Here is a 249,916-nt window from a genome sequence, read left to right as displayed (position 1 = left end):
GTTTCGTTAGGCTCCTCCTACGACTTGTGGTCATATTTCAATCAAAATGCTAAAAAAAAGAAATGAAGCGATTTGTTAGAACTAACAACATACTGTAATGTCATTCCACAAGGAAAGAGGTAAGCATGATGGTGAGAGCAGTGTAAAAAATCAGGGCCAGTATCAGTCAACAGAGGGAGCTATAACTATAGTGCACAGGGGTAACTGACAGATAAATATACCTTTATAATTATTCATTTCTTTAACAGTTTTTTTTACAACATACAAATAACGGTGGTATATATGGATTTTTTATATACAGTACTGTGCAGAAGTCTTAAGTCTTTTGTCAATTAAAAAAGACAAAATTCATGTGTAAAAATCTTGGGTGGGAAAGACTTCTGCATATACTACTGTATATATTTTATATATTTTTCTAAACTTATATCTTGAGCCATAGTATTTGCGGTATCTCGAGCCAAAGTCTTTGTGGTTTCCGAATATAAATAAAAAGTTACAAAACACAGGCCGCAATCTTTGCGGGAATCCAAAACACAATCAATAAAAACAATAATACAAGTAATAAAAGTAATAAAACCCTTCTGAGAAAAAAAAAATTGTTAAATGCTTTGTTAAAAAGATGTTTAAAATGTCTGGCATGTTTGCTACCCTAATATTTATGGGTAATGTGTTCCATAGTTTTGGGGTGTAATTGACAAAGGCCGCATCCATTACCAATCTTCTTATGACTGCTTTTGGGGACCTCTAATAGGCCTGCATCTGATGATTGCAGTGTTCTAGCTGGTTTGTAGTTAGTAAGACACTTAACAATGTAGCTAGGTCCTTGTGTTGTAGAAAAAACATCACACTGTTGTAATTATGAAGATGGTTAATGATTATGGATTATACGGATTGAAATGAACCTCAATCTTTTATGTTACTTTTATATGCAATATTACTGAAAACCAGATGCAAAGCTGTTGACTGATTAGTATTGCTACTAATATGTAGAAGATATTAAGACCAAAGTGAAAATCTGGAAATGTAGGGTCTGAGGGCGAGAGAAGACTGTGTATATGCTTCTACTATAGAAAACGACAAGGCTCAGATATCATAGACTACAAAGCCCAGATATCATGGGACATATTTATGACCTTACGCTCAGCAACCCAGTGCAGCTGGGCTTCAAGGCCAGAGCAAGCCTAAAACATAGGAGAGTTTTCTATGTAACTGTAATCTGATGCCCCTAGGGAAAGAGACCAATAGTGTGAGAAATGCATAATGCATCTGTGACAAACAGTATTGTACCAATAAAAACATTACACAACTGATAAGGTTTTGATATATAAGACAAATGTCCAGATAAAAAAAATTCCAGTCTGCTCCCGGGAACACACTCACTTGTTTAGATAAGTTTGTGTCTGAATAAACTTTTGCATCAGACTCTGAGTTCCAGTGCGTCTGTTTGGACTTAGGATCTAGCCCTTCACAACACTTAAAATTATTCTTCACTTCAAGACTTAGTATATTTCACAATACAAGGGAACTTACAAAAGTATTTACATCATTTCAAATGTTGAGAAATTGATGAAACGTAGTACATATTCTTCCACTTCACTTGTCCGTTTAGAGCTTTGTATGTGAGAAAAAGGACCTTAAAGTCTATTCTGAAGGTAAATCTGGTTTATAAATGGTCGTACCTTCGCTGTATTCCAGAGGTGAAAAAAAGCTGTTTTGGTCGCTTAATGTGACAGTTGAAATTCAAATCTGAGACCAGGATTACACCGAGATTAGTCACCTCTGGTTTAAACTAGGGGATTAAACCTCCTAGTACTGTATTATCTATCTATAATGCCAGAAATCTTTGTGTCCCCAACACAGTTCAGCATGGAGGCTTGCAGAAGGTAGAGTGTGTGAGTCTATAGCAGGGTGAAGGTGTCCTGACATTTTAACCCACCTGTCAGATTGTCCTACCAGGGTTTATGGCACATGCCCACACCAAGGCTAAAGTGACAGGTAGTTTTGACCCACAGAAGGAAAGCTGCAATGTTTTTCACCAAACAGTGTTTTTGCACTGTTATTTGTCTGTTATAAGTAAAGCTGAGAGAGAGAGAGAGAGAGAGAGAGAGAGAGAGAGAGAGAGAGAGAGAGAGAGGGAGAAAGAGGGAGAAAGAGGGAGGGAGAGGGAGAGAGAGTCTGAGAAAGTCTGAGACTTGTAACATCATTGACATTGCTGGCAACTGCATCACTTCAAGAAACACAATGGAAGATTCTAATTTACATCATAAAAATCATCTCAGTGGTGGTATCTGTAAAACAATCAAAAGTATGAAAAATAACAAAACCACTAAACAGGTTTGTCAACATTGTTACACAGGAAAATGTGCTACTCTCCCCAAAACCTACTATGGTTGCCTTTATATCACTGTAATGTCTTTTTTAATGACACCGTTCTTTTACTTATGCACAAACTCATAATTCGGTTTCTAATCTGCTTCAGTTTAACACCATAAATAAGCGGGTTTAGAATTGGAGGAATGACTAAAAACTGTACTGCCATGAAATTATGAAAGTGTTGTGATATTACTGTTGAACCGTATCTACTGTAGAAAACCTCAAACAGCAGAGCACCTGTTACATTAATTAATGACAGTAAATGTGGCATGCAGGTCTGCATAAACTTTCCCCTGTCCTCAATAGACTTCAAACATGACCTGATAAGATATACATAGGAACACACAATGAATATTATATGTCCGGCATAGAAAAGTGTGTTAATATACCCCATTATATTACTTGCTATGGTTGAAGTGCAAGACAGTTTAACAGTGGGCCAATTTGCACAGTAGAGCTTCTCTATGTGTGATCTACATAATCTCAGTGTACTTGTTAAAATACTTTGTATACTTATTAAAAAGAACGTAGAGAGCCATGGATAAAAGACTAACCAAGTGACCCTCCTCCTGGTCATAACAGAGTGATACTCCAGTGGTCTACAGATTGCCACATACCTGTCATATGCCATCACTGCTAGAATTGCAAAGTCTCCACAGGCAGAAGAATATATTACAAAAGACTGAATGAGACATCCTGCATAAGAGATAACCTGCAGATAAGACAATACATCCAGCAGGAACTTGGGATAAAATCCTGCAGTCCCAAAAAGTCCACTGATGCACAAGTTACACAGGAAGATGTACATGGGCTCATGGAGGTTTTCATTCAGGACTATAGTCAAAATGAGAGCCAAATTTACGAGTATAATCGCACAGTAACACAGTAAAGTAAGAGAAAAGAACGTGGCTCTGTGTTCCATCATCTCATCAAAACCAGAAAGCGTAAACCATGTCACTGTTGATGCATTGTCAATAAAGTTCATATCTGTGAAGAAATAGAACAAATATTAAGTGTGCTCATTACACAGAGACCATAATACCATACCTTACCATAGTATTCCTGTTCATAGAAGTAAGTAAGCAAGAACGTTGCCCAATACGTTTTTCCTATTTGTAAAGAAAAATACAGTTTAACAGTAACTACAATGGTACATGGGAAATAAATTCAGCACATACATGTATATTATCTTGTGTTGGGATACACCATCGATGGGATATTTAAGAATCACCCATGCACCCTACATGTAGCAGTATCTTATACCCTTTAGCACATAACCTCATACCATGTGGGTGGACAGGGACTCAGGCCCTTGACACTGTTTGGATTAGAAAGGAGTGAAGGGAGGAGGGGTGTTGCTAGATGTGGTCATACTGTAAACCTTTAGAACTCTAATGAGAAATTAAGTCTGTATCCAAAAAAGATGTACTCGTCTGATTGTTGCTAATCTGGAGAGTTGTGTGGAGCACTTGAGAAGACTGAATAGGATGTACTGGAGCAGCAACAAGTCAGGTTCATCTGCTACATTGTTGACTGCAGCATCGGTCATGCCCATGAGAAGGGATCCTACATGATGATGATGATGATGATGGCTGTACGTGAACAGAAGCTCCTGTATGTTACCAAGTTATTCTTCTAGAGATCGGGAGTAGTCAGGTATATGAAAACAGCAGGTGGTGCTGTACACCCTACACAGACCCCGCTGACTTGCATTATCATGTCAGATGGGCATTTAAAATCAAAATATGCTATTTCAATATTCTACAACTAAGGTCCTTAAACCCGACCTGAAAACCATATTGTGACGATGCTGTATGTTAAAGTCATAAAACGATCTTTGATTGCACAGGAACTGCTTTGTTAATACTTACAGTACTTTGCAAAAGTCTTAGCCTCCCAATATTTTGGGTATTGGTTCTGCAGTATAAAAGTGCAATGCTGCGATTATTTTTCTTCAGTCTTTTCATTTCATTATGCTGTAAAGTATTTTTGCTTTTCTTTTGTCTTTTGCAAGGCTTTTGCACAGGATTGTAGATTAAACTAAGCTTCGCAATTTGTTATTCAAGATACTGTAGAGTTGGTTTATTTTATTATTTGAGATTTTTGTTGAAGGAAGGCTAAAATGTAAGGAATGATAACGCAGAAGAGAAACATAATTCTTACATTTGAGACGGTGTATGCTTTGAAATGTTCCATTGAAACAAAAATAGATTTCACTATTCATTGGAATTGCAGGCATTTGACAGTTATGTATTTCTTTCTTTCACTTGTTATGAAGAAACTCAAATCCTGTTTCTAATCTGCTTCAGTTTTAGGCCATTAAAAGTCCACTCATGAAAAAGCTACACACAAGGATAGACGTGGGCTAATTTAGTTTAAAAAAAATCTAATACCAAAATATGAGCAATATCTACTAGTATAAACACACAGTAACAGTAATGTAAGAAAGAAGAGTGTTACTCTGCGTCCCATCATCTCTTCAAACCCAGAAAGAGTAAACAATTTAACTACTGATGCATTATTCATCATGTGATTCAAACAATCCCCTCAGTGAAGGTTGGCTAGCAACAGCAGCAGCGACTGACCTCAGTGACAGGTGGGGGGAGGTGCACAAAGGGCACACTTATTACTTGAAAGGCTATCTATCTTGCTTCCAACTTTTGCTTTGACCACCCAGTCATTTGGAGCCGATAATCATTTAAAAACCTGCAGGGCTACAGTAGACCCAGGGACCAGGATCAATGACCAGGATTGAGAGAGGCTGACGCAGAGGGAATAGAGAAGCTGACAAGGTGAATGCGCTTTTCCCTACTTACAATATGGATATCCGGTCACATGAGCGCCAAGTCTTCAGACCAGGGATGTTGTTACTGTCAAGTATTGCTTCCAGTAAACTTGTTATATTCGTCAGTTGTCCATAAATAAATGTCGAGCTTATTTACTTTTTTGGAGGCATATTTTCAGTTTGCTGATGGTAATGTTGGGATAGGGATTCCAGTTTAAATATTGCCAATCAAAATGTTGTTAGAATCAGCTTGTTTCAAAGTGGGTTCTCAGTGAATTAATTCAATATGAGTAAATGCTTAAAAAGGGAAAAACTTCAGCGAAAGTCCGAGTCACATAGGTTTGGACCATTTTAACACAGAATCGCCCAATTTCTTTGTTTTCATGCAACTCTTTCAACTATGGGAGGCTGCTACATAGACTATCACCATCCAGTAGCGGAGCCAGAGGGGTGTCCGGGGTGTCCAAAATTTAATTCGCTACTGGAAATGTTATGCTGATTGACATTTCATTTGACTTCATGTTGAAAGAAGCATTTATTGTGCTGCGTTGCGCTGCATTATTCAAATCGAAGAGATAAATTTGTTGTGAGATACAGAAGAATAAAACAGACAGCAGAATAAAGAATGTTTCCACAGCTCCACAAGCTATTTTTGCAATTGAAAAAGGCCTAATATTTGAAGTAAGTTTTAAGATTTACATCGGGTTTAGGTTTCCTGAAAAAAAATAAAGAATGTTGATTAGCCTACAGTAGCTGTGTAAGTTAATGTTGGAACTTCGACTCCAATAACAGACAAACTGAGACAGTCAGTAGGCTTGTTAAAATTTAAAAAAAATGTATATCATCCGGTTTTCAGAACAAAAAAGTGGCTTTGTCTCAAGATCTCTACAGACCATGCAGCTAATTTAATGCTCAACACTTGAACGGGGGCTTATTACTTGAAAGAGGAATTATTTAGGCTATCTTAGTTACACTATCAGGGCTTGTAAATACAGTGACTTGCTAAAGTAGGCAAATGGCTAGTAGAACATAACATTTCATAATAATTTCAGTTAATCAAACAGCTGCAAGACCCAGTGAAATGTGGCTAGCTAGCTCTAGCAAAATAACACTAGCATCGCTAGCAACATTACTAAGTCAATTTTAGTAGTGTAACCAAGCTCTTTGTAAGTTCGGTTTAGTACAACTGTATATGATCCTGTGGACAATTAGACACGGACGCTGTCTCTTTTCATAATTAAGCAATAAGCCCCACGAGGCCGTGGTTTACGCTGATTTTCCGCTTCGCGTCGTGCCTAACAACTCCCCTTACCTGTTCTAAAATCAGAGTAAACCACGTACTCGCGGGGCTTATTGCTTTTCTAAAACTGTTACTACAAATATTTTATATGGTTTCATCAATAAAAACGATTAGAAACAAAATAGTTTAATAATAAACTGTCATTCTTCCGCTACTACAAAGTATAGTTCCTACATAAATCGTTGCCACGCAACAGCCAGATGGACATCTTTGCCGTCTTTTTCAATTTGAAATATTCGATGCGCAGTAATATGGAATGTTAAAGAATGTTGTGAGGACAACCTGTGAGGTTATGCTGGATTTTACAGCATGTAAACAGCATGGAATGCGATATAGCCAATCACAATCAAGGATGGGAACAACCAGTTTTAGAACTTGTATTTTACCACTGCTCTTCTTGACATCGCTATTCGAACAGCCCTAGCTGATTTCACAAATGCGTTCAGCATCAAGCCTACGGCAACTCCCGAGGGACAAAACACTCTGGTCCGTTGTCACATAGAAAGGTCTGCTACAGTAGGCTATCCTCAGGATTTGCAAGTTAGCTAAACTTATACTAGCCTATATCTTAAATAATTCTGGAGACACAACAATGGATTCTGCCACTAAATGAGTGACTTGGCTTTATTTCTGGACATAGTATCCACAACCAGGGCTGGACTGGGACAAAAAATCGGCCCTGGCATTTTTGGCCCAGGCGGTCCACAGATTTAATTTGGTCTTGTTTAGTCCAAATCCAAAACTTTTTTTTGCTATTAGTTAACATAATATATATGAACATAAATATTATACTGTAAATTTGTAATGTGGTTGGGCACCAAGTTATTTATATTTTTCAAGTCCATTTCTGCTTGATTTCTGCTACCTGTCAAGTCAAATTGCAATGTTTTTTGGGGTTTGTAAATTCACTTTGTTTTGTAAATAAACTAGTATGTACTGTGTTATTTCTGCAACACAGAAATGCTATTATAAGTCCCTGGTACTTGAGCTTTTTTTCCTAAACATGTTTTGTATGTTCCAGCACTTATAGACCCAGATTATACTATATATATTAATTAAAACAGTGACCCAAGACTCTGGACTATGGACCCCCTGAAGTAGCCTTGGCCACCCCTTGGCCACCCCTTGGCCACCCCTTGGCCACCCCTTGGCCACCCCTTGGCCACCCCTTGGCCACCCCATGTATACAACTCTAGTTCCGCCACTGTCACCATCCCCTCTTGAAGGGTATGAGAAGAAATTCTGAGAAATGAAAAGATAACACTGTTTCATTATACACGTCACTCCAATTATTTTGAAGTGTAAATGAGCAGCAACAAATGTAAAAGTTTTAATCTCTAATCTTCATAAATAATAAGTATGCATACTTATTTAATTTACCGATATATTACTTTTATACTACGCACCCATCTGCAACAGACACAAGCACACCTCACAATTTCCCCATAAATTGTACCCTCTCTAGTGAATGGATGAAATCTAGGAAACATTTTGGTAATCCGTTTATTCTGGTGGTAAAACAAAAAGGTCAGATGTTGGTGATAGTTTTAAACACAGATGCAGCTACACCCCCACATTTTATTAGTCCACAGCCACATGGCTGGATGAGCCTAAACATTTTACTTTTCAACTTGTATTTATACTTTGCCCCATAGTACACTTGCCCTATCAAGTGGGCAAGTGTTATAACAAACACTATGATAACAAACACAATCCATGCTTCACTAGGCCACCCCATGTCAATGTTTCATTCAAAAAAAAAAGAAGAGAACGCTGACTGTTTTTGCTAGAAGAACATATTCCATACATCATTCCACAAGGAAAAATATAAGCATGATGGTGAGAGCAGAGTACAAACTGAGAGCCAGTATCAGATTGAGCTATAACAATAGAACAGAGGGGTAACCAACAGATAGATACATCTTTAAAATGATCATAAATTAATTTGTCTAATCAATTTGAAAAATCGTATATTTTGCGTAATGATCCATCAATAATACAAAGCAGAGTCTCGTGTTTTTTGTAACATATAAAAAAGGTGATATATATCATTACTGAGCAAAAGTCTTTGGCAAAGTAAAACGATAATGAAAAAGTTAAGCTAAAATTCTTTAAAATTAAATTTAGATTGAAATTATTAAATTAAAAGATTAAACAAACATCTTTGCACTTTTATACTGTTGCACAAATACAGAGGACAGTAAAATACATGTATAAGAAAAAATACATATACAAATATTGGGTGCCTAAGACCTCTGCACAGCATATTTTATACTAATGTATTAACTTTCAGATATTTAGAGACTGAAGCAGGTTGCAGTTACAAGTTTTACAAATGGTTAAAGTTACAATACATTTTTATAGGTTATTCAATTTTTCTAAACTTCTTAGCCAGTGTCATTTATCTGGAACATTGACAGTTTTTTCCCATTCATAAATCCTCTCAGAATTCTGTTTCGAAGCTGAGTCAGTTTAAGACCATAAATGACAGGGTTTAGAATTGGAGGGACAACAAGGAATTCTATTGCCATAAAGTTCTGAAGACTCTGTGGTAAATTTCTAGAACCGTATCGATTGTTCAGAACATCAAAAAGCAAAGCAAGGGAAACATTGAATAATGACAGTAAATGTGGCATGCAGGTCTGCATGAACTTTACCCTGTCTTTGATGGACTCCAGACATAATCTGACCAGATAGGTATATGAACATAGAATGAAAATAAAATGTCCAATTGAAGAAAGTATGATTATGTATCCAACAATGTAATCTGGTATGGTTAAACTACAAGAGAGCTTAACCACAGACCAGTTTGAACAGTAAAGTCTTTCAATATGAGTTTGACATAGTTTCATTTGAATGGTAATTGTAACAGCAATAGTAAATAAAGAAAAAGTCAAAATCCATGGATAAAATGCTAACTGAGTGACCCTCTGTTTAGTCATAACAGAGTGATACTCCAGTGGTCTACAGATTGCTACATACCTGTCATAAGCCATCACTGACAGAATAGCAAAGTCACTACAGGCTGAAGAATATATTACAAAAGCTTGAAACAGACATCCTGCATAAGAGATGACATGATGATAGGACAACAAATCCAGCAGGAACTTGGGATAGAATCCTGCAGTACCAAAAAGTCCACTGATGCACAAGTTACACAAGAAGATGTACATGGGTTGATGGAGATTTCCGTCCAAAATTATAGTCAAAATTAGGGCAACATTTACCATAATAATCACAATGTAATACAACAAAGTGAGAGAAAAGAGAGTGGTTCTGTATTCCATTGTCTCACCCAACCCAGAAAGAGTAAACACTGAAATGATGGAGACATTATCATCCAAAATCATATCTGGGAAGAAAGACAAAATGTTCACTCATTATTGTTTTGTTTTATATATACAATGTATATGGTTTTGTCACCATAATATGAAGAAATTAAAGCGTTGAATAATATAAACATGAAAACATTTTCTCCTTATAAAACATGTATATAAAACATGAGAGAAAGCACATACCTGTTTTGTGTGCTGGGTGGTTCCATAGACCGGACCTGTGCGATCACTACACTTTGCACTTTACAACACTGTAGGCACTGATAGATGTGGTAGTTTTATACAGCGGCAACTCACAAAGCCTTAGAGGATGCTCTGTTGACATGACCTAATGAGAGAATACGAAATGTATAGTCCTATGTTTAAGTCAACTCTTGGTAAACAAATTATACCAAAGTTGAAAGTGTTACAGAACAATGATTACACAGTCATGGCTGAAATTGTTGGTGTAACAGACGTGGTCTTGCAAGTTCCGTCAGAGGTATATGGGCCACTGTCCGCTCCGACCAGGAGTCGAACTCACCACCTCTGACCTCCCAAGCGCCACCACTACCAACTACGCCAACGAAAAGCTAGCAATAGTGACGCGGGTGGCCTGTAACATACTTGAGGAGTGAGTTTCACCATACACAGGCTACATTGGCACCCCAGAAATGTTCCACAGGTGTTCAATGGGATGTAGATCTGGACTCATTACTGGCCACTTTAAAACTCTCCAGCGCTTTGTTGCTATCCATTTCTGGGTGCTTTTTGACGTATGTTTGGGGTCATTGTCCTGCTGTACAGCCCAGTGTCATTGTCTGACACTGGGCTGTACAGTGCGACCCAAAAACCTTTGGTAATCCTCAGGTTTCATGATGCCTTGCACACATTCAAGGCACCCAGTTCCAGAGGCAGCAAAACAACCCCAAAACACAATTGAACCTCCACCATATTTCACTGTAGGTACTGTGTTCTTTTCTTTGTAGGGCTCATTCTTTTTCGGTAAACAGTAGAATGATGTGCTTTACCAAAAAGCTCTATCTTGGTCTCATCTGTCCTCAAGACTTTTTCCCAGAAGGATTTTGGCTTACTCAAGTACATTTTGGCAAACTGTAGTCTTGCTTTTTTAGGTCTCTGTGTCAGCAGTGGGGTCTTCCTGGGTCTCCTGCCATAGCGTTTCATTTCATTTAAATGTCGACGGATAGTTTGCGCTGACACTGATGCTCCCTGAGCCGGCAGGACAGCTTGAATTTCTTTGGAACTTGTTTGGGGCTGCTTATCCACCATCCGGACTATCCTGCGTTGCAACCTTTCATCACTTTTTGTCTTCCGTCCACGCCCACAGAGATTAGCTACAGTGCCATGGATTGCAAACTTCTTGATAATGTTGCGCACTGTGGACAAAGGCACATCTAGATCTCTGGAGATGGACTTGTAACCTTGAGATTGTAGATATTTTTCCACAATTTTGGTTCGCAAGTCCTCAGACAGTTCTCTTCTACTCTTTCTGTTGTCCATGCTTAGTGTGGCACACACAATCAAAGCTAAGTGAACTTCTCTCCTTTTTATCTGCTCTCAGGTGTGATTTTTATATTGCCCACACCTGTTACTTGCCCCAGGTGAAAGGAGCACCACATGCTTGAAACAATCTTATTTATCCACAATTTTGAAAGGGTGCCAAGAATTTTGACCAGCCCATTTTTTGAATTTTGTGTGACATTATGTCCAATTTGCTTTTTTTCCTCCCTTTTTTTGTTTTGTTCCAATACACACAAAGGGAATAAACATGTGTATAGCAAAACATGTGTTACTGCAAAACTTTTCTGTGAGAAATACTTGATTTTCCAGAAAGATTTCTGGGGTGCCAACAATTTCGGCCATGACTGTACGCCATCTTGCTTCTAAGATTTGTGTTGCTTATGTCACAAATATATAGACCTGAAATAGACTTCAAGTTGGATATATGTACACATTCATGCCAGGGCTGTCTAATATTAGCCGGAAACATACGGGATAATCTACTATCATACCCATACATTTGAAATGTACAGTGTAAACATAGCTCAACAGGCCTGTTAAGTTGTTAGATATTTGACCTTGTAGCTAACTGAAACAACGTTTATGACTGTTATATTCGTAGGTAAAGGGCCTTTACTGGTAAAGGTCTGGTATGGGGAATGTGAGGATGAAAACGATACTGCCAAGCTACTCTGACACTTAATTGTGGTGACATGACACATTGTTAAAGCAAGCTCATACAGACACATTCAGACCCCAAAATTGAGTAGTTATGAGGTGTGAATGTATCGTGAATATACTTCAACTTTAACACCCACAAGTTGTACTAGTGCAGTGTCTATGTGAGTTATCTAAGGCTCCATCGCTCAGACAATCTTCTGCTATCGTAATTTTCATTGTCATCTTTTTCAGACTGTGATACAGTCCCTGTTTTTCCAGTTAGACCGAATGTGCCTTCTCTTGTACATTTCCATATTTCACAATTTCCTGAATAACTTTGTCAGTAGCCTCTACTAAAGCAAGCTGGGCATATAACTATTTGTTCATGTGGGTAGCTTTCTTGCTCACGTTAGCTGCTGATGCCAGAATTTATCCAAAACTAATGTGGTGTTTGACAAAAGCTAACCCATGCTCTACCTCTATTGACGGCTTCCTCACAAAACAGGAAACCTATCCTTGACTCTTTGGTTTCTTGTGAAACCCATTCCGTATGCAGTAGTTAGTTTCTATGAGTCTTACAATTGTAGTTTTTCAATGAATACTACAGTGATTGTTGAAGCAAAGCTGAAACTAGTTGGTGGTCTTTTTGATTAATTTCGATAGGTTTGAAAACCTAGTTCAACAACTTGGCTGGTTTTTGCCTCCACCTTTTTAATGCACAGTAACTTCTGTATGGTTTTCAGTGTGACATTTGCTGCATTCTGTATGCCGTTTCTGTCTGTGATGCACTGACACAGCACTGAGTGGCCTTAAATGCAGAGGAGCTCAGGCAACGGGGTGAAAACATACCAAGATTTATTACATTTGGACCAAAACACCAAAAACAGACAAATTATCCAACAAAGATTGGCAAGGGAAGCAAACATGAATACAGGGGCTGTGATGATGACAGGGCCCTCTAAAACAAACTCAGTACTTCAACTAAATCAAGTGCCAAATGTGAGAACTGGTCAAAACCATTTTTGACACCATACTTTATCCCACAGGAAGCTAACTCATGTTGATTACTCAAATTCAAACTTGAGTCGTCGTCATCATATACTGTATATACATATCTCAGGTATACATCTAATACGTGTGTGATTGGCGTCTAGATTACTGTGATATAAAATATGTGGCATAATTAGAAAATGTGCTGAACAGCTAAACTACCTAGATATGATAATTTACTTACTTAGAGAAATTGACTTTATTTCACCGTTCATGAATCCTCTCAGAATTCTGTTTCGAAGCTGAGTTAGTTTAAGACCATAAATGACAGGGTTTAAAATCGGAGGGACAACAAGGAATTCTATTGCCATGAAGTTTTGAAAGCTTTGTGGTAAATGTGTTGAACTGTATCGATTATTCAAAACATCAAAAAACAAGGCAATTGAAACATTGAATAATGAGATTAAATGTGGCATGCAAGTCTGCATGAACTTTCCCCTGTCCTCGATGGACTTAAGACATGATTTGACCAGATAGGTATATGTACACAGAATGAAAATAAAATGTCCAAAATAGAAAAATATCATTATATATCCAATTATGTCATTTGGGACGGTTGAAGTGCAAGACAGCTTAACGATAGACCAGTTTGAACAGTAGAGTCTTTCTATGTATGCTCCACAGAGCTTTAGGGTACTAGTCATTGTAAAAGAAATAGTGAAGAAAGAAAAATTTATAATCCATGGATAAAATGCTAACTGAGTGACCCTCTGTTTAGTCATAACAGAGTGATACTCCAGTGGTGTACAGATTGCCACATACCTGTCATAAGCCATCACTGCTAGAATAGAAAAGTCTCCACAAGCTGAAGAATATATTACAAATGCTTGAATGAAACACCCTGCATAAGAAATTACCTGATGAAAAGACAGTAGATCTAGTAGGAACTTGGGGTAGAATCCTGCAGTCCCTAAAAGTCCACTGATGCACAAGTTACACAGGAAGATGTACATGGGCTCATGGAGGTTTTCATCCAGGACTATCGTCAAAATGAGAGCAACATTTACAAGTATAATCACAATGTAATACAGTAAAGTAAGAGAGAAGAGAGTGGTTCTGTAGTCCACTGTCTCACCCAACCCAGAAAGAGTAAACACTGTAATGACAGATACATTATTCTCCAAAGTCATATCTGAAAAAAAAAATATATATTGGGTTTTATTAATCCAGATAGTTTATAAGGTCTCCCCTACGTATGTTACAGCTCATACTTAATAATATATTTTATACAAATAGGACCTGTAAAATGTTTGCTCAGTACAAAGCATTTTTTTTACAACATGCAAGATGTAATGAGCAGCTACCTGTATTGTGAGCTGGGCGGTTGGTTCCAGTGAAGAGATCACAGGAGTGTGATCACAACACTTATAGAGACACTGGTAAGATGTTGCACCTTTATGCTGTAAATTATCCCCCAGACATATTCTCGTCTCTCTATATGCACAGTGGACAGTTTCCTCCCACCACTTATTAATGACTTTTTATTATATGTAAAAAAATACAAATAAAAAATAAAACAAGTGGCTTCCTTTAGCAGTGTGGAATGGTGGGCCTGTAAGGAACAACATTTTATTACACTGTCTATACTGTTTATGTTGAAATGGTAAATAAAGCACACTTGTAATTGAAGCTGATTAAACAAAACTAAATTCGAAGGTAAAAACGTTATCTAAATGTTGTCCTACACCCTAGTAAAAGTGACTTGTTTTCGCTCAAGGCGAGATGATGTTTCCGCCCTTGTGTAACACAGCTGTCAAAGGGGTTACGCTCTGGGCCTTTGCCACTTTGGAATTGTATGCGTTGGTTCCGCAAAGTTTGAAAGGGAGAAGGTGGTAGAGATTATGGGTGTCAGGAGGAAGATTCATTTTGAGATTGTGGCACATAAGAGAAGTGCTTTTCTTCTTCCCTCATTGCATATTCATCAGCTATTTCTCATGCAATTTCATGCCCTTTCTCATGCAACAGGCCACATCTATACTATAATGCAAGGAATCTCTGTCTGTGTGTTCCAAGTTTTTGTGGAACAATTAGCTCAAGAACCCGGTTGTGTGCAAAGTTTCAACCATATGAGCTGGCACTGAGGACCTCTCAAGAAATAAACATCACAGCGTTGGCCTGAGCTCACTAAGCCACTGTTCTCATGCTACACTGTGTGAAGTTGACTCTGATGAGTGGTTTATGAAAATGTAATTGTCCTTAATGTGCATCGCTTTCTATAACAAAACGTATTAAAGACAAGCAGACTCCGCGATAGACTGTGAAAACAGGCCACCACTCCTGTATAGACTACACACACAATTTACCATGGTTTAACTTATATTAAGACAAAAGGGATGTAATTTCCATTGCTTGGTTAGATATCATCAAACAAGGACAAGGACACCGTTTGAATTGACAAGTTGCAAATACGTTTGCATCACGGGCACTTCACAGGGTCTGAAACTTGATGATTCAGGTCTGCTCCTCGGTCAGTGTCAAAATGAGCTGCAACAGGCAGAGGACAAAAACACTGTTTCTACTACTTCAGCCTCCTCAGTCGGTTTCTTGAGGCATGGAAATGGCGACCCACAAATGGGAAAACGACAGGGAAAAAAGTATGAATTTAGCTTCCTCGGTCGGTTATTGGTGTCTTATTTGCATCAATGTGATGCAGAAAATACAAGACTATTTTACAGCATTGCATGGCACGAAGGAAAATATACAAATGTGAATGTAAACATTGCAAAAACTCCTGAGGCATTACTATACATGCAACACTACAATTGTCTCCGGTTTCCTACATTTTCAATTATGTCATGTTGATCAAAATGTACTATATTGGTATTCTGTTACATATTCTTATCTCCACAAACATATACATTTAGTTCATTACACAAGTCATTACATAGTTGAGCCAGTTGTCATGATTGTAGGCCTAATTCAACATATTTAGGTTACATAATAATTTGCATGAATGTACCAGAGTATTAGCAATTTGTTTAAAATAATAAGAAATTGCTTTTATGATTTGCATAAGTGACTAGATTATGTACTTTTGAGAATTTCAATTGTGATATGTGATCTGAGAAATGGAGGCCCCAAAGCCAGTGAAAAAACTGTCATCCCCAGCTGCATCACAGGCACTGCGCTATCTACGATTTCAGGAGTCTGAGTGGGTGTGGGTGTCTCACCGGTATCTTAATCACCCATTGTATCACGGGCACTGTGCACTAATCGTTTTCAATCCAAATTTTAATAAAGACGAAATTCCCTCTGTGCTTTCCTCCCATCCTGCTATCCTTTCTACAAGGGCAGCCGGGTGCACTGACCAGCCAAGTGCACTGACCAGCCATTTCAACGCAACCGAGGGCCAAGTTCCAGTGCTCACCAATGTCCTGGCCATCTTTTTAGCATGTTTTATATTGGAGAGGAAAGTGATAGGAAGGTGATAGTGCAAGTCGCCAAGGCCCTGTACCATATGCTACTGTACATGGCTTGTTTGGTCTTCAAAAAATCTGAAAGTGTAGTTCACTGTACGGTCCATTTCACTAGGTGATATGCAGAATTTCTATAAGAAAGAGGCTTCTCTCCTTACTTCATGAGGTCATGTTGTTGACTCCGCACCCAGTTCATATAGAGATAGATTGGCATCATCCTAACAGTAGGTCTAAAATCATTTCAAGAATGTACCAGTTTTTGCCTTCTGTTAAATGCATGATTTTGAATGTATTCTTGGTTCATGCTGTTTCCAAAGTAGTTATGTTTTGTATGTGCACAGTATGTTTGGTGAATTGTGTTTGCTCTGTACTGTTTACATTTTCTGTAGTCTGTGTTGCTGTGCTACATTGATATGTCAAGGTTGTTGCACTTTAATAGCAGGATTTATTGTATATGTTACTGCGCGTGTTCACAATTTACTTTTGGGAAACAAATCACCCTGAAATTAAGGAAGCAATATAAGATCGCTCTGGATAAGAGCGTCTGCTAAAATGACTAAAATGTAAATAAGATATATCTAACAAAATGCACAATGACAGGGTTCATTACGTTTTTAGTTTTCTCATGGACTCCCAGGGCCCTGAATAAACAAATGTCGGTAATGAAGTGATACATTTCAAAAACTGTCAAGTAAATGATGTTGACCACAATTTAAACCACAGGCAGTTGACCAAATCTGATCACTCATGTTCAAACTGGTGTTATCACAGATATTACACATTTCACACAGATGTGAGGTCATAAAACGTTCTGCAACCTGCCATATGGGAACATTGGTGTCAATTCCAGAAAGACACGATAAATGCTAAAAAACATACGGTACATTTAATATTTTGAATGGCATTTCCTAGTACAGCACATTTTTGATAAGGCAGTTACACTTAAGTTGAAATGGAACTTTATGATGTTCTGGTACCAATAATGTAATTTTTAGTGCTTTATCTTTTTACCAGTTCATCATTTAATTTCAGTAAAAAACTAGTACAGATGTATAGTGTGTATATTTACACCAGAAAACCTTCAGTCATTCTGAATATAAAAAGGCAAATCTATTACTTAAAACATCTAAGCCCATCTAAGTCTAAGAGCATAGACGTGGTACATTTATCAGTAAAAAACAATGGCAGCTTGCTTGCTGTTAAACGCTCGTCCTAAACTCAGTCAGTGAGCCTAGCTCTTGAAATTCAGACTTTTTTTCAGCTGGCACAGTCAGCAAGAACAATCATTTGAAACTAAACAGTTCAACTGATAAACAATGACAAGGTAGATGCTTTCACAAAATTATTTTAGATAAAGAGTTAGCAACAACCTGGTAATGCAGGGTACATCATTACAAATTATGAAGTGAAAATATACTTTACATTAAAGACATTAGATTTTTTTCACCTTTTGTACATAAACGAAGTATTCTGTTTTGAACCCGAGTCAATTTAAGACCATAAATTAAGGGGTTAAGAATTGGTGGGACAACAAGAAATTCTATTGCCAAAAAGTTCTGAAGACTTTGTGGCAAATCTCTTGAACCATATCGAATATACAATACATCAAAAAGCAAAGCAACGGTTACATTAAATAATGACAAAAAATGTGGCATACAGGTCTGCATGAACTTTGCCTTGCTTTCAATAGACTTTACACTTGATCTGATCAGATATACATATGAACACACAATGAAAATAAAATGACCAAAATAGAAGACTAGGATTATGTATCCAATGATATTGTTTGGAATGGTTGAAGTGCAAGATAACTTAACAATAGACCAGTTATCACAGTATAGTCTGTCTATATGGGATCCACACAACCTCATTGTACTGGTTAATGTACAAGCAGCAGTGAATAAACAGCATGTAGATAGCCAGGGATAAGAGACTAACTGAGTGACCCACTGCTTAGTCATAACAGAATGATATTGCAGTGGTCTACATATTGCCACATACCTGTCATATGCCATCACTGCTAGAATTGAAAAGTCACTACAAGCAGAAGAATATATTACAAAAGCTTGAATGAGACATCCTGCATAAGAAATTACATTAGTATGATACAGTAGATCCAGAAGGAACTTGGGGTAGAATCCTGAAGTCCCAAACAGGCCACTGATGCACAAGTTACACAGGAACATGTACATGGGCTCATGAAGGTTTTCATCCAGGACTATAGTCAAAATGAGAGCAACATTTACCATAATGATCACACAGTAACACATTAGAGTGAGAGAGAACAGTGTTGTTCTGTAGTCTATTGTCATATCCAATCCAGAAAGAGTAAATACAGTGGATGTGTTATCCATCAATACCAAATCTTGAACAAAGTGTTTTAAATGTTTGAACATGCACTGCTTGGCTCGTTCCACAAATGTGATTGCTCATGCTGCGTGTGTCAGTTTAAAGCTTCTCACAGTCCTGTTTACAAGTTGTCATCAGGACCCTTGACACACTGACTTCATAGCAACGGTAAACATTGTTGACATATTCAGTTTGGAACAACTGTTACATTTTCTCTGTGCTCATAAATTGTGTCATTGTAACAGAGATGATGGTAACACTATTTGAATAGTTTGTGCATTAAATCTCAAAACATCATTGATACACATTAACAGAACCGAAACTATACGGTGTCAACCCTAACCGACCTGTTTCATCAGCCGTTTATTTCAGACTGATGAACGTGCGCGCTTGGAGACACATCGGGGAGGGTCTTAGCCTCAAATGTCACATAAAATAAATGTAATTTAAAAGATCTACATTAAAACATAAAATTGTACATTAGTAAATTTTCTATAAATCAAATAGTGCTAAATATTAAAATGATAAAATAATTATGTACCATATGTAATGCTCCGACCGACTACCTACATGGGCTGATGGAATTTCACACACATGACTACACCGTCACACTGCAACAGGCAGAGGACAAGAACACTGTTTCTACCACTTTAGCCTCCTCAGTCGGTTTCTTGAGGCATGGAAATGGCGACCCATAAAAGTATGAATTTAGCTTCCTCGGTCGGTTGTTGGTGTCTTAATTGCATCAATGTGATGCAGAAAATACAAGACTATTTTACAGCACTGCATGGCACAAAGGAAAATATAAAAATGTAAACATTGCAAACGCTCCTGAGGTAGAACTGTACATGCGGCACTACAATTGTCTCCTGTTTCCTACATTTTAAATTATGTCATGTTGATCAAAATGTATTATATTGTTTCTCTGTTAAATATTCTTACCCCCACAAACATGTACATTTAGTTCATTATATAAGTTATTACATGGTTGAGCCAGTTGTCATGATTGTAGGCCTAATTCAACATATTTAGGTTACGTAATAAGTTGCATGAATGTACCAGAGTATTGGCAGCTTGTTTAAAATAATAAGAAATTGCTTTTATGATGTGCATAAGTGACTAGATGATGTACTTCTGAGAATTTCAATTGCGATATGTGATCTGAGAAATCGAGGCCCCAAAGCCAGTGAAAAAAAATGTCATCACCAGCTGTATCACAGGCACTGCACTATCTATGATTTCAGGAGTCTGTGTGGGTGTGGGTGTGTCTCACCGGTATCTTAATCACCCATTGTATCACGGGCACTGTGCACTAATCATTTTCAATCCATCCCATCCTGCTATCCTTTCTCCAAGGGCAACCAGGTGCACTGACCAAACAAGTGCACTGACCAGCCATTTCAATGCAACCGAGGGCCAAGTTCCAGTGCCCACCAATGTCCTGGCTCCTGGCCATCTTTTTAGCATGTTTTATACTGCGGAGGAAACACATGGGTGTTACCAGGCTTCTGCTGAGCTAGAAAACGACCCACTCATTTGAATCAGGTGTGTTGGAGCAGGCAAACATCTAAAACATAAAGGAAAGGGGTCCCTGAGGACCGGGGTTGAAGACCTCTGACAGTATGTATGGTGAATTGTGTTTGCTGTGTACTGTTTAGATTTTCTGTAGTCTGTGTTGCTGTGCTACATTGATATTTCATGTTTTTTGCACTTGTTTAAAATATTTTAATAGCAGGACTTATTGTATATGTTACCAGGGTTGCCAACCGTCCCGAGTTGTCCGGGACATCGCTCCAGTCCCAGATTAAAATCACAGCCTCACCGGACTAATAGGCTACTGTAAACGCGCAAAAACTCACGCAAATGTTGCTATGGGACACAGTTGTTGCTTGTTTGTGACAGTGTGTGTGAACTGGCCACTGGTGAGGTGAGCGTTATTGTATGTCAAAAGGAGAAACTTGTAATAGTTAATGACTATTACTATGAACAATACATCCAAGCGAGTAGCTATTAGTGCTTTGCCAAAATTACACTGAAATTAGTAGGTTTATGGCTAATGAAAGCTTGCGATTTCCTTTAATGTTGGTCAGCTGTTGGTGCGCGTGCATGTGCGTGTGCGCACCTGGAAGAAAGTGTCCCTCATTTGGAGTTGAGAAAGTTGCCAAGCCTACCTACTACACATGTTCACAATTAACTTTTGGGAAACAAACCACCCTAAAATTGAGGAAGAAATATGAGATATAACAAAATACACAATGTCAGCGTTCATTAAGTTTTTAGTTTTCTCATGGACTCCTCCCCAGGGCCCTAAATAAACAAATGTCGCTAATGAAGTGATAAATGTCAAAAACTGTCAAGTAAATGCTGTTGACCATATTTGAAACCACAGGCAGTTGACCAAATCTGATCACTCATCTTCAAACTGGTGTTATCACAGATATTACACATTTCACACAGATGTGAGGTCAGAGACATTTCTGCAACCTGCCATATGGGAACATTGGTTTCAATTCCCCAAAAAACGATAACTGCTTAAAGACATGTAGTGCATTCTATATTTTGGAGGGCATTTCCTAGTAGAGTACATTTTTTTTAAGGCAGTTCCTTTTTATAAGGTACAGTTGTTACACTTCAGTTGAAATGGACCTCTATGATGTTCTGGACCATTAATGTTATTTTTAGTACTTTGTATCTTGTTACCAGTTCATCATCTAATTTCAGTAAAAAGGTAGTACAGATGTATAGTGTGTATATTTACACCAGAAAACCTTAAGTCATTCTGAATATCAAAAGACACATCTTTTACTTAAAACATCTAAGCACTAAGAGCATAGAAATGTGGTACATTTAACAGTAAAAAAAATACAATGGCAGCTTGCTTGCATGTTTAACGCTGGTCATAAACTCATTTACTGAGCCTAGCTCTTGAAATTCAGACTTATTTTCAGCTGGCACAGTCGGCAAGAACAATCATTTGAAACTAAACAATTCAACTGATAAACAATGACAAGGTAGGTGCTTTTGTAACAGTGAAGATTTGGTTTTGTTCCACTTGCAAAATGTTGTGCTATTAAACTACACTGAGCATGCGCATGAGCCATAACGTGTGTTGAACTGAGTGGCTCTCCTCAGACTTCAGAGGATGAGTCACGGTGAGTTGTGTGCAAAGAGAGCTCCTACACTATTGTCTTAAGATGCAAATATTGAACGTCCTAAATTCATACTGATTATGAAAAGGTGTTCCACATTTTGTCCTTATATAAACAGTGTTTGTTTTAGTAATTATGCACATCGTAATGTATATATCATCGAAGTTCAAACTAACACGTGTGGATAGCTAACATTTCATCTCCCTCTTACATTAGCATAGAATGTTGTGATACACGCTGCTGCACTACGAAGTCCCAACTTGTTGTAATTTGTGCCGGGTACATGTTTTGTATTGTTTTTCAAAATTTCTATTATACATTGTAATATCTATTGATATTGTATTTTGTAATTCAACGTGAATTGACCGTGAGAGTTCAGAAGATGAGTCATGCATAGAATGTTGTGATCCACAGTGCTGCACTACGAAGTCCCAACTTGTTGTAATTTGTGCCAGGTGAATAAAATTGGCGAATTGGACGCACATCTCCTGACTTCTTGAGAAAGAAAACCATACACAACGCAGACGAAATACAGGGGGTTACACTTTCAAAATTATTTTAGATAAAGAGTTAGTAATAACCTGGCAATGTAGGGTGCATCATTACAAATTCTGAAGTAAAAATATACTTTACATTAAAGACATTTTATTTTTTTCACCTTTTGTACATAAACGAAGTATTCTGTTTTGAACCCGAGTCAATCTAAGACCATAAATTAAGGGGTTAAGAATTGGTGGGACAACAAGAAATTCTATTGCCAAAAAGTTCTGAAGACTTTGTGGCAGATCTCTTGAACCATATCGAGTATACAATACATCAAAAAGTAAAGCCACGGTTACATTAAATAATGACAGAAAATGTGGCAGACAGGTCTGCATGAACTTTGCCTTGCTTTCAATAGACTTTACACTTGATCTGATCAGATATACATATGAACACACAATGAAAATAAAATGACCAAAATAGAAAACTATGGCTATGTATCCAATGATATTGTTTGGAATGGTTGAAGTGCAAGATAATTTAACAATAGACCAGTTATCACAGTAAAGTCTGTCTATATGGGATCCACACAACCTCAATGTACTGGTTAATGTATAAGCAGCAGTGAATAAACAGCATGTAGATAGCCAGGGATAAGATACTAACTGAGTGACCCACTGCTTAGTCATAACAGAATGATATTGCAGTGGTCTACATATTGCCACATACCTGTCATATGCCATCACTGCTAGAATTGAAAAGTCACTACAGGCAGAAGAATATATTACAAAAGCTTGAATGAGACATCCTGCATAAGAAATTACATTAGAATGATACAGTAGATCCAGAAGGAACTTGGGGTAGAATCCTGAAGTCCCCAACAGGCCACTGATGCACAAGTTACACAGGAAGATGTACATGGGCTCATGGAGGTTTTCATCCAGGACTATAGTCAAAATGAGAGCAACATTTACCATAATAATCACACAGTAACACATTAGAGTGAGAGAGAAGAGTGTTGTTCTGTAGTCTGTTGTCATATCCAATCCAGAAAGAGTAAATACAGTGGATGTGTTATCCATCAATACCAAATCTTGAACAAAGTGTTTTAAATGTTTGAACATGCGCTGCTTGGCTCGTTCCACAAATGTGATCTCTCATGCTGCATGTGTCAGTTTAATGTTTCTCACAGTCCTGTTTACAGGTTGTCATCAGGACCCTTGACACTGACTGCATAGCAACAGTAAACATTGTTGACATATTCAGTGTGGAACAACTGTTACATTTACTCTATGTGCTCATGAATTGTGTCATTGTAACATAGGTGATGGTAACACTATTTTAATAGTTTAAATGTTTATCAAACAGTAGAAGTTATGAAATTATGAAGCGAAAATATACTTTACATTAAGACTTTTTTTTTTCTTCACCTTTGTACATAAATAAAGTATTCTGTTTTGAACCCAAGTCAATTTAAGACCATAAATTAAGGGGTTAAGAATTGGTTAGACAACAAGAAATTCTATTGCCAAAAAGTTCTGAAGACTTTGTGGGAAATCGCTTGAACCATATCGAGTATACAATACATCAAAAAGCAAAGCAACGGTTACATTAAATAATGACAGAAAATGAAAAACAGTAGGAATGCTTGGCTGGATCAATGTTAGTTTCCTCCAGGTTCACAATGACTCTTATTGAGAGACTTGTTGCTCTTGTTGTTTAGTTATAACGGATTTAAACTTAATACTCGCTGTGAAATATTTTACTGTTGATTGTTCTTCTACAGGTACACTCTTGAACTTTTTGGGTTCATGTTGTTTAATTGTAACTTTTTTAACTGCATGCTGTTATGGTTCTTCCCTTTGGCACTTATTTGGTTTTTCACAATGTCATTTTCATGCTTGCAATGTTTGGGGGTACCTCGTTGTTATGATCGGTGACCTTTGCTCTTTTGTAAAGCTCTCTCTTGGAAGTTGCTTTGGATAAAAGCATCTTCTAAATGCATAAATGTTAAATTAAATGCAAATCAAATCTCAAAACATTATTGATACACATTAATTTACTATTGACTAACCTTCACCCTAACCTCAACCATTTGTTGTTATCAGCAGAGATGGTCACTGGTTGACGTTGTGTAAATTATTACAAGGCTTCTAAAGGTTTGAACATGGCTGGGTATGGTTGAAAAGAATACAATGAATAGTTAATTTAAGTTGAAGTTAAAGATACACCTACAATAATATTACTTAACTTAATAATCAATTTTCATCATCAATAATGTTGTTATTGGATAGGGTGGTAGATATGGGTTTCATTGTAATAAAGAATTGCATATATAATCAAGGAGGCCTGAGTTGTTAGTTTATTAACCTGGTTAGCTATATGACATCATTAGTTGGAGATAATGATGTAGTTAGACAAATTAAATTTCTGACTGCTCATTCTTTTGTAGAAGTTTAGAAAGGGGAGACAACCTGATCTACAATACCTGCATATGTGTTTTAGTGGGATTAACATCCAGACTTCAACTATGTGGTTCTCAGATACAGAAACTCTACTGTGACAACTGGTCTGTAGTTAAACTCGCTTGCTTCCACAATTACAAACAACATTGTTGAAAATATTGTCATATTTCTATTTTTTGGGCATGTCATTTTCATTGTGTGTTCATGTGTATATTTGATCAAGTCATGTTTGAAGTCCATAGAGAACATGGGTATGTTCATGCAGAAAACCATGCCACATTTACTGTCATTACCAAATGTAATGTACATGATTTATTGTACACCCGATATGGCTCAAGAGATTTACCACAAAGTCTTCAGAACTTTTTGGCCTTACAGTTTCTGATAGGTCCTCAGATTCTTAACCCCCTCATTTATGGCCTCAAACTGAATAAAGTGAGAAAAAGAATACAGAGTTATTGTGAGAAATTCTACTTGAGTGAAATGTAAATAATACTTAGGGCCTCGTGTGTTAATCCCATACCACATCCTTCACATCTAAAAGCACCAGCGGGCAGTAGGAACCCTGAGTGCTTGTGAAGAATGGCCCCTTAGCTTCCGTCAAAGAGGTCATATTTTCCAGATGGAGGCTTTTCTTTTTTACTCACACCTTTTTTTGTTTCAGTTAACCATGTGTGTTTTAGTTCATCAACATGTGAAGGTTCCACAAAACATTTTGTATTTAACATGAATTCTGTATTTTAAACAGCCTGGTTTCATAAAGGGCTTTGCAATGTCATTGCAATATGTAACTGTCAACTGTAGCGGTCAACATCAGTATCTTCAAAGACTATTTTGTTATTCCTCTTATTAATGTTACGGCCAAGGCCTGGTTCTTGTCCCTTTTACACCCCCTGCTGGTTCACCTGTATCATCCTGCCTAGACCCTAGACACCTGCCGCCCATTACCTCCTCATCCTGCATACTTCAACCCGGCTTTCCAACCACTCCTCGTCAGATCGTTGTCACAGCTACTGTGGTAGTGTGCGCTTTTGACCCTCAAGCATTGCTTGATTCACTTGCCTTCTGTAAACCTGTTTTCTTTGTGTCCAGGATCGTCATCCGAGAACCCAGTCCCTGTCTGCCTGCCGACCCGCTGGTTCACCAAACAAGACCACAACTCAGGACTACACCCAATAAATAACCTAAATTGTATCTGTACTGCGTTTGGGTCCACTCTGTACCACACCGTAACAATGTATTTATGTTAAAATGTGTCATTAATCAAATACAAAAAAAATAAAACCAGGCCTCAATTATTTGAATTGTGTTTAATGTATGAACACATGTGCCATGGGCTGCTGATCAGGTTTTTCTCCAGAAACCTTAGTGGGGTTAGTTAATGCAACATACTAATATTAGTAAACACACATTTCTATAGCAGTTACCATTAGGTCTCTGCAGTGGTGATTTACTTATAGTACAATGTAGAGTGTAATAACAAATATATTTACGATAATTTCCTAAAACTGTCTATTAGCCATGAATTAAGTTCATGTTGTGCCACTAGTAATGTGACATTTTTATTTTAGTCATATTGATGTTTTGGCTATGCATTGGCAGAATATAAGATTTTACATTTCTCAATGTTTGAACGAGAGCATTTTGAATTGGTAAGTTAATTGTTGTGCAATGTAAAGTGACATCATTGTATAATTTTCATGACAGTTCAATAAAACTCTATCATTGTGACAATGTAACTATCATTGCATGATTCATATATGCAAGATCAAAGTCAAATTAAAGCCATACTGTTGCTGTAGATATACTTATTGAATACTTCAAATAAGAATTATCTAGACCCCGTACTAATAATCATTGTTGAATAGTTTGTGAATCAAATCTCAAAACATTATTGATACACATTAATGTACTGTTGATTAGCCTTCACTCTAACCCCAACCAGTTGTTGCATATCTACAGAGATGGTCACTGACGCAGTGTCAATTATTGCAAGGCTTCTATGCTTCTAATGGTTTGAACATAGCTAGATATGGCTGACAAGGTTAATATGAATAGTCCATTTAAATTGAAGTTAAAGATGCGCCAACGATAATATTATTAAACGTGATAATGTGGTTTCATCCTCAATAATGTTGTTATTGGATAGGGTGGTAGAAGTGGGTTTAACTGTTATATAGTTTATATAATCAAGGAGGTCTGAGTTGTTAGTTTATTAACCTGGATAGCTATATTACATCATTGGTTGGGGGGAAGGGTTGGACAAAAAATGATGTAGTTAGCCAAATTGCATTAGTGACTACTTATCCGTTCGTAGAAGTTTAGAACCGGCAAACATATCTCATTATGTTGTTTGAATCCATGTCACTGAGGTCAGGTTATGCTGATCTAAGAACCCATGTGACTTAGGGGAGGTTATGCTCAGAACCAGGCTACGGGCCTTGTGGGGCATCAACATAGGAACATGCGGGAAGATGTTTTATGTGGGATTGTAACAGTGTTAAACATATCTCTGTGTTAAATTCATCTCATAATGCAACAACTTTGACTGTCCAGTATATGTGTATATGTATGCACATATACATTTCCTTTCAAACACTGATATAAGAAATTGTTTATTAAACAGTATTGTAACATGCAGTTGATCAACATTCTACTAAAGTGTCATATCCAACACACATCTGTGAGTAATCACATAGCCCTTTTCTTATTAAGCATAATGGACCTGCCCTGTTAAAAATGACTAAGTTACAAAACATAAGTTACAAATCATTCAATTTCACACCAAAATGAACAGATACAGTAAAAAAAAGAGACACAGACTTGAGAGTTCATAGTTCTACTCATAACGAAAACAGTCTAATCAGTACCGGACAAGTCATCCGGTGTCCCCGAAGTGATGCAACTTTGCAGTAATGAGTGTCATTAAGCTTCCTCATCCCCAGTGAAGGCCTTGGTTGTGGGTCCGTGTCCAACCCTCCGGCCTGAAAACAAACGCCTCTGGGACCTGGACCGGCTAAAGCTCCTAATTGTTGATAACAGTGGCCCTTGGAAGGTCATTACTGTAGCTAATAAGGATTTCATTCAAAACATGTTGTCATCATCATTTCAGGGAAAGCAACTCTTATGATGTAATCACAGGGTCTCCAGGTACTAAATGGTATTTTAGAAACACAAGAACGATTGTAGATGTTTCCTTTTTTTTAAGGGTTTGATTTAAGCTTAAAAAATGCCATGATGCACAATGCTCAGGCCTTCTCTGGTACCATCTATGTCAAGCTAAACATACCCAGTTACACAACAACTCTCAGAATATTTATACCTAGGTATTAAATAAGTAGAAATGTTGGTGAAAGTGTCATGGGTGCAAATTAGTTTAAGAACTTTGTTGTTATTGAAAACAACTTAACTGGACAAATTGGGCTTAATTAACGGTCCTCTCATGCAACCCCCCCCTGTGTTTTAACTATGAAAGCATAAACATGCTTATGTTCTCATCAGGTCATTAGTCCTCAATCCCTTGATGTCAATTTAGATACTACAGACCTGTGAGACCAAATGGTCACAAGACATAACAAAGATGTTTGTTGCCAACTGCCACTAGACCCAGAGAGACCCACAGAGGGTCGGAGTGGTGATGCTGACCTCCCCCAAGACCAGCAAGAAAGGTCATGTGCAGACGGGCCCTACAGAAGCACCACTACAGAGAAACTTTACAGGTCATTATTCTCAATAGATGCAATTGAAAAAAAACAGTGAATGCTCCTTTAATGAAAACTAGCAATTAAATACATGTATTGTGCAATAGCGTCTAACTGTTTATACTTTTTACAGAGTTGGTTGACAGTTGAGTTAATCACATAGCCCCTGTCTTATTGAGCATTATAGACCTGCCCTGTTAAAAATGACTAAGTTACTAAATATAAGTAACAAATAATTTCATTTCACACCAAAATGAACAGATACATTAAAGAAAGAGACAGAGACTTGAGAGTTCATAGTTCATTGGTGTGACATGACGAAAAGATAGCAAACAGTCTAATCAGTACTGGTCCCAGAAGTGATGCAACTTTGCAGTAATCAGTGTCATTAAGCTTCCTCATCCCCAGTGAAGGCCTTGGTTGTGGGTCCGTGTCCCTGCTGGACCAACCCTCCGGCCTGAAAACAAACGCCTCTGGGACCTGGACCGGCTAAAGCTCCTAATTGTTGATAACAGTGGCCCTTGGAAGGTCATTACTGTAGCTAATAAGGATTTCATTCAAAACATGTTGTCATCGTCATTTCAGGGAAAGCAACTCTTATGATGTAATCACAGGGTCTCCAGGTACTAACAGCTATTTTAGAAACGCAAGAACAATTGTAGATGTTTCCTTTTTTTTAAGGGTTTGATTTAAGCTTAAAAAATGCCATGATGCACAATGCTCAGGCCTTCTCTGGTACCATCTGTGTCAAGCTAAACATACCCAACTGTCAGAATATTTATACCTAGCTATTAAATAAGTACAAGTGTTGGTGAAAGGGAGTGTCACTAGACCCACAGAGACCCACAGAGGGTCGGAGTGGTGATGCTGACCTCCCCAAGACCAGCGAGAAAGGTCATAATAATCAGACGGGCCCTACAGAACCACCACTACAGAGAAACCTTTCAGGTCATTATTCTTAATAGATGCAATTGAAAATAAAACAGTGAATGCCCCTTTAACTAGCAATTAAATGTATTTTGCATTGGCGTATAACTGTTTATACTTTTTACAGAGTTGGTTGACAGTTGACTGTATAATGTTAGTGTGATTGCTGCTTCACAAGCCATAAAATACATGTAATTTAAAGAAAAAAGCTTGTGGCTGAAGATGGTAGAATGGCACCAAGAACACTGTGGGGCAAAGCCAAAAAAATAACTGCCTCCAAACTGCTTAGCTAGACAACTGCTACAGCTGAAGAAGCCTTTTCCAAACCATCCACAACAATTATAGGGCTAAGATGAGTGAAGGCCAGACATGTCATGGAATCTAAATTAATATCCAAGACAAATCAATTTGCTTGTGATACATACATCTAATATAACGGACTCATTAGTATCCTAAAGTTATTGAAATCCCAGGAGTTGGCACCATTGCTCTCACTCAACACATAAACTATTGGAGGCTGAGAGGTTAAGTTAAATTGCTGTAATTACTGTAAGAAAACTACTGTGTCGCTGGTAATCTGCACTTGGTTGAAATAGTTGCTTCTCAGTGCTGATGAAATGATAAAAATGTTATATGTAATCCTGTTATTCCATTATATCTAGACAGTTTAATGAATGGCTAAAACACAATGAAGTAAAGTGAGAGCAAAACCAACATAATTATGATTTATTAACAGTTTTATAAGCATTTGTTAGAACAGGCACTGTGTAATTTAGTTAAATTGAGTGAATGAGCATAAACGACACATGGTTTTCCATCCCTGGTCCCAAGTTCTCTGTGAGGCAGGTTTAGCTCTTTATGTCATGTTATCATATGTTATGTATGTACTGTATGTATGGTTAATTGTGTGTTTGCTGTGTAGTGTTTACATTTTCTGTAGTCTGTGTTGCTGTACTACATTGATATGTCATGGTTGTTGAACTTTAATAGCAGGATTTATTGTATATGTTACTCCGTGTACCACCCTGAAATGGAGGAAGCAATATAAGATATATCTAACAAAATACACAAAGTCAGCATTCATTACGTTTTTAGTTTTCTCATGGACTCCTCCCCAGGGCCCAAAATAAATAAATGTCTGTAATGAAGTATTAAATGTCAAAAACTGTCAAGTAAATGCTGTTGACCACACTTTAAACCACAGGCAGTTGACCAAATCTGATCACTCATCTTCAAACTGGTGTTATCACAGATATTACACATATGTGAGGTCAAAGAAATTTCTGCAACCTGCCATAAGGGAACATTGGTGTCAATTCCAGAAAGACATGATAAAAGCTAAAAGTACATTTTATATTTGGAAAAGCATTTCCTAGTATATCAATTTTTTTGAGAGGGCAGTTACTTTCTCATAAGGTACAGTTGTTACACTTCAGTTTAAATGGAAATTCATGTTGTTCTGGTGCCAATAATTGAGTACTTTGTATCCCAGACTGTCTTTTCACCAGTTCATCATTGAAATTCAGTGCAAAACTTTGCACAGAATAATAATGTGTATATTTACACAAGAAAACATTAAGTCATTCTGTATATCACAACCATCCAAGCACATCAAAGTCTAAGAGCATAGAAATGTGGTACATTTAACAATATAAAACAATGACAGCTTGCATGTTTAACTCTGGTCCAAAAACTCATTCACTGAGCCTAGCTCTTGAACATTTTTTCAGCTGGCACAGTCAGCAAGAAAAATCACGTGAAACTAAACACAGTTTAACTGCCATCACTGCTAGAATTGAAAAATCACTACAGGCAAAAGAATACATTACAAAAGCTTGAATTAGACATCTTGCATTAGAAATCACATGACAATGAGACAGCAGATCCAGAAGGAACTTGGGGTAGAATCCTGAAGTCCCCAACAGGCCACTGATGCACAAGTTAGTTGGAGGTTTTCATCCAGGACTATAGTCAAAATGAGAGCAACATTTACCATAATAATCCCACAGTAACACATTAGAGTGAGAGAGAACAGTGTTGCTCTGTAGTCTTTCGTCATATCCAATCCAGAAAGAGTAAATACAGTGGATGTGTTATCCATCAATACCAAATCTTGAACAAGTGTTTTAAATGTTTTTACATGTACTGATTGTTTGTCATGAAAGTAAAGATACCTTGTCTTGGCTCGTTCCACAAATGTGATTCCTCATGCTGCGTGGGTCAGTTTAATGTTTCTTACTGGCCTGTTTAGAAATGGTCATCAGGACCAATTGACACTGACTGCATAGCAACATTATTGACATATTCAGTGTGGAACAAGTGCTATATTTACTTTATGTTCTCACGAAAATGTGTAATTGTAACATAGGCGATGGTAACACTATTTGAATAGTTTGTGAATCAAATCTCAAAACATTATTGTTACACATTAATGTACTGTTGACTAGCCTTCACTCTAACCCCAACCAGTTGTTGCATATCAACAAAGATAGTCACTGGTTGATGTCGTGTAAATTATTGCAAGGCTTCTAAAGGTTTGAACATAGCTAGACATGGCTGAGAAGGTTAATATAAATGGTAAATTTAATTTGAAGTTAAAGATAACAATGATATCACTAAACTTAATAATGTGGTTTCATCCTCAATAATGTTGTAATTGGATAGGGTGGTAAAGGTGGGTTTCATTTTAGTAAATAATTGTACATATAATCAAGGAGGTCTGAGTTGTAAGTTTATTAATCTGGTTGGCTTTATGTCATCATTGGTCAGGGGGGGAGGGTTGGAGAAAAAATGATGCAAATTGTATTTCTGACTGCTCACCCTTTTGTAGAATTTTAGAACCGACAAACATACCTGATCATGTTGTTTGAACCCATGTGACTGAGGTGAGGTTATGCTGATCTCAGAACCAGGCTACGGGGCTTGTGGGGTATCAACATAGGAACATGCTGGAAAACTTGCGTTTTATGTGGAATGTAACAGTGTTAAACATAACTGTGTGTTAAATTAATCTCATAATTCAACAACTTTGACTGTCCAGTATATGTGTATGTAGTGGCATTTCCAACACAGATATGCGTGTAATCACATAGCCCCTGTCTTATTGAGCATTATAGACCTGCCCTGTTAAAAATGACTAAGTTACTAAATATAAGTAACAAATAATTTCATTTCACACCAAAATGAACAGATACATTAAAGAAAGAGACAGAGACTTGAGAGTTCATAGTTCATTGGTGTGACATGACGAAAAGATAGCAAACAGTCTAATCAGTACTGGTCCCCGAAGTGATGCAACTTTGCAGTAATCAGTGTCATTAAGCTTCCTCATCCCCAGTGAAGGCCTTGGTTGTGGGTCCGTGTCCCTGCTGGACCAACCCTCCGGCCTGAAAACAAACGCCTCTGGGACCTGGACCGGCTAAAGCTCCTAATTGTTGATAACAGTGGCCCTTGGAAGGTCATTACTGTAGCTAATAAGGATTTCATTCAAAACATGTTGTCATCGTCATTTCAGGGAAAGCAACTCTTATGATGTAATCACAGGGTCTCCAGGTACTAACAGCTATTTTAGAAACGCAAGAACAATTGTAGATGTTTCCTTTTTTTTAAGGGTTTGATTTAAGCTTAAAAAATGCCATGATGCACAATGCTCAGGCCTTCTCTGGTACCATATGTGTCAAGCTAAACATACCCAACTGTCAGAATATTTATACCTAGCTATTAAATAAGTACAAGTGTTGGTGAAAGGGAGTGTCACTAGACCCACAGAGACCCACAGAGGGTCGGAGTGGTGATGCTGACCTCCCCAAGACCAGCGAGAAAGGTCATAATAATCAGACGGGCCCTACAGAACCACCACTACAGAGAAACCTTTCAGGTCATTATTCTTAATAGATGCAATTGAAAATAAAACAGTGAATGCCCCTTTAACTAGCAATTAAATGTATTTTGCATTGGCGTATAACTGTTTATACTTTTTACAGAGTTGGTTGACAGTTGACTGTATAATGTTAGTGTGATTGCTGCTTCACAAGCCATAAAATACATGTAATTTAAAGAAAAAAGCTTGTGGCTGAAGATGGTAGAATGGCACCAAGAACACTGTGGGGCAAAGCCAAAAAAATAACTGCCTCCAAACTGCTTAGCTAGACAACTGCTACAGCTGAAGAAGCCTTTTCCAAACCATCCACAACAATTATAGGGCTAAGATGAGTGAAGGCCAGACATGTCATGGAATCTAAATTAATATCCAAGACAAATCAATTTGCTTGTGATACATACATCTAATATAACGGACTCATTAGTATCCTAAAGTTATTGAAATCCCAGGAGTTGGCACCATTGCTCTCACTCAACACATAAACTATTGGAGGCTGAGAGGTTAAGTTAAATTGCTGTAATTACTGTAAGAAAACTACTGTGTCGCTGGTAATCTGCACTTGGTTGAAATAGTTGCTTCTCAGTGCTGATGAAATGATAAAAATGTTATATGTAATCCTGTTATTCCATTATATCTAGACAGTTTAATGAATGGCTAAAACACAATGAAGTAAAGTGAGAGCAAAACCAACATAATTATGATTTATTAACAGTTTTATAAGCATTTGTTAGAACAGGCACTGTGTAATTTAGTTAAATTGAGTGAATGAGCATAAACGACACATGGTTTTCCATCCCTGGTCCCAAGTTCTCTGTGAGGCAGGTTTAGCTCTTTATGTCATGTTATCATATGTTATGTATGTACTGTATGTATGGTTAATTGTGTGTTTGCTGTGTAGTGTTTACATTTTCTGTAGTCTGTGTTGCTGTACTACATTGATATGTCATGGTTGTTGAACTTTAATAGCAGGATTTATTGTATATGTTACTCCGTGTACCACCCTGAAATGGAGGAAGCAATATAAGATATATCTAACAAAATACACAAAGTCAGCATTCATTACGTTTTTAGTTTTCTCATGGACTCCTCCCCAGGGCCCAAAATAAATAAATGTCTGTAATGAAGTATTAAATGTCAAAAACTGTCAAGTAAATGCTGTTGACCACACTTTAAACCACAGGCAGTTGACCAAATCTGATCACTCATCTTCAAACTGGTGTTATCACAGATATTACACATATGTGAGGTCAAAGAAATTTCTGCAACCTGCCATAAGGGAACATTGGTGTCAATTCCAGAAAGACATGATAAAAGCTAAAAGTACATTTTATATTTGGAAAAGCATTTCCTAGTATATCAATTTTTTTGAGAGGGCAGTTACTTTCTCATAAGGTACAGTTGTTACACTTCAGTTTAAATGGAAATTCATGTTGTTCTGGTGCCAATAATTGAGTACTTTGTATCCCAGACTGTCTTTTCACCAGTTCATCATTGAAATTCAGTGCAAAACTTTGCACAGAATAATAATGTGTATATTTACACAAGAAAACATTAAGTCATTCTGTATATCACAACCATCCAAGCACATCAAAGTCTAAGAGCATAGAAATGTGGTACATTTAACAATATAAAACAATGACAGCTTGCATGTTTAACTCTGGTCCAAAAACTCATTCACTGAGCCTAGCTCTTGAACATTTTTTCAGCTGGCACAGTCAGCAAGAAAAATCACGTGAAACTAAACACAGTTTAACTGCCATCACTGCTGGAATTGAAAAATCACTACAGGCAAAAGAATACATTACAAAAGCTTGAATTAGACATCTTGCATTAGAAATCACATGACAATGAGACAGCAGATCCAGAAGGAACTTGGGGTAGAATCCTGAAGTCCCCAACAGGCCACTGATGCACAAGTTAGTTGGAGGTTTTCATCCAGGACTATAGTCAAAATGAGAGCAACATTTACCATAATAATCCCACAGTAACACAGTAGAGTGAGAGAGAACAGTGTTGCTCTGTAGTCTTTCGTCATATCCAATCCAGAAAGAGTAAATACAGTGGATGTGTTATCCATCAATACCAAATCTTGAACAAGTGTTTTAAATGTTTTTACATGTACTGATTGTTCGTCATGAAAGTAAAGATACCTTGTCTTGGCTCGTTCCACAAATGTGATTCCTCATGCTGCGTGGGTCAGTTTAATGTTTCTTACTGGCCTGTTTAGAAATGGTCATCAGGACCAATTGACACTGACTGCATAGCAACATTATTGACATATTCAGTGTGGAACAAGTGCTATATTTACTTTATGTTCTCACGAAAATGTGTAATTGTAACATAGGCGATGGTAACACTATTTGAATAGTTTGTGAATCAAATCTCAAAACATTATTGTTACACATTAATGTACTGTTGACTAGCCTTCACTCTAACCCCAACCAGTTGTTATATATCAACAAAGATAGTCACTGGTTGATGTCGTGTAAATTATTGCAAGGCTTCTAAAGGTTTGAACATAGCTAGACATGGCTGAGAAGGTTAATATAAATGGTAAATTTAATTTGAAGTTAAAGATAACAATGATATCACTAAACTTAATAATGTGGTTTCATCCTCAATAATGTTGTAATTGGATAGGGTGGTAAAGGTGGGTTTCATTTTAGTAAATAATTGTACATATAATCAAGGAGGTCTGAGTTGTAAGTTTATTAATCTGGTTGGCTTTATGTCATCATTGGTCAGGGGGGGATGGTTGGAGAAAAAATGATGCAAATTGTATTTCTGACTGCTCACCCTTTTGTAGAATTTTAGAACCGACAAACATACCTGATCATGTTGTTTGAACCCATGTGACTGAGGTGAGGTTATGCTGATCTCAGAACCAGGCTACGGGGCTTGTGGGGTATCAACATAGGAACATGCTGGAAAACTTGCGTTTTATGTGGAATGTAACAGTGTTAAACATAACTGTGTGTTAAATTAATCTCATAATTCAACAACTTTGACTGTCCAGTATATGTGTATGTAGTGGCATTTCCAACACAGATATGCGTGTAATCACATAGCCCCTGTCTTATTGAGCATTATGGACCTGCCCTGTTAAAAATGATTAAGTTACTAAATATAAGTAACAAATCATTTCATTTCACACCAAAATTAACAGATACATTAAAGAAAGAGACAGAGACTTGAGAGTTCATAGTTCATTGGTGTGACATGACGAAAAGATAGCAAACAGTCTAATCAGTACTGGACAAGTCATCCGGTGTCCCCGAAGTGATGCAACTTTGCAGTAATCAGTGTCATTAAGCTTCCTCATCCCCAGTGAAGGCTTTGGTTGTGGGTCCGTGTCCCTGCTGGACCAACCCTCCGGCCTGAAAACAAACGCCTCTGGGACCTGGACCGGCTAAAGCTCCTAATTGTTGATAACAGTGGCCCTTGGAAGGTCATTACTGTAGCTAATAAGGATTTCATTCAAAACATGTTGTCATCATCATTTCAGGGAAAGCAACTCTTATGATGTAATCACAGGGTCTCCAGGTACTAACAGCTATTTTAGAAACGCAAGATCAATTGTAGATGTTTCCTTTTTTTTAAGGGTTTGATTTAAGCTTAAAAAATGCCATGATGCACAATGCTCAGGCCTTCTCTGGTACCATCTGTGTCAAGCTAAACATACCCAACTGTTAGAATATTTATACCTAGCTATTAAATAAGTACAAGTGTTGGTGAAAGGGAGTGTCACGAGACCCAGAGAGACCCACAGAGGGTCGGAGTGGTGATGCTGACCTCCCCAAGACCAGCGAGAAAGGTCATGTGCAGACGGGCCCTACAGAAGCACCACTACAGAGAAACTTTACGGGTCATTATTCTCAATAGATGCATTTGAAAATAAAACAGTGAATGCCCATTTAATGAAAGCTAGCAACTAAATACATGTATTTTGCATTGGCGTATAACTGTTTTTACTTTTCACAGAGTTGGTTGACAGTTGACCATAATGTTAGTGAGATCTAAATTAATATCCAAGACAAATCAATTTGCTTGTGATACATACATCTAATATAACTGACTCACTAGAATCCTAAGTTATTGAAATCACAGGAGTTGGCACCATTGCTCTCACTCAACACAGAAACTATTGGAGGCTGAGAGGTTAAGTTAAATTGCTGTCATTAAGAAACCTGGTGTGTCACTGGTGAAATGCACTCCCTTCTTTTGAAATCGTTCCTTCTCAGTGCTGATGAAATCATCATAACGTAATACGTAATACTGTTATCTTACTGTTATCTAGTCAGTTTAATGAATGGTTAAAACACAATATAGTAAGGTGAGAGCTAGACCAACCTAATTAAGATGTATTAACAGTTTAATAAGCATTTGTAAGAACAGGCACTGTTTAATTTTGTTAAATTGAGTGAATGAGCATAAACAACATATCGTTTTCCATCCCTGGACCCAAGTTCTCAGTGAGTCAGGTTTAGCTTCTGTCCTTCTATGTTATGTTATAGATTTTTGTATCACACTGAGATGAAAACTTTTCCTCTATGTAAACACTGACACAATAGGATTCATCATGGGCTTCAAAGCAAAAATGTGTTTTAATTACATGTTGGAAACACACTGTAGGTAGAGTAATGTAATGTTGCCATACTTGGTGACACAAACATTTGCTGCGGGGGTTTTCATTTATTGACTACTAATGTATTGACACTCCTGAGGAAATGCTCAAAAAATGTTCACACAGAAAGTGCTGAAATTTGCTAACCCTAACCCTACATTTTATCAAATTATCTAAAAAACAAATTATCTAAAGTATTCAACCTTTTTCTTGAACTAAGCCTAATATTAAAATGGCCAAGGAGTGGAACCATGTCCTAATCTTACCTACTCCTGTGAACCAGGCTGATCACACCATTACAGGTTACTATACGTTTACACAAACCAAAGTCAAACTCCTTTCCGTTGTCGTGACTCCTTCGGCCTGCCTTCTTCAGAATAACCTCCCTATCAGACAACCTATAAAAAATTACCGTTTTCATACATGCTCATTGAGAATATACCAGCATGTTACTTATTAGTTTTCTTTCATTGTCATGTCAATAGGTTTGTATTCTGTAATTCATTGATAATTGTCTCTCATAAACAACTGATGACAGATCAAACATGGAGTCATTGATTGGAGCAGATCTCAGTTCAGGCAACGGATCCCTCTGAAGTCCCAGAGCAGTAAGATGCTGTCATAAGACAACTGGAGAGGCTATAAATATGGTTAACAGGTGAGATCTGATGGTGTAAGGCCGGAGATGCCCACTACTGACAAAAACATCAGACACGTATGTTTTCCCATATGGTCATATTGATGTCAGACCTCGTTTGAATTTTTTGAAGAACCAGTTTTCTGACTTTAGATGTAAGGTACAGGTAAATATGGTTTGGGATCTCATGGATAGTGTAAATTGAAGGACACACATTATTGACATGAGATTTATTATTAATATAGAGACAATATTATTGTAAGTTGTATACAATGGAAAATGCATCCATTATTACAGTGTTTACTCTTTCTGGGTTGAATCAGACGATGCACTACAGAGGCGTACTCTTCTCTTTAACTCTGTTGTGTTACTTTGTGATTGTTCTGTTAAATGTTGGTCTCATTTTAACTATCATCTTGGATGAGAATCTCCATGAACCTATGTACATTTTTTTGTGTAATATATGCATCAGTGGACTTTATGGTGCTACGGGATTCTACCCCAAGTTCCTTCTAGATCTACTGTCTGATGTTCATGTCATCTCTTATGCAGGATGTCTATTTCAGGCTTTTGTAATATATTCTTCAGTATGCTGTGACTTTTCCATGCTAGCTGTAATGGCATATGACAGGTATGTGGCAATCTGTAGACCACTGGAGTATCACTCTGTTATGACCAGGCAGAGGGTCTGCCTTTTAATTGTTTTGTCCTGGCTGAGTCCTTATACCTGCATATGTGTTCTAGTGGGATTAACATCCAGACTTCAACTATGTGGTTTTCAGATACAGAAACTCTACTGTGACAACTGGTCTGTAGTTAAACTCGCTTGTTCTTCCACAATTACAAACAACATTGTTGGATATATTGTCATATTTTTCTTTTTTGGGCATGTCATTTTTATTTTGTGTTCATATGTATATTTGATCAGGTCATGTTTGAAGTCCATAGAGAGCAGGGGTAGGTTCATGCAGACATGCATGCCACATTTACTGTCATTACTAAATGTAACAGTTGTTTTGTTTTTTGATGTATTGTACACCCGATATGGCTCAAAAGATTTACCACAAAGTCTTCAGAACTTTTTGGCCTTACAGTTTCTGATAGTTCCTCAGATTCTTAATCCCCTCATTTATGGCCTTAAACTGAGTAAAGTGAGAAAGAGAATACTGAGTTATTGTGAGAAATTCTAATAGAGGGAAATGTAAATAATAGTTCCTTATGCAAGTGTTAATCCTATACCACATCCTTCACATCTAAAAGCACCAATGGGCAGTAGGAACCCTGAGTGGTTGTAGAGAACGGCCCCTTTGCTTCCGTCAAAGAGGTACTATTTTCCAGATGGAGGCTTTTCTTTTTTACTCACACATTTTTTGTGTTTCAGTTAACCATGTGTGTTTTAGTTCATCAACATGGGAAGGTTATGCAAAACATTTTGTATTTCACATATTAATTCACTATTTTAAAAAGCCTGGATTCACAGAGGGCTTTAAAATGTTATTGCAATATGTAACTGTCAACTGTAGCTGTCAACATCAGTAACTTCAAAGACTATCATGTTATACCTCTTATTTATTTCTGCTAAAATGCGTCATTTATCAAATACAAATGAACCCACAACCTAAAACCAGGCCTCAGTTATTTGAATTGTGTTTAATGTATCAACAAATATGCCATGGGCTGCTAGTTATTTCTCCCAAAACCTTTGTGCTTTTCTTTTGTATTTAAAATATGTACAAATGTGGTTGTTAGTTAATGCAACATACTAATATTAGTAAACACACTATTTCTACAGTAGTTACAGTAACCATTAGGTATATGTCTGAAAGTCATGCCATGTCAAACCATTAGGGCAGAATCTCTCCCAGGGGGTTTCTTCTTCACATATGACAAGAGCTGTAAGATAAAATCCCTTTATTACGTTTACATTTAGTAGACACTCTTATCCAGGGTGACTTACAGTAAGTACAGGGACATTCCCCCCGAAGCAAGTAGGGTGAAGTGTCTTGCCCAAGGACACAATATAATTTGCATGGGCAGGGATCAAACCAGCAATCTTTGGACTAATAGCCCGATTCCCTAACCGCTCAGCCATCTGACCCCATAACTAGATAACAGCAACCACAATATAACAGCTCTTGAAGACAGTGCTCTGCAGTGGTGAGTTACTTATAGTACAATGTAGTACACTTTTATTTTTGCCCCCATTTTTCATGAGCTGAACTCAAAGATCTAAGACTTTTTCTATGTACACAAAAGGCCTATTTCTCTCAAATATTGTTCACAAATCTGTCTTAATCTGTGTTAGTGAGCACTTCTCCTTTGCAGTGAAAATCCATCCACCTCACAGTTGTGGCATATCAAGATGCTGATTAGACAGCATGATTATTGCACAGGTGTGCCTTGGGCTGGCCACAATAACAGGCCACTCTAAAATGTGCAGATTTACTGTATTGGGTGGGTTTGGGGGGGAGGGGGGGTTTGGTCCGAAAACCAGTCAGGATCACTTCATGTTGAAACCCAGAAATAAGTTCCGTCAATGAATACTTGGTGCCATTCATTTATGCATATGTAGCCTGCCAATAGCAAAACTAACAAAAGAGTCCCCAAATCTTTTTGTTCTGTGGGTGGAAACTCTATACCTTCTTCCTGAAGGCAAGAGCTCAAACTCCCCCTTCAGAGGATGGTCAGTACAAGCCGATATGTCCTGGGTCTTCCTTACAACGTGTTAGGTCTTCCCTCAATCGGCCTCCAGCTCCGTCCCGCCCTCTACCTGCAGCTCCTTCACAAACACACACACACAACCTACCTCTCCTGAACGCAACTCCACTCTTAGAACACACTCACCTGAGTACTCGCACCTGTGTGAGCCAGTGGATGAATGGAGCTTGTGTGAGAGGACGCCAGTAACTCTCACACACGTAATATTTCTGTCATAAAGTCTAAGATCCATTCAATAATATTAATATCGAGATTTAAGCCAGAGAAAAGTTTCTCTAGTTTCTCTGGTTGCATAGTGTTAAAAGCAGAAGAAAACTCAATGAACAGAAGTCTGGCATGAGATAGTGGGCCCTCAAGGTGATGATACAAGCTGAGGATCCAGAGAACCCTGGATCTGCTGCCTAACAGCCCGTCCCACTACTTTCTGTAAAACCTTTAAAGATGTAAGTGCTACCGGTCTAAAATCATTGCGCTTCCAGCTTTCTGAAATCTTTTGTAATTCCAGAGATTTCATAAAAATAACCTGAAAAACATTGCAGAGCTGATCAGCACAAGTCTTTAGTACTTTGCCACAGATCTTATCAGGGCCTGGACTCTTCCTATTGTTGGTGTGCCTAAACAGTTTTGCAACAAAGTCAACATCAATGGTCAATGTTTGACTCGACTTAGTATTGCACCCTATCTCGTCTATCTGTTTATTAAAATCTTGTTTATCATACCTTAAATAGGAAAATCATTCAAACTCTCAGCTACTTGACTGTCAGAATTAAAACCCTCCAGACTAGCTGCCTTATCACCCCTCAGATGACATCCAATCATCTTTTTCATGCCATTCCAAGCCTTTCTTAGATTATTACTTCTAAATTCTGTCTTTATTTTGTCCCTGTAGTTAAACTTTGCTTTCTTAATTTCAGCCCATACCTCTTTTCTCAACTTGGCTATAACTCCTCTGTTACTTAAATGCAGCTCTCCTTTGACTCAAAAGACTCTTCAAGTCGTATTTTCTTTATTTTCAAAGTATTTTCTGATCTAACTGTTATAACATTTACACTTTTACAAAGGCGGTGCATTAAGCAATAGCTCCCAGATAGTGAAGAATACAAATAAAACACAGCTTTAAAATAGACAATTGAAGGATCAATATCTGATGTCTGTACTGTATTGGTATTGTAACTATCTGGATAAACATTGTATTTGACCGTTGCAAGGAGATACAAATTCAGATTCACAGTAAAACCCCATAGTAATCCAACCATCTTCTTTTGATGAGCACTATATTCCATCTGGGACATATTCCACCTCGCCCACTGAACTACATAAAAAGGCACTCGTGTCATGAGTGAGTGCACTACGTGAACGTGAATCATCTGAAGTGGTAAGCTCATTCATTCATTGTTCATTTACCAAACACAAAATGTTGTGGTCCTCACGTTCTTTTTTACAGCATCATCTACTGACCAGTTTTTTTCTCCAAGGTTTTCCTCTACTAAACTTCAATGACATGGAGAATGGAACTTCTCCATTTTATTTCAACTTCATCATGTTTGAGGACCAAGGACTCTACAGATATCTTTACTTTTGTATGTGCTTGCTTTTGTACATTGCTATAATCACATCAAATATTATAATAATAATTTTAGTTTCTCTTGAGGAAACATTGCATAAACCCATGTATTTTTTAATTTCATGTCTCTCAATCAATTCTCTTTATGGTTCTGTTGCTTTCTTCCCGAGATTCATGATGGATCTTCTTTCTGACATTCATCTAATCTCCCGTCCTGCTTGTTTCACGCAAATATTTGTCATTTACACGTATGCATCATATGAATTTAGCATTCTGGGGATCATGGCTTATGACAGATATGTTGCAATATGTCAACCGTTACATTACCATAACAATGTAACTTTAAAGATCTGTCAGTTAATAGCCTTTGCCTTGATCTATCCTATGTTCACTCTAGGATTAATTGTGTACCTTTCTGTCAAGCTACCATTGTGTGACAACAGAATAGCAAGAGTGTTTTGCTCTAATTGGGCTGTGGTTCGATTGTCATGTGTGGACACAAGACTGAACAATGCTATAGGAATGTTGGTGACTATTATTTCAATATTTCTACCATTGGTCTTTGTTTTGTATACTTACTTAAGAATTCTATTAGTTTGTCGGAAAAGTTCCACAGAGTATAGAGGAAAATCATTACAAACCTGTTTACCTCATATTGTTACATTTGTTAACTTTTCAGTTACCACATTCTGTGAAATCACTCTGAGTCGTTATGAACCTAATGAACTGAATCCTTTTATACTAGTCATTTTGTCATTGGAGTTTGTAGTTATTCCTCCCATTTTGAATCCTCTTATTTATGGTTTGAAGTTGCCAGAAATTAGAAAACACATTTTTAAATTGTTGTCATTTCAGAAAATGATCTCTTAAAATATAATCTTTAAAATATCAGGTTATACTTTATAACTTCATTTCCATTTCTTTCAACAACTTAATTAGTTCAATTATCTTCGCTAGATACGTTCCTTTAAATGAAAGATGTTTGTTATAGATGAATCTTAAATATTTGTTAGCGGTATCATTGACTTTGGAGTTTTGTGTGTATGTTAAAATTGTCAGGTCATTGTTCAGCTGGTAGGTCCTCTTGACCTCTGCTCCTACCTGTTTCTCTGTTGCCTGTCACTTGCTCTTGCCTGTATTCCAGGTCTGTTCCGGTCCAGGTTTTACCTTTCACCTGCTTCTCTGGCCTTGCTGCTCCAACTGTCTAACCTGCCACACACCTGTCCTGCATTGTTCATTAGTGTTGTGCTTGTGTATAACCTGCCTTGTGGTTTCTGCCAGTTTGTTTCATGGAATGCTCTGCACTCAGTGAAGCTTCTCACGACCCCCCCCCCCCTAAATCCGCCCTCCATTTCCCCGACACAAAAACCATGTTAAAAAGTTAGGCTACTGGATATATTGATTAATAGTAGGCTATTTATTTTAAACAATGTCAAAAAAGCCAATTTAGATTAGTTTAGAGGGTGTTTTTTAATCAACGAAGTAAAGGTCTAAAAAGGTCCTTGACCTACGTAGCCTATCGTTCACTACGTCAATCATGGCGTGTCATTTTATTTTGATTGAAGCGGTGGATGAGGGAGCTGTCATAGTACAAGGCTTAAAGGGAACGTTCTTTCTGGAAGAAGTCACGTGGCCGTGTGCATTGCTTTTGCCGTGGTGGATTGTATGATCCATGTTTTACCTCTCGGGCTGCTGAAGAATAGGGTTTACGCGCAATTAGCTTGACTACTTAAATCTGACTTGAATTAGTAGGACTGTGTGAGCTGAAATTGGCTTTTATGGAACCGCTTTAGCCCCGCTTGACTAATTACACTTATTCAAGTCTGGTTTAGGACTTTTACGTTTTTTTTGAGCGGCCTTTATGGAACAGGCCCCAGGGCATGTTGCAGATTGCTTGTGTATAGCTCCTCATGTGTACTCTGAAGTTATTTTAGAATTCTACAGTACTTATTTGATAAATACATGTACGCTAGAGTTTTATTTGGTGTTTGCATCTGTACCACATAATTTATACATTTGATATAAATTAATGTGTTCTTATATAGATGGACCACAAAGTCTTCTTTACGACCCAAAATGTACATATGTCTGAGTAAAAGTCTTGTGAAACATTATTCAAATGTCATTCAATAATGAGTAAGGTTTTAGTATGTGATTGTATATATATACAGACAACACTTTCTAACAGTGTTTCATACAGATAATGCATGAGATACTGAATGCGTAGGCCTCAATAATGTTTTATGTACAATTATTTAATAAGTGTGTGTTAACAAAATGAGTAAAAATGCTCTAGACTGTGCAGTTATTGTTAAATGTTTAAATATAATATACTATTATGCTTCTCCATTATCAGACTTTAAATACTGACGTATTTTCTATATAAAATATAAGCTGTATAAACAGATGTAGGCTACAATCATAGCAGAGTCTCTAACAGGGGTAATATTTTAATTCTTCTGGAATAATGAGCATTACATTTGCACCATGGAAACTAAAGATAAACACAAGACACACTTATTAAACAATTCCTTAAGACAAGTACAACCAATAATTACATACATTTCCACAACGCAATTGTATTTTAGACACTTTCTCTACAACACATTAGATGACATGTAAGAGAACACATGTATTGCATATTTGTTACATATTGAATGGTGTTAAGGGAAGGTAATGTTAATGAGAAGCACTTTATGATATATTTGTTGAAATAAACTTCACATCCTAATAACCAATAAATCTAAAGGTTGAACAGAAAATGAAATCAATCTATATCTGTGGGAGTCGCTGGACTGTCATAAATATGACCAACCATTAAAGGTCCCATGACATGCTGTGCCACTATGAGCAGTCCCACAATGAGCTTTTCTGTGTCTGTAGATTTAAATGCTAGGAGGAGGAAAGGCGGGGCGGGGCGGGGCTAACTTCCATTTACATTTACATTTATTCATTTAGCAGATGCTTTTATCCACAGCTTCTTCCAAGAGAGAGCTTTACAAAGTGCATAGGTCACTGATAATAACAACAAGATATCCCCAAAGCATTGCGGGTAGCCAAAACAAGAAGCACACATTGTGAAAAACCCAAAAATTAGTGCCAAAAGGAAAAACCATAAAAGCATGTAGTTAAGGAAGTTACAATTAAACAACATGAATCTGTAAGTGCAAGTGTACCTGTAGAAAAACAAGCAACAGTAAAATAAAATAAAAATAAGATTAACTAAAATACAATACAACAATGGCATGCTTCGGTCGTTTGCAAGCCATGATGTCTCTCGAGAAAAAACCAATAGCACGCTCGCACGGTCGTAGCTCATTTTCTCATTGACGGGCCAAATTCTCTGGGCGGGCAAAGCAGAGAAAGGGGAGGTAACCTTTCCCCTTATGACGACATAAGGGGAAAATTCCAGATCGGCCCATCTGAGCTTTCATTTTCTCAAAGGCGGAGCAGAATACCCAGGGCTTGGTTTACACCTATCACAATTTCTAGCCACTTGGGGACCGTAGGCAGGCTAGGGGAACTCATTAATGTTAAAAAACATCATAAAGTGCAATTTTTCATGCCATGGGACCGTTAAGGACCGAATGCAATGACTGGACAGGCTACTTGTCTGTCTGTCTCCTGTCAGTAGTGAGGCAGCGCTATCATGAGTGTTTTTATGGGAGGGGATGGGATATTTGATTTGAATAATTTCAAACACAAGCTAAAATTGCTAGGCATGCAAAACTTGCCGATCCTGGCTGTAACATTACAGACGTTTTGCGGGCCAAGTGAACATTCAATGTTCAGTTATAGCCTACAGCATAGCCAATTCTAGGTTTTAAAACTGGGGGTGCAAAGGGTAATGATTATTTTTGCTTACAAAAACATGCACAAAATTAATACTGGATTTTATTTTTATTAATCATTAGAGTACAACAAACCATGATAGAACATACAACTCTGACATCACTCAAATGTAAAAAAAAAAAAAATCATGTTTTTTTTACATTCATTTGAAAATTGTAATGTTTTCATCTCAACAGTAGGGGATGCAAATGCACCCCCTGCACCCGTGGTAAAATCGCCTATGACCTACAGGTTTCCGAGCACAAAATCAAAACTATACAACTACGTGAGTGACTGACCATGAAGGATTGGATGAATTAGCTGTAATTTTTGCTCCAATTTGATCTAACATTAGCTCTAAATCAATGTGTTCATATTGCAATCAAAGTTTTCTCCAAGAAAGATAGATGTTCCAGATCAGTCACCACAGATTGATCTGGAACATCACCTTAACCACTGATCAGTTAAAAATAATCAAAGATAATATTATTTTATTACTTCCTCGTTCAAAGTTGCATGGCATTATACACTTTGGTAATATTGTGACCTCTGATCTACACTAGTATCACAGGCATTTCCTAGTCGCACCTAACAAAGAACTAACTTATGAAGGCATGAGCAAACCGCATAATGACAGTTTATCAATGATACAAGCAACATAATTCATAGATAGGCATATTTCTCTCCTGGACATAACCAAAGAAGGGTTATGTTCTCATGAGATTAATATAGCAGGGTATCAATCAAACATTGTTTATTATATTCAGAGCATTCCAAACAGTGAAAAAGTAATAAAGTAATCATTATCTTTAAATATTGTTAACTGATCAGTGGATAAGGACAGACATTTTCATGTGTAAACAATTTCTACACTGACCAGCCCACCTCTTAATCTGCTCAATCCAACAGGGACAGATGACTGCATCAAATATTAGGTTATCTATCTATTAATTTACATAATCTAAAGAAGATCATTGGTTGGCCACCTTGAATCTCAGAGCAATGTTGTCAAGTATTTATACATGTAGGGAGTATACTGACAGTCAGCAAGGAGTGAGAACCGAGGAGAGTGCTTCTGTAGGCTACAGCACAGGCTCATAAAGTAACTACATATATACTTTTGTGTAATGTCTCGATTTTTGTTGTTGTTTCTGTAATCTTCAGTGTTAGACAGTATTAATCTGTATAGCTAGGGATATCTCATTTAGTCATGTTTTTAGTGTAAATAAGACTATCAAGGGAGGGAGAGGACAGTAGATGTCTTTTTGATCATTTTTACAGATTTGTTTTTCCCTTATAATGGAAAATGTGTCATCTGTAACAGAATTTACTCTGTCTGGGTTTGATAAGATATTAGACTACAAACTAACTTTCTTCTTTCTCACTTTACTGTTTTACTGTGTTATTATTATGGTAAATGTTGCTGTCATTGTTATTATTACCATGGATAGAAACCTCCATGAGCCAATGTACATCTTGCTTTGTAATTTGTGCATCAATGGACTTTTTGGGAGTGTTGGATTCTATCCCAAGTTTCTTCTGGATCTACTGTCTCATGCGCAGGTTATCTCGTACGCGGCATGTATGTTTCAAGCTTTTGTAATATACTCTTCTGTGTGCATTGATATTTGTCTGTTATCAGTGATGGCATATGACAGGTATGTAGCGATCTGTAGACCACTGAAGTATCACTCTGTTATGACCAGGCAGAGGGTCGCTCAATTGGTCTCCTTCTCCTGGCTTGCTCCTTTGGGTCTTTCATCGGCTGGTATAATATTTGCTTCCAGATTGAAGTTGTGTGGCTCCCACATACAGAAACTATATTGTGCTACTTGGATGGTTGTTAAACTCTCATGTGCTGCAACCAGTTGGATGACTTCTACCATACCAACTAATATAACTGCATATATCATGATTTTCTTCTATACATTTATTGGCATTTTTATTGTTGGCAGTTATGTGCGGCTAATCAGATCGTGTTTTAAGTCCTTGGAGAACAGAGGGAAGTTCATGAGAACTTGTGTCCCACATTTCATTGCATTATTCAATGTGATAATTGCTACTCTTTTTGATGTTATGTACATGCGATACGGATCATCAGATTTACCACAACATCTTCAGAACTTCTTGTCTGTAGAAATGATTATTGTTCCTCCATTAGTTAACCCCCTCATTTATGGTCTGACACTGACTCAAATTCGTAACAAAATATTGCATCCATGTTTGCAGAAGAAAAGTTGAAGTGTGTCTAATTTATACCCAAGGACACAGAGATTTGAAGAAAAAGGCTAAAGGAAATCTTGAACATCAAATGATCCTATAAAGTGCGAAACATTTGCAAAGTTGGACTTTCTAATTGAGTCGATGCTACATGTTTTAAGATGTATTATGTCGAGTTGTGCACCCCTGTTATTCTAAACATACTTTAGAATTCTCATTATATAACCAATGTTTCTGAGACTTCAGATGCTGAGCTTTAAATTGTTATTTCACTTTTTAAGAACTGAAATTAACAAACAATAGTTGTCATTTGTTCTTTCAACAGGTTTGAAAACATGATTAAATCACATTATGAGTTACATTAAATTATGAGTAAAGTTTAATTACCAAGGCTACTGTGTATCACGTGAATAGGGGTTCAGGGGTTTAACCACCTGTGGATCCATTTTATTTATGCCTACATTTCTATACACATCGTAAAAGGTTACAGTGAAAACAAAAGACTAAACCAGTGACAGATTACTCAATTTCAATGAAATCATTAGTATCGTTTCAGTATCGAGTACCGCAATACTACACTTGGTATCAGTATTGAGGTCCATATTTTGAGATTGTGACAACACAAAACCAGCTATGCCACTAGCTTTTCACTGGTAATGTTGAACTGTGCTTATACTGAGGAGTGAGGTATATGGAGATGTATGGAGGACCAAACATGCCATATTTAGAAATTAATGAATACATACTTCCACATCCTTGCATTTAGACAGAAATAAATGAATACATTTAGCAATCATAGCACAATTGTCAATCAATAGTTGACTTCAAATATGAATCTAAATGTCTTTCATCCTTTCTTTGTTTATTTATTGATGTATTCATTCATTCATTCATTCATGTATTTCCATTTTTATTTCTTCCTAATGTGATAATGACAGAAGGCCAGTAGATGTGGAAATTGACATTCAGACATTGAAATAAATCCAGAGCCACAGAGATCTCTATGGCTCAGGATTGCAATGTCTGAATGACATCTGGTCTTCTGAGACAAATTTTGAGAACCCTAAAAGATTCCTATAATACAAAATGAATCATAATCCTATGCTAAAATATGTAGTCTTTGAAGGCTAGTTTGACATGTTCCCAGACCCCTAATTAATGGCTGTTGCTATACAATTTTGCTGACGGTTAAATTCTGGCAATCAGAAGATTTTCTTGTCTTACCACAATAGTCAAATCAAAAACTAATAGGAATGCAGAACCTGATGACGGCATGACACACTTACCGCTACAACAACAAACCAACACAGGGAAAATTTTGAAAAAAGCCTGGTGGACGTTAGCCCATAGACTTATATACAGTAGACACAGCAAGCCTGCTCTTTCAAGATGGAGTCCGCATTCATTTCTATGAAAAGTACTCAGTGGCGCAGTGAAGCAAAGCAAGAGCGCGAAACGGACCGCACCATCTATCCAGTTCCGGCTCGTCCGGCATTGTGCAGAACAGTGGCTCGCCTTGTTCCAAGCTCCGAGACTCGTGCACACTTGCAACTAGTTGTACACGTCATACTTTGCGACAACCAGTCGCGAGCATGTGAGCCAAGGCATTGCAGTGGAGTTAGAAAACTGGCAGAATGGGGTACAAGCAGAGGTGTCAAAAGTATTCACATTTATTACTCAAGTAGAAGTATAGATACTAGGGTTTAAAAATACTTCAGTAGAAGTTGAAGTATCAATTCAAGCTTTTTACTCAAGTAAAAGTATAAAAGTACTGGTTTCAAAACTACTTAAAGTATAAAAGTAAAAGTAGTAATGTACAGGGAAAAAAATCCAAAAATATCTTTTTACAAAGGCCATAATGACTTGTTATATTGAAATGTTATTGTTGAAAAATGTGGGCTGCAACTGTTTCTGTCCATTGAAAATGAACGCATTTTACTAGCCTACCTATATGTGTAGCCTACTACTTAGCATTAACATGTGTTTCATGGAGCGGACTGCCAAAAGGCATGTTGCTTAGCAAAATTCAAAGGAAATAACATTGCCCCTAACGTTTGTGCGAATACAAGAGATTCAATTGGGACCAAGACAAACATTTTGACACCGACGTTGTTAATGTAGTAAATATTAAAGTTTTTGGGGGGTGGGAAAATAATAAATAAATATGAGAGAGAACAACATAAATTATTCAAAATAAAAGGCCTGTTGAAGGAATTCTATATGTAATTCTTTTGATGAGGTGCATAATTTAATAACTTTTTAGTCTATATACATTCTGAATCTGTCTCCTCACCCCCTCTCTCCCTCACCCAGTCCTATAATTTCGGGAGTATCACCTCCTCAATTGGTTATCAGGCCCCTCGCATCTCTGTAATTGCAGAGCGGGGTCAGCGGAAAGGGGGGATGGATCAAAGCTTTTTTTTTTTTTTCAGCTTTCAGCATTCTGCAGGAAATGCACTTTCTAGTTAATCATTTTCCCCTGCAAGTCTTTTTTATAACCTGAGAGTGTCATGTCTTATTTGCACCTTCATCAATAAACATACATTGTGGTAAATGAGAAGAAAAGGAACAAAGAGTGATTTGTGAGCTATTTATAACCTTCCTACAATACATGTGTGCAATATGTGTGAATGTAAAAGAAGCCAGATGTCCTCTTTTGTTGTTCAAATGTTCTCTCAGAAGTATTTTCTGATCTAACTGTTATAACATTTACACTTTTACAAAGGAAGTGTATATAGGAAGGCCTCCTAGATAATGAAAAATACAAATAAAACACAGCTTTAAAATAGATAATTGAAGGATCATTATCTGATGTGTACTGTATGGGTATTGTAACTATCTGGATAAATATAGTATTTGACCGTTGGAAGTAGATACTAATTCCGATTCACAGTAAAACCTCATAGTAATCCAACCATCTTCTATTGATGAGCACTATATTCCATCTGGGACATATTCCACCTCGCCCACTGAACTACATAAAAAGGCACTCGTGTCATGAGTGAGTGCACTGCGTGAACGTGAATCATCTGAAGTGGTAAGCTCATTCATTCATTGTTCATTTACCAAACACAAAATGTTGTGGTCCTCACTTTCTTTTTTACAGCATCATCTACTGACCAGTTTTTTTCTCCAAGGTTTTCCTCTACTAAACTTCAATGACATGGAGAATGGAACTTCACCATTTTATTTCAACTTCATCATGTTTGAGGACCAAGGACTCTACAGATATCTTTACTTTTGTATAGGCTTGCTTTTGTACATTGCTATAATCACATCAAATATTATAATAATAATTTTAGTTTCTCTTGAGGAAACATTGCATAAACCCATGTATTTTTTAATTTCATGTCTCTCAATCAATTCTCTTTATGGTTCTGTTGCTTTCTTCCCGAGATTCATGATGGATCTTCTTTCTGACATTCATCTAATCTCCCGTCCTGCTTGTTTCACGCAAATATTTGTCATTTACACGTATGCATCATATGAATTTAGCATTCTGGGGATCATGGCTTATGACAGATATGTTGCAATATGTCAACTGTTACATTACCATAACAATGTAACTTTAAAGATCTGTCAGTTAATAGCCTTTGCCTTGATCTATCCTATGTTCATTGTAGGATTAATTGTGTACCTTTCTGTCAAGCTACCATTGTGTGACAACAGAATAGCAAGAGTGTTTTGCTCTAATTGGGCTGTGGTTCGATTGTCATGTGTGGACACAAGACTGAACAATGCTATAGGAATGTTGGGGACAATTACTTCAATATTTCTACCATTGGTCTTTGTTTTGTATACTTACTTAAGAATTCTATTAGTTTGTCGGAAAAGTTCCACAGAGTATAGAGGAAAAGCGTTACAAACCTGTTTACCTCATATTGTTACATTTGTTAACTATTCAATCACCACATTCTGTGAAATCACTCTGAGTCGTTATGAACCTAACGAACTGAATCCTTTTATACTAGTCATTTTGTCATTGGAGTTTGTAGTTATTCCTCCCATTTTGAATCCTCTTATTTATGGTTTGAAGTTGCCAGAAATTAGAAAACACATTTTTAAATTGTTGTCATCTCAGAAAATGGTCTCTTAAATATAATAAATAATATATTATAATGTATATGAATATATTTATATTTATATCTTAAATATTTTTAACCATCTTAAATATATATATTTAAATATTTAAATATATATATATTTAAGATAGTTAAGATATGCAACATACATCTTTCATGTAAAGGAACGTATTTTGCAAATATAATTGAACTTCATGGAACAAAATAATTGAAAGTAATTGAAATGCAGTTATAACTGTTAAGACACAGACAAGACAAAGCAAAGCAGAACCTAAATAGATTCCTGTCTCCTTCTTACAACAAGCGATGTAATTTTACAGCACAGGTTTAAACATAATAAATTATTATTACATAAGATTAGGTTTAATCTTGCTTTAATCATTCTAGTATTAAGACCAAACCTAACATTTGTATGGCAAATGAACGGGGCTGTTTTCCAGTACATTGCAGATAGCGTGGTCTTAAGTAATTATAAATGCACAATGAAAAATATGTTAATAGTAACAGGTTTACACAGTATGGATTGACTAATAGTCCCACTCTTTGTCACTTTACTGTGCTATTGTGTGATCGTGCTGGTTACTGTTACTGTCGTTATGACCATCTTATTCAACAAAAATACTCCATGACCATCTTTCTTTGTAAATTGTGTATTACTGGACTTTGGGACTGTTGGTTCTACTGTCTCATTCGCCTGCTATCTCTTCTGCACTGTCTGTGTCACCCGGTCATAATAAACAATTCTGTGTGCACTGACATTTGTTCGTACGGCATATGACGGGCATGTGGCAATATGTAAACCACTCGTAAACCACTCTGTTATGACTACGCAGGTCTCTTTTTCCTGGATTATTCTTTTTAATGTTATATATCAGAATGTATTTATGATTAGCAAAATCTACAATCTGCACAAAAATTAACCTTGGTTATACAGCAATGTAAAACAAAAAATAGCGGAGTAAAGTCAAAGGAAAGACAATGTGGAATAAATAACAATTAAGTAACAACAATAAAATAGGAAAGCATATGATAAGTTAACAAATCATGATTTACTGCTAGACATTGCACAGTCCTGTCACGACGACATGTCCAAAGTAAGGGGTGACATTGTCATGGTCTTAAGGGGGAAAAAAATTCAGAAGTGAGCCGCGTGTAAAGGGTTTGCCACTATCCTACTAGCCCACTTCCTGGTTCTAGCATCATGCACAACACCATAGGCTCATGTTCTTGGCCTGTGAGCCAGCTCGCTGTTGACACACTACATTCCAGTCTGTGTTTGGAGTGGGCAGAGGAGGTAATTGAATCTGTTGTACAGCATAACATGTTGCAGGACTGTTTGTGTAAATGTTTGGCGTTGTATCATGTTTTTTTTTTACGTTTGGTTTACCAGACAGTCCTGGGACTTCAGATGCAAGGCATTACACAAATCTCCCTGTTTTCCTTTTGTTGTTTATGCAAGGACATGACTTGAAATCTGAGACATAGATGTTGCAGTCTTGTACAAACACTATTGTATGAGACAAAACTATATTTGTTTCATTAGGTTTTATCACTTATTGCATTTTCATATCATATCACTATGTTGTCACATTTGGTATAAAACATTAATGTATATTTTTTGCCTTGTAAAAAAATCTCTCTTGGAAGTCGCTTTAGATAAAAGTGTCTGCTAAATGAATACACGTAAATAAGGGAGAGCTACAATAAAGTGTCTCTAAATTTGTGTCCATACTACAATTTATGCATTGGCCAATCCAATTGTATTACATCCTCTCCATCCATCATGTACAGATGATTATGTTGTTAAATAAAGAACTTTCTTATGCCCAATTTACTTGCTATAATACCGTTTTAGGACACACAACCATCACCTTGTAAGCTCTTATAGAATGTGCAGTACTGTGCAAAAGTATTCCACACAAGATTAAACATTTTCTTAAATATATATTTTGTCTTCTGTATTTGTGTGGCAGTATAAAAGGGCTTTTTTGAGAAACTTTTGTTTAGTCTTTTCATTTAATTATTTTCTTAAAGCATTTTCGCTTGACTTTTTTTGCTTCATTTGTGCCTTAGACTATTGCACGGTACTGCATATTGTATGTTTTTCTGTATCCAGTTTAGGTCAATGTTCTTGCAATACTATCATACTACTGGGTTGTTTCTTAGGCTACACTGAAGATGGCGGACGCTCAAATCACTGCAAGGACACTTTGAATCCCAGAACAACATGATCATGTGTTACTTTGACTAGAAAGAGAATAAATTGGGAGTCAGGAACGAGTGAGAGCAGTGGCTGGATATGCACAGCACAGGCTTAACATAATGATATACCTGTTTTATTATTTCAGGGCAAATAATATTTCTGTTTGCATACATTAAATTCTAAGTTAATAATATTTTGTGAATGTAGATTAAGTGAGAGAGATAACACATGGAATCCGTTTTCTAATTTTACCAAATATTGAGTTTTCTCTTATAATGGACAATGTGTCATCTGTTATAGAGTTTACTCTGTCTGGGTTTGATGAGATATTAGACTACAAACTAACATTCTTCTGTCTCACTTTATTGTGTTATTGTGTTATTATTATGGTAAATGTTGTTGTCGTTGTTACTATCGCCATGGATAGAAACCTCTATGAGCCAATGTACATCTTTATTTGTAATTTGTGCATCAATGGCCTGTTTGGTACTGCAGGATTCTATCCCAAATTCCTTCTGGATCTACTGTCTCATCATTGGGGTATCTCTTATACAGGATGCCTGCTTCAAGGTTTGGTAATATACACTTCTGTGTGCAGTGACATTTGTTTTTTAGCAGTGATGGCATATGACAGGTTAATGGCAATCTGTAGACCATTAGAGCATTCATCTGTTATGACCAGGCAGAGGGTCGCTCAGTTAGTCTGTTTCTCCTGGCTTGCTCCTTTGGGTCTTTTATCTGCTAGTACAATATTTACTTCCAGATTGAAGTTGTGTGGCTCAAACATAAAAAAACTCTACTGTGCTAACTGGATGGTAGCTAAACTCTCATGTGCTGCAACCAATTGGGTAACGTCAACCACACCAGGGAATGTAATTGCATATGTGATCATATTGTTCTATATATTTCTTGGTGTTTTCATTTTTTGCTCCTATGTGCAATTGACCAGATGCTGTTTTAAGTCCTTAGCAAACAGAGGAAAGTTCATGAAGACCTGCGTGCCACATTTACTAGCGTTGTTTAATATCTCAATTGCTTCTCTATTTGATGCTATGTATATGCGATATGGCTCCTCAGATTTCCCTCAAAGCTTTCAGAACCTCTTGGCTCTAGAAATCATAATAGGTCCTCCATTATTTAACCCCCTCATTTACGGTCTTACACTAAGTCAAATTCGTAACCAAGTCCTGCATAAATATTTGCAAAATAAATGACTACGTGTTTCAAGTTCATCTGCTTAAGGAGCTAAAAAAGACTGAGAAGAAAAAAGAAAATATTTACATATCAGCTATTTGTGACGTTCCCGTATGGTCTTAGAGGTACTGAATTTCACAACCTGTTTGTGACGTTCTAGGTAAATGAATTACGTTCCCCTAAGGTCTTTCTGAGGTTTTGGATGTCACCTTTTCTGGGCGGTATAGTTACATTATTGGTATACTCATAATATGTGACTAGGGAATGTTATGATTGTACCTAGAATGTCCAAAACAGGCTGTGAAAGACCTTGTGGGAATGTTACAAATGACCTTGTTATGTTTATTGTACATGAAGACATCTCAATTTAAACGTTATTTTATGTAAATCCTCATAAAGTCACTTACAGTACCAATAGAAGATGTGAATGTGTACATTCAGGCAAGTTTTAGGACAATCAGAGGCCCCCACATTTCTATTCTGAATAGACTTGGGATGTAACGTTCATCAGCGTACCACAGGTACTTAACCAGGACTTTGTGGAGAAAAAATTAACATTGAGGTCACGTCCTTAAACATAATTTGGTTCGCTGGGATATAATTATTCTATAGTGAAAAATATTTGTTTGCGGTATCATTGACTTTGGGGTTAGGGATGGATGTTAAAATTGTCAGTTGATTGTTTGGCTGGTATGTCCTCTTGACCTCTGCTCCTCCGTTTCTCTGTTGCCTGTCACTTGTTTTTGCCTGTATTCCAGGTCTGTTCTGGTCCGGATTTTACCTTTCACCTGCTTCTCTGGCCTTGCTGCTCCAACCTGCCGCACACGTCCTGCATTGTTCATTAGTGTTGTGCTTGTGTATAACCTGCCTTGTGCTCTCTGCCAGTTCATTTTATAGAATTTGCTGACCTCAGTGAAGCCTCTCACGGCTTTGAGGCTTGTTATGAACCTGATAAAACTGGGCATATTGAAGATTGCTTGTGTATACCTCTTCATGTGTACTTTAAATTTATTTTAGAATTATACAGAAATGATTTGCTAAATACCTGTACGCTAGAGTTTTGTGTCTGCATCTGTACCAGATAAGTTATAAATTTGATATAAATTAATGATATAAGTCAAACAGATCGACCAAAGTCTTCTTTATGACCCAAAATGTACATAGATCTGAGTAAAAGTCTTGTGAAACATTATGAAAATGTCATTCAATTATAAATAATGAGTAAGGTTTTGAACGTTATTGTATATATTTACAGAAAACACTTTCTATCAGTGTTTCATACAGATAATGCATGAGATACTGCATGCGTGGTAATATTTTTATGTACAATTATTTAATAATTATATTTGTTAACTACTAACAAAATTATTACAAATGCTCTAGACTGCAGTTATTGTAAAATTGTAAAGTATAATGTACTATTATGCTTCTCAATTATCAGACTTTATAAATACTTAAGTATTTTATATATAAAATATAAGCTGTAGCAGATATTGGCTAGCCTGGCTCTGCCCTCCTACGTACTTCCGCTCAATTTGGATTTTGCTTCCGTACTAGGTCTGGGAGTTTGACTTTGAATTCGGTTTTCAGAAACAAATTTTTTGTAGGTCCAATCAGCGAACAGAGGGAGTGGCAGAGAACGATGACGTTAATGTGTGACGAGTGACTTGTTGCTCTTTTAGGTTAGATATAACGAAGTTAAGTCTTGTACTTGCTGGGAAATATTTTACTGTTGATTGTTCTTCTACAGGTACAGTCCTGCACTTTTGTGGTTCATGTTGTTTTAATTTGTAACTTGTATAACTGCATGCTCTTATGGGTCTTCCCTTTTGGCACTTGTTTAGCTTTTTCACAATGTATGCTTCATGTTTTGGCTACTTGCAATGTTTGGGACTATCTCGTTGTTATGATCAGTGACCTATGCTCTTTTGTAAAGCTCTCTCTTGGAAGTCGCTTTGGATAAAAGCATCTGCTAAATGAATACATGTAATGTAATGTAAATGTAATGTCGTGCACTAGTTTGAGTAGTTCAGTAATGGCGGCGGAGAAAGATGCGAGCGAAGCTATTCTGCGGTTGTGGCTACACTGCCGAATATCCATAGGTTAAAGCCGGAGCAAGAACATTCCTTGCTGAGTTTTGTTGGTGGCCATGATGTTGTGGCCCTCCTCCCCACGGGGTTCGGGAAAAGTTTGATTTTCCAGCTACGGCAGCTAGCTCCGTTACAGTAGTGGCGAAGAAGTTGGCTAAGGAAAACGCTTGCGATTGGTTATGGCAAATCAGAGTGGCTCTGGGCAGATCCAATAGTTTTAAACTTCAACAGAGGACCCGCCTTCAAGGAAGTTAACGTTTGTCAATGGAGCGATCCCAGACCCTCTGTACAAATGAAATGTACGAGGGTCTGGTTAGGACCAGGCTAGATATTGGCTACAATCATGGCAGAGTCTCTAACAGGTGTAATATTTTAATTCTTCTGGAAAAATTAGATTTATATTTGCACCATGGAAACTAAAGATAAACAAGACCTGCTGCTTATTAAACTTTTCCTTAAAACAAGTACAACGTTGTAAATATTTACATAAAAATCCTCAACGCAATTGGATTTTAGACACTCATCCACCACACATTAGATGACATGTAAGATAACTCATGTATTAACATTGATCAATATGGTGCATCTCAATTATCACATATTATCCACTATATTTTTCTAAAGCAACCTTGGATAAGAATGCCTATTAACTTTTTAACAATGTTACATTTTTGTGACCATTTCTACTCAGAGGCAAATTTTCAATCCTATGCTCTGCTTTGAGGGGAACCTCCAGACACGGTTGCTGCTAGATTGAACCAAATAAATGTTTTTCTCTGGAACTTAACTTAACATGCCTATGCAGGTAACGTGAAAAACGATCCAAAGCTCCCAACCGTGTCTTCGGATCAATGTTTCGTTCTTCTGACAATCGAGTCTTCGGATCAATGATTCGTTCTTCTGACAACCGAGTCTTCGGATCAATGATTCGTTCATCTGCCGGGTATGAGTCTTTGGATCATTTTTCGTGACCTGCATAGGCTCAGTACTGCCTAAATGGAAATCACTGATTGGACACCTTCAATCCCATAACAACCCGAACATGTGTTTATACGATTAGAGACTAGAGAGACACACTGATCTTCACAAGGGGGAGAACTTTTCATGGAACTACACAGTAGACTTAATATGCACACTTGGAAAAGTGTTCAGTTTAAGTTAGCTTGGAATATCTTATTTAGTCATATTATTTAGTGTAAATAAGACTATCAAGGTTCTTAACAGTGACAGAGATGACAAGTTGTGTTTTATTTTACAGATAATTTGGTGTTCCCTTGGAATGGAAAATGTGAAATTTCTAATAGAGTTTACACTTTCTAGGTTTAATGACATACAGTATGTAAGGGATAATGCCCTTCGAGGTGTCCAATAGCACCTGATAATGGGCGATGCAGAGGCGTGAACCGTCCGACGCGCAGCAGAGGTCCATTATCAGGTGATATTGGACACCTCGAAGGGCATTGGGTCCTTGGAGAACAGAGAAAAGTTCATGAGAACTTGTGTTCCACATTTAATGGTTTTATTCAATGTCGTCATTGCTGTTTTATTTGATGTCATGTATATGTGATATGGCTCATCAGATTTACCACAAAGTCTTCAGAATTTCTTGTCTACAGAAATGATTATAGTTCCTCCAATAGTCAACCCTGTCATGTATGGTTTTACACTGACTCAAATTCGTAACAAAATACTTCCATCATGTTTGAAAAGGAAAAAACAGATTTGTTAATGGCATCAAAATATAAGGTTTGGTAAATATGAAGAAACTTTATTCGACACTCGGATGTATGTTATAGAATAAACATTGCATTTTTGTTGTAGCATTGATGTTGGGGTTGACTGTTGACTGAAATACTTTATTTTGACGTTCAAATGTGCTTTGCTTCACGTAAAAAACTGGACGCTGGTAAAGATAATTGTGTAATTTCTGTCATTGTATTTTAATGTAACCCTGCAAGTCTGAAACATTAAAATTCCCAAATTCATAGCCTTACTTTATATTTGTTATTAAAATAGTACCTGTACTGACTGCAATTTTACAGCGGATGCAGGGAGTGCATTTGCTGCTTTTTGGATGAATACATTTACATTTTCTAATTAATGTAAAAAACAATTAAATGTATTTAAAATATAGTTCAGTCATGTCAGAGTTTTATGTTCTATCATGGTTTGTTGTACTCTAATAATTAATTTGACATTTTAAGACCTAGTATTAGTTTTGAGCATGTTTTTGTAAGCAAATACAAAGTATTCACTACCCTTTGCACCCCCAGATTTAGTAAAACCTAGAATCACCTCTGTCTGTACTTACTCCTTTAAGTGGTCAGGGTCTGAATTTTCATGATTTTATCCAACAATATTTTCTTTACATGATGCAAAGTATCCAAAAAATATAAGTAAGGGATGATGCTGTTTACCTTTCAGTATTCAAAAAGGGACATCTAAACATGTTGTCGAATCCAAAAGTAGTCAATATGTCCAGCAGTTACATGCTTATGTAGTGCTTGTTACCCATAAACCATATACAGTAATAATTAACGCATCCATAAAATAACAAACATCTATATAAATTATTACACTGGGTAACACTAGGTTTACAAAACTTGCCTATCCTAACTTTTAACGTTACAGACATTTTGCAGGCCAAGTGAACATTCAGTGTTCAGCTATGACCTACAGGTTTCCGAGCACAAAATCAAAACCATACAACTACGTGAGTGACTGACCACAAACGATTCGATGAGTTAGCTGTCATCTTAGCTCCAAATTGATCTAACACTAGCTCTAAATCAACGTGTTCATATTGCAATCAAAGTCTTCTCCAAGGGAGATAGATGTTCCAGATCAGTCACCTGGCTTTTCTGTCCATGGGTGTGAAGAGGAAGGATTATGTTCTCATGAGCTTAATATAGCAGGGTATAGATCAAACATTGTTTATTATATTCAGAGCATTCCAAACAGTATAAAAGTTCAAAAGTAATCATCATCTTCAATTATTGTTAACTGATCAGTGGTTAAGGACAGACGTCTTCGGGTATAAACCATTTCTACACTGACCAGCCCATCTCTCAATCAGCTCAATCCAACAGGGACAGCTGAGTACATCAAACATTCGGTTATCTATCTATTAACTTACATCACCTAAAGAAGTTCATTGGTTGGCCACCTTGAATCCCAGAGCAACGTTATCAAGTGTTTATACATGTAGGGAGAAAGTATACTGACAGTCAGCAAGGAGTGAGAACAGAGGAGGGTGCTTCTGTAGGCTACAGCACAGCCTCATAGAGTAAATACATATATACTTTTTGTGTAATGTCTGGAAAACGTTTTTATTTTCTTTTAGTAATCTTTAGTATTAGACTGTATTAATCCGTATAGCTAGGGATATCTCATTTAGTCATGTTTTAGTGTAAATAAGACTATCAAGGGAGGGAGAGGACACTAGATTCTTTTGATCATTTTTTACAGATTTGTTTTCCCCTTATAATGGAAAATGTGACATCTCTAATAGAGTTTACTCTATCTGGGTTCAGTGAGATATTGGACTACAAACTAACTTTCTTCTGTCTCACTTTACTGTTTTACTGTGTTATTATTATGGTAAATGTTGCTGTCATTGTTATTATTACCATGGATAGAAACCTCCATGAGCCAATGTATATTTTCCTGTGTAGTTTGTGCGTAAATGGACTTTTTGGAACTGCTGGATTTTACCCCAAATTCCTATTGGATCTATTGTCTCATCACCAGGGAATTTCTTATACAGGGTGCATGATTCAAGTTTTAGTAATATACTCCACTGTGTGCATTGATATTTGTCTGTTATCAGTGATGGCATATGACAGGTATGTAGCAATCTGTAGACCACTGGAGTATCACTCTGTTATGACCAGGCAGAGGGTCGCTCAGTTAGTCTCCTTCTCCTGGCTTGTTCCTTTAGGTCTTGTATCTACTGCTATTATATTCACTTCCTGGTTGAAGTTGTGTGGCTCACACATACAGAAACTATATTGTGCTCCTTGGTTAGTTGCTAAGCTGTCCTGTGCTCCGACCAGTTGGATGACTTCATCCACACCGATCAATGTAGTTGCTAATGTGACAATACTTTTTTATGTTATTCTCGGTATTTTCATTGTTTTCACTTATGTACAGTTGATCAGATCATGTTTGGTGTCCTTGGAGAACAGAGGAAAGTTCATGAGAACTTGTGTTCCACATTTAATGGTTTTATTCAATGTCGTCATTGCTGCTTTATTTGATGTCATGTATATGCGATATGGCTCCTCAGATTTACCACAAAGTCTTCAGAATTTCCTGTCTACAGAAATGATTATAGTTCCTCCAATAGTCAACCCTGTCATGTATGGTATTACACTGACTCAAATTCGTAACAAAATACTTCCATCATGTTTGAAAAGGAAAAGACAGATTTGTTAATGGCATCAAAATGTAAGGTTCGGTAACTCGGAAGTATGTTATAGAACAAATGTTGCTTTTTTGTTGTAGCATTGATGTTTAAATGTGCTTTGCTTCACATAAAAACAGGACGCTTCTCACAAGTAAGCACTGCTTACCACATTAAGTTAAGTCAGCACTTATAAGATGATAAATATTCTTATAAGAAAACAGAGATTTTAAGACCACAATGTTGAATGTTAATCTATCATGATTCATTACACAGTCTTGCTTGAGTGGAAATGTGCTTACATCATGGGGGTCTGTTCCCTTAATGATGTTGAAAACAAGTGACAGAGGAAGCTATGATGGATGGTAAAGATAATTGTGTAATTTCTGTCATGGTATTTTAATGTAACCCTGCAAGTCTGAAACATAAAAATTCCCAAATTCATAGCCTTACTTTATATTTGTTATTAAAATAGTACCTGTATGTTTGGAAGAATACATTTACATGTTCTAATTAATGTTAAAAAAAAACGATGACTTGTATTTAAAGCATGTTTAAGTGATGTCAGAGTTTTATGTTCTATCATGGTTTCACCTCTGCCTGTATTCACTCCTTTACTAAGTGGTCTGAATTTTCATGATTTAATCCAACAATATTTTCTTAACATGATGATTTGTCTTTTTCCAACTCTTGTGCTTTTTGATAAATGACTTTTTACTGCTCCTTGTTTGCCAGATGTTCCTGAGACTTCAGATGCAAAGTAGAAGTCAGAAGTTCAGATGCAGATAGGGAGTCAGGTGGCTGAACGGGTAGAGCATCGGGCTAGTAATCTGAAGGTTGCCAGTTCGATTCCTGGCCAGCACACATGACGTTGTGTCCTTGGGCAAGACACTTCACCCTACTTGCCCCGGGGAGAATGTCCCTGTACTTACTGTAAGTCGCTCTGGATAAGAGCGTCTGCTAAATGACTAAAATGTAATGTAAATGCAAAGTATCCCACAAATATGAGTAAGGGATGATGCCCGACAAGATGTTCAATATCAGGAAAGGACAGCGAGGAGGACAGATAGTTGCCTCTCGGAGTTCATTATCTCCTGATAATGGACACCTTGAAGGGCAGTATCCCTCTTATACCATGATCACTTGCCAAAGAAATAAAAAAGTACTAACATTCATTTATATTTGTATGTGTTGTGCAATAGACATCTAAAGCTTTTCACAAGCCAAAAAGCCAGCCAATTGTTCTAGTCCGCTCGGGTAATGGAACTTTTTGGCTGAGCCATGAGCAAGAAAGCTAACGTTATGTTAGCAAGATTCAAAAGCAAAACATTACGTATCGTTGACAAACAGTAAATATAATTTGACAGTCGGTTTATCAATAATAGCTAGCAATCCTCTATATTTGGTATTAATGTGTGACCCTTGCTAGATTGTGTCTGAAAACAATAAATGTGTTCAAAATGAATGTGTCCTTATTGCATTATGAATAAGCTTAAAATACAAACTACTGGGGCGTTGATCAGGAGGCAGCTCTGTACAGGACAGAGTCAAGGTCATGGGCGTATCTAGCCCCTATTTTGGGGGGGCTGGGCCCCTCCCTAAAGTTTCATTAGCCCCCCCAAAATGTTAAATAAATACAAATAAAAAAATCATATTTTAAATCTAAATTTGTTAATTTAGATTTAGATCTAACCCAAATTAATTCTAAAACCCACTAGAGGACACTATTGTCTCATATGTCTTCACATTTTAGACAATAGACCCCCAACAATGCCCCCAGACCCCCCTAGTTTTGCTGGGTCATTGGAAAAATAATAGGTTTTATCTAGGGGCTTAGCCCCCCCTAAAGTGGGAACCTAGATTCGCCCCTGGTTAAGGTATTCTAGAATCTACATAAATCACCTGGCTCTTCTGTTCCAGGGATTAAACAAGTGCTTCTATTTATTTCTGTAACTTTTAAGAATTCAAAAAGGGACATCTAAACATGTTGTCAAATACAGAAGTAGTCGATATGTCCAGCAGTTACATGCTTAGAAAATGTGTAACATACATGATTATTTAGCATCGGTGTCATATTCGACTCTTTCATCCCATATTGTCTTTCGTCTACATTGATGATCTACAATATCAACTATTCCACAGAGTTCTTTACCTCAGGCTACAAGCTCACTGAGTTTAGGAGATGATGTCAGGTCAGATCACTGATTGGACACCTTGAATCCCAAAACAACATGTTCATGTGTGTATATGATTATAAATAAACAGGCTGTCAGCAAGGAAGGAGAGCAGGGGCTGGACTTCCAAAGTTCTGACTTAACATTAACAGCACAGTTATTGTGTTATTTCACTATAGCCTGTTTGTCAGTTCTGCAATGTTAGGTTCAGGTTGCTTATAATGAGTCTCGTCATTTAATTTACATGTAGCAGAGAAGATAATAGATTTGGTTTAGTCTTCCCTTGGAATGGAAAATGGGTCATCTGTCACAGAGTTAACTCTATCTGGGTTAAATGAGATATTGGACTACAGGGTAACATTGTTCTGTCTCACTTCACTGTTTTACTGTGTTATTATTATTATAAATATTACTCTTATTGTTACTATTATCATGTATAAAAACCTCCATGAGCCAATGTACATCTTTATATGTAATTTGTGCCTTAATGGACTGTTTGGTACTGCAGGCTTCTATCCCAAATTCCTTGTGGATCTATTGTCTCATCATCATGGTATCTCTTACATAGGATGCATTTTTCAAGGTTTTATAATGTATTCTTTTGTGTGCATTGATATTTCTTTGTTAGCAGTGATGGCATATGACAGGTATGTGGCAATCTGCAGACCACTGAAGTATCATTCGATTATGACCAGGCAAAGGGTCGCTCAGTTAGTCTCCTTCTCCTGGCTTTTTCCATTAGGTCTTTTGTCTACTTATATGATATTCACTTTCCAGCTGAAGTTGTGTGGCTCCCACATAGAGAAACTTTACTGTGCTGGTTGGCTTATTCTTCAACTCTCTTGTGCTGCAACCAGTTGGGTGACATCATCCACACCGATCAATGTAGTTGCTAATGTGACAATAATGTTTTATGTTATTCTTGGTATTTTCATTGTTTGCTCTTATTTGCAGTTAATCCAATCATGTTTAAAGTCCTTAGACAGCAGAGGAAAGTTCATGAGGACCTGTGTTCCACATTTACTGGCGTTAGGTAATATCACAATTGCTGTTTTATTTGATGTTATGCATATGCGCTTTGGCTCAATAAGTTTTCCACAAAGTCTTAAGAACTTCATGTCTATAGACATGGTTATTGTTCCACCATTATTCAACCCCCTCATTTATGGTCTCACACTCACTCAAATCCGTAACAGAGTACTGTATCCATTCCGGAAAAGGAAATGACAACGGAAGTTTATTGTAATCGTGCAGGGGGTAGAAAAAGGGTCAAATTTTTATTACAAAAAATGAAATCATACTGAAGTCCACTTTATTCTGAGCAAACACAAACAATTGCACAAAAATTGCAGCACTGACTTCTGGGTTGAACATTTATTCTCTGTAAGGCTTCTTTTCAACCTTAGATTTTATTTGCCTCACATGAAAAGCATGACACTTGAAATAAAAGATTGTTTTTGCAGTCAGGATATCTTCACAGCAATATAAAAGTATCCTGCAAATAACGCAATTGTGAATGCTTTAGCATCAAGCAACAAGCTCTAGCATCAAGCCTTGCAAGTTACCTGCAATGTGAATGCTGTAAGACTTAGTCCTTCTATGAATGCTAAAAAGTAGGGGTATGATTTGTAGCTTTTACATGGTGTTTTTCATGTTGCTTTGCAAAAATCCAACAATGTAATTTGTCAGTTCATTGCCTTTAACTTGGTCCATAGTATGTTGTTTAATGGAAAAAGATTTGTATCAAGCTCCGTGTTTACATGTGTGATTGAGTTACAGTCGAACCTGACCCTATCCTGCCACCTAGTGGGAGGCCGCAGGATTGGATCCTACAATTACGCATGTTGGAGGACAGTTTGTGTCTAGCCTTTTTACCCTTGTGATTTAGTTTTAATAAATGAAAATATTAAATTGTTTGCACACCTTTCTTGAGAAGTGAGAGGCAAACCATGTCATGATTTTTTTTTATCATGTTGTTCATAACTTGAAATAAAATTAGAAGTGAATACTTAATTTGTTTTCTCAACATTCTTAAACATTATGATATAAATGTGTATTTGTGTAATACGGTAGTACTAGTGTAAGGTGCATTAAGGACATTAGTGGAACTGAAAGTCAGTGTCAGTCACACATTAGCTAGTCCATATAATTCCTAGTCCATATAGTACTGACTATATGACTATATGAGTCACTCTGGGAACAGGAAGGTCATTTATTCCTTAATGAAACATTTCCACTCTCCTTGTGGAGATGTGGTCCTGTTTGTGGGTGTGAGTGTCATCGCCCAGGCCTGTTTGCCCACCAGCTTGTGTTCTTTTGTTTTGGTTCATCGCTATCCATGTCTAAGGCCAAACATTAAACAGACCCTGAAAACAAGCTGCACCAAAGATAAACGCAAAACATGCTGCTTACTAAATCTTTCCTTAAGACAAGTACAATAGGTTGTAAATAAATACATGAATGCACATTTATTACATGTAATAAACGATTGCAGGCCAATATGGAGAAAGTGTGTAGTTATGTTAGGGTGACCAGACGTTCTCTTTTACCCGGACATGTCTTCTTTTCGAGACCTATAAAATGCGTCCGGCAGGGATTCCAACATTTTCCGGGATTTTGCCTCGTCGGATATTTGTGTTTCTCTGTGTCTTTCACAGACTAATTATTACGCCCTTACAAGTTTTGGAAATGTATCTCCCGTACGTTCCACCTTTTTGCGCGAGCTCTGACTGTAGAGAGAACTGTCATTGGTCAACCGCCTTCTCAATGTTGCCAGATGCACAATTATCCTCTCAATACGATCATTTTGAGCCTTAGGTTAGATACTTCGGCATTTCCAATCTGGCAACACTGTGAGCACCTTGCCGCCTTTGTTATCATTATTGCTTCAATATGTGAGGACTGAAAAGTGTCTTAATTTTCAAATTTTAATATGTGGCCATATACCAAATGTATAATTTAAATATTTAAAATGTGTTATTTATTATCATTATTGCTTTAATGTATGAACAAGACACATTAAAGACATTAAACAACCACTGAAAGCCACATAAGCACTGGACTAAATGCAAAACAAAAATATTTGTTTTACATTTGCACTTTGCAATTTTGTTAAGGCTCAATAAATAAATTATCATTTAGCATATTGCATTAGGCTATATGACCCCCCCCCCCCCCCCCCCTGGAGGGGACATGAGAGGATGTACTGGAGGGGACATGAGAGGATGTACTGGAGGGGACATGAGAGGATGTACTGGAGGGGACATGAGAGGATGTACTGGAGGGGACATGAGAGGATGTACTGGAGGGGACAATTACATACAGCCTGTCACCTGACCAAAAACCAGTCAAGGTATAACAACATCGACTTGTGGAGCAAGTAAAATCAACATGCATTTATTACATTTTGAGTGTTAGAACGATTTTCGTTTACTTCAAAATTATGTCAAACTAATTACATGGTAAATTCCTCACATAGATAACATTTCTGATGAAAATGTATTTGTATGTAGAGTTTATATGTCACAATGTGTTTTTAAAATCCAGTGATACACCTTATTTGATTCTAGAAAGCCAGCCAAGCTGTACTTTATTTGGCGTATGTTTGATTACATCCAAAAGATCTACACAAAAAAGGAGATTGTTCATAGTTTACAGTAGGATCTACCCGGAACGTTAACAACTTTGATTTTGAACCTCATTTGCACCTGAGTTAGTGTCTCTCATTCTCATTGTTTGTTAATGTTGTCAATATAATGCCAAGTCACCAGAGCCTGATAATGGTCCTCTGAAGAGTCACTTGTGTGTTCTTTTTATCTTCAAACATGATAGTGTGTCTGTTGAGGATGCAGAGTCACAATCAGCCAGCAACAAGCCCACAAATAAGGAACATACAATTATGAAACACAGGTGAAGTATACCATCTGTACTAGACAGTTTGTTGTACAACTGCCCTTAACACAGCCCTTAAGGGGTTGTGTTAAGATGAAATCTTCTCACAGTTTTTCTATTTGACTTTACCCAGTCTTTAAATGTTGGCATGAGTACCGAAAGTTCTTGTTGCTTTTTTGTAGTCACCCCTATACAATGGATTAGCAAGACTTTAATTATTTAGCAAAATTGTTTTGCTGAATTGTTGTAGGGTGAATGAGGAGAGACCAGTATCGCCAACCCCCAGTTATCTGTCTATGAAAAGTGAACAGTCAATGTCTGTCCTTATGAATCGCAAAGAGCACGACGTGCCTGATGAGAAGGAGTAAGTTGTTTTAAAAATGGCAATATTATTGATTTTGACATCAACACACACACAAAAAAACTCACTATTAATTCATGCATTCATTTACGTCACTGAAAATATGACTATTCCCTACAGGGTTCAGAGTGACAGAGCCGGATCACCAACCCCCAGTCATGTATCCATGAAGAGTGACCGTTCCATGGATATACCCATCAGCTTCAGGGTTGGAGGTTCAGCAACAATGTGAGATCATACTACTCAAGCAATGTCGTTCATGAGGGATTGCATCATGCATTATTACTGAATATCAACACGCTGATCTAAAATATACTGGCTTTCACATGTGTAGGTGATTGTTTTGTTTGATTTCTCAATGTTCAATCCAGAGAGGGTCTTTGTGATCCTTGCTTTGATGATGAAAAAAGGAGCAGAGCCATGAAGACCTGTCTGACCTGCAGCAGCTCCTACTGTGACAAGCACGTCAGGAGGCACTACACCGACGCAAGGTTTCAGAAACACAGTCTGGTGGATGTGGACCTAGCCATACAGCAGAGACTCTGCCAGGATCATCACAGGCCTCTGGAGGTGTTCTGCTGGACTGATAACATGCTGATCTGCAGTCAGTGTTCTGTGACACAGCACAGAGGACATGACATCTTTGTAAAGGCTGAACAAGCTGCAGGAAAGGTAGTTGCTTAAGTTGATACTGGGATTGCTAACTTGTGAAATTTTGAATGTGTTATGGATATTTCATTTCAGACCATAAAACAACATTTATGTTCATAAATTGAACAACAATTTTGAATTTAATTACTTAATTAAAAAAAACTGTACTTTATTAACAGGAACGTCAAAGGCTAGATACAGGTAATCGTAAGTGTGTATTATAAATATCCAAAACTCAATTATTTTTTGCAATATAGTTCCTATGATAAACTCAGCCTTTATCTTTTGCATGATTTAAGAAAGCTTGTGTTCATGTTAGTTTATTCATCTTTTTCATTCTGCACTTCATCAGTGTTGCCGCCTCCTGGAGAGATCAGCTTCCTGTCAGTGAAGCCAGACTCTGTGACTCTGACCTGGGGACCTCCTGAGGGTCTGGAAGGACCCAAGACGTTTATAATAACCTGGGAGGGTGATGGAGAACAGAATAACCTGCTCATAAAAGACATGTACAGAGTACAAATCACTGGGCTTCAACCTGGTCAGCATTATGATTTCAAGGTGGCAACAATGGGAGCCGAAGGAAGCCAAAGCAGTTTTATTTCAAAAACTGTAAAAACAGGTAATATTATTTTATTACAGCTAGAATCAGGTAAACCCATGAATAATGTGTAATCTGGACTCAACTGTGAACAGAATGGCAGATTACTGGTACCAGTAGATTAGCTACAGTAAACAGTCTCAGGTCACGTACATACTTTTAATGTCTTTATTACATTGTGCTCTCACTGATTCTTGAGATGAGGGACAAAAGTACTTTTGAAAAGTGATAAACAAAAATCTATACTACATTTATTTTAATCTTCATAAACATGGGTCTCATCTATCATACAATGAAAAGGAACAGTTTTTTTAATTTAACCCATCCATCCATCATCTGCCGCTTTTCCGGGGTTCGGGTCGCGGGGGCAGCAACCTTTATCCACTTTTTATAAAAATGTACATTCACTCACTGAGTAACTTGGCATTTGTCAACTCCGTCTGACACTTAAAAATATGTTTTTCGTGTTTTTGATCAATTCAACAACACTGTAAAGTCTTTAAGTGTGTAGAAATAGTGTGCCTTAGAAAGGTTAAGTGATAAATCGCATTGTGTACACTTATAATTTTATTTTACATAGTTTTGGAATTAGCCATTTTAAATTACCTTCATTTGGTTTACTATTTTTTTCATTTTTTTATTATTATTATTATAATAATAAATAAATATTATTATATTTTTTTTTTTTTAATATATACAATCAGTGATTTTGTGCACACAAGACACTGATGCATGTAGATAAGTTGGTGTTTTAATGTATGAACACACTCAATTGAACAAAATAAAGATTTATTTCTTTAAAAAAAATGAAAAACCTCCGTCTTGCAGTGTTGACACACAATTGACGGTGTTGACTAACTAATCAAGAATCAAACTGTTTAAAGATATTTACCTAGTTTCGACTTGGCAAAGGGAGAGGGTATCAAGGGAAAGGGCATCAAACTTCAAACGAAGAGTAGGCCTACTTGATGACAGGCATTGTGTGCATGAACGCGTTGAACACGTTCATTTTTATGAGAACGATGAACTGAACGAAACTTAATGACAAATAATTAATTGAACGGTGAACACGTTCATATTATCTGAGGTCTAGGTAAAACGTTACGGAATGTTTTCCTTCTCCTGAGAAGAGACGCTGTCTAAATCGAATGCTTGCACCATGTCGTTGCTATAGCCATAACTTGCTCAATTTTCAACCGATTTTTAAACGGTTTGGTTTGTCAATGTCAGAGATGTATACACTGCATACTTATAAATAATTATGTATTACAAAAAAATAGAATAGGCAGTGGCATAGCTAAATCTCTGACATTGATAACAAACCAAACCGTTTAAAAATCGGTTGAAAATTGAGCAAGCTACGGCTATTTAAAAAGTACATATAGCACCAACCCAATGTTATGGGTGAGCGAGTTCACTGTAGCAAGATGGCCGCCATGTGCAGACGTTCTAGACTCCGCCGTAGACATCTAGCCTTTATATATATCTATGGACCCATAGACATAATAGCGCTAGGTTTCTAGGTAACAGAAGCTAACTAAACCTGGCTAACTTTAGAACTCACGCATCTACAAATGACATAGGCATTATCATTTATTTATACCTTAACAAAATTGCAAAATACAAATGTAAACAAACTTTTTTGTGCCATTTAGTCCAGTGCTTCTGTGGCTTTCAGTGGTTGTTTAATGTGTCTTGTCCATATATTAAAGCAATAAATATAACAAATAGCCTGATAAATTATTTATATGGCCACATATTAAAATAAGAAAATAAAGACACATTTACGATTAGGCATGGGTGCAGATGTCATGCTGTTGTAAACAATGCAACTAGTGGAGGCAGTAAGGTGCTCAATGTTGCCAGATTGGAAATGCCGAAGTATCGTACCAATTAAATGCTCAAAATTATCGTATTTAATAATCGTGCATCTGGCAACACTGAGAAGGCGGTCGCAGTCGACCAATGACAGTTTTCTCTAGTCTACAGCTCGCGCAAGAAGGTGGAACGTAAGGGAGATACACTTTCCAAAACTTGTAAGGGCATAATAATTAGTTTGTGAAAGACCCAGAGAAACACAAACATCCGACGAGACGAAATCCCAGACGTTTTTGGAATACCTGCCGGACGCATTTTTTAGGTCTTGAAAAGAGGACATGTCCAAGTAAAAGAGGACGTCTGGTCACATTACATTTACATTTATTCATTTAGCAGACGCTTTTATCTAAAGCGACTTCCAAGAGAGAGGTCCCCCTAAATAGGGTGTGGTCACCCTATTTCAGTGTTAAAAAACAAGTTAAGTCTTTCATTCTCACTTTCCACATTAAAACTATGAAATGAACTTAACTTTGAACGCGTTCAGAATTTTAATGGTAAGTAAATATAACGATTCATATTTACTTGTATGAACTGAACTTTGAACGAGTTCATGAGAGGTATGAACGTGCACAACATTGATGACAGGTAGCTTACATGTCAACACCGTCAGACAAAATATCTGACACAGTTGACGTATGATGGAGTTGACAAAACAACATGTTTTTTCAATTTAATCATGTATACTAAATGGCAGCCAATTAGATTTTTCTCAGTTGCCAGCAGCCAGTAAACTTAAACAAAATACCAACTTTTATTTCTAAATTCCTGATTGAAATCATCCCTACTTTGAAGACAGTGTCGACACATAAAAGCTGTGACCTCAGGGATTTCAAATGTTTGCTGAATATTATAATTATTATTTATTTTTTTACAACATACGAGACCATGTGTTGGACTGCTGCATCCATCAACAGAAAGAAGTCAAAGGGGGTCCTCAGGGTTAAAGCTGACCAATATATGCCTGATTTATTTCGAATTAGAAAAATATCCGACAGAGTTGACATGAATTGATGACAGATTTTGAAAGACTGTTGTTAATATATAAAATAATGCCATATTTACTGTAAGTATTTTGTGATATTTTATTAAGCTATCCAATTAACCTCATATTCATATTTGGGCATTTTGGGCATTTTAAAACACTTTTTAAAAAGTTTAATACTGTGACCTCTATGGAGGACGAGTTCATTTGCATGGGCTTTCATAGTACAGTGTCGGTATTTTATAAAATGACTATAAAATAATATAAATATATGCTAAACTAAGGGTCTAAACACACACAAATCTTTCATATCCAACTTGTAAAGCCGTTTTAAATGAAATAATTTAGAGTTTAATAGTTAAATAGTAATATAGTGTATTTTTAAGTCAAATTGCGAGATTTTGATGTTTTGTCCCTTATCAAGAATCAGTGCTCTATATAACCTGGCAAGGAGTATTAAATCCCACTAGCATCATCAACTTTTTGCAATAGTTTGATGGTTTCCTTCTCTTAAGAAAAAAGTTAAGAAATCATACAGAAAAATATATCATCATCTCATAATTATTGGATGTTGTCATTTTTCTCAAAGCGGTCCCAAAGCCCAGCTACCTGGAAGTAATAGAGAGCCTGGACAGGTCTCTGTCTGTAGAATGGGGCAGAACAGAAGGACTGCAGCTCTCTCATCGCTACTTCATAACCTACAGGAGCCCTGGATCAGAACCGCTGGCAATACACACTGAACACACGACAGGTCCACTCCACTCCACCCTGACTGACCTGCAGCCTTGTACTCAGTACACTGTTGAAGTCTCAACAGTGTTGACAAATGGGCAGCAAAGTGAACCATTGTCTAAAACCATCTCCACCAGTAAGACATCTTCATTGTTCTACTGCTCTCTCTGTAGAAGATTGACCTTTTACAGTGCTGTACAATATTTCCTGTATACTAAAACTCTTCAAATTCTTCATAATTTTTTAAACCCTTTTTAAAGAAACAACTTTATGGCATCTTGTAGAGATGTTGATGATTCTTGCGGATAAAGCGGTATGCCATCTGCATAAAGGCTGTTCTTGTGAGGAGTGTTGAGGGTTTGGATTCCTTTGATGTTGTTGTTTTGACATATTGCAGCAGCGAGATGTTCAATGAACAGGATAAAAAGGGATAGACAGAGTGGGCATCCTTTCCTGATTCCCTGTACCTAGTGAAACTGTGATGATCATTTGTGTAGTGTTAAAAAATGAATCTATTTGACTTTTTTGTTGTTGGTTAGCCAGATATTTTGGTGATTTGTTGTTGTGTTAAAAATGATGTCTAAGTCTTTGTTTTGGATATTGTTGATCTGTGATTTAGTTTCTGTCAGTTCCTCCTGAACTTGTTCTGTTCAGTTGTTAGATTTTTACAGATTTCTTTCTGTGTGGTAAATACGATTATATTGTCTCTTGCATCACATTGTTTACGTTGGCAAGGTTACTGATTTGGGCAGAGAAATGTTTAACATCTATTTAGATGTTTTCTTCCTGAATTTCGACTGGTGAATGGGAGAATTTGAGACTGGATTTCAGTTCTGTGAGGTCTGCATATAATTATTAATGAGTTTATTATACAGAATATTTTCCGTTGATTACTTATTGACAGCTAGCTACTATGGCGAATAAAATGCAATTACTTGCTTTAGCTTTGGCGTTGGAGGAGCCATAGCCTGGTAACTAAGGTAGAAGGTTACTAAGGAAGGTGTCGTAAAAAATTATTCCAGTTCCCGTGTATAGTGAAAATAAATCAGAGTGTCGAAGTGAGGAAAATCCTAAGTCCGTACAAGTCAAAAATAAACTAAGTCCAAAGGTTGAAAATTATTCCAAGTGTAGACAAGTGAAAAATAAACTAAGTCCAAACGATGAAAATTATTCTAAGTGTTGACCCGTCAAAAATCAGGCTAAGTCCCAACGTTGAAAATTATTCTAAGTCCAAACCAGTCAAAAATCAGGCTAAGTCCCAACAGATGCACTGAAACTCAGAGTATTGATGCAAAGGTTTATTCCAACACAGGGTAAAAAAAGGTATCCAAGTGAGTAAGCTCCCAAGAGCAGACTGTCCGTTTCTCTCCGGACAGTCCCTTTTATACTGTATTTTCTGCCTATTATTTGTGTCATTTTTTGCTATTGGTACAATACAGTTGGTCACAGATACATTATGCATCCTCACATTATTGGTACCTTTCTGTTGATGACCATTTCTACGCTTTGTCACCCAATTGGCCCCTATACTCGGGTTTCTGATTACAGAAGCTGGGTCACGTTGGCATCTCTGTCCTTACATAAATCTGACCATGTCCAGGCTCGTGTTGGGTGCACACTTATCTTGGTTTGGAGGAGTTTTCCTGCAGCTTGGCCTTATGTGTACGTTCTAATTTACGGCTAGGCCTCTGCATTCCTTAGAGTGGTACTTCCCTATCTTCCTTTGCTAAAACCAACGTTTTCACACCTCTATTGTTTTTACTCAGTCAGAGCTTAGCATCACATTTCCCATAATACAACTTAGAGTATAATATAAGGAATAATTGAAACATTCACTTTTCAATTAGATAGTTCCATAAATGTGACCCATCTCCATCATTTTCAGCAGGGTGACGTAATTTTCTTCATCAAAGGTACACTCGTACCTACTCTCCTCGTCCTGATTGGTCAGCTGTCAGAAAGGCGCTTGACGTCACCCAGCGCTTTTCTAAAAAGTTTAGAAAATTGAACTCAAAAAGGCGTCGGGTGCTGCGCTTTTTTAGAAGTTTTTAAAAGGCTGCTGCTTTTTAAAAAGGCGGACGCCTTTTTCCTTTTCCCATAGGGTTGCATGTAAAAAGGCGCTGAAGGCAGCGCATTTTTCTGAAAAAATAAGTCAAGTGTGAATACGGCCATAGAGGTGTTAATGTTCAGACCAACTTAAACAGCAAGTGTTTACTGCAAATCAAAATGTTTCTATCAAATCTAAAAAAAACTTTCACTTAAGGAGTTCCATCGCCAACTGACCTGACCACAGAGCAGTTACAGCCCTCCTCTGTGACCCTGCGCTGGATCAGGCCTGAAGGAATGAAGACAATCCCACATCACTTCCTCATAACCTACAGCAGCCCAGGAACAGAGTCCCAGCCAACACAGACTGGAGACTGCTGCACAACACTGACTGACCTGCTACCTGGTACTCACCACACTGTTGGAGTCTGTACTGTGCTGGATCATGGAGGACAACTGAGTAAGCCTGCCTCTATAACCATCATCACTGGTGAGACACTTGTACATTTCAATTAAAGTTTTTGTCACCAGAACATTGTCTGCACGTAAATGTTGTCAAGGGGCTCTTGAAATTGTATTGTATTACAATGTTCATGATCTTTTATCCCTTTCCAGACGGGTGGCTTTTGGGAAATTGTGGCCCCACTGCAACAACAGAGCACCCCCACCCTACCTCCCCCACCCTACCGCCAGCCAGAGGAACCGTTGGGTTTGGCGGCATTTTGTCTATGAATGACAGAGGTTTTTCTGACAACGTTTGTTTGGACGACGTTTTGTCTGAGAATGAAAGAGATTTTTCTGACGACGTTTGTTTTCACAACGTTTTGTCTGATAATGAAAGAGATTTTTCTGACGACGTTGGTTTTGACGCCGTTTCGTCTGAGAATTACATGGATTTTTATGAGACTGAAAACGTTTCGCCTGAGTCTGGCGACCTCTGGTCTGATTATGATACCTGATGCCTTTTCGTTTGAGTCTGACACTTGAGTCTGAGATCTGAGGATGACCTCAAATGAACACTGCACCCGCGTGTGCTGTTGACACGCATTCAGTGTCCATACTTATCAGGTATATTAACAGCTCTCTCGGGCCGTGACACACCAGCCCGCCTTGCATTCTCCTCTCCCAATTACCCGTCATGCATTCTATAAAGTGGCCGGATATCACCTGCTCAGGTAGTGCACCCCATTCCAGTGTTCCACCTGACACACCCGGCCTGGGATTGGTTCCACTAGGCTAATTTTGGATGCAGTGTCTGAACTGTCACACTGTTCAAAATCCTCCTGTTTACTTTCAAGCCATCCACAACCTCGCCCCCCCGTATTTGTCTAATCTCCTCCATGGTCCCACTACCTCCCGATCCCTCAGATACTCTTCCTCCATTCACCTGTCTGTCCCCTCCTCCCGCCTCACTACCATGGGGAGTATAGCATTCAGCCGCTCTGCTCCCCGTCTCTGGAATGCAGTACCACCCCAACGAAGAAATATTGACTCATTCCTAGGGGTGGAACAATATATTGTGGAGCAATATATCGCAATACAAAGAGTTTTTACAATATGACGTCCGTTTGAACCTATTGGTTGAGCTACCAGTGCGCGACCTACTCTGCTCCTGTGTCATGCGTGCATTCATTGCATTAACAGAAATTGCTTGAACTGAGTTAACTAAATTGTATGTACAACAAAGACAATTATTGAAGATGTTTAATGTTTTGGAAATAATTCAATCTGTTAATTGAATTTCAGTTTTATAAAAAATGTTGTTCAAAATATTGTGATACGTATTGTATTGTACACCCAGTATCGTGATACGTCTTCTATCGTGAGCTGAGTGTATCGTTACACCCCTACTCATTGCCCCATTTCAAATCGGAACTCAAAACCCATCTGTTTAAAACTGCATATTCCATTTGATGTCGAATACGCTGCCTGCTTCTGTTGTTTTTAATGTTGTTGCATTCTTTGTTTTGCTGTTTTAAATGTATTTCATATACTGTACGGTGTCCTTGAGTGCCGAGAAAGGCGCCTTTAAATAAGATGTATTATTATTATTATTATTACACTCATGTAATTGGTGTTCACTTGAGGAAAGGCGTTGCTCCATACCATATAGGTTTTGTAGAATGCATAAACAAATGGGTTTAAAACCCTCTCATTATCCTTCACATAAGATGTTCTCTCATGTTCATAGCAGGCAAAAAAAAGGCATGACTGCGGCCACAGGATGTCTATTACCCCACACTTCAAGATGTAATACCTCAGGTGGCTACTGAGCTAATTAAGTCTGTGACCTACAGAAACAACTTCTCTGTCCCTCAAGAATACAAAATTGAAACGTCTAAAACGATAAACAAAAAGTCATTATGATCTGTCACTAACAAGTTTGAAACTAACTTTAACTGTTTGGTGAAAGCAGGAATCCCAGAGGTAGTAGAAGTATCTGCTGGTTATGTGGGGACAGAAAGTCCACATGGCTTAGAGCAGGGATGTCAAACTCCGGTCCTCGAGGGCCGCTGTCCTGCATGTTTTAGATGTTTCCCTGCTCCAACACACCTGATTTAATTAAATGGTTTGTTATAACGACCATTCATTAGAATCAGGTGAGCTAGATCAGAGAAACATCTAAAACATGCAGGACAGCGGCCCTCGAGGACTGGAGTTTGACACCCCTGGCTTAGAGGAAGAGAGATGCCATACTGAGTGTCTGTCTTTTCCCATTGATGTTCCTGCAGGAAAGACCGTACATGTTGACTTCACTATTGGTAGAGTTACAGTTGATCTCCCCTTCACTGCCACAGTGGAAATTACCTGTCTCAATAACAGTGTTCTGAGGTTTAACATCAGTGGAACCTACAAGGGCCTTACTTACACAGACGCAAAAGTAGTTACAAAGGAGATGCCTTAAACCAGGGGTCTCCTAACATTTTTTTCTGCGAGGGCCAGATCATTTTTCCTTTATTTAATGTGGGGCCGGGTCGGTCTGCAATAGAAAATTATATGGGCCGGCGTGACTAACAGTATTATTGTGGAGAGTTTATTATGATTTTAAATGTATATATTATGCTGGATTAGTTTATTATTTTGTTATTCACCATACATCCGTACATATCAAGGGATATATAGCCTATTAATAGAGCAGTATTACCATCGTAAGGAGCTTTTTTCATATTAATTGCTATCGAAATCAGAACATAAAACTTATGCATATTAATCAGTGTGAACTTTTTTGTTTTTAACATTAAATTATATACAGTATAATGCTAGTAAGAGTGTTGTTATGATTTGCAAAACTTAAGAGGTTAAATGTCGAAACATGTCTGTTTTTAAATTGAAAATAATCTTAATGTTTGAGTGAAGGTGAAGTATATAGAAAACATTTTGATGACAGATAATGAGGACATTGAAAGGCAACGTCCCATGATTTATACACAGGATAACAGACTCTCACACAAGTTTACTGCATGTACAGATGGGGTGAAGGTCTTTGTTTAAAGCATTTTGCACACCACTCTACACAGCACATTTGTGGTCAAACTATACATCGATGGCTAGCCCTGTTCTTGCTAAGGCTACATTCCGCGACCCAGGTCGCCCAGCCACCTGTCTCAAGGGAACAAGAGCACACCAACCACACGTTGGTCGGGAATAACATTCCTGCTAAATCTGCTGATGATGGCCAGTTGAGCAAAGCCCTAGCTCCAATAGGGCAGTCAGTCGGAGCATAGGATAGCAAGCTTACAGAGACTTCGAGTAGCTTATAATGATGCAATGGCATAGTGCAAGTGAAATGTTTGTGGCTGCAGTCAATACTTGGCATGCTGTTTTAATACATTTTATGTATACGTTTATTTGTTGACTCAACAATTCAGAAAATGAAATTGTGGGCATATCAAATATTAGGATCAGGACTATGTACTACAAATCAAGCTGTGGAAAATCTGTTACCGTTGCGTCTTTGTAACACACTGATCTGTATGAATTATTGCACTTTTTTTGTCAATGTAATGAACTGTCATGTCTCTTAACTGGACCCTGAATCTGTAATAAAAGTTTTTGAATAGGAAACTATTTGATTTTCATTTGACAACGGTGAATTTTGGGAATGTTACTGTTTGAAATGACAACATGTAAGTCTGCTGTTGCAGAAGAACTCCTGAGGGGATATAGAAGCCTGTATATAATGTATAATATAATGTATATAATGTATAACATAATGTATATAATGTATAGTATAATGTTTACAAGCCTGAGACAACTACAAACTTGGTAGCAAGTGTCTCTTCTATGATTGCAAACATTAAATTGATGCATGAGTTCACCAACTCCGCAGTCTCTAGGCAGGATTTAGGAATCTGTGAAGTGGTTGCCATGTGGAGAAAGAGGCATCAAAGTCCTTCTGTTATGATGGTATAGTATACAAAGTGGTGCAGTCTAGCTATTATGTAGTGAGTATACTGTGAATTTTAGGACCTAGTCTAGGTTTGATGTGAGATCAGGTGGGGAATTTATGCGAATTTGAATCTTTTTGCATTCATTTGAGCGCAAAATAGTTTTGGGAGCTTTATGTAATATGAACGCATATTTGTATTTGCCCTAAAATGACAACCCACATCTTTACTAAAAAAGACTCAAGGCTTTTGAGAAAACATTCGGCTTTGCCGAATGAATGAAGGTGTGAAAGTTCTGTCACAAAACAATATTGTTACTATCCTGACACTTTTATAAGTATTATTTTTCAAAGGACAATTTTGAGTGAGCCTTCTGTTTCAAAATTGTCTTCACTCAAAATTGTCCTTCTCAACTTAAAAAAATATGCAGTGGTCCCTTATATTTTGTTGCTGTATATGGCTCATTAGACTTACAAGTCACCACAATTCCTTGTCTTTAGAACTGGTTATCTTTCCGCCATTATTCAGCCCCCTCATTTATGGTCTCACACTCAGAATCGCCACACATGGCAATAGAGAAGTGGCATTAACCTCGACAGAGAACTCTGAACAAACTCAGTGAGTAGGGGACACAAGCAGACCTGCTCAGCTGCTCTAAATCACGCACCCTGGAGAGACTAGAGACCTGTGCTGACACTCAAAACTATTCACCTTAAGGCCTCAAAGACTTGACTAAACCAATAGTTTGCCTCAATAAATCATGGTTGAGACTTGAGCTCAAATACTTTAATATATGATGGTGATGATTTACTTTATTGATCCCCAATGGGGAAACTGGTTTGCCACCATAGTCTGTACAACATACAAAACAGGAATACAGTAACAACATAAAACAAGCATAGTCACAGGGGGAGTGTGGTCCACTACCACAGTAAAAATAGAAGGTCAAAACAGGGAATACATAACATGCAAATGAGCAATGTGCAGTAATACAATCAAATCAAATCAGCAGTCATGATTAAAAAGCCTAGCTGCTGCAGGAACAAAAGACCTCCTGAATCTCTCTGTAGAGCACTTTGGTAACAGGAGACGTTTGCTCCTTCCACTTCTAACAAAAGTGCAGTGCAGGGGGTGGTCGTCATGTGACAGGACAGTCCTAAGCTTCCTCCTGGTTCTCTGCTCCGTGATGACCTCCAGAGAATCAGGGCTCATACCAATAATGGATCCTGCCTTTTTTATCAGTTTGTTGGCCCTGTTCCTGTCCTCTACTGTCAAACTGCCACCCCAACAAACAACAGCATAAAAAAGGACACTTGCAACAATACCGTGATAAAAAACATTAAGAAGTGATCTGCTGATTTCAAATGACCTGAGTTTCCTTAAAAAAAACAATCTGGACTGGGCCTTTTTAAAAATGACAAGGGTGTTCAATTTCCAGTCAAGTGTACTGTCCAGATGTACACCAAGATATTTGTACGAGGGGACCACCTCAACTGACTGTCCCCTAATGAGGATGGGGGTTGCCTGTGCTTTTTTCTTTCTAAAATCAATAATGAGCTCCTTCGTCTTATCAATATTAAGAATCAGGTGGGCATCCTCACACCAACTGACAAAGCTATCAACTTCTGTTTGGTAAGCCGTATTGGCATCTTTAGTTATATAGCCAACTAGGGCAGAGTCATCCGAAAATTTTTGTAAATGACAAAGTTCACTGCTATGCCTGTGGTCAGAGGTGTACATAGAAAATAAAAACGGAGAAAGAACCGTACCTTGTGGGACCCCAGTATTTGTGGTAATAATGCCAGAGCTAGTACCATGAAGCCATACAAACTGGGGTCTACTAGTGAGGTAGTCTGTGACCCATGCAACAGTGGAGCTGTTGAGGTTAAAATTTAAAAGCTTGCTGGCTAAAATATGTGGCTGCAGTGTGTCAAAAGCACTAGAAAAATCAAAAAACATTATTCGTACAGATGCATAGGTTTGCTCCAGATGGCTGTATACTCTGTGCAACAGGTAGAGGAGGGCATCGTCCACACCCAGCCCTTCTCTATAGGCAAACTGTAGTGGGTCCTGAAAGGCACATACCTGCTTCTTTAAGTGCCCTAGTACAGTCCTTTCAAAACATTTCATTAAGTGAGAGGTTAAGGCAATAGGTCTCATGTCTTTAAGTATATTATGTGACTATGAATGTAAGTAGTACCATAGACCTGGTATACACTGTATCAAGCACAGCATGTTCACTGTAAATCTACAGTGTTGTTGACGGTATGCATGTGTGTGTGTGAATGTGTGTGTGGTGGGGTGTAGTGTGTGAGTGTGTGTGTGTGTGGCCCCCTGTCTAAACCTGGCTGGTGTTGAATATGTCTCTCTTCCCCCGCCAACCCCCAGTCTGACCCAGCCTATACAGTGCAGTCGTGTTGATCAACAACAGCCCATATGGCACCTAGTCCATGCAATACTTAACCACACAGTACCTACCAAGAAGTCCAAGTCCATCTATGCCTAACCCTCACAATACCTTCTTTGTCCACACATTACGTAGTCCATATACTACCTAGTCCATATAGTACTTAGTCCATACAATACCTAGGTCATTTAATACCCACTTAACAACGTGAGTGAAGATAGTTCCGCACACCCTTTCCACGCCCAGTAACGCACTGTGTGCTTCTAGTCCTTGAACCCTCAATGTCCTTATGAGTCACTCAGGGAACAGGAAGGTCATTCATTCCTTAATGAAACATTTCCACTCTCCTTGTGGAGATGTGGTCCTGTTTGTGGGTGTGAGTGTCATCACCCAGGCCTGTTTGACCACCAGCTTGTTGCCAGTGTTTTTGTTCATCGTTATCCATGTCTAAGGCCAAACATTAAGCAGACCCGGAAAACAAGCTGATAAAGGAACTCCAGTTCCCACGCTGCACCATCTAGCTGTTAGCAGTTGTAGCTCTGGGATAGAGACATCAATATGTCCATGTCTGCTCTCACAGTACACCCCAGACTGTCAATACCATGGTTTTTGACTTTGTCCACTGGCTGCTGTTTCCTTCATAGATGCCACTTTATTTGTACCTTAATGTCCAAGTTCATTCTACATTGTTTGTCCTGATGTGATGTCATTTCCTCCTGTCCGTCCAATCAGAGTGCAGAGACGCGCACACACACGCACACACACACACACATGCATACATTTGTTTAAGGTCCCACGATTGATTCAGCCCCCCCCCCCCCCCCCCACAAACACACACACACACACATACACAAATACATTTACTGCACGTGTAATCATTTACATTTAGTCATTTTAGCAGACGCTCTTATCCAGAGCGACTTACAGTAAGTACAGGGACATTCCCCCCGAGGCAAGTAGGGTGAAGTGCCGTACTTGCCTCAGGGGGAATGTCATCAGGAGGTGGACTGCATCATGGAGGCCACGAGGCTAAAACGTGTCCAGAGGACCCACGCTGCTCAAATAGATGGGCAGAGTTGTGGGTGGCTGAGAGGGGAGGTGGAGGGAGGGGGGGTTGAGAGCTGGGGTGGGGAAGGGTAATGCTGGAGGTTTGGACTGAAGGGGGGGGGGGGGGGGGGGGGGGGGGGGGGGGAGCAGAAGTGCAACCTGTTCCCTCTCTGCTCTGGAGGAAGGAAATCCTTCCGGTGAAATATACTTCTAATCTACCTCCCCTACCTCTAATCTACCTCCCCCACCTCTAATCTACCTCCCCTACCTCTTATGAGTGGGGGGAGTAAACACAGACAAACTTCAGTATTCTTTCCACTTTCAATTGCTTCTAGATGGTCTTGAATCACTCACACTGTGGTTGGTTTTGCATGTCAGCAGAGAACGCCTTGTGAGAGTGGACCTAGAGATTCCCACACTCTGCTATTTGCAGATAGATTTTTTACACCCAAGATTGAAACAATACACGTCTTGAAGACAGAAATACGTGGGCAAATCACATAACTGCAGTCATAGAGCCCAGCTGTGCGCCTGTTTTTGGTCGAGTCACGCGTTAAGGCTGAATTAATCTGATTGGTCTAATTGGTGTTGGCCCACATTAACACTGTTGCATTGCAGGGGGAAGATTAACGAGGCAGTCAGGGAACCAGCATTCATTAATGAGATTTCAAAGCCTTTCAAGCTGTAATCAGTTCTGAGGAGAGTCTGGGAATCTTTGGGTTTACAGAGGAAAGCCCACAAAGTCTCCTTCTGTGTTGTTGCCAGTGGCCAGGACAGGAGAGCTGCATTCATTTGTTTCTATGAATGAGGACAAAAGATCTGATTGAGAGAGTGAGTCTTCATAAAGAGCAGCCCCTACTATGAGCTGCCAGCTGGGGTCTGATGCTGTTGTCTTTATGTTTGTTGCATTATATTAACCTGCTCTTATGGTAACTTCAGTCAGCCTGCTAAAAATTGCAAGAAATTGCCGGTATCAACTGAGGAATGCATGACAAGAAAGGCTCACTTCAGAAATGTGCCACAGGGGGGCAGTATCCAATAAATAATCATTCAAAAATGGTCATGGACCCTGTTTCAAGGCCATAGCCATGGAGTCAAAATTGAGGGGATGAATTAAAATGTTTATGATAATTCAGGACATCGTGCGTGGTTGCCTGTCGTAGCATGGCACATTTATATTTTTATATCAATATATTGGGGGGTACATTTTGACCAGATTTGAAAATTGGGGGGGGATGTGTCCTCATATATATGATGTGTCAATCATATATACTATGATTACGGCCTTGCGTTGTTTAATACTGAAGTGGAAAAAATCACACAGCCAATTACGGTACCGCTGTGATTATGAATCAGACTTTCATAATGGGTTTATTTTTGTTAGCCAAGATATATACTGTACAAATACACTCATAGGATCTCATCCCATCGCTCTCCATAGCTTTGGATCCAAGCTGGATCGCCAAGCACAGACCCTCTGTTCTACAATAACCTGACTTTGCTCCTGTTCTGAACATGGACCTATCCCCTCCCTCAACAACTTTAATAAGCGGAACCAACACAGACCCCTCCACCCCACACCCAAGAACAACCCCCCCAGAACCGCCTGGATCCCATGGACCCCCTTCCCCTTTGCCATCCCTGAACCACCTAACCTACTGACATTTTCAGGCATTTTTCATGCATTATTGGACAGTTTATCTAAGAGAAGTGTACCAGGCAAGGCAGGGAGAGAGGGAGAGAGGGAGAGAGGGAGAGAGGGAGAGAGGGAGAGAGGGAGAGAGGGAGAGAGGGAGAGAGGGAGAGAGGGAGAGACATGCAGCACACAGCCAAGACCGGACTCGAACCCTGACGCATCAATTCTATCAACTAAAATATTAACTTTTTGTTTCTTCTTTTTTATCTTACAGTATTCCTTTTGATGTGATTGAAGCATAAAATCATAGCATGTAATGTAACTCTCACAGCCAAGAGCAGCAGTCAGTCATATCAACTGCATCCTGGGGCCAAGTCCAAGTGCACAGCCATGTCCTAGCAAGGGACATGGCCAGGACTGCCATCTTTTCTGCATGTTTATTTGTATTCTGGTTATTTTGAGAGAAACCCATGTGAGGGAGGCACAGGGAGAACATGCAAATTCCAGGTTGCTGATCAGTAAGTCAGGCTATCTTGTAGTGAAGGGGTGGGGAGATGGAAATAGCAGGGGGTTCATAGTTGGTTGATGTAGATGCTATTCAAAACTTTTGGTAATTATTTGTACAAACAATGTTATGGATTTCAAATTATGAATTAAAAGTCCTTTTATCGCAAAAGGTTCAGTTTGTAATTTTCCAGCTGATAACTCCCCCTCTGATAGGCTATGAGGAGTAAGATCGTGTAGAGAACTGCAGTTGGCCTGCATGCTTCCTCTGCCCACTACGACCTGGTTCCACTCGGGCAGAGTGGTGAAAGGTTATTCCATTTTAAAAAGGGTTATTAATTAGTGCTCCATTTAACTGTAGCATATTGATCAAATTGTTACCAAATACATTTCCATGTTGATTCTATGCACATTTGCACATTTACGCGCGGCGTTCACCACTTCTGGAGTCTTGGCGAATTTTAGAACCTGATTTATTGTCCTTAACTTCTTGTCTAACAATGTTGAATAGCCGCGGTTGTATTTTATCATGAATGAAAACGATGCCTCTCATTTTTCAAGACAAAATGCTTTTCTTCATCTGAACTGTTTACGCCTTGATCTGTCATTCCCAATCTCTCAAACAGAAAGTCTTACTGTAGGCTAAATAATAAAAAAAAATTACCAACTCCGAATTTATTATTTGGAGTTGGTCTTTGCTGCATATCCTAACTTCACCTGCCCTTCAACTCCGCCCTCGCCCTCTCTCCAGCCTCCGGGTCCTCCGCTATTTTAGCGCCCTGTCAGCCACGGGTAACCGGCAACATGGTTATACATTGAGGCTATATGCGAAGATATCTAGCCTATGCTGCTTTCTGCTACTAAACATACTTTATCAACAATCTTCGTTGAAGGTTTACAGAGGTGAGTAATTTATCATACACTGTTTCAATAACTCAACATACGACAATTTGATTTAGCAAACTACTTTAAGACAAAGGAGTTTATATTTCTTGCTGAAGCGTGTCTAAATAAAACTGTATATGCAAAGTCGGTGTTGCAGATCAAGCAAAGGTTTCACTTTTCAGTCATGGCACCGATTCTTATGTGTTTGCAGCCTTTTGTGGGGCCGTTGTCCGACCAGTTCACAGCTGTTGAAGACATTTTTAATAGCCTAAAAGAGGCTATTGTTAGGCTCAATTTAACCCATGGTTGAAACAGTCATGATCGATAAATTCAGTTGTTGAACCGAGAAATTTGACAAAGTTTTTAAAAATCAGTCTTCTCTGCTACGCTGCGCACAGCTGGTCAACAATGTGTTTTGCAAAAGTGTGCAGTGCGCAGTTTTCTAATCGCTAAACAGTCAAGACAGCTTAAAAAACATTCACTTTTCAGTGGATTTATCATACGTTCGTCTTTAACATTTTAACATACAATGTAATTATGCAAGGAAAAGAAAACGATCAAACACGTAATTGTGCAGCACTTTATATTTCGAATGTAATAGACAGCGGGCTCCCCGGTATCTCTGGAAAGCATAGACGGTTCCTCTGTGTGTGTCCTGCTGTCCGGAGACCTTAAACTGACCTCAGTCCCTAACTGTCACTCAAACAAACCCCAAGTGAACATCAGTGCTTCTGTTTTAGTCCTATTGCCATAGCGGTTCTTTTTTTGGTAAGTGCATAAAACATAGTCCACTATTATTTATCTACAGTCAAAGTCCCAATGATAATTAACAAAGGAGAAAAAATACGTATAAATGAAAATAAAGGATCTCATAACATGCATTGATTGTTTATTGTGAGTCATTTAAATATAATTCTCTGAATAACTAGATGTTGAGCATTATTTGAGGACTTTAGTGAACAAAGCCACATGTACCTCGTGGAAGTATCACTCAACAGAGTCCATGTGGTCTGGACATGTGGCTCCCAGCATGGTCCAGTACACTAACAGCTTCTACTCTGGGCTCTCACCAGCCAAACAAGCTAAAAACAGAACACAGACGGCCCCCTTGCAACAAGTCAAGCCACCATTTTGTTTTTGTCGAAGTAGGATGATTTGGTACTGTATGATCCCACAGTGTATGTTGTAGTTGCTGACAGTGCCATCAATCTACTTGATTGGTTCTTGGTAGTACTGTACCTAACCTATAAAGGCCTATACCTAATCTTAGCAAGGATACAACTCTCAACGCAGTGCACAGTACAGTACAGCCTGCATGTACTTCAGGCCTTTCCTTCAGTCTGTCTATGAAGTCAGCAGAAATGGCTTGTACCTTTCACTTACCTTCTTCCAGCAACCGCACTCCTCTGTCACCTCTGCCCTTTTATGTTCTCTTCATTTTTCTCTCTCTCCCTCTCCTTATTTCTCTCTCTCTCCCCTCTCTGTCGCCCTTCCTCCCACTCTCGCCCAATCCCCATCTCCCTCCCTGTCTGTCTGTCTCCCTCCCTCTGTCTCGCTTTCCCTCCCTGTCTGTCTGTCTCCCTCCCTCTGTCTCGCCCTCCCTGTCTCTTTACCTGTCCGACCCCCTACCCTCCATCCCACTCGCTCTCCCTCTCTATCCCCCTTGTCATGGCCCTCCTCCTTAACTTGTCATTGCCCTCCTCCTTCATCACCGGCCCATCCATCTTGTCCCTCTCTCCTCTATCTCCAACCATCAGTGGTGCTCCAGGCTAGTGAAGAGTGAGACCAGGCCCCATCGCAGCCTTCCTCCTGGCTACCAGGGTGGGGGTCTGGTCTGGGTCTGATGGACCAGCAATGGGCTGAGCCAGGGTGTGGAGTGACAGGACCGCCGTAGGACACAAGCCTGTCCCGTTGTGTCTGTAGCAGGGCCTGTGTTCCTCGGATCTTACCGACGGAGGCCACAGGGATCAGAATGCTCAGTCACACCTTAAAGCAGTTGATCTCGTACATAGTTCCTTAAGCCTTTGTAAACGCTGGGTAAGGCCTTGAATGTGTGTTCAGGGCATACCTCACAGATCATTTGTAACAATTTCCCGGTATATCAATGGAGACGCGTGGGATAGGCCTTCTAAAGTGTTTATGTAAGCTTCCTCATGACATTTTCATAATATTCCTAAAGCATGTGAGTCATATTCCGGTTACTGCTGAAGCAAAGTGCTGTCTTAACCCTCCTCGACCGGAGAACACACCCTCTGTCTGACTCGATGCAGTATGACACAGATAAGACCTTTAGTTTAGAAAACGACCGGTGTTCTGGCACATCTCACAGGCCCATTTACAATTGTTTAATGTTTGAATTTATTGGGCGCCGGCCTTGGCAGGCAGTGCGGTCCGGCTCCCAGACCTGTGGAGAGAGTGAGCGAGGGCGACGTGGTGTAGACGAGCGGGGGGATGAACAGTCAGTGGACAGATAAGATCACAACCTATGGGCTTTTTATGATGTGTTTATGGCAGGAAAATCAAATATACTGAGATGTACATTGTTGTTGTTATCGTCTTTCAAAGCGAACGTGGCAAACTTGAGTTTTTAATGAGTATGTTATTAACTGCACCTATAATATGATACCACATTTACAAGTTGAGATACGTTTTTAATAGGTAAATAGTACAGATAACAGTTTTTTCTTTTTCATTCTTCGCTAGACGTATTTCTGTTTTAAGAGACTTGGAATGTGCAACCACCTTTCTGCACATTGAAATGTGGATGCATGTGTTTCCCTTTGTTAGTCAACAGTTTATTACAGCAAGTTCATCATTAAGTTATCCGGGCCTGATAGCTCGGTTGACGTTGCTTTTGGTGTTTTTCCGTCGCTGTGGGTTAACTCACTTCATCAAGGTTGACGTAGCTCAAGGCAATTACCCAGGAATCTAAGCCCGGTCACATAGTACCTATTAACTTTTTATCACTCTGCTGAAAAGAGGGGGCCTTGTTCTTTGGCCTGCTTTGATTCGGCGGGTTCTTATCCATGTGGAGGGGGAGTAGAGAGGGAAGAGAGAGGCAAGAGAGAGGAAAGAGAGGGAAGAGAGAGGGAAGAGAGAGGAAAGAGAGAGGGAATAGAGAGGAAAGAGAGAGGAAAGAGAGAGGGAAGAGAGAGGCAAGAGAGAGGAAAGAGAGGGAAGAGAGAGGGAAGAGAAGGAAAGAGAGAGGGAAGAGAGAGGGAAGAGAGAGAAAGGGATGTGGGGGGACCAAGAGATAGAGAAGAGAGAGGGGAAAGAACAAGATAAAATAAAGAGAGTGAAAGAGGGGAAGGAATGGACAAGAGAGAACAGAATGAGAGGGGGAAGAAGACAGAGAGGGGGAGTGAGTGAGATGGAGAATAGTGAGAGATAAAGAGTAGAGAAGGAGAGACAGTTGGAGCTGAGCGAGAGAGTGATGGGTAAGATGACCAGATACATATTAAAGGATGGAAAAGAAGAGAGATAGCATAATAGCCCTGACAAAGATGTCAGATGTCCGACAAAGATGCCTATCATCCAACAGCATCTTTATGGGAATACTCAACCAATATTTACTTTGTGCACGCACTGCTTTTGAAACAAATCAATATATCCTGCCTAGATGTATGACCGAACATGCCATATATATATGTATATATAGCCTGGATGTAGGCTACAGTATATCAACATTGATTTGCATATCATTTAAAGTAGCTGCCCACTCTGCCACTCACTCTGTAGAGGAGGCTGGAGAGGAGAGGCTGGAGACAGTAGAGGAGGCTGGAGAGGAGAGGCTGGAGACAGTAGAGGAGGCTGGAGAAGAGAGGCTGGAGACAGTATAAGAGGCTGGAGACAGTAGAGGAGGCTGGTGAGGAGAGGCTGGAGACAGTATAAGAGGCTGGAGACAGTAGAGGAGGCTGGTGAGGAGAGGCTGGAGACAGTATAAGAGGCTGGAGACAGTAGAGGAGGCTGGTGAGGAGAGGCTGGAGACAGTATAAGAGGCTGGAGACAGTAGAGGAGGCTGGTGAGGAGAGGCTGGAGACAGTATAAGAGGCTGGAGACAGTAGAGGAGGCTGGTGAGGAGAGGCTGGAGACAGTATAAGAGGCTGGAGACAGTAGAGGAGGCTGGAGAGGGAGGCTGGAGACAGTATAAGAGGCTGGAGACAGTAGAGGAGGCTGGTGAGGAGAGGCTGGAGACAGTAGAGGAGGCTGGAGAGGAGAGGCTGGAGACATTAGAGGAGGCTGGAGAGGAGAGGCTGGAGACAGTATAAGAGGCTGGAGACAGTAGAGGAGGCTGGTGAGGAGAGGCTGGAGACAGTATAAGAGGCTGGAGACAGTAGAGGAGGCTGGAGAGGACAGGCTGGAGACAGTAGAGGAGGCTGGAGAGGAGAGGCTGGAGACAGTAAAGGAGGCTAGAGACGGTAGAGGAGGTTGGAGACAGTAGAGGAGGCTGGAGACAGTAGAGGAGGCGGGAGAGGAGAGGCTGGAGACAGTAAAGGAGGCTAGAGACGGTAGAGGAGGCTGGTGAGGAGAGGCTGGAGACAGTAGCGGAGGCTGGAGACAGTAGAGGAGGCTGGTGAGGAGAGGCTGGAGACAGTGGAGGAGGCTGGAGACAGTGGAGGAGGCTAGTGAGGAGAGGCTGGAGACAGTGGAGGAGGCTGGAGACAGTGGAGGAGGCTGGTGAGGAGAGGCTGGAGACAGTGGAGGAGGCTGGAGACGGTAGAGGAAGCTGGAGACAGTGGAGGAGGCTGGAGAGGAGAGGCTGGAGACAGTGGAGGAGGCTGGTGAGGGGAGGTTGGAGACAGTGGAGGAGGCTGGAGACAGTGGAGGAGGCTGGAGAGGAGAGGCTGGAGACAGTGGAGGAGGCTGGTGAGGAGAGGCTGGAGACAGTGGAGGAGGCTGGAGACGGTAGAGGAAGCTGGAGACAGTGGAGGAGGCTGGAGAGGAGAGGCTGGAGACAGTGGAGGAGGCTGGTGAGGAGAGGCTGGAGACAGTGGAGGAGGCTAGTGAGGAAAGGCTTGAGACAGTGGAGGAGGCTGGAGATGCCTGTAGAAGAAGCATTCAGATGAGTTACCTTGCAGGCAGGATTTAAGCCCTGTGGCAAATCAAAGCTCCACTCCCAAAACTCTTCACACAATTCCTACATGAGTGAATGTGAACATGCAGGAACATTCATTTGTCATAGTTAGGCTGCACAGACACACACACACACACACACAAGCAAGTGTTTGTAATGGCAGTGACATCATAGCCTTTGAGACAGGGTCTTAATTGAGTTCACTGAAACAGGTCATCCCTCAGGATATGGAGGTTGTGCTGGACCTTCATCACAGCTGTCACCAGAGTGTTATTACCTCATGTTGATGTCATTGAAGACAAGGAGACAGGTTGTCATTGTCGAGCTAGAGAGAGGGAGACTGACTGATTGATGTATCCTCACCAACCTTGGTTTGTCCTCTGCCTTTACTTAAACACATTCTTGTGTCGCTCGTTGTGTGGTCGGGAGAAATCCCCACCCAAGTTAGCAGAGAACACAGAGTGTAGAGGAGCACAAAGTGGAAGGACTTCAGCCATCTTTAACCAGCTGTTCCCGAACCAGTGCTCCATTACAGAGCAGGGGAGGGCCTGTGGTTGATTTGGGGTTAGCCCTTAGACTGAAGGAGCAGGTGACGACCATTGATCTCGAACAAGCAGGTCTGGTCCTCCTCGCTGATAAGACCTGGCTGAACCCTGAGGCACCTGCCCAGTGCCTGTCACTGACCCTGGGGGAGGTGGTGTGGGGTGTGGGGTCACCCCCTTGTATTCAAGCCTGGGTTGCTACACTGACTGATAGGGATCTCCTACAGACATTAGCATATATCCATGTGTGTCTTCTGTGGTGACAAACCAATAGATCTATTGAGTTCAAGTTATCTTGAATCTATATGACAAATCAGATAAGAGTGTTTTACACAGGGGAAGGGGCTATTAAACAAAGTAAAACCAAGGAGTGAAGTAAATGTCTGCTGTGTGTCTATAGTAGATAAATAAGTAGATTGTTGCACATCTTGCTGCAGTCAAACACATGTAGGTTCTGTGTTTAAACCAGGGGTGAGTGTGGTATTCTGTTTGGGTTTCCAAGGTGATGATTCACTAATTGTAGGGTGTAATGGTAAACAGATCACCAACATCTTTATTGCGTTGCTAATATCAACAAAGAGGGTAGGAAATATGTTTGGCATAATGTTGGCAAGAACATTTCTACCCGTGTGGCACTCTCAGTTGCTCTCCATCTTTTTCCACACAAATCAAGTAACCATTCCCAAAATAACAGGCTTGTGCTTGTTCACATTTAGGTTTCACTTTTTTGTGTCACTGAGAGGTATCCATAGTTGACCTACATTTGGGGAAAGCCGTTATTACAAGCACCAGGTTCATAATTGGTTGCCAATGGCAATGCTGTTAAGTGGAGGTAGTAAATCAATAAAGTAACTTTGAAAACATTTAGAAACTAACCCTTGGTGGGGCAACGTAATTCAGCCTTGAAACACCCCTTAACCTGCAACTTGGTATGTCCCATCAAAGACACCGGGACAGACCACCAAACCTATGTAGGGGGGACATGAAAGACCAGTAGAGGAGAAGGCATTACTATGCTCCAACATGGCTGGATAGAACTCTCCGGTGTATCTCTAGCCTGGCCGCCGGCCCAGGTGGGACAGCTCAAGGGTTTTATTTAATCTTTCCCCTGACTGGGGCATTCTGGGATAGGACCCAATCTCTCATCATCTCGGGGGATTAGATCGCTAAGGAGCAAGGTCGACAAAAGCACAGATCGAGGCCAATCACTGTGCCTGCTCAGGGTCTATTGATTCCACTGTACATCTGGAGCGGCCATTGTGTCTCGTTAATTAAATGTGATTGAAGAGCCAATGCCGGCAAGGACTAGCTGGAAACATAATGAGGATAATCAGCACCTTGAATGGTCAGATTATATAGCCTGTTAAACCAGGTTCTCTCTTGTGAAGAGAAGAGCTCATTCAACATTGTTGGTTCCTCGGGGCCAGAAGAGATTGAGATGAAAACTCCTTTATTGGTGTGACTACAGAGCTTCTCAGTGAAGGGTTTTCAGTCATTTTGTAAACATTTTATTTAAACCAATTACTGCCAGTGATCCTGTGACAGACTGGTATGAGTAGCATCTATGCTACGTAGTGGTTCCAGTTAGAGGAATGACCAAATAAAACGAAATATGAGATCTCCAGCTTCTTTATTAAACCACTGTGGGTACTTGAAGGAGTCCTACCTCATCTAAATCAAGGCCTTTCTTTATTTTCTATCGAGTTCCTGGTACAAAAATCTAACAGGACATTTTGGCTTCACTTTTCAGTTGGCTTGCAGGTTTATTATTTAAAAGACCTGCTTATTTCCATGCATCGTCTACCAGCTGCTTAACTAACACACAATAAGTTGCTTAACTTATGTTACAGTGTAACTGCCAATCAGTTAATACATAACTTTGCTAGATGCCAATATGTCGTTGTTGCTGTGTGTATGTGCGGTTGTTTGACCCAAGAACAGGATGATGGGAACCTGACCCCAGATTCTTCACATCTATACGGGTGAACTCCCAATCACCTTTATGCACTTCACACAGAATAGATCAGGCTTCATGGGATCAAATGGTTTCGGTTTCGTCAGACTAAACGTTCATACGTTTACACTCGGCGATCCTTCGTGCGGCTTTGTCCCGACTGAGAGGTAACTGGTGGGACATGTGCTGCTCCAACACACCTGAAGTGGGTGGAGTAGCGGGCCATTCGAAACCCCTAGAAATCGAAGGAGGATAAGCCTTATCCTGGAAATGACACGGGTCAAGCTGTCAAAGCACAATAGGCCCCGCAGAGACAGAGTGGTGGCCCGACACAGCTCGAGCCTTTGTCCCTTCCGAGACGTCGATGTTCCCGTGTGATATTCAAACCATTCAAATCGGCAATGCACTTAATACAGGCAAGCTATCTATGTCTCGAGTGGCCGGCCTCACGTTCGGAAATGTCTTCGGCAGCGTTGGACATTCTTGCCGTGCCTCGAATCATTTTTGCGCCAACCGACATGTCATTTATGTTTACATATTCAACATGGAGACAAATGCGCTCCCTTTTAAAAGATCAAACCAAAAATTCTCCAAATCAGCCCTCCTGAAACGGCTTAGCTGTCTTTGCCATCCGCCCTGGCTTCACTTGCACAGCGCCTCCAACTGACACTTGAGAATACTTTTTTTTTCTTTTTTTTCCTTCTTCTTGGGCCCGTTCTCCCCCTCTCTGCGGCCTCCGAGAGAAACGTTTTCGATTTCCCAGCACAGCGAGGGACACAAAGACAGGCCTTGTGTGCGCTGGGTCCATCCTCCTGGCCTAGCGAGCTGGAACCAGGAGAGCAGGGCAGGACCTGTAAGGGGAAGCCGGCGGTCGTAATCAGACGGTCAATTTAACTGGCCCTGGTCCTCTGGCCTGGTGTAATGAGCGGGTATTAACCCAGGTGGGAGAGTCCTCTGGGGGGAAGGAGGGTAGGGACCTGAGCCCAGAGAGAAGAGGTGGCCTGGGCACATGCTAATTTGGTAGTGCATGGATGGATGGTAGAAAGCAGGTCATGGTTGTGGAAAGATCGGGGCTTTTGTCTGCTGTTCAACTGGTGTGTGCAAAGCTGGCCATTGTTAAATCGCTGCAGTAATTTATCCTTTGAAATGCTTATACTTTTAGCTTGATTTCACAAGTCTTAAAAGGTTTGGAATGTGTATAAAGGGCTGTTTGTGTTTGCTTTTGTGATGATGATTAGTTGTGTGTTTTGAAGGATTTGGAATAGACTTGTTGTTTTAGGGCTTTTTATAAGTATTTTTTGCAAGGAGTGGCAGTTGCTGAGTTGAGCTACTCCAGATAACATTTAAACTCAAAAAAGGGAAGGTCACTGACCTGCGCTGAGAAAGAGATGAAACGTGAGATGGATGTGATTGGTGGAGCGTCTTTTGTTCCACCATCTGAAATTGAATTATTTTCTTGGTTCACCTTGCAGATAAAGCTATCCTTCTCAAATTAACCTTGCTATAAACATATCCTTCTCACATGCAGGCACACAAACCTTCTGAATGTCCTTCCCATTGTCTATTGAAGGTTACTTTCTATAAATTGAAATGCAGACCATAATAGTACTTCAAAGCAATTGGTTGCGAAAGGATTATAAACCATACGTCTCCATGAAAGTCCCTAATTGCTACATTCAATTATTTGGCACATTCACAATAGGCAGAGAGGTTGGCCCAGGTCTGGCATATTTGTAGTCCATGACATCATTTGTCATGATGCAACAACAATGAATCACTCACAAGGTGTTCACTTCCCCTCTCTCTGTGAAGAAGAATTCATAAGGAGGCCAAATTCAGCCGTATAAAAACCTACCTACCTGAGGGGGGAACTACCTGGAAGCCTGGGCCAGTCTCTTCAGCTCTCTGGGGCTCACCTGGACCAGATCAGATAACGACCACACGTGACACTCACCAATTTATTACCTCAATACATCACCTGTGAAGCTGGCCAGCGGGAGCACAATTCAACTTTTAAGTGTGGGTTTTACGTGGTACCACCACGCTGTTCCCCCCGGGGTGTGTGCACAGAAAGGGGTGTTTCTGGCATACCACTGAGCCGTTTTCCAGGGTTCAATGAATTGACTCTGGCGTGTAGCGGGGAGGTGATTCCCCCACTTCCTCGTTCGAGTGATATCATTTTGTTTGTCACGGTAAATCAATGTCATTTGTGGGGTGAAATCATCCTCGATCGAGATACGTTGCGAAGTGACGATGTTTCAGCACGCTTTCAGATCTTCTAACATTATGTCTTTGTAGTCATTGAAGACATTATTTGTTTAGATCAGTTAGATAAAGTAACAGTTAAACAGTAAAGTAATAGAATGGCAGGTTTCATTGAGTAGTACAATATTCACTAACAGTAGTACAATGTTCATTACCAGTAGTACAACATTCACGGCAATTCGGTTGGTGTGTTGTGTAACAGTGCTTTGGGACGAGTTACTAAAACCTTGGTTAGCTTTCATATTTTCTTTACTGTGCAGTGAAAACCTAGTAAAACAATCCTCCTATAGGGTCCTGTGTTTACTCACCACCATCATCGTCTCCCGAGAAAGTAACATACTGGTCGGTGAGTGGCACTGCGCTAACAAAGACAGGTGATAGATAATGTCCCAACCGCTTAGTGACCAAAGACATACCACAGATTTCTGAGCGCTGTTCAAGGTGAGGGTTGCTCCCAGGTATTCGTAGGAGTGGTCCTTTGTCACCCTTCGTTGCCTTTGTTTACTATATTCCCACATGCTCGCCTGTCATTACTGAAAGACCAGACAGGACTCAACACAGTTTGAGTCTCTCACTCACACAGCACTTACACTGGGAGAGACTCGACTTCTTCTGTGGTGTAACAACACTAGGGCAGCACCGCCTTACACAAGCATAGACAGTCTTCTTCTGTGGTGGAATACTCACACTGTATGATCTTACTCGGAGAGAAAATTCTTAGAACTTTCCACGGTTTTCTGAAAAGATTCTGTGCAAGACCAGCGACATACAGTGACCACAATCAATGACAGATCAAATAATCAATGACAGATCAAATTCATTTACCATTCATTACTGAATTTAAGCAATGACTTTAAAATGTGTCACAGCAGTTTGTCCTTACATACAAATGTTTTGGGGGGGGGGGGGAGCCACACAACAATCTAAAAGAAGTGAACTCTTGTCTAGAAACGCTAGGACGTCACAGTGTTTGTCTGAGTCTGCGGCCGTCCCTGCCATTCACAGCGGGGCGCTTACGGCTCTCCACAGCTCTGCTGTTGATCATCAGTGGAGTGTCTGGAGGGGCGAAGTGCTTTACAGCCCTCATTGCTGTGTTCTGGCCCAGAGGCATTGTCTGAGGCGGTCCAATGACCCTCTCTCCCTCAACACAGCCATAAAACCCCCGTAAAGGTCCCCAGGGTTTATATAGCCTGTCCCCAGGGCTTTACGAGGGGCCAGCCCCCCTGTCACTTCCCGTGTGGAGGGTCCTCCAGGCGTGGGAGAGGGGGAGGACAGACGGGGGTTGACGGTTAAAAAGGCACACGTAGGTAACCAGGGATCGCGTTTGGTTTCAGGATACACGGTAACCACAAAACAGTTTGTTTTGTTGACGACATACAGGGACCACATACCAGTTTGCTTTTGGGAGCAGTTAGGGACCGGATTACTTTTTTAACCTTTCCGTCTTTTTCTTTTTTTCTTTCTTTTTTCTTTCTGTCTTTCTTTCTTTCGTTCTTTCTTGCAGGCAAGGATTATTGGCAGGTGAAGACAAGAGCGTGCATCAGGATCTCTCAGGTAACGGATTCGTTTGCATGCTGATGTCCTTTGTCGTTTTGTCCCGCCCCTGCTTGTGTGCACCGCTACCTGTTTAGCATGTTTGTACTCGCTCGCAATATCGTATGGAACAAACAGGACGCTGCTGTTAATTAGCCCAAGTGCTTTCCACTGCTGCAGAGGCGGAGGAACTTAACGCATTTGTAGAATGGGACAGGGTATCTTTTCCCTGTAAGCTCTCGTTTGAAGTTACAGTCTCCAGAGGGAGGTTTATTGGAGATGAGGTTCTCTGAGGCATCTCCCTGAGTCCTCTTCTCTCCACCCACCCCCCCCCCCCCCGCTGTGTTCCACACAAACAGAAACATGACACCCTCTCTCTGGATCTTGAGGGGGTGCTCTGTTGATCGGCAGTACATTCCTGTGGGCAGCCCCCGCCGGTGCCTTTGACGGGCACGGAGGACCACTCTGTCGGAGGCGCCGAGGAACAAGCTCTGCCGAGCGGGCGAGGTGGACCCCCGCAGAGGTCGCCCCCTCCCCCTGGCTCACCTGGTGTGATGTCAGCAGGTGTATAGCCGTGCATTGTGGGAAAGGCCCGGTGAAGATGATTATCAACAGCTGGGCGTGTTCATTTAGTATCCAAAGCAAAATTACAGAAGGGATTCGAACCTGTGACCTCTTCATGTGCAGTCAAATGCTCCAGCGGTAAAGTACACCCATCCCCCCTGGCTGATAAAGTGTTCGGATGCCTTTCGTGGCCTTCGTCTTTTAACGACGAGTTATATTGGAAGGGAACAGACACAATAGAGACCAGTGTCGTTAACCGAACGGAAAGGTCAAACCGAGGCTGAATCAGCAGTTTAGGTCTGAGGTTTGATTTGCAGACATCTTCCGTTCCCCAGGGCACGAAGCCCACCACCACCCACCGTCCCTTTTAAAACCATGACTCAGACCATTCTCCTCCCCCATGGGGAGCCGAGGTCAAAAACAGACCCCGGCATTGTGTAGGACGGTCGGGCATTTAGCTGGCCGCAACAGCCTAAAGGCCTCCCTGATCGCTGTCATCCGCACCCTGACACAAGCCACCATGCACAGACGGGTTCGGCCACTCCTATGGCACTGCTTGTGACGAGGCCACGCCCTCATCCTGTCTCTCTCTCTCCTTTCACTTGTGGTAGCGAAGGACTCTCCACTCTCAACGCCAAAAACACAGTAGTAAATCTGTCATTTTGATTGCCCGAGGCATCTTGAGCTGCCACGGTGTAATCGCATACAGACAATAGTTGTGACATCAAGGTGAAATGCTGTCACAAGTGAAATAGTGTCTCTCTCTTTCTGTCTCACCCTCTTTTGCTCTCTCTGTCTCTCTGCCCATCTCTGTCTCTCCCTCTTTCTCTCTCCTTTAATCTTCGGAAGCTGTTGTGAACAGGCCATGAGATTGCATCACCTCTTGTTAAATCTCTCCTTAACTGATACAGCCTCCGTAAACCAATTTAGATGATCCTGCCCTGATAACTTCCTGTTGATAGGAGACACTGATAGAAAACAGGGATCTGCTAACAATTATTCTATTGCGATTAGAAATCAAAATGAACAGGCTATCTCCCTTTTTATTTGTGCTTATCTGAAAACTATTTTTTCATTTAATTCAATACACTGATAGAATCTCATTTGAAGCTCACCTGTTTCATATATCCCCAAAGACCAGCCTTGGACCAGTAGCAGAAATGACAGAGAAGTTAATCTGTTCTGCCCGAGGGAGAGGTGATTGTGGGATGAGAACTGCACCAAATGCAGTTTGCCACCCAACAGTTTTACACAGTGGAAGAGCGTTTGATGTGGTTTGAATGTTCATGACGTGGAAATTCAAGTCGGTTTGTGAGGTTATAAAGACTTTCTTTTTTTACCAGAAGAATTGTAAAAATGTTAAAAGGGGGTGGTCTAGCGTGAAGTGAGGGTATTTGAGTATTTGATTCTTGTCTTGACACGGGGGAATTTTCTTGTTGGTTTAGAATGATGCCTCCCAGCATTTAAAATACGGTTTGTTCAAAGGTCCTCAGAAGGTGTTGTAAACTTCACTGACATGTAGCATTCCAGCTACGCTGTATAGAGATGATATCTCCCCCTGAGTTTATCGAGCCATCCCCTGGGGAACGGGGGAGGGGGGGCGGCTCACCACCACTAGCTCACCACTAACTATCAGAAGGTTGAGGGCACTTCCTCATCAGATTACTCCTCCTATACCCCCACACAGACAACCACTTAAAATGACATACATGTGCTGTCACTGTTAGCATTCATTTGCTTTGATTTATATCACTTTAATTTAATGGTCCTATCTCACAGATATATGATGCATCAACGGACCACCTTGTCTTTCTTTCAGAACATCTTGTGGTCACTCTTCAGAAGCGAGCCTTATCACACAGCTGAGTGTAGAGATCCATTGCAGTTTGAATGCGCTGGGGAAACATGCTACTGGACTCAGTGGAGCAGGAAGCAGAGATCAGGGCTTAATTTAAAAGCTGAGGAATTCTCGGTCTGCACATTACCCAACCGCAAACACACACACAGACGCAGGGACTCACAAATACACTCAAACACACACACACAGACGGAGGCACTCACAAATACACTCAAACACACATGCAGGCACACACCTACACATATGCCAATACACATGCACACACACACACCACGCTGAGGAGTAGTTATCAGAGCCAGGTGCTTGGTAAGACATCAGGTGCACCACTTCACTTCTGGAATGTGTTTTACAGAGTCGGGCGAGCTTCGTCCGGAACTGCAGGGCAGGAAGTGGTTTAAATCCTTCCACAAAATCACTAGCCCCCTGCTGAGACACTGAGCCCTCTCTCTCCCTCTGCCTCTTTGTCTCCCTCTCTATCTCCATTTCTCTCTCGATCGCTCTCTCTCTCTCTCTCTCTCTCTCTCTCTGTCTCTCTCTCTCTCTCTCTCTCTCTCGCTCTCTTTCTCTCTCTCGCTCGCTCTCTCTCTCTGACTCGCTCTCTCTCGCTCGCTCGCTCGCTCTCTCTCTCTCTCTCTCTCTCTCTCTCTCTCTCTCTCTCTCTCTCTCTCTCTCTCTCTCTCTCTGTCTCTCTCTAACTTCCTTCCTCGTCATGGGAACCAGTGCTTGTCTCTGATCTCAGAGACCTGCGAGAGGAAAGCTTTGCTGATGCAGAGAGGAAAAGTGCCATTATCCAGGACTGCTGTGGTTGTATTTCTGCTGAAAAAGAAGGCTTGATAAAGAGTTTGTTTAAAACAAACTCTTTTCCAAGCACTGTTTAGTGCCAGGCATACCCTGTTTGGTGAGAGGGTGTGTGCAGGCTAATTGCTGAAATGTTTGGTGACTGATTACGTCTCACTATAGTCAACCTGATAAGTCTGTGGTTTCCTCATGTGACCTGTCTAGGTGACCAGAGTCAATAGTGTAGATACTAAAGAGCGAGGCTGTTTCAAGCTGAGCTAGTGACTAACACTAGCCTATAAACCTTTCCCAGCAAGTTTCTAACACATGTAACTTTTTCCCATCTAATTACTGGCTAGTGATAACCGGTAATCTGTTTCCCAACAAATTGCTAGCTAGTAACTTGTTCCCAGCAAGTGGCTAGTGCTAACCCGTAACCTGTTCCCAGGTAGCGAATAGCGCTTACTACCACCTTTTCCCAGCTAGTGCTAACCTGTTCCCAGGTAGCGAACAGCGCTTACTACAACCTTTTCCCAGCTAGCGCTAACCTATAACCCTTTCCCATGCTCCCACCTGGCAGCACTGCGTCAAGGAAGGAAATGACTTGAGTCACATGATATGATAGGCTGGTAATCTCTCTCTCTAGGACATGTTTAATCTGGGTTTACCTCCCAGAGAACCTCTCTGAAATAAGGATCTGTGACAGTATCTGCTGACATCTCCCCCTCCCCCTAGATATAGTGTGTGTGTGTGTGTGTGTACGTGGGTGTGTGTGTGTGAATGCTAATGAGGTGGGCTGGCAGAAGGGTTGACACCGGTCTGTTAGCCACCGACTGTTCCCATGGATGCCCCACCCGTCATCCAATCACATTGCTGCAGAGTCAGGAAGTTGGGGGTCATTGACCCCTGAGGGACTCTGGGTTGGTAGGGAGGTGGCCATCAGGAAATGACTCCTAGCTTCTATTCAACTAGAGGACCATCTATCTCACTCAGTCTGACCTCTGTGGTCTGCTAAACAAGGCTTTTAATGACTGGTAACACATGGATAAGACCTCACTTTGTTCTATCTGTTAGGTAAGTCCTACACTTACATGTTTCGTGTGCTCTGTATCGAAATACAAAAATGTGTTTGTATATATTGACCAATCTGGAGTTAACCATACTCACTTTAGTAGTGGTGTTTGTGTGAGGTCATCACCACATCTGTAAAACTCTCTTTCTCATGTCTTTCTAGTTACTTCTCACCATTCCTATATTTACTACTAAGTGGCAGGATTTTGACCACTAGCCCTTAGATGTCACAGTAACCTGTTCCACTACCTGCAGTTGGATTAGGGACCCAATGCTAATTTCAGTTAAACTGCCTGTGTGGGTTAGGAAGTGATGGATGTGTGTGTGTGTGTGTGCGTGTGTGTGTGTGTGTGTGTGTGTGAGAGAGAGAGAGAGAGAGAGAGAGAGAGAGAGAGAGAGAGAGAGAGAGAGAGAGAAAGAGAGGGAGAGAGAGAGATAGAGAGGGAGAGAGAGAGAGAGAGAGAGAGAGGAGTGGGGGGTTATTATGTGTGTTAGTTACTAAGGTGCCACTCCACTCAGAGGAAGTGACGGAGTCAACACCTGACTTCTGTAAATCCCTCAGAATGACAGCAGGAGGAGAAAGGCCTAATTTGGAATTTTAAATAATTTACGTGAAGAAAACAGCTCATTTGAATGTAAGACGACGTTCCGCCTAATGCAGTTTTGCAATCCAGTTTTTACTGTTACAGTGATAACTTGCATGGTCGAAGGAGTGTCTCCTTCACACTTACACTCTCAACTCAGGGTTGTTCAACTCCCTCAAGGGGAAACCACTCCTGAGAACAGTTAGATGACCTCAAATGAGCCAGTCACACCAAGAGCATTCTTGTCTCCTCCCCTGCAGGCTGTGACGTCTCCCTCCCCTGAGGTGTCACAGGGGTGTCGAATGTTTGTTTGTTCAAAAGCTCCGTTTGGCCCCCTCCGGCACGGGCCTCAGGAGTGTGACCTCTCCAGGGTGATGGATGGCCGGGCCTCTGCTAGGCAGAGCCAGTGTCGGTTCAGAGTGAGGAGATAAGCGAGGGCTTGTTTGTTTTCAGACATTGATTCTGTTGGAGGTCAGCGTCTGAGTGTGATTTCGGGCCCCTCAGATTAAGGTGGGCCGAGGTGAACAGGTGACTGTTGACTCACTGCCGACATGGAACACGACTCATTAGGGCTGACTGGTGACTTTGACCAAGTCGTCACTTTTGCTTCATGGCAAGGTGTTGTTCAACTGGCCTCTGAGTTCCATATAACTTATTAGGTATTTATTCTGTTGAAACGCAGCACAATAATGACAAGCACTTCCTGCGCCCCAAGTGATAAAGTCATTCTAGTCGAAGTTGAAACCAGCCATAAGAACAAGACCAGGCTTCCAACAGCCCTCCTCAGTGTGTTTGTTTACCAGACAACAGACCAACGTGCTGGTTCACAGCCCTCATCCTCTTTCTCATCTACCTGGGACATCTTTTAGGTATGCAGCTCATTACTGCAAACATTCTACTGACTTTTACTTGTTTAATACCAGGTGCATCTCAGTATTTGGTACTCTCACACCTCTCCTTATATTAGGTCTGCTGTATTCATTTAAACGTAGACGCTACACCTGTTTGCTGGTTCATGCTATTCACTGGTTCATGCTATTCACTAGTTCATGCTATTCACATGCCATTCACTGCTATTCAATGTAGGTACTAGGCAGTTTTACCTGCTTCACCTGTGTGTCACCCTCATTAAATAGTTTTGTACTACCTGCATTACCCTGTAACTTAATTCAAGGCTTTATCTTTTGTATAGACCTATGTATTTTTTTATTGGTTATTCTTTTTTTGGATGTTTGTATTTTGTGTACATTTGCAGATTTTGTGATTTTCAAGAAAGATTCTTCCTCCCTTTTCTTAAATGTTGTTACATAACCTTAAACCCCACGAACAAACTTAAAATTACCTATTTATTTACATTTACATTTAGTCATTTAGCAGACGCTTGTATCCAAAGCGACTTACAAGAGAGAGCTTTACAAAAAGTGCATAGGTCAGTGATCATAAACATCGAGATTGAACGAACATTGCGGGTAGCCAAAACATGAAGCATACATTCTGAAAAGCAAATAACTGCCAATGGATGGAACCAGAAGAGCATGTAATTAAACACATTTCAATTAAACAACATGATCCTCGAAAGTGCTAGAGTGTACCTGGAGGAAAGCAAGCAACAATAATATAATTCACAGTGAGTACAAGCAGTTAAATCAGTTACAACTAACAAACAAGTGCAGCGAGTCCCTCAATAAGTATCATTGTGTTCCTGGAGGAAATTTACTAACATCTGTTCCAACAAATCTTTCTTAAGTAGCGTTGTACTCCTGGAACAAGTTCGTCTTTAGCCTTTTCTTGAAGGTGGAGAGACAATCAGTGTCTCTGATGGAGGTGGGGAGATGATTCGACCATTGGGGGGCCAGACAGGAGACTGATTGTTACTGGTCTGGGTCTTTTATTACTGGTTTGGTTGTGTTGTTACTGGTCTGGATCTGTTATACTGGTCTGGATATGTTGATACTGGTCTGGATATGTTGATACTGGTCTGGGTCTGTTGATACTGGTCTGGATATGTTGATACTGGTCTGGGTCTGTTGATACTGGTCTGGGTCTGTTGATACTGGTCTGGGTCTGTTGTTACTGGTCTGGGTCTGTTGTTACTGGTCTGGGTGTGTTATTACTGGTCTGGGTCTGTTGTTACTGGTCTGGGTCTGTTGTTACTGGTCTGGGTGTGTTATTACTGGTCTGGGTGTCTTGTTACTGGTCCGGTTCTGTACGTGGACTGCGCTGAACCATGAGCTACTGTACCATTAGATTAATACTGCATTCTTGCAGACGTCTCACTCATGTAATATGAGCTAGAAGCAGCATTGAGAGGGACTGTTCTCAGGGTATCCACGGTCTTCACATGAGTCCCTCCCTCCAGCTCTCCTCACACTGCTCCCTGTGGACCCTTATCCTCTGGTGGCCTCTCCAATAACCACTTTCTTTACGGGCCAAACCCCTTCTCAGAGACCCTCGGGTGAGTCCTTGAGACCCCAGCGAAACATGCTCGAGCCTGTCCCGATCCCTCCACCCCGCTCACTTTCCAGGGGCTGAACCCGTCCACCTGACCTCAAGGTCACCTGGGCCGGGGGGTCAAAGGTTAGGAGCAGGTGCTCAGAACCTGAGTGAGGGGGGGGCCCAGAAGATCCCTGAGCCCCGCACCCCCCCCCCCCTTACCTACAGACCCCCCCCCCCACACCTCCAGGAGGCTTTGGAGATATTCAGTCCCTCTTCAGTAGGCTGGTCCACACAATAGGAGCAGCTCCTCCACCCCCACCCCCCCCCCCCCCCCCCCCACATACACACAACCACCTCCCTCCAGCCCCATCCCAGCCCCAGCTCTGCCCCACATGCATGGCCTGCTTCACAGGTTCCCACAGAAGAGCTGTGTGGGTGCAGGTCGTCACCACCACCCCCTGTCTCCCCTGCAGGTGTGGTCCCAGAGAGGCAGAGAGGATGGCGTTCCCCCTGGGCCCGCACCCCAACGCTGGCCTGCAGCTCCTGGTCCTGCTGCTGGTCGGCTGTGGCCTGGCGGAGGCCGACCGCATCAACTTCTACAACGTCAGACCTCCAGTCGAAGGTTTGGCTCTCACCACTGACCCGAGCAGCTGTCATGTCCAAACCCAACTGTCGTTTGACCAAACCGCTCTGATTGGAGGTTATTGTGCTGTACAGTGTTGTTTTTGTGTCTTGACCCATCGTGATTTTCTTACAGCCACTCCGTTTCCTAAGAGCTTCAAGTGTTTCACCTGTGACAGAGCGCAGGACAACTATAACTGCAATCGCTGGGCGGAGGACAAGTGGTGTCCACCGAGTGAGTACACACACACACACTCACACACACACACATACGCACACGCACACAGCCACACAGCCACACTCATAGGCAGATGCGTATATACACTCACACAATGAAACACCCTTAAGCACACACACACACGAGCAGATACACACACACATGCATACCCAAGCTCACACTTACAAATACACCCTCACAGACATACAAATAGTGATTATACCTCTCCTATGGCTACCCCTGTCCATCCTAAGACCCTGCTTGTTTTGGATGCCGTTTCCTCCCTCCAGACACCCAGTTCTGCATGACGGTGCACCACTTCAGCAGCCAGGGCAGAACCAGGTCTGTGACCAAGCGCTGCGCAGCCCACCAGGACTGCCACGCGTCCGGCTGCAGACACCACAGAGACACGGGACACATTGTGGGTCCCCTGGCAGACACGCACATCGTGAAGAGTAGTTCCAAAAAACTGATGTTTTTTTGTCCTGACTTACTTTTTGCGTCCTTCTCTTCCTGGCTCCTCCCACTTTCTCCTACTCTCCCCCTCTCCTCTCTCACCCCATCTTCTCCTCTCTTCCTCTCTCCTCCTCTCCATCTCCTCACCCCTTCTCTCTCTCCTCCTCTCTCCCCCTCTCCATCTCCTCACCCCCTCTCTCCTCCTCCCTCCTCCTCTCCCTCTCCCTCCTCCAGGAGTGTGTTTCCTGCTGTGAAGGGATGGTCTGTAACGTGGAGGTCCCCACCAATCAAACCAACGCCGTGTTTGCCAAGAGACACGCCCACAGCTCCTCCTCAGCCAATGAGAGGCTGCGAGGCAGACTGACACTCCTCAGCCTGGGGCTGGCCACGCTGCTCCTACTGTGACACAGCAGCCAATCAGAGGAGGTCTCAGAGGGTGGGACCGACCGCGCGAGACCAGTAATGTTCCCCGATACTGGTGAAGGATGTGCCCTGTGACAGTTTGTCAGACTTAACAGTTGGTGAAGTTATCACCCAGAAGTGCTCTCCAAGGTGATACTGATGTTCTTCACGACTGCTTCAGACTGGGCTTCATCCACCTAGACCATGGAGTTAGGACAGACTTTCCGAACTCATGAACCTGAGACAAACTCACTGTGAAGCATGGACGCTGAACTGACTGAACTCTGGAGCCTGGGAATGAAGAGACAGTTCAGAAGTGCCTCTCAAGGCTCTCCTGATAAGGTCATGTAACTCAGCCAGTAGAAACTTGGCTGATGATGATGAAGATGATGATGATGATGGTTGTTTGTTTCCGACCTGCACACTGGTGGCACAGATATGGCTGTCCAGCCCTTCAAGACTCACCACAGCCTCCGCACACCCGTGAACTCATGGAGAATCCGAAACTGTGATGTTCGCCAACTTGCCCTGGTGTCATTCATCCCAGCAAGTTCCTAAAAGCTGAACACATAACCCCGACGTTAGACACAGAACACAGGCTAGCTCTAGTGGAGAGTTGTGTGACGGTCATTGCAAAGTTTTGCGCTTAGTTTGTCAATGCCGGTTTATCTCTTTAGTGTAATGTCTGACAAATCCATGTTTGCACTTTTTTCATGTTTGAACTTGATTTTAACAAAACTTGAATATATCATACTCAGTTGGAGAAGTGTGGACTGTATGTGGATGTTTGTAAAAAACGTACGAGACACATTTAAATGGCTCCAGTCGTGGAAAAAAGAATTGGGTTCTTATGAGTATCGTTGTGTCTCTGCTTGTTTTTGGAAAGTATTCTAGTCATTTCTCCTTACACAACAACTTCTGTCGAAATGACATTCCAGTGTGGCATTTTGATATCCAGTTCTGTACTGTTGTGAGGTAACTTCATGAACTTTTACACAGAGCAAACCCAACATCTCAGGTCTCTAACTGTAAGATGCCCAGATTGATGCTTTGTATTGGGTACAGTACTGTTAGTGGATCTACTGCATTGTTAGACATGACCTAAAGTGATAAAAAACATGTGAATGCACATGTTTGTCATTATGAATATGAAGTACTATCCTCCAATGACATGAGCTGTTTCAATATAGACTATTGTCTGGCCAGGGCATTCCAGCTCCTCTCATATCTATACATAGACTGTACTTTATGAACACCACAACATCGAGGTTTATTGTTGAGTAATGCCACTAACTATGAATGACCATAAAATCGGGCTTGTTTCCTTCTCTCCACAGTATAGTGAGCCAACTGTATGTTAGTACGTTTTTTAAGGAGCAGCGGCTTTTAAAAAAAGGAAATCAAATTAGAGAAACCGGACATGGGATCCCGTCTTGCGTTTCATTTCCACCTGAAACCAATTCTACATTAATCTCCAAAAGTACCCTTGGAAGGGATTGAAGAAGCATGTGTGTGCATGTATGTTCTGACTAGGAGCGAGAGGGAGCTTTTTTCTTCTTTTCCTTTGCTTGTCTTTTCTTCTCGAGGGTGTTTTGGGGATCCGCTGGCGGGGAAGGCGTTGCGTGATAGATCATATCCTGGATGGTGGATATCCTGGAACTCTCCTGGTTGCTACCCTGACACCCCTATGCAGTGAGAGTGAAGCAGCAAGGTCCCTCACCGAGTCCAGCCCCTTGCGTGTCTTGAGAGCGGAGGTGTTGAAGGAACTGTCAAAACAGACACTCATATTCAGAGACACCACCCCGAGGGGAGGTTTCCCTTCCTGCTGCGTCTGGGATTCTGCCTCAGTCCCCACACCTGATAAACACCGCCTTGAAGGATGTGAACTACAACTGCAGAACTAGAACAGCAGAACATGTAATATTCATTTGTGTGCTTCAGTGTTTTGGCTGTGGGTTTGTGCTTGGGTGGGTGTGGGTGGGTGTGTGTTTGTGTGGGGGAGGGGATTCCATTGTTCCTTGGGGCCAGTGAAAGTGTGTATGTCTGTGTGTGTTTTGGTGACGCAGAAAGCCTCACTGGACCTGTGTGTGTGTGTGTGTGTGTGCTGTTTCCCCTGGTTGCTGCTGTCTTTGTTCTGGCTTTATTAGGCGTGGAGCTGGAGCCTGTCAGTACTGACAAACGGTACACACACACACTTACACACACACACTTACATACACAAACACACACACGCACAGGTCTCTGACCCCATGGAGACCCACTGGCGGCACGAAGACTTTGTTCCTTTACCGTTTCCTGTCAGGAGTCATCCACAATGTTCAACCTGGTCAGTTTCTCTAACAAGCACCAACACAGATTGAGGCACTGAAACATGAGCAACTTTCCTCAAGATACTGGATTTATATTACTTACTGTAGATCTGTCTATTCGAGATTCAAGTTTACTGTCTGTTATAACAAATACAGGCACATTGGAATTATTTGTTTCCGACTCCACTTGGCAGATATAACAAAGTCATAAGAGCTAGCAGTCTTATTGACAATATACTGTATGTGATATAAATACTAATGAGATCAATTATAAGGACTAATGCTGAATAAATCACCAAACAACTGATAACCTAGGCTCTAGGGGACTGCCTGACAGCGTGTGCATGTAAGTGGAGTACAGTGACCTGTGCTGGCAGCGTGAGATCAGTGGGTCCAGCTGGAACAAGGGAGGCTTCGGGGGGCAGATCAGGGGAACGTGGCAGGGGTGAGGGGGGGCGTGGGGGGGGGGGGGGGGGTACGGACCATGCACATGGCTCCACGACTTCCACTTTTCTCAAATAAAATTTTTACATGTGCATTTGTTTTAATCCAAAGTCACGTACAAATAGTCCATGTAAAAAGTACAACAGAAGATGGACGAAGCACAGCAGAGGATCAAGATAATCCATCATGGTCCCATCGAATGGAGAAAGATTCATTATTAAATGAACCGTTGCTGACGCACAGCGTTAGCTCTTGTCTGATATTAAGTGGATTGAACATGGAATGCATTTGATATTCTTCTCTTTTCCATTAGAGGGGTATCTGATTGTCCTTGTCCTTGCCACAACTGACGGAACCGCCCCCCCTCACCCTCAGGGAAGGGTCGCCATAATCAAGTTAGCCGCAGAGCTACTGTGATGTCATCGTCTGTCCCAGGAGCTGGTGGCCAACCAGGCGAGGTCAAGACTGCCAGTTGGGTTGACCAGCTGGATCCTCTCCTCTAAACCTGTCTCCTCCATCTCCCTCCTCTCTCGGTTAGGTCAAGACTGCCAGTTGGGTTGACCAGCTGGATCCTCTCCTCTAAACCTGTCTCCTCCATCTCCCTCCTCTCTCGGTTAGGTCAAGACTGCCAGTTGGGTTGACCAGCTGGATCCTCTCCTCTAAACCTGTCTCCTCCATCTCCCTCCTCTCTCGGTTAGGTCAAGACTGCCAGTTGGGTTGACCAGCTGGATCCTCTCCTCTAAACCTGTCTCCTCCATCTCCCTCCTCTCTCGGTTAGGTCAAGACTGCCAGTTGGGTTGACCAGCTGGATCCTCTCCTCTAAACCTGTCTCCTCCATCTCCCTCCTCTCTCGGTTAGGTCAAGACTGCCAGTTGGGTTGACCAGCTGGATCCTTTCCTCTAAACCTGTCTCCTCCATCTCCCTCCTCTCTCGGTTAGGTCAAGACTGCCAGTTGGGTTGACCAGCTGGATCCTCTCCTCTAAACCTGTCTCCTCCATCTCCCTCCTCTCTCGGTTAGGTCAAGACTGCCAGTTGGGTTGACCAGCTGGATCCTCTCCTCTAAACCTGTCTCCTCCATCTCCCTCCTCTCTCGGTTAGGTCAAGACTGCCAGTTGGGTTGACCAGCTGGATCCTCTCCTCTAAACCTGTCTCCTCCATCTCCCTCCTCTCTCGGTTAGGTCAAGACTGCCAGTTGGGTTGACCAGCTGGATCCTCTCCTCTAAACCTGTCTCCTCCATCTCCCTCCTCTCTCGGTTAGGTCAAGACTGCCAGTTGGGTTGACCAGCTGGATCCTCTCCTCTAAACCTGTCTCCTCCATCTCCCTCCTCTCTCGGTTAGGTCAAGACTGCCAGTTGGGTTGACCAGCTGGATCCTCTCCTCTAAACCTGTCTCCTCCATCTCCCTCCTCTCTCGGTTAGGTCAAGACTGCCAGTTGGGTTGACCAGCTGGATCCTCTCCTCTAAACCTGTCTCCTCCATCTCCCTCCTCTCTCGGTTAGGTCAAGACTGCCAGTTGGGTTGACCAGCTGGATCCTCTCCTCTAAACCTGTCTCCTCCATCTCCCTCCTCTCTCGGTTAGGTCAAGACTGCCAGTTGGGTTGACCAGCTGGATCCTCTCCTCTAAACCTGTCTCCTCCATCTCCCTCCTCTCTCGGTTAGGTCAAGACTGCCAGTTGGGTTGACCAGCTGGATCCTCTCCTCTAAACCTGTCTCCTCCATCTCCCTCCTCTCTCGGTTAGGTCAAGACTGCCAGTTGGGTTGACCAGCTGGATCCTCTCCTCTAAACCTGTCTCCTCCATCTCCCTCCTCTCTCGGTTAGGTCAAGACTGCCAGTTGGGTTGACCAGCTGGATCCTCTCCTCTAAACCTGTCTCCTCCATCTCCCTCCTCTCTCGGTTAGGTCAAGACTGCCAGTTGGGTTGACCAGCTGGATCCTCTCCTCTAAACCTGTCTCCTCCATCTCCCTCCTCTCTCGGTTAGGTCAAGACTGCCAGTTGGGTTGACCAGCTGGATCCTCTCCTCTAAACCTGTCTCCTCCATCTCCCTCCTCTCTCGGTTAGGTCAAGACTGCCAGTTGGGTTGACCAGCTGGATCCTCTCCTCTAAACCTGTCTCCTCCATCTCCCTCCTCTCTCGGTTAGGTCAAGACTGCCAGTTGGGTTGACCAGCTGGATCCTCTCCTCTAAACCTGTCTCCTCCATCTCCCTCCTCTCTCGGCTAAATGCCCTTTCATGACGAGGCCCTCGAAAAACCTAAAACATGCTTCCATCACTCGTGTTTTGAAAAAAGCAGATTGTTCGCCCTGTCGGAGCGGCGTTCTGCCCTTACTTTACAGCTGTAGTGGCGCCGGCGTGGGTTACCCAACCCCGCTCTGCTGTTTTGGTGTGTTGACACAGCGACGGCCAATTGGGGATTAACATTCCGATGCGAGGGCAGAGTTCACTGTGCTAATTGGCTGACAGAGATTCCGACACTTTGTTCTGCTGTGGGGATCTGGGCTCTGGGACTCGGAGAAACAGGTGATTCAAGTGTGGATGTAAAAAACCGTCATTGAGCTCAATGCCTGATTTAAAACCACAGAATCCAATCAAATATTGTATTATTATTATTATAGTATCATTTCTCAGTTTATTTTAGTCACATAGAATTAGACATAAACATAATAGAGCAACGCACGTGTTTTAAGGCTACAGAACTGTGGATAACAAAATTCTACATGATTACAGATTTTGTGGATCCTGGTTGATATTGTCTGATCCACCGGTCATGTCTCTAGAGAGCTGTCTCCATCAGTCTAGTCATCTGTGAAACTGGGCCACGTTGCTAATGCTCTGCTCCAGGATCCTCAAGCTACATTATTTATGGCGATGGTGGGGGTCCCTCCTTCCCCCGACCCCACACCTTTCTAACCCCCCAGCCCCCTCATCAAACATAGATGGGGTGTGTGTAGAGGGGGGATCACCAGGTTAAAAGATTCAGCTCCCCTCACTCTCTGCTCTGTCCCTGACTGGGAAAAGGTCTAATATTGAAGCTTAAAGTTCTGGTGATACACGCAGTGTATTGCTCGCCTTTGCTTCCAATTCTCATCCCCTCCTTAAAGCTTAGGGTATGACTGAAGCTAAAGGTTGTTCCAATCTTCTTTTGTGAGTAAGTTGTATGTGAGGTTTTGTAGTTTGCATGAGACACTGTTCCAGGGGTGATTGCTCACCTCTGTGGAATACTGTATGTAGAAAAGAATGCTTGATTCTCACTGGTCCTCTGTCTGAGTGGGGCGCTGTGAGGAAGCTGATTGGCCAGGGTGGCATGCTTGATCAGGTTCTACTGGTCCTCTCCCCTGTCCCCAGACACTCCCTGCCAAGTGTCAACACACACCGTCTGTCTTAATCGTTCCAGCCAACCTCACATGTCTACCTCTGCTCCTGGAAGATCCAGCCGGAGGGTCACAGCCCTTCACCCTACCCCCCAGACGGCCCTTCATGTGTGGGGCGGCGATGGCAGGTCAGGCCCTGCTGCTGGAGGATCACTCCTGGAGAGTCAGGGAAAACACTTCTGCTTGTGGGACTTCTGTGATCTGCTCGGCACGTCCCTTAACCCTCTCTCTCTGCTGGAGGCCCTGGGACGGCCCTGGAGATCCTGCTGGGATCAAACGCCTCCTGTTTACCCAGAGAGGGTAACCTTTACAGGGGCCGCGTTCAGAGCAGCAGGGGCGCGGGGGGTGGTGATCATGGAGGAGTGATAACAGGGGGTGAATGGATTGCTTTAGGTGCGAAGACCACTGACAGTCGTTGCCTAATCATAGATCACGGAGTTCTAAGTAAGCGTCTATCATTCAAAGGACATGTATAATTTGCCATCCCTCCAGTTGTGCTTCCGTTCCTCTGTGAATCTGTATGTGGAACACACTCCAGGGACATTCACACCCTCCGGTGCTTGATGTGTTGTGGTTTTTAAGTAAAAGTTGACGTAGAGGAGTAGGTGGAGGAGGGGGAGGAGGTGGAGGAGGAGGAGGAGGAGGAGGTGGAGGTGGAGGAGGAGGAGGAGGAGGTGGAGGAGGAGGAGGAGGAGGAGGAGGTGGAGTAAGAGGAGGAGGAGGAGGAGGAGGAGGAGGAGGAGGAGGAGGAGGTGGAGGAGGAGGTGGAGGAGGAGGAGGTGGTGGAGGAAGAGGAGGAGGAGGAGAAGGTGGAGGAGGAGGAGGTGGAGGAGGAGGAGGAGGAGGTGGCGGAGGAGGAGGTGGAGGAGGAGGAGGAGGAGGTGGAGGAGGAGGAGGTGGAGTAAGAGGAGGAGGAGGAGGAGGAGGAGGAGGAAGAGGAGGAGGTGGAGGAGGAGGTGGAGGAGGAGGTGGAGGAGGAGGAGGTGGAGGAAGAGGAGGAGGAGGAGAAGGTGAAGGAGGAGGAGGTGGAGGAGGAGGAGGAAGAGGAGAAGGACGAAGATCCCAAAAGGAAGGGCAGGAAGGGTGAGGCGCAGGACGATGAGTCGCTAACAGCATTCCTGCAGGCTGAACTACAGATGGTTTTGGCCGTCCATCTCTTTTATGAAAGCGTGGGCGACGATCCAAAAGCCGACTGGCACATTTCAGAGAGAGATTGCTGACAGATGAATCAGGTCTCTGTGCAGCGTCTCTCTGATCCGGGTGAGACACGAGGGATGGAAGTGTAGAAAGACACGCCTCCACCTTCTTTAACACCTCGGTCCCTTACTGCTGAGCTTAGAAGCTATTATCAAGGCTGAACGAGTCGCAAGACCTGTAACAAAATGTTGGTGTTGTCCTCATTACGGTGTTTTCTAAACCTTTGGACCCCATGTAGCTTTTAAGGAATTCAAATGTACTGAAGAAAGTCAGACATATGTCTGCACCAGACCTTCTTATATCTAACAAACAACCATTTCTATGATGGCCCAACAATCTGTATTGTGAGTGTGGCAAATATTAGAACAAACTAGAATTAGTTTGTCCTTCTCTCACATCTTGCCACCCAACATGTTCTTTGATGTCCATGGCCAGGTCACAGGATCCAGGCCGTAGACTGACCCCCCCCCCCCCCCCCCCCCCCCCCCCCCCCGCAGGGACCAGAGGTTGGCGTAACCCTGTCTCTGATCCAGGTCACAAGACAGGTGGCTCGTACCATTCAGAGTTTGGAAAGGGAGACGTGTGTGAAGCTCCTCAGATCTCCACATCTGGTTTGGACTTCTAAAACGTTCCGGATGTATTGGCGCTGTTTTTTTTTTACACGTAAGTGTCCAGGAGTCTTGAACGCACATTTAGCTGCAGACAGCTTCTTTCCTGAGGCTTCATCAATACTGGATATATGTGGCACTTTGGAGTATGCTGGTACATGTGATGTGTAGAACTATGAAAGTGTGAAACCCCGGAAGGAAGCTAATGGGTTTGCATGTTTCTAAGTCGGACAGATTGAATAAGATGATTATTTTGATTGATGATGGAGGCAGGCTAGCTTAGGTTCGTCATTCTCTGTGTAGCAAACAAGCCGTCCCCTTTACCTGGGGCGTGCTTGGCCTCTAGACGTGTTGACAGGGACGACTAAAGAGTTAGCTGTGGGGTCCCTCGCCCACAGCGCTCTGCAGTACTGAGGCACGGACTAAACACAAACATGAGCTTTCAACACGTCCACACACACACATCCACTAAACACACACACACACGCTTAACACACCTCAGGGCTGAGGGGATATACTGACCTATTAGAAAAGGTGTGGAAAGCAATCAAAAACTAAAAAACAAAACAAAGAGACGACTCTTTCCACTCGAGAGCCGACACAATTGGAGGCAGCAATCCCTGCATCCTTCTCATCCACCACAACAGAACCCCCTGTGCGCCAAAGGGAATCTATCTGGCTTCCTCTCTCTCATCTGTCTGATCTCACAGTGGGAGGATGGGAAGACACCAGCTCAGTGTCCTGGCTCCTGAGAAAGGATGTCAATCCTTGGACATCTACACGATGCACTCAGGGCCAGTGAAGCCAAGTGCAGGGGTAGGGTGGGATCCCGGACCCTGGACCCCGCCGGCGTGTCTGCGGTCTGGATGCTTCCACATGAATGGGTCTCTGTCTGTGGATGTGTCCCCCTCACTATCCCTATTGTCTCTCCTGACGGACAGCAAGGACGCTGATAAAGAGCATGGGCACCGTATCCCAGAGTGCACTGCAAGCTGCACCTCACCCACACAAGGAGCTAACACCTTATGTTGCACAACTTTTTACTGATTCCCTTCAAGCATCATTAAGCTGTATTCAAATATGTTTTTAATTATGTTGATTAAATATGTTTGGGACATTTCATAACTTCCTAACCCATGTCGACTCATTCCAAACAGACACACACACACACACACATGCAAAAACAAATGTGGCTAAACTCCCTGAAATACTGCACTTTTTTGTGATAAAATTCCTTTTTCAGCTGGCGCTATCCATTGAACTTCAGACCATACCTGTTCCACCTCCTCAACCTCTCCTGGTCTCCCTCCCTCGCTCTTTCCCTCCCTCGCTCTCTTTCATCCTGGGGTGAAATCCTCCTTATCTCCAGCCTGTCCTCGTGACATCCCCACTCCTCCATTAGGAGAGACCCGATCCTCTGCTTCGAGGCTGTAATTATGGGAAATGGCTGTTTTTTAAGATCTTAACTTCAAGTGGAATTCAGTCATGCTTGAAATCTGTACATGAAACCAATGATCTCTCTGACTCGACTTGTGATCAGAGACAGGACCAACAGACAGAGTCAGTGACAGATGGAGGACTGGGAGAATAATAACTTACAGCATGCAAGGGTCTGTGAGACTGAAATAAAAATGGTTTACTCAATAAACATTACGCTTAGATCACCCTCAGGCTATCTTATGATGGTTATTTATTTAGGTTTTTCCCCAAACTTTTCTTACCAAGGGGATTTTAAGGGGGAGACATACAGTACATTATAATGTTTTTTCTTTTACGGCATAAAAGCTCAAGCATGTGACAAATTGTGTAATTTCACCGTAAAATGCTAATTGGTTTATAGACTGGCAGAGTCACTCAGATCATAACAACTGTTATGATCAGGTCCAAGGACTGGTCTCTGATGCTGCCTGCTTAAAAGCATCTGAACGCATATCGTCTGTTATACTTTTAAACATTTGTATGTGACTTTTGATCAAAGTGAGAGCAAAATAATTTAATAAATGTAATGTAAAATATAAGTACAGTCCTGGAACTATGTTGTGAACTTATGTAACACAATCCTGTGTTGTTCCAATTCAGGGGGATACAAATATCTTGACTCCCAATAGCACACTTTCAACTGAAACCTACACTCCCAATAATTACTGTTCATCACCAACATCAAGATATATCGTTTTCCGCAAGTCCCTGTTCTGCTCCAGAGTTTAGACTACAGAGGAGAAGCAGCAAGTTTACCTGAAGAGAAATGCACCCCTCCTCTTATATGGGACAGCAAAGCCGTTTATCCATCAACGCTCCCACAAAATAACATGACTTTTACACATAAGCAGTTCCGCTCCTATGACACTTAACAACCGCACAGCACAAATCATACTGCGCTCCGACCCAAAAGTAAGACACGTCCTTTTGAAGTGTATCTTTAGGCATAGCGTTTTATCTCTCCTTGATTTATTTATTTATTGCTTCTCTGGGGGTGTTTAAAATACATTGTCATTATGGTTGGCAGTGTTTGGCTCGTGCGAAAGATAATGAGATGTAGTATATTGTAGAGATATAGGGGTGTTTATCGACTGTTGTACAGTTCCACACACACCTGCATTGATTCACTATTTCAGTGAGGACGTGAGTGAGTAAATCCGCCCAATAAGCAAATGAGGAATTTACACTACGGAATCCCAATCAACATGTTTGTCTTAATATATAATGCAGATGTATGATGAATTTAAGAAGCCATCAGTGCACTTTTTAACGTAACTCTTACATGTACATTTAAGAAACACACTAATGATGTCTAAACCATTCTTAGAATACTGATGATCTCAAAGGAAAAGTGAAGCGGATCGTCCTGTGACCAATATTGAAGTGCGCAGAGTCCATCCCAATTCACGCTGAACACGCCCACCGCGACCTCTGATAGGACAGAAGTGGCAATTCATCCTGAACACCCGTCAACTAATGTATTCCATTTCCAAGACCTTCTAAGAGTCCCAGAACCAATACACCGACGGACAATATAATCCCTAAACCAACAAACGGAGGAGTGTATGTTAGTCTGAGACCGGTGGAGTATTCAAGAACTTGGACCTGAGGTGAAGTTTGGCAGCAAGAGGAATTAATACCACGTAAGTAAGTCTTATGTTTATTCTGCCACAACTGCAACAATACGGGGATCAATAAGCGACGGTCGGTGCGTGGCAGTGCGGGGGGAAACAGACAAACAGAGCCCCCTACGAAACAATTACATGCATTATTTACAGTTTGAGATATACCAACCTTAACATTAGAAAAGCACCATCATTATGAGGTGAGTACAATAGTAACCTATTGCGCACTGTTTTTGTCTCAGCGCTAAAGGATCATTTTTTGACCCGCTCTGGCCCCGTCTGTCCCATGATGTGATGCAAATGACTGGTATAAGAAATATTACCCCCCAATAATAGGTTTAAAGACTCTCTTTTTTTGAAGAGATGCACCCGTAATTTTCCAAGTATGGTATACTTTTTTTCGTAATAATCACGTTAAAATATATGCTGAAATATAAGCACATTTGAACCCTTTACATTGTTGGATTTTTTGGACGAGATGACTGAAATTGTAATATATTTATTTGGACACCAGTAAAGCAATTTAAAATCCTATACGTTTTATTGTATTATCTGTAGGCCTATCATACATTTTCTTTGAGGTAAATTGATACCTAGTGTAGAGTAATGCATCGGTAATTTCAATCCGAAAAGGCAGACTGTTTTATTTCGGTGACCTTGATATTAATGCTGAATCATGAAATATAAGATAATTAAAACCACATTCAAATTGTTTAAAGTATACTGAAATATTTATCATTTGACACAGTTACATCTCTATCTCATCTCTACACAGTATGAGAACCATTTTGTTACACCAAAATTACTTCTCAGATGTTAGGAAATGCTGTCATTTCTCAATATCTCCAAACGACAGTTGGACATCATCTGTGTATCCCAGACTGAGAGTAGATAGGACGTTTCTGAAGCACAACCTTCTCCTATGATAAGATATGAAATGCATGATCCGGTATACCCTGTTTGATCAATAAATCTGTGAAAGAGAGAGAGAGAGAGAGAGAACATACGTGTTTGTCGTGGGTGTGAATGCACTCCCTTGGGAGTGTGTAGCTTTGTGCTTTCCTGTGTCGTATTCTCCAGTATTTACCTAACGTGGAGATGATGGTGTTTTGGCGAAGGGAGCTGGCGTTCCTGTCTGGGTAGAGGAGGGGTAGTGTTCGGGGGGGGGGGGGGGGTGGCTTGTTGCCATGTAGACTGGAGCGCCTAAACTAGGGAGGGGTCTCGGTGCCCCATATTCGTCAGGAGGTTGCTAGGGGCAAAGACCACAGTAGTGTCAGTATCCCCGGGCTTCCCGGTCCTGGTGCTGGGGAGGGGCCTGGGAGTCAGCTCATCTCCCCCCAGTGGGCTGCTCCTCCTGCCTCCAGGAGCCCATGGACGTCCACTGGGGACCAGAGGACCGGTGGTCGTGAGGTCTACCCCCTCCGTGGTGCAGTCTAGCCTGGAATAGTGGGCAGGCCGTGGCCTTCAACAAGCCTCTCTCCTCCCTGCGAGTTCCTCCTCCCGTGCCGCACTGCTCATTGAACAGTGGACACTCAGGACATCCTGGTGGGCAAACGGCACATCTCTACATATCACATGGACTGAAGGGCTTGGTTTGGTTTGAACAGTGACGGGGACAAAAACAATGTATCGACCTACATGCTAACACTGTTCATTCTTGGTAGGGATGCGGTGTGTCTTGATCTGTGACAGGAGCGTGCCCTCACTGTCCGCCCCTAAACCTAAGCACAGACTCCACTGCTGCATGAGACGTTCACGAGGCTACAGACAAACACAGAACCCCTTTCCCTCTCTGCTTCCTTGAACGTTTCCCAGCATTTGGATGTTCCGCCGTCGCTTCCTTTGACTGCCTCCTTGCGTGCGTGAGGACCCGAGTGCACAGACACAGAGGAAGGAGCTTGAGTCGTGAGCAGCGACCTCACTTCTGAACCTCTCCGCGATCTGAATGGACGGATGGAATGCTTTAATTCAGTGTGAAGTCCATCTGTAGCCCGGCTCATACTGATAATCACAGTGACGTGAGAGCCGCGCTTTTGTTCAGGCGCATCAGCATAACAATGGTGGATGAAAAATGAGTTTAGGATGAAAAGAGTTTTCCAGAAGGCTGTGCGTGCGTGCGTGTGCGTCTCTGTTGGCTCAGCTGTATCTTTGGTAACTTGGTGCCCACGCGTGGAAGATACCACCAGGGAGTCCCCTAGGCCCCATTTTTGGCCGTGTGTGTGTGTGTGTGTGTGTGTGTGTGTGTGTGTGTGTGGGATGGTGTGTGAGTGGGCTAGAAGCTGAGAGTCTTTGTTTGTTAAATGAGCATGTCAACTTTTGTATCAAATGAGTGAATAGTCTATTACAGTACACTACATGACTTATCAACAATGCTCAAATCAAAAGCAGTATATCATTGTATGCGTCAATTTCACTGATGCCAAAGTGATACACAGTTACAAGCCACATAAGCTTTGATTTAATTGTATTTGAGTGCCAGGGACAGGGTAAGAACTTCACTCGGAAAATGCCTTTCCTTTATGATAGATGACTGTTTATAAACCCTCATTCGTCTCTGATTTAGAATTGAAATGCTGTGATGGTTCTGTAAGTGAAGGTTTTGTTGGTTGATGGTTCTTTAGTGTGATAGTTCTATGGAGTGAGGGTTCCATGGTGTGATGGTTACATGGTGTGAGGGTTCTGTAGTGTGAGGGTTCTGTAGTGTGAGGGTTCTGTAGTGTGATAGTTCTATGGTGTGAGGTTTCCATGGTGCGAGGGTTCTGTAGTGTAAGGGTTCTGTAGTGTGAGGGTTCTGTAGTGTGAGGGTTCTGTAGTGTGATAGTTCTATGGTGTGAGGGTTCCATGGTGCGAGGGTTCTGTAGTGTAAGGGTTCTGTAGTGTGAGGGTTCTGTAGTGTGAGGGTTCTGTAGTGTGATAGTTCGATGGTGTGAGGGTTCCATGGTGTGAGGGTTCTGTAGTGTGAGGGTTCTGTAGTGTGATAGTTCTATGGTGTTAGGGTTCCATGGTGTGAGGGTTCTGTAGTGTGAGGGTTCTGTAGTGTGAGGGTTCTGTAGTGTGATAGTTCTATGGTGTGAGGGTTCCATGGTGTGAGGGTTCTGTAGTGTGAGGGTTCTGTAGTGTGATAGTTCTATGGTGTGAGGGTTCTGTAGTGTGAGGGTTCTGTAGTGTGATAGTTCTATGGTGTGATGGTTCCATGGTGTGATGGATTAGTCTGTCTAACAGTGCACCCCCCCCCCCCTCCCCCCCTCCATCCAGAGAGCTGTCACTCTCGCTGTCACTCTCTCTGACCCTGAATAACATGTGAGCCTCGAGTCTCGGGTCGGACAGATGTGCCACCTGCAGGGTGTGTGTGTGTGTGTGTCATGTGAGACGAGGCTAACGACCGCGATGCAGGCATCTGGGTCATTATCCCCGGACGGACTGCCAGCCAGGTATGGGGGTAAGACCCCAGGATGCAGGTAGGCTGGCCCTGACGCATGGCTGCTGGAGCCCTCATACAGCTCCCTTCTGCTGCACGTCCATGGAGGCACTGTGTAACAACGCTTCCTCCCTCCCTCTCACATGTCACCACGTTGTTCATGTGTTTCTCCCGGCTCTGTGCTGCTGGAGGGGCCGTATCGGCTGCTTCGCTCAGCGGAGAAAACGCCTCCTTCTGACAGAGGCGGTGTTATCGAACGCCCCCCCGGTGACAAAGCGCTTGGAAAGAATGAGAGGGCAGGAGCAGCGATAGTGTCGTCTCTCTCTCTTTTGCCCGGTCTCACTATCTGCCTTTCCTCTCCAGACATACACACACCCACACACCAACGCACGCACACCGACACATGCACACACACACACACTGGAGTCCCTTGTTGACAGGGCTGACCCCAGTTTCATGCTTGTAAACGTGTGTGTCAGATCAGAGCATGTCTGCCACTTCATCAACCCAACAAGATAAATGTTTTATGTCGAAAAACTCTTGAATATGATATGACATGAGAAGAGATAGACCCTTTAAAAATGTCCTTCGCATACACCTTTGTTTGTAAGGGTCAAACTGGAGGCTATATATCTGTAGAGACAACTTTACATTTACATTTACATTTACGTTTATTCATTTAGCAGACGCTTTTATCCAAAGCGACTTCCAAGAGAGAGCTTCACAAAGTGCATAGGTCACTGATAATAACAACAAGATAGCCCCACAGCATTGCGGGTAGTCAAAAACAAGAAGTACATATTGTGAACAACCAAAAAATAGTGCTAAAGGGAAGAAACCATAAGAGCATGTAGTTAAACAAGTTAAAAATTACACAACATTAATCTCTAAGTGCAGGTGTACCTGTAGGAAAGCAATAAAAATAGGATTAACTAGAAAAAGAATACAACAGTTTAAATCAGCTACCACTAACCAACAAGAGCAACAGTCTAAGCAAGAGTCATTGTGAACCTTGAGGAAACTAGCGTTGGGTTCAGCAAACCATTCCTAAGTACCAACTTTAAAGTGTACCGCCCGCCCCTTTCAGACTCTCTAGCCTGTTAAAAGTGACAAACGGAAATACCTCACATTTTTATGAGGAGGCTGAGGATATCTTCAGCTGGCCTATAGCGCTGCTCTCGCAAATCACCTCGTCCACCTTGTCATCGCCAACCAGTCGAGTAGGTCACATCTCGGGGTTGGCGACAGGGGCAGGCGAGCTGTCATGGCGTTGCGTTTCGAACCAGCTGAAACCGGTATATCTCCCAGGCCGGCGAGGCCCCGAGTGGGTCAGGGACAGAGGTCTGGAGATGGTTCCTCCATTACCTCAGAGGCTAGGCGCGCTAACCCTGTCACCCAGTGGATGTCCTGTCAGGGGTACGGGCCCACACGGTAGCATCCCCACACCCCCCACCCCACCCAGCCACCCCACCCGAAGCCCCTCCTTGCTGTTAAGCCTTTTCTACAAATTTTCTCTCCACTGTGACTCGTTTTTTACGAGTCTTTCTCGTCTTCATTGAGGATATAGGTTGGTTATCTGTGGGCATCTGTGAGGCCCTTTAAAGGCTTCATACAAATGACGTTTGATTTGATTCGATTAGATGAGTGGCCAGGGACAGAGAGGGGTCTACGTGTCCCCGGCTTCCTGCTGTGGCGTGCCTCCAGGGTAACCAAGGAAATCCTCCACGCTTAATCAGATCCCTGACGTGGCTTTCTGGACCTATGCTCTGTCAAAGAAAACGAGGTTTGTCCTTGACATTCGGCCGCATGACTTTAATCCTGGAGGTGGTTGGCTGTGTTTGTACGTGTGTGTGTTCGGGATGTGGTTCCCCTCATGGTATACATCAATGTCTGACACACTCCTAATGCTCACTTTGAATAATTCACTAAAGTTTGTGCAAGCTTAAACGCATGGATGACTCCTACAAGGTCTTTATGTTCGGTCAGTGCCTCTGCACTCCATACTGAGAGAACACCACTGGCCTGTCAAAGTCAGAGAGCCCGGATACATCGCGAAGACACAGGGTGCACCGATGTGTCACGTCCAGTTAGCATGAGTGGCTTTTACAAAACGAGGTTTCAAGGAATGGACGTACTCACGCTCACTCATTGGTGGTGAAGAAGGCCTTCCTCGTTGGTTTTGGCCCAGGGGAAACGGACACGGGGGCGATTCTCCATGGTGACGGCGGGTGTGGCATTTAGCTCTGATTTAGTATTCGAATGAGCTCCCAGTCTGCTCTTTCCAATTGGTTTAGAGAACAGATGTAGCTGATTGGTCCGTACTGTCTTGTGCCATTTTGTGGCTGTGAGAAGCTTGTATCCTAGGGTGAGCCTGCTGTCGCTCTTTACCCTGCAATATTGGGGTTAAGTGCTCGATTACCATAATCTGTTGAACCCCCTGAATAGCACGTCCAAAATATTCAGCCCGTTTGAATATTCCTTTTAGATTTTCCCGTGCCATTATGCAGTGTGTTTTTCAACGGCAGATCGCTGGAAACGGAATTTGCATGGCAATGAAGTGCGTGGAAGGCTCTCACATCTGAGATCGCGTTGGCCCACAAACAGATCAAAGCAGAGATGAGGAGAGAGGCTTCGGCTGGGAACAAGGCGATGTGTTTAATTTGGGAAATACTTTGAACTGAGTTCCCCCCCACCCCCTACCCCCTCCACCCCAGGATCTGCTACTTCAGATACACAGATCATTGATTAGCTGTGATTTCAAGCGAAGATAAAAAAGATTTGGTTGATTCACAACCTCTGCCACATTGCGTTCTGAAGATGGAACACGAAGAGGGCGGATGTGGTAACCTTATCTTATTTCAGAATGCGGGTCTTCGCCCTTCGCACGCCTTACAAAGTACCAGGGCATGGAGGCACAAACCTCTCGAGGTTTATCGTTTCATGATCTCCTTTGAAGTTCAGCACTTTTATCTCACTCCTGTGATTGGGTGGCTTTGTATGAATAATTCATGCCTTGGAGTAGTAGTAGTCGTTGTTGTAGTACTATAGTACTACCAGTGCTCGATTCAGAAAATTATTTGGCATGAAGAGCTGAACCGTAAGATTTAGTCAAAGAAACAAGATTAGGATTCATTTCCTTTAATACTGCAAATCTTACTTTTTTAAGTTCAGTTTATTGAATTCCTAAGGCTGGTTTTGGGATGATAATCACAACTTTGTCCCTGCTTCTGGTACACCAAATACCCTGATGCATTATCTCTGCATTGCCAAAAAACAAATGGTCCTGTTTCAGGGGATTTGGGTCTGGAAATCCATCTTCAATTGAACGCTTGCAGCTATTTTCCGAACTGTGAATTGATAGGTCCAATTTTACTCAGGTTACATGGTCATTCTCTTCAAAACAAGGCAGACTTTGAAGTCGGAGAGACTTTTAAAAGCTTTTTGCACCGTGTCTAATTGTGCTTTTTTTGGACAAGGTTTTGGCATTTTAGAAGAAAGGACCGTAACACGTGCCCCTGAACTTCTAATATTTCCTGGTGCTGTTGTCCTGACAAGACAAGATCTGTCCTTCCTAAAGACTGCTGCACTAAACCTTTGGTTGGACAGATTCACCTATTCCTAATTGTCATATGGATGAGAAGTCCTCCACGTTTTTCAACGCCCTGTGCCTCCCTCCTCCTCTTTGCTGGTTCTGTGAAGAGGTAGGGTATGTTTTTCTCCCCGCCTGTAGTCTACTAAAGACTGAGGTACAACCTGGGAGATATTAAACCCTGCCACGTCCATGTGGTGTGAACAGGGTCAGCACCTAGTTACCTAATGTGCCATCATTTCCCTCGGAAAGACTAAAGTAGACCCCAACACCAAGCCGTCTGAAAAACACGCCAGCTCCGTCCGTGTTTCAGCCTGGCCTCAGCTCCAGTCCTGGTCCTCCAGTTCAAGGGGATCAAATCCACCCCTGCAGCCCCTCCAAAATCCCTGCAGCTGTCACGAGCGTACATTATCCATGCTATGATCTCCCCCAACACGCCCCTCATCCCCCATCCCCCCTCCCCCCACGCATCTCAGCCCCTTGCTTCAAAGGGACCTGCCTGGTGTGCACCCTCTGCCCCTCATGCCGAGCCCGAGTCCCCTAGCAGCCGCACCGTGTGGTGTGGGAGATGGCGGGCATCTCCCTGCTCACCCTTCCCCCTCCAGCAGCAGTGAGAGAGAGAGAGAGAGAGAGAGAGAGAGAGAGAGAGAGAGAGAGAGAGAGAGAGAGAGAGAGAGAGAGAGAATATCCCCTGCTAAAGTGTTCAAAAGGAAGGCTTGTTTGGCACGTTACACCTGGATTGGATTAGATTTTGTGTCATTCCTCCACTGGGGGAAGTAAACAAGGGTGACTCATCAAGGGACGAGAGAGTCTATATCTCAAGAGAGATGAGGGAGAGGGTGGGAGGGAGGGAGGGAGGGAGGGGCAGAAAGTCAGTGGGGGAAGGAAAGGAAAAGATAGAGAGACAGGGTTGGAGGGCGCAGGATTGGAAGAGGACAGATTAGACCGTAGAATAGGTCTCATTCAGAACCCTTCAGGTGAAACAGTGCAAAAGATCCTCTTGAGTATTTGGAGAAGTCCATTGTAATGAGTCCTTTGGTGTCCGGTAAAGGCTTTCCTGTTTATTCAGTAACCACCCCACATTGTGTGGTTGGAACCAAACAAACATGTACTATAAGACGTGACTATGTACAGTACAGTTAGAGGGTTTATTCTGTGCATTGTTTACACACCTGTTGACTTCTCTATCGTCCTGCTGGAATGACACAGAGGATTGGCAGACTCTGAATGAATGAGTTTGAGAGGATTTAGACATATTTCAGGTCATATTTACAACTGTAAAGAATCGATTTCAATGTATTCAGAACACCCAAGTTATACTTAATGAGGGGATGTTTTTTTCAGAAGGATGTTTTTTGAGCCAGGAAGAAATGCACATACCTGTATTACCTCCTCACCAACCACGAACCACAGACTGTGCAAATCAAAGTCATTATTTCGACGTTGAGGAAATCACCCTGTGATTAAAATGATTTACAGCTCCTGTGTTTGTTTTACCGTGTCAAAGCAGGGTTTGCGAAAAGGTGATTAGTTGAACTACTTGAGTGGATACCAATCACATTCTAACTGGGAACGGTTCCTTGTTAATCAGGTTGTACCTAGCTATTTTCTGTGGTAACACAGACAGTTTGATTGTGATTGGCTGAATTTAGACCTGGGGAGGGGGGGGAGGGGCTTCAGTACGGCATGTCTTTATCATATTGAGAGGTCCTCCCATGTTCCATGGTCAAACCTGTCCTCTCTGGCCGAGTCTCTCACATTGGCCCTTTACGCTGTGTCAGCAGACTGAGGTGACATGGCGTTCGTGTCCCGCTACGGCCGAGGCAGAGAACCAGACCCAGAGTGTCAGCTTCAGCAAGTATTCCAGGGCCTTTGTTATTCCACCGTTAACACCTCTTTTTTTCCCCCGACCGTGGCACTTTCTGGCCTTGCAGTGTCTCGTGGAATCCACTCTCCTAATCCCCAGGATCTCCGTCTGCACCAAGCGGTCGAGATGGGGATTAAACAATTACACAGCTGACTTGGAGCACTTCAAACGAAAACGTCGGGATTAGGGGGTGCGTGTGCATGTGGGGTTTCTGTCCGTCAGCCTGAGACGGTGAGTGCCCGTCCTGAGCCCCCAGATTTGCGGGGGGACCGAGAGGGCCCCCGGGCTCCGTCAGTCACCATATGGTTGGTGACGGCGGAGGACGATCCGCGACGGTGACACATTGTCCTGTTTGGTTGTGGGACCGTTGGGTCCATGGCAGGCTTGAAGTTTGACTACGGCTGTCGGCCCTAGCTGTGTAATCAGCTTTAGCCGGCTACTCTGGTGTTGAACTGAGAATGCTCTAATTGGATTTGTGACAGGACAAAGGGTTTGCATACTGTATGGATTTGCAGGGCTTTTCGGACAGCCCAGACTTGTTTGCAAAATCAGTTTACTGGAGAGAAGCTTATTAAGACTATTATGCTTTTTTCTGATCCCTACACATTTCTATCAGACTTGTCCTGTAATTGAGTTTGGAGAGTTTGTCTCTCCGCACAACTGCAAAAGGCCCTCAGGAAAGAAAAGCTTTGTGTAACCACCTCCCTCCCTCCCATCCTCCCTCTCTCTCCCCCAATCTGGTCCAACCAGTTCTCAAAGTCACAAGACGGCCAATTTGCATTTCCCCCCCTCTCTCTTCTCTGTATGGGAGGAACCACTATTCACAGGTCATCGCCCAGCTCCGAATATCGTGTTGCCAGCCCTGGAGATAGCTTTACCCAGCTGGCTGCGCTTCAGAGAAGTACTGCAGGAGGTTTGACCTTTGACCCGCGAGGAAGCAGCAGGCCTGAGCTGTTTTTGCTTTGGTTTCCGTCGGGAGTCCTGGAGGTCTGGCTTTGGCAGTGACCTGGGAGGGGAACGGGAGAGTCACATGGCGTGCCGGAGCGCGGTGAGCGTAGCCGAGGCTAATGGTATTTATCATGAGGATCCTCCATGTTGTACCATTCGTGTTCCTAGCAGTTCATTGCAGAGTCTGCAGAGAAGGGTACTCCAAGGGAGTTATGGCACACAGGTTAGCCTGGGGAAGACTGTGGGTCCGTGTGAAGTGCAGTGTGAAGAGGTTAATTAGACCTTTTCCTCAGACAGTGTGGCGAGATGATGAATGGCATTTGTTTTCTCCACATCCCCAGCCTCAGTGCTAGGGCTCAAAAGAGCCATATGTGTGTGTGTGTGTGTGGGGGGGGAGGGTGTAAGAAAATAGGAAGCATTACTGCTCTTCTGCAGCGACAGACCCCTCCCCCACACATGTCCCCTTTGATTCCTCTCAACCTCATTACATCTACACTTCCTGGATCATTAACCCTGAGCACTCCCAGACGCCCTCCACTTCCTGTGTACGTTCAGAGCCGGGCACAGAGGTTTTGTTTTTTCTTCTTCACCTGCCATCTCAGAGAGGGTAATCACTCCGAGCTGTCACGGAGAGGATGAAGAAGAAAAAGAAAGAAAAGAGACAACGAAAAGCCAGAGGAGAGAAGAGAGGCGGACCTGTCACTCTTTCGAGATCTTGGTTTGTCAGTGGTTTGACTGGCTGCGCAGGTGTGCCAAATAGTTTGTCAAATTTCCCAGACAGAGGCCAAATAGACAAAAAACTTTGATTCAAACAAGCGGCCACCGTTTCCATTTGCCCTGAGCGCCAACGGGCAATAAGCCTTTGATGACAGGTGTCGCTTGTGGCAGACGATCTGGCAATGCTTTAGAGAAGCTTGACGATTGAAGTTCTGATGCAACCATTTCCTGAGAGTTTGACATTCATTGGATAGTTGCCCCGTACAACCGCCTATTAATTATGATGTCTTCCTTAAGATAAGAAAGAAGTAATTCTTTATAGTGTTGTGTTTATGTCTGTCACATACTCGGAGTAGTATAAAACAATTTCTGCCAGCGAAAGGATAAGCTGAGGAAGTTTGCTGCTTTGTCAGGTAACCACAAAAAGAAACGGGGTTTGTTTCTGGTTGGTATCAGGTGAGAGGTTTGCAGACGTACAGTATCTGTTTATAGACGATATCTTGGTTATTCAATCATCTGGTTGATGCCTGGGGGAAGACTTGCTTTGTTTTGAAGACCAGATTCTGACCAGTTTGCATGTTCAATACCTCAACACCGAACAGACTTGCCTCGAAAAATCCCTTTCAATTGACCGCCATGTGTAGGCCTTTAAACACAGAGCTGAAGCGTCAACTGTCTTCCAGACACTGGAGGCCATGTTCACATTGTGTCCGTGTCCTCTGTAGCCTTCTCCAGTGTTTTTGGAGGGGAAACCCATTACCATCGGAGGCACCTGCCAACAGTGTCAGCCCCTCCTCTGGACAAGGCCCCAGCATGCAGCGATCCCCTCCTCCACCCTGACAAAGAGATGGGGCTAAAGATGTCTTCGGGCTTCTGTTGGGACACCTGTAGCATTGAAACCGAACCCACGTCTCCGTGTCAATGGGAAGTCTGTTTGTGTCCTTTAGCTCTCTCTTCATATGGGAGTCGTTCTCCGGGCATTGTCGCCACGTGAAAAGGTGGAGCCAGAGGTTGGGTAGAACCACATCTATCTGGAGAACTTATCTGATCTGCCTTGTCCGTCGTTAGGGGAGTATGCGGCTCCTGCGGTTGGTTTTCGGAGCCACGAGTGCCCCATGAGTGCCCTCCACTCCCCCTCCCCCTCCCCCACCCCAACAACACCCTCCCCCCCCACACACACCTCCTCCGCTAACTACATCATGTGCTACTGGGAAAGTGTTACAAACTATTAAAAAATGATCTGTAAGCTGTAAAAAAAATAAGTAAAAAAAAGGCAATTACTTACCTCAAACTAGCAATGTCTGGAATGCCGGTATTTCTAACTTGGCATTTGACAAAGGCACTCTTGTTAGATTGTTTGCACAGACTCTCTGTTTTGTCTAATTCAGCAGTCCTGCCACAGATGACCAAATGCAGATGACTGTGTTCCCTCTGTTGCCACTTTGTTGTTGCTGCAGAAGGTGTTCTGAGGGTCTGTGCTACCAGACACGCCAGGTTACAGGAAACAGGAAGTGGGTCAGGGGGTCTCTCTCGTTGCCATGCACACCGTCCGCTCTGGTCTTTGACTGAATACACAGTGGACCTTCACAGATGATAAGAATCTCTCCATGGAAACTCAATGCAGTCCTGCATGGTTAGGGACTGTGGCGGTGTTTTGTGGTGAGGGTCAGGAGCTAGACAAGAAGCCGTGACTCTGGGCAGCCGGTGTGGTTGCCAGAGTGTTTCTGTTCGGTGACCCAGCATGCTTTGCTCAGAGTGTGTGCTGGTTCAGAGGGTTGTACTGTATGTTGGATTTTCGGAATTCCAGGACCCTTCAGATACCCTTGAGTAATTGACAATATTTACTTAAAAAGGCATTAAAAAGACTTATCACAACTGTGTAAGTTAAACACACTTATCTTATCTCTCCAAATAAAGCGTAGGGTAGCGAAGAGGAGGTATACTGTATGTAGCCAAGCCCAGAAAGTGAGGGCTGTTTTGTTTTGGTGCAGTTAAAAATCAAACAGTGCCATTGTTGCCACACCCTGAGATAAAGATTATTTACTCAGCTTTTCAAACGCTTTGGCTTGTGTTACCCATAAGCTCTTTCCGTGTAAAGGGTGATAAGTAGCTAAAATCCACAGTCTGGCCTAGGATTGGAATTATGGTGAGTTTATTAGTTGTTATAATTTACAGTTAGGTGTTATAAACTGTTACACTCTTCCAATCCGCAGTAGTTGCCTCGGGAGACAGAGGCCTTAAATAACCCAATACATCTGTCCTTTAATGACATCATCGGCTGTACAAAAGCCATCTTACGGGAGACCTAAACTGCTGAGCGTGATGCTATTTCTAAGCAGCATTTACTGTAATTTGGTTTTGAGTTGTGAAATTCACACTCCTCAGATTGGGTCAGCTGACTCGGATGAGCTAAGCCTAAAATTACACCAGCGAGCTTTGCTTTTGAATCCCCTGTACTGCTAATAAGACTATGTTTGAATACTGACTGCAGGCATCAGGTTTTTGGACCGCAGAAAGGAACAGTGTGAGAACTTTCCTGGAATGTTTTATTCGATTTCTGTTTGTGTTTACCTCAACGATGATGATGAGCCCATTTCAATTTTGCCTTTGAATCGCTGCTTTGTGCTATTCCTTATATGTTCCTGGGCCAGCGTAATTAACACAAAGGCTTCGAGTCAAGTGCGTGTGACAAATGTGTAAACGCCTCCAATTTTTCCGAGGCCGCTGGGCCATGGCTTGTCTAGTGGCCAGACTTTCCTCTGTGTTCCTGTCAGCTCTCTTTGACAAAATGGACCCCGGTTCTTTCTCAGTTTGGCGAGGCCGCAATTAAACCATAGCGTATCCCGGCTTTACCCTGGGGGTGATGGACGAGGTTTGTCTCTGAGCTCTCCATCTGAGCCTGGAGATGGGGCTTTGCCCAGGGGACGGGGGGCCCAGCTCCCCGCTACTCTGTCAGGGAGGCTAGGCCGTGAATGAGGGCCTTCTCAGGGCTTTCTACCATTCTCCTGTGAACACAAGGGGAGGGAAGACTCTTCGAATGTGGCTCTGGTCGTTCGCCGAAGTCTACACGTCTCCAGAATCCATAAGTGGAGTAACAGGATTGACGTGGATTCTGGGAGACAGTTTTGCGTGTTTATGCAGGCAAATTCCCGAAATCTTTAATTATTCCCCAAATATTTGGTCTCCTCAGTAAAGCTTGTGCATGTGTTTTGTGCATGTTATTCGTTTCACTCTCGAGAATTTGATCTTGAAACCCTTGAAACAGGCATGTCTGCCAAAAACAACTGAGAAAAAAAAACAGTTCTCCCTGTCTAATGAGAAACCAACATGTTCTCCCCTTCCCCTTATGTAATTCACACAGTCCCAGACAGTCAAGGTTACAGTACTGTGACTCACTGTACTGTGCAGGGTAAGATATGACGGGAGAGAATCTGGTCAACCTGTGGTAATGTTAGACGTTAGACACTGTATTGTCTGACTGGTTTCTTTTGCTTTGAGAGAATCCTAACGCTCCTCATTGTTGGGTCTGGAACGGCAGGCATCTCTGTGTCTTTGTTGGGATGTTGCCGCACCAGCCCCATGGCAAACGTCCAGCCACGCTGGCCCCCAGGCTGTGAAGTCAGCCCCAGTGCTTCTTCGAGGCCTGGCGTTTGATGAACCCGTTTTCTCCGCTTGTGTCTTGTGGTGACAAGTGTAAAATGGTTTATTGCAGATCCTTTTGGAGAGGGTGAATTAAAGATCATAAATTGCTTTGCGAGCGTAAACATTGCCGGATAGGCTGCATGTAAGTAGGGAACTCCTCTGTTGCTACTTCACTTGAAAAGAGTGACATTCATCAGACTGTGTGAACCTTGTCTGTCGCCCATGTTTTGAATTATTACCATGGTTATTACAATGGTTGTCTACTGTTGCCTCCATCTGCGTGCCTACGTCCATTAGCGCTTTGTCATCCGCCCTCAATACAGAGCTGGGCCGAGTTCAGGAGAGCGGTCGGGATGCGGTCCAATGAATGTCATTGATATAATGAAGGAATACTGGACCGTGAGGATCATTGTTGTAACGAGGAACACCGCTCTGTCCTCTGTCTGAAGACCTTCCCCCCGCTCTCTCTCACAGGCCTGGAGGTCCCAGGAAACACCATGTGGTCAGGGTACAACTGGAAACATCAATAACTAAGACCTTAGTGATATTAATCGTGAATCTGCTAAATGAACCTTGAGGAAAGTGGCTGAAGGGACTGTATTGATTTCGATGTTTCAAAGAGATTCGATTTTATTCGTTTTCTTTGTTTCCTCATCAGGTGTCCTGTCGTGTGTGTCTCATCAGAGACCTGCATGTGTGAAGCCGTGACCAGCGATGGAACCCTGGCCAGCAGTGGCCTGGGTCCTACTGCTGACGTTCATCACTGATTGGCTGGAAATAGCCCATTCAAGGGACTTCACAGAACAAGACATCATCTGTCTCCATCCCTCAAGTAAGAGCCTGACCTCATATCCCTCTATGCCAAGATCAGCATGTCGTTTCAGACATAATTACAAAGAAAGCATTGTCCTAATCTAGGCAGAGCAGAGATCAATTGCATGAAAACATTCTGACTGACTAATCTTGTCCCAAAGGATGGGCCTTGCACGGCATCCAAGTGTCCTTTTGTTTGTATTAAATTATATAAATATGATGTTATACTGTTACATGTATTAGACAATGTCAACACATTATGTAATATTTGATACTGCAGGGTCAGGCTTGTACCGCATAGCTCTGTGAGTATCTGCAACATGTGACCACCATCATCACCAGGGGCTGGGATGTAAACAAGATAGTCACGCCATGGCTGTAAATGGCACTTGTTAATCCTCCACCTCTGGCCTCAATATTGCCTGGATTTATTTTCTGCCTGAGAGCGAGGGAACAGGGCTAGCTATCTAGGAGCTAGTGTAGTCAGCTAGCTATCTAGGAGCTAGTGTAGTCAGCTAGCTATCTAGGAGCTAGTGTAGTCTGCTAGCTATCTAGGAGCTAGTGTAGTCAGCTAGCTATCTAGGAGCTAGTGTAGTCAGCTAGCTATCTAGGAGCTAGTGTAGTCAGCTAGCTATCTAGGAGCTAATGTAGTCAGCTAGCTATCTAGGAGCTAGTGTAGTCAGCTAGCTATCTAGGAGCTAATGTAGTCAGCTAGCTATCTAGGAGCTAGTGTACATGGCTAGCTGCCGAAGACCTAGTTAACATAGGTTGCGTATCTGAGGGCTTGTAAACATGGCTGGCTGTTTTGAGGCTAGTGAACTGGATTATTTTGTAGCTAGAAGTGAACCCAGCTAGCTATCTAGTAGCTAGTGAACATGACTGTCTAGGAGGTGGTGAACATGGGTTAGCTGCCTGACAGCTTGTACACAGAGCTTGCGTGCGTCTCCAGGCCCACAGGCTGCTGTGGAGCCTGTCATTAGACTGTGGGCTGTTATTAAGGCAACTCTAATGGGGCCCCGTGAAGAAGGAGAGGGCACGGTGTCTCCATCCATCTTCTCGCTCTGTCCCTGGTTCCCACATGCTCTCTGTCTTTACCCCTTCTCTCATTCCTTCTCTTATTCCCATTCCCCCATTCTCTCGCTGTCTCCCCTGTGCCTATATATGAGTTAATTTGCTCCCTCCCTTTATCCCTTCATCCCTCTTTACTTCTCTCCCTCCCTCCCTCTCTCCCTCTTTCTCTCACTCTTTCACACTCTCTTCTCATTCTCACATGACCAGATTCTTTTGAGGCCCCTCTCTTTCTTACAGTCTGCCATAATCACTGTTTACCCCCAAACAGGAGTAGACTGCTCCGTTCCACGTTAGGCTGACCGTCCTGGGCAGTGATGAGGGGGATGTCTCAAATCTCTCTCTGGGGGATTTGGGGGGAGTTTTTCCATCTCTTCTCTGAGGGTTTAGGTTGTACTAGGGAAGCCTTGGTCACCACTGCTGAGAGTATTCTTGATTTACAGATACTACAGTATGGAAACATTGGGGCTTTGGTATGACGCTTGGTATTCTGGTTCTGTCGTAGACCAGCGGGATAGACATGACAGGGTTGTCCTCTAGGACACTGGCTGGCTTAACAAGACCAAAAAGACTGCTGAAAGGGAATTGATTGCTTGCTGTCCTTTGGCTGTCCCCGAGACTCGAACGGAATGTTCCGGAGTGTGGAAGCCCTGCTAATTGGTCTTCAGTGTGAATTAGATCATGTTCCCTTGGCCTCGGACATGGCTGCCTTCCACAGCATTGTCCCGTGTCACCCTGTTTTACCTCAGCCCTGGTGGCCATGGGACTCGTGCTAACCAGAAGCCTCCATTAAACTGGGAAATGACTGCTTTGGGCCTCCACCCGCTCTTTAGAGGCCTTGGTCCTTGTCTGTTATCTCTCTCTCGATGCCTGACTGTCTAGAAGTGTGCTGAAGTCTTTTGATGGGTAGCCGTCCAGAACTTCTGAAAGCCCTCTTGCCCCCCTCAGGGGCACGCCACACAGCGGTCGCGGAGCTACAGGGCGGGAGAGGGTGTGTGTGCTGTAGGTAAGCCTCCGAGATTAGAAGGCTGAAACAAGCCCACTTTCTCCAGGAAGCGGGCATGTGAGGGGGTCAGCCCTCCCGCGCTCCAAAACAGGACCCCCACGGAGCCAGGACGTAAAGCTCTTAAGACCTAGGGGCTCTTTCATCACACGGAGACGGGACTCGCGGGATCAGGGCTGCGACACGCTGGCTTTCCGGGGTACTGCGGGAGAGATCCGTGTGAGCGGGAGGCCACCCTTCGGGTCCCTTTGGGGATTTAGAAAAGTGTGTGCAGTGTATGGATGATGTGTGCAGTGTGGATAGTGTGTGCAGTGTGTGAATGGTGTGTGCAGTGTGTGGATGGTGTGCGACGTGTGCGTACGCGTGTCTGGTGTGTGTTGGGGGGGAAAGCCTTTTTTTTTTTTACGCAGACAGGATTTTGCGGTTTTGTCTGCGTCAACCCATGTGTGTCTGTTTACACATGAGCCTGTGGATTGGTGTGTGTCCGTGTGTGTGTGTGTGACACATCCTGGTAAAGAGCGAGGTGGCCAGGCATGCTGGGAGCTGAAGGAGGAGGGGTCAGATCGGGGGTGTCTGTGCGCTGAAAGACGTTTGCTTGACCTATGCAGTCCCAGCTGTTCCTCGGAGGAGGGGGCGGGGGCCAATCAGATGAATGTGATGGTGCAAAATTGGAAAGACTAACAGGCCTCGTTGTTTGATCACAGCAGATGGCTTCCAGGGACCGGTTCTGTCCCCCTTGGGATGTGTATGTTGAGAGGGGGGGGGGGGACCTGTGATGTCTGCGTGCTTGTAGTGTCTGAAACAGGCCCGGGTGGTCAACAAGCAGGTCACAGCAGTCTTTTCATGTTCAACATTTCACGTTGCTTGTTAGGATAGCTTACTCCTTGTCTTGTCCACACTGAGATCCAACCAGGGTCCTCTGACGTACAAAATACAACTACACCCTCTAAACATGTGTACAACATTATGAAATTTGATTTTTCTCATTCTGATTAATAGGAATTAATAAGTTACGGCATGTATTTTAAAGCATTACCTAATTTGTTATTGTGTGTGTGTCTCTCTATATGTGTCTGTGTGTGTCTGTGTCTATGTGTGTGTCTGTGTGTGTCTGTGTGTGTGTGTCTCCACAGCCACTCCGTACCCAGGTGGTTTTAAGTGTTTCACCTGTGAAGACGCTTCAGACAATTATCAGTGTAACCGCTGGGCTCCAGACCTGTACTGCCCACAAGGTAAGGCCTCCCCTCACATTCACCCCCCTGAGGGCTTCAGGAACCCCCCCCCCCCCAGAACCCCCACCCTGGATCATGACCACCTTCAACATCATTTCAGCACCTCTGCCTACCCCTCCTCTTCCTCTCCCCTCCTGTCTGTATTTGGATTGGGCATTCCTTCTGTTTCTGATGGTAATTTACTCCTCTGTTTGTTCTGTGGAGGCCTTCGTATCCTGGGTATCATTTCATATATTTCAACCTATTGCCTTCATATAGAGGTTTTGCTTGCCTCTCCAACTTCTGGGCAGATTTATAACACGGTCGTAATGACTGACTTAGTCTTTGGTCCAGACCTAAAAATGCATTCTTTGCATGAGTAACAATCTCCTCGTTTATCGGTGGGGGGTGCGGTGCAGAGCTTGACCAAAACTCGGAGGAATGTGCTAGGTAATGCGGTATCGTTGGCCTTCTCCCAAGGTTCTACTTGTGGTTTTCCACATGACAGAAGCCACATTCAGGGCATAGCGCTGGAGATTTTCACGTATCAGATGTCAAACACTCAAAGGTCCCAGTCCCAAAGAGGATCAGTTCAGCCGAACAATACTCAGCATGGCCTCCGTGCAAAGCCATTACTTTACACTCCCCTGGAACTTTACACTCTCATCACTTTACGCTTACTGTAACTTTACACTCTTCACTTTACACTTAACGTAAACGTTACACTCTCATCACTTTACACTCCCCTGGAACTTTACACTCTCATCACTTTACACTCCCCTGTAACTTTACACTCATCACTTTACACTTAACGTAAACTTTACACTATCATCACTTTACGCTTACTGTAACTTTACACTCTGATCACTTTACGCTTAACGTAAACTTGTGCAACGTCTTAGGTTCTGAACATAGCTGGCCATGACTAGATGACACAGACAGGCTGGCTTGATAATAATCCTGGATGTGTCTCTCTTCTTTGTCCGGAACAGAAGCCAGATACTGTTACACACATCACGAGATGGACGCGGAGGGCAGCAGTGTGTCGGTGACCAAGCGCTGTGTGCCCCTGGAGGACTGTCTCTCCACAGGCTGCTCTGAGGACGACCATGAAGGACACAGGGTGAGCTCCACACTGGTGGGCTGTTCCACTGGTGGACTGTTCCACTGGTGCACTGTTACACTGGTGGACTGTTTTACTGGTGGAATGTTTTACTGGTGGAATGTTCCACTGATGGACTTTTTTAACTGGTGGAATGTTCCACCGGTGGACTGTTCCATTGGTGGGCTATTCCACTGGTGGACTGTTTTGCTGGTGGACTGTTTCTCTGGGGGTCTGTTAGTGTATGGCATGGTTTAGAGGGAAAGGAGTGTTGAAACACAGGCCATGATATAAGGAATAATTGAGTTGGATATGGATTCTGGACCAAAACAGGAACAGAAACTCAACATCATGGCTCGGTTTGACGGCAGCCTGTTGTGGCAGGCCTGGCTGGAGGGGGTGTGGTCAGAGCCAGGCCTCCTTGTGTCTATGCTGAGGGTCTCTCCCATAGTCAGCACCACTTAACCGGGCCTTTCGGCTAATCCTGCCATTCTCAAAAGTGGCCAGTTTAGATAAGATAAAGAGAGGAGTTTTACTGGCCCCTCTCCATGCTGTCAGTCTAATCGCTGGTGAAAAGCTAGTGTCTTCACCGTGTCTGTTCACTGGTTGCTTCCTCCACACAACTTAGAGAGAGAGAGAGAGAGAGAGAGAGAGAGAGAGAGAGAGAGAGAAAGAGAGAGAGAGAGAGACCGAGTGTTCCTCTCTCTGTCACTGACACCAGGCTGAGAACAGCCCCCTAGAGGAAGAGAGAAACAACAAAGAGGGGAAAATAAACAAAACAATTGAGTGTAAATAAATAGTGCCACCACGAGTCTCATCTGATCGAAAAAGAACAAGGACATGTTTTCGTTTTTAGTAATAGTTTGTCAATTCTTTCTATTTCAAGTTCAAGCTTTTTTTTTCTCCGGCGAACTGAGATTGACAGACCTGTTTCTGTTGGCCATGTCCTCCTGTACAGGTGTGCACAGCGTGTTGTGAGGGGAACATCTGTAACCTAGCGCTACCCAGGAACGAGACGGAGGCCGTGTTCACCACCACCTCGCCCCTCAGCGACGCCAGCACCCTCTCACAGAGCTACGGCCTCGCCTCCGCCCTCCTCACCCTCACCTTCCTCACCTCCACATACATCTGAGGCGTAGACTGACGCCAGTTGTAACTGGCCGTTAAATAACCCAGTCCTGTTGTCGGTTGGGTTCCGTTTGGCCTTTATCTCCAGGTTGAGTCTTGGGAGAGGGGATGTATATTGTTTGGACAGTCTTACCTTTGAACTTTAAAGGGATTCAGTGTTTTTATCCTTCCAACTTGAGCAGGGTATGAATAGAAGAGCACTTAGCACTGTCTGCAGCACTCTGGGTTTGCCTGCCACATACAGCCACTATTTCTGAGGAGCTACGGGGATCCAACGCCGTAAACATGATTGTACAGGGTTACGTCATCTCAGTCTGAAGAGAGATGCACAGCGGGGAACTGGAGACTTTGAAATGTCGGGAGGCAAGTCGGGACCTGCCAAGTTAGGACATTTTAGAGTGATGAGGAGAATTTGAAGAACCAAGCTGGGTCTAGGGAAATGTCTGGGGGATTCAAACGCTTCTAAACACTTATGTTTTCATGTTGTCACATTCTAAGTTGATATTCCAAGTTGTAAGTTTTGACACATATGTACATACACATAGTATTTATTTTTATATTGTTGTTTGTTTTTAGAAAGTGAATGTGAGAAAAGTGTATCCCAGTTTCTGCCTGTAGCTTATAGCATGTCAGTGATGTGTAGAATACATTTACTTTTAACCTGGAAGGGATGGAATCTCTTGTTTTGTCATCTCTGTGGAAAGTATTTTCATTAACATAGAAAAGAAAATCCTGGCATCTTTCATGTTCAACCCTTTAAGGTGTCCTGTGACTATTGTCGGGGAAAATTAATTTCCTTGACTCTCTAAAAAAAGAATGATGGGACAATTTGGGTTTAACAATTTTTCCAGAGGATCAAATGGTTTGGTCTTTTCCCCCGGTCCAACCCAGGACTTTATTTTGGGAACTTTTCTGCTGGAACAAAATCCCAATTCTTTGCTTTGCACACCAGTTTAACTGAGAAGCAGAAATAAGTTACATTACTTAACATGCACACAATTAGGTCTTGACATACGTGTTCCACAGAAGATGTTTTTCTCTCCTTTTTGTTCGTGTTTCCTGTTCATGGGACAGGCTTTCACTCATCTCGGTGGACTGGCTGTGTGGCCTGCCAGAAAAATGCAGCGTTTGCAATTACAGTGTTATTGTTCTGTGAGCTTTATGATTAGTTTAGGCTGGATGCCCGAGACTCTGAGGAGACAAGTCACTTCCCCCCTCTCTCTCTGACTCTTTCTGTGTCTCTCTATCTGTCTTTGTCTTTCTCTGTCTCTCTCTGTGTCTCTCTCTGTTTCTCTCTGTGTCTCTCTCTTTCTGTCTCTCTCTTTCTCTTTGTCTCTTTCTCGTTGTTTTCTCTTTACTCACTTTGCCTCTCCTCGTCTCCCTGTCTCTCTCCCTCCCTGTCTCCCTCCCTTCCTATTTCCCTCTCTCTCTCTCTTTCTGTCTGTTTTACACCTACGCACACAAACACCACAGACGCATTAGGCCAAGAGGAGCACAGAGAAGGAACTCAGCTAACCGACACAAATCCTTGGAGCCCTCTCCATGCTTTGTTAACAGGTATATGATGATGTTTGTTTCAGGGGTAAAAGGGCTGGAATATGAACCTCGTGTGCCAACATATTTCTCCACACGCTGCCTTGTTGCCTTCTCGCTGAGGAAGAAGTGAGCAGTGGAGGAGCTGCATGATCTCCAGGCCTGTGGGGAGATACCTGCATGTCAGTGTTGTGCCAATGTGAAGTGATGTGGACTTAACAGTTTGATGCTATTCCTCTGTATATAGTTGTGTTGCGACAGTAGACACAAATGACTTTATACCTTCATATTAAAGACTTGAAACCGCGTTAGAAGTGTTTGATTCATTTCTAAGTTGTACAACAGCACGTTATCCGTTAACACAACTTGCCATTGAAGACTGAGAGAGGTTCTCAGTGATGCTGGCTGTACAGTCAGGGAACATTTTTAGGGTTCATAGTGTCAGCTGACTAGGATATTCCGGGTGTTGATTGGTCGATCTTACCAGTTCAATCAAGCTATGTTGAGCTGTGTTATTTATGTCCGACTCTTTCTCTGTTCCGCTGTTTTTCCAGTCCTCTTTCCACAGGCTGTGGCGTTTCCTTCCAGCAGCAGAGGCCCGCGAGGCTGGCGCCAGTAAATCCACCGTGTTTTCGTACCGTTTGACCTTTTTGTTGTTCATAAATATGAAAAGTGAGCCGCGGTGACGCGCGGAGGTGAATCGTGTGAGCGCTGTCGACCTGGTGCCTCAGCAGGGGCAGCGACGCTGGGAGATGAAGGCATGCCCTCCACGGTGTTGTCTGAGAGGAACTTGGCACCCGGGTCTTTTAGAGGCGAGAAACCTTCCCCCTGGACCATGTTGTCTGCCCCCCCTCCCCTCCAACCTCTTCCAGGAGAGGGAGGGAACTGGTTCTGGGGTGTGTGATGTGTGTGTGTGTGTGTGGGGGGGGGGGCAGTGCTGTGTTGAGGATGTTACAGTACTGGTGGGCTGTAGAGTATGTGTGTGGTTGGGGGGCCGGGGGGGGGGGTGAATGAGCTGGTGGGCTACGGAGGGTCTAACAAGCTGAGATGGGTACCAGGGCCTCGACGCTCTGGTCATAAAAAACAACTATCAGCGAGATGGGAGGTATGTTGAGGCGGCTTAAAACGAGACACAATGTTAAGAACCGAGATTTACGGCGATCGGTTCACGTTTGTGGTAAAGTGTGTTTGGACTAGACCATGTCCTGTCGATTTATGGAGGGGATAAGGTGGTCCCGGAATCACTCCCAGTGAGACGTGTCATTTGGCAACACGACCCCAGTTGGACAGAACCCCCAGGGGGTCAAAGGTTAATATCCTGAACCCTTTGTCCGTTTTCGTGTCACATGTGGACTCCGGAGCGAAAGCGAAGCTGACTTTGTCGATTTGAGAAAGGCATTCGGTTTCACAGTGAGGTACTGTCAGCGGAGCCCAGGCTTTTAGGTAACGTCCTAATCTTGAAACAACCCAGAGTGTGTGAGAGAAAGTCCCTTGTCCCCTTCTCTCTTACCCTCCTCTCTTTTCAGCGCTGCACAACATGTTGACCACATTCTCAGGCTCTCTACCCTCAAGAGTCATTTCTAATCCTCTTCTAAGGGGGAAGATTATCCTCCTTCTCCCAACCTGTGACCTGCAGGGTGTTCATTTGGAGGTGACCCCTGGTTGTTCTTACGCTGTCCAGACACGCATGCTCTCTGCCCTCGGTTTAGGGTGAGTAGTGCCTGCTAAATCCTGGCTGCTAATTGAACACAGCAACAGCATAGAGACATTGCCGGTCTATAACGTTTCGGTGTCATTTAAAAGTGTGAAACTGCTTTTATTGCTATCAAACTCCGGTTTGTGTGACGAACACACAAACTTGAGACATTGTGCTGTTTCACGCTGGGGTGTCATGTTGTGGTGTTTCAAATGGTGAGTTTCGTGTTGTGGTGTTTCATGTAGTTGCATTTTATGTAGTGGTGTTTCAGACTGTGAGTTTTAGGCTGTGGTGTTTCAAGTTATGGTGTTTCAAGTTGTGAGTTTCAGGTTGTGGTCCTTTTATGTTTTGGAGTTTCAGGTTGTGATTTCAGGCTGAGGTGTTTCAGGTTGTGCTGTTTAATGCCGTGGCCATAAACTGGTGATTTGGTTCAGCTGTAACTCCTGGAGTGGTCTCATGTTACTGTGAGACGTGGTGATGGGAGAGAGAGAGTGGTCGTGACCATGACAGAGGTTTGGCTGCTGGATGGTGATTCATGGCCGACTGGACAGAGGGCTTGGGGGTACAAGCTCCCCCGTGATGAGCAGGGTCAGCTGTTTGGCCCCCCAAGCCCCAGGAATGTGGGTGTGTGTGTGTGTATCGTAGACGGATTTGAAATGGTTCAGGGGCAAAAGTACGGTAAGATTACAGGGCTCTGTGTGTGTGTGTATGCGCATGCTTGTCGTGTGTGTGTGATGTGCGTGCGCTTGTGTCATGTACGTGTGCGTATGTGAATCAGCGGTTTACCTAGTAGTCGGTGTTTTCCCTGTTTGCCTCTGTGGCTGTGCGGCGAAGCAGGAGGGAACATCGCCACGGTGACTGACAGGCTCCTGGGAGACGTGGTAAAGTCTGTCCCGTGGGTTCCTAATTCACACAACACGTTGTCACACTATCAGGGTAATTACAAAGTCAATCTGACGTCCTCATTATTTCGGTAAACACATGCAGAAGCAGGGGTGCTGTAAAGGGAGAAGAACCACCGGCCTACACGGTTATGTGGGGAGCAGTCTTGGGGCACACACGAAAGAATGATCAAGGTATTCTGTGGCATCATAGGGACCAGGACGAGGCTGTTGTGCTGGGATGAGGGGATGGGGTTTGGGGCCCTGGAGGCTAGGGGATGGGGGGCCTGGGGGGGGCTAGGGGACTCGGGGGATGGAGGTGTGGAGTGGGAGGTTGGAGGATGGGGAGATAGGAGGCTGGGGGCTGGGAGGCTGGGGAGCTAGGAGGCTGGGGGGAAGGGGGCTAGGAGGCTGGGGGGCTAGGAGGCTGGGGGCTAGGAGGCTGGGGAGCTAGGAGGCTGGGGGGAAGGGGGGCTAGGTGGCTAGGAGGCTGGGGGGAAGGGGGGCTAGGAGGCTAGGAGGCTGGGGGGAAGGGGGGCTAGGAGGCTAGGAGGCTGGGGGGAAGGGGGGCTAGGAGGCTAGGAGGCTGGGGGGAAGGGGGGCTAGGAGGCTAGGAGGCTGGGGGCCTTGTCTGTAACTGTGTCATCAGCTTGGGTGTGACTGAGGAAATAATATTGGAGCGTGATGTAAGTGTGATAGCCTCGAAAGAGGAAGACGGTGACACCGGGAGGAAGCAGGTTGCGAGAACCTCCAAAATATTTATGGAAACTGTTTCTGGTTTTGGAGTTACTCCAGGAAACGGAGCTGTGTGAGGTGACGTTGGGGAGTTGGAGCTTGACAGGTTCATAGAGACAGAAAGAGAATCCTGACAGTTCTATGGCCCATTTTTGCTCGCTCAGAACAGAAGGGAATGACTGTTATCAACACACACCTCTGCAACACAACAACAGAGGAGGCCAAGGCCAAGCTGGGAAGATGTACCAAAATGCAAAAAGAATCTCCAGAGCGACACAGTTGAGATCAACATCTATTATCCACTTCAGATTGTTATTATTATGAAATGACTCAGTCTACAAACACACACCGTGCCCTCCTAGCCAATCCCACGTGTTCCTGTTCCCTGGGGCTTCCCTGACTGGTCTCTTTCCGTGGCGCAGTGCGTAAGCTGTGTTTGCCTTTGTCTGACCAAGACAAAGTTCTGTAGTTCATTACAAATCCCTTCGCTAATCTGAGTCTTAATTGAATGAAATTCCTGGCGTGAACGTCTAACAGGATTACCAGAGTCGAGGCTGTGAATGAACAGAGCGTGCCCCTTCCCCTCTTGGATTACACTGGCTACACTCAGTCTGGGGCCCAGAGTAATAGTCACACTTGCAATATACTGTAGAGTATATTATATATATATACATGTACATATATACATGACAATATGAAATCGAAGGTTTATAAACACAACTGGTCTGAGACTGACTTGACTACAGACTGGATGACAATAAACATGTGTTCATTTACCGTAGCAGACGGATTTGTTTTCAACCAAAGCAATTTACCGAGGGGGGGATTCGAACATGCAACCTCATGAATGTCATCCCGCTGCTCCCACACTGGGCTGTGAGCTCGTGTCAGTACAGGCGCGTGACACGCAGAGTCAGTGCTGAGTCTGTGAGAGCCGGAACACGTTTGAGGATGAGTTATGGGTCAGGAGGGCCTGCTCTGTTAGGTTGAAGACGAGCCACGACCGGACACAGCTGTCCCTCGAGTCAGCCTGAACCTGGTGGGGTTGAAGGTTCCCCCCACACTCTGTGATCTTCAAACCTTTCCCTGGCGGACGTCATGTGAAAGAGGTGTCTTCAGGAGACGTGTTCCACCACTGCTCCTGCAGACTCCTTCGAACCACTCAAACATTGACATTGTTTTCATTTAGCTTCCTTTTCTTATCCAAAGGGACGTACAAATAGTGCATCTAGAAAATACAGTCGAAGATCAAGGATCAGAAGGGCATAGATCTAACATTATTTTGGTGGTCCGAGTCAAGGAAAGGTTTTTATTCACGATCCACCGTGAAATAACCACATCTCAGCTACCAGGCATTGTGAACTATCATAACAGTATCTTAACTACAGTGCAACAACAGCATCTCAATAACAATAGTGCATAGTGCAATCAACAACATAATATACTGTAAGTTATCGTAAGTGCATCAAACCTTGTCGTGGGTGCAGTCTCTTGCAAGACAGTCATACAACAGGATCTCAAATAAAACACATTTTTACTTGGGATTACAATGATAGGAGATACCAATGGAAAACAATGAGTGGAGAACCAGAATGGTTGTAACCCTTCAGTTGGGATAGTGTTGTGCCTTCAGTGAGATAGTTAGGCTTCAGAACACACACAGAAACCACTGGAACAACATCAAAGATATGACGTCCCTGTTGCATCTAAAATAAACAAAATCATTGTTTACTCCCAGACTTGTTTGATGTTACGAAATTCCTTGAAGTATCTGTCCTCAGGAATAAGGCGTGTTAATTATTCATACGCTATGCAAACCAAAAACCAACCCACCTGACCTAGATATCAACCTTGATTAAATATGAACAGCATGTATTCTCCCCTTAGAATATTAAGGATCATTTTGTCAAACTCTGAAAGCATGTTCAATCTGTCTCGTACTTTTGAGTTCCCTCGCTCATATCAAGCTTCTGGCTGTCGGTCTGCCTTACCAAACCAAGGTTTGGCTTGCCCGTCTCTCCAGTTCGTGTTCTTCCTTCCTGTGCTGTCGCTGGACAGTCATTTCCATTTTCTCAAGCAAATCTCTCCAGACTAGGCCGAGAAACCAGTGCTGAGGAAATGACAACGATCCATTCCCCCTGTCACATCTCGACCTCATCACCTGGGATTCTATCGACAGGAAAGTCAGAGTTAAACACTAATACTGTCCGAGCGTGTGCACCATTGTCTCTCCTCGTGATCCTGAGAGATAAGGAGAGGTTGGACAAATTGACTACACCAGTGACGGCCTTTGATACATTACAGTTTCCATCAACACAGGAGGCTTAAACACTTAAGAGATTAGGTCACTGAAATGCACCATTTCTTCTGGAAGTGGTCGGGGGCAGATGCGTGAATACCTAGATGTTGGAACTTCTACCGTCTGTGAGGATGAGTGACAGGAGCAACAGAAAGAATAGCAGCGAGACAGGGACCCTCTCCGGGCGATGATTTGAGATGCTTGATGACAACTGCGGACTTGGCTGAGTCGTGCGATTCATAGTGTACAACCAGACAAACTCGTTTGCTTGCCGCTTGTCTCCCATCTCTGCAGCTGTCTGTCTGGCAGTTCTGGGATGCTGGCTAATCGTTGTCTGCCTCACAGGCTGAGCTGTCAACAGCAAGGCCCAGGGCCTGTCCTGACGTTTAACACTTCATGGTCGTACTGGAGAACAGATACTTAGTATAACTAGAACATTCCGTTGTTTCTAGAACATGAGGACATGAAGTACCCAAACAGTCGGTTTGATTGTTTGATCGAAACCACAAGAACAATTAGATCTAATTCGTTCTAGAACAATTCAAAGTTCGAGAACAGACAGAAGTAGAACTGTCAGGTGTTCTAGAACAGTCATTACTCGCAACAGTGTACGTTTTAAAACTATCAGAACTAGAACCCTCAGAAGTAGAACAGCCCGCTGGCTCTAGAACAGTCACAAGTCTGTGAGGTGTTGATTAGTTCCATTCCCCAACAGCTCAAGATGGGTCTTAGTTCCAGACATCTGTGCTGCATTCAGCAGTTGTCCATGTAATCCCGTTCACACGTGTGTGTGTGTGTGGTCCAAACCCTGGCATGTTTTTACAGACTGAACCCAAGCAGGTGGAAGTCACAGGTGGCAAATGATGTGCATCGGGGTGATGCCCTTCGTTGGGTTTGGGGGTCAAAAAACGTAACGGTTTCAAAACGGCGAAAACAGTCAATCTGACCTCCACACAAAAGGGAACTTGCTTTGGTCATATTTCATCAGCAAATGGTAATCGTCAGAGAAAGAGAGAGAGGACAAACGGCCAAATCAATCGACCCAGAAGCAGCCCAGCAGAAGAACGCGGGGTTCATCCAGACACAATTAAACCCAATAACAAGTCCTGCCACTCAGAGGGCAGGGTGTCACGACCTCAGATACCAAACACGTACGGCGGTGGAGATGATCCCCCCCAACACACAAACATTCAGACCCCAGCCTCCACAACCAGAGTCCCTGCTCAGACCCCAGCCTCCACAACCAGAGTCCCTGCTCAGACCCCAGCCTCCACAACCAGAGTCCCTGCTCTGACCCCAGCCTCCACAACCAGAGTCCCTGCTCTGACCCCAGCCTCCACAACCAGAGTCCCTGCTCTGACCCCAGCCTCCACAACCAGGGTCCCTGCTCTGACCCCAGCCTCCACAACCAGGGTCCCTGCTCTGACCCCAGCCTCCACAACCAGAGTCACGCAGTGGTCGGCTGAAGCTGCCTGCTGTCGGGGTCTGGTGTGTGTGTGTTTGTGAGTGTGGCTTTGTGAATCATGATTAGTGAAGCTTTTGTTTCGGAAGACTGGTGTCTTTCACGCACAGTCACGTCTTTCTTGATGGATGTGTAGCTAACGCACACCAGGTTAGGCCGTCGGAGATCATTAGACATGGAGACCAGCCTCTGACCAACCAGTAACATAGCACTCAGAGCTTCATGGAGCTTCTAATAATCGTACTGAACATTGAAACCAGAAACAATTATTGTATTATTGTATGCACTTTCCTGCCAAAGCAAATTTCTTGTCTGTGCAAACTTTCATGGCGAATAAATCCTGATTCTGATTGACTTAGCATCCATCACAGTAAGACATCTGAGCGCGATGTTGTTAAACCCTGGTGAGCTTGGGCCAAACAGTGTTTCAGGCCAGCAGTGTTTCTGACCCTCTGAACTGACGTGTCTGGGGCTGCGGTCATTATCTTATTACTGGTAATGAATGGACTTCAATTGCGCTTACACCATCAAATCTGCACTACAGCCACTGTTTAAATAACACTTTGCTTCCATATTAACCGACTCAACTTACCGAGCGGATGCAGTTCTGTGATCCTATTTAACACCAGGAAGCGTTTTGGGGGTGTACGCAACACCCGCGTAAATACACTAAAGGAGCAACATCGAAAACAGATGCACCATCCGGCCATGCACAGAGCCCTTGGGACAGCTCCTCTCAAGGGGCACGTCATCAAAACAGCCTGACGCAATTCATTTGGTGTCGTGTGATGAGGGAGCATGGCTTCATTACGCACACAGTGTGACTCGGGCGTCAAGACTGAGGCAGATTGGGGCCCATCTGCTGTGTGCCGGCCAGGGTAGCGAGGGCCAGGGAGGGGCTCCCAGGAGACTGCCACCCCAGGGAGGGGCTCCCAGGAGACTGCCACCCCAGGGAGGGGCTCCCAGGAGACTGCCACCCCAGCCAGGGGCCTCTCAGGAGGGCCCAACCCACTGCACAGGCTTTGGCCATGCAAAGCCAAGGCAGTCTATGCAACGAGCTCCCTAACGGGGATAAGACATGAGGGCACAATCCTCATGCTCAGTCATGAAGAACTGACTTTGACACACAGTGACTTAGGAGATTTGGTTTATTGCATTTGACGTGGGTCTCTGCGGAAAGCTGCCACAACAACCACAGAATGAATCTCCCCCGTATGCGTTTCATCTCATCGTGACCTGCCTGCCTGCCTGCCTGCCTGCCTGCCTCTAGACAGGTGTGTTCATCTCAGCACTTCAGGAGCTTTACTCCAACCGGGTCCTCGCTTCGTCCTTTGAAAGGCAACATGGAAAAATAGTTTTTAAGAGACAAACGTCACCAGCGTTTGGTGTGGTGCCTGACTCCTCCAGTGGTGGCAGCTCTTTTCGCTGCACTCACACTGCTAGGTTGAGAAATGAGAAAGATACATCTCTGGAGCTATTTCACATTCTATCAGCCCCCTCAAACGTGCTACTGTTTCAAAAGGGGGTGGGGTGGGGGGGAGAAAGGGAGGAGTTGGGTGGGGGGGGGGAAGTCTCAGCATAACACATAAATCACAAACAATAAATACAGATGTTACACAGGGAAAGTATTTAGTACCAAACTAATATCATACAGTAGATTCCCCAATTAAAATCTTCCAAAGAACACCAGTGTGGATCATCCGCCGGCCGTGACGCCAGTGTCGTGTTCGGCTGCCGAGGTTCCCCTACACCTAAACAAAAAACGCCAAACACGACCGTTCGTCCAGCCCGCGAGAGATGCGACCGGCGCTCCGCGACGCCTCCCTCCTCGGGTGGTGGTGGGGGTGGGTCAGGGGGTCAGTTCCCCTGGAGCTTCTTCATGATCGCGCTCCCGGGCGGCGCGTTGGTGAACACGGAGCCCACGAACACGTGCGTGCCCCACAGGGCGTGGCGGATCACCTTGCAGCAGCCCAGGTCCTCGATCTGGAAGCCCAGCAGGCGGTAGCGCTCGTCCGTCTCAAACAGCGTGTTGTTGGTGTAGGCGCCGAAGAACTGCGGGGGGGGGACAAGCACACGCGTCAGGGACCCGGCTGGCTGTTTGTGAACGGCCAGGGGGGAAGCATGTTAGCAGGGGCTTCTGTTGTAAACACTAAATGACTATGCTTTTGATCAACCTGGCTTCCATCTTGGTTCACAGTGCAGAGCCTGATCTGGAGCACCGCATAGGCTAGTGGTGTCACAATGCCAAAACTTCAGATTCTGATACCAAGTCAAGTATCACGGTACTCGATACTGAGACCATACTTAACTCAATTAAAATAGTGGCCATCAGACGATGTGTTAGTCTTTTCTTTTCAATTGGAACTTTCTTGCGTTCATGGCTAATCTCGTGTACTTTTGCCCCTTTGACTCACTCGCTCACACACACACACACCCGCACACACACGCGCGGGCGTGACATCACACGCAGGCCCGCTTGTCTTAAAGACGCAGAACACCTTTCATCGCTGCGTTTCAACAGTCTGTTTCAGCACGTCAAAGAACAGTTCCCTTAGATGGCAGCGTAGTACCGCCGCCAAAAGATCAGTCCCTCGGTGCGGTACCAGCACGGGTCAAACGTGACCGTGCCCCACTAGCCCGGTGACTGACCTTGAGAAAGAGGACCAGGGGGGGTTCTCGGTTCTTACCGCCATGCCGGAGGAGGGATCGATGAAGTCGGCCCAGAAGCCCTCTGTCCTCAGGGCATAGCAGATCTGCCTGGCCCCAGACACAAACTGGACAGGGAGCAAAACATGTTCAGTAACGGTTTGCTTCACGCGTCTGTTAACAGTGCCTCTATGAGCTGTGCCACGGGCGTGTGACCCCCGGCCTCGAGACAATGGGAGCCGACTCTAAAACATGGAATACGTGCATCTGTCGGGGCAGACTGCTCCTTTAATCTTCCTCTCAAATAAGACACGTTCTGGTGAGGAGCTGAATGGCTGCTTTGACACGGTGGGTGAGGGTGCGTGTCTCGGGAATGGGAGCATTCAAGGGGGTCCGCTACACAATTAGACCCGTTCCCAGCCAGAGGCATGTTAACCAGACAGTGAATAACACATGTTGTCACAAACAGGACTTCCCTCTCACACGCTCTCCAGCCATCACGCGTGGCTTGAGAATAGCTCGCTTTCTCGACTGACAGAGTTATTTTTCGACATAACTTGATGTGGGTCATGTGTGGAATGAAGTGAAGGTGAGAATTAAACATGAGACTTGAATACAATACATCTGGGATGAATGCCCAGACATATTTAAGCAGAAGCTGCAAAACTTTTTGCCTTGCTTTGATTTCTTTCAGCAGGATACTTCTCTTATAGCCAACATACCACAGCAAAATCTGTGCAATCATTTTTACCTTTTCGAACTTCCCTCCCACACAATTCTAATGAATCCCCTCTATTAACGCAAAAGGAATCATTTAAGATGAAATGCTAGCTTAGTCAAAATGGGGCATTTATGTGTTCAATGAAATCAGCATATTCATATTATTATAGTTTATCTACAGTTATACTCAGACAAGGCACAATTGTGGCGGCAAAAGAGTAACCTTCATGTCAATGATTGTACAGAGTTGCATGAGGAGAGTTGTCCTAGTGTCGACCAACTCACGTTGTCCAGCATGGACTCCCTCTCTTTGTCCACTTCCTGACACCAAGAAGTCATGTCGTTCTTCGTCTTCTGCGTCACTGTGACAACCGTCAGGCCCCTTGAAGGGGCCTCGGGAAACATGGACTCAAAATCTGTTCATAGAAAAAAAAAAACAAGGCAGAAGGATGACTCGACACAAAAAAGGATTGGGCAAACATCAGGGCAGCTGAACAGCAGGCCGCTGAAGACAAGGAACCTTTAAAGAAGCTGCAAAGGAAATTCCATGATTTGCTTCTCAGTACATTATATACGTGTGAAATGAGTTTCTGAAAGCATGTGCAAAGCGTGAAAACTTTTGTCGCACTGAAATGTGGAGTTAGACCGTTCAACTCAGGTTTCACAGGTAAAACCCAACCTTTCTATGTCACAGCGACCGATCTACGTCAGATCACAGACGGTTTCTATAACCTGCATTCTGTTACTCAGCTGGTACGATGCAAACACAAAGTGATTAACACATGAAACACTCAGAGACTGCAGGAAGGTCTGTTCTGATATCTGCATTTGATTTAGCTAGTGTTGCTGTTGTTGTTGCTAAATTCAATAAATTTGAGGGGGCGGAGCTTCAGCTCCTTCAGGCGACACGCCCCCCCGTCTCAAGCAAGAAGACTGCTGATTCTCTCTATTTCAAAGCCTAATTTAACGTTCTTGTCTGTGTTTTTTTTCCCATTAGAATCTGGATGGGTAGTTAACAACACATTCTTCTGTGGTGTGATGAACTTGAAACTCTTTTTCAGTTTTGCTTTACAGCATCTTTAATACAATTCAAAAAGACCTAACAGCCAATAAATAAAAATGAGGAGGCTGGTGAGTGGGCTCTCAGAGGCGGATGAGTCACAGCCCCCAAAAAGAAAGGGACGTGCTTTGGAAGCAGAAAACAGACCAAGACAAACTCATCTGTGTTTTCTTCATTTTGAACGAATCTGGCACAAAGTCACTTTGTTACATTTGGAACCAGACATGTTTTTTGAAGCGCAATAATCTCCAACGCCATACACAGCACATGGCGATGTGAATGGTAAATACCCACCCGGTAAGAACCTACAGACAAATCAAATCTAAGAAACTCACAACTTTGCGTTAAGGAAAGATTGCTTCAAAGAATAGACCTGTTTGCGAAAGTTTGACAAAAGCATAGTTTGAAAATGCGTGGATAAGAAAGTGCTTATCGATTCAGAGATTGTCATGGAATTATTATTATTATATCTGTATTATTTTGCTTAAAACATGAATAGGTGACATCAGATTTAATTCCTTGTTTTTAATAAGTAAGACTATATTGTTTAATTGCACATGCAGACTAGTATAATAACCTAGCTGAATGTAATGTTAAGGGTTACATTCTTTTGTCTGGTAGGTGGTGGCAGCCCTGACACGTCTAATTGCACAAAGTGACCCACGTTGGAAAATGTGTGAAGAACACTGCTCTGTAGTGCAAGTACCCCCCTCTAGTGGCAAGACATGGAATTACAACTGACATTTTAGAAGATTTCTTTCTCTTTTCTGACCTTATGATCTGGAAGCGTTTCAAATACAATCTTGGAGTAAAAAAATGCGACCGGTGCTCTTGTTATTGTGTAAAAAAAATGGTACATTCTGAGCTTATTAAAAAGACTTTCAACGGACGCAGATTCAAGCAGGTTCCAAACAGCTGTACCTTTCTTGAGCAGCTCAGGGCAGCTCTGAATGGCACACTCCACACTGGAGCTGTCGAAGTACTGCTCCGCTTTGTTCACCTTCTGGGGAGAGGTAGGCCCCTCTTTGCCCTGGAACCAAACAACCACGTCACTCACACCAACAGACACATTACAGCAGACAACAGACACTCAGACATGGAATGACAGTGTGCCATTGAAAGGAAACTATGTTCAGAAAATACCAAACAGACAAGCCGTTTGTTGTAGGGTGTAAAGTACTGTGTACATGTGACCCAAAGCAGCCTGCACTATGACATTCATCCTCTCCACTAGGAGATGAGTGTCCATCACAAAGTATCTATCCATCTCACATCTACTGACGCTTGTCCACCGCATGGTACCAGCATGACTCGCTTCTGGTTTTCCACTGCAGGATAGTACCCCCTCGATGTAGGAAGTCGTCCTAGCGACGCTGCTAAAACTTGCTATGATGTTGTCTTGTTGTCCTTCGTCAGCGACCAAACAGAGGAACTATTTTAAAAGTGGAGGAATCGAGCAGGACGTTCCGTGTCGCAATTCTCTCTGACCAATCAGTTTAACGCTATCTCCCAGCCTCAACCACAACGGACGGGGTACCAAAATACATATTTTCGAGTAGGAGGTACCAGGTTAGCGGGTACCAGTTTCTCCACAGGGAAACCATGGTACCATGCAGTGGAAAAGGGCCACACGACTCCATGTACCGTCCACAGAGAGACAGAGAGTCTCCCTCCCTCCCCTGCACACTCACGTGGAACTCTCCCACAAACTGGGCCAGGATGAACTCGTGCCTCTCGATGCCGGAGGGGGCGGACAGCACGTCCGGGAGCACCCTGTGAACCGGGACTCTGGGCTGCTGCTCCGCCGTGCCCTCCAGGTGGGAGTCGAAGCCCGCGTTGCCGGGCAACTGGAAGCGCTGGTCTTGGGGCCCGAACGGGCCCATGGTCTCGTCCGGCCATACAGTCCTTGGTCCTGGAGTACACGCACACACACACACACAGACACACACACACACACACACACACCACAACAACAAAATCAACCCAGTTCATAAGTCTGGGGGAGTGGATGGCTGTAAGACAGTACTTGCCAGACAGTGGGACATAGCAGGCAGAGAGAGGGAAAGAGAGACAGAGTCGAGAGTGGAAGGACTTTTGGAATAGTGTCCCTAGCCCCTAGGCTGAATACATCCTATGCTGACCCTATAGTGTCCCTAGCCTGGTGCTGAGACACTGCTGACAGCCTACCAATGTCTGGAGGAATGCTGGCTATGTAGGGCTCGTCGGAGCCAGAGGAGCCGGCTCCAGAGAAGCTCCGGGTCCCAGCGACGCGTCTCACCAGGACATGCAGACCGGGCAGGTAGGACACCAGCCTGGCTCTGGTACAGAGCACCTGAGGACCACAGCAGGAGCAACAGCGACAACATCAGTAACTTGCAGCTAACTTACGCACATGCTCTGAGACAGGACCTACCTAGACCATTACATCTCTTACACAACTCCCTCCCACCCGAACATAGATTCATCGTTTTTATCTCATATTAAACAAACTCCCTCCCTTACTTTAACCAAGAGTGCCAAGATGCAACCTTTCACACAGAAATACTTACACTGGCCATCCCGTTGCGGCTCTCAATGCTGTGGACCGCTGATATTAATCCTGAAAACAATAACGTTGGGAAAGCAGACCTCAGAACTAGCAAGCTGCGCGTGAATGTGCTCGTATAACACATTTAACCTCTGGAGTGACAGGCTAGCTAGCTAGCTAAGAAGTTCTATAACAATTCACAGTTTATCCCGGCAAACCAGTAGCTAACCATAAGTGATGTAAGACAGAAACATGATGCAATATGCTCCATCGCTGGTTAGTAGACAAAAAGTTACCTAGAGTAGCCAAATCATGCATAAGCAAACCATATACTAGCTAAGCTAGTAAGCTAGCTACTTACCAAGCTACCTCCTTAGTTGACTGCGTCTGGCAAAATATTATACGCGTCACAGGATAACTACTTAAATTGAACGTAAATCGGCACACATGTCAAACAAACAATACTTATTCGTGTTTTAAAATTGACCTAGCCAGCTAGCTGTCTTCACCTTCCGTAATGCACATGCGCCGCTATGTGCAATAACTACGGATTGTTGTGAGGGACAGAAACGTTCGTGTTCCTTGCGTAGCACGTCAATGGCGAACGAGAAATAACGCACACGTACAGACCATTTTTGACCACTAGATGCCAGTAAACCATTTTTATTCAACATGGACACAAGACCAACATTTCAATATTTATTGAAATGTGAACACGGTAGGCTTGGGTTGTGATGATACGTCATTCCATATGAGATCCAGATGTATCATAAAAAGAGATCGTAGATAGAGAACGAAAGAGAAAAGAAAAACACTGAGTATGAGGAGAGAGAGAGCAATAGTGTGAAAGACACTGAAAGAGAAAGTGTAAAAGACAGAAAGAGATTGAGGGAGACAGGACCAATGTGTGACTGCCCTGTCCAGATTAACCCCTCCTGACCTCCACGCTGGCCCCCCTCCACAGCGGGGGGGCGTTGCCATTAAACCCAGGCGTCACACTGGGGGTCAGCGCCCTTTCTCCTCCCAGAGCGTCCCCACGGACAATCAGCCTGACAGGGAGTCTCTCTGAGGACCTGCCGTCTCCGCGGTGGATCCCTCTCCCACTGAAAAGACATTCAACATGACGGTCAACCGTCACGTTGCATGCGTCTTCGAGTGACCCTGTGTGTTAACCTCCCCCCGTGGTAGAGCTCTGAAATGCTTAGTGGTCCATTAGAGGTTGTCTTGACAGCAGGGGGTAACTTGAAGTCAGTTGGCTCTTAGGGCAGGTTCCCACTCAGCATTGTTTGTTCACATTGGACAACTTCGGAGCCAAGAAGATGACGGGAGTCAGGTGGCTGAGTGGTTAGGGAATCGGGCTAGTAATCAGAATGTTGCCGGTTCGGTTCCAGGCTGTGCCAAATGATGTTGTGTCCTTGGGCAAGGCACTTCACCCTACTTGCCTCGGGGGAATGACCCTGTACTTACTGTAAGTCGCTCTGGATAAGAGTGTCTGCTAAATGACTGAATGTAAATGTAATGATGGTAGCACCTCTCATTCTGGAGCAGACCGCTCTGCCAGGAGGTCTGGTCAGTGTCGTTTTTGTTTTACAGGGTTGTGGCTATACTTGGATCCCACTAACCTAATACACCGGGCTCTGGATCTGCTCCACCTGTTCAGGGACATACGGAGTGTCAGAAGCAGACAGGACGTGACATCACTCACCTGGATGTACAAACCAACGGTCCTCCACTTTTCTCCCAGGCAGGGACATTGTGCAGATGGAATGGGGGGCTGGACATACTGCTGTTTTCCTAAGATGACTTTCTGTATGACATGGATGAATGGACAGGCCCTACAGTGAAGACCCTGGGGTCACAGGTTGTCAGACCAGCTTACTGACTGTGGGTGGAAAAATGGTGCAATACGTTAAATAAATGTATATTTATACACACGTACAAGTGTAGCCTTATTGTCTGATGCCTGTTTCTGTGAAATTCTATGCTGTTGTATGAGAACACTGGAGAAGTGGACATTTGATGCATTGAAGTACAAGAATCAAGTCAACACCAGACACCTCGCTTTAGGAGGTGTATGGAGTTCAGTCCTGAGCTGATCACACTGTGCTGTTCACAAAATTACATCTGATTGGCCCTTGCTGTATGTCAACATTAAAGCGTGGGCCGCAGGGGGGGGGGGGGGGATGTTGTTACGGCTTTCTGCAGCTCAGCTGAGTGATAAAGATCGGATGTGTTTGTGAACTAGCAACCATTAAGAACAGCCTTTCCTTGAGAGGTGTGAGTCTCAGGCGTCCTGACACAAGCTTCACAATCTGTTCTTTTACTGAGAGATGCCTCACAGTCTGTTGTTTTACAGGCTCCACTCAGACCTACAGCAATGCGCTTTCATCATTGTTTGGGAGCAATCTCCTCGTGCCTTGCACATCCAGCCCAGAAAGGATTTCTTTTCAAGATGAGTAGCACATGATGAAGTAATGGGGATTTTTTGCAGCTAGAGGAATGTGGATGGACAAGATGCAGGGAGGCAGATGAAAGGAAGTCACATGGATGAGAGGGTGGAGGGATGTTATGAGGGTTGGTAGCAGGAGAAAAGGGCCTGGCCCTAAGGAGTGGGCTAAAGCTCTGGAGGAACTTCCAACACGTTTCTGCCCGTTGGAGGGAGCGAGAGAGAGAGCCAGCTGTCATGTATTTTTTAGGATTTAAGAAAGAGCGTGTGAAGTCAAAAGGAGCGATTCCCAAAAGCTGTGAAGAGAGTGACTGAAAGTTAGAGAGAAAGAGCATTCTATTTGAAGACTGACGGCTGAATGCTCTCTTGTAATCCCTGTGACCAACTGTGTGGAACTCTGCTTTCATCTTGATGTTAAATACAAGCACTCTGCTGGCAGATGAATTGGAAATTGCTGAAATGAGATTCCAAAATTTAAATTATTTTTTTTCAGCAGAAGTTTGATGCTCTTAGACTGCTTGTAAAAATCAAACTGTACTGTGAAGATAACACAAAAAAAGAGAAAACATTCCTTTGTTCTATTTGCGGCAAGAAGTCAGAAATTACTGATTGCAAATTTGTTTTATCATTATATAAAATATGCAGTAGTTAGACTTATTATAGACAGTGTATTAATCTTTACAACTGAGAGCCTTCAGCAATTGAACAAAACCTTCGCCCACTGTGTTTTTGTGTACTAAAATGTTCTCATTTGGATGTATACTAAGCTGTATACATAGGCAAACATGTTTTTATTTAACAAAAATGTAAATCCCAAATCCATGTTGAGCATGATAAAAAAAAAAGAATAATAAATTAAAAAAAGAAATCACTGGAAGAAAACTAAGACACGTGTTTGAATGATGGCTTTTCAGACTGCCTCGGCAGCTTGGAATTGCCCTCTTTCTTTATGTAATTGTTTTGATAGGCTCATTTGAGATCCTCGAGCCGTGACAAGGAAATGACCGTCTCACCCTGGTCACTAGGCCGTGAAAAACTCCTTATGGATTAATGTGTCGTCCATTACAGGTGTGGTGTGTGTGTGTGTGTGTGTGAGTGTGTGTGTGTGTGTGAGTGTGTGTGCGGGGGAGGGGGAGGGGGGGCGGTGAGAATGTCTGTCAGCAACGAGCCACTGGAGGGGAATAATAACCATGTTGTGTCATGAAATGAATCGGGACAAAATTGGCGTTGGCACCAGGCTGTCATTTAGCCCAACAACTGACGTGTGGTCAATGGCAAATATCTATCAGAGTGAATGTCTAGACTTGACTTATTTGTCATTCAAGTAGAGGGTGAATTTAGCTATTCTGGGCGCAGCGAGAATGGCAGCGTAGGTTAAACGTCACCGCAAATGAGATCGATAAAGTTCAGCAAAGCTCTCTACAGCTGACAAGATCTGAGTTTTACCTAGAATATCAGACCTGTTTATAGGCAATCATCAGCAGGATCTAGACGGATTAGAGAAACGCTGTCTGGGCTTCATTCCTGACACGTACTTTTAGAGAAGGTTGTTGGAATTAGATCTCACATCCAGCCTCCTGATGCTAAAGACAATTAAAACAGGAAACTGACAAGTTGTTTCCAGGAGACTGGAAGCTAAAGGTCTGCATCAACGGAGGGATTTCCTGAGGAGTGCCCACATCACAATGTGCAGCTGTTTGTGGTGGATAATATTTAGACCTGCCTATCTTCAGCTCTCCCTGCATCAAGACTATATCGAGACCCCGAGTGACCTTCAGTTTGACCTGCCTTCTTTTAGTGGAGAGCCTGAACTTCTCCTGTTTGCCCTGTTGAGGGCGCTGCGGTATCGGATCCTGGGAATTGCACTGTCTCCCCTTATCCTGCAGTACAGGCAAGAGTTAATTGAACCAGTTTAACTTCACACAAAAAAACGGTATAACCCATATGCTTGTCATGCAATCTCTGCTAGACTCTTCAACAACACATTTTGGTCACCAGTGAGCTTGAAAGTAAAAATACCAAACATATTCCTATTCATCTTAACCACAAAATGACCATGCTGTATTCAGACCAGTTTACCATAGTGTGCACATTCATTGTCATTGCAATGCATGCCATGCTGTTGGCATAGGAGGTTAATCTCCAGGGCAATTGATTGTTCTCCCAAGAATTCTGACTCATTTCCCCATCAACTGGAAGCTGTTGGTTTCTGATATGGAACATGGAAGCACGACTGAGGCTTCTAGAACCTTCCCTGAAGGCTCCGTCAGATGGACGGAATTCACGCTCATATGGAAACAAGAACACACAGAGGGAAAACAAGGCTTGCTCCACGGTATTTGATCAAAGATGAAAAAGGTTGATGTGAAAGCAGAGAGCACAGATGTCAGACTTTGAGGTTTACATGTGGGCAAACAATTCATTAAAGGCTTCTTTTCTTTGAACAACTATTGATGATGAAGATTATATATTTATGTGTGTATAAACAGTATGTTCATTATAGTGCAATGCATTTCAAATAGTTGTCGTTATCTTGTATGTCTTCTTATTGTTTTCCAGAATAGAGAAAACATTTGATATTAGATTACCAGACAACTGTAAGTCTGTCATCAAACCAGTTTTTTTCCAAACAGGCAGAATTTTAAAAGAGCGTTGGAGGCAGTTGGTCTGTGAAGTACAGAAAACGATTAAAAATATATACTTGTGACAAAGATCATGGAAATACTCTGGTAGTGAACTTAAGTAAACTGTTCAAACAAGGGTGAAGTAAAATAAAAAACGAGTATTTTCACATTGCATTGTGAAGTTTTGCAATGTGATTTTTTGAATACATCCAAACCAGATAAAGAAATACAAGAACATGGGATCTCCTCACATGCAACTTATGAGGAAATATTTAATTCTTAGAAGCAGGTTTACTTTAAATGTCCTCAAAGTGCAGATCTGTATTCATGACATGCATGAATGTAATTAAGATACCATATTGTAGCAAGTCCACAATGAGAACCACCTTAAGGTGTTAGAGAATCTGTCACATTCAGTTAGACCTGGTTTATGTCCCAGGACAACACACAAAATGTGACATGTGACATGTGACACAACGTGTTGAACAAAGACACTGGCAGACAAGTAAACACACTCTCTTTGGAATGTGCAGACAGAGGACGTGTTGCTCTTTCCGTTCGCTAATTCAACCATAATAGAATTAGACATTTGGATGGAACACAAGAGCCCTAATCATGCTTTGTATGTTATTTTGACGGTACGGAGAGCAGCAGTTTGAGGGGAAATTAACTCGACTGTAACTGTCTAAGACGCCTGAGATCTACAAGCTTTAAAGCAGCTGAACATAAACATGTCTGATGAAGTGAAACACACCATAATTGAGCGGTTGAGTATCACTTTACAATAGAGGAACAAGCGAGATTCCAACTCATGGGCCTTCCTGACAGGGTGTTCTCCCTCCCTGCATCAACTCGGAGGTGTAAATGTGAACATGATTGCAATTTCATCTGTTTATAAACAGGAAGAGAGCCGCAGGGAGAGCGAGGCCAGAGTCTGATGGATCCCTATCTGGAGAGTGTGGACTTGTGAGGGGCAAACTCTCTACTTGTTTGTCCACAGAGCTGAAGTATGGATAGGGTCTTTTCCACAGTAAGCCTTTCATGCCATCTCCTCTGTATGTGGGACGGAGGACTCCCCCTCTCTGGTACCCTGCCTCCCCCTCTCTGGTGCCCTCCCTCCCCCTCTCTGGTACCCAGCCTTCCCCTCTCTGGTGCCCTCCCCCTCTCTGCTACCCTGCCTCCCCCTCTCTGGTGCCCTCCCTCCCCCTCTCTGGTACCCTCCCCCTCTCTGGTGCCCCTCCTCCCCGTCTCTCGCACCCAGCCTCCCCCTCTCTGGTGCCCCTCCTCCCCCTCTCTCGTCCCCAGCCTCCCCCTCTCTGGTGCCCCTCCTCCCCCCCTCTCGTCCCCAGCCTCCCCCTCTCTGGTACCCCTCCTCCCCCTCTCTGGTGCCCCTCCTCCCCCTCTCTGGTGCCCTCCCCCTCTCTGGTGCCCTCCCTCCCCCTCTCTGGTACCCTCCCCCTCTCTGGTGCCCCTTCTCCCCGTCTCTCGCACCCAGCCTCCCCCTCTCTGGTGCCCCTCCTCCCCCTCTCTCGTCCCCAGCCTCCCCCTCTCTGGTGCCCCTCCTCCCCCTCTCTCGTCCCCAGCCTCCCCCTCTCTCTGTTGGCCTTCCAACTCGTGCCCCATGCCAGCTCGTCCCCTGGCGCTCCGTGTCCCTGGAACTCCGTCTCTCCGTCTCTGCCACGTCTGGAAGCCGTTCCCTTCGGCCAATCAGAGCCCTTCATTGTCTCCGTCGTTAATAGACCCTGCTGAGTGCCAGCGGTGCTAGCAGCGCCTCAGGACGGAGGATATGCAAATGTCCGCCAACGTGTGCTAAACCTGGAGAGCACCAGGCCCTCTCTCCTTCCCTGCTGAATGTAGGGCGCGGATGCCTACTGGCCGACCGTGACCTACTGGGTCTGTTCCCTCTCTCTAATGCACCATTTATTCTCCCAAAAACCCACCACTAAGAAGATCAGGGAAGATTTAACGCACCCTTCCAGACCACCGTTTTGCAAGCCTGATTAGTTCACAAGCCATTTGTCATCGGTCGTACCTCCGCCTGAATCGTACAAACAATTATGCAAATGACATGCAAATGTTCTGGCTGTGCTATTGCAGTATACTGTAGGACATGCCAGATGTTTGAATTCTTGGCATTTAATGGATAAACATGTTGGTATAATCAGACAGAGAGCTTCCCTCAGTGAATTGCATTGGAAAGCAGATGGTCCACCACAACACGACATGCAACTCAAAGTCTGACATGTCATCCTATGAAACCATTTTTTCTTTCTGCCAGAGATATTTTAATCTTTTCACAAGGCTTTGTAAACGAAAAGCATGACTGGTCAAGACATCCCAGTTAGTATTATACATAATATATATATAGCAAATATTCCTTCTTTATTGAAACAAAACTGTTCTCCTCGAGTCTCACCTCTTCTAATCTCAGGTTGTGTTAGTCGGAGCCTGTGACCCCTCAGCGCTTCATCCACTTAGAGCCCGTCGTGACTGACCCAACATCCGCCATCTTGCCCCGAGGTCTTAAATCCCATTACCAGGATGCTCTTCATCAGTTCCATCAACAACAGAAGACTGGTCACAGCTGTCGTCCCGGCGTGGCCCCCGGGTCTCTCAGACGACACACACAACGGGGGCCGCTGAGACCCACACGAAGGAGGAGAAAGCAGCCTCTAATGTCGCTGACAGCCTCACTCAGAGCAGCCTCTAATGTAGCGGACAGCCTTGCTCAGAGCAGCCTCTAATGGGGCGTACAGCCTCGCTCAGAGCAGCCTCTAATGGGGCGTACAGCCTCGCTCAGAGCAGCCTCTAATGTCGCGGACAGCCTCACTCAGAGCAGCCTCTAATGTAGCGGACAGCCTTGCTCAGAGCAGCCTCTAATGGGGCGTACAGCCTCGCTCAGAGCAGCCTCTAATGTAGCGGACAGCCTCGCTCAGAGCAGCCTCGTGTAGCGGACAGCCTCGCTCAGAGCAGCCTCTAATGGGGCGTACAGCCTCGCTCAGAGTAGCCTCTAATGTAGCGGACAGCCTCGCTCAGAGCAGCCTCTAATGTAGCGGACAGCCTCGCTCAGAGCAGCCTCTAATGGGGCGTACAGCCTCGCTCAGAGCAGCCTCTAATGGGCATACAGCCGCGCTCAAAGCCGGCCGCTGAGACCCTGAGGACCAGATCTCGCTGCTCCTTTCACAGCTCCATCGCTGGCTTTTTGGCAGCCATCGTCCGTGTGGCTGTGTGTGAGCAGTGATTGGCCGCGGGGGCTGTGTGTGAGCAGCGATTGGCCGGGGGGGGGCTGGGGCACTCTCGCTCCATGCAGCACTCCCCGATGTCAACCGGTCCGTTCCAGGATGTGTCTGTCGCTTCCCAGCATGCATCTGAAGCCGGCCTTGCGCTTCCACCTCGGCAGGCGACTTGCCCTGAGCCAGAACTGATAGAAATCTGATTATTTCATTGATAATTGAGCTTTTGGCGACTGTGAAGTATCAATGAGGTGCATGTTTAGTTTTAATAGACTATCTCGGCTAATACTGATGCTTCTGTTAAGCCTGAGTTTAGGTAAGACAGGCCCCTGTACAGGGAAAAGTGGAACCAGACCTAACTGCTCTGCCCTGGCCATGTCACAACCTCAGTAGGTTATCTCTCTCCCTTAGGGAAGGGTGTGCTTGCAGGAAAGAGGGCCGAAAGAACTCTGATCTTTCTGTATTTACAGTGTGTTTCTAAATGTTTCATTTCTTTTGACATTTTTGGGACTTTGCCCCAAGATGGATTAAGGAGTATGACTAAAATGTGTTTTTGTAAGATATGAAGTAACATTAAACTGAATTGGCAAGCCAAGCTTTCAGAGTGGAATGATTTCTTATTCAAGGCAAAGTAACTTATTCATTTAAATAGCAACATGGATAAAGTATAAGAGGATTTCATAAGACTCCATCATTTTAAATGAGGGCATTTATATTGGCTGAGTTAGCTAGTTTTTTTGTTGCCAGAGGCCTTATTCAATATTAGTTACATCTACATACAATTTAAAAGTTTTTTACCCAAATAAAAACATGTGTTATAACCAGCGTCATGTGTAGAACTGAAACAATTGATCATCGTATAGCAGAGTTGTGGGGATAATAATGTTCTCCTGTATATAATGAGAGATGCAGTAAACTGACCTTAACCTGATCCTCAAAGCACCGTAACCATTAACAGATGGAACCACAGCAGTTCAGCGATAGGGTCAGATCCAGACACTGATATCTTCACAAGTTCCTCTAAAACCTCTGCTACATTTGAAGAGATACCAATGTGTAAAATACACATACTCTGGGCGTTCTATTTGAACCCCAGTTCTATGAGCAGGAAGTGTAGCAGATCAGCAGCACTAACAGCCAGACGAGCCGGATCCACTTCAGAGTCCACCGGTGACCTACTCTCCCGTCCTGCCTGAGTTGACAAAGACGAGTGTATTACCTGAGGGGAAAGGAGGGGGGGGGGGAGCTCTGGTCTGTCTGCCGGAGGGGTCAGTTCCAGGTCGGCTCCTAAAGAACGTCAGACGTGGAATGGATTTCTCATTCGAGCTGGGTGATACAGTAGGCTCTTCCGAGGAGGTCGCCTCAGCCATATAAACACTGACTCTTTCCACAGAGAGACATCGACACTCAGCCTCCTGTAAACATTCTGCCCCGGCTACCCATCCCTCGCTTATGTAAGCCTGTTTGGCTCACACGCATGCAGGAGACTCTTCACTTCATGGCGGGGCTATTTAGATACTGTCGGCCTGTTTTTAGGGAACCTTTTAATTGACGTCAGTGTGTGTTCTTCCTGTTCGAGGAAGCCTTGCTAGATTACCGTTTAATCATCCAAGGGGAGGGTGAGGACATCCTCCTGAGCGAGGACGGACCCTGGCTCACGTATCACCCCTGGAAGCACAGGAAGTTGGAGCTTCCACTTCCTTCCCTCCTTGTTTTAATATGTCCCGGTGACCTCACAGGACACACCAGATCCCGGCCCATCAGTGACCTCAGGGGTGAGGACGTCCATTCTTTCACAGCATGTTTCCCTCCACCATCAAGATTTTCAGGTCTGAGATGCATATTCATGGATCTCACTGTGATGCTTGATCAGATCCTAGAGGGATTTGAACCTCCATCTATCCAGTTCATAAGTGCTGGATGGGGGTTTTGAAAAATCAGTATGGAGCTGGTAATCAGAATCAGAATCAGAAAGGGATTTATTCGCCATGAAAGTTTGCACAGACAAGGAATTTGCTTTGGCAGGAAGGTGCATACAATAAACATATAAGAATCTTACATTTAAATATATGGTCTAACTATACATAAAATAAAATATACAATAAAATAAAATATAAGTTGCCATTAGAACAGAGCGCACCTAGCTGCCGCGGCTGCCATCGTCGGCGCCATCAAGCGATGGATGGGGGTTTGGGGTCTGTATCAGGCTCGTACTTCATGAGAAAAACCTGGGGATGGTTAGCTGTTAGCGATGGCTAGCAATTTTCTGAAGCAATTTAAATGTGGCTGTTCCTCTTCCTCCATCCCCACCCCCTTCCTTCCTCCCCTCCGCAAATAGAATGAAAGCAGGGACAGGGAAATATCTGGAGCTCATGAGACCAGCAGAGCTCTGACACATTTTTATAATTAACTTTGACTATTGGAAATGTGTGGCGCATGGCCTTCGCCAGCGCTTCCTGTGATGTGTTCTTCTCTGGGAAAGTTGCAAACGCAACAGCAGAAAAGACAGGTGGACCCATTAAAGACGCACAGGGGGCCCTGAAAGAGTTTGGTGTTTTAGGCGGGCTGTCGGTCAGAGTGCCACGGGGGGAGTGTAGGATGAGTTTGTTTGAAAAACAATGTTGAGTTTGTGTGTGTGTGTTTGTGTACATCTGAGACCTCATTTGCTGGTGGTTCTTTCCCTTGATGGCAGCTCCTCTCACTGAACTTGTTAGTCCAGCAGTGCACTCGGCTGGGTCTACCTGTTCTCTGCGCCTTCAGAACAAGCGCTCTCCTGCTTCTCCCCGAAATCCCAGGAAATGCCGACAGAGAGCCGGCCTCTGCAAAGTGTATAATTGGTATTTGTGGTGCGGTGTTTGATGTGCTTTGTCACTCTGCAGGGTTCAAGCTGATCCAGACTTCTACAACCTTCTGCAGAGTCACACTCCTGCATCATACTGCAGAGTCACACTCCCAGAACACACTGCAGGTTTCCACTCCTAGAACACACTGCAGGGTTACACTCCTAGAACACACTGCAGGGTTACACTCCCTGAACACACTGCAGGGTTATACTCCTAGAACACACTGCAGGGTTACACTCCTAGAACACACAGCAGGGTTACACTCCTAGAACACACTGCAGGGTTACACTCCTAGAACACACTGCAGGGTTACACTCCCAGAACACACTGCAGGGTTACACTCCTAGAACACACTGCAGGGTTACACCCCTAGAACACACTGCACAGTCACACTCATACAACAAACTGCAGAGTCACAGTCCCAAAACATTCTTCACATTGTTCACACACCTACCACTTACAATGTACAGTCTCTACTCCGGAGAGTACACGACTCATTGTTCATTTAGCCTCGTAAATGGAGGTTGTGTTCGACAGAATGACAGATGAGATGTGTACATTTAGCGGTCTTCCTGAACACGACCAGTATGGTCACCTCTGCGTTCGTCCCCCCTGAAGAGAAGAAACAGTCACAAATATCAGAGGTTCAGTCTTTAAGTCGACCGACCCGACACCTCATAAACATCTGTGAACTATGTCCCGTTTATTTATGTGCTTTTATTATATTTGTGTCTGAAAAAATGAAATAGCGGTTCCTTCACGGACTTTGGAATGGTCCCAGATGCAGACAGACCCAAACTCAGCAAAGGAATTCAAGGAACAGGGTTGACTGCATGGCCCTGACAGAGTGAAGGACTGGGAGGATCTGTTTCTCAACAAGCTGTAATATATATGCAAATGCCATGACTTTCACCAAGTCTCCAGACGCACGGAAGCGGTGGCGAGTCCGAGTGCGTGTAGTTAGGGAGGGCACCAGCTCCTCTGTATCAGAGTATTCAGGCATGTTAACTCATTTGTGGACGAGCCTTTCCGTGAACACGAAGCAACAAAGGGCTTCCCATGTGAGCCCCTGTTTTGTTCTGGCACCGCAGAGCAAGGTTACTGCAGTTCATCACTGCTACAAGTCCCATTCCACCAAGACCAACACATCCCCTGTTTGTTAGCCTCAGTTTTACCCACATGTGGAAACCCAGCTCACACCAGGCTGACGACAAAAGAATGGAATCGCTAGACCAGGCTGTTTAACAGGCTGTTTCAGGCTGTTTAACTTGTGTTTCAACACAGCCCCACAGTATGGCTGCATCTGCTTAGTATTCAGAGAGGTCTCTCCACAGCCACACAGCGTTGAAGACGAACCTGTGTCATCGTTCCGCGGTGCCTGGTGGGATCGTGGAGGCCGAGGGGGTCTGTGGAGGCCGAGGAGGGCGTGGCGGCTGTCTGGGCATTAATGATGTTTGCTCTCCACGCTGGGAGCTGCTGAATAATGGAGGATGGGGTCAGGGGGGGGTCAGGCCAGAGAGGCTGTGCTCCCTGGAGCCTGCAACGGTCCAGACACGCTCACTCACACACATGCCTGCCCGCCCGCACACACTCACACACATGCCTGCCCGCCCGCACACACTCACACACATGCCTGCCCGCCCGCACACACTCACACACACACTCACACACATGCCTGCCCGCCCGCACACACTCACACACACACTCACACACATGCCTGCCCGCCCGCACACACTCACACACACACTCACACACATGCCTGCCCGCCCGCACACACTCACACACACACTCACACACATGCCTGCCCGCCCGCACACACTCACACACACACTCACACACATGCCTGCCCGCCCGCACACACTCACACACACACTCACACACATGCCTGCCCGCCCGCACACACTCACACGCTCACTCACACACATGCCTGCCCGCCCGCACACACTCACACACACACTCACACACATGCCTGCCCGCCCGCACACACTCACACACACACTCACACACATGCCTGCCTGCACGCATACACACATGTACACACACTCACACGCACACACACTCATACACATGCCTGCCAGCACGCATACACAATGACACACACGTTTCCTTGCATGCAGACACGCAAACACTCACACACACCTACGCCCGTATGATCCATACACTTTCAGGCACCCTCGCACACACACACACACATACATACATACACACCACGCACACACACAGTCACACACATACACACCACATAAAAACAAGGTGCAAAGGCATACGTGCATGCCTACACACAAATGTGTGCTTATGTGTGTGCGTGCCTGTGTGCCTACCTGCATGCAAACGTGCTGTCTGTGTACTCGCATGTGAAATGAGCATGTGTCTGTGTGTGTGTATGTGTGGTGTGTATGTATGTATATGTGTGTGTGTGAGGGTGTGTGTGTGTGTGTGTGTGTGTGTGTGTGTGTGTGCGAGGGTGCCTTGAGGGAGGCTCTGGCATTTCAAACACAAAGGAGGAAGGTGTATGTGTATGTCTGTGTGTGTCACAGTAACAGAGGCGTGCTTGCGTATGTGTATGCGGCGTATGTGTGTGTGTGTGTGTGTGTCTGTTAGTACATTTATATTCCCTTCCTGTAAAGCAATAGTTTAGATACAGTATTTGTAACAGATTGCATTAGTATGTAATAGATACAGCCATGCAGAGATATTCTCACAGAAATGTCATGTTTTCAGATTGGATGGATCTGGATCAAGAGGATGTGTAAATACAAACTAGTATTCATAGAAATGCTTATCTGTAATCAATTGCTTCTGATTGGGTTAGGGTTATGGGAGCTATTAATCAGAAGGTTGCCGGTTCGATTCCCGGTTGTGAAAAATTACATCGTGCCCTTTGGCAAGGCACTTCACCCTACTTGCCTCGGGGAGAATGTCCCTGTATTTACTGTAAGTTGCTCTGGATAAGCTAAATTACTAAATGTAAAATGTAAATGATTGCACCAGTAAGGAATTCTGCTTTCAGAAATGTAAACCTTCAAAACCAGGACTCTGAAGATGTTTCTGTACGCTGCTAGAATGTTCTCTGAAATGACATCACTCCGCCTGTTTTTCCTGAAGTCTGCAGTGTAGAGGCAGTTTCTGTGGGGTTCTGAAGACCCCAGCGTCCCTGGAGGTTCCCAAAAGCTGTCATTAGAGCAGGGCCACTGGGACCCGCTACAAAAGAGCTGGCCGAACACATGAAAGACTGGAAAAGATGTCAGCGACTCCAACACTTCCTTGCTGGCTGGACGGGCCTGTTGTCTGGTGCTGCCACTGCAGGGACCCTCCCTTGTAGTGGGCTGTGAGGGTTGTCAGAGACCCAACACCAACATAGTACAGTGGGCGCACAACTTTTAAACACCCTTCTTTTCCTTCTCTGTGGGAAAGAGAGAGAGAAAGCAAGGGTGAGAGAGAGAGAGAGAGATAGAGAGAGAGAGAGAGAGAGAGAGAGAGAGAGAGAGAGAGAGAGAGAGAGAGAGAGAGACAGAGAGAGAGAGAGAGAGAGAGAGAGAAAGAAAAAAAGGGTGAGAGAGAGAGAGAGAGAGAGAGAGAGAGAGAGAGAGAGAAAGGAGGGAGGTGAGAGAGAGAGAGAGGAGAGAGAGAGAGAGAGAGAGAGAGAGAGAGAGAGAGAGAGAGAGAGCAAGGGTGAGAGAGAGAAAGCAAGGGTGAGAGAGAGAGAGAGAGAGAGAGAGAGAGAGAGAGAGAGAGAGAGAGAGAGAGAGAGAGAGAGAGAGAGAGAGAGAGAGAGAGAGAGCAAGGTTAACAGAGAGAGAGGGAGCGAAAGTGAAAGAGCAATAGAGAGAAAGTGTGGAGACATGGTACAAAAGAGAGAAATAGAGACAGGCAGACAGAGAGAGAAAGAGAGAGACAGACAGACAGAAAGACAGAGAGAAAGACAGAGAGAGAGAGAGACAGACAGAGGGACAGAGAAGAGAGAAAAGAGTAGAGGATGAGGAAGCGAGAAGAGAGGAAGAGAACAGAGGCTCCCTGGATGATAGGTGCCTTCACACATCCTCCTCATCCACAAGTGAAACCACCACAGCCACAGACAGTCGCTCCAGTGCTATGCTCTCTCACTGGCGACTCCCATTCTCATTATTTTCAGGATGAAAGCGTTTCTTCTGATTGTACTGACTACACTGGAAAGAACTCAGCAGGGAGCCGGAGATGAGGAACATAATGAAAGTACTTACAATTACCAGACAGGCTCTTTCAATGTTTCTCTGACCGCATTTGAAAACAAGGAGCGTTCATTTGCACTTCAGACAGTCATTCCCCCTCCTCTGAGGTGTTCCACCGTTCCACACCTGCAAACTCATCTCCGATGACAACCACCGCAGCACTACAGGCCAGCCACACAGTTTGACACGCTCCGCCGCATGTAAAGCATTTATTATATAGGGGAAGCAATCTGTACCGCTGCTCCAATGACACTTTAGAGGAATCACCAGCCTGACGGACGTCATTCCTGTCAACTCTCCGTGTGGGAAGAGGGACCTGGGCTGAGTGAGGAGAGAGGTAGGGGGGGGGGGGGGGGTGAGGGGGAGGGGGGAGGGTGAAGAGAGATGGAGGGAGATGGGGGAGGAGAGGGGGAGGGGGGAGGGTGAAGAGAGATGGGGGAGGACAGTTGGAGGGAAGCTGGTGAGGAATGAGGGAGGCGGGTGAAGGAGAAGACGAACAATCCACGTTTTCTGGTTGATGAATAAACATCTGGCTGCATGGACGTGGTGACTGGTTCCTGCGACAGATGTCTGATTTCTCAGTCACTTGTCATCTGCGAGGCTTTGCTGGAGATGAGTCTGTTTGGGCCAATCTGCATCAGGGTGACGGCTCTCTAATGAAAGGAGGCCCATCAGCTGTAATACAGATGCCTGGAGAGACTCAGTTGAAGTAATCTTCGTCTCCACGTATTTAAGACAAGTCAAGCCAAAGATTAACCCCACATGGTCACTATACTGTGCGTCAGTCATGTTGACAGTTGGTGGTTTTCTGGAGGACATTTTAAAGTGATTGTATTATTTCAACCCAGGACCTTCTACCCTGGACAAACAGTGAAAGGCACTGTGCCACCACATTGTCTCAAGGAAGAAAATGTTTATATTTGGCTGCATAGCCGACTCTGCAGAGTTTTTCCTGTGAGGACAGGAAATGATTAGTCTTCATAATGACGTGTTTAGTGCTTGCTTTGCAGGGATTCATACAACACATTAACGCAGTAACTCTATAAGCCGTCAGCAGCCACGCCGTTGGGAAAATCCCCCTGCAGTGTCATTCTCAGCCTTGTTACAGTCACACTACAGTCAATTCATTTAGCAGACGCTTTTAACCAAAACAACTTGCAAAGAGTGCATAAAGAAAGTAGGCTACTGCAGTATATCAACATTAAGAAGTCCACGGTTCCTCCATTGTTCCACGGTATTCCAGAGGTCGGAATCAATGAATGGTCTGTAAAGGCCGTGGAAAGGCGCTATATAAATTAAACATATTATTGTTATTTGTATTATTATTATTACTATTATTATTATTACTATTATTATTATTATTATTATTATTATTATTATTACTATTATTACTATTATTACTATTATTACTATTATTGTTATTATTACTATTATTATTATTATTATTATTAGCCTCATCATGAAGCAGCCATGTCTCAGCTAATAGGCACGGTGAACAAAAGAATACAGTGAAAACAGTGCCACATCTTAATTGCTGGACCAATATCTAGATTACAGTAGCTGGCTGATTACTCTAGTGCATAGTGAATAAAAATAACAATACTACAGTGCAATAATAACATTTCAATCCCTCAACTACTGTCTCACAACAACGTCTTGATATCAGAAGTGCATTGTGCAGTGCAGCATCAACAATGTGGTATCTTAAGTGCAACAACAACTACAGGATCTCGAATAAAACATGATTAACTGCTAAGTGTTGCTTTGGGTGTCCTTTGGCAAAGCGAAACAGAAGCCAATCGAAGTGAAGCTGGAAGAGCGTTGTTGTGAAACAACGGTTAAGTAAGAGGTATGACCATCTCCAATGACATGATGGACGACCCTGTGGTGTGTCTGTGACCGGGGTCACCGGGGGTCACCCGGGTCAAGGACAGGTCATTAATTCCTCCACACCATCCTGGCCCAATGCCCATCTCCAACACCTTCCTGTCTGACTGACCACAGCTGCAAGTCAGAGATCTTTAATTGATGCTATACTTAAGAGATGATGCTTTTCTTGTTGCGCTGTGTAAGGGGGGTGAGGGTGGGGGGGATTAAAGGTCTTGTTTCCTCGGAGAGGAAGAGCCAAAGCTCTGTCAACAGCTATATCCTTGGATTCCTGCTCTCATCGATCGGCTGTAGTATTTCCCCCCCTGGGTGACTGGAGGGGCGGGCTGGACAGCGGGAGGACGGGCTGATGGAGGGCGACAGAGCGGGTATTGATCCTGGGGGCCGAGCAGCCGTGTCACCGCTAAGGGCCTGCGGTGAGTCGGGGCCGCTTCTGACACGCACATCAAGGCGGATCGGCGCTGCTGGAAACGTGAGAGCGAAAGAGAGAGGAGAGAGAGGATGGAGAGAGAGGAGAAGGGGAGAGAGAGACAGAGAGTGGGAGAGGGGAGAGAGGGAGAGAGACAGGGACAGGGACAGTGGGAGAGGGGAAAGAGGGAGGGAGACAGGGAGAGAGTGAGAGGGTTAAAAGGACAGGGAGAAGAGAAACTTGAAGAAAGGGGGGTGATACACTGAAAGAGAGGGAGAGAGAGGGGTGCAGAGAAAGTGAAAGAGAGAGGTGGAAGGATATTGAGAGAGAAATCTTTATTGTTTTCCGTCATGCATGAACAAAGCCGGCAGAGCAGCATAAGAGATGCTGTTCACCTGTGTGTGATCATCCTGTCTCCTTCCACCCCCAGGACCTGAAAACCTGAAAAGATCAGTGTGCTCAAATAGTTTAATTAAATGACTTTTGAGTTGACGATCAGGATCGAGTGAGTAAACCACATGTCAATATAAACTGCATGCAATAATACTAAATACGAATACAAAAATTGTGGTGAAGTTTATTGATCCTGTATTGATCCAGTTCTTCAATTCAAATGGCTTTGGGCAATTCTTTTCATAAAACCATTTAGGTAAATGGGACTTATCAGGTTTTATAAAATGGAGGCTATGAAGTGACCATTTTGAAGTCTGCTGGATTCCTTGACCTGCTTCTTCTGTGACGTCCTTTCAGGTGTGGGAAACTGCGTGCGTTCATTGGTTGTGCAAGATTTTCTCAATCCTCCATTTCTCTTATCCATAATTTCCATAATTTCCAAAGTGAGTATGAATGCATCCCATGGAATGAGAGAATGTAAGTGATTCCAGATGTTCTAGAACTGGAGTCATCAGCTCGTTCACCAGTAAACCAGGCTGGATGAACAGAGCTGGAACCGGCCAGTGACCCTGGTTCCATGACTTTCCAGAAAGAAAAACATAAAGGCAAAGCCATTTGATTGGCTTTGGTAACAACTGCTTAGGGAAATGAAGGAACAAGTCATTATAAGGCCCCAGAACCTCGAGTAATAACTTGATGAACCCTGGTTTCTTGTTAACCTTCTCTTCTAAGAGGAGAGTTTATAGATCACCTTAATAGTGCAGAGTGTATGTCTGATTGTTCCTCAAAGGAATACAAAAGGAGAAAACAAACCAAACTATTGGCAGGGATGAAAACCAAGATTGAGAAATGTTGTTGGCAAACGGTGAACTGAAAGGCTCGGCCCTCTTTTTGGGATAAACATTTATAGGTGGAGTATTTCGACAGAGCCTCTTGTTTTGGCCCGGCTGAGAGAACGTGTTTTGTGTTTTGCGCTCAGGGGCCCACAAGGTTAACAGCTTTTCCGAGGGGCTGAGAAGTATTTGTTAAAGACAATTTGAAAATAAGACAAAAGAACGGTGGTTTTAAATGTCAGCAGTACATCAAGGTCTTTCACACCCTCCGACGATGTTGCTGGGTAGGGCTTGTTTGTGCGGAGCTGCAGGTTAGCGTGGTCACTGAGGCGTGATCCTGAGGGGACAGAGAACGACACATAACATCAACATACCCCTGTCAGCCCCTGACACAAGAGCTACTGTACACAGTCAGACACCTCAGTAAACTGTCCCTCTCAGGGCAGGGACACTGGAGGAATGCAGTCAGTCAGGGAAAACTGTCCCTCTCAGACAGGGGCGAGGGACACAGGAAGCTGTCCCAGGCCCAGGATGCTTGTATGTCTCCCTTCATGTGGCCAAGGTATGGGGCGTGGACATCATGGTGGGTCATCATCAGTGACACATGTCACCTCAGCAGCAGAGAATGTGTTGAATCTGAATCTGCTGCAAACATATTCATGCATTTGTTGAATATGCTTGTTCAAACTGCCTGTTCACTCTAAGTTTAGATAGCAAGGAAAAATGTTTTATCAGGTCAGTCTGAATTAGACCATATTTACCTCACAACCCATACTGGCAAACAGATCTTCACCTTCACACTGCCAACTGAGTCCACTGAACTCCTGCAGCAACACCTTGGCTGTCATAAATGCTAACAGCCAGACTCTAAAGACTACACCACTGCAAAGTAGTGTGATTAGCCAAGAAATAAAAAGATTATTTGTGCATTTCACCTAAATAGACCAGATTATTGCCTAAAGTAGCAACATCAAAGGGAATATTAAGAGTGAATGTGTAAGAAGAAGGAACACATTTTCCCCCAGATGAAGTAGAGATTCCGTAAAAACACCACTAAATCTCTCCAAACAGCCGGCGTCTCGACGTGAAGCGCTGGAAGCACCGACCTGTGTTCCCTGAACACCCTCCCAGGGTGACATCCTCCCCGGGGCCGCAGGAGGTGACGGAGCTGACGCCTGGAAGGTCTCTCTGTGCCAGCTCCACCCCCACCCCCACCCCCATCCCTGCCTGGCTGAGTGACTGATGGAGATAGGTTCTGACAGGAGTGGCGGGGGACGAGGGGGGCGGTCATGGGCTTGGTGCCTGCAGAAATGTCATTTTTCATCCATTTCGCTCCCTTTCTGGGCTACGTGTTAGCGCAGCCTGGCCTGAGGGACCTTCCAGCCCATGGGGCCGTCAGCTTGCGTGCCAGCGAGGCGGGTAACACTGGTACAGCACGTCCAGTACATTGGCAGGGCTCGGGGTTTTAACAATGTAGCGCAGCAGTGATCCAGAGAGGGGGCTAATCTTGGTGAGAAACACTCTGAGAACTCTGATCTGAACACAGGGTCGAGGATGGGTCTATGTCTGTGTGTTCTCAATGGCTCTGTCTTTCATTAAGAGTGGACAAGATGAAAGTTGTTGTTTCACATTATTAACGAAAGCCAACTTTAATCCAGAAATTAGAATGCGAAAATACAAGGGAATGTGTGGTCGATCAAAAAGCCATTATTAGGTCTTTAAAATTCTGCTTGCTTGGAATATGGCTGAATGTGAACTGAAGAAGTGCTTTGATAAATAGAAAAGCATTTATACAGACTGACACAGTGCTGCAATGAACAGTACAACACCAAGCCTTTAAAATGATTGACACGAGTATGCTGAAACAAAAAAGTGCGATAACAATCTGAACGTTGTCTCCGAGGGATCAGCTAACTGCTCCTGCAAAGGAAGGAAGGGGGTTTCAGACCTGAAGCAGTTTCACCAGTCATGTGTTGAGGCATTTTGCGCTTGTCAGTTTGCACGGACATCTCTTCAACACTCTGCCAGTCAGTTGTTTCTGGTCAGTAATGACACAGAAACAACTTCTACACAGAATCCCAAAACAGAGGTTTCTGCTTGAGGATTTGACAGAAACATTGTTTTGTTGGTAACACTTTAGATCGTCGTTTTTTTGTTTTGAAAATAGTTGTTTTCCTCACACGCTCAATAGTGTAATGTGACTTCACAAGTCCCTCATGTATACTGTGAGCCTGATAACACGCTATTTTAAGAAGGTGATGAAAACAAGCAAGCCAGAAATTAATTAACTGTAAGGCTTAATCTAAAGTTGACAGTTGGCCGTGAATTCAGAACCTTACAGATTCAAGTTCAGCAGAGCCAAATCTTCACTACGCCATCTGAATACTTTATCCACTCTCAATGATGCTTGCAAAGGAAAGCAAACATCCTATTGTGAGACCAGACCCGTGATTGGGTGTAATTGGCTGTGGCAAGGCCAGATCTGCTTCCTGGTGGCCCTTTCCGTAGAGGCACAATGAATGAGGCCCATTCAGCATGTCTCTCCAGCGCAGGTTAAAGAGGAGATCAGTCTGGAGGTTTTCTTGAGTTTGTCTGCACGCCGTCTTCTTTGTCCGTCCTTGGAAAGGGGGGGAGAGGGCGGGGGGGGAGAGGGAGAGTGGGCTGGGAGTGGGAGGGAGGGAGGGAGGGAGGGAGGGAGGGAGGGAGGGAGGGAGGGAGGGAGGGAGGGAGGGAGGGAGGGAGGGAGGGAGGGGGGGGGTCTTGTTGAGGCTGGACCATGGCAGCATTGACACAACAGCCAGACGGCCTACAGAGAACAAAGATACAGAGAAAGACCCTCGCTGGTTTTGCAGCAGTGCATGTTGGAAGATTTGCATCGACTGCTGGCACAAGTGTCCAGGGCTGCTCAGCCTCACCTGTGAAATCCAAACTGACAAGACGTCTTCTGTGGTTCTGTGGGAGGGAGGAGCTGGGCAGAGAGCCCATGCTCGGGTCCAGCTCTGCCCTGCCTCTGTAGTTTCATGACTGGGTACAGAGCCAGACAGCCATGGAAGCAGGTCAGTGGCAGTAAAGGGAATGAATTCTGGTGCCAGTGGTACCAAAACCAGATGTTTAGGTGTGAGCATCTTTTACCACTGTCACACCTTCCAAACTAAAATCTATGTGTTAGCAAAGAACTTTTAGAACCTTTAAAAGAGGACACGCAAGCACACTTTTGACTTGCGTTCAAAACTGAAACCTTATACAGTAGGCTTAATTATTATTGATGGAACAACTCTGCCGTGATGACTGTGCACTTTGGAACTGGACAGTTCATGAAGCAAAAACTGGAACAATTTGAATCTCAGGGCCTAGTTTCTGCTGTGCAATCATCCTGGTCAGGCTTCTCATTCGACAGGTCGTGGATCTTCTCAAACGATCCAGAACGGGCCTGGTTCCCGTCTGCGGAGTATACAGGGGAGTTATTGGCTCGTGAAACGTAAATAAGATTCGACGGTTGTCTGGGGTCCTGTTAAACCGTTTGAACATTTCCCCCCCATCACGGTGGTGGCCGCAGTGTGAAATGTTTGTTTGGAGAGAGATCTGTGATGCTGTAGTAAGAACTCAGGCCTGGGAGATGTGATTTAAGACGTTTATGTGTCACGTCAAGTTGTCACTAACCGACAGCAGCTAGTGGTGTACTGGGTTGTTCATGGGTGTGGACTTCTCACAGGGTGAAAACGTTGAAGTGGTTCTACAAAGTTCCAACTGTTCAAATCAAAACAGTCGAGTCCTGAATCCTGAAAGACTTTCATCCCCAATCCATTCTTACAGCTGAAAAAGCAGGGCAGATTATAAACTCGGCTCAGGGTCGGAGCCAAATATAGCTGTCGAGCAGTGAACTCGAGAACAGCTGTGTCTTACATGGGTATGTCAACAACTGAAGTATGAAAGAAGGACCTCAACACAGGTCAAAGATTCAACACATTTGTCTCTTCGTTTCATAACAAGAGAGCATATCGCAACTGCTAAAAGAGAAACCTTGATTCTTGCTTTGCCTGATACTGTACCTGTGACACTACCTCGTAGACACCAACGGTGTCATCAGTTTTTCCGGCATAGTTCTCTGTGAAAGATGTCCCCAAAGGGACGCCATTCTAGGTCACTCATGACTGAACTTGTTAGGTGTCAGAACTGCTGTGTCGGCTCAACCAGACGTGCTCCGGACAAACAAATGAAGAACGCTTGGCAGGGAGCAAGAAACAGTCATCCAAAAGTGCTGAATCTTGGTCAAGGCTACAGTGTGGCTGACAGAGAAGTAATCACACTGTGAATGCTGGAGTCATAGCTTTCTCCAGGACAAAGAAAAGGGTTGAACTCGCTCGTATCCAGCTGACTCTGCTTCGGTTGTTTTTTTTTATTATTTCATTAAGCGTCCCCTATAACGCCGATAGAAGAGGACAATACTGTCTAGTCATGGCTTATCTAATACGCTCATCTTAATGCTATACAATACAAGGTCGGACTCAATCTCCGTACAACTACTTCTGTGAAAAGAATAACCTTTAAAGACCTACTTTATAGACCCAGGAAAGAGAATCTGCTCCAGTAGGAAACAGCTGTGCGGTAGCTTACCTGCCCTGTGCCACATCAAGGAGAGGTGCCATCTTAGATCCCCTGCAGATGAACCCCACAGCTCATTAGAATTCCTCTCAGGTCCGGTTCAAGACGAGCATGCTGAGTTCACTGCTCCGATTGCTCCGAGACAATATGTGAGCATTGAATAAATGGCGAGAGGGGCTCCCGTCACAGCACGGCCCCCTCACCTCAAGCTGTTTCACCTACCTCAAGGTTATTGATGCGTCCTGGCTGAGAAGCAACCCAACAACCCCTGGCTGTTGGGAAATGGTACAAAGGTTCAAATTCGCATTGATTGTCATGTCATGTCTGCCGTTGTATACCGAAAGCCATAGATTGTAGGCTAAATATTACGTTCAAATGTGTCATCGTGAGAGAAATCCCTTTAGAAATGTATTCAAACGACATACTTACCTAGTCTGTGTATAACCATCCCTTTGTAATACTAATATATATATATATATATATATGTATATATTTATATATACGTTTACATTTATTTATATTTTAATTTTTTGGTACAAGTTATTGTAGCGATATCATATTCATATGGAAGTGATACACGTGTATGAAACAAAGAGGGTGTTCCCCCTGAAAAGAGATAGGTTTGAAGGGTGCTACTACCAGTAAGAGTCTCGCCTTGCGCAACGCCCTCTGATTTGGAAAAAAAGTATCTTCAAGAACTCAAAAACTTGCCTCGGTCAGTCAGTCTGCCCGTAGACCGTTGCTCCACCACGTCTGCTATCACTGAAGGAGACTGCAGAGAGGGATAACTATGTCACCGTCTTGCCTAAGCTACTTCAGGACCATTTAAATAATTGAAAGATTACAAGTTCTTCATTTCTAAAGTTGAGATCCTGCGTTCCCGACAGATCCGATCTCAGGATAAGTGCTCATCGGCAGCCGGTGCAGCTCATCATTTGGAATCGTATTTTCTGGGATGTAACTCAACATTTGGGATTTGTGGAAAAGGAACTTAGGAATTGATTTCAGATAAAACAGCCAGGGAATAGTAGAGTGTCCACCCTGTCCCAAAATGGATACAAATCCAGGAATTAAATGTAAAATAGTGGTCGTCGGTGATAGCCAGTGTGGGAAAACCGCTTTATTGAATGTGTTTGCAAAGGATTCTTTCCCGGAGGTAAGCCTTCCATTATAAATCTCTATAATGTGAATAATTGTGCGTAATTTTTTGACAGGCGTAAATGATTTATACTTGATGAAGCTATCCTTTTGTCTGCGCAGGGTTACATTCCCACGGTGTTTGAGAACTACACAGCCAGTTTTGAAATCGATATGCAGAGAGTTGAACTGCGTCTTTGGGACACCTCAGGTAGGAGCTTGTTATGCAAATGTCCTTCTATGAATCTGTGGGGTTATTAAGCGGTGGCGTGTTTAATTAAGAAAAGCTAGATATTCAGCCTACTCGAATGACTGAAACGTAATTTGGAAAATGAGACAACTGAGCGCTTAGGTTTACTGTAAGGCATCGACCAGCCCGGACCGAGAAGCTGACGATGTCTGTCTGGAATGCGAGGGAAGCAAGCTACGAGTTGATCTGGTTATATGGAAAAACCTCATCCCAGACACACAGCATAGCACCAGCATCGAGGAACACCAGCATTAACTCGCACAAAAGCCTTAGTGGTCAATGATAATTCCTCACACAAGACTTCCTGGCGTAATTTATCTGTCGTTGAGCAGTTAAAAAAAAAAAAAAAAACTTAATAAGGGCGTAACTGAGAGAGACTGCTTGACTCGCCAACAAATACAAATGTTCTCTCTAAAAGCTTGGCCTGCCCTCTCACGTTACTTGTTTTATAAAACCTCTCCCCCTGCATTCTCTCACTCTCCTGGGGGATCGCTGGGCCAGGTCTGGAGGTAATTACCTCCTATAGCTGACACCCAACCACCCTCCCCCCTGCTGCCTGCTGCCCGGCCCTGGAGATGCCTCTGGGAGGGGGGGGGGGGGGGGGGTGTAGGCAGGGGGCTTTGGGCTGGACTGTTGGATTTAGGAGGGGTGGAGGGGGAGGAGATGAGGGCTGTAGTGTTGGGTTTAGGTGGGAATGTGGGCTGTAGTGTTGGATTTAGGGAGGTGGAGATATGGGCTGTAGTGTTGGATTTAGGGAGGTGGAGGTGAGATGAGGGCTGTAGTGTTGGGTTTAGGGAGGTGGAGGAGAGATGTAGGCTGCCTCTCTGACCCCCAGCTGATTGTGGCGTCCCCTGGGTCTGGCCTGGGCACGACTCAGTGATTACTCTGGAGCTCAGGAAGAGCTAATCTCACCACACACACACACACACACATGCATTTAGGCTGGCCCACATCTAAAGCATTCCACCAGCAGCCTTCTATTGTCCTAAGTGAATGTGATAACGGAGAATAGTTATGATAACAGTGTGATTGTGCTGTGTTGTTTCTGTCATTGATACCACCCCCATGACCCCATGATACCACCACACTTGACTAAGTTTGCCTTCGGATTCCACTCAGACCCAACAGTCTGTCACCCCACCTCATATTAAACAAGGTACAATGCGCTCTGGTAAGATGGTCTATTCCTAAGCCGGTTTATTTTCCTGTGATCAGAATGCCGTGTGATTAAACAGTGCTTTTGAATGTTTGTGAAATACATACACGACACAGCTACAGACCTTGTGGAAGGTACAGTAGTAGATGGTGCCATGCCGTCCCCATCAACCCTATAATATTAGACCTTCCTAGAGCACAGAGATGGGGGCTGGGGGCACCTCGGACTGTGACCCAGTTTGCTGAAAGGTATTAGAAGTGCCACTGTGCCCCATGTCTGAAGGAAGATCAGTGCTGGGGACAGGAACAACCCCTCTGTGGCAAATGTCACAGGTCAGGCTGGGAAGGAGCCAAACCGGGGTGAAAACATCTCCCTTTTTCCTTTAGTAAATGTGCTTTGTAACATTTGATACTATGCACTTCTGATCTTTGATTTTATACTGTACTTTCTGTAAGCGCTTTTGTATAAAAAATTGCTTTGGAGCGAAGCATCTGCTGTATTCATAAAATGTCACTGCAAAAATATGATTTGTGTGACATGCTAAACATAATCATCTGTGGTCGAGCATTATTACAACGCTTTGTGTGCTGGGCACCACTTAATGTGCACAACACCAACATTCAAAAAGCAATACATTAAAATGAATTAATCGTTCAACATGAGCCTACGTCATTAGAAGTGCATTCTTTATGAGTTGGAGTCGTTAAGAATTGTCTTTATAACAGAATGATTATAAATGAACGATTTCAACCTAATCCACCAATGGAAAAGCCAGGAAAATCTCTGTCTGATGATGTACCATCATTAGTACTCATTAAATGTAAGCTGACAGTTACTGCTGTGTCATCGTTAAAACTCTGCTCAAAGGCATCCGTTTCCGCCAGTCTCTTCACTTGTGTGGACATTCTCCCTTTTCATTAGCTCCATCTTTGAACACTACTGTTTTAGTGTTCCCGTGAAGAAGGAAAAAACCTTCCCTGAGAGGTATGCATCTTCTTATCCCTCACACATCGCGGTAGAAACGTCCAGAAGATGGTGAAGCCGGTCTGTGAAAACACGGGCCTCCGCTCTGTTTGTTTAGCATGACAAATCCGACTCGCCAGACGTGAAAGTATTTCATCACTGTTTGCATCTGCTGGTGTGGATTTGTTCATGGAAAAAATGGAGGGTGGGGGGGGGCCAAACCTCGCCATGTGTTCAGGAACATTCTCCGCTCCGCACAGGCCCCCTAGGAACCCAGGACGGCCCTCCTGAGATCCCGGGCTGGGGTTAATCAGTGCAGAGGTACACGCAAGTAAAAATGAAAAAAAGACAGATGGTGTCATTGGCACCATGGCCACCAGTGTTGGTACAGAGCTGAACATCTGGGTTTCATCTGGTTATCAAAACATCTTAACCTTTCAGAGGTTATAAAGTCACTCTCAAAAGTAATGGATCAGGTTTTGACTGATTGTTATGACTTTCCGTAATGCCATGAAATAGCACACTTGCACTCTGCGTATATTCTCGAACATGGACAATTCAGCCTTTGAGCTTGGCTACTCTATACTACTTTGTGTCCTATGGAGAAACGCCTTGGGCCCAGTGTTTTTGCAAATTGACACAACCTTCCTCTCTCTTTAAACAGAAACTACTGTTGCCCTGAAGTTGAGACTGAGGGATAGGGTTGGGCCAAAAGACAGGTTGCTCTACAAACACCCAGAGGGAGAAGAGAGGGAAAAGAGGAGGGAGGAGAGAGTCAAATGCTTCTCCTTGACCAGCCCACAGACCACCCTACCTTGGGAACACACACATAATCTCCCAGCACATTCCTCACAAGGGGAACAATGGGGAGGGGTTTCTCCAGGTCCCCGCTCTTATTCAGCTTCCCTGCCCGGGGGGCTAGCTGACCGGTGGCTGCTCTCCGTGGCTCCACACTCTCTCAAAGACAATACTCAGGTTACATCTCACTTTGTGGACCACTCACCATTTACGTCACATGAAGGCATATTGTGTGTGTTGGAATGGGAACCGATGTAACTAAGCTGTGTACTTGTGTGCGTGACCAGAATGTGTGTGTGTGTGTGTGAGTCAATTGTGACAGTGTGAGTTAGGGCACATGAGAAGCAGGAAAAGGGCAACATTTTCTCCTGAATTTCCTCGAGGTCACATGCTATCTAAGGGGAGGAGCTACGACTCAGTCACCACAACATTTATTTTGGTAGTTTTTATCGGAATCAGCGTCAATCTTCTTCCTCAGATGAAAGAGTCCGAGGAAAGCCCACGTGCACCGTTGCGCTAGCGACAGTCTCTGACTGGAGGCCATGTCTTTCATTTCCAGGTTCTCCATACTACGACAACGTGCGACCACTCTCCTACCCCGACTCTGACGCTGTCCTCATCTGTTTTGACATCAGCCGGCCAGAGACCCTGGACAGCGTGCTGAAGAAGGTGAGTGACGGAGAGAGATGGGAGCCTTTTACGTCCAGGAAGCTGCATCACTCGTGTTCCCCCTCCCCCTCTGGAGGTGGAGCAGGAAGTATGTTCACACAGTCTCCCGACCCTCGCTAGAAACCCCCTTCTCTCTGTTACTGGGTCAAGTGGTGTCTGAAAAGCTTCCTCTAGCTGAAAAAACTGAATAGGGCCGTACCAGAGAGGACAGGGTCGTACCACTGTGAGAGAGGATGGGGGGGGGGGGGGGTGGTGTCTGGGTATTTCAGACTCTCACATGAGGCTTACCAGGAGTGGGTACAGATCCTACTCTCACGTGGTGACTCAGACGGGGCTACGGTATGGAGGTTGGCCCCTGACCTGCGCTGTCACTAAGCCCTGGTCTGGGCGCAGCTGAGAAGGATGTGGTCAAGGGAAGAGAGAGCGCGAGAGAGCGAGAAGGTGGTGGGTGGAAGGGTGGATCCGAGGAAAGACAGAAAGAGAGAAAGAGAGAATGAGGGAGGTAGAAAGAATTTGGAAGTAGTATCCTGTGTGAAACAATCACTTGTCTGTTCTTCTCTCTAACCTTCCCACCAAGGGGCCTTCGTGTCTCCACCCCTCTGCCTCCCCCTCACCCCCCCACACACACACAGACACACACACACAGACACACACCCCCACCCACACACAGACAGACACACACAGACACAGTCCAACAACCTTAATCAGACTAATAACAATCCCTCTCCCTGTTTCTCTGTCCTCCAGTGGAGGGGTGAGATCCAGGAGTTCTGCCCCAACACCAAGATGCTGCTGGTGGGCTGCAAGTCGGACCTCCGCACCGACCTCTTCACCAAGTCCCACAGCAGGCAGACACCAGTGTCATACGACCAGGTATGTCATTGACTTTGTAGAGCCATCTCTATGTGCTGATAATGCATTCTCAATGGAATGTCCAGTTTCCAGTTTCCAGTTTTGTCTACCCACGGTACAACTTTGTCACATTAGGGAAACAGTCGTGTTGACTCCCTCTCCTTCACTGACCTGCTCTGGCCTCAGAATCAGAATGGGTTTTAATCGCCATGAAAGTTTGCACTGACAAGGAATTTTCTTTGGCAGGAAGGTGCATACATTAAACATATAGGAATCTTAAACATTTTACAGTAATATGAGGTCTAACTATACTAAGAGTACATAAACTAGCAATACTACGTGGATTTAGAATTAAAATAAAATATACAAAAAAATAAAATAATAATAATAATTTAAAATAATACAAAAATATTACAAAATATACAAATTGTACAAGAGATACAATTGTGGAATGCAGTGAAAAAAACAATGTGTTTAAGACATTAAAGTAATGGAAGTCAGTGTGAACCCTTGGCCTTGTTGAAGAGGCCAACATTGGATGTGAAGAAACAGTTTGGCGTGTGGTATTGGTTCTGATGGGCCGCAGCCTTCTGTCGAAGGGGAGTGACTGAGTGACTCTGTTATCATACGAATCTCTTCTAACCCCTGTGTGTGTGTGTGTGTGTGCGTGTGGTGTGTGTGCGTGTGGTGTGTGTGTGGTGTGTGTGTGTACCTGCTCCTCTCTCAGGGCTCCAACATGGCCAAGCAGCTGAGCGCCCCCTACATCGAGTGTTCCTCCCTGCAGTCTGAGAACAGCGTCAGAGACATCTTCCACGTGGCCACGCTGGCCTGCGTCAACAAGAACAGCAAGAACGTCAAGCGCAGCAAGTCCTCCAGGTCCACCAAGAGGATCTCATCCACCCACGGGCCCGTGGACCTGCCCACCGTCGTCAGCGACTACCAGAAGACAAAAGCCAAGACCTGCACTCTCATGTGATTGGCTGCTTAAGATGACACTTTATTCATCCTCGGGTGAGGACATTTGGTTTTTGTCGCGGAGCCCTCCCCCACAGCTTGCAGCCTGGCCGAGGAGGTCATGTGATTGGACCCTGACCGGAGGTTTTCATTGGAGGATTACATCTGAGGAGACCTGGGAACGATGGGTGTTTTTGTGCTTTGTTGAGAGTATTGACAGTCTTCTGCACGGAGAACACGGCAAGTTGGAAGGACGAAGCATCGGACCTGTCCGAACCACTTGTGGTGCAAGGATTTTCACCCCCAAAAAAATGAGCTTGGAAAAACAAGCACAAACTAAATAATTTGACATATTTGGACTGGCTTTACATCCCTGTGAAAATCTGGTATGTCTGTTACCACAGTGTCAGGGATTCATTTTAACCCACGACATCCTGCAGAGGAACTACTGAAACGTCGCTATAGGAAGCCTACAGGAAGGACTTCAACGATCTGTACTTCAGATGGGATTATGGAGAAAGTAGACAGGGTCAGAGAATCCTGTCCATTCAAACACTTCATCGTCTGAAGTGCTTTTGGTTCACTTAGGTACGGATCACTCAGACTGTAGGACTTTAACAACCAAAGCCGTTTAATAGGGAGCTAGTGAGGGGGTTATGGTATGTAGTAGACTGAAGTGAGGCTAAGAGTCTGTAGGCTGGGTGGCCCTGTGTGACAGTAGTGTGTTCAACAGACCCCTGCATGTCATAGAGTCCCTGTTCATGTCACAAGCCTTGGTTGGTTGCTTATCCTAATGAAGTCAGTGTATTTCCTATGAAGTTTTATTTGTCAACAAGTCAAAATGGTTCACAACAACTGTCATTGTTTTCCATTGTACTAAATGTATGTTTTTTATGCTTATAAATTCAAAAGCCCATCTGTCATGTTTAAGTGGTGTGTTTATTTACAATGATTTTCAACTCCAAACCAATTCTCTTGTGAGAACTTTTGGTTTTGCTCAGGGTGCTATGACAGCCATGAATATCTGCAGTCCTGTTCCCTTCACTGATCTGCTTTGGGAGAGCGGGGGGAAGACAAGATGAAGTCTTTCCCAGAGTTAGTCAAAAGTGGGACCAGTGCGCCAACCGGTTCTGCCAGGGTTGTCGCAACATCCTCATTATCACAGCTCATCTCTCCTTCTATGGTCACTCCCACTCTCCTCGTCTCTCCTCTCCTGTCCTCTCCTCTGTTCTCCTTCTCTATCCTCTTCTTGTTTCTCCCCTCCTCTGTTCTCCTTCACTCTCCTCGTCTCTCCTGTCCTCTCCTCTGTTCTCCTTAACTATCCTCTTCTTGTCTCTCCCCTCCTCTGTTCTCCTTCACTCTCCTCGTCTCTCCTCTCCTCTCCCCTCCTCTGTTCTCCTTCACTATCCTCTCCTCGTCTCTCCTCTTTCCCCCTCTCTTCTCCGCTCTTCTCCACTCCTCCTCCCTTCTCCCCTCCCTCCTCTCTCTCCCCACCACTGTCAGTTCACCGCAGGAAACTCCTGGCCCCCTGATGCACTCTGGGTGAACCGGACCCCTGCTCGGCTGCTTGTCGCGCCAACCGCTCTCCTGCTCCTCTCAGATCTGTCGACTCCTCACCAGCCCCACCAGCCTCTCCAGGGGGCCTCAGCAGGCAGGCACAGATTGAAGCAGCCTCTGGGGTGTGTCTCTGTGTGTGTGTGTGTGTGTGTGTGTGTGTGTGTGTGTGTGTGTGTGTGTGTGTGTGTGTGTGTGTGTGTGTGTGTGTGTGTGTGTGTGTGTGTGTGAGTGTGTGTCTAACATGTGCAGGTATTTATATGAGGTAAGCAGTGAGAATGCAAATGTAAACACAGTGATGCATGCAGGAAGGTAATTACTATAGTTATGAGAATCACAGCTATGGGAGGTGGCAGCAACTGACAAAACACAGACCAATTTTCTTACTGAATAATTGCGGCTGCTGTTATGAAGGCCACAGTTTGATGTGTTTGGGTACATTTTAGACCCGACAAAGTGAAAGACTGTTAGATAATTTTCCACTTGCAAACAATATTTTCCCGCCAGCAGGGTATTTGTCGGGACAGCGATTTCCAGGACGAGAGAGAGAGAGAGATGAGATCAGTGATCTGTGTCATTGAATTATGCTAGGTAAATCATGCTCAACTCGTTTTTTTCCGGCCAGACCCAGGTCCTGTGTCAGGGCTCTGGCAATGCTGTGGTGCTTTCTGTCATCATCTGACTCACACAATGTCTGTCCTGCCTCCTACCTCCAGCTCAAACCCGGTAAGGGAGAGGGTTGCGGCATGTTTGGAGTTGTAGTTTTCAGGCTATATCAAACATCAAACTCAAGGCCACATAGTGTAACACTCAGCTTTGTGAAGTACGACACAGTCACTAAGTGCTTTTAAAACTATTTTGTCCATGCCTGTATGCAATTACTTCTAATTAAACTACCCTAACCTATTCATGACATAGGATTACAATTCAGGCTAAAGTGTTGCATCATAAATAGCTCCCTCATTCCAATGCTTGAAACAGAAATAACTGGATGTATAATTTCAATAACTTATTAATATCAGTTAATATTTTGGGGTGCAATGCAGAATTCTGTATGAGATGTGTGAACACAACACTCTTCACCTGCTGCTAACAAGTATAATCGTCATTAATTCACCCTCTTAATGTCTGTCCATCCCGCCAATCCCCTCTCTCTATCAGCTCCACAATAAAAATCACTGATATGAAACCTGAATAGCCAGCTGGAGTTTGATGTGATAAAATGTTGTAATGATCGAGCCTAAACTGCCAGCTTGCAATTTCACACGCCATTGCAGAATTCATTACAGCATTCCACAGCACCTCCTTCACCCTGGCACAATCAGCGTCAGACTGTTAACAGAAAATGTGCCTAATTGCAGATATCTGCTTCATTCATGTAATCCTTAACATGGCAGTTAGTAGATGTGCTCTGGAATATGGCCGACAAAGAAACAACCAACTGATGATTAAAAGTTGTGTTTTGTTTGGATGGGATGTCCTCCTCAGCTTGCGACATATGAATAATAACTGTCCACATTCTCCATGTTGCTTCATCACTTGCTGCACCACGCAGCTCTGGAGGCCTGCCAGGACAAGCTGTAGTCTCACAGAGCACATATTTCATGCAAAAGCACGCTCATGAAGGTTTGACCAAAGTCAGCAGAAAGGAGCCAGGGAGGGGAGGAGTCATGGTGCTCTGCTCTGCTCAGATCCCTCCAGGAGGGAAGTGTGAATGGGTCCTGACAAAAGACAGATCCCCCGTGGAAAAGACGTGGGACGACTGAAAGGAGAAATGCTCGGCCTGGGAGGAAGAGAAAACAGCCCTCTAAAGACACATTTATCTGGACATTGCTGAGAACAGTATGTGTGTGTGTGTGCGCGCGTGTGTGCGCACGTGTGTATGAGTGATTGTGGGGTATTAGCATAAACCCAGTTCTCAAATATGTGTGTATGTGTGTCAGGTCGGTAGCAGGACATTAGCATAAACCCAATCCTCAAATGCGACTCCTAGTCTACACAAAGCAAAGTTATGTAACCAGCTTATTTTCACCTTGTGCATATACCATATGTCTGATATGCATCGTAATTATGTTTGGTAAACTACTATAAAACCTATCATGGAGCTAAAGATCATGGTGAATGTAGTACACAGAGTGTGAGTCAACTCCCTGGTGATGTTTCCATACGGGGGAGTCTGTCAGGGTATTGCGGCCTCATCTTTCTGCAGCTCTGTGTTAATAAGAAACCAGTCCAGATCTTCACGACAGCCTGAAGCGTTTCAGCACATCCCATAATAGCAACGACGAAGCGTTGGCGTGAGGAAAGACAATCTTGTTGCCGCTCTGCTTGTCAGGGCTGCAGTGGCGGTCCGCCTTCCCACTGCTGCTCCTGGAGGGGGGGGGGGGGGGGGGGGGGGGGGCAGGGCGGGGGGGGGGGGGGGGGGGGGGGGGGGGGGGGGGCAGGTCTGGTCTGGTTCTTCACCCAACAACCCTCATGGGGGGGAAGTCTGTTGGGGCTCACTTCTTGTCCTGGTTGGGTCATTACTTGAAAGACCTAAAAAGAGGTCTTGATTCCTGATGGTGAAGGCGTACGAAATGCTGTTTCAGGTGATTCAAAAAGCGTCCGTTCTCAGTCAGCGTGGACACGAAGAGAGAAGAAGATTCAAAAAAGAGACCAAAATGTGTGCGAAACCAACCTTTAACATATCAGGCAGCTGAATTCTAAAAGCGTTGAGAATTGCTCATTACAGGGGATGAATCATCGACCTTGGAGCAGGGCCGTCATCTCTGCCATGTGTAGCTGTGTGTGTCGGACTCTCAGGGGTGACTCAGCACGAAAACAGGGACCTCAACACGTGCATGGTGTGAGAGGAATTCCGATCGGCTCCGTTTCAGCTCAGAGACAAATAAATACATCTCTGCTTGATGTGAGAATGACATTCATCCGTCTGGCTGCTCTTGACAATGAAGAACATGAAGATTACAGTGTGTCGTGTTTCCACTGAGGAAACGATTCGTTTCAGGAGAGTAACCATGACTGAAATGTGGCTCTTCTGCTGTAACAAGTCACACAACCACCATAACTACAACCGGTCACATTGTATTTGAAATGTTTGACATTGTTTTCACCCTCTTAAAAGCCCTGTAGGAATCCCACAAACCTTGTCAGCTTGTCAAACAGGTTCAGAAGGCTCATAAAACCGTCTGGCACATGGCACAGTGCGGGGGCTCGCGTTGAGCTCATGTTGTGGCTTGGTGCTGTAAATCACACTGAACATGCTGTGTGTCTGTGAGGACATTCAGTCCAGGATCGTTCAGAGAGAGATAACAGCAGACTACCTCAGGACACAGGAGAGGAGGAACACACGCCTGGCAAATTACCCCTTGTCTCTCAGACTGAGGTCACTGAATTAAGACACACGCTGTACCTGTTTGGAGCTCAACGTGGCTCGGTCTGTTCTTGTGGAGTTGTTGTTTCTCTCCAGTACAGTTGGGCCTCAATTATTTCTCTAAATATAGGAAGCTTTGTTCTACTGAGTTAATCTACTAAGTGACACTGAGTTGTTCTACTGAGTTAGACTGAGTTAATCTAATGAGTTAGACTGAGTTAATCTAATGAGTTAGACTGAGTAAATCTAATGAGTTAGACTGAGTTAATCTAATGAGTTATACTGAGTTAATTTACTGAGTCAGACTAATTGTTGTTCTATAGAGTTACAGTTCGAGGTAACACTGCTGAGAAAGGGACCACATTTTCCCTACATGACACCTGGGACGTTTTGATTGGTCCCTGACTCCTGGGACGTTTTGATTGGTCCCTGTACAGTTGATGAAATGTATAGAATGCGTTCTTTACTTCCCGCTTATCTCATCATCAGCAGCTGCTGAACCCCAGCACCCCCATCGCCCCTTTGGCACATCCCCTCCGACCCCATATCAACCTCCCCCATCACCACCTCCTCCCATTTCACCTTCTCTGAGATGATGGATCAGTTTGGCCCGTGACGTCTCATCAGATAAGCCATGGTGGAGGCTATGTGGTGGTGCTGGGTTCACATCCCATCAGATATCCATCTCCTGTAAACACACCACCTTCCTCAGGAGCAGGCGTCGGGCACATTCACGCGGAACGAGACGGTCAGTAAAACATCTTTGAGGAGTCACTGGGGAACTGTAGGAACAGAGGAGAGGGGCGTTTGTTTTTGTTGTTTGTTCCTGCGGATTGTACAGTCCATGTCTGGTATCCGGGTCGCGATCCCTTACGGGCCAGAACGAGGCCTGTCTCCATTGTCTTCCCGAGGGCTCATCTATAGCATCTCTCTCAGTCAGGTGAGATCCCGCTCCCCGCTCCGCCGCTGTCCCTCTCCTCTCATTTCCCAGCCCGCAAGCACAAATATTGACTTCCTTTGTTCCATGGTAGAACTGAGACATTTAAATGCCAAAGGTTGCCATGTTTGGTTAGCTTAAAGCAAACCCTCTCTTTGTGGTCTGTTGACATTGAATAATGCGCTCTCTATCGGATTCAACCCTGAAATTAGAGGTTACCTCTTTGTCTGAGATGAGCGACCCTATTATCTGAGAGGAAATGGGGAGCTTGTGGTGTGGGGGGGAAGACAATCTAATCCATATCCACCTTGATTACAGAAATGGGTCTTTCTGTCCGGTCTATTTGCCTGGAAATAAAGGTTTTGAGAAAGATTTTGCCTGTGTTTGTTATTGACTGAACATCAGAACCTAGTTTAGTTTGCTATTCAGTGGATTGAGTTTTTCTTATTTTGTTATTGTAGGGAATCAAAACCTCCAGTTACTGCATTATACTTCAGCATAAAAATCCTCTTGAATAAATCAAGTGACTGAAGTATTGGGGGGATGCCAGTCTCTGAGTTGATCTTATTGGTTGGTTTTATAATGTAGATTTGCCACTGGAGTTTAACTGGGTTGACAGTTCTGACGTTTCTCCACAGCAGAGACCCAGATATGTCAGATAAACATGATCCATTGAAGAAAAGGCCACTTTTTCTGACTGGACGCCATTAGACGCCTCGCTCTGTAACTGGGCATTTTTCCCTTGTTGATGTTCTCCCGAATTGCTTGTCACATTGTGTCAACGTGAAGATGGAGTTTTGACTGAACACTGTGGTTTTGGTGGTGTTGTGTGCGTGTGCTTGTGAGGTGGGGGTGCCGTAATGACATTCTTATGCGCAAGCCCAGAGTATAGAGGCACAATGTATCATGGTGTTTCATTCAAAAGATACGATTACTAGCGTCACGTTGTTCATGGGACTTTTCACTGAACACTCAGTGGATTTAGTGTGTGTATGGACTGTACATGCTTGCAAGTAAGTGTAAATGTGGGTGGGTCCCTGTGGCATTTGGGTTGCAATGTTGAGCCACAGTCTTTTGCATCATGTCAACAATCAAGCCTTCCGTTCCACCTTCATTACTTTCAGCTTCAAAAGCCATTTCTGTTCCACTGCACGCAATCAGAAGACGCACCACTGTCTGAGCCCTGTTGAGCAGCATCCATTTTTCATAGCTTCTCTCTCTGTGTCCGCACCACATGAAGAACTCTGTCTTGATCAAAAGAGGGCTTGTGTGCACAGTTCGGAGCGAGGTGCACTTCATGACGATGAGCCCTCAGATCCACAACCGACTCAGGAATCAGAGACTCCATTTTAAAGATATGAAAGACAGTTCCACAGTCTAAATATTTTACATCAGACAATTCTACTCTCTATCAAATCCCAGTACAGAGAAGATCTCGCTCCCCCTAAGCCCATACAATACTGCTGTCAGTAAAGAAGTACTGGGAGTTCATTCAAATAGAAGCTCTACGTAGTCCTTTGTTCACAGTTTTTCGCCCAGAAACACACTCTGATAATGTTATCCCAGATTTGATTCTATAAAACACAAACTAAGACAGAGAATAACATCTTTTCATTTCCCCAACTGCTTTCCAGTTAGGGTCAGTTTGCTTTGTGTGTGATTAATCACTCTGCTTATAGTCTGAGAACAGCTTGAAACAGCAGATATTGTTTCCTTTTGTATTCTTACTTCCTTTTTTATTGAATGTCATGGTAACTATCTACTTGTTACAAAAGAAAACACACTGACATATGAATTAAAAACAATAACCAGATGATTCCAAAAATCCGACAGAAACGACTTAAAAGGCTTTGTTAGATTAACCTCACATATTTGCCTCGACCCAAGCATTGTAACCTAATCTCCCTACTGAAATATCTCTTTTCTAGTTTTTGAGTTTTTTTTCTAGTAAACAAAACCTAAACCTTCTAATAACTTCTCATGAATGACTGGTATGTTTCCCTCTGTGTGATTTGCCTCTGAAGCGACCGTCTAAATTGTCGACTTAAATGCAAAAGCATCACGTCTGTTTTGGGAGGTTAACAGCTGAATCTTAAGCACACAGTCTTGGTAATAGGTTCATCAAGCCAGGGATTACACCTAGACAAGGGTTATTGATTTAGACATCCCATAATAAGCCCATGGTCCTTTAGTCCCTGCTCTCTGCCCTCCCACCATAGAGATAGCATCAAGGTCACACACAGATGATGTCATGTTCTTCACCTGCATAGCAGTAACTATTAGATACGACATGTGAATATGGATGTTTACGTACGCAATTCTGTGACACGGCATACCTCTCTCCCTGCTGTCAGGGGGCACCAACGTTATAAGGTCAAATCAAAGAAACCCCTCTCAAGGACGTGATCAAATAAAGTCACGTTTAGTAGGGAGATCCGCACGTACGCACACAGTGACCGCTAAAACATCCTCTAGAACACTCTGCGGGGTCCTAAAACACACACACAGACACACTCGCTCATGCACACACATCATATTAGCTTGATGTTCACATAGAGGTGGGCTGCCAATAATATCCAGGACATAAACATGGCCCCAGTGTGATATATGTAGACTGTGTTCATAGACACGCTCAGTCAACTGTGAATTTCTTCATCGCGCTGACATTTTCCAGTTGCCCATAAATGTTTCATGGCATCCACAGTGAAGTCCAATCCGCAGTTACCGTAACACCCTCCTTCACGACATTGACTCAGACAGGGAGATGGCGTGTTTGAACAATAGGATTCAACAAAAACGGCAGTGCCCGGGTCTGGCGGGTGCTTGAGACAGCTGTTCACTCTGGGAAGGTGTCTAACCGCTTCATGTTCCACACGTCAGTGTGTTCTCATGGGTACCGCAGGCTCCATTTGGGCTGTCCGTGGTCTGATTGATGAACCCGCACGAAGCCATGAGAACATGTCTGATGTGGATCCAGACACAGCGATGCAGCCCGTGTGGAAGACAATAGACCACATCCATCAGGACGCACAGCGATGGTGGCGTTCTATCTTCCAGATCCCTCTGGAACCAAGAAGTCCTTCAGCTCTGAGTTCTGCCACCAGTGGATGGCTGTAGATTACCCTGGGTTGTGGCAAGGGCTGGAGGGGCTGGCAGGTGCTGGTATAGTGGTTGGTAGTGGCTGTGATGGGCAGGTAGGGGATGTGATAGAGGCAGCAGGGGCGGACTTACCCATTAGTCAAGGTAGGCAATTGCAGCTACCAGGGGGCCCCCAGATGCCAGGGGTGCCCTTGAAAGACTACATAAAATTACTGTATGATAAATAATAACTATAATAATAATACAAATCGATTAAAAGTCATAACCTTCCACAAAAGTATCAACAAAGATACCAACAGAGCGTTTATTCTATTTGTGTCAACGCAAGCTTCCCCTCCCACCCGATACTACTGTGGACTATTCCATCGATTGCAGCAACTCCGCAGCAAAGCACGTCATATAAGTTGGTTCATGTAAGACAGTAGAAGAGTGAAGTGAATGCCAAAACCAATTTGGTAAATGTAACAAAACTCCCCGAGCGGAGCGCAAAAGAGAAAGACAAAAGAGGAGAGTAAACAACTAATTGCCAAACTGAAACTACAGAAGGAAACTTAATTTTTCTCCACTGGTATCCAATGATGCGGCAGCTAGCACAAGTGCTGCTCAGTGAAGTTTGGCTAGCAACAGCAGCTAGGCTAGCTTGCTCGTAGCACAATTTACCGGGGTCAGCTTCTCCATGGGGATGTGGTAGAGGCAGGTAGGGGATGTGGTAGAGGCAAGTTGGGGATGTGGTAGAGGGAGGTAAGGGATGTGGTAGAAGCAGGTAGGGGATGTGGTAGAAGCAGGTAGGGGATGTGGTAGAGGGAGGTAGGGGATGTGGTAGAAGCAGGTAGGGGATGTGATGGGGGCTGATAAGGATTGGCTTAATCCTTTGGTGCCTCTACCAGTCCAAGACACTTAACAATTTACAACCACTTCTTGAAACAGCCCCATGTTCCCTTCCGTTCGATGGAATAAAGAACTTCCCTGAGTACGGCCCTGTTGTCATGGAGAATGCCAAACAGGAAGCACAAAGGCAGAGTGATTCTTATCTGTGTTTGTAATAGAGCCAGCGCTGGGCCCAGGCCGAGGTCCATGCCCCTGACAGCATGCAGTAGTGTTTAGTGTAGCATTATCTCGATGACCAGCATGTGCTCTAGTGGACCAGGATGTAGGAAAGTGTGTGTGTGGGTGTGTGTGTGTGGGTGTGTGTGTGTGTGTTGGGGGGGTGGATGGGAGGGTGGTGAGGGTGTCCATCACCAGCATGGTTCTTATCTCCACATCACTCCCCTGAACCCTCACAATCAGGAAACACATTAACGGTTGGTTCATTATTAGCTCATTAACCTCACGTCCCGTGGTGTGTGTCGACCTCAATAACCCCTCCCCCTTCCGGGCCATCGTATTGATAAGAGAAGGGGAAGGGAGGGCAGGGGGCGATCACTACACCTCAGCCTCGGAGCAGGAGAGGAGATTAAGGCTCGTGGGGCATTTGAGTGTTTTGTCTACAGGAACACAGACAGAAAATTCTTTGAACCTTTAAATATGAATGTTCACCTTGTGAAAGATAACCCGTTTTGTAATTTTGGTGTCCAGGAAGTGTTTGATTGTGTTCGGCGTGTAGGAATGACAAGTTTTTCCTTTTACTAAATCCTCACCCTCGCTAGCAAAGTGCAGTTTATTCTCTTATGATTATTTCATACTTAGTTTTGGTTATATATTCATGTATTTCAAGTAAAGAGGAATTATTTCATCCCTTCCCTGAATTGATGTCCTGAGAGGCTGCAGCATAACATCTGACAGATTGCAGACAGCTGTTGTCGTTGAAGAGAAGTGTCTCCAAAATAAATGTTCATTTCCTGCCTTCAGCGAGTTGTGAAATATGAAAATGGACCACTTCCTCTTCTCTAACGTGCTTGTACACAGATCTGTCTTCTCCCCTTCCTTTATATCCAGGCCAGTGAAGAGAGGAGTAAATTAAGGATTTCCTCCACACAGAATGATGAATGTATGAAGCGGAAAATGACAAGGAAGACATCAACATTGTTTATAAACATTACCCACGGCATCAAACCGTATCACTGCACAATCAAAGTGTTTGGTTCCATCCCTTTTTCGAATTACTTTTGTACTTTTCTTTAGAAACTTCTTCAACATCTTGAATTTCTACCCTTCACTTTAACTTCTCTCAGGGATTACTCAGTACATCAGTGTTGTGTGTGTTGGCGTTTAGATATACCGTACACCATTAAGACCCAGGTCATTCATCCAGCTCCACAGCTGCACTGCTAATCTCCCTCTCCCCAGCTCACTCAGTTTGCATTGTCCAGAACACTATCTGACAGGCCTAGGCCAGGCTCCAGATCAGCCTGCCTGGGGATGGAGAGTCTGGCCACACATGACCCAGCCTCCCTCCCCAGGAGCTGGGTCCACAGCTGGGGCTGAGGACTCGATCCGGGCAGGGGGAGGAGCTGAAGTACCCCCACCCCCAACCACACCCCCACCCCACCCAATCCACCCCACCCAATCCCCTCCCTCCTTGCTCCCACCAACTCTACTCTCCCTCCCTGACATCCCTCACCACCCATCCCCCCCCCTCCCCCATCCTACTGTCCGTCCCCCAGACCATAACAAGAACAGGATTGATCCATCACTCCTGAACTATGTAGGAGCTAGTCAAACCATGTCACGTGCAGAATTTACATTTAATTACATTTGCATTTGATCCTTTTGAAATGCGCACTGAGAAATCCTCAGGCTTTCTGTGTCACCTGACAGGAAGGCTCGCGGACTCGACACAGCACAGAGGACAAGGCCATGTGACCCTTCATTATTCCACTGATGAAGGGACAAGTGTGTGCTCCAGACAGTCTTAGTGACTCAAGGTCCTCCTTTAAGGGAATGTCAGGTGTGAAGATTTTAGGGGAAAATAATCAAACTGAATAGCCAAACTGAGTACTGGGTTCCTGACTGTGTGAAGAGACATAGCCTGCAGGCAGAAAGCTGCCAGGAGACCATTTGAAACTAGCACGTCACGGGGAGTACCACAGGAAGAATATTACAAATAACTTATAAATACATTTGTATCTCTATTGTGTGCTATACGTATGAAGAACTATCATGGAGAAACACGCAAAAACAGAGAAATGCGTTACATAACCACTGAAGTGTTCATGGACAACTTCCTCCATGGAATTCTCTTGCCCATTCAGTCTGTTGCGTGTAAAGACTGAATTCACAATAGTAGGAATCTATTCACGTCCTGAAAGAATGTGTCCCTAATCCCATTCCCACCCCAAGACAATACACCTTCCCTCTGCCTCGAGCCTTTCCCAGAGCGTTCATCCTTCATTAAACAGCCGCTATGCTCAGTATAACGCCGCAGTGGGGATGCATGTCTCAAACACAGCTAGAATATGACGGACACCTATGAAGTCTTTATTAGCACCTTGTGCTTTTCACTGAGCAGGGGGGGTGTGTGTGGAGGGGGGGTGTGTGTGTGTGTGCGGCTGTTCTTTAGATCAAAGGTGTTGTAAGATCTCAGTGTCCTCTTCTCCCAGTAGTGATCGGCCATTGTTCCCTGGCCTCCGGAGGCTCTGCCGGCAGCCCGGGGCTTTACGGGCGAGATGGCGACTCCTCTGATCTCAGTGGGAGGGGCGAGGCTCAGATGGGGCACCCAGATGCCTCAGGGCCTACCAGGAGAGAGGTGCCAGTCGGTCGCACCCCACAACCGGCCTGCGACGAATGAAAAACCCGAAATACAGCGTGCTATTTTAATGTAACCCTCTCATAACATTTGGCATCAAAAAGTGGACGATGAGTGTTCCTATGGTTTCTATACTGTGTGTACCGGTGCAATCACATGCTGTGTGAAACCATGGCAAAATACAGACCAGCATAGCTATTAGCTCCAGCTCTTCCTCGTGTGACTGTGGCGTCGTGTTAGCGGCAGGCTTCGGTTGTGACGTGGGGGTTTGGGTGGGGTGCACTCTGTCTGAACCCTCCTTCGTCAGGCACTATGTGACCAGAGATGTCCCGCTGTGCGCCGACAGACAGAGGGATCAGGAGAGCCTTCGGTAAAGTCACAGCTCGACTTAACGAGGGCGCCGTGACACGGCTCCGGTGAACATCGAGTCTCTGGCTCGGACAGGAAGGGGACGTGTCTGTTGTCGTGGAGACAAGTTTGTCGAGGACCTGAAGTGCCATCTGACTCTGCCAAATATGCATACGGAATGTGTCCTTCAGCGAGATTGAAACAGAGAACAGAAAAAGAAGAAAATCGAAAAAAAGACCCCAAAAAGATTGAAGACGGAGGGTTACAAACGAGAGGGACAGGGGGATGTAACGTGAAACGAAAGGCAGAGAGAGAGAGCGACAGGGAACAGACAGACACCGAGAGAGCTGAGAGACCACTGAGTGTGGAATGTGATTTCACCCAGGGCTGTCCTCCCCCGGCCAGTGACCCAGTGACGATGCCTGGCCTGCAAGCCCTCCAGATGGAGCCCCGGCTAGTTAACTGGGTTAGCCCGCTATTCTGGGATGCACATTCTTCATGCATGTGCTCTGAAATCCTCCAGCCCTCAACACAAGAGCTAGGGGCTGCTCTGGGCCCCCAAAAAAGGTCTACTGTTTCTAATCTGAGCCACTGACTGCATCTAGAGACCTCGAAGGACACTGTCTCTGCCGGGCCTGAAGGGTTATCTCAAATGAGGTGGGATTAAATATTAATCACAATGAATTTTAAAGTTTTGTGGTTGGAGGTTTTTGAAAGCTGTGTGCGACCATTATGAAAGAACTATTGAGAAGAGAACTCCTGCTTCGACTGTTCTTGGGGGCCAGAGGCTACACCAGTTAGAACTGGGCAGGATGAAGTGTCCACGATCACAGGAAATCATTCATTTCCCTAAACACAATGCCTACATGGCAGAGGTGTGGTAGAGGTGGGCTAGAGTTGACAGCAGCACAGGTAAACACTGAGATAAAGCAGGAGCCATTGTGGAGGAGAGACGCTCAAAGGTCTGTTCAAACACATTTCATTCACCTCCACATACCTACTGACGGAGGGGTATTTGTGTTGAAAACTTGACCCACTTCTGCGCATGGGATGGGGATTCGAAGGATACCTGAGGGGGGGTCCGTCCCACACTGCAAACACTGCATTGTTCTACCCTGACATTGCTCTGAGCATATGTTACTGTAAAAACACGAGGCCAGCCTCGAAAGCGAACTGGCTTTCCAGTTCCATGCTGTTCATTGTCGGTCGGCCTGTTCAGATACGAGGCTCTTATGTACAGTAAAGAGTCCTCTCAGTCTTGTGATGTGTTAACGGTTCCATTGTTCCGTGTTTTAGCATGACCAAGCACACACAAATAAACTGCACTCACACACACACACACACACACACATACGAAATGCACACGCCCCTACAAATACACCCACCCACCGCCTTACACACCACACACACACAGGCTAGTTACAGGTCACATGTACTCTGTGGGCCTCAGTGGCCCGTAGCCTCTCTTGGAGGCCCCTCGGGGCCCCTGGACCCGGCCAGAGGAAGACTGTTTATTTGGGCTAGTCATCAGGCCTGGAAGACGGCTGTCTGAGGCTCAGCATGGGGCCTGAAACCACATCCATAAGCTCTGGTGTAACACACAGAGGATCCAGGCTGTGGCCTGGATGAAGACAGCAGCATGGACAGGGCTTGCAAACTGCTCGGTGTAGGTTATCTTTATAGCTCACAGTCAAAACAAACACTGTACGTGAAATGAGAAAAGATTGACCTTGAGATGCGCACGCACACACGTAGACACACACACGCACGTACACTGTAACTGACGTAAACAATCGACAATCGTGTGTTGTATTGAACGGCTTGCTTCCTGCACGATGTAACCACGGCGAGCGTTCGAAATGCTACAATGGTCTGTGTGTTTTTGCTGAGGGCCACAACACAGACACAACGAAACCATGAATAAACCATGATACCAGCCAGCCTGCCCTGATCCTGTTCTGTATGTCTGCCCAACTCTGAGGAGATCAACAAAAACACACACACTCACACAGACTGTACACGCTCACGCCAACACAATCCCGCAGGATTTGCTGCCTCTGGGGTGATCTAATCTAGCATCTTTTATCGGTGTCGGTTCGTCTGCTGGCCGCTCTGCCCTACTGAGCTGGAGCAAGGTGGCTTATCTAAAGTGTCTTCTGTCTCCCCCACCAGCAGAACGGCATTACTTTTCAGTTTGTGTGTTGGTGTGTGTGTGTTTGGGTGTGGGCTAGTTGATGCAGCTGTTGTGTGTGTAATATTGTAATATTTGATACATCCAGTTTCATAACAGCATGTTCCAGAGAGGCGGGGCCACCTTGGTCTAAAGATGACACGCCCACCACTGTAAACCCAGGAGTGCTGCCACACAAGGACACTTAGCTCAGTTCTAGCCTGGCACTGTTACTATAACATGCTGGATCCTTGTTAAAGAGTGTAGAGTTAACAGACTACTACATAGAGTGTGACTTTAGGTGAACAGAGACCAGTGAGAGTAGCAAGCATCAATATAATCCGATAGGCCTCCTCACCACGCCACTCTGTGTGTGTGTGCGTGCGTGCGTGTGTGTTTGCGATGGGAAGGATTTAAGAGGATCACTCCAGTCTGGAGTAAAGAGGGGGTTCAATTTTAGGGGAGGGGTTTATCCTAAGAGGTTCTTTCCTGTCTTGTATGGATCCCAGAGAGCTGAGGACTTGAACACTGGGTCGGCCTGGAATAGCACCCAGCTCAGCCCTCGCAGGCCCACGTTCACAGCTGTCAATGTGATTTACTTTATAGTGACAGGAAGAAGAAGGGCTGGAGATTATTCAAATCACGTGCCGAAGGTTTTGTGTGAATTTCCGTGGCAAAGCACCAAAGTCACACTTTGAATGACGCTGGCGGAAGTGGAGCAGCTGACTCCTTTCAGTCTTGCTTTGTGTGCGTGTGTGTGTTGCGCACGTGTGTGTGTGTGTGTATGTGTAAAGGCATACAGATGTCAAATGCAGTAGTATCTCAACAAAAGGCTGGCCGAAAATGACTGAAACACATGGCTCATTTGGTGGGTTGTGTCATCAGCTCGGAGCTGCACACACAAACACTCCAACAAGGCCACTGTGGGTAGCCATTTTCCAAAGAAATGTGAGGTTTTGATAAAGGCACGACAATAATCAAAGAACATGTACTGTCCTCTACAGCTTATTGTCTCAATAATACAGATGTGTCGTATTATTAATGGTAGTCATAATAATAATACTCTTGAAATGTGAAATACATGAACTCTCTGAACTATTTTTCACCACAGTAATAACATTGGTACCATAAATAAAACAGTGGCCAGGGGCCTTAAGCAGCTGCTTGTGTATGCTTATATATACCTAGAAACAGCCACTGAGCCCTATACTCCACAACCCCCTCTAATCCAGGCTTCCTATGATGCTGCTGTGAGTGGTCAAGCATTGAGCTGAAGATGTGGTTTTACCAGATTGAGGTCAGCTCTCTGTAAAACTGAAATCTATCATTTTGTGGGCAGAGAGCAGGGAAGCAGCTTGTTTTAATCCCGGAATTAGTTTTAATGTGAAAATCAATGCGGACTGCCCTCCGCACTTTCCTGGAAAGTGGTGTCTAGACTGCCTGTAGGGTTACAACACAGTCTAAGAGAGACTGAGAGGTCTGGACCATGTATCGGAATGACCGTCCTTGGATGGCTCCTGTGCTTACAGCTAACCCTGGTGGTCACATTTCTGCTCAGTCATGCCACCAGCAGAAACATCAAGGTATGAAAACAGTCTCAATGAAGATTGACAGTGTGTGAACACAGGACTGAAACAGCAAATGTATCACACACTGGTACGTTTTATTAATAGGTTATATTAGTTTTACGTCAAAATGTTTGTTATCCTTCAAAAGACTTGTGTGATTAATAAAGGGGAAGAAGTTTAACTCCCTGCTTCCATTTCGGCCTGTTGACACGCGTGTGCTGTTGTCCCTTAACACGCAAGTGACACGTCTAGACACGCTGCGGGTAACCAAGAAACGTGAGCGAAATGATCCGGGTGCTGCCTCAATTAAACTGCCGTCGCCGGGACAGCGATAAGGACACGGCAGGGTCTGTCTGCGCTGGGCAGACTCTGGCACGATGAGTGACAGGTAATTGGGAGCACGGTGACAAAACCCGGCCCAGTGTCGTCATCAGTCTGAAGACAGATGACATTTCCATCAAGCGTTCAGGTCCGGTCCTGCGGAGATAAAGAAGTCATAATGCTGCTAGCGCTCGTCTGATCACCTTCGGAGATATTCTGCTGCCGGCTGTGGTGACAGGTGTCGGTTTTAGCATATTTTAACATATGATTTAGCATATTCAAGACAACACGGGTTCTTTCGAAGGTCGGGATTGTTTGCTAATTCTTCCTTTTCGTCTCGCTGTGTCTTTTGGGTTTCTCGTAGAGCAAAGTTATCATCATGACAATAAATAATTCATGAATTGATGATTAATCCTGTATATATTTCCTTTACGCATCCGCTCAGTTAAGGTCACCGGGCTTGGCTGCATTTGAATACAACAACCTGTAGGTAAGGAAAGCGGGTCAGATCAGCTGTTTAAATGACCGGACAGCTCTCCCCAAGTGCTGATCTGAAGGTTAACTCTGCTGGCGGTCTCACTGGTAGACAGCGCAGCAATTAGCCAATGAGAAACACGCTCCATAACCCCAACCCTGGACCAGAGCCACTCACAGAACGGGCTGTCATCTATTTTCCAATTTTGCCAAGCAGGAGAGCTGTTCAGACCATTACCCAGAGGGCAGTTGGATGACCTTGCGAGAGATAGAGGTGAAGTCTGTTTGGCTGTGCAATATGAATGTGCCAGGAACCATTTTCTCCAGACAGGCTTTTTTCTCGTTCTACTTCCTGTGTGACATAAACAGCAGGACCACCCAGCCTCTGTGCAGGAGCAAGTTACCACCCAAACATTCCTCATGAAGGTTGACAGTACAATACAGTCCCGGGAAAGGCAATCTGGGTTTAGTCAATATTAGACCTCACCTCTTGTCATATTCATTCAAACGAACAGAGATTGTTTGCCTACAATAACCTAATTTACCATCACAGAGCACGATCAGTCTCACATACTCTCTGTTGTCTCTCTGGGGAACCTGTGCATAAAATCCCCCCCGGTTCAATACTCTCAAGGCTGTTTATTAATGAACTTCAAAAAAAGAAGGTTTGTCAGACTAGAGGGTTTCCATCCACAGTAGAACGCCGTAACTGGGTCATGTGGGTAAAACATATTATCCTTGGCAGAGCACTGTTCATGTTTAAATGTTTAGCAAAATTTAACATAAAAGTACTAAATGTAAAATGACTTTAATATAGATAATATAGCTTTATTGATACCCAATTATGAAAACCATGATACCGTGTATCATCGTATCATGCACCACCTCAACCAAGCACAGCACTGTCCTGCTGTTTGCCAGTCCGGTTAATATTCAGAACACAAAACTCAGCTGCTCTGGGACCAGGTCTGTCACACAACGCCTGGCAGGGCAGAAGGTGGCACTTACCCAGGGTGAAGGGTGACCTGTCACACCCAACCCTACCCCCCCCCCCCCTTCACACACCCCCAGCCCAAGCTCACCAGCCAGGTCGGATGGCGCTAATGATACCCAGAATGGCTTCACCCAACGGAGGGTGACATGTTTAGATCCTGCAGCAAGTGATTCCGAATTCATGTGACAAATACTGCCACCTGAGTGACTTGAGCTCTGACAAGGGCAAACCAGAGACGGTGTGTCAATCCCCAGGCTTAAACATGTCCTTCCCAGATGCGTGGGTGCACGTGTGTCCGTGTGCACGCATGTGTTTGTGCCCGTGTTGCTGCTCTTCTCGGACTGCATGCCTACGTTACCGTACGTTTCACGTGTCGACAAGTGCTGACGAGTGTTTGTGGTCGCTCCCGATACTCACCGTGTGATGCGTTGCCACTGAGAGGCCGAGAGGAGAGACCAGCCTGGGGGAGGTGAGATGTTTTGCTGTTTGCGTGTTTACATCATTATCCCAGTCGGGGTCTCCCCTGATGGAACCCATGCAAATGAGGTTCAGGTGCAGCCATGTCTGTGGAGACTTCCTTTAGTGTCGTCAGGGAGACGCACATATAATGGAGGGCAGCAGGGTGGAGAGAGAGGATGCGGACTGGATTGGCCATCCCCACAGGGATTAGGGACTGTTGTTAACACCCAGCCCTTCAGACGAGGAACGTTTAATACACTTTAATAGCCACCGCATGGCCGTCGCATTAGACTTGTGTATGTTGTGATGGCTGTGTAGCCAGCAGAGGTTCTCAAAAGCCAATGTCTCATATCTGACCAATGCTAACTCAGGAGGAGGATTCTGGATGATTAACCGCATGGAACAACTCTGTGATCACATTGGATGTGTTTGCATTGTGAATGCATCTGTAAACTACAGTTTATCGGGCCTATATTTTCTGTCCTGATTTCAGACTACAATATTTGTACCTTGATCCCATTCCTTCCTTGTGGGACATGTTCTAGAACTATGTGACAGTTCTAGAAAAATTGGACATTCCGTGTTCTCGATTAATGAGACAGTTCTAGAATATTGTGACAGTCCGTGTTCTAAAATATATTAAAAGACCAGAGCTCTGCAAGGTTGTTTAAATGTAGGCATCCTGTTCAGTTGCTCAAGAGACATGTAATGGGGTTTACAACACAAAAGAAACTTTGTGGACTAAACAATGCGCTATCCTATGCTTGGCTCTTACATGCATTCAACTACTGTTAAATCATCGGGCTACAACATCCAGGCCTTAAAGATACTTATGGCAATGTGTTTCTAATCACCGGCAGACAATGTAACAGGTCTGGTTCACGCAGGGCAATGAAGAGTAGATTACTATCCTGCTTTATGAGTATGAAGTTAGTTCGATGTGTTCGGATTGTTTGAGTCTTATCTGAAGACAGCTGCAGGGCCAACCTGGAGTAGAACCCGAATGATGGGATTATGATAACATCTGTCGCAAAGGCTGGTTGTACTCACTGGGTTTCCACAGAACAGGAAACATATCTCATGCCTGAAACAACAGCAAGCTCCAGAAAAGTGGTACCGTCAGCTTTGATCACGGACACCTATCTGAAGCCGTGTCATGTGATCTGTCGAGCCAGTTCGGCTCTCTGTGGGGGAGGACAGTCCAGCACATGTTCCCCTTCTGTAATCACCCTCTAAATCTGACACATGAACACGGTCTGCGCGAGGCTCTGTCGCAAACACAAGCCACCTGTTCGGGAGCTCCGGAACGTAAACGTGTCAGAAGAGAATCATGGAAGTCAGCACTTTCCCACGACAAACATCAAACACGGTTCTCGCACTTGCGCTCTGACGGGTTCACGTGGGGTCAGAACTACATCCTGTTCCCCAGGAGAGCCGTCCCCGGGGTCATACCTAGGTTTTTATCAGAACCAGGTCCGTACGGGTCTAATCACAAGCAGGATCCACCTCTGACCAGAAAAACGTGCAAGCCATTAGAGTTAACTGTAAGCGCATGAGTCATCTAAAGAGGGTGATTTCTCTAGAGATATGATCCGATGTAATGTACTTGTCACGGAGATTGTTATTGATATTGCAAATGTTTTCAGATGGTTTTAACATCCCGTTGCACCTTTGTGCACGTCCTGTGGTTAATGTGGACGGGCTACTTGGAGGATGAGGAAGGGGTTAAGAAGGAAAATTGAGAGCGGTGTTGCACACATGGATAAACACCCAACAGACCACCATGCATATTCATGAAATCATTTGCATGCTTGTATCCAGGGGCAATTAGTTTTCATTTGTATCATGCACACAAATGCTGGTTAAGAAAAGGAGAGATCGGTCCATAACACGAAATGCCCTTCTTGGAATGTTGATACAGGTTTGCTGTTATGATCCTGTGGTAAATGCTGTGTACATTGTCTTGTTGAAAATTAAGGCAGATCATGTAGACAGGTTAGCCACATGTTTCAGTTTTTTTAAATTATAAACTTCAAATTGGCCATCGAATTGGTCAATTTCCCATACTGACACTGGGCTGGCCCAATCACATCTCTTAACAAGCTCCAACCCCCTCTCTGTTTCTTGTTTCAGTGGCTCAGAGTCCGACCATTTGTGGCGGGCCGGTCTGAGCAAAAATGCCAGGGCAATTCTTTTGTCCCAGTCCAGCCCTGAAGACAGCAGATGGTTCACACCTGGTGTCAAATGGGGCATGTTGGGTAATGGGTCCTCTGTTAAGCATAAGGGCTTGCAGGAATACAAATTGAGTCAATATCTGATGTGTGTATATGCTGTGTTTGTGTTGGCATCTTTGCACCGTCCACCGTTATGCAGTGAGCCAGAACACACTGTTTTCATCAATTACTTTCTAATGATGGACAGCTTTTCCACAATATGGTGCTCAATTTCGGTGCTCAGCCACTAAAATAATTAACATTTCCAAACGCTGCGGTTTCACTTTCAATGATTAAGGGGAATCGTTTTGAAATGCCAACCTCCCCTCACATGTAATCTGAACAATCTCCATTGCAGCCTCTCTCAAGTAGTAACATTTGGTCTGAAAGCTGCCACCAGCTAATGTAAATCTTTGGAATACATTTGCATTTAGATGTGACTTTTTAGAATAAAGGCCAACGCTGTGTTCTGATAGGCCGATCCAGCTCCATGTGGAAGGTTCCTGGCCTCCATTCTAGAACTGTTTTCTGTAAAAGACAGGTCATCTGAAAGGTCTGCAGAGTAGATGAATTCCTTTGAAGGATCCAATCACTTCACTGTGCTGTGTTATTCCCATTTAACCTCAACCATGGCAATCTATATATTTGATCAATTACATTCAAGTTAAAGTGGCGAGAAAGCTTCGCCAGTGCTATCGCTGTCTTCCTTACATATCGCATGGCACCACAGCTCTTCCCAAAGCAGTAGAAATAGTATGGGAGTGTCTCTAGGTCGACAACAGCTCGAGCTATCGATGTCCCTCGCACGTTTGAAACACAGTCCAGCAAGGCTACCCCCCCCCACACACACACATACACACACACACACCATTTAAAGAATGACCTCATGCATTGGGCTGGGCTGGAATGAGAATTGTAGAGGACAGTTCTGGGGTAGAATGAGTCCTGTGAACTCCATTGCTAGGTGTTACACTACATCTGAACACAGTTGTGTTGCACGAAACTTGCAGGATACTTTGCTGTGACCACTGGGTGCATGTCATGTCCTTACAGTAGGGCATTATTGCATGAGGATGTGAAGATGTGTTTGCTAATATGTTCAACATTCCTTTCAACGTCGTTATTTCCGACAGGTTGCGACCTCGGTGTGTAAACCTGGATCATGTTGGATGACTCTCCATACAGGTGCCCATACAAACACACACCCACACACATACACACACACACAAAATAAACACACAAACAGACAGACACTGTGTCTGAATGTCCCCAGGTGATAGTGAAAATCCAAGCAGCACAAGAGACTGTGACATGTCAGGATAAACCGGGGTTTAGTTGGTCATTGTTGTCTCATTAAAGCTGTTAGTTCTGCTGTGTCTCTGTGTTGAAGTAACGTATTACCAGGCAGGAGAGGTGCTGACACAACGCGCTGGGTGGCTTCGGCTTCTGGCACTCTGATGGATATTTGAAGACAAGAAAGTCAGACGCGAAATCAACCTTGTAAAGACGGCTTTCTGATGTTCCCAGCATCTGTTCTAAAGAGAGATGCTTTGTGGCAGGCTGTTTGTTTGTTTGTTTGTTTGTTTGTTTGTTTGTTTAAATTCACAGGAGGTTATCTATTGGTTAGGGGATGTTCTGACTCAGACAAGGCAATTACATTGGACCCTCCCACTTCAAATAAAAAGGAAAACAACCTAAATATTGTGCCTTATTCAAGACCATATTCACACCATCTACATTGGTTGTATACTGTACGTTGGGACACATGGGTAAAGAGAGACATATGTTGTAATTCCTAAACATAGTAAAACGTAAAACAGGTCAGGCCATGTTAGACCTTGCAATGGAGAGCTCATAAACACATGTATTAATAAACACTCTCATATTGAGTGTTCCACACAGCTGACCTGCTCCTCTTCTCACTGTGTAAATATAGCAGACCGGCGCAGCGGAGAAATGCTGTCTATGTACACCCATCAGATAGATGGAGTTACTGTCTATGTATGTCTATGTATGTATGTGTGTATCTATCTATCTGTTATCGGTTATCTTGTTATGATCAGTGACCTATGCACTTTGTAAAGCTCTCTCTTGGAAGTCGCTTTGGATGAAAGCGTCTGCTAAATGAATAAATGTAAAATGTAAATCTATCTGTCTGTCTATCCATCCATCCATCCATCCATCCATGCATCCATGCATCCATCTATCCATCTATCAATCTATCAATCTATGTTAGATATATCTATATAAATATTAGAAAGATAGGTCTCTGATCCCAGCTCATCAAATCTTCTTCATTCTGATAGCAAGTATTGACACCTGCGGTGGAGACAGAAGCCTTCTCAAGTATGATTGCTTTGTGGCGGCGGTGAAAATACTGGCAGTTAGTGGACAACCCTTTGAGGTTTTGAGGGTATGTGTGGTTTAGTCTGGCTGTTCAGGCTTTGACATACTGTATTTCTGTCTGGCACGCAGGCTGGTTTGACTGCTCTGACTGGTGTGAAGGGGCGTTTCGGGCTGTTTGCTTGTTTCCTTGGCTGACTGTGGCCACACAAGTTGATGTGAGAGGGACTTGAAACACTTTTAATGACCCATAAAAAGCCGAGCGTGAGGCTCTTTCGCTGCTACAGTGCTCCTTATCACAGCATGGGTCGCCATTATCAGGCTGGGGCATGTGCTCAACCGCCAATGAAAATGTGTTCGTGGGGAAATTTGGCATTTTTCAAAACGTTCAAAACAGTATGTATGTGGGGGTTTACAAAGGCAGACCGCTTCCAGTCGCTAATCATTTCCTTCTGCTCTGGCAGCGCTAGTGGATTCCTCCGAAGACGTTAACTCGCTCAGCTCAAATGCAACGCAAAAACACAGTCAAGCTTCTGTCTCTCAGTGAGGACAATCCGTCATTTCAAATATGTACTGTTTAGACTGTCATTATTTCCTGTTTCACAAATACTATGCATAATATCAACAGGTAAGCACTGTTAAAGTGGTCTTCTCTTGGAAGGTAAAGACATTTTTTCAGATGTTCCAGTAGTTTGTTAGTATTGGCCTAACCTGGTGTTTCCATTACCCACATCCCTCTGGGATTGTTCCCAAAAACAGTGGCTACAGCCCCCCTTACACCCCGGCATCTTCCCTGCTCTCTTGGATTCAGATAGAGAAAACAGAACAAGGACGAGGTCAGTATGAGCTGATTTGACCTTCAAGTGGAAATGCGTGTTTGGTTTTCATGACCTGTGGTTCTTGCATGAACCCCAGTCTGCCTGTCAGCTGTCTTTCGGTTACATCACAACCCCCTGCTCAGTTGAAGCACCTGTCCTGGTGCTGGGTTGTTCGCAAACAATTCCTTCTTTTTGAAAGAGTCTTTTGAGTAAACAAAATGAACTAAACCTTCCCCAAGAGGATTAGTTTGTCTGAGTCTCTGCCTTCCGCCAAATACTGCTGTTAGAAGTCTTTGCGAACGAATTGGTTTTACTGACCTTATGAACTGGAGGACATTGTTATTTTCGTTCCCAAGATTTGTTCATTGATTCCCAGTTTTGTTATTTTAGTCAAGATGCTGTGTTATTTCACTTGTGTGCGCTGAGGCAGTGTTGTGCACACGTTACACATGCATGATCCCACCTACACTTGAAATCATTGATATGTAAGGTGGAGAAGAATCTTGGTATTTTGGGGGGGTTTCATGTTTTATGTTAGACAGTTCATATTTACGTAAATGTTCAATCAAAATCAATCAATTGTAAAAAATTGTAAATAAGATACACGTATTCTTTCTTAACTTGGTCTCAAATGTTTGCTTCTTCAATTATTATTTCTAGATCATTCAAAGGCCTATTAGACCTATAGTCTGCTACATGTTACAAAAGGGGAAAGGGGGACACTTAGGGAAAAGCTGTGTAGAAGCAAGACAGACATCCAGATAATTTGGGGTAGATTAGTATTCAATATTGCATCTCTGAACGTTTTGGGCCTTGGCCACGATTTTCCATTGGCCCATGTTTACACCTTTGGTCAACCCTTCTTTAATAGACTTACATTTCAGAAATGCCATGTTCCATGTGTTTTATGCCATAGAGTCTAGGCCTGTGTCAGTCTACACAGGTTAAAAGTCTTATGTGCTGTAATACATCACAGTCAGACACAGACTAATTAAATGTAACAATGGCCAATCGTATTTCTTGAATAATGTGTAGCCTAACCCTATCATTGATCGGGCGGTGGAGTTGCCTTACATTTTCTAACATTCATTCCTAACTGCAAGAACAAACACACGACAGATCGACTGCAGATCGTTAGCGAATCATAGAACAAATCATTGACACTAACCCTGACCCAAATCATTGAAATGGACTGAATCAAAAGATTTGTGTCCATAAAAGGAATCAAAATGCCCATCACTACTGTCCACAACTATCTTCCTCGATGAGACACTTCTGAATGCTTAGAGAATCTGGTCGATTGGAAGGTTATGGCTGGAAGGGGATCTCATCAACTCTCTCACTCACATTCAAATGGAGTCAAGCTTTATTTAAACTGCATACCATGAACCCACAGATGTACTGTAACAGTGATGTGCTTGGGCAGAAGGTTTCTTGATAACACCACTGCCTCACATGTATTCATGGGTATTTCTTAAACTCTGTGTCAACTATGGCCTTGATTCCTTCAAACATGCAATTAACGTCACAGCAGGGGGCTGGTGGTCTTCTGTGTGCGAATAATTGGGGTCATTTAGGAATCTAATATAAGACCCCACACAGAACAGCAGTGACAGCATTTAGCCTCCACGCTGCCTGTGACTCACTGGGAGGTGCCAGCAACACCACACTGTGCTGTGTTGTCCTCTCTTTATATGAAACACAAGTTTACATTGATAATATGATCCCTTTCTTCAAGTAACCATGAGTTCCACAAGGATAGTTCATGAGGCAACATTGTATTGACTGGTTGTACGTTGGACTGAATGGCAGGAGTCAGTAACTAGGGTTATTGACGATGCTTCGGATGATGCTGATCTCAGAGGAGACTCATGGAACCTCTACTGCAGGAGGAGACTCATGGAACCTCTACTGCAGATACGACCGGGTTTTTGTCAAACCCAGATTACTGGGTCTGGAAATGTCTTGTCCCTCTGATAGGATCGAGTGAGTGTAATCCTGAGAGTCCTTCCTCCTAGCTGCTGTCTGGTCCGGAGATGACAAGACAGGAGAAGACTGAACATGGCATCGTTATCGAGCGCAACCCGGAGCAACCTTATAAAATCCTGTATCACTTACAAACATAAACATATCTGGTGAAGTTTGCGAAGCCTGTACATCTACTGTGCAAATAAATAAGCGTAAATCTTCCAGACTAGTCGGTCTTCGTTACTGCTATGGAAAATGAGTGCTTGGTTCAATCTCCAGAGAGTTCTAAGGTATGTCCTGTTCCAGGAAGAGATACCCTTCCCCCTTGTTTCCTTCCTCCTCCTCCTCCTCCTCCCTATTTTTCCAACCTCCTCTGTAGTACGGACAGAGGGAAAGGATCAATGAGGGATGGCGGATGGGAGGGATGGTTCTAGAACCTCTGAAGGATTCCTCAGATACTCTATAGCCCACCTCCACACACCTCAGTCTCCTCTGCAATGCCAATAAAACATTGGCACTTGTAACTGTCCTCATCTGTTAAAAGCATCAAGTACTCATTACTGTAACACTTGAAATATGAGCTCTGGGTGTCAACTTAACAAGCTGCCAGATAATTAATGTTTTTCTCCCCATTCCTGGCTTCCCATGTCATTCACGTCAAAAGCTTTTATCTTAATGACGAATCCAAATTAATTTGACAGCGCTTCAAAAAGATTTACGGTTTGTTGCTTTTAGACAGAGTCATCTCAAATATTCGATCATTTAATTTGGTCTGCAATTAAGATCACTGTACTATCGAAACAATTTGGCAAGTTAATACTTGTCTCACCAAACTTAGATTGTAAAAATAAAAAAACAGTTTTATTTTTGGGCAGACGTACAGTAATCAAAGGGGACAGGTACCTGAAGCAGCGTGACTAGGATTGAAGTTCGTTATACCAGCACACAGCAGGCAGCGCTACTAACAAAATGGCCGCCAAACATGCTAGCCAAAGGGAAGAGCAGGGAGCATCTGAGGCTTGGGTGAGAGCCGCTTCACTGGCTTTGAGTTGCTGTTGTTGTTGTTGTGTTTTCTGTGGACATCGACATTGAGGGAGAGAGCCCCCGTAGCTATGTGTCAATTCAATCGTATGGCTTCATTGATTGAATTGATAAACACGGCCTTGGTAATGGAACTCAGTGCCTTGGGTCAGGTCTGCATATTCTCCCTCTGTCTTCCATCTCTCCAGGGCTGGGAGGCGTGTAATGGGCCCTGTAAGGAGAATAGGATGGAGGACAGATTTCCCTCGGAGAGGGGATCTTTTCACAGCGCCGTTAGCCCACAATGGAGGAGCTGACAAGATAGCATCAGGCGATGAGAGAGCACATGCACTCTGAGAACATGTCTGTGAAAGACCACAGTATCACATTTTCAGTTTCAAATGGCTGAGCGGTGAGGGAGTCGGGCTAGTAATCAGAAGGTTGCCGGATCGATTCCCCGCTGTGCCACATGATGTTGTGTCCTTGGGCAAGGCACTTCACCCTACTTGCCTCGGGGGGAATGTCCCTGTACTTACTGTAAGTCGCTCTGGATAAGACGTCTGCTAAATGACTAAATGTAAATGTAAATGACCAGCGTCTTCAGCAGTGATGTGCTGTCAGGTAACTGAACTGTAAGTGGCGCTGAGAGAGCAGTGAAGTGACCAGCGTCATGATACATTTTTTAATGGGCTATGAATTCACACTACGTTTTCTTAGTTTTGCTCATAATCTCACAATAGAAGGACTTTGACGGACCCACTACTGCTGGAAGTATCAGGCTGTCTAGACAAGACAAACTGATGTCAGGAAAGAGGGTTGGGTTGGAAGTATTTGTAAGCCATTCTAGGGGTGGGTTGGACTGTGGCTTTGGGTTACGGTTAGATGATCCCATTCAGTGGTTTCTACTGTAGTCACTGAGGGAGGAGTCTGTGGTTCATACACCAACAGATGCTCCACCACAACAGCTGTCTGCTGCATTATGGGTAATGGTGTTTTTAGATGTCTGTGAACTGGAGATTGTATGATGGAATACCAGCGTGAAAATCAATATGGATTTCACTGCAGCTAATGATAAATGACTCTTCCCAGGGGTCAAAGGTCAGAGGTTTCAGCCCATAAAGGACTTTACCGTGACTGATTCTCTTTGTTTCTATTGGAGAACCGTGGTTGTTATGGAGATGCAGGCAGATACAAGCATCTCATCGTCTTGAATCATTAGTATGAAACAGGAGGAGAGCAGGAGAGTGGTATCTCGCAAAAACAAACTGATTTCACAGGTTGTTCCGTTCATCAAAATGTCACCAAACTCACAGAATTGCCGTTAGCTAGTCAACACAGTGTTCAAAATAAATAAATACATGGAAAATTCTTGCAATTTAATTTGTTCCATTTTAGATTAGAAATGATGTAGGGTAGATTATTTCCTCATCTTTTATGCATTATCTTTGGTTTATTGTAATTGAATACCAAACAAACAATGCTCCGGTTCCCAAACATCATGGCAGGTTTTTTTTCAATTTCCCTAAAAGGTCACAGATAATGACTCTGAATGTGGCCGCGCACCGCTAGCGTCCAAAACCCAATGCAAACAGACTCGTCCTATTAATCACAGCAGACAAATTGACAGTTTACACAGCGCTCTAGAGCTGTAATTGCTTATTAAAACACAGATAGCACCCGTGAAACTGGATTGTTCCTGCATCTGGGGGTTGGGGGGGGGGGGGGGGGTATAGCGGGGATGATGGGCCAGGCAGATACAGGGCTGTGTCAGATATATCACCCCCCGCTAGTCAACATAATGGATCTGCTGCCTAATCAACGCCATTGACACCGCCGCACAGTTTCCCAAACCCTTGTCCCCCCCTACCTACGGGGGTATAATCCTTATAGTAGGAACCCCCCCTCCTCCCTGCCCTGCCCCGCTCCCTCCATCTACCATTCCAGCTCATCTCCTGGAGACTGAGGGGGTCCAGGCACTGTTTGCAGCTCAGATAAATCGAAATAAATGGCGGCTTCCCTGGAGGAGTCCCAGCAGGGGAGGGGTTTAGAGAAGCACTCCGCAGGGGTTGAGAGGGAGATAAAGCAGGCTGAAAAATGACCGGGTCTCTGGGCCACTGGGAGCAGAGGACGGGTGGGCGTGGCGGGCTCTTCCTGCGTCCAGGAAGGACATTTTGTTTACTCCACACGGAAAGACACGTAGCTGAGAAGGGGGCATAATCTGGCACAGACTGGACGGGGCCTGGACAAGGGAGGGCCGGGGGGGGGGGAGGGGGGGCTGGGGGTCTGTGGTAAATGTTCTGAGGAAGGATTAGGTTCAGTAACATTACCCGACACAGTGGGACCCCCCAGCCCCCTAGGCATTCCCAGGGATGATATCCCAGGATGAATCGAGGCAAGGAACGGCAGACCCATTCCTTTCATGCAGAAAGCAAACATTCTCCACTCGGCAGCTTTAGGATTTAGGTGGCCGTCTGGCTTAGGGATGGCCTTTTGAATGCCTGGTTTGTGGGTGGCAGAAGCTGCTGCTTTAGCCAGCTAAGCATTAGAGATCGACCATGTTTCGAACAATCCTTTTCAAGGGGTTGTTTTTCCCCATTCATTGGCCTGTGAGCTGCCTGGAGCGGGCAGGAGAGGACTGCTTGCATGGGGATGATCGAAGGGGATAGGAACATAGGAACGGAGAAGGGTAAGGTGAGGGGAGACAGTGGACAGACTATGCTATCAGGGAGGATCAGGAAGTGGCCATGGGCTGACAGTATGTGGTCAAGGGCTGACTGGAATTGCTCATAAACTGTGGTACTCAGGGACCCCACACCCATCCACAGCTCCTGGGAGCTGAACTCTGACCTCCACAGGCCAGGACAGGAAGCAAGGGTCAGCACTGCAGGAAGTAGACTCTTCTCTCTGACAATATAGGTCCCTGTGAGGTCATTGGAGATCCAAACTAAAAGACAATATTATGTTGAGAGCTAGGAGCAAGAGAATCATGAATATTCCCTGGTTGTATTCCCTGCCTGTGAAGCAGGAACACTATGCTCTGATGCTGTTAGTAGCTGAAGAATCTACCAGTTAAGCCAACAGAAAGTTTCTTTAAATAGAAAACTGAGATAATTAAACATTCTTGCCTCTTAGACAGTGATGTTTTGATTTCCCAAAATGTAAATTAGATACTTTTTATATCCCCAAAACATGTTACTTTTGTAATTAGGTGTCCAAAATAATTGGCCTGTCACAGCAATCCTGTTCATAGATGATGGGATGACATGTTAATGAAACAGCGTTGTCACGATGTTGTGTCTGTTGTGTCCCAGAGGAATGCTTAACATTGAGACCAATTAGAGGCACATCCTCTATCCTCGCTCATACACATCCCACAATTCATTAGACAGAAGGTAATTACTACGTAAACACCCCCCCCCCTCCCCCAGAGGGCCTCAAGGTGAAACCTCCGATGGCGTGAAGAAACCTCGAACCCGCGTTCGAGGCTAGCACCTCTCTGATGGGTTTTGTCAGTTCATGAGAACAGTTCATGAGAAAGGGACTGCTCGGGAGGAGCCAATGAAAGAGACTGACACGCATGCAAAGAGGTTTCCGGAGTCTGTCGCGTCTCCCGAGCCCGTGGGGTGACTGTCTTGCTATGAGGACGGCGGCTACAACATCAGCTGCTCATTATACTCCCACAACCGTACAGCGTTGATGTTTGAGTCGCTGTCAATTACCCCCCCCACTTCCCCCCTACCCCCGTCTCAGTATAATCTCATCACTGTGCACGATTACGATGACCAGCATTTCTGTTGCTTTCATTTCAATACCCATATGGCACACGGCAAGACCCAGCGTGAGCAAGACTCTTTCCGACAGCCATCTGCTCCCCTGAGAAATCAGACCCATTTGTCGTCTTAATTACTTTCCGTATCGCTTTGAAGGTCAACAGCTAAATCGGATTCAGGCAGCCGGTTATAATAGGTTCATCAAGTCAGGAGTTAAACCCTGAACCTGACGATTGATTGGGACGGTCCCAGAGAATCCCGACTGAGGCCTTGACAACACAGCTCACGTTGTGGGCCCGGGGTTTATCTGCGACATGCTAATGCGCCGATGCTATCAGCGGTGCTTAAGACGTAATTACAGCCAGCGCTCGGGTGATGCGTTATCACAGCCAGCTTCTTATCCTCTCCCTATCGGTTGGCACACAACATGCATTACACAACATGCAGTAAGACTGGGACCTGAATGTGTTCATTTCCTGAGTTTAATAGAGGGTGATATGACCTCTGGATGACGAAAGTCGTTATTAAGCAGGGGGATGTTCGGTGGCTTGGGCTGTAGACGGCAGAGACGTGGTGCACAGGTGTTCCATCGCGTCTGGGTGCCATTCACCCTGAAGCACAACGTGTTCGTGAAACCCAGGTGAGTGATGTCATGTCTGCTCCTTAGAGTCGCTGAGTTACTCAACAGGTGGAGCGGATCCAGAGCTCAGTGTATTCGATTAGTGGGATCTAAGTATAAGCACTGTAGAACACTACACGGACCAGACTCTGCATGGATGATATCGTCACACAAACAGTTTCCAATACTGTTTCGTATTTTCCCACATATGGTCATTGCTTATACGCCAGACATAGTCTGAGGCCTCCGTCATTTATTGGAGTACAGGTTGCATATTTCAGTAACCTGTTGTTAGCATTACATGCTACATATTTCTGTAACCTGAAAGGAGGTTGTATCAGTGGGGTCCAGACTAACTTCAAACACGTGACCAAATCATCCGGGTTGTTAGGACAAAAAAGCTTCCTTCACGAACGGCTGTACCCAGACACACAGAGAGAGACGTATATGGAGAGACGCAGCTCTGCTTCTGAGAGGAAGATGAGGGCAGCTCCGCACACACTCCCTGTTTCTCACACCAGCTGGGGTGAACCCTGGAAGGAGAAGGCCCAGGTGCTAGGCAGTCTCAGAGGCCAGACTCCAGCCCCCTCTGAGGAACTCCACACCCAAACAACCATATCTTTTCCCCGCAAAAGGGAAAGAGAACCGTGCAGAGCCTCGACAGTGGGAGTGAAAGTTTTGTCTGGGTCTGTGAGAGCTCAAAAATAATGTGGGACAACAGAGAAAGAGGGGCCAAAAAGGAGGCCCTGAGAGGCATTCTTTCTCATTGTTTCATTCTCTCCCCCTTCGCCTTAACAAAAAGCTCCATTTGGGCCGGGGTAAAATGAGAAGTGGAAAAAATCCCCACTCACAATTACTCTCTTGCAAATCTAAAGAGGCTGTGTGGTACTCGTTGTCATGGTGACTACCATTATCCATATGTGTGTGTGTGTGTTGGAGTGGGGCTTTGCCCATCCCCCGCCCTCCTCCCTCAATCCCCCCTCCCTGCCCCCCACCCCCCCCAGGGGGCCTTCCCCTAGTGTCAGAGAGATGAGGTTCTGACATGCACAAGCAAGACACACGGTTCCATCAGCGACTATATGTTGGGGGAGGAGGGAGGGGGGTGAGGGTGGGGCGGGGGATGAGGGTAGGGCGGGGGGGGGGGGTTGTAAATGAGTGTTTCACGCACAGACAACAGCCATCCCAACGTCCCCCCCGGGGCCGTGGGCAGCGAAGGTGCGGAGGTGGACGACGACGCGTTCAGTCGGGATCCTCTGAACTCTCAACGCTTCGGTGCGACGACATCCTCAAAGACTGACAAGCGTCTCACAGGGGCCTCGGGGGTGCTGAGAGGGATGGACCCGCACTCACAAAGAGAGGGTGGGATCCACCACGGAGACGGCAGGTCCTCAGAGAGACTCCCTGTCAGGTTGATTGTCCGTGGGGACGCTCTGGGAGGAGAAAGGGCGCTGACCCCCAGTGTGACGCCTGGGTTTAATGGCAACGCCCCCCCGCTGTGGAGGAGGGCCAGCGTGGAGGTCAGGAGGGGTTAATCTGGACAGGGCAGTCACACGTTGGTCCTGTCTCCCTGACTCTCTCTCTCCGTTTCTCTATCTTTACCTGTCGCTCTTTCTCACTAACAGCCTCTTTGTCCATTTCTCTGACTCTCATTATTTTTTCACTCTCTCCCTGTCTCGATTGCCCTCTCTCTCCCTCCCTCTCTTCCACTCTCTCTCCTCTGATAATGACCAATCCTTCTCTGACCCTTGACCCCTCTAGCACACAAGCAGAAGGAGACCAGCTTTTCAATTATCTCCACTGGTCCCACTGACCATGCAGCCTGAAGGTTCATAACAAATGACATGAGCAAATATGATGGTTATTTAATAGGATTGGACCATGGGTTGAAAGGTCAGAAGTGAAGGTGCAATGTAACTGTGAAAAATACTTATTTGCAGCAGCTTATCTGTTAGCCTCCTCTGACAAAAGCCTTTTTGGTTCTCATCTTTTTTTTGCCAACAAAAGAATGCATTTCTTTTGCAAATCGTATCAGATTTCTTCCTGAGATTTGGCCATTTCATCAGTCACTAGAATGCTACAATGGAAATGGCTTCCAAGCCTATAGTCTCTCTAGGCTTTGTCTAAACAACACCACCAGGAGTGAGAGGGTGTGGTGACCGCTCTGATTTCTCTCCCAGTCTCTCAACAGGAAATCTCACCACCGCTGAGTCACCTCAGGGGTTTGTATCTCACATCGATGCTGGCCGGTGTGACACACTGCCTGGGCTCTCGGCAAACACATAGTCTTTGTCTATAGAGTCCGATATCCTTCCCCGTATGGATAAATCATGCTTGCTTGGTCGATGTCAAACATCTATATCTCCATCCATTACCATTCACCTCTGTGCTGGGCCCTGGGGTGGTATCAATACTACCTCCGCAGCTGCACAGCTGATGACCTCACTCGGCTCGGCAGACATGCAGACGAGCTTACAGTTATCTGACATGACTCCACACTGCTCCTTCCAGCTTTGACGGCCACTGGACAAATGGCAAGACATGACCCACCCTTCCCTGCATCCCTCTCGTCCTCTGCTCCATCCCCCCTCCCTCCCTCCATCCACCCCCTCCCTCTTTCCCTCCCTCCATCCCCCCCTCCCTCATTCCCTCCCTTTCTCCCTCCCTCCCTTACTTCTCCATTCTCCATTATTTTGCTCTCCACGCTTTCTTCCCTACGTCTCCTCCTTTCCTCCCTCTCTCCTTCCTCCCTCCCCTCCCTCTCTCCTCCCTCCCTCCCCTCTCCTCTCCTCCCTCTACCCCCCCTCCTCCCTCCCTCCCTCCCTCCCAACATGGGGTCCGGAGGAAACTCATCAGAGATCAATATGAAATGCTGAAAACATCCTCTGTTTAACTTTGCTCAAGCACTGTTTACAAAACTAATAAAATGCAGAAACTCTCAATAATCGGGTGTGATCTGGGAGCTCATATCCTGCTGAGGAGATGCTAACGCTGGGGTGTGGTAATCTGATGAGAATGACAACATTTGGCTCGGGGGGAATCTCTCTTATCTCCAGTCTCAATTCAGTTTGCATATATTTATTGTAAACGCTGACTCCATCTGTCTTCATATGATGGTTTGATCTCAGTAAAAACGTGGAGAAGAAACATCTAATACGTTTGCCTGTGTATTTTTGTGGGCTTATATACCTAATGGTGCAATGCATAGCTCATAAAACTGCTGGTTGTGACTAATGAACAGGAAAAAAGGCAAAAAGCAATGTTCTTCTGTTCGGTAAAATGTCTTGAATATTGTCTTGTCATAACGACATCTGGAGGTAGAGTCAAAGGAGTAACTGCATGCCTGCTAGAGACCTGGAGGTCAGTCATCTCCCCTGGTGCTGAAGTCCAGTCCCAGTCATCTCATCTGGTGTTGAGGTCCAGTCCCAGTCATCTCATATGGTGTTGAGGTCCAGTCCCAGTCATCTCGTCTGGTGTTGAGGTCCAGTCCCAGTCATCTCCTCTGGTGTTGAGGTCCAGTCCCAGTCATCTCATTTGGTGTTGAGGTCCAATCCCAGTCATCTCCTCTGGTGTTGAGGTCCAGTCCCAGTCATCTCGTCTGGTGTTGAGGTCCAGTCCCAGTCAACTCCTTTGGGGCCAAGGTCCAGTTCCAGCGAGAAAAGGGTTCCCTACAGCCAGATGCTGAAATGAATAATCACAAACAGCCCTGTAGGTTCATGACATCAATCCCACTTCTTTGGGTCCGGGAGGACCAGTCTCTCACCGGTCTTCTGGGCCGTAAAACAATGACAGATGTGCGCACCCATGTTCCTTCCACCCATGTTATGAGGATATCTACAACCCCTCTAGAGGTCATTCTGATTAAAAGACAGAGAAAGAGAGGGAGAGGGAAGAGGAGGGAATCTGCATTCCAAGTCATCTTAAAGCAAAGAAAGACACTCTTTTTTTAAAGGTTTGCTATGTAAAGTTGTGCCAGGACACAAGAGCACACCCATGCACCATACATGTGACCACGTCTGTCCACAGATGTAGTCTGTGTAGTACCAGAAGAAGGTCCTTTGAAGTAGAAAACACAAAGATTCAGAGTTCAGCTAGTCTGAGAGGAGAACCATTCCTCAGTTTACTCTCTGAGCTGTTAGTTACAGACTTAAGGACTTAGGAAACCTAGGCCTTAGGACCCAGCGGTAACCTGAAAAATTGTGCTCCATAGACTGAGAGGGGGAATTGGATTTGTAAAATTAAAATTGCGCTGATTTAATAAATAATGACGACTGACTCACAGAAGTGTCGGATGTGACAATGACTGACCTGCAATGCATGGGGGTGTCGACCATTAGTGAGTCCCCGGTTGCAGTGCTTTTATGGGAGGAAATGGTCCGTGAAAAAATACATCATGGCCAACAACTGCGATTTCAGTGCATAATAGGCTACATCAAGAGCAGTTGGACGGAGCGGTGCATTCCTCGATCAGCGGGGCATGATTTCTTGAATCTGTTGAGCAGGCGAATCCAGTGTTGTCTAAATCATAGTGATTCACAAGGCGCTCGGTTCCTGAAGCTAAGTCTGTCGCACAAAACCTTTCGTCAGATGCTAACAACCGCTACATTTATTGGGTGAAAATCGTCAGGGGAGGCCAGGATGCATACGAGATAGTCAAAGCGCTTTAGTTAAATATCTTTGACAACGTCTGTTTACAGAAAAGGCTTGTACTGCTTTGGGACGGAAGAAAAAGACAGATATAATGCTTGGCCCAACAAGCATCTTATTTCTTTACCCAATATACTTCTGCGTGATAGGATTCTGCCTACATAGGTCAGTCGGATATGCCCTTCTTGGAACTTGGATATTAAAACTGCATGACAAGATAACGTGACTTAATGAAGCTCAAGTAGTATTAATGCAAGAGGCATGCAAGATCCCAAGTGATGCAATTATCTGTCTCTCCTCAACGGGGAAGTAACAACTAGCCTGACGTTGTCATACTCAATTATAGTCAGAATGACTCTGATACCGCTCCGTTAGGCTGTGAGTAAGGGGCGTGTTTCCACCGAACCCGGGAAAAAAAAGTCTCATCTCTCAATTGAACAGACCTACAACCAAAGCTACGTAGTGTCTTGTTTAACAACCCAATCGCTCCTTGGTGACGGATGATTACTTTACTGTTGATCATCTGTTCATCATCGTATAAAGCCCACCCTGACAAATTGATTGAACAGCTCGTTCGGACATGGTATTTTCCCAATCCAGAGACCCCAGAGCAAATTCCCGACCAAATTGTTTTGTGGGCGGGGCTAAATTCAGCTGACACCCAGGCTAAGTAATAACAGTAAAGACAAAGCAATTTTACAACAACTTTATTGGCAAGGGAAGAAAAATATATAACTTCAATAAATACTGTGGAAACACCAATCATACAGACGTACAAATGGACAAACATTCAAAAAGATAGATGTTCTACAGCTAACACCGTGGCAACTTTAATTTAACATTTTTTAAACAGTGGAACACCTCAGGGATCCTTCTGAGAGCAGACTGCCGAATGTCTCCAGTCCTGGAAATGTTTGGTTAAACTAACCAACGACTGAGATAGTAACGGTACGATATGTAACGATAAGTCATGAGTGGGAGGAGACTGAACAGGATATGCGTCATGAAGTAACGAGGATGCCAGCTACAGAGTCTGTAAGCTCGTTAGATACCCAACTCCACCCCCACCCCCTGATGATTCTTCACCATGAGTGAAGCCCTCCAGACCAAGATGTGTACTTGCTGCTAATTTACTCCAGAAAGAATCCTGATATTCTCTTATGAACCCTTCATCCCATACAAGCTTGTCTCTTTCAAATGTAAAACATCGTAAACTGAACCATGGGCCCTTCCAGACGGTAGGACATGTCAGAGCAGGGCGAGGCTGTACAGAACATGCATCCCAGACCCCACAGAGGCCCATGGACAGGGAGAAACAGGAGGCTTATTTCAGTGGGTTTGAATTGTTGTGGGAGAGCTGCAGTGGCTTGTTCTGGGGCGGGGGGGGAGGGGGTGTCCAATGGCAAAACTAGAAAGTGGCTAGAGGGGGGGGGAGGGGGGAGGGTATAGGGCTTGTAATTGCTGTGGTTCAGAGGCATGTGTGTGTGGGGGGGGGGATTAAGCATGTAGAGGTGGTCTGCTTCACCCTCCTCTTCCTATCTGTGGTCAGCGGCACTGCTGTCAGGGCTACACGCCAGACATGGAGGGGAGGGGGGGGGGGGGGGGGGGCACACAAGCAAAGCACACACTAGAAAATAGGCTGTGCTACCGCAAGCGACCTCTGCCCTGTTCAGATTCTTTGGTTGTAAATTAATAATAAGCAACAAACGATGACAATAGAGGGTCCAGAAAACGGAGAGGTTTGAGCAGTGCTAGAACGTTCCGCAGACAGAGCAAAGCACATTAAAAAGGCGGCTTTCAGATACCATTGTTAACAGTGCGCAACAGCATCGACCAAAAACACACACGTCATCTCCATTTGACTGTTTCAAGGCAGTAACAAAAGAGAGGTGGAGGGGTGGGGCTTGCCTGTGCAACCACAGTGAGTGTGTCATTACAACGTCATGCCAGGCCCTGCGGCCAGTGCAAGAGATCCATAGGCCGATAATGATGTCGATGAACAGCAGCAGCAGCCTTTCGCTTTCTAGAACAAATTTTCCTCACTGGTGATTCCTCCATCTTTTTTTTTTCCTTCAAGGGCAAAAACTTAACCTGACACCACTTATAATAACTTCCTGTCCAGATCCTCGACCTGGGCCACAATGGTTATGATGTCACTTCGGGGGGGAGCAGAAGAGAGGTCTGATATAAGTCAGAAGTCTGCATGTCTTCCTGTGTGGCCCCTAGTTTGCTTTGTTGACAAGTTTAGGCTTCAGAAATTCCCCAAACATTTTCTCCTCCAGAAGACATTGGCAAGCTCCAGACATTTCCTTCATCGTCTCCAGCCAACAGTCCATGATTCCTGCAGGACGGTAGAACAGGGCTTCATATTGTTCGTAGTCCCGGACAAAACAGAGAGATAAGCAGATGGTTTAAAGTGCAGAGCAGTGTGGCACCCCCCTCTCAATGCTTGGCACGTGTGTAAAAGAAGAGAGGAGGCTTAGAGCTCCGTGTCACTTCCTCCTCATCCCCTGATCCCATTTGTCCACAACAGCGACAAGTCTCCCTAGTCCTGGCCAATCACATGATGGCACAGCTCTTGGCCTTGTCTTTGCGTATGTCCGAAGCCACCGCCGCCAGCTCGGGCCTGTTGGGCATGTGCGAGATCCTCTTGGTGGCCCTGGAGGACTTGCTGCGTTTGACGTTCTTGCTGTTCTTGTTGACGCAGGCCAGCGTGGCCACATGGAAGATGTCTCTGACGCTGTTCTCAGACTGCAGGGAGGAACACTCGATGTAGGGGGCGCTCAGCTGCTTGGCCATGTTGGAGCCCTGAGAGAGGAGCAGGTACACACACACACACACACCACACAGGGGTTAGAAGAGATTCTGACACTAAAAGGAACAAAGTCAGTTCATGAAAGGGAAAACTGTTTGGATTATTAGCAATCCTTTTAGCACTTTCCGTGTTTATACAGGCCAGAACGGACATAGATCATCAACACCCACCTGATCATATGACACGGGCGTCTGTCTGTGATTGGACAGCTCCACCAGAGTGGTGAGGTCAGTGCGGAGGTCCGACTTGCAGCCCACCAGCAGCATCTTGGTGTTGGGGCAGAACTCCTGGATCTCACCCCTCCACTGGAGGACAGAAACATTTCAAAACCAGGAAAGCCACATTCATGGGTTTATTCTGGAGCAATGGTCTTCGGTCCTGGTCTCAGGGCCCACTGTCTTGTTATGTTTTAGATTTTTCCATGGTTCAAATGAATTGTTAGAGAGTTCTCCAGAAGCCTGATACCCATTCATTTCAATCAGGTGAGTTGGAGCATGGAAACATCTAGAACATACAGGACAGTGGGTCCTGAGGAACGAAGACTGTTTAAAAAGACAACACATAAGGCGGCATGGCTAGATGACCGCCATCCTGCTAGGAATCCTTCATCTCCCACTGCCAAAAACAATGAGCCACTCTGTTGAGTGGGAGCTCTTCACAACGACAGCAGTACAGGAAAACATCCTTAACTACTGGATCTGCTCAGGGATTACACTGGGCGATGAACTGCAAGCCTTCCTCTAAGAAGGGCATTATTCAATGTTGCCAGTCTCTGTACAGTACTTAGTCTGATCCTTGCTGTCCGTGTGTGTGTGGGCCAGACATGGGGCCCTAAGGAGGGGAGGTTTGTGTGTGTGTGTGTGAGTGAGTGAGTGAGAAGTGAGAGAGACACAGGCTGGTGATTGTTTTCTACAGGGTATTGCTCCCTCCTTCTCTTTCACTCTCCCTCTGCCTCCTCAGTTGACCACTACTCCCAGCTGGTCCTGTACTCAATGACAACACAGGTCAAAGGTCGCCCTGCCTGGGTCACCACGTGAGAACCGTCCTGCTCAGCTTCACGCGCCCCCCCCCCCCCCCCCCCAACACACACTCTCACTCAGTAGTACAACCCCCAAACCCCCCCCTTCCCATCCTCTCTCACAGTGGTACGACCCAGTCCTCTCTGGTACGGCCCTAATTCAGTTTTTCCAGTCAGAGGAAACTTTTCAGAAACCACTTGACCCCGTAACACAGAGAGGGGGGGGGGTTTCTAGCGAGGGTCAGAAGACTGTGTGAACATATTTCCTGTTCCACCTCCAGAGGGGGAGGGGGAACACGAGTGATGCAGCTTCCTGGACGTAAAAGGCTCCCATCTCTCTCCGTCACTCACCTTCTTCAGCACGCTGTCCAGGGTCTCTGGCCGGCTGATGTCAAAACAGATGAGGACAGCGTCAGAGTCCGGGTAGGAGAGTGGTCGCACGTTGTCGTAGTATGGAGAACCTGCCGGCACATGCACACAGGTCAGGAACAGTTCAGTTAAACCATAACCAAAACAATTCATTTCCTCTTTTCTGCCATGCATATCTCACAACAATGACTCCCGGTTGCAGTTCTAGAAAACTCTTTTATAGAGATTCCTTCAGACCTGACAGAACACGCATCCAACAATAATATGTCATCAAACATGTAAACTGTTGTTCATTTATGCTTCCAACTGCCTGAGGGACTGCTCTCTGGCCCATAAACATCCATACACAGAGAAATCAGACAAGGAGACATTTCATTGAGGGAGTTTGAGGTATTTAAGCCACTACACTAGACTTCCCTTATAAAACTATAGATAAATCTAGGCATTACATTTGCATAGCCAGACTTAAGACCCATCTGCATTTCTCTGAATCTTTATGAAATGTTGTACACAATAACAAAGCTTTTGTTCTCAAATAAACAGGCACAGTTCATTATAAAAAGACAAGCCAGGCTGAAAGCTTGTCAAGGTAAATCACTGAAGTCAACAGCACCGAGTCTGCAAGACGTCCAGAACAACCAACAACGGAATATCTGGGTGCCATGGAGAACACCGTGCCACTGCCAGGAATCCTGGGAATTTTGTTTTCATCCATATTTCCTGGGACATCCTTTGAGACCAGCAAACTGGGAGGTGATAAAGACCCAAATCCCCCCCCCCGCGCCCAACCCCCCACATTGTTGTCACCCCAACAGCTGACAGAAGACATACAGACCCCTGGGAGGAGAGAGTGAGAGCAGCCGGAGTATTCAATCATTACTGTCAGAGAAGAAGAGGAGAAGGGGGGGGGGGGGGGACAGGAGAGGCGCTTTTGTTCCTGATGTTACGCTGACAGTTACGGTATTTGATGATGACAAGTCATGGGGCTCGTTTCTAGGAAACGGGGTGGGAGGGGGTATGGAGTTCTATCAAACAGGAATGCAGATGAATGCATTCAGCAAGACTGACTAGGAGTTGTCGTCCCTTATTGTAAGAATGTTTTGGAACACATTTTTTTAATGGATGGCTCTCCGTCGAAGGAAAAACAAGGTGGTTAGATTCACTAAATGATATTAACATTTCACATCCGCATGAATTTGCCACAAAACCACACATGGCCCTGATGCAACATCCAGTCTGCACTTAAATCGTAGTCTCAACCTGGACAGCCTCGTAAAACATGTAGAGGGGAACACATTTGTGGAAAATGTGTCGAACCACAACCTAGAGTTTCCATGACCAGATCCACACAGACATTTGTTCAAATCTGGGATTCCCATCATTGTTCTGGCTCACTGTCCTGTCTGTAGGCAGTTTCAGAGAGGACAATGTTTGTTCTTGTAAACGGTTAACTAGCTTGTAAATATCCTCTGCCTGTCTGGCTGGAGAACCCTTAACCTCTGGGATGCCTGCTAGCTTGCCCTCATTTGACCTTTACCCGTTGGCCCAAGGATGGGTTTTGTCGTAGCAAATTGATGAGAATCTGTGCTTCTTACCAAATTCACCTACAGACTTAAAAAAAGCTTCACGTGGCTTTGTGACAGCCAGTCTGTTGAGAGCTAAATGAGGCAACACATTGTGGCACAGGGTCCAGCAGGTCAGACTTAACAGGGGGACGATGGCCATGCTGACTGGCAGATCATTAACTTGATTTCCCATCAGCCCTGAGGCAACTCCTGCCCACAACCACAACCACCACCAACACCCCCTAAGCCACACACCTCAGCCCATCCCTGTCTCACACCACAGCTGTCGGACTGAACGGTCTTTGTGGGGTTCAAAGGAAAGAGCTCCCAGCCGACTCTGAAGAACATTCCTGTGTGTATTTGCATTGACATTTACCACAGAGAAACAGCCACAATAATCTGAGAAACGACAGTTTCCCCAACCATCCTGGGAAGAAGGGAGTCTCTAAACCACAACCCTTTCCAAACAAAAGACCAAGTCCAGACGTTTCACCAGACAGAGAAGCGAGGAAATTACTTGTCTGCTCCAGTGCCATCCATTTGTAAACAGGGAGGATCGGAGCGTTGATGACCTTTCCACCCTCCGACCAGCAAAGTAAGACCGGACATTAATCTCTTCTGATGATGGAGGACATGTTTTACCGTGTGGAGAGGAGAGGTCACCGGGGACTCCTGTCTCTGGGGAGGAAACTGTCCCTGAACACTGACAGGGCCATCACTTTCTGTGGGAGACCTTCTATTACTTCCATATGGAGCCTGACACAAATGGTGAGCAGTCTCTCAGAGGGAAGCTCCATCATAACATCTCCCTGTCTGAGGAAAGGGTTGCAAAACTGCTCCATCATAACATCTCCCTGTCTGAGGAAAGGGTTGCAAAACTGCTCCATCATAACATCTCCCTGTCTGAGGAAAGGGTTGAAAAACTGCTCCATCATAACATCTCCTTGTCTGAGGAAAGGGTTGAAAAACTGCTTCATCATAATATCTTCCAGGTTGCTCCACCTGTTCATAACACACAAGTTCTATTGCAAGCGATGCTTAAGGCTTGAACGTGAGAAACAAATGTTGCCAACAGCTAAAAAAGGATGGAAAAAAAGAAATTGCTTTATAAATTATACATTTGGTTGTAAATACTGAGAAGTACAGCCGTGAGTGATCAAATATTTGTTGTCGAAAAAAGGGCAAAACCTTTAATTTCATGGAAAATATAAACATGCTGAGCAGGACAAAACATGCTTCCAAAACTCAGGATTACCAACAATGGGATCTTTGTGAGGAGAGAAAAAAAAGAAAGCCTTTTGTGAGTGGCATGCCAGACATGCAACTCCAGTTCCCCCCCAATCCAGATCCCCCAGCTGAAAAGGAGATCCAGTTCCCCCAACAGTGACAGAGGGTTCAAATTAGATCCCCCAGGCACAACCATAGAGGAGAGGACCAACCCAAATCCCTCAGCTAGAGGACTTTAGCCAGCTTTCTTGTTGTCTGAACTAGTGAAGGGACAACCTTGAAAGACCCTCTGAGAAAACATGTTGTAATATTCACTGAGAATCAGCAGCTGGCAGAGTTTACAGCCATGTGTTTTTAGAGTTAGCACGCTACCAACACAACGTGCTACCTACAGTTCAGAGCACCGGCCTAGAGCCTGCCTCTAAACCTCTCCGCCCTCTACTGGGCATGTGACCCGTCTCAGATGGAGTTTACAGTACAAGAGACAAAGCGCAGGGACAGCTGTCAGCAAGGAGTTCAAGATTGACCTCTGACCTCTAGATTGTAATGAGCATTGCACGGAAAGCTTGGACTTATTACCTGCTCTGAAGAGCAGAAGAAAACAAAAGATGTCCTCCTCCTCCCTCACCTGATTGATAAGCCTTACCCTCTAGTCCTCCAACCCACCGCCTGGATTCACCCGCCTCAGAATGCTGAGAAGGGGGGGGGGGCCACAAAGAGCAAACATGATCCAATTCAACATGCACAGGTCGCTGTGGCATTGAGCAAGCATGCCGTGTGCCAGGCACCCCACTCAGTCTTCTCTACAAACTGGTGGCATGAGTTCACCTGCCTGTCATTTTCTCCCGTTCGAAACAGTCAGCAAAGTGGTTAGAATGGATGCTGTCAAACCCTCTCTATTGCCATCAAGCCACTTGCTCCAAAGTCAAAGTGGTTTTGGTCTTAGATCCCCTACTGCTACCATAGCCAAGAATAGCGGACAACTCGACGTCCCCTCAGGTTGGTTTCCGGGCAGACCCTCAGGAGAGTGAGGGCCAGCTCTGGAGGAGCCAGTGGAGGTCAGCTCTCACCAGCTCTGTTGTAAGATCAGACTCTGAACCCGCTATCGACTGGAGGTCACAGACGTAGCCCATAGAGGCCACTCACCTCTCCACATGCCCACACTCTACAGCTCTGAGACAGGCAGCAGGGGGTGGGTCAACCTCAAAGCAGGTTGTGAGTAATGTGGCAGGGGTCAGAAATTGCATTCACCTTTTAACGTCTCTTTCAGCAGGCTATACTTTCCATTAATGCTATATTTGGTGCCAAACACGCACCTGCTCAGAGGCGTAAAAAGCGGGTATGTGGACACTGCACACATGAAGACATAAATCCGTGACATATAGCATCCCATCATCGCATTCCTGCAAGGCATGGTCATAACATTCTCGTTCTGGGTGCTTTCTTCTAGGGTCGAATAGTTGTGTGGGCAGAGTGAATGACCGCTCAAATTACAATTTCACGGCAATTCCACAAACTCGTAATTTCCCCACAAACTTTCGAATGTGGTGGACTCATTTTTAAACCAATGTTTCACTCCCAACTGAGTGCGATTCATACACTATTCAGATGTAATATTACAAATACGATGCTTATGTAGAATACTAAACTCACCTGATGTGTCCCAAAGACTGAGTTCTATTCTTTTAGTGTCGATTTCGAAACTGGCCGTGTAGTTTTCAAACACCGTGGGAACATAGGTCTATGAAAAAAGGCATAATAAAATGATTTATCTTCAGAACATAAAACAAACAAATCCATACACCACATCAGTTTATCCGCATATGTTGTTGGCTATCTTTTTCTTAATGATGACATTGCAAATAAGAACCGGTCGTGCTTTAAAATTATTTTAACCTGTAAATGTTTCATTGATAGGCTATGCCTCTGTCTCAGCGAAAAGTTCCAACTTAACGGTAAGATATATGTCACAACATGTTCTCCACGTACCTCTGGAAAGCAATCTTTCGCGAAGACATGAAGTAAAGCTGTCTTTCCGCACTGGCTGTCCCCGACAACCACTATTTTACACTTCACGCTCTGGTTGGGATCCATCCTGATTCAGGAAAAAGCTTGTAAACAGAATCTGGTCTCCTTCATTGACTTTTAAATGTCCGTATAGTGAACTGATTTTACAAGCTCCGCACAATATTCATTCCAACAGCCGAAGCTCCATTGATTGTCTTACTTTTACACACGTGAACACCCCCTGCAAGCAAAATCCCCGTAGATAATAGACAAAGATGCGCACGACGGACTATATACGAAGCTATGAACCAATCGCCTTCTTCACTCATTTGATGTCCGCCCCTTTCCCTCGTGGAGGTGATAAACATTGTCACGAGGACAGCGCCCCCTACGTTTTTCTGTTGTCACCAGACATAGATAGTCCGTGGATATGAGAAGACCGGGGAACAGAATGGGGAGAAGCGAGAGTAGATACTGGATGGTTCAGTTTCCTATGAACCTAACTTCAGGCCTGATCCACTAGGCTATCAGTATGCAGTGGGTCTCTGAAAATGACCTATTCAGTCATTTTCAGCCTGTGAAATGCTGTGCTGACTGTTGGGCTAATTAGTGACTGATGTAACCTGAGACAGGTGTGAGAGCAGAAGCGCCCAATTGGTGTGCCCTGTCTGCAATCTTTGGTGCAATACAAATACTTGAACCTGTTCACCTTGTCAGCAATTCAGTGACTTTGCAAGAAATGAGTTTACTTTTTTAACTTAATAAAGGGCTACGTGTGGACCTGATGTAGAGTCTGTTTTTCTGGAGATGAAGCATAGTATTAGCTACTGGCCTTTATATATTCAATTTGTCAAATGGTTCTCTTCCGAGGCCAGGGGATTAATTCAATTATCTGTGGAATTAAAGGATTAAGGATACCTAAAAGGTTTAAGCTTACGAACAGGAGGAGAAAGGCAGATTAAGATAGTCTGTTCGTCAGTTGACGGTGTTTGATTAGAATAGTGAACGCTGTCAGGTAACGAGAATTAGGCTTTCAACGCTATTCTCCTTCACCAGCACGACTTAACCTGCAAATGTCTGTGCGACTGTGTACACCAGACGTGTGCGTGTTGCGGTGACGAATATGAGGGATGACTGGAAGCATTTAACATCTGCTGCCTCTCGCGCCGAGAGGAGCAGGTCAGTGACAACTGGGCGCTGTGGCGTGGCAGAGACTCACTCCCCGCCACTTACTCAGCCCTGATGAGTCGCCCCCGTTTGCCCCCGGCTGCTCCTAGTAAATGCATAATGAGGTTTCAGATGAGGGAGAAGATTCCTGATTCGCGTGGAGGGAAGCACTTCATTTGCAGCCTCGCCCCGGGGCCTTGCGTTTAGTGCCTCCCTCCCCTCTCCGTTAATGGTGCTGACTGCTGCTAATGACGTTCACCCTGCCGCAGCTCACAACTGTCACTTTTCGAATATGCAAATTCTTGTAAACATGGGACGCGGAAAATTGGCTGCAGCATGTGTCTGTCTGAATGCTGAGGAGAAACATTTATTTTGTGGAACATTGAAAACACTTTTAGACTTTTGTCCAACACGCCATTGATTTCCATTCCAGAGAAGAAGTGTAACTCTATTTAAATTACTGGGTCATTCCAGAATAGACCAGATAAGCAGAAGCACTCTGTAGCCCTCCCCCATGGGGGCCCCCTCCAGTCCAGATAGATGCATAATTGGTGGTGACGGTGTGCAGTAGTGACCTCCAGGTTAGTGGTGTTCCTCCTACTAAGTGTGACAGACTGTCCTCTCTTTGTCCCCAAAAAGACTATTGTTAGTGTTTTTTTTTTCTTCTTTTTTTCACATTTGCAAATTCTTCAAAGGTTTTGTCGGTGAACAGAGCAAGGTTGTGACGAGAAGCAGGTCTGGACTGGGACTGAAAAACGGCCTGGGACTTTGAAACGCAGACCGGCCCACGACCGTGTATTATTATTATTTATTTATTTTTTGTTGCATTATGTCAACCGTTTGATTGGCTGTTCGGGAAATCTACCGACTCTCCCGACAGCCAGTCCGACCCTGGCAGGAAGTAAGTCTGAGCTGTCCAAGATGCCGTCCACTGTAAAGAAGAATCCAAGGTTCTCCAGATTAACCTCCAGTCACAGCAACTAACATCTGCTTCATGCGGTGGTGTTAAACTGCATCAACCATCTTCCCTGTTATTTCCACACCCGTGCACATTCTCATTTACACTCCCATGTGGTTGCAGCCCCTTAATGGTCGTCGCTGCGAGGTTGGACAGTGTTTAGCTTCCTGCCAGGGCTGGCAGCACTTTGGCAGCACGCAGAGGGCCCAGTGGCGGGCTACAGGCTCTTCTCACACGGATGGAGGATGCGACCACAGGGTTGTCTCACAGCCCCGGAGGATAGGACCACAGCGCGTGGGGGGTTTGAAGGCAGAGTGCTCCGACACACAGAGACACGCCTCGGAGAACCAGGCAGAGGGAGCGTGGGAGAGGGGAGCCGAGCGGGAGATGGCTTTGAAGACGGGATGAAGAGAGGCAGCTAGCTGGGGAAGAGGGCTGGGGTTGAGACAAAGAGGGGGGAAGATGAGTGAGAGAGGAGGGGGAAGGAGAGGAGAAAGGGGAGGAGAAAAGAGGAAAGGTAAAGAGAGGAGGACAGAGGGCGGCAGGTTAAAAACGAGGTCAGACGGAGGAAGAGAGAGAGAGAGAGAGAGAGAGAGAGAGAGAGAGAGAGAGAGAGAGGGTGTGAACATCTGTGACTCAGTCCTCTAGAGGTTTGGATTGTGTGGGGCGTGGAAGGCCTGTGTCATTGTGGTTAATTAAACAGAACCAGCAATTTCCCCAAGTTCCCCTCTGACAAAGATTCACAATCTGGAGATAACGATCATTAACAAACTACCAACACCCTCCATCCTCCATCACATACGGAAGGACAACCACTCAAGGTGTGGGAGAGGGATTTCTCACCCAGGCAGGGAGAAGTCCAGTGGGCCTCGACACATACCCGGGTGGGTTATTGGGCGGACTCCATCTACAGGGTTTATTGTAACAGTGGCGTGTCAACAAACTCTGGGCGTGTGTGGTGAGGTCATTGGTGTGTTTCCTCACTGTGCGAAGCCTGGCTATGAGTCAGCCTCACTGGAATGTGTGACAGAATGACTTAGAAGTCAAGACTCAGGTTAGCAGACGCCTTCTTCGCGCTTAAATGGTGCAACGGTGGTCTTGCATATCGGACCAGCTGTGTGTTTTTGGTCTGACTGGGTCAAGTCACTAATGAATTCATCTAAGGATGACAGTTGGTCAATATTTGATCAACATATGTAACCGTCTTTAAACAGGGGCTCTGGATGCCTTGTGGAGGATGACTGTATATCTCCATGGGCAACCATGGAAAGGTCTGGTGGAGAACGACCCATATGTTCTACAGAGACGGGGAATTTCCTGTGCTTCATCGGTAACTACGACTACCGCTGTATGTTGAGAGAGAGCCAAGAGGGAGGTGAACTGTTTGTTTCCTTCCTGTCCAAACAAGCTCTCTGCTTGAAACCACCTTACTTCAGAGCCCCAGATATAGAGTTGGTATTTCCCTGGTAAGCCGAGTTAGGTCATATCAATAGCCAGTTCACCTGTTAGCTTGTTAGCCTTCTAGCCTGTTACCTAACCTCCTGTTAGCTTGCTAACCCTACCAGCTAACCCTAACAGGCTATTGACCAGGCTATTGGAGTCTTGAATGGCATACTTTTCAGAAGGTACTGCAGCTGATATGATGTCATATAACAGCGTCTGGAACTGGGGCACATACGTATCGTCTGCTATGGTGGTACCATTGTCTCCGAGTTTGACGCCACTTCCTCTGGTTGTGGGTCAGAACTACCAGAAAAGCATGCTGACTCATACTGCAAAATGCTATCAGATGTAGTTGGACGTCCTGGTACTTTTGGTGTACTGTATTAGACAGTTTACTACTACTATGGGTATTGGGATACACCCATGGTTTTCTTTGGAAATCGAGTGAATCGTCTTCCATTGCATTGAGTAACTCCTTCCAAAGCATCTGCAATTTTTTAAATGATCACTCATCAGTTTGTGGCGTATTCATCTTGACATATGGATTACTGAAGCTATTCTTAGTCAGGGACTTTCTCACCCAATATTTTAAAATACATGAACATTTCAAAGACGAGGGAAGAATCAATGGTGTGTGTGCGTGTGTGTCTGCGTGTGTGTGTGTCTGCGTGTGTGTGTGTCTGCGTGTGTGTGTTGAGTAATGAAACTCCTCAGAACCCCTCCCATGGATGCAAGGTCACTGAGCTGCTTGCTGACTATTCAACCTCCCCCATGACTGATTTATCCTTTTCCTCCCCCCCTGCTAGAACCTCCTTCTCCACAGGTTGACCTAGACCGACCGCCCCGCCTCCAGTCCAGCCTGGTCTGTGGAAAAAGACTTTGTGGTTTACAGCAGTTGCATTACATTTTAGATAAGAAATAGATAACACTTTTTTTTTACATAGTTGTGTACCTAGCCTGATGAAAGTTACTATCCTCAACCCCGCAGTAGCGAGGTAGAGTCAGCTAGGGTAAACATACATCTGACCCTCCAGTGAATGAGATGACCCCTGGGTTAATGCCCAGAGGACTTGGAGGTCATGACCTATTGAACTTTCAGCTGCCCTCTCCTAGCCAGGTGACCTCAGCCTGACCATGGAACTCGTTTATTAAACACTGTTGCTGTTGCTCGGTCAACATGTCCTCTGTCTGCATTTTTCCCTCTGGTGTTGTCATCATACAACAGTGAGAGAGAAATATCTTCATAGTTAATATAATCATTGAGCTGGCGCATTTATCCAAAGCATTGCACTAGGCAGAGTGAGAGCCTGGAACCGCTAAATAGGAAGTTTAAATGTTCTACCATTAAGCTATATTCTAATATTATAACAATAATAATAATAATAATAATAGTATTTATAATGCACTTTATATTTAGCTAAAAATCTAAAAGTGCTACAGGTTAAAAACAAGAAAGGGTGCAAAAAAATATCATGTTGAACAAAAAAATTAAATAGGACATAATAAAAGAGCCAAAGGCTCTGTTAACAAGGTGGGGTTTTAGGCTACGTTTAAAAGCATCCCTAGTCTGTGGTGTCCTCAGGTGATCAGGGAGAGCATCCCACAGACTGGGAGCGGCTGAGCAGAAAGCCCAAACTCCCATAGCATGAAGCTTAGTCCTTGGAGGTTTCAGGAGACCTTTTCCATACCACACGGAACAATGGACAACCTAGACCAACGATCTTTAGTTACACCTTGAGAAACGGTTGAAAATTGCCTTCATTGGGGGAACCAATTGCTCTGTACTTGGAAAAAAATGCACTCTTGAATGAAATTTGAAGGTTATGAAAAATGCTATTCAAGGTCTCTCCCCATAGTGTATGAACAGTGAGAGGGGTTTGTAAAGGCAGGGACTAATCATTGGTGGGCTGTATAGTTGATCATCGCTTCAGTTGCAGCAGGGAAAAGCATGAGCTCCCATTGGCTAGTTTTATTTGACCTTCTATAACCTGACAGACCTGAACTCACAGTGAGAAGACATGCCCAAACGTCTGTCTGAAGAACATGTGCTCACATGCTCACTTGTACAACATCTTTAGGGGTCACAATCATTGGCTCTGTCGGCTTCCTGAAAACAAAAGCGGAATTTGATTGGATGCAAACACAATGCGCGATGCAACAGAGGATGATCAATTGTCTTAAGAAGACAGCTGTTTCCTTTAGAGATAATCCCACACCAAATCTACCACCGTATATAGCCATGGTAGCTTCCCTCTGCAGTGTGGGAGACTTAGATGGATGAGGCTCATTGAGGATAGAGTTGTGGGTGTTCACACCCCACCGCTAGTCTCTCAGTGTGAAACAAGCCATGACTGCTGCAGTCCGGGGAGCACAACAGAGGGTCAAATCTAGTAAAGGAGCCACCATTGCTTGGCTGCTCGTCAATTCGATATATTACACCTAGAGAAATCTAGGATTAATGGCAGGTTTTGAGGGAAATAAATCAACACGATTCCACCCTTTTAGCTGGAGGCTTGGTATTCATCACACACAAACATTTAGGGGTTCATTACCAAAAGGGCTGTCCCAGACTGAGTTTAACTCTGGAATAACAGTCCTCCCATATACCCTCCACACCTATAGAAAACTGAATTTATGTATGCTGACAAGGTCAGAACACACAGAATTACTCCGACAAGAACCACACAGCATTTTCATATCTGCATGCAAATAGGAGTCTGAGCAGACTGAAAATGACATGCATCAAGGACAAAGTATGTATTGAACAAGACAGGGGAGTAACCCCCCCCCCTTGCAAAAAATCTCTAGTTTGTTAAAGGTCAACTCAAATGGGATGGAACTCCTGTGTAGCATCTAAGACCCTTTATATACAAAATATGATCCACCGTATCATCTTTGGATCTTATTCTAAACACATGCTATGTTGAGGCGTTATGAAATCCGAGATTAAGTTTATCCTCCAGACATCATTTTCCAGCCACAAGATAAACGTTATTTAGCGTTTCATGTGCTGTGGCTCTGAACAGATTAAATACACAAATAAAGGGATTTGTTTAGTCAAATGTCTTGAGGCTACTGAGACACTTGTTATATTGGGGCAACTGGTTGAACCAGAAAGAGTCTGACGTTGCAGCTAATGTTCCAGTTATCGTCAAAAACGATACAGCAGTGGACATTGGGAGCTGGAAGAAGTTGCAATAATTACATTTTTGTAGGCATTTAGTTGTTTGCGATTTATTCCGAATCCTCGAATGGAAGCGCTTGAATCTAAGTACGTCCTCTGTGGTGAGCCAGAACAGGAACATCACACAAGCCTGCAAGGAAGAGAGGCTGGAGAAACAGAAGAGCTTCTGGAACCTGTGGTTTTGTAAAGCCATTTACTCATTTAAATTATGTAAAAACGTTGCTGCAGTGCAGTATTCTGTGAAGCATGACATTGGAAGCTGACATTTACCCTTGCCTTAGTAGCGAGTGGCAGAGGGTAGTTCTCCGCGGCGCTTAACTCGCCCTCATGCAGGAGCAGCAGGACTGTACCCTGTATTGTCATTACCTGTGTATGCGTGTGTTTTCAGAACTAACGGCTTTACAGGCTAACGGTTGGGGGTTGGCGTTAAGATTAAGGTTAGGATTAGGGTTAGTGTGAGGTTTCATGTGAACACCGTTGAAGGTCGAATGCAATGACATGCTGCTTGGGAATGTGCGTTCACACTATAGATGCTAAACCATCCAAGTCCAAAAGCATGCTGTCTTTACGCAGAAATATATATATATATGGCCGGTGTACCATAGCAGGACTGGGTGTACCATACAGAAGGTTGGACTGGTGACTGTCTAAGGATGGGAGTGGGTGGGAACTGTAGTGTAGATGGCCATTGTGGTGACACTACTCTGGGAGTCGTACTGTTTTCACCTAGTTTCTGGACGGGGACTCTAACCCTGAATGACAGACACAGAGACACACACGGAGACACACATAGAGACACACACACAGACGCTACTCTGGGATCTAACTCTTGAACATTTTCATGACAATACAAAAAACAACCTTCAGTTATTCAAGGTAAAGCAGACTGTGAGGATGCATGTTAATGTCCGTCACAGTCTGCTCCACATGTATTCACCACACCAGGATAGTGGAAAGAGAGTCATGTCAGGTAAGAGGACACAGGCTGGTGTGATGATGGGGGTGGGATAAAGCAGAGCATGAGGACACAGAAGAGTAGATGGAGCCACAGCATAGGTTCAGACTAAGGCCATTTTGTTCTTTTAGTCGATTGAAGTCGATTTTACACTTTCCATTTCCACAACACTTATGTTGTGTAATTTACTTTGATTTATTTCACCCTTATTGTGCTTGTTTGGTATGTTGAGATTTATAAAATCTTTTAGCTTTGATTAAGTATTAAGAAAGGAATTGTAGGACATGGTTGAAGGCGGAAACCAAAAAATGCAAGCAGTTGATTTCCTCAGCCAGGGGGAGTTCTCAGTTCAAGTTAACAATTTAGTTGTGGGGCTCAGATTATCACGGCTGCACAACATGGTCATAGCTGGTATTCGCATGCAAAGTGCCTTTTTTTTTACATGCTGGAAGGCTAATCTCATCCCCAGGGTGGCTAACGTCTTTGATCGGCCAACACAGGGCATAGCGGCAGTTATGAAAATGGATAGTTCAGAATTAGTGGAGCATCTCCAGAAATAATTTGAAAACGAGCCATGCATACGTAATTTGGGGAGAACGCAAATCTACGGTAATGTAAAGTACCGACGTTGATGACATTTTACACTGCAACTGTTCACTCTACGATTCACAAACCAGAAGTTACACTCATTTCATGTTTACTTATCGTCTGCTCCTTAAAATAAACAATTACTTTTTCACTGGAGGGAATTTACAGTCACAGTCTTTTATAGTAATGGTACTACGAAGCTAGATCATCATACAGACTTAACTTGAAACACTCGCATTCCCAGAAGGCTTTGTTCCAGGCCATCAGCTCTCCGTGGGGCTGTGAAATGCTCTGGTGTTGACCACGGTCTAAACATCAAGTGGTGTTGACCACGGTCTAAACATCACTTAGTGTTGACCACGGTCTAAACATCAAGTGGTGTTGACCACGGTCTAAACGTCACGTGGTGTTGACCACGGTCTAAACATCACGTAGTGTTGACCACGGTCTAAACATCACGTGGTGTTCACCATGGTCTAAACATCACGTGGTGTTCACCATGGTCTAAACATCACGTAGTGTTCACCACGGTCTAAACATCACGTGGTGTTGACCACGGCCTAAACGTCACGTAGTGTTCACCACGGTCTAAACATCACGTCTCCTGCTTCCTGCTGGTTCTGGACGGGAAACAGAACATGAGGAGGAGGTGCTGTGACAACTCCAACTGAGGAACAATTCAACCTTTGATCCCTAAAGCTGACCTAAGTAACAGAGTATATTGTTCTTTAGTCAACAAGTGTGTCTGGCTGCCCTCTGTATGTTATATATCTTTTTATTTTGTGTTTTTAACCCACATAGATTATTATTGTGGTGTTTTTTAAAGGGGTCACTATACAGAGATCGACAGGACATATATTTGTTGCTCACCTTGTTCCCACGCCCCCCTAACCTGCCCTGCTCCTTCCCAAGCACAGACCCCACACTGAGCCTTAGATGGAGAGGACACAGCCACAACCTCAGAGGCTAACAGGCATCAGGTTACAAGCAGGACCAGGTCTCACACAGTCTGGGAGCCAGGGCTGGGCAGCAGAGGGGCTGAGACCCAGGCCTGGACTGAGACACAGGGCTGGACTGAGACCCGGGGCTGGACTGAGACCCAGGGCTGGGAAGCAGAGGAGTGCCTGGGGAGGGTAGCAGAGAGAGAGAAAGTATTGGCTTAATAATGAGGAAAGGGGATTTGTTCATGGACAGCTTATACAGGTGAAGGGTGATTCTCTGTATAATCTATTTTAGGAGGTCTTTAAAACCATTAACGGGACGGATCTGCTGATTGTATCCTTTATGGAAATACAGTGTATTATTTCCTTTACAAAGGGGCTTACATAGGGATACTGAGCTCAGCTATGCATAACCAACTTCCAAAGACTAAATTACCTTCATTAGTGAGAAAGTTTTCAATGAGGGGCAATTTAGACCTGCTTTTATGGTGGTGAAAGCAGGCTCATCATCATCCAGCTTCATACCGTCTAAAGTTCTGACAATTACCATCATCTCCCATCATTTGCATAACATCCTCATCTCTCCCTCAGTTGCACAGGCATTTAGGGAGATTCAGCTAGAGCTATATTCCATCTTAAAGGTATACAGCGATAGGATTGGCTATTTGCTAATGGGTTCTTCATGATGAGGGACTAGGTGCCTGGGGGAGGGGGGGGGCTGCAGTTCTGGTTCTAATTGGATATATTCTGTGAAGAGTGTCCACTCTGTCATAAGACTACGTTTCTCGGACAGCCATCCCATAATTACCCACGGAACCTTCTGATTGCAGCTTCCAAGCTCTCTGACCGGTCTAGACTCTCTCCTGTTACCGTGGTCACAGGCCTTCTCTGAAGCGTTGCACTGCATACTCATACTGCTCACACGTAGTGTGACCTCATCACTTATTGAGTGTAGGACATGGTCAATAAAGGACCCCCACCCCCACATGACCCCTGACCCCAACAGTGACCCCCATCCCTGACCCAGTCCAGGGGCATCCTCTCCCGCAGTCAGACCCCAGCTCACATGTCAGTGGGAGATATACCCTTCCACCATGATCAGCTGGTGAAGGAACTCACTGTCTGCACAGCCTGGAAGAATGCCGCTCCTGAAGATGATAGTCATGCAATGGGCAGAAACACTCAAATTGATCAATGTATTTATATATGAATGTTTACAGGTATAACTGCTGTCATTGCGTCGCTTGTCAGTATTGCTTCCTCCCTCTCTTGCCCACTGCTGGATTTGAACCCGGGTCCTCTGACAACACACATCCACATCTCATAACAATGCTTAGCTACCCCGCTGAAAAGCTAGCTTCACAATGTTGTGTGTGGGCCTTATTCATACTGAGGAATGAGTTTAACCAAGAAAACTTTGAAGTTATTTGTAGTATGTAATACTCTCATTGATGTGCTGTGAGTGTAATATCACACAGTGTAGACCATGACCTGTCAGCTAAGCCGTCAGACCATGACCTGTCAGAGGAGCTCTGCAAGAAGGCTGCCTGGGTGCAGTTCATGTGGTAGTCAGGTGGCTGAGCGGTGCGGAATCAGGCTGATAATCTGAAGGTCGCCAGTTCGATTCCCGGCTGAGCCATATGACGTTGTGTCCTTGGGCAAGGCACTTCACCCTACTTGCCTCGGGGGAATGTCCCTGTACTTACTGTAAGTAGCTCTGGATAAGAGAGTCTGCTAAATGTTAATGTTTCTTCATCACCGTTCACAGCAGGGCTAATAATCACCACGTCAATCCAGTGCAGGAAACAAATAATGAAGGTGTTGGTTATATGCTCTCACAGCCCCACAGATGAGCAGCTCATTAAAAGGTAATTAGCTGTTGGCTTCCCGAGGTAATTTGGAGCAATTAACTGTCTATAGGTGTCAGAATGGTCGTTTGTGGATTCTATCTACCAACCCCATCCCCCTTCATGATGTGTTTCCTTCTGATCCAACTGAGCTGACTGGATTGGTGTTAACCTGGAGCAGAACAGTCATGGCACAGACACAAAGCATTTTGAATCTGGGAGTCAGATGGCTGAGCAGTTAGGGAATTGGGCTATTACTCAGAAGGTTGCCGGTTTGATTCCCGGCCATGCAAAATGTGTCCTTGGGCAAGGCACTTCACCCTACTTGCCTCGGGGGGAATGTCCCTGCACTTACTGTAAGTCGCTCTGGATAAGAGCATCTGCTAAATGACTAAATGTAAATGAATCAGCCGTATCCCCAGTTCTCACAGAAACAGAATTTGGTATTCCGCCGTAAAAAAAGCCACGCGATTATCCCTTTGCATAGTCGCTCATGGTAAGCAGGGAAATGGGACATGCTTTGTTAAGTGATTACAGGAAGTTCCTGTTTAACTGAAGACATCGTCTTGGAGACGGGGAATGCGCATGCATATTCGATCATCCCGTCGCTGACGAGCCTCAAGCGGGGGCAGACGGAGAAAGCACTGCACATTAACATGTCACCTGGAACTTGCAGGATCACCCCTGGCAACAGGAAGCAGGCCATAAATCAGGCTATGGTGTCATAAAGTGTGAGCGGACCAATGGGACCTGTCACAGGAGAAACAACACATGACCTTATCTCCCTCCACGCCGTCCCCTCGCCTCGCCGCGCTGAGCCCTGGTGTACAGGAGGATCTCTAGAGGCGCCGGGAACCCCATGACCCCCGTCTCTGTCGGACACACACACACTTTCAGAAACTCTGTTAAACAGAGATGAAGTGAAAAGGAGAGAAAGTCAAAACGGGTTAACTTAGTTTTTTTCTTTGGAAGACTTGCTCAGCAATTGCAGTTCTACGTGTAATCATTCCCTGAAACGTTCTCTTCCATTTAGCTCAGTGTCGCGCTCCGTTATTGTACTGGAGGCGGATAGGGACAGAGAATTAAGAATAGACTCTTCGGCTGTTCCAGAACCACTGCTTGAATAGACGTTGCATCCCTCCAGAGAGAGCATTGAATATTCCTTAGAGACATCGAGATCCCCAAGGCAATCTAAGCGTTGGTGCTCGCACTTTCAGTCCCACTTTCCAGACAGCTGAGCTGGAAGAAGATGTGTCCGACACAGATTTGGGGTTTGATCTCAGCCTCATTTGATCTAACGTAGAACTTGACCAGGAAACCTGTAAGATGAAGTGATGTGAATGATTCATCAGGTCTCGAGGTCTTCTGTCCAGATCCCCTCAGGTGAGCAGAGCGCTGCTGTATCCAGATAGCCTTCCTCACTGCTGCAGGTAGGAATCCTAAATAGCCGGCGAACCATCACTGGCATTGGTGATTGATGAAGCTGATATCCTACCAAGACGTGACATGCACATGACGACTGGACTGTACTGCCTACCTGAAGTTGAGTAATGAGTGTAATATGTTATGTGCATAGTGTTGGCCCATATCATAAATCACAAGAACAATGGTGGCCTTTTGAATGTCTATACCTTAATAAGAGGGCTGTTCTGAGGAGTATCAGCCTTCTTCTCAACACTTGGTTGAATAAACCCTTATTTTAGAATCAATACACTATCTTTAAAGAGGCTGGGGAGAGAACAGCTTGACCTTCTACTGTAGGACTCTGAATGATACACCACAGGATAGGGGTGATCAGGATTCTCTCCTCAACACCACGCAAAGTCCTCTTCTGTGCATTCTGAGAACAAAGGAGCTGAGAACCAATCTGTGCCAGTATAAAACCCTTTGGAATGATGTTCCATTCACCTTGTCACCTGAAAATAGTCCCATGTGGGACCTTGTGGTTTTGAATGGAACGTTTTGTTCAGAATAATTACATTTTTGCGACACAGGCTACTACATATTGTAGCACCTTTTTGTTTTCAGAGTGTTTTTCTCCACAAACACCCGACATGCTGACCTGATGTTATCAAATCAAGCCGATGGCCAGAACACAGGAAATTGTTCCATCGATTTGATCTGTTTACCAGAAACCCTTTGGCAGAGATTCCGTCAATTAAAGTAGAATGAACTCTAAGAAACCTGGCTCTCACCCACAAGCAGACACATCACTCTCCGCCCGACTCGACTCCAACCGTATCAGCCCTGAGGGAAATCCTGTGAGTTATGAGTCCATAAGAAAGTGCTCACTTCTAGGCTTCCCACTGCAATGTTTCCAGGCTACCTTTGCCGTTTGCCTGCCGTGCCCACGATTTACCCCCTGTTCTGTGGGCAATTAAGCAGCATGTTTGGAACCACATTTTCTGACGTATAAAACATCCTCTCATTAGGCCGAGCAGTAGGACGTGTAAAACATGTTCCCTGAGTCCTCGTCTTGTGTAGGAAGCACGGTGGTGGTGACCATACAGAAGAACTTAACTTGAGTCGGAAAACACTCAGAGAAGTTCTAGAACGTCAGAGCTACAGTACCAGCGTGGACCAGTTCCAGATACGTTCTCAGGAGGTTTTGTTTTTGTTTTCACTTCTCTCAGGGTTTAAGTTATCGGTGTGATCTGCGGGCAACTGTGCACCCTGTGACACGGGAAATTGAAATTGTTTCTTGATTTGAATTTGAAGATAGCAGTGTTATCAGCTACAGTATCATCTGCCTCTCAGTAACATCTGCTATGGTTCACCCAGGATCTGCCCTGGTGCCAGCTGTTAGGGTTAGTGGGTTCGTAGGTGGCGTTCCCCAGGTCAGTGAGGAAAGCTCTACGACAGGAGGTGGAAAAACCACGCTGCCACAGCAGAGGTCCCATAAAAGGCAGTCAGCAGTGCAGATGCACCCCCACCACCGCCCATCGACACACCATCCACCCTCCCACCCTCTCTGCCCCCCCACCACACACACACCACCATACACACACACCCTGACACCTCACCCCCCCCCCCCCACACACACACACACCTCTGTAACCCCTCTGTCCCCACCACAGTGAGAGCACTCTGGTGACATTTACCAAAACACACAAACAAGACCATGGCCTGCTTTTCACAGCTCTGACAGCGTTAGTGTCGCCGCAACCTTTCGGAGACCTAAAAATGACAGTGACAGTAAGTGTCAGACTGAACGTTGTCCTCTGTAAATGTTTAATCTAGACTGGTTAACCTGACATTTTTCATTATAGTTATCCTCATAGAACAGGTGCAGAATAAAGTGGAGTTCTCTTCCTAACTGATCAGAAAGTGTGACAGAAAATATATATACACGTTTTGATTCTAGATATTATCCATAATCCATTTGTCCATGTACATAGTATCTATGATACTCTGGAGAGTGAAAAACACAGACCCTATCATACTGTAGCAAAGGAATCTGTCCACAACTGGGTGATACATAGTTACTTCCACAACTGTCCCTACCCATCTATGGGTATGCATCATGATGCATACTGCAACAGATCATAGCAGAGGAATATGTCCACGTCTGCACTACACATACCTAGCTACTTCACCACACAGCTGACACAGATAGAAATTCTCTTCATACACAGTCATCTGGACAGATCAGAAAATCCATGACTCACACACTGTTGAGTACCACACACACACACACACACGCACACTCTGCTTGCACTCAGACAAAACATGATCAACACTGGGTCGACCACATTCCAACACAGTTACAATTGCACTGTTTATCATGAAAGACACGCAAATATAGTAAACACTTGTGTACAGTAATTGACTGGACTGTGTTTTACTGTAGGGCACCTGGGTCTCCTCATTCCGAATGAATCAGCTTTCATCACCAGCTCGTTTCTGCTCTGTCGGGAAGGACCAGGCCAGGGCAGTTTTACGAGCACAAAGAAATTAATTATCAGACACGCTGCTGGAAACAACCCTCCTCACCTTAGGAACCATAAACACGTCAACAATGCGGGGGTGGGTCACGAGGGGGTGAAGCAAGTAACCACGGCAATTCTCAGGAATGTCTCAGGAAGATTTGAGATTGATGACCGGCTCACCTCAGATAACTCCTGGGGCTTGAAGCTGAGCCCAGACTGGGAGGCGGTGGTTATCACGGCCCATCACTAGGCTAGCTCACCGCTGGCGGTGTACCATGCCCTGGACAAACCAGGGCTCTTTCAACAATAAACTGTGGTGAAATACTGCGGTGGGAGGCCGGGGCTGCAGGGTAATGAAGGAGACAGGCCTGAAGAGAACGGTCTCTGTCTCTCTGGGGCTGGTGTCAGTGTCCTTAAGGGGAACTCCATTGGTGATTCAGGAGATATTCTAGTTATTCGTCTGACCTTGGGAATCCCACTATTACACACGTGGGTTCTATTCTCACAATCAATATACAGTAAGATTTGGGACTACAATGCTATTTAGGATGGGTGTTTACAACAACATCATCTAAATGAAGTATAACATTTGACATAATACTGAGGTTTTAAGATCAATGAAAGGAGATGATTACAGCTTTTGTCTGAGAGAGCGAGAGAGACAGACAGAGAGACTCACTTAACACACTCAATTGAACTCATCAAAAAAGGGTCATTCTTCATTTGGTTCAAAATAAAGAGAGTTCATCTCATCAGATGAGAACATCTATCTATGTGCAACATATATTCCCCCTGCTGAATCCATTTACTACAAGGAAGCTAGGCATCTCTTTTCTAGAGGATTAAATCAGCTACTTCCAGGCCTAGGGTCAAGTAATTATCTGTGGGAACCTGTACTCTCGAACCGGACTAGAACCAGACATAATCAACACACATGGAGACAAACACATGGCAGGTGGTATAAGCATTCCCTTCCCCACATACCCCAATAGAAACCATTATGACAAAACTGACAACTGGTACAGCTCTGTCACACAAACAAAGTCAACTAGAATGCTATTTGGATCTAAAAATAGGTAGTAAGCAATGGCAGACTACGGGGGTATTCCAGAAAGTGGGTTTTGTAAAAACCCTGAGTTGGGTAACCCTAAAATGAGGTAACCTCTGGGTTTTCCATTCCAGAAAGAGAGGTAAACTTTTGGTCCATGGAAACTCATTCTGAAACTTACCTACTCGCATGCAGGTTTTCCATGACAAACTCTGCATGTCTATTCTCTCCCACTTTCTGAGCCTGATACAGTTTATACAGTTAGACTACCTTTCCTGGTTCAGCCGACCAATCTCAAACTAAATTTAATTTGCTTACTTATACGTCGGTAGAGGATTATAAAACCGCGATTCGATGTGCTTTAATTCCCTGATGAATACTTAAGTTAACGTTAGCCACCCTTTACATTTACGCATTTGGCAGACGCTTTTATCCAAAGCGACTTCCGTTTCCCGTCACACTTCGTAATTTATTTTTGCAACATTCTCAGGCCTTACATCGCTAATGTTACACACCATGGACGTGCATTCAGAACCGACCCAATGCTTTTAGGCACTGAAAGACAAATAATTGAAATTGAATTTAGTGTTCTTCATTGCCTACAAATAGGAATTCAACAAATAGTCTTTATATAGGCTATTGTTCCTGCAATTAACATTATTCACCTGTGACCATCCACCCTGGTGTTCCTGCAAATCTATTTCAAGATTAGCCTTTATTCTTCTGCCTCAAGTAGGCCTTCACAATCTCTTGGTCTTTTTTTGGCACTTGCTTCATGAGATGCAGTTTGTACAACTCATTTACTGGTAACTGGGAATACATGAGATTACATTAAATTCCACAGTTCCACATGCAGAATTCACCTGCCATTAAATGAACATCTCACTGCGTACAGCATCCATGCTCTGTGCAAATGGTTTTTCTATTCATTATTCTCTTAATGTCAGTGTAACTGATAATTCCACAAAAGCCTGTAAATTAAAGTACATGGGGAGAAAACTACCAGTAGCCATGCATAGCCTCTGCATTCATTTCTACAGCAGCAGTAAACGTCTCTTCATAATTTTAATTTTCATCATCCTGTGATGAAAAGCATTCTGTTGGGGGTAACTGCTACTACAAGTTGAAATAGGCACCAACTGATATTTACTTCGTATCATGTCGAACACGAGTAAAACCAAGGTGAGGTATAGGCTACAATCACAAACTTATGGGCCTAAACAAAATGTGCCTTACCTGTTCGTTATATGTTTTTATATTTAATATAATATTGAACATGCTATTTTATGAAGTCCACCACTTTTTCACCTGTAATATTAACTGACAGTGTGGTTAAATGTTCAATGTAAGGATTGGCTACTGCATTCAAATGTATGCATTGACCTGGCCAGCAATTGTCTCCCACGGCAATTGTCTCTACGCTGTGAGCCGTATTGCTTTTTTCTGGAAAATGTACTCAGATTCACCATAAACACGTATTAACTAGTATCGGAGCTCCATTGATGTTGGCTTTCAACAGTTCTTATGCCCACGATTAACTCAGAGTGGACGTACTCCAAGTTGATTTAACAAATTCAAATGAGCTCAGCACTGTGTCTGATCAAAAACCAAGAAAGATGTTATCTATATACAGACTCTCAACCTCTGCTCACAGGGAGAGATGGAGACAGAGCTCCATTTCCTAACCAAATGTGACCTTTGAACAACATTCTTCCCCAAAATTATAAACGAATATAAATAATTTGAAACTGACAAATAGAGAGAAACTGATCTATTTACAAGGAGACAAGCCTAAGTATGAAAGTATTTGCCTGAAAGTATTTGTTTACTTCATTCACTTTAGCATGACTAGGTTTAGTAAGACGTGAATGATATGAATTCACAAGTGATAATTACAGGTTTTGTTATTTGAACTTTCTTTTTTTCACGGACACGAGAAAATGAACGAATCGCTCTCTGAGACTACTCGTTACTCCCGAGTCATACTAACGATTCGTTCAAAATGAACGAATCGTTCACGAACGACACATCACTATCCTCCAATCTGGGATCCTATAGGCAGATCATTTACCTAAATTTGACCAGCTTGTAATATAAACCAATCACACGAACCCTCGTAAAGTCATACATGCCTACAAAGTCCTGACATAAAACACAGTCCCCAGACCTCACGCAGGATGAAAACAAACACAGAGGTTCTGTGTTGATGTCCTGGCAGTGCAGGACGTCAGCCCCAGCACACATGGCCCCCTCATCGGAGCGGCCGTCACGGGCCGTTTGCCCTCACCCCTTTCTGTTTACAGCTCAGACGCGCCTATTTCAGCACTCTGCCATTCATCAACCCCGAAATTCATCTCCTCACTCTGTCAGAAGGGAACTATTTATAGTCCGGTTCTCATTCCAGAGATGCGTGGACTCCTTCACAACAGATGTTTCTATCTTTCTCTTTCGTTCTTAGGGTGAGTGTTGAAATGCGTGTTTTTTCTATCAGTCACAGATCTTTCATACTAATGATTGATTCTAGTGATTGACTTCAATGTTTACTGGTGAGTAGGGTAAGGCAGAAGGACAAGAATGGTACATTCGGTGGCTCAATTATGTCCATGTTATTTCGCATTTTGTTTTAAGAAAAAGGGTATTTCAACATGGATTTCTAATTAATGTCCGTCTTACATGCACTGTCATGTAGATAAGGCTTCTAGACTAAACTGAGATACTATGAATTCTGTCTGTTAGATACTTACTTGATATCTTGTAGTAAGTAAAAAAGGCATTCCAAACTGTGTCACTAATAAGATACATGACTGATGACTACAGTACTCAAATCTCAAATCTAACCACTGGCATACAATTTGGATTAAATCAGTTATGTGGCCGAGGCAAGGACATGTTTACAGTATTCATCTCATTTACTACTTGAATTCATTCAGAGAGAAAAAGGAGCAACAGGCAGAAGTCCGCTCACCAGATAGCTTTCATCTGCTCGTTCCTTTAAAGACCCATTTATGAACAAGGCGTACTTTTGTACAGAGGAATGGTTGACCTCTTTTGAAACTGGGAGTATCAAAAGAACTTACAAAGGAAACATCCCAAATGTTTTTGAAAGAGAAGAGTATATCTGTCTTGCATATGCCATGTGCCAAGAGTTTGAAGTAAAGTTCTAGTCCAGTTTCACCCTCCAGGAAACAAAAATGGATGACAATCACGTTGGGGATGAGGAGCGTATGACTGTCTGTATCTGTCGTAACTGTCTTCTTCTGGACTACGGTGGAACAACACATTCTCTGCCGCACCAACAGGGCTCCTGATTGGCTGAAGAAGTTCCTGCAAAACACTAAAGTTCTAATGTCCCTTCATCTTGGCCTGCTGCTCAGAGATCACTGATACAGCCTGATGTCTGAATGTCTTCACACCTTAGAAACATGTCAACTACCACCCCTGTATGAACATCCAGGTGGTCCTTACCTTTCTACCATTTGGGCATTACTCAACATTAGGTCTTCATCACACTGAGTGTCTTTCAACCATGTTGGAAGACAGCTGTGATCAATCTGGCTTTTATTGTGATAGAACATTGTGTCAGAGTTAGATATTTGAGAACCAGTAACAGTATCACCACAATCCTACCCCCACCGCCACCCCCACCCCCACCCCA

The 249,916-nt window shown here is 43.9% G+C and overlaps 17 protein-coding genes and 1 pseudogene across 22 annotated transcripts; 11 read left to right on the top strand and 7 right to left on the bottom strand.

Moving 5' to 3' along the window:
• Window positions 1–2,401: 2,401 nt before the first annotated feature.
• On the bottom strand, window positions 2,402–3,358 carry LOC124485942 (olfactory receptor 8I2-like). Its single transcript, XM_047047846.1, has one exon. It carries the CDS (start codon window positions 3,356–3,358, stop codon window positions 2,402–2,404), a length of 957 nt encoding a protein of 318 aa, XP_046903802.1.
• Window positions 3,359–8,845: 5,487 nt separating this feature from the next.
• On the bottom strand, window positions 8,846–10,012 carry LOC124485941 (olfactory receptor 4S2-like). The gene is made up of 2 exons (XM_047047845.1): window positions 9,977–10,012; window positions 8,846–9,810 (listed from the first exon to the last, which is right to left on the bottom strand). The coding sequence occupies exon 2, from the start codon at window positions 9,806–9,808 to the stop codon at window positions 8,846–8,848; it is 963 nt and encodes a 320-aa protein (XP_046903801.1). The 5' UTR covers window positions 9,809–9,810; window positions 9,977–10,012.
• Window positions 10,013–13,179: 3,167 nt separating this feature from the next.
• On the bottom strand, window positions 13,180–14,133 carry LOC124485938 (olfactory receptor 8I2-like). Its single transcript, XM_047047840.1, has one exon. It carries the CDS (start codon window positions 14,131–14,133, stop codon window positions 13,180–13,182), a length of 954 nt encoding a protein of 317 aa, XP_046903796.1.
• Window positions 14,134–17,837: 3,704 nt separating this feature from the next.
• Window positions 17,838–18,773, bottom strand: LOC124485934 (olfactory receptor 1D2-like). Its single transcript, XM_047047835.1, has one exon. The coding sequence runs from the start codon at window positions 18,771–18,773 to the stop codon at window positions 17,838–17,840; it is 936 nt and encodes a 311-aa protein (XP_046903791.1).
• Window positions 18,774–22,546: 3,773 nt separating this feature from the next.
• Window positions 22,547–23,482, bottom strand: LOC124485933 (olfactory receptor 2AT4-like). The gene has a single exon (XM_047047834.1). The coding sequence runs from the start codon at window positions 23,480–23,482 to the stop codon at window positions 22,547–22,549; it is 936 nt and encodes a 311-aa protein (XP_046903790.1).
• A 15,424-nt stretch (window positions 23,483–38,906) lies between these two features.
• On the top strand, window positions 38,907–39,824 carry LOC124485932 (olfactory receptor 4M1-like). The gene has a single exon (XM_047047833.1). The coding sequence runs from the start codon at window positions 38,907–38,909 to the stop codon at window positions 39,822–39,824; it is 918 nt and encodes a 305-aa protein (XP_046903789.1).
• A 3,029-nt stretch (window positions 39,825–42,853) lies between these two features.
• Window positions 42,854–43,786, top strand: LOC124485928 (olfactory receptor 10J4-like). Its single transcript, XM_047047826.1, has one exon. The coding sequence runs from the start codon at window positions 42,854–42,856 to the stop codon at window positions 43,784–43,786; it is 933 nt and encodes a 310-aa protein (XP_046903782.1).
• A 4,260-nt stretch (window positions 43,787–48,046) lies between these two features.
• On the top strand, window positions 48,047–49,070 carry LOC124485652 (olfactory receptor 11L1-like). The gene has a single exon (XM_047047372.1). It carries the CDS (start codon window positions 48,047–48,049, stop codon window positions 48,986–48,988), a length of 942 nt encoding a protein of 313 aa, XP_046903328.1. The 3' UTR covers window positions 48,989–49,070.
• Window positions 49,071–52,100: 3,030 nt separating this feature from the next.
• On the top strand, window positions 52,101–53,063 carry LOC124485927 (olfactory receptor 10J4-like). Its single transcript, XM_047047825.1, has one exon. The coding sequence runs from the start codon at window positions 52,131–52,133 to the stop codon at window positions 53,061–53,063; it is 933 nt and encodes a 310-aa protein (XP_046903781.1). The 5' UTR covers window positions 52,101–52,130.
• A 2,464-nt stretch (window positions 53,064–55,527) lies between these two features.
• Window positions 55,528–56,466, top strand: LOC124485926 (olfactory receptor 6N1-like). The gene has a single exon (XM_047047824.1). It carries the CDS (start codon window positions 55,528–55,530, stop codon window positions 56,464–56,466), a length of 939 nt encoding a protein of 312 aa, XP_046903780.1.
• A 5,556-nt stretch (window positions 56,467–62,022) lies between these two features.
• Window positions 62,023–62,973, top strand: LOC124485925 (olfactory receptor 10J5-like). Its single transcript, XM_047047823.1, has 2 exons — window positions 62,023–62,590; window positions 62,624–62,973. Exons 1-2 carry the CDS (start codon window positions 62,023–62,025, stop codon window positions 62,971–62,973), a joined length of 918 nt encoding a protein of 305 aa, XP_046903779.1.
• Window positions 62,974–65,403: 2,430 nt separating this feature from the next.
• On the top strand, window positions 65,404–66,342 carry LOC124485923 (putative gustatory receptor clone PTE01). The gene is made up of 2 exons (XM_047047821.1): window positions 65,404–65,971; window positions 66,005–66,342. The coding sequence occupies exons 1-2, from the start codon at window positions 65,404–65,406 to the stop codon at window positions 66,340–66,342; spliced, it is 906 nt and encodes a 301-aa protein (XP_046903777.1).
• Window positions 66,343–69,787: 3,445 nt separating this feature from the next.
• On the top strand, window positions 69,788–79,159 carry LOC124485921 (annotated as a pseudogene).
• Window positions 79,160–86,989: 7,830 nt separating this feature from the next.
• On the top strand, window positions 86,990–109,425 carry lypd6b (LY6/PLAUR domain containing 6B). 3 transcript variants are annotated; one of them, XM_047047843.1, is made up of 7 exons: window positions 86,990–87,139; window positions 98,461–98,510; window positions 98,849–99,053; window positions 106,253–106,401; window positions 106,537–106,635; window positions 106,908–107,038; window positions 107,308–109,425. In XM_047047843.1, exons 4-7 carry the CDS (start codon window positions 106,278–106,280, stop codon window positions 107,476–107,478), a joined length of 525 nt encoding a protein of 174 aa, XP_046903799.1. In that variant the 5' UTR covers window positions 86,990–87,139; window positions 98,461–98,510; window positions 98,849–99,053; window positions 106,253–106,277; the 3' UTR covers window positions 107,479–109,425. The 3 variants fall into 3 exon arrangements, with proteins under 3 accessions (XP_046903799.1, XP_046903798.1, XP_046903797.1); XM_047047842.1 differs by lacking the exon at window positions 98,849–99,053; XM_047047841.1 differs by lacking the exons at window positions 86,990–87,139; window positions 98,461–98,510; window positions 98,849–99,053 and adding an exon at window positions 101,575–102,762.
• An 8,940-nt stretch (window positions 109,426–118,365) lies between these two features.
• lypd6 (LY6/PLAUR domain containing 6) lies at window positions 118,366–140,850 on the top strand. 3 transcript variants are annotated; one of them, XM_047047807.1, is made up of 5 exons: window positions 118,366–118,522; window positions 133,344–133,517; window positions 136,703–136,801; window positions 137,773–137,903; window positions 138,841–140,850. In XM_047047807.1, the coding sequence occupies exons 2-5, from the start codon at window positions 133,400–133,402 to the stop codon at window positions 139,012–139,014; spliced, it is 522 nt and encodes a 173-aa protein (XP_046903763.1). In that variant the 5' UTR covers window positions 118,366–118,522; window positions 133,344–133,399; the 3' UTR covers window positions 139,015–140,850. The 3 variants fall into 3 exon arrangements, with proteins under 3 accessions (XP_046903763.1, XP_046903764.1, XP_046903766.1); XM_047047808.1 differs by having other exon boundaries at window positions 118,366–118,526; XM_047047810.1 differs by lacking the exon at window positions 118,366–118,522 and adding an exon at window positions 128,224–128,448.
• A 7,896-nt stretch (window positions 140,851–148,746) lies between these two features.
• mmadhcb (metabolism of cobalamin associated Db) lies at window positions 148,747–155,121 on the bottom strand. The gene is made up of 8 exons (XM_047047782.1): window positions 154,931–155,121; window positions 154,592–154,641; window positions 154,230–154,374; window positions 153,734–153,954; window positions 152,964–153,072; window positions 151,268–151,398; window positions 150,304–150,390; window positions 148,747–149,668 (listed from the first exon to the last, which is right to left on the bottom strand). Exons 2-8 carry the CDS (start codon window positions 154,598–154,600, stop codon window positions 149,474–149,476), a joined length of 897 nt encoding a protein of 298 aa, XP_046903738.1. The 5' UTR covers window positions 154,601–154,641; window positions 154,931–155,121; the 3' UTR covers window positions 148,747–149,473.
• A 23,629-nt stretch (window positions 155,122–178,750) lies between these two features.
• LOC124485862 (rho-related GTP-binding protein RhoE-like) lies at window positions 178,751–185,767 on the top strand. The gene is made up of 5 exons (XM_047047715.1): window positions 178,751–179,203; window positions 179,308–179,395; window positions 182,911–183,020; window positions 183,768–183,893; window positions 184,600–185,767. Exons 1-5 carry the CDS (start codon window positions 179,099–179,101, stop codon window positions 184,846–184,848), a joined length of 678 nt encoding a protein of 225 aa, XP_046903671.1. The 5' UTR covers window positions 178,751–179,098; the 3' UTR covers window positions 184,849–185,767.
• Window positions 185,768–221,891: 36,124 nt separating this feature from the next.
• On the bottom strand, window positions 221,892–230,476 carry LOC124485771 (rho-related GTP-binding protein RhoE). Of its 2 annotated transcripts, XM_047047561.1 has the most exons (6): window positions 230,422–230,463; window positions 230,184–230,289; window positions 229,848–229,935; window positions 225,385–225,494; window positions 224,186–224,320; window positions 221,892–224,008 (listed from the first exon to the last, which is right to left on the bottom strand). In XM_047047561.1, exons 2-6 carry the CDS (start codon window positions 230,286–230,288, stop codon window positions 223,760–223,762), a joined length of 687 nt encoding a protein of 228 aa, XP_046903517.1. In that variant the 5' UTR covers window position 230,289; window positions 230,422–230,463; the 3' UTR covers window positions 221,892–223,759. The 2 variants fall into 2 exon arrangements, with proteins under 2 accessions (XP_046903517.1, XP_046903516.1); XM_047047560.1 differs by having other exon boundaries at window positions 230,184–230,476.
• Between the last annotated feature and the right edge of the window lie 19,440 nt (window positions 230,477–249,916).

This window comes from Hypomesus transpacificus, chromosome 23, assembly GCF_021917145.1.
Source record: "Hypomesus transpacificus isolate Combined female chromosome 23, fHypTra1, whole genome shotgun sequence".
Classification (NCBI taxonomy): Eukaryota; Metazoa; Chordata; class Actinopteri; order Osmeriformes; family Osmeridae; genus Hypomesus; species Hypomesus transpacificus.
The sequence above is the reverse complement of the archived record's forward strand: the minus strand, read 5'-3'. Positions and strand labels throughout refer to the sequence as shown.

Coding starts and splice junctions, on each gene's coding strand:
- LOC124485942 (XM_047047846.1), bottom strand. CDS start 3,358: ATGAACTTTATTGACAATGCATCAACAGTGACATGGTTTACGCTTTCT.
- LOC124485941 (XM_047047845.1), bottom strand. CDS start 9,808: ATGATTTTGGATGATAATGTCTCCATCATTTCAGTGTTTACTCTTTCT.
- LOC124485938 (XM_047047840.1), bottom strand. CDS start 14,133: ATGACTTTGGAGAATAATGTATCTGTCATTACAGTGTTTACTCTTTCT.
- LOC124485934 (XM_047047835.1), bottom strand. CDS start 18,773: ATGGATAACACATCCACTGTATTTACTCTTTCTGGATTGGATATGACA.
- LOC124485933 (XM_047047834.1), bottom strand. CDS start 23,482: ATGGATAACACATCCACTGTATTTACTCTTTCTGGATTGGATATGACA.
- LOC124485932 (XM_047047833.1), top strand. CDS start 38,907: ATGGAAAATGCATCCATTATTACAGTGTTTACTCTTTCTGGGTTGAAT.
- LOC124485928 (XM_047047826.1), top strand. CDS start 42,854: ATGGAGAATGGAACTTCTCCATTTTATTTCAACTTCATCATGTTTGAG.
- LOC124485652 (XM_047047372.1), top strand. CDS start 48,047: ATGGAAAATGTGTCATCTGTAACAGAATTTACTCTGTCTGGGTTTGAT.
- LOC124485927 (XM_047047825.1), top strand. CDS start 52,131: ATGGAGAATGGAACTTCACCATTTTATTTCAACTTCATCATGTTTGAG.
- LOC124485926 (XM_047047824.1), top strand. CDS start 55,528: ATGGACAATGTGTCATCTGTTATAGAGTTTACTCTGTCTGGGTTTGAT.
- LOC124485925 (XM_047047823.1), top strand. CDS start 62,023: ATGGAAAATGTGACATCTCTAATAGAGTTTACTCTATCTGGGTTCAGT. Junction 62,591..62,623: donor GCTGTCCTGTGCTCCGACCA/GTTGGATGACTT, acceptor CGATCAATGTAG/TTGCTAATGTGACAATACTT.
- LOC124485923 (XM_047047821.1), top strand. CDS start 65,404: ATGGAAAATGGGTCATCTGTCACAGAGTTAACTCTATCTGGGTTAAAT. Junction 65,972..66,004: donor ACTCTCTTGTGCTGCAACCA/GTTGGGTGACAT, acceptor CGATCAATGTAG/TTGCTAATGTGACAATAATG.
- lypd6b (XM_047047841.1), top strand. CDS start 102,716: ATGACTGGTAACACATGGATAAGACCTCACTTTGTTCTATCTGTTAG. Junction 102,763..106,252: donor CACTTTGTTCTATCTGTTAG/GTAAGTCCTACA, acceptor TCTCCCCTGCAG/GTGTGGTCCCAGAGAGGCAG. Junction 107,039..107,307: donor ACAGAGACACGGGACACATT/GTGGGTCCCCTG, acceptor TCCCTCCTCCAG/GAGTGTGTTTCCTGCTGTGA.
- lypd6 (XM_047047807.1), top strand. CDS start 133,400: ATGGAACCCTGGCCAGCAGTGGCCTGGGTCCTACTGCTGACGTTCATC. Junction 136,802..137,772: donor AGACCTGTACTGCCCACAAG/GTAAGGCCTCCC, acceptor TGTCCGGAACAG/AAGCCAGATACTGTTACACA. Junction 137,904..138,840: donor ACGACCATGAAGGACACAGG/GTGAGCTCCACA, acceptor CCTCCTGTACAG/GTGTGCACAGCGTGTTGTGA.
- mmadhcb (XM_047047782.1), bottom strand. Junction 153,955..154,229: donor CAGCATTCCTCCAGACATTG/GTAGGCTGTCAG, acceptor CGTGTACTCCAG/GACCAAGGACTGTATGGCCG. Junction 150,391..151,267: donor GGGAGTCCATGCTGGACAAC/GTGAGTTGGTCG, acceptor CTCCCTGTCCAG/TTTGTGTCTGGGGCCAGGCA.
- LOC124485862 (XM_047047715.1), top strand. CDS start 179,099: ATGGATACAAATCCAGGAATTAAATGTAAAATAGTGGTCGTCGGTGAT. Junction 179,396..182,910: donor GCGTCTTTGGGACACCTCAG/GTAGGAGCTTGT, acceptor TTTCATTTCCAG/GTTCTCCATACTACGACAAC. Junction 183,894..184,599: donor CACCAGTGTCATACGACCAG/GTATGTCATTGA, acceptor CTCCTCTCTCAG/GGCTCCAACATGGCCAAGCA.
- LOC124485771 (XM_047047560.1), bottom strand. CDS start 230,288: ATGGATCCCAACCAGAGCGTGAAGTGTAAAATAGTGGTTGTCGGGGAC. Junction 229,936..230,183: donor CGAAAGATTGCTTTCCAGAG/GTACGTGGAGAA, acceptor CTTTTTTCATAG/ACCTATGTTCCCACGGTGTT. Junction 225,495..229,847: donor CAGTCTTTGGGACACATCAG/GTGAGTTTAGTA, acceptor ATGTGCCGGCAG/GTTCTCCATACTACGACAAC.